The sequence below is a fragment of the Chaetodon trifascialis genome, chromosome 11 (genome assembly GCF_039877785.1).
Source record: "Chaetodon trifascialis isolate fChaTrf1 chromosome 11, fChaTrf1.hap1, whole genome shotgun sequence".
Classification (NCBI taxonomy): Eukaryota; Metazoa; Chordata; class Actinopteri; order Chaetodontiformes; family Chaetodontidae; genus Chaetodon; species Chaetodon trifascialis.
In genome coordinates this window covers 4,732,501-4,935,000 of record NC_092066.1, presented here as the reverse complement: position 1 = coordinate 4,935,000, position 202,500 = coordinate 4,732,501, and the positions used below count along the sequence as shown (strand labels likewise).

Here is a 202,500-nt window from a genome sequence, read left to right as displayed (position 1 = left end):
TCACAGGACTATCAGCAGGGAGGCAGCACCTCGGACCATCACACACATTGTACAGACACGTATACTGTGCAAACCGAAGCGCTTGAAGAGGAGCTCTGCAGCATCATGTGTGTCCACATGAGACAAAGAAAACAAGTAAAATGTTCCACATTATACAATGAGCCCTTTCAGGGTGAAATTCACCTTGGTACTGAATGTTCAGATCTAAACACACACTGCCTGCAGAGTGACCGGAGTGTGTGAAAAGACAGTTTGTGTGTTTTTCAGTGTTGGAAGAAGTATATAGATAGTGAAAGTAGTAATAAAACAGCATAAAGTACTGCATGACAATTAAAAGCATTGAGATCACACAGAGTAAAAGTACCTGAGTGAGCTACTTATTTAATTACCGATGCATTAAGGATCCAGTTTGAACACCATGAGCAGGTCTTAATATTGTGAATCTTGTGCTCTATCAGTGAACACACATACGACGAGGACAGGAGTGTTGTGACGGCGAGGGCAGTAACGCACATTGACCTTTGGTGGTGGAAAGGTGCCGTGAAAGGTAACAATACAGTATTACATAAATTAGGTGAGCATCCCTTTAATTGGATGGAAACACAGAATCCACAAAGTAAGTAAACAGTAAATTTTGTTCTCTGCAATGGAGTGCAAACTTTTCCTCTTTTTGTAAGATAAGACGGCCACAGAACTCCTACTTGCTTTGGTTTTAAATCAGTAGCCTGAAACTAATGTTTGTGAAGTGCAGTTCTAGTCCCTGTTTTAGCTGATTAACGTGTCCTCTGCGTTAGATTTCATTGGACATTGTCCTCTGTGTACTCCTCCGTTCATTTGACAGAAATTCTTTGAAAGAAAACCAAAAGAAAATCTTACTTTAAAAAGAAATCAATAAACTGTTATAAGATCTGGAAAAATAAAATGTTCAATTATAGATGTCAGGGCAGAGAAATAATCTCTGTATTCACGGTCTGTGTTGCTGTGATCGCTGCGTGTTGACAGTAAGCGCGCTCACATGTACTTTATCGCTTCATCTCATTTCACAAAACTGTTTTTTTCTCCAGCTCTCAAACAAACCTGTTCCAGTGTTTACCCAAAAGCCTTTCACATACAGTACACACTCACTCCTCGATATCAAACACTCAGAGATATGAATCACAAATAGCTCACTTCCTCTGGCGGCCCGAATGAGCGTCACGCTTCAATCAGAAACATCAGAGCGAAGGCAGGTTTTGTTCTTTCTCTCTTTTCTCTGTCTTTTTACTTTTCTAACCTTTTTAGCTCTGCCTGGAGGTGGATTTAAGACCATTTAACCTATTTGACTCTTCATATCGACCATAATGTGGCTAAAACTGTGAAAAAATCTGTGTATATATATTCTATATATGCTTGTTCCAGCGCTTTGCTGAAGCTCTGTGGTGCACATATTCACACCCAGCATGCAGTGCTTTTATGGCTGCACTGTTACATCAGATGCTAATATTCTCGCTGCCTTGTGCATCATTTACTGTACGCACGTTTCTCCAAAATTCAAGTTGACATTTTCGGCATCCTTTGGGATCTGCAGTAGGATTTGAAATAATCGTGGATCTACACAAGTATGCAAACTTTAAGAAGTCAAAACCTAAAAGAAGCTGCTGTTAGAGCCAGTGAGTGCTCTGAAACCGAGCAGATCATGACAATCTACAACAGGAAATTAAGTGTTATTGTGCGAATGGACAGCTAGGTTACATACAGTAGAGCAAACTTGCGTTAAGTCATGTAATACAGTATGAGAAAACCTTAAAACACTTAAAAAACATTTGCTTTTTTGGTGGAACAAACCCTCCTCTCAGACTCTGCTTCAACCAGATATCTCTGAATGCAAAGAATCTGTTACAACCAGGATCACCGTGCGTCCATGGCATTTGTTCAAGGCTTGCCCAAGTCTCAGTCTGACTCATCTTGGCCTGAATCCTACTAGGAAATTGTGACTGGGCTGCAGAAATGAGAAAACATCCACTTTCTCCTCTCCTCCCCGAGCAGGAACAGATATAGTATCAGTGCAGCTACAAGACGATGAAATGGGTTCGCTGGAAAACCGCATTTTGATTCAAGGTTAGCTGACACGGGTAGATGTATTGGAAGGTAAGGCATTTTTAGTTTAAAGCAGCGTAAGAGAAATGAGCAAATGGACTCTTGTACGATATATAAAACCAAACAGTTATTTACTTAATGGAGGAGCAACCACAGCACAATCACCACATGAGAACAGTGTGAGGTTACTTCAAACTGAGGGCCGCTGATCCGGAGGAAAGTCATTTATTTGATGTTTCATAGAAGATCAACTGTGCTGAGTCACCGAGGTCATTTGGCGTTAGAGCCCCATTTGCTTTTTTTCCAATCCAAATTAATTTAGTTTCAAGGTGCAGATGCTTTTAGGGACCTGATCTGCACCAGATGGACTGGGTATCGCCAAATGTCATTGATCTGTATAAAATACAGTTCGGCCACTTCCAGCTTGTGCTTAACGAGGCCCAGGAAATGACGACAGACTTTACGTCTTATTAACAACAAACTTTTAGCGGCGTGGAGGAGCTTCACGGTTTGAAAATGATGTGGAAACACGTGTAATTTCCCTGTGGAGTCACAGACAGTAAATGCAGCTTTTATCTTGGTTTATTACAGCTGCTCAGTGCTGTTTGCAAGGTCTGCATCTGGTCACAACACCAGCAAGCCTGCAGCACGAACCGTGTGTGCTGCATGTGTTAGACGAGGTGATGGTGAGTCTGCTGATTCGGGGTTGATCCACCGCAGTGACACAGTTTAGATTATGAAAGTTTAACTTCACAGATTTCATATTTTTGAAAAGAGCACTGATATCAGATCTTGTCAGGATTGGTATCGGGGAGAAAACGTTGGATCGATGCATCACGAGTTGCTTTCAGCCTTGTACTCGTATTATTATGACTAATGCTGATGATGTAGAACGCTTGGCATTTCGACACTTATTGAAAGTACACTCCTTAAGATCTCTAGTTTGAGGCAGCGCACATTTGTGCTCCTCTGTGGCATCATTACATCATACATCCACGTGAGAGACAGCCTTGATCTCCTGAACAGATTCTGCTGCTAATAAAGCCAGCCTTGTTTGGTGACCATCTCTGAGGTTATGTGCTTATTTTTTTCAGCTCAGAAAACTTCCTGAGAAAATGGCCAACGCTCATTTTGAATGCGAAAAAAAGACACGCACCGTCGTTTTGTTCCTCTGGCCTTCCTCACACTGTGTGCTCCACAGTGAAATGAGTGAAACAGGAAAGTTAAGAAAGTCTGGTCAGTGTTGCGACAGAGACGTGCCACTATTTTCATGCACTCAAGACAGTTGTTATATTTTTGGACTTTGCCTTTTTCCCATAGATCCTACCTCCTTAAAAGGATCGTGCGTGTTTAAGACACAACGGGGAAAAAGATGTTGGTATGCTTTTACAGTATACATTAAGGGTGCACTGTGCTGATTTTGTACTTTGTACAGAGACACAGAGGCGTTAATCATGACTCATCCCAGGCTGACATTAGTCTATTGTTCACACTGTCAGCAAATCCCATGAGAGCGCCCGCGATGCGTTGGTCCGTCAATACTTCTCGACCTCCCTGCCCTGCGAGGCTCAAGTCTGTTTGTTCTTACTGAAGACGCAAATCTTTACAAATGGATCACAAATACGTAGTTTTGAAAAAGGCTCAGTTATTTCCTAAAGCAGCTGGGCACTGTAGTTTTTAATGAACGTTACTCAGATTGGAGTAAATGGTGAATTTGTTGCGGACTATTTTCAGCGGCGGATCAATACACATTTGGTGATCTAGTGGGTATTTCCAGCAGCCACTCAGTGTATGTGTCTGTCTGTGTATGTGTCATAGTTCAATAGTGACGCTCACTGATGTGTTTTTTAATAGTTTTTGGGCAGCGGTGGAGGCGCACAGGAAAAGACATCAGGCTTCAGCTAAACAGGCAAACCTCAGCAGGACCAGTTCACTGTTGATTTTGAGATTTCTTAACAATTACGAACACGGCAGTCTTATCTTTTTCGGACTTTTAAGCCAACTTATTATCCTTTAGCGAGAGAGCACTAAAACCATGCGATTTGTGGATCGACGCAGGGTGGCAATAACATGAGACTCTGCCTTGACAACTTAAGAACAAACATGGAGGCCGTCAGAATGTTAAGTGCTGCCTTGTCTAACATTAAGTCCGTTTTCAAAGGTCAGGACCACAGTTGAGGCGGTGATGAATCGAGCACTTCATTCCTTGGCTTATAAACCCCCTTTTCTATCTCTATCATGTCTTTATGTATGGTGGTCTAACTCCCCCCCTCCTCTACCTCTCCTCCTCCGTTTCCTGTATTTCTCTCTCACTTCTGTCGTTTCCTCTCCTCCCCTCCCCTCTCTCTGTGGTTTTCTCTGGCCACTTAATGGAATGCATGGCATTTCCTCCCTCGCTCCCTCCCCCTCCTGTTCTTCTTCTCCTCCTCCTCCTCCTCCTCCTCCTCCTCTCCCCATCCCTCACTCCAGCCCCCACCTCCTGTAATGAAACGTAAACTTTGACATTTGTCAACTTAGTCCTCCCATCAACAATTTGCAGCGTCCGGGGGCGGAGGGTTTACTGTAGCGTGGCGTCTCCGGGCTAAAGCGCCACTCGCAGCGAGCCCTGACCCTTCGCCCTGTTCTCTCGCTCTTTCCTTCATTTGCTCTTTCCTTCATTCTTCTGTGTTTCCTTTGGCTCCTTAATCATGTTTCTCTTCTTTCTTTCACGCAGTGCTCTCTTTCTTTCCTTTACTTTTGTTCTACTTTGTCTCTTTCGTTCCCCTTCTGTGTTGCCTGATAATCTCCTTTTCCTCCTTCAGCCACTCTCTCCCTCTGTATCCCTTTAATTCAATTCTCTGCTGGCTGATAATCTGTTTTTTTCTTTCCTTTTTCTTCCACTGAGCACCCCTTCATTCTCTTTCGTTCTCTTTCATTCTCCAACTTCATTGATAAGGTCTTTTGCCCTTTTCCTCCCCTCCCCTCGCATTTCATATTCCAGTCCTCACAGCTTGAATCAATAGCAGTTTCGCAGTTAATTCCACAGCTCTACATCAATACCCAAAGGCTCCAGTCTCCTCCATCACCCCCCCACACATCCCCCCTGCCTGCCTGCTATGAATATTCAAATGCGTATTATAATAAAGTGGTTTTTCTAAATGCATTAGCACTCAGAGAGGAGGGGGCTTCAATACAAAATGAAATTTCCACCATTTTGAAGGAAGTGCAACATCATTCACACAAACAAAGAAGAAGACGCTCTCTAAGGGGCGATAGGTCAGTTTGGCTTTATTTGGATTTAAAAATGATTTTGTGCTGTTTTTTTGTTTTCAACAGGGCGATCTGCAGGAGAGGCAGAACAAAGCGAGGCCAGAGCCGAGAGCTTAATGAAGTGGTTTTCACGCATTAGCAAGCAGAGACGGGCTTCATCTGAAAAGTGAGCTTTGGAAAAACTGGCACACGCTCTCGCAAAGTGATCGACGGCGTCAAATTTAAAGAAACGGCATTAAAGGAAAGCGAGGGATGCTGCTTTTTTGTCTGAACGAATAGATTCATAAAGGCTTTTCATACTTTTTGAATGGTTATCTTCAGGTTTTTCTTCCCAAAGTGAGTTTATTTTGGATTAAAACTCAAAGTGCTGAAGGACAAACCCGGGCCAGCGTGAACCACCAGAGCCAAAGACGTGGCTTTCTCTCTACCCCCCCTCCTTTTTTCTATCCTCACACATTTTCTCTCCCTCCTTCTCTCCCTCTATTCATCCCTCGCTCTCCCCGGCAAATCCAAAAGTTGTGTCGCCATGGCAACAGCTGCCGTCTGCGAAAATTACCTAAATCCCTCCCTGTTTTTTTTTTTTTTTCCACCGTGCGTTCAATGGATGCTGTTTTGATGTGGGAACACACGATCGAGTCGGGGGGCGAAAAAGAGAAAGGAGAGGGGATGTGAGGGGAACGACGGAGCAGAAAGAGGAGAGGAGGGATTAGAGGTGGCCAGACAGGCAGCCAGTCAGTCAGCCGGAGAGGAAGAGTGAGACGGAGAGCAAACACAGACGGGGACGGACGCAGGACAACAAAAAGACAGACAACCCTGCAGATACATGAAACACAAAGCAAGTAAAACAAACAAAGAGTAAACAAAGAAAGGCAAAGCCAAGGGCACGAACAGCCAGCAGCAGACAGGTGGACAGACAGACAGGTGGACAGACTGACCCAGTGAGACGGGGCAGCATGCGAGACAGGTAGCAGGCAGAGAGGAGACAGACATGTGTCGCCATGGTAACACTGAAACCAGTGAGTAAAGGAGAGAGGGAAAAAGAGAGGTGGTGGTGGTGATGGTGGGGGGGTGGGATGGGGGGTTAAGAGGGAGAGATATAGGGAGCATGCCGTCCCCATGGTAACACACAAGGAGGGATCCTGAGTGAGGAAGCGAGACGCACGCACACACAGAAACAACACAAAAGGCACGTTAAGAAAGTGGGAAACATCGCGCGCCACATCCCAGCATCCCTCTGCCGTCCCCGCGCGCCGTCGCCACCTGATCTGCATCAGCATGTTCATGTTGTATGATGTGCTCATGAGAAGCCTGAGCCCACTTCTATGTGGCCAATTAGCTCTCAAACACGGCGTTTATGATCCCCGGACTCTGCCAGCGAGCCGCAGTTTTATCTTTGTGATGAAGAAGGCATGGAGTTGTGGAAAAACCCTGACGGATGGTGTAAATTATTACAGCTTGCAGCATTATTCTTGGTTGGATGGCGTACAAGGCAATCTGTTGTCTTATCATGTGTGTGAGACAAGGCCAGTTTCCAGGATCATGGCTGAGCCAATTCGGCAAAGACAATCACATTCAATTGAGATAAACCCTCGGTGGAAATCATGTAGCTGGGAAACTTCCCCAGAACGCTTATCAGACGCTAGTAATTACTCTTCAGCAAACACGCCAGCAGATTTGCAACTATTGTACCACTTAATCAGAGCATTGTGAAAGCAAAAAGGCTCGTGGCAGTATGTGACGAAATGAGTCAAGTTGCTTGACCTGAATGTGCTGCTGACTACAGCGACTGTCATTGCCAGGAAAAGAGTCACCAAACACAGCCTGCGGATTTACACTGAGAGCTAGTAGAGGCAGCATGGTCTGAATGAGCCCACTGTCATTGAACAGAGCCGAACACAACACGGGAAACAGCACCGAGAGCTAGCGGCTAATGGCTAACCAGTTGGCGCCCGCTGCTTTCAAAGCTCATCAAGAGCAGCTACAGCTGAGCTCAGATGGAAACACATCTTTGCGGATCATTAAAATGCTTTTGGACAGCGCTATTAAAAGTCAATTTGTTGCAGAAGAGGCTTTGCTCCTTGTTTTATTTACAAAATAACCCATCTTAGCAAAGTCCATCAGTATTCACAGAGCTTGCGTACTCTTCAGAACACAGATTGTTACCGCAGGTATCATTGAAAATTCCCCCTTTCCCTGGCGTATTTACCATTGTGTTGGGTCATTAATGCATGCTCAACTCATAATTACTATATTTCCAACAGCACTTTAAGGCAGCATAATTGCAGTGTGCGGCAGATGGCTGTTGGCTAACTGGCTTGCAGTTACGCCTAATGGCTATTTGCTATCGGTGTAAAACAGGCTAATGGTTCGCTGGCCAGCAGCTATAGCTTAAAATAGACAGCTGTCCTGTGTGGGCTCAGCCAGAATTGAAATGACTATGTGCTCCTCATTATCTGCTGCGGTGAATTCACCACACAATTATTATCCATAAAAGCAAAAGAAGAACGTGATGAACATTTCTTTCCCGTGTGATGTGCGAGCGCATGGACGCTACATTCAAAAAGGTTAATTTATGTGGAGAAACTGGACCATGTTTACGTCTAATTGAAAAGGCCATTCCTCTTGAAAAATAATTACCCTTGTGAAGTCGAGTGTAACAAATGTAAATCGTTAATGGACGTATATAGCATAAACGTGGTTCAAAGCCAGACTGCCTGGATGTTTATATGACATTCATGCTGTTTTTGTCTGCAATTTTATCTTCCAACTCAAGAGGGAAAAGAGCGGGAGACGGGGAATGTATATTCCTTTTCAAACAAGGAGACTAATTACAAGGGATTAAGTAATTGCATGGGGAATATTCAGGAAATCTTTCTCAAAACCTTTTGTTCCAAACCCCATTAATTTCACCCAGCTCCGTCTGTAGCGGGTTGACTTTATGTGAGCGGCTTCAAAGGACAAATCTACGAGATATTTTCTGTTCTGCTAAGAAAACAGCACTTCATGGAGGCAGAGGCACAGAAAGCTTCAATGTGGAAGACTGAGGCTGAAGAGTCACGCACCCACACTGCAACTTTACAGAGGAAGCATTTTATGTTGGAGAAGTTTTGATGAAAGTACACCACCTTTTTAATAATTTAGAACAAAATCATTCTGGTGCTGCTGGTGTGCTTTGCAAAAACTCTTAAAATGTGTGCATAAAAGTACAAGAACATAACACTTGTTTATGAGATGGTTTTTTAGTTTCACTTGTGTCAAGGTCTAGAAACAAAATATGATGAGGAACACAAGAAAAACTCACCTCAACTCAGCTTTTGCTACTATACATGGATAGCATTAATAGCTAATATGCTAACTGTAGACTGTGTAAAACATGGACGTGGTCTCTATGACATCACCCTCAGGTCTCTGAAGAGCCATTGTGAAGCTCAGCGCCACCAAACTCCTCGCTTATCAAAAAATGGGCAAAGAGGTGAAGTTGAGATGGGCCAAACTTAAGCCTGGTTGCAGACACTAAGTCACTCACTCAAAGCAGCCATAGTCATAATTATGCATATCATTAAACCTTAATATAATACAACCAAGTGCGTTAAGTAAAAAATTTTCCCCCCATAGAGTTGTCATGATTGGGGAAATTAGCTACAGAGACCAAAATAGTTTTTAAATATGCTTATTTTTGCTGTGAAGTTGGCCATTTTAATATGGGGGTCTATGGGGATTGACTGATTTTTGAAGCCAGCCTCAAGTGGCCATTCGAAGAACTGCAGATATTCAGAAGGTCTGAATATCTGCATTTGAATGGGAATAAAAGGAAATCCAGCATGCATATAAAACTGCACGGCTGCAGTAATGAACATCAACGCAGAGCATAATAGACGGGAAGGATATGATTGCTGATGGAAAATGTGAAAAATGGCAGCACAGAACCTCCAGACAGCTCAGCTCATTGCTAAGAACATGAAGCAAAGCTCTTATTTTACTAGCTGATTGAGTGAGTGGAGACTTAAGTGATTCGGGAACACATCAAGATGCTTTTGTATCGACGGAGGCCGGTTAAGGTGGTTCAAGTACGTATCGCTGAAGAAGAGCTGCAGACGCTTGCTAAGGAGAATGACCTTTAACCTTCCTGCTTTCACCGAAAGAAGCAGATAGCTGCATACTTCCAGAACCAGAGTCAATCCACAGCTTTCAGTCCCATCTCACAGCCATTCAGAAATGGAGTGCAGCGAACAGACCGAATGACGTACATCACAACACCTGCACCGTCTGCTTCGTCTGTTAAGGCCACACGCACGCGGCGTCAACACCCACATCATCGCGGATCGATACGTGTCATCAGAGCAAGATATACCGCACGGTGCTATTTTCCAGCGCTGATGCACACCAACGGTCCAGAAAACCACTATTTTATATCACGTTCACTCCCACTGGCCCATCCTGGCTACTGTACCTTGACTACCTCTGCAGCCTGTCTGGTATCAAGTGACAAAATCCTACGTGACGAGCGTTTTGTATTCCACTGAAGTCGACCTCCATGTCTAAGTTCACCATATAATGAATATCCACACTCAAATCGTCTGTTTATGCATTAAATTAAAGCACATTTCTTTGATTGTTATCTCTGCACATCCTCTTTGTTTACTCTACAGTACCGCACAGCTCTTTCACTTAAAAGCACTGAAACCTGAATGTGTCACTGCAGAAACCTCCTCTTTGTCCAGGTCTCGTATATTTTCTGTATTAAATATTCACCCTAAAATTGCACTCGCTCACGTTTGTATACTCCGTGTGGAGGATGGGGAATCGCTGACCCATGTCGACTCTTATTTTGGATCACCATGTAGCTTCGGTGCATTTGGGGGAAACAGATCGAGGCCTCTGCAGTCGGAGCTGTCTGAACCCTGGGACTCCCAATCAATCCTCCCCGCCTCCCCCCCTCTGTCTTTCTCATTGCTCGCTCGCCCTCTCCACACAGTGATGGAGGTCATGTGTGGTCAAGAGCTGAGAATGGACAATCAGGCAGCAGCCGTGCCCGCTATTATCACTGCGGCGCATATCTCTCTGCCTCTCTGCCGGCTCTGTACAGAGCAGCCATATTACCCTCCTCACTCTGCCATTATTGTCTTTACCTCCCATTGACTGTCCAACACTGAGCAGCACAGGAATGTGTTCATTTGTAAAGAGTAATGTAAGGGATTATGGTTGAGATTCAGAAACGGTACTCAATCCCAGTAACAACTGGAGATGCATGAGAGGGATTTTATCAGTTTGCATCTGTGCTTTCCAAACCAAAACTTTGAACCGAGCATCACCTGGTTTTGTTCGGCGCTGGAGGGCAAACAGTAGGCCGACTGTTAATTAAACCACACTGTCCTTTTTTATCTTATTACACCTGTTAAATACAGAAGATGTTCGAGCTTCAAAGTGGCACTGAGTCCTTCATTATGCTTCCTCAGTGTAAATTCTCATTTCAGAGTTTTCTTAATTGATAATATCCTTAATGTCCCTCAATAATGAAACACAATAGTCTCCTGGATTATTTAAGAATACCAATTGCTGTCAGTTTGTAATTATCTCTTGGAAACATTTTCCAGCAGTTTGGAAGGAGGGACGGCTTTAAATGCAATCATTCCCAGAAGCCTCAGCTCTCATTGCCGCGGAGAAGAAGCCAGTCAGCGGCAGAAACCAGAGCCTTTGAATGTGGGAACAAAATACTTCGAAGTCGTCGCCTAAACTTTCCCGACGCACTTCTCGTTAGCGATTCACGTTGGATGCCGGGCGGAGGAACAAACAGGACTTCGACAACCTGAAGCCTGGACGTGCTAAGCGACTCCCCCCACTTCTCCTGTCCTGAGTAAAGTCGTGTAATCACTTTTTCACTGAGTAATGACTCATTAATTAAATCTTTTAATTAACTTGGCCAACGCTGCCTGATTGCGCTTCATCTCAGCTCAGTACATTCACACCTCCTTTGCTCATCTCGCCTTTCACGTTTTCTCCCTATATGTTTTTTTTTTAAAGTTTCTCCCAAGTCCTTTTTCTCCCTCTTCCTCCGTTGCTATGGTAACTCTCTCTTTCTCTCCCTCTGTCTCTCACCCCCACTTTCCCCTCTCTCTCTCTCTCTTTCTCTCTCTCTCCAGTGGCTGGTTGGATGGTTGCTATAGAAACAGACTTATTTAAAAGAAGAGCTAAGAAATTATCTTTTTCTCTCGCGCTCCCCAACATGCTCGCTTTTGCTCCCTCGCTTCCTCTCTCTTTCACTTTCCCCATCTTGCTCGCCCTCCCCCTCTTCCTCCCTGCCTCTCTCTCACCCCCCCCGCTCTCTCTCTCTCTCTCTCTCTCTCTCTCTCTCTCTCTCTTGCTTTGCCTCAATCACAAGCGAGCAGACCTGCTCTTTTATTTTCCTTTGGCTCTCGCCGTATTTTGTGGATTTGCACACACACACACACACACACACACACACACACACACACACACACACACACACACACACACACACACACACACACACACACACACACACACAAACCTGCAATCTCTTTCTTTCTTCATCTCTCTTAGCTGAGAGCTGCACACACACACACACACACGCACACACACACACACACACACACACACACACACACACACACACACACACACACACTTTTTCCAATGGTCTCCCTCTCACACAAGCCTCACAATACCTTTGTTAAGGAATAGGAATACACAAAGCAGACACACACAATCTCTCTCTCTCTCTCTCTCTCTCTCTCTCTCTCTCTCACACACACACACACACACACACACACACACACACACACACACACACACACACACACACACACACACACACACCCCTTGATGTTCACTCAGGAGAACTTTGCATTGACTCATTTCATTAATCCCACAGAGATTTACTTCATCAGCTTTTGGAAACTGGATTTTTGTCCCCTGATAGGACCCGTAATGTGAGTTTCTTTTTCTGAAATGTCTCTCAGCACGTCCACTGCTTCACATGAACAACAAAACACTGAAGCAAACACAACAAACACATTAGGCTGCATCAGACATTAAGGATTAAATGGCTGCAGTGTAATCAATCAAATCACTTGTTTTTACGTCCTCAGCATAAAACTCAATAAGAATCTTTCACAGAGGACGTTTTGACAGTAAATCACAGGAGTAAATAGCTGCTTCAGTTTCAAGGCGCTGTGTGTGTCAGCTCACTCACACTGTCCTGACCTTCTGGGACACTTGAACAGGTTGTTTGCATTCAGTCATGTGACGTTAAATTACTAGTTTAATGACATTATGAGAGCAATGGGCAAACAGAAAATCAGAACATATGTTGGATGTGACTCTTATGTTATGAAGAGGAGCGATTTTTCAACTGAACTCAAAGTTTTGCTGCTGTTGAGGCAGAGGAGTGCTCATTCAGACGTCGTACTGCTGTAGAAACCAACTGGAAGCAGACTAAAGAATGGAGGCAAACCATTATTTTGGCTGGGTCTATCTTACAAACTATTAAATAATATAATATAAACTATTAACGCAGATTTAACAAGTGTTTGTCGTGTTGCTTGCAGCTCTTACTTTAAATCTTTTTTAAATCCATTTCTCCGGCGTTTTTTTGGTCAGTTTCTTGTGTTTTTTCACACTTTACCGTACTCAATAAAAGCTGGTCATGGTTTCTTGGTTTGATCAATTTGAGCAACCGTAAATGACGCACAGGCATTTTGAGTGTGTGTTACAGAGCTTCTTATGCAGAAAATCACTTCCTGTCCTCCATCTGCAGCTCGCGCCACAACAAAAGAGGACGTTACATCATCTGCAAACAGCCCATAGAACTGAGCCAATGCTCATTTTATTATTTCCACCTGTGCATCCTGTCAACATGTCTGCTGTGAAAAGAGCCTATACACACACACTCCTCGGTGCAACCATCCAAAAAACGTGGAGACACACTCGCAGTCTAATCTCCTCTCCAGAACAATGACAAATCTCACTCTGACATAATCTTCACACGTGACGCCATGACTTCATTTACCGCCACGGGACCGAGAGACGGGCAGCGTGACGTCACCGCCACCGCTGAGAGCTGCTCGCTTATCTCCCTGCACCCGGCCATATCAGGCTTCACCGAGGGGAGATACTGTCAACCCCACCGCCGCCACCTCACCCAGCCGCGCTCTCGCCTTCTCCCCTCCTTGCCTCATCGAGCCTCGCCAAGCCGAGCGGAGCCCGCGGTGTTATCAGTTCCTGATAGTTATCGACTTCCATTAAAACATAAGAGGGGGGAGAGGAGGAACAGGCAGACAGACAGACAGAAGGAGGATGGAAACACAAACAGAGTGGGTGGTGATGGATCCCGGCTTTCATCATCTGTAATCATGCTGTCCATCTCCATCTTCAAATCACTGCCTCTTCTTTTATCACCGTTTAAAATCCACCAAAGGAAAAGAAATAAAAGGGATAGAGGGATGTATTGAGCCTTCAAAAAAAAAAAGGGGGGGGGGGGCTTGGTCGTGGTGCCCACGCAATAAAATCATTTGGTTACACGAGTTCAGTCTCTGATAAGGGAAATAAGTTCGGAAAAGCGTCTGTGGCAAAGATCGGAAGGCGCTAAATGTTAAATTAAGTGAAAGTGGAGCCAGTGGATACTGGGTCTGTGGGGTGTGGAAAATTAGGATTATGATCATCACACATTTGGCTTTTGAAAGAGGAAGCATTAAATATCACAAACTTTTCCTTTAGCAGAAGCTTTAGTTTGGATGAGATATGGCGTTTTAATAGAGTCAGTAACTGCCTGCTTCGATGAGGACGAAAGCAACGTCTATACATCACAAACACGTGATAGCAAAGTTTAGCGCCAATCAACAATACTTTTGAGAAATGTGTTTTCTGCAAAATAATATAACAAATAAATGTTCTAAAATCTTAGATATTGTCTGAACACGAGCATTTGATGGCACCTTTTGGAACTTGGATCTCGATCTTTTGATTATGTTTTTTGTTTTTTTCTATTTTTTTTTTTCATTTTGCCTTTATTTTTTATAGTGTGCAGCAGAGAGACGGACAGGAAATGTGGGGGAGAAAGAGAGGATGACATTAAACAAAGGTCCCCGGCCAGATTTGAACTGACGATGCTGCAGTTAGGTGGTACGTGCCCCACATCACCCCCAGGCCTCGGTCATACATGTTAGCATCGAGCCCAGCGAGCAGGTCTGCTAATCAACCGTCCAAACTGAATCTGAATAATCTGTCAGTTCGGTGATCTTCTAACTATTTTACAGTGTTACGTGATGTGTGGAGTAAGTGCAAACACACACACGCTCAGTCATCCGACAGCACGCATAATCCAGAGCGAAGACAAAAAAACCTCTGATAGCGATCTTGTAATGGATCAGATTGATTTAATTCACTGCTCCGGACAATTTCTCATTCTTAATCCTCAAAATGTCTCTGAATGGATTTTACGTGGGAGGCCCATTCAATTGTTCTCCCTCACCTCCACGCATGAGGCTCTCAGACAGCCAGCGAGCGAGCGAGCAGGAGAAAACACAGGCAGACAAAGGAGGCGAGAGGGAGACGGAGAGCGGGAGAAACTTAAACTACCTCCACGCTAAGCTCATTTGATCTCAGTCCTTTCTGTTGACATTTCTTCTTTGTATGAAAAGGAAGCACTTTCATGTTTTTGGTGCTTTTACGCTTGATGTCTGCATTTCTTTGAAAGCTTCTCCTTGGAGAGGGTGGCCGGTTTGGTTTCTCACATTCGCTTCCAAAAAAGCTGAGCGGGGTTACTTCCAGCCTTTTATCACTTTTATTGAACGCTCCTGCGGAGAGACCCACTTTATTTATCCGTCCAGGGTGGAGGACTCTGCCGAGGGCGGAGCTCTGTGCATTGCAGCGTGCTGCTTGGACCGGCGGTGAAATATGCTGGAAATGCCTGGAAAACTCCAGGCCTGCTCTCCCAGGAGAGCCCCATCTATAATAGGCCTGGCTGTTTCCCTCTGCTCCCTCGCTGGAACCCTCTCCACACATAAATCTCTGCTCCCCAACCCTCCTCTCCTCCTGCTCTTCCTCCTCCTCCTCCTCCTCCTCCTGCCCTCATCCACTGCTGCATCTCTCTGCTCTTTCTTTTTCCTGAACTCCTTCCTCACTCCTCTGCCCTCTTCCTCCTTTTCATCTCTCTTATCTACTTCTCCATTTTCCTGCTCCTTCACTGTGCTCCTCAACCCTTCTCTCTTCCTCCTTTGGTCTCCCTCTTCATCCCTCCCCTCTTTCACTCCTCTGCTGTCTTCCTACCCAAAATTCTGTCATATCTCCTCTCTCCTCCACCCACAAGTGTTTCCTCCATCCATCTCCACGCCTCCTCTGACAATTAATCTCCTCTTTGCTGCCCCCCTTTACTCGTCTGCCCTCTTCCTCCTCCAAATCTCTCCCTGTTATCTCCTCTCCCTCCATCTAATTCTTCTTGTTCCAGCACCTTTGCTCCAACCCTCACCAAACAATAAATCTCTGCTCCTCAACCCTGCTCTCCTCCTCCTTTAGTCTCCATCTTCAGCATTTCCTCCACCCCCCTCTTTCACTCCTCTGCTGTCTTTCTACCCACATTTCTCTCCTCCCTTATTTGTTGTCCTCATATCTCCTCTCCCCTCCGTTCCTGCTCCTCTGATGATTAATCTCCTCCTCGCTGGCTCCCTTTACTCGTCTGCCTCCTTACTCCCACCCAAACCTCTCCCCTCCTCTCACCTCATCTGTTTCTCTCCCCCTGCTCCCTTCCTCCAACCCTCTCACACATAAGTCTCTGCTCCCCCACCCTGCTCTCCTCCTCCTCATTTCAGTCCTGCATCTCCCTGCTCCTTTCTTTTTCCTGCACTCCTTCCATTAAGTGCTCCTTCCTCCATTTCAGCTGGTGCTCAGCTCTTCTTCACTCCTCTGCCCTCTTCCTCCTCCAAATCTCTCCCTGCTATCTTCTTTTCCTCCATCTAATTCTCCATTTTCCAGCTCCTTTGCTCCAACCCTCTTCTAACAGCAAGTCTGTGCTCCCCAACCTCCTCCTCCTCCTTTAGCCTCCCTCTTCATCATCCCCTTCTTTCACTCCTCTGCTGTCTTTCCACCCACATTTCCTCTCCTCCCCTCATTCTGTTGTCTTCTTATTTCCTCTCTCCTCCATTCGTACCTCTCCCTCCATCTCCACACCTCCTCTGACAATTAATCTCCCCCTTGCTGCCCTCCTTTGCCCTCTTACTCCCACCCAAATGTCTCTCCTCCCCTCATCCTCTTTTCTTCTCCTCCTCTCACCTCATCTGTTCCTCTTCCCTTGCTCACACATAAATCTCTCCTCCCCAGCCCTGTGCTCCTCCTTCACTCTCCCTTCACTTTCTCTTACTGCTCCTTCTGTCCCCCATCCATTAATGTTTCCTCCACTCCCCCTCCAGCCTCCCCCTTTCTGCTGCCTTCCTTCACTCCTTTGCACCCCCCCACTCTCTTGTCCTTATAGTTTATTCTTCTCCTCCCTTTTAATCTACTCCCTCGCTCCAACCTTTCTCCCCTCCTCCCTCACTCATGACTCATTCCTCTGGTCTCACCTATACACTTCTGAAGCCCCCGTCTTCCAGTTTCCTCTCGTCTCCTATCAGCATTTCCTCCCTCCATCTCTGCTCCTCCTCTGAGTGCCCACAGATATCTGCTGCCCTCCTTCCCTCCTGTTGCCTCCCACTCCTCTTCACCCCCCCCCTTCATTTCCCCACAATTTCCTCCTTCACTCTTCCTCTTACCACCTTTTGTCTGCCTCCTTCGCCCCTTTATCCTCCTCCCACCTGAATTTCCCTCCTCTTCATTTCTCTCTTGCACTCCTCTGGCCTCATCTACACTTTCTCCTTCTGCCATCTTTCCATGAATCCTCCCTCCATCCTCCTCCTCCCACTAGAATTCCTCTCCTGCTCTTATTTTCTCTTCTCATCTTCATTTTTCTGCTCCACACATACACCTCTACTCCCCAGCCCTGCTCTCCTCAGCCTCCTCTCCTGTCAGCCCATTCTCCTCCTCTGCATCTCACTCCAGCCCTCATCCACATTCCTTTCCTCTTAGACCCTCCTTTGATCCTTCTTCTCCCAATCTGAATTTCTCTCCTTCCCTCATACCTTCTTCCTCTTCTTCCTCTTCTCTCCCCTCATCTACTCCATTATTTTCTTTCTATTACAGTTCTCTGCGTGTCTTCTCCTCCCCCTCCTTTCCCTCCCGGTCCACTACTCCTCTCTCATTCACGCTGACATATCATCCAGATTGATGGGTGTCAGTACTAATACCAGTCGATGCCCTCTGTTAGGATCGGGGCACTCTTCAGTCTTTCGCTCAGTCACACACACTCGCACACACACACACACATCAGCCCGTGCAGAGGAAGGAGAATTTGCCGGCGTCCTTTTAGCAGATTACTAGATTATCGGGGCATCGTGGTGAATTAAGCAACAGCTAATTGTGGCGGTTATTTTATTTATTTATTTTAATTGCTGTTCCTTGTCACCTCAGATTACACTTCTCGCACCATGAGGATATCAGATCTGTCAGGTACTGGAGGGCTTTGGGATGAGGCCCACACACACACACACACACACACACACACACACACACACACACACACTTATCTCCATCATGTTGTTTGAACCTCACTCTGCTCTTAAACAAGGCTTGTCATGCCATTTTTAATTATCTTCATTTGAGAGTACAGTGTGTTTTTGTTTTTTATGAGTGGTTTTCTTTTCTAAATTAGAGCAGCAGAGACCTTTCACATTCACTTCCATGGCACAGTCAGGACAGTATGGCACTAATGGCAAACGCTGGAGATTTGATTCATCCTGAGGGCCACTCAGCGGTGCTTAAGATGATAAAAGAAGAAGAACAACATGTCTTGTTCATCTATATTGAACAACAGCGATAGTACAAAAGCAAACTGTGGGACCTTGATTAATATTCTTCTTTCTTGGTCCTTGAATTTTTAACTCTGGATTAAGAACACAAGGCCACAAGGTAATTCCACCATCTGGTTTGCTGATAAAACCTGTTTTTAATGCAATTCAAAACAGGCCTCTGCCCTGGGGCCCAGACCTTCAGGGGCCCTGGAAGTTCACTTCTGTTTGCTGTAATTTGATTAGCTGCAAATTTGTTTTTGAAAATCGACCATTAAAAGGGACAAAATCGACAAAATTGGTCCAGATGCTGAATTTGTAGTTGATCTTGACGTCTTAGTGAGCGTTCAGACTGTTTGAGGCACTGCTGAGACGATGAGGAGTAATTTTTACTGCTATGGAAAGTGAACATACTGTCAATTATTCTCTATCCTGTGAGGAAAGCAGCAGAGATACGACAGTCACGCTACAAAATGATCTACCTGGAATGTGTGTTTGCACTTTTGATGAACAAACACAAGGCCTTGCAGGATGATGTCGCATTTTGATGCAGCAAAAGTTGAGCCGGGTTCAAGTTTTTTGAGGACGACGGTGCATTTTTTCGCAGAAAATCTCTGCATTGGCACCCCTGCTGCGTCAACAGTGTAGCCTCATTTAAATAAATTAAGGGGAAACAGAGAACATGATCTTATACAAGAGCCCTATTTAAAACTCACTGTACAAAATGTTCATTGCAGTCCTATGGCTGTATGAGTTAAATAGCCTCAGGGTGCATACACAATGCATGAGCGGTGGTGTTGGTGGTTGGATGAGGTGTCGACAGGCCCCAAGAAGAGCCTCGTTTTTGCCAAACAACCTGCTTTGTCCACCCATGCAACAGTGGATCTCCTGCAAAATCACTGAACTGAATAGCTGAATACTTGGAAATTCATTGCTCTTACCTTCCAGGACACACTAATGTGTCCCATACTAAAAAAAACAACCTTCCTGCATGAGGCTGCGCTTGTGAAATCTAGTATAGCAGTGGTTCATTACCTAAAAATAAAAAACATGGTCGCGAGCTATTGTGCTTTCCTCCGAATCTTTACATGCTGTAAATGCCAAAACAGTTCTGACTTAACCCACAAAGCCCCATCTGAGAGCATTTTATATGTTAGATGATTCAGAAAGGAATTACACAACTGTTAGAGGGCGGAACAGTGGAGAGCTTGAAACTAATGATCAAAAACAATCTCCTCATACAGTCTGTCACTGCGCTAAGTTATAGCAAGTAGAATGAATCATTTTGGGATGTGTGAAGACTCTCGGCCATGCAGGTCGCTGCGAATCAAAGGCAGCTGGACTGGCTTTGGATTCTTGAAGATGTTTGGACGAGAGTCCAAAGAAAGTCCAGTTGCTTTTCTAGATGCATGTTCAGAGACCTTTGTGTGCCCCTGGAGCCCACTTTGGTGTAAACCTGTGCTGATGTAAACCATCAAACATTGATGGTCCAGCTGGGTTGCTGTCGAAGGAGAGACCCGAGCCAACAGGGCCTCCTCTTTCTCTCCCTCTGCTTCCTGAGCGCTCCTGCTCTGCCTCTGTTTATCCTCAAACATCCCCTCTTGTCAACAGATTAGGACTGAACCCCGCTGTCTCTTCCTTTCTTCGTCTCTCCCTGCCTCCATCTCTCTGTCTTTTGGCCTGTCTCTTTACATCTGCGCCTCTGCTCTTCTTGTGACGGGAGAAGAGAGTCGGGGGAGGAGGAGGGGAGAAAAGGGAGAAAAAGAAAGTCTATGTGTGTGTGTGTGAAAGAGAGGGAGAGGAGGGAGATGGGACAGGTGCTTGCAGTGCAAGAATCGCTTTGCTTGCTTTGCTTGCTTTGCTTGCATGATCAGGCTGCAAAAATGTTCAGCTAAAGCAAAAGTGCTGTTCAAGAATCAACTCCGAGAAATAGGCTTCCTCGCCTGTGGCCAGGCCGGCGCTGGCAGCGGTGTCGGATCACAGCGGCAACACACCACATCCGACCCACACGCACATATACACATACAGGGCCGAGCTGTAATTACAGAGGCCCACAGACATGCGGTCAACCACACGGAGATGTAGCCGGCCTGTGTTTGGACGCCAGGCGCACCACTGGACTGAGCAGTAAATCAGCAGAGAGACAGCCAGAGCTGTCGGCAGGGGAAAGCAGGCAGAGACACCTGGAAGACTCCAAACAGGCTAAACACACATTAGGCTGCAGCTGCTGCATGTAGGGGACGGATTCACTCTGATCACATTTACAGGCTTACACCGGCTCAGCTGGAGACACTGATCTGCCGCTCTGCTCTGTTCTCTGCTCCTCTGCCTCGCTTCTGTTCGTCTTCTGTCCTCTCTTGTTCCGTTCTGTCCCGGCCTGCTCCGTTCTGATCTGTTTTTTCTTCTTCACTCCTGCTTTGGTCTCCTTTGTTCTGCTCTGTCCTGCTCTTTCCTGCCGTCCTCGTTCGGCTCTGCTTTGTTTCGCTCTGTTTGATTCTCCTCAGCTTGAATAATCAGACTTTACTCTCTCTGCTCTTGTCTTTCGTCCAGCTACAACAAACACTCAGTAGCTTGAGCCCTAAATAATGTGAGCTCCTTACGATATTGATTGATTGACATTATCATAATATTAGCTGATTGAATCTGTTCTCATCCACAGGAATACGCACCCATTCAATACGAGACATTTTTCAGACCTTTTTCACCATAGGTACTCAACTACTACTTTCAATTGCATAAGCAATAATTCTATTCTATTCTATTCTATTCTATTCTATTCTATTCTATTCTATTCTATTCCAGGCGGTCAGATATGCTCCAGCCTGGGAGCTCCTCTGACCGTCTGTCTGGGCAGATCACTGTCTGTGCTTCATCACACCGGCGGCCCGCAGCACCGGGGACCCAGGTGCTGAGGCAGGTACTCACACACACACACACACACACACACACACACACACACACACACACACACACACACACACACACACACACACACACACACACACACACAGAGTTGAACTGTTCACATCAGGCTACTTCAATTAATCACCTCTGCCTTTGGAGCTGTGACTGCCCTCAAACACAAACGCACACTCATCCTCTCTCTCACTGAGGCGTGTGTGTGTGTGTGTGTGTGTGTGTGTGTGTGTGGAGAAAGAGAGGGCAATCTATCAAGGTGATCGATAAATAGGGACATTAATATTAGTAATGGGGCACTCCTCCAGTCCAGTGAATATGTCTCCGTCTTTACGGTAAAATATGAATTTTTCTTGGCACCTGCACGTTTGCAGCGGGGCCGCGCGCACGTGCACGAGCACGCGAGACTCTACCTGCATGCTAAGAGGATGATGCACTGGTCTCTATTATCTCTCTCTCTCTCACACACACTCACTCTCACACACACACACACACACACACACACACACACACACACGCACACAGACTTTCTGTCTCGAGGGTCTCTTGCGCTTTACTCCACTCTTTACCTACACATGCAAAGACACTGAGATTAAATGAATGCACGTGCCTGGCGCGTGCGTGCCGTGTGCGTGTGCGCGCGCGTGTTGGAAATTGATCCAGTGTGACTCATGTTAAAGCCCGGTGACCAGCATTGGATCTTCGCCTCATCAATCATCCCCGGCTGCCAGGCTATGCGCAGTGTGTCTGTGTGTGTTCGCACGCGTGCGTGCATGTGTGTGCGTGTGCGTGTGTGTGTGTGTGTGTGTGTGTGTGTGTGTGAGAGAGAGAGAGAGAGTGCGCGTGTTTGTAGCACAACCTCTGTTGACCCACACTGCGTGTGTTTGTGTCAACCAAATCTATCTATTCATGCGTTTCAAAGGTCACGTCAAAGCAATGTCGCGTGCAGATGCTCCACATCTCTCTCATAAACGTGCAATTGAAGAAAAATGAACGCAGCGCGTGTGGACCGTTTGAGTCTGACTCTCATTTTTCTCCCAGCAGAGCAAAGACCCTGAACACCCCACGACTCTTTTCCCTTCAGCGCGCTGTAATGATGATGTCCAGAGCAGCGCAGATCTATAACAACGTAACACATTTACACACGCGCACACACACACACACACACACACACACACACACACACACACACACACACACACACACACACACACACACACACACACACACACACACAGCCAGACATGTAGATGCGCACACACACACGCACTGCCAGCACCGACAGAAAGGCACCCACACAGCGCACAGACGCCCGCACACAGCAGGGTAGAGAGGAGGGGAAATGAGGAAGAAATCGGGCGTTAAGAAGAAACTTTTCGCTGTTGTCTCAGCAGTTCAGGCTGAGTGTGTGTGCGTGTGTGTGCGTGTGTGTGTGTAAACATCTCTCACCTTGGTTCAAAGTGATCGCCAAAGTTATGATCCACAGGGCTGGCATGGTTCAGCCGAGCGCATTCAGATTCCTCCCCTCGGCTCTGCTTCCCCGAAAAGACACCATCAATTCCTCCCGACCGGGTGAATTTAACCGGAATCCTCTTTGAGTCATGAGAGTGAAAGCAGCCAAATTTAGAGGAAAAAAATCCGGATCCTCTTTTTCCTCTCTCCTCCTTCCCTTTCTTCCACTGCTGTGCCTGTTTGTCCCGTGCGTAAAATAAATCTGTTTCCACTTTTTTCTTTTTTGGTCTGCGCCTCTTTCCCTCTCTGCGCTCTAGATTCCCATTTAAACAGGACTGAATTCCTCTGTCCCTCTTCTCTCTCTCGCTCTCTCTCTCCCTCCCTCTCTGCCGCCCCCCTCTCCTCTCATACAATCAGTGGCACACACACCCTCCCTCCTCCTCCACCTCCTCCTCCACGCCTCCCCGCTCCAGCCCTCTGTTTTGGGCACCTCAGAGAGGAGGTGAAGGGCGCTCCAGCGGCCGCAACTTGAACTGCGCTTTAAACGTGAAACTTAAACCATCAAGTGCTTTAAAGTCACAACTGAATGAACCCTGAGCGCAGATTATTCGGCTTGTAAATGTTTTGGAATACTTTTTTTAAAAAAACTTCTGCAAATTGCAGTGTCGGTGTGCGGGTATGGCATTAATTACAAGTTTTCTTTACAAAATAAAAGTATATTCTCTTGCATCACAGAGTTTCAGCAGTTTTAGAGGTTTTAGATTTCCAGATTTCTGCTGTCTGTCTTTGTCTTTGCGTTTCTCAGCGGTTTAACTGGCGCGTGAAAGCTGGACGCGGTTGTTGACGCTGGTTGCTGAGCCAGGTGACAGCCTAATTAACCCCGCCCACACAGTCTGATGATCAGATCAGTTTTTGAATGTTAAACTCTTAACAGAAAATAACCAAGACTCTTGTTTTCGGCCACTATTTTCTAAAGTCATGAATATGCAACATTATAGAGAAATACTGAAATGTTAGTTGTGCTGAACTTTCAAAAATTTGGGTTTTGTTTCCTGCTGTGACTCCCTGTCAGTCAATATTCGCCTGAAAACGATCAATAAACGACTGTCCTGCACAAAATCTTTACAGAAAAAAACAAATAAAGTCTTCACCTGTGATTGACCGCGGTGACTTTTGGTTAGATTTTTGATCTGTTGTATGTTTCAACTGTTATATTCTTATTCACTTCACAACGTTGGACAACCAGAGTATCTGACAGTGACTTCATGGTGTCGATGTGATATTGATGATATTTCCATCTGTTCCTGTAACCTCAGAGTTAAATTCACTCATTGTTCAGGAGGAACTTAGAGTGTTTGTCTGGCATCCAGCAGTTTAAGTAGCTTCTTTTCAGGAAAGCTTGGGGTCAGATAAACCATTTCCCAAACATTTTAAAGAACAAAAAGCTTTACAACAGCTTATGTGTATCAATAAAGAAACAGTGTAAAGTCCAAAGTCTGTATTCTAGCAGCTACACGATTCAACAGGCTGCAAATGCAGCATTAAGTTCAGAATACACAATTGGTAAAATCAGTATTTTAATCACACCTGTGCTCTTCACCGCTCAAATGAGGTCAGCGTTGGCACTGCACACTTGTTGGCACAAACATTAATGCATTTTGCTCAGTTTTAACTGGATCACATCAGTCTGGAGACGTCTGGACAGCGAGACGGTTCAGCAGAAATAAGTCCACACGGACTCTGACTACTCACTGTAACCAGCAGCATGTGTACAGGCTGATGTTAACATACCAGGATCAACATGTGGTAACAATATCCCCCAAACCTCAGTCCATACTGATGAGGTGAAGGCAGAGAGGAGATAAGAGGAAGAAAGGGAAACCAGAGACTCGAAGAAACAAAGAAAGCTCCAGAAACCCTAAAGCAGATGGACATTTTTGTATGATAAATAAAGCTTTATTCAATCATCTGTTTTAGAGATAATAAGATCAGTTATGAAATGTAATGTCATTTCATTGAATTCACAGAGAAAGTCAGTCTGTGACTTCCCACATTTCAGCAGCCAGCCTTCTGTTTTTAAAAGGGACCTTGATTTATTGTATTGCACTGCCCCCTGCTGGTCATTTAACGGCACAGTGTAAAAAATGATGGCGAACGGCTTCTAGGAACCTGTTGACAACTTATAGTTTTACATTTAGTGGTTATTTGTGAGTTATTTAATCATATCCATTATCTATTGAAGTGACAGGGGTCAGCTGGATGAGGAGGAAGGCATTTACCCTTCGAACAATCTGATTTGTTATTGAATTTGAATTTGAAGAGTCCTGCTGAAGCTAAAACCCCAGTCCTCGTTTATATGATGCTAAACTATTAATACAAGACCAGAGGTGTTACTGTGCATTTCATGTGAGCTTTTATTTGTTTGGAAAATTGATTTTTGGAGCAGTTTGAGGCTGTGAGGTAGAGGGCAGAAAACAGACTGCCCTCTGGATGAACTCTCAGGTCTGATCTCTGGACATAAAGAAGCAGCGAGACGAGCGGTGAAATTAACCCAAATGCATGTTTATTGAAGTCAACAACTGAACTGGTACTTTAACCAAAAAAAGTAAAATAAAATAAAACAAATACTCTATGAACATAACAGCCAACGGACGCAAACCCACCACAGCATGCGGTTGGGTCTCGCCCTGATGACATCATCAGCCATAGTACAAATTAACATACATGACAGCACTATTCTCATGTGATATGGATATTTATTCAAAAGGAAGACTTGTCATCCAAAATAATCGTTCTGAAAACAAAGACGTTGTTTTAGTCATCGAAATAATAACATTTCTGTGAATGTAACACATGTGAGAGTGTCTCCGGAGTCTGTTTGGGTCAATTAATACACACCTCACACTCATACACAAACACACATACACACACATTTGTACAAATACACCATAGTCACAGACATCATGCCTGCCGTGCATATCCAGATATGTGTGTAGATGTGCATGTTCCCAAAGTGTGTGTGCAAAGTGTGTATGGGTGCGCTTGTAAGAGTATCCAGTAAAGGCAACACTATATACACGAAATTATATAAAAATGGTTGTCGAAACAATAAAATACGCAAAATTTCTAACCTTCAAGTTTTGGAAAATCTAATTAAAAAAGAAGAAAATGATTATCAACTGAAGTGAAAGTAATGGATTGAAAATTATGCACACCTTTTATAAAACATAATTTAAAAATCAATTTGTTTTACACTACAAAATGAAAAGAGATGACTGGCAGCGAGTGTGCGACTGCCTGGAGAGGAGGTGCTGAGAGTCAAGTGATGGGGCAGGACAGCTCGGTCTGACGTGAGGAGGGAAAAGAAAAGCTGCTGTTTGCTGGCATCTGGTGACAGCTAGTCAATACTGCACTGATGCAATGAAATATGAATTAGACTGACTGCACGTCCCAATTCAGCGCCTTTGGACCCTTTCATCGCTCTAATGCAGCAGCGGCTGGGAGAAGCAGGGCGAGTCCTCGGCTCTCTCAGAGTTACTCAGAGGACTGCTGTGTTGAGGAAGTTCAGACGGCTTTAACTGGGACGTGGGCCTATGTTTGCAGATCAGAGAACAGCAGGGAGGTCAGTCGGACAGACCGCCAGTCTCGTCTCAGGAGAGAAGCTTGTCGGCACTTGTCATCTCCGGCGCTATCTACATTTCCAACCGTTTCTCATGCAAGCTACATGCTAGCACATTAACTAAGACGAAGGACAGGACGATAAATTACAGGCAAATACAGGTCCATTAGTTTTTAAAAGACACTACACTTTGTTGAGTATGAGGCAGGTATTCGTTTCTCCATTCACAGAGCAGAATTAGACTGGGGTTAAATACAAATCAAAGGTTACTCTTCAAAGTGGACGATGAAGCTTGGTGAGACAGAGGCCATCCTCTGGTCTGCAGACACGAACACTGCGAAGAGCGCTGCAGAGCAAACGCGGGACAAACAGTAATATTCAGCTCGCTTTGTTTAAAGTTGTCAGGTCCAAACAGTCTCCAGCACGATTCAAACACTTTTTAAGCCCAGTTTCAGCGTTCACCCCAAATTCCAACAGAGCTCTCTGAGAAACGAAGAATAAAACTGCTTCAGGTCACGTTAGCCTTCGTCGGATAGCTAGCTTACAGACACGCTAGCCGGGCGTAGCTAGGTAGCAGTTAACGACAAAGCGGGGAGTGATACGAAAAGCACAATCCCTGAACGGTCCCAAAAAGGGTGTATCAAAACTATCACAGACATAACTGTCTGCGGGTGGACTGACAACAGCAAATGGATTCTTCTCCAAAGCACTCCCCCCCCCCCAAAAAAAAGTGCCGCAGAGAGCCATCAGCGCACGCCAGCAAAACTACTTCTACTGTACGTTCACATGGACTCCAGCAAGGAGACATCGATGGAGGGGGGAGACGAGGGGGACGGAGTGATGAGGAGAGGAGCGACCGGGTGAAGGTGGATCAGGACGCAGACGGGATGATTGATTAAAGAATGAAAAGAAATGGACGAGTGGAGCGGAGGGGGGGGGGGGCGAAGAGGACATTTAAGTTCCTAAATGACTTTCTTCAGTGTCAGTGCAGCCCAGACTCCGGCTCGGCACCCTGCCCACCGAGCCAAACCTTGGCATGTGTACAGTCTGGAGCCCAGAGGCTCTTAGTTAGATCGCAATCAATTTCCACGACTGGGCCAAGTGGAGCTTGCCAGTGCCAAGGTGAACTCCCAACCTTAATAAAACACCGTTCATTGATGGGAGCCTTTTGCTAAGCTGGCGAATGATTCCTGCCTGCAATAACACACACAGAGAAAGAAACAATAACATAAAGGGTTTTTCTTTTGCCAGGAAGTTTGTCATAATGCATGTAGGCAGTCCTGTCTGGCCCCGCTGCGGAAAGCAAGCCAGCATTTTCACCTCCCTGAAGCGGCGACCGTGCCAGCTTCTGAGAGGAAGTCATGATATCACCGCTCGATGAATTTAACGCCAGGCGGCCTCGCCAAGACAAGCAGAGAGAAAAATGGCGGGGCCTAGCGGAGGGAGGATCGCGGCGGTCCGCGTGAGGGGCAGTGACGCTCCAGGAAAAAATCCGACAAACACTTTGACACCTTTCGAAGCCGCGTTCGACCAAGGTTTTGCTACAGTTTAGTGTTTGGGAGCCGGGGGGCTGACGGAGCGGGGAGAAGATGGCGCCGAGACAAAAGCAGATCAATGAACTGCATCAGAAGTTTGAAGCTCAGAATCGAAAGATTAGATCTGTGGACTCCTGGACTGACAAACTGACAGACACTGTAAACCGTTAACACTGACAGCAACACACTGAGACACGGAGGAGAGAAAAATCTCTCATAAGTCCCAAAAACCCAAAAGCAATAAAAGAAAAGACCCAAAGTAAGGAAAACGTTCCTCATAGAAATATTTGCAGTTAAGGTTAGTTTTCATCGCAACGTCTTCGTCGTTATTTTTAGCGACTTTTTTTTTCCCCAGCTATTGATAGGTTTGACTCTGCATTTCCACGCATGTAATAAAAACAGGCAGGCTTTTTTTTAAGAGTATATAAGTTACTGTAATGCAGTAACAGACTGTATGAGACAGAGGAGAGAGGGAGATGTAAAGAGAGAGAGAGAGAGAGAGAGAGAGAGAGAGAGAGAGAGAGAGTTTGTATTTACAGCACACCAAACATTTTCTGTCAAGTAAAAAGAATGCTATATAATTCTATATATATATATATATTTATATATGTATACTGGAGCCCCTCGGCTTGGTAGCACAAGGCGGGAATGCTATTTTTGCATGAGTGTTGCATGTTGTGTGGTGCTGCATTGTGGGAAATTCACCGGCTCGTTCCAGGGTTTGGGAGGACGCAGGAGGAGGTCTGATGGCCTAAAAAGATTAAACGGTGAGAGAGGGAGATTATGTTTGTCGGTCATAATTTGCTTTGGATGGATTTCTCTGCCACTGGGATGTTTACGGAGGGATACTGGCTCGTTAGACGGAGAGAGCGAGGACACAAATGGGAAGAGACGGGGCTGGTTCGGCTTCGATGGCGAGGAGACGGGGCCGGCGCGGTGCGAGAAACCGGAATGTGTTACAATTTTGCTTTTTCGAGGCGCTGACAGTTAGAAAGAGGATGCCTGCGTAGAAACGTGTTCGTTCAGAAGTGTTTCATGTTAGTAGGAGGCTCGTGTTTGTTAATCTGAGCATCAACGAGCATTCAAGTCTGCGTGAGAAGAGATTTCCCCAAAACTGACTCCTGTGTGTGTGTGTGCGTGTGTTTGTGTGTGTGTTTGAGTGTGTGACTTCAGTTCGTCCGTGTGTCAGTGCAAAATCTCACTTCCCTGTATCAATGCAAAGAGGGTAGTACCAGTTGAAGCTCAGCTCGTCGCTTTATCCTGCCCACAGTTCACCCCCCCGTCCCCGCCCCTCATCCCTCCAACCGAGTGAAGAACTGAAGCGTTGTGAAAACAAATGGAGGTTTTTTTTTCCCCTTCGCTCCTCCCCTCTCCTCCAATCCATGTCTTTTCCTCCTTCTCCTCCTTCTCCCGCTCCTTTCCTCCACCGCTCCGTCCCCTGTCTAGATGAAGTACTCCTTCTTGTCCTCTGCTCCGGAGTGGCCTCCCTCTGCGTTGATGATGGCTGTGTCGGCGTCGGGGGCGTCGTCTGAGCCCTTGGCCTCGTGGGTCAGATACGTTCCTGTGGAAGGAGAGAGAGACACAGACGGAGAGAGAGAGAGAGAGGGGGAGGAGGAGAAATAAGACTGCTGGGGCAGTAAAAGTCAAACACTGGAACTCTAAACTGGCTTAAGGCGAGCAGGCGGAGTGGCAAGATGTTCCAATATGATGTCGAAATGATCACTCCAGGTGCTTTTGGTAGCTTCTGCTGCTTTTTCTTTGCCTTTGATGTGAGTGAATTACAATGTAGTAAACTTCTTTAGGACGCTAGGAGACACAAAGTCCTGAGAACAGCTGATAAAAAGGTGTTTGTCCGAGCACCATGCGGGACTTTTCTTTGCAGGGGTTTTATGTCAAGTTTCTTTGGCTGCTGTGGGTCTGAGCTAAAGCCGAAAGTGAATTTAAGTCATTTCAGTGAGCGATAATTTGGTCTGCAGAGCCAAAGACATCCAGACCTCTGGGTTAAAAATGTTTTTAGACTTCTTTTTAACCAAATTTAGCTCAGTTTTATCCTCGGACATCTTTTGACCTCCCAGCCAAGCCTTCCTCATCCAAGCAAAACCCTGCTCTGATCAGTCTGATCTCATTCTTTGGTTAATTTTCTTATTAAATTCAAAAGAGCAGCTTTATAACGCAATGTTATTTTCACAGTTTTACTCATCATGATCTTCAGTGGAGCTTCAATCATGTGAGAACAGGTGTTTGTGCACAGCATGGGAACATGCTATAGCTGTGGCTAACGTCACATTGGTATAACAGCAAGGAACCTGGACAAAAGACTGATTGAGCGACAGAAAGAAAAAGCGATCAGGACGTCCACGCCTGACACCAGAGACCAGCTTTGATCTGTGAGATGTTGTTGAAAGCTCTGGAAAAAGCTCGCACATCCAACCTAAGTGAAGATTATTCTGCCACTTTATAAAATATAAACCCTTTGAAGTGATTTAAGCTTTGGTAAAACCTCAGGAAGCGTGGCTTTCTGGCCATCATACTGCAAGCGGTTTCATCTGTTGCTTGTGTGCTTCAGTAGTGAGAACGATCTGTTTTCAGCTCCTACAGTCCTCATAATCCCTCACTCCTCTGCTGGACCCCAGACAGTGAGGAGCCCCACATGTGGTCACCCCCAGGTCTTCTCCGCACCGGTGCCTGAACCAACCAGAGGGACTCACGGATGCAGCGACTTCGACGTGATCCCTCACAGACCTGGCATCCGCGAACACTGGAGGCACTGCAGCCACCAGGATCTGGCACAGTGTGGTGATGGTGGAGGTGGGCAAGTGTTTATCAACTGCACCACCTGGGTGCTAAAACCTGCCTTTAGTAGCCTTTAAATGTCACCTGTCCCTCGCTGGAGTTGAGATATCTGGATTTTCTTTGTTCTTGCTTGCTTGTGCGCTAAAAAGGCCTTTTTTTTTTGACTTGAATACGACTGAAAAGAAAAAAAAGTAACGCTATTTTGTCACAGAGCACACGAGCAACAGAATAACTCACTAACATTATGGCCAGGAAGCATTAACGCCAGGAAGCATTATCACAATCACTTTAAATCCCATTTCTGACCACATTATTGAAAATACGCAGCTGAAACATCGCTGACGTCAGCAGGTATTACTCACAGGAAGGTCTGTGGACTAAAATGCATGAAAAGGCAGTGAATAAGCACTCACTTCTGGTCATTCATTAATTTCTTATTCTACTTTGAGAGTAAAAGAAGTGAGAGGAATGCTCAGAATCTATATTTGGGTATGAGTGCATTTCTGCGTGTCCCTGCATCTGTATGCATATGCATGTTTGTACCTGCGAGATTCTGTCTCGGTACCCATGTATCCATATTTATACAAGTGTATCTGTGTGTACACTCATGCATGCATGCATGAGCGTGTCCGTGCGAGTGTGGGTGAGCGTGTGAGCAGTTGACCTTTGTGTCTGATGAGGTATCTGCCGAGCACGATGAGGAGGCAGAGCAGGATGAAGACAATAACGGCCACCACCCCTCCGATCACAGCGTGGTCCACCCCCGAAGAGGTCGACATGGCTGTGGGGTCTTCAGAAGAGGGTCGTGGGATGGAGAGGAGAGGAGAGAGGAGAAAAGGAGGTCATGTCGTAAAGATAAGAAAGCGGGAGTCGTAACGAGAGAGAAGGAGGGAGAGAATGGACGGGAGAGACAGAGCGACAGAAAATGAGGCAGAGGACGAGAAAAAAGGGACAGAGAGGCAGAGATTGAGAGCAGAGAGGGAGGAGGAGGAGGTGGAGGATGAATATTGGTGGAAACGGGAGACGGATGATGAAAGGCAGCAGAAATAGAGAGAGAAAATAATGGGGAGAGTGACAGAGAGAAGGCAGAAAGAAAAGAAAAGAACAGGGGAGCGGAGAGGACTTGTCAATATGTAATACCCAGGCACAGCGGCAAACCTTCAGAAGACAAAGACGAGGATGTGAAAAAAGCCAGGCGAAAGAAAAGAGGCCACCATTAAAAAGCGCTCGTGACTAACATGCAACAGGATTCTGTGCAGTTTATCAGCCGAGGCCCGAGCGCTTGTAAGAGCCGCGTGGGGGCAGCTGATGCCGGGTGAAGTCCCTCCCCCTTCAGCGGCGGTTATTTTCCATCTTTCCACTTTAACTGAAGGATTTCATGCTCTGCTGTGGATTGAGAAACTCTGACAACTCTCAGTCTTGCAGAGTGGCCCCAAAAGCCCCAGATTCAAAAATTTCACAACTGGATTATAGATATGAATTTAAAGTTGTTGTCTGCTTTGCTTGGCTGACTACTGCACTTATACAAGTCGTACTCACTATATCGAAGGATATACTTGAGATACATTTTAAATATTTCATTGTACATGTCATATCATTTTAGCTCCTCTGTGCTCCCAAAATAGCGCACCATCCTTTAATGTACACCCTACAAAACAAACTTTTAATGCACTCAGACACAGTTAGCATGTGGCGGCTCAAGATTAGCTTATCAGCCTGATGCAAACATGTAATTCAAATACTTTCATTAAGTGTTATGTAAGCAAAATTTTAATGTATTACAGGTATTAAAAGACTTTATAAAATGTTATTTTAGCACATTCACAAAGGCGGTGATGTAACTTTGCTATAAATATGCTACAAAAGCACATCAGGTGCACAAATTCAAAATGCATTTTTAAAAGCGAATAATCAGTATAGTATAATATTTAACATTGTATTAATATTATAATAGTATAATCAGTAAAAGTATGCATATGATTGAAAATGTATTCAGTGTTTTTAACATTTTAAAGATGTACTCTAAATACATATTTAAATATAATAATGAAATAAGTTATCTTATAAATATGTTTTGCATAAATGTACTGTGATTATCTTTATACTAGTTATTCATTTACTTCTGAGGAACTCACTCATCACTAAGTAGAAATGTATATTGTCAGTGTACTTTAATACTGTAGAAATACACTTGCTGGCTTTTTTTTTTTTCACCCGACAGCAGAGATTTGATATTTTCCTCCCAGTTCGCCTCGCTTCAGCCACTTTAGCTACTTGCCCCTCAGAGAAGAAAGCAATCTGTGCGGAAATAATTTGATACATCATTTATTTCGCCTGACTTTTCAGATCAAACGCTGGGTGTCAATTTGAGAGTCGCTCAGATACAGGCACAACTCGAAAGCAGCACTTCTCATACTGAAAAGCATAAAAAGACGAAAAAACTGAGAATAAAATGGAAAGGGGGTTGGAAAGAGAGGCTGGCCTGCACCTTGCCGAGCATCTGAGGGGTAAAAACCGATATGGAGGGCGAGGATTGGACCAATCAGACAAAGAAACAGCTAGATTGCACACCCAATCAGAGAACAGGAGTGAGAGACAGGCACGGCGACATCCAAAGACAACCAGAAATGTGGACAAAACTCAAACTGCAGCCAGCTGGGGCACCGACTGACGGGTTGAACGGTCCATTTCGGAGGAAAAAGTCACATTTCAGCCACTTAGAGAAGTGAAGGGGCATGACAACAGCCAACCAGAGGCCAGGCGGAGACAGAGAACAGGGAGCAGAGGGGGGAGAGGGGTGGTGGGGAGGAGAGACTCGGAGCACCAGTCAGAATGACACACACACACACACACACACAGAAAGCTGAACACACACTCCGGCTGGCCGGCGTGGAGGTGAGAGGGGCATGCTGACGAGGCGAGACTGAGAATGAGCCCATAAATCCTGCTGTCAGCATCAAAGGAAAGCAGACAAGACCCAAGAACACCTCCATGCCTGACTCCCCCCCACCTCCCCCTCCTCCTCCCAGCACTCACACACATAGAAAAAAAACACACACACACACACAGAGGAAGTGGAACACAGTGTAAATGACTTGTACCACTTAAGAGGTCACGCTTGTGTGTGCGTGTGTGTCTTTGTGAGATAGATGAGAAGGCCTGGTGTGAGCAGTGCTGAGGTGTGTGTGTGTGTGTGTGTGTGTGTGTGTGTGTGTGTGTGTGTGTGTGTGTGTGTGTGTGTGTGTGTGTGTGTGTGCTTGTGGTATGAGCCCGTCTGCGCATGTATGGGCAACAACAAAGCATTACGTGGGCAGGAGTATGAAATATTCATCCCTCCGCTTTCAAAGTTCAAAGTGTCCTCAGACTAGGTTTTTTTTTTCCAGAGTGACAGACAGACCAAAACAGACAGAACTACAGACAATCAGAGCTACAGACGGACAGACAGACGAGAAGTTAGAACGACAGAGAGGCAGAACGACAGGTGACTGGTGGAAAAGCTGTACCTGCAATGTTGTCTGCGGCATCTTCTCAAGAGGATGAGTAGATGGATTAGATTGATGGATGAATGGATGGATGGATGGATGGTTAGATGAGTGGAGGAGTGCGTGTTGGGGGGTTTGGGGTTAGGGTTAGGGATTATTAACAGGAAGAAAGAGGGAAACAAGAAAAAAAAGCATCAAACAGCTGTGACAAGGCCACACGAATGCCATCTTTTCCTTCACTGTGTGTTGCTTCAAATCTGCACTCGCTGTCGGCTTTGTGTTTGCATGTGTGTGTGTGTGTGTGTGTGTGTGCGTGCGCGCATAAAACAAACTCCCAGTGTCTTTGACTCCTCCACAATGCAAGCACAGTTTGTGTATTGAAGAACAAAATGGCAAAGTAGTAACTTGAATGGTGTTTGTTTTCCCACTCCATTACTAAGCTTCTCGCATCTCGTTTGTTTGCAAGTGTGTGTGCAAGTGTGTAACTCAGGTGGTTTTACCTGTGAAAGTGTACACTCCATTCAGCCGGACGGAAACTGAGGGAGTAAGGGTGGGGGCGGGGGAGGAGGAGGGAGTGGAGGCGGAAGGAGCGATGCTTGCAGAGGAGGGAGAGAGGGGCAGGTCGGGGAAGAGGGCGTTGGAGAGGGTGGTGGTGGACGAATCGGAGATGGTGGGCGCAACGTCAGCCGCGGAGGGGGCGGGGGAAGGGGAGGAGTCAGAGGAGGAGGTGGAGATGAGGTCAGGGGGAGAGGAGGAATATGCGGGGTCAGAGCCGGAGCCAGAGAAGATGTCAGGAGGAGAGGAGGATGGGAAGGAGGAGGAGGAGGGAGAGAAAGCTGGATGGGTTGAAGGGCCAAAGGAGGCGATGGAGGCACCTGGGGAGTCTGGGTCCATGAGACCTTGGGAGGAGCAGGAGGAGGAGGAGGTGGAGGAGGACGATGAGGCGGCGTGGGAATGGGCAAGCAAAGCGCAAAAATGGCCGTGGATCGAACGAATGGGACCATAAAAGCGAAGGGAGAGAAGCGCCAGAACGAGCAAAAGCGGTTGGATGGCAAGCGGTTGGATGGCGGTGGTGGCGGTGGTGGTGGCAATGGTTGGCGCGGTTGGATGAGAAAAAAAAAACAAAAAAACAAAACGACAAACAAAAACAGGAGGAAAGAAACGAAAGAAAATCAGAAGAGAAAAAAGATGGAAGTACAAGCAAAAGCCACAACAAACGACAGAAATAAAAAAACGTGATGAAGAAACGTAAAAGAAGAAGACATCCCAACTGTTTCCCTACGCCCCTTCCCCATCACACATCCCTCTTCCTGACTGCGCCCCCTCCCTTCCTTTCACTTTGTCCTGTTACCTTGCACCAGGAGTGTGTACTCCCCCTGGCTGTTTCCGATGCCGTTGTCTGCGGTGCAGAGGTAGACGCCATTATCTGATTTGTTGAGCACTTCGAAGTGCAAGAAAGCACCATCGACTTTGGCCAGCGGGGGGAGCTCTCCATCCTTCTTCTCCCACATGTAGGAGGTGGGCCTGAGATGAGAGAGAGAGAGAGACACAGAGAGAGTGAGAGAGAGAGAGAGTCAAACTGTATGTAGTCTGCACATTTTGCCAAAAAAGCAGAAGAAGTAAAAGTGAAAATCAAAAAAAGGGACAAAGAGATGAGAGGAGAAGGGAGGTGTGACGAGTGCTGCAGGAGAGAGAAAAAAATGAAATGATCAAGGGCGAAGAAGAGAAGGAGAGGGGAAGAAAGAGATGGTTGGAGGGGAGGTTAGACCTGGGGGGTATGAAGACGGAAAAAGAAAAGATAAAAGCAGCAGGTGAGAACAAACAAGAGAAAAAAAGATGGATGCTACAGTAAGAACACAGAGAAAGGACCGAGGGGGGAGACGGGAGAGTCGTCTCAGCAGACTGTAAAAGTAAAAAAAAAATAAAGGAACGATGAAGAAAATGACGGGAAGAGGAGTGCCGCAGCTTGAAGACGAAACGAGATTAGAAGAGATGGAGGGAGAAGAAGACGACAGAACAAAGATCAGCATTTCAAATCAGCCTGCCTTAAAAAATCCATTCTGCATAACAGATTGTGTATGAGAGAGATAGCGAGACGTGCCTCGATAAAAGAATCAATTATGTAAATGTGCGAGTCCTTAAGCGCTGTACAGTAATTACAATGACAGGGAGTCTGAATCGGGGACAGACCTGAATGGGTCGGACTGATTAATCGCTCTTGGAAATGTGAAAAAACCCTCAGCGACACCTAAAGGTGCAATATGTAAAATCATGATGGAGGCCAGGTGGATATTTGCAGTCGGACAGTAACAGTTAAAGGCAGGAGAAATACGGCTCCTCTCCCGAGCTGCTTCAGACCAAAACCTTCAAATCGAAGTCTGTAACTTCTCTCTGTGTCGCTGCTGTTGGACAAAATCCTCCAACTGAGTGAAAAATAATGAGAACGTCGTCGGCTCCCTCGACACCTGCTGCTGAGCAAACACATGGGAGGCTTACGAGGAAGCTCCAAGTTTGAACATGTGACATCTGAGGCATATAAAACCCGACAATGCTCCAAAAAAACCCCCAAAAAAACAGGTTTGGCAACGTCGTCTGGTTACCTGCAGTAAAACGTAATCAGCTGCTGCATCACGCCGCCTCCAACGGCTATATAATATGTAATTAACTGAACAATTAACTTCACATTTACAGGCTGTAACACGTGTAGTGTTATTAAACATAATGCCCAAAAGTCAATCTCTGTTATACAGCGGGCGGCTGATTGGTCAGACCGTGCCGATAGTTCCCATCATGCATGTCTCAAATCTGTGTTTTAGTCTGAGCAATGAGTTAAGTGGAGACTTTTCAATTAGCAGGCATGCGTTAGTAAACACTGAGTAAGAGTCACGATACGCTTGGAGACATTCGTTATTGGAATCACAGAGTATGCTGCATATCCCTGCATCGCTCATCTATAATCATTATCACGGTACAGAATTAGCCATTGGCTGTTTTTGTTACATTAATAATACAATTTGCTAAGTTATGTTAATGTCTAAAATCACTGTAACCCAACACTTATGAGTACAAAACGTGTCCGTCGTATGGGCGGTTAGAGGTTGTTAAATGAGAAGTCTGGCGTTATTTCACATCGCTCTCATTTTCACTACATCCCTGACAAGACAGAGGATGCATTCGTCCAGCTCTCATCACTTTCTGACTCAGACGGTCTGAGGCTCGCAGTCCCAAGGCCGTCGCTCCTTACAGAAGATGGACGTATGTAAAGCGTCCATAACTAAAGAAGAATGGACTATTCATAACTAAAGAATGGATGAAGTGACGAATCGCCTGACTCTGCAGTTCTGCAGTGTAGTTTCATTTCCTGAAACTGCTGCACACTGGTCGCTGTAACAGGAGTAAATTGGGGACTATTTTGCGCTGCGGATGAATGCACATTCGGTGCACTAGTGAGTATTTAGGCCCATTATAACAAGGAGCAGGACTCTGAGTGCAATGATGTGGCTCACTGATGAGCTTTAGCAGTTGTTTGGTGACACGAGAGACGAATAAACTACATCAGGCTTTGGTTACACACACAAGACTTGTTAGTGAGATCAATTCATGGCTGGTTTTGCTCTTTTCCTGGGAAGTATACTGTACAACACGGCCGGGGCTTAACCTCTCGCAGATTACAGATTACTGCAATCCTGTTACACGTCACCTGCTGCTTTCTAACTGCGGCCGTGACCTTGCGAACATAAGGAAGCTTGCACTTAATAGGTCAAAGTTATGCAAGCGCTTTAGCTGTAACGGTGTTAAGAGAGCAGTCTTTGGGAGCTGAACTTGGTTGAACGACTTCAAACGCGGCAATGTGACGCAACTGCAGACCCTCCGATCGAATCCACGGGAAACACAATAGAACGCAGAGCGCGAATTCCTTTCTCTTCTATTAAAAGCTCTTGCTACCGGCTGTCAAGGAAACACAGTATAGAATTTGATGCGGCGAGTTATTCTTTTCAATCTGACACGATGCGACCACGGAGAGAAAAGTGTGTATCGTGGAACGGAGTGCGACGTCCACCGAGTGCGACTGGGGAGGGCAGCTCGAGCAGAGGAGGGGGATCAGAGTGGCCGGGTGTGTCGGAGGAAAGGTGTCGTCCTGGTGATTGGGTTTTGACTGACAGCTGCGGGGAGGGGGGGGGGTTGTATCTGATTTGATTGGACAGTAGCTCATCCACAAGCAGCGGTGCACATAACTGAGCACGCTCGCCCTCACGCACACGCACGCACACACACACACACACACACACACACACACACTGGCTTTCTCTTGTTTGCTCTCCTTCTCTGTCTTAGTCATTCGCCGCTTGTCACCAAATCTTTCTGTCTCCTCTCCGCCCACGCTTTCCTCCGCTTCCCTCTACCTCTCCCTCTCCTGTCGGTTTGTTTTCCTTCCCTCTCTCCTTCCCTTGTCATTTTTTTTTTTTTTGTTGCTGCCTCGATCTCACAGTTTCTCTCTTCTCGTCTTCTATAGCCTCGTTGTTTTTTACGCACAGCCTCTGCCTCTCGATGGACGCTTTTATCTCGAGCCTCGTCGTGTCTCCATGAGTTAAATACATTTTTGGACTGCGGGTGGTCCCGCTGGGAGCTGAACCCTGAACCCCTGCGCTGTCAGGGCCATTTCCAATGACGTGCAGCCATTTATTACCATAGAACAAGGCCATTTCTTTCATAGAACATACATCATTTAATAGATGCTTTCATGCAGTCTGATTGTATCACAGGTAAATATATTTCTAGCACAGGTGGTCCCTGGGTAAATTTAACCCCTGGCCGTGGCACACTGTTCACGCCCTGCTTTCCTCCTGTCTATAATTTATCGACTCCCTTGCTGTCTGTAAAGGCACGTACATTCGATGACAGTCACCTCCTCCTTCCCCGCCCCCTATCTGTTCCACCTGCCAATCAAACTAAACGGCTAGTCTTATTCCTCGCCTCTCCTGCGATGAGCTGACAGGGGGGATAAGGGAGGGGCCGGCGACTGGAGGAAGAGGAGGAGGAGGAGGGGTGTGGAGTTAAGAGGGAAAAGGTGTGGGGAGAGATAGAGGAGAGTTATTGAAAAGGACGGGGAGAGGTGGATGTGAAGGAGGAGGGGGAGGAGGGCAGGGAGGCGTCGTGACAAGACGGAGAGGGGCGAACGAGCCGTGAGTGACACGGCGGCAGAGAGATACCCGATGATGGAGGGATGGAGGGAGGCAGGGAGGCAGGGAGGGAGGGAGGGAGGGAGGGAGGGGAGGGGTGCGGATCGATGGGGGTTGGCTGGAGGTTCATCTATAATGCAGAAAGGCCAAGGGAAAGAGTGTATTTGTGTGGGCAGGATTTAAGACCAGGTTTGCAGTTTGTTTCCGTGTGTGTGTGCGTGCGTGCATCAGAATAATTGCGTACACGCTATCAGTGAACACGCGAGAGCTTGTACAAGCAGGTGTTTTGGCAAACGGTGCCCATGTGTGTTTATTTCCGTGCGACGAGCGACTGCTTGCACGTGAAGGTGTCAGAAATGGAGCATGCCGATGTGCGACTGCTTCCGAGTGCGTCCCCGTGCCTGCAGACTGTCAGCGCTGCTCCCTGACATGTAGCCTGTAGGGCTGTGTGGGCAAGTGCATTTTTAAGCATTCTTTTGTGCTTTGTGATTGTGTACCTGCCGTGTAATTTGACACCTTTTCAGTGACTAAATGTGGGTGGGTTTCATGTTTGTCTGCTTCTTTATGTGCTCATCCAAAGTGCTGCTCGAGCCTATTGAGACCCCCTACATGACTGTGGGAAAAATGCTTTGATTGGACCAAGGACAGCAGCGCCCAGCCTGCCTTGTTTGAGAGTCAAGGCTTCCATCAGCTCAGGCTTCGGTAAGAGAAAAACAAGCAATGTTCGAGAAAGCCTCGGCTTGATTTAATTGATCATTTATTGGGTTACACAGATGAACCAGGCGAGGAAAAAATATGTCACACCTGGGTCAAGATCAAGGAGAGAGATTACATTAGCACGGGCTGAGAAGAGAAGATAAAAAGGCTACGAGCTCTGTCAGACAGACAGTTCATAAAACCTGAAATGACCACCAGAAAAATGTCAGCATCGGCCCTTTGTTCAAACACCTTCATATATTTATGCTTTCATGATCAGCGTAACGCCGATGTTACAGCCTCTCAAAAAGTCGTCTGACTTTGACACCGAAGACGAACGGCGCAGCTGTCTTCTAACCACGACCGCCATCCTTCCCTAACCTGACCCGAGCCCAAACCAAACCCGACCAGAGGAGAGAAAACGACTCGTGGGTGATTTTAGAGGGCGCGGACAGACACGTTCTGCAGTTAAACGATGAGGATTTGTTGGTCCATCTGCAGTAAACAAACAGTAAAAACTTTACTGAGGCTCATATGAGAATTTCATTTGCGAGGTTCTGCCTGTCATCATACAGACGTGCCGCACGAACAGCTCCTGTGCCGCTGTGGCTCCGGCATACAGAATGTACCATTAAGTCCTCCATCTATGGAGACTCCTGTAAAATGTGAGCGAATTATCATAATTCACTGCTTGATGGCACAGATCAGAAAACCTTAGCTATGCTGCAAACTGCGATGTTCAGTCATTGTACTTATGTGCTGACAGTGATTTTGCATATTGGATATTGTTTGGGGCGGCACGGTGACGCAGCAGGTAGTGCGCGTGCCTCACAGCAAGAAGGTCGCCGGTTCGATCCCCGGGCGGGGCCTTTCTGTGTGAAGTTTGCATGTTCTTCCCGTGCATGCGTGGCTTCTCTCCGGGCACTCCGGCTTCCTCCCGCAGACCAAAAACATGCTCATTAGGTTGATTGGTGACTCTAAATTGTCCTTAGGTGTGAGTGTGAGTGTGAATGGTTGTTTGTTTGTATATGTTGCCCTGCGATCGCCTGGCGACCCCGCCTCTCGCCCGTTGACAGCTGGGATAGGCTCCAGCGCCCCCGCAACCCCGAAAAGGGATAGTCAGGTATAGACAATGGATGGATGGATGGATATTGTTTGGATGCACTGTTTATTTAATTGCTTAAAGTTACATTTAATCCTTTTTGTGCTGCAGTTTGAGGTCAATCAACTAACCAATGATCTCTAACCGAAATCTGTACATGTGAAGAAAAGGTGTAGGTGTGCATGTGTATGGGTGCACCTGCAGTACGCACTGTGTGTTTCTGTGTGTGTATGCTTGCACACGGGCAGACATGGAGTGAATGAAACGTGTGTGTGTGTGTGTGTGTGTGTGTGTGTGTGTGTGTGTGTGTGTGTATGACTTACTCGGGGTTGCCCTCGCCCAAACACTGAAGATGAAACTTCTCTCCCTCTCTGGGCAGATCGCTCTCGGGCAGGATGTGCACGTTTGGGGAATCTGTAAGTGGAAGGCAAACACACACACACACACACACACACACACACACACACACACACACACACACACACACACACACAGGGTGTAGTTACATAACACGGGACTCATAACCGTGCAGACATGGAAACAGCAGCGATAGTCTCATTCATCCCCGTCTCCATCGACTCCCATCTGCATCCTGTAGGCGTCCCCAGCTCTCTGCCTACCACAATGACATAACCCCTTACACAACGACATCACTCTCCCTCGGCGATGCAGTACCGTCAGCCTTCCCACAGGGTGGCAGCACCAACCCAGACTCCGAAATGCTCCAAATATAGTCTCATTTTCGATGATAACCTGCTCTTCTTATCCACAGTGACTCAACTCTGGGCGAGAGCGCCAGCAGAGAAAGGTTAAATTCCTGTGTGGTCATTATTACCAGCAGCTAATGTGAAATTATTGGGCCAGAGATCAAGCTGCAAAATGGGGGAAATGTGCCTACACTGCCTAATAAAATAGAAGAGCAAGGCAGAAATAAAAAACAAAGCAGTTTGAGGTTTCCATTTCCCTCTCGCATCCGTCTGTCCTCTCCTCCCCCTCTCCTCCCCCAGCATCCTCTCTTATCTCCTCTCCTCCCCATCCACCCATTTCCCAGTTGACTCACACAACACCCGCAGAGCCTGCTCGCTCCTCTTGTCCCCCGGGGCGAGAGAGGGATGGTCGACGGCGCAGGTGATGAGGGCGTTGTCGTCGCTGCGGCTCACCTTCAGGGTGAGCTCGCTGCTCACGTTGTACGTGGGCTCGTCTGGAACGGACAACACCACGTCTGGACGTCCTGAGGTGAAGAGGGACGAGAAGGGGAGGGGACAGTCAAGAGGAAGGCGTCCGCATCTTAACCGGGGAATAGTACAGCACAAGCCCGAGACAAGGCACAGAGGAAGGGTCTTTCACTGTAATTAGGATGTGGCGGTTTCATGTTGTACAGCTGTACAGAACTGCTGTGACCCCCATTTGTTCCCATTAAATGAAAAATGGCTTTTCTGTGCAGTTACCTTGTGCCCCTGGGTGTTTTGCTCTGCTACCACTGTGTGCCACATACACTGCAGGTCTAGCAGTGCACTTCCACACATTTCTAAAGCAATATCATACATTTTACCACTAAAAGGATCAATGTTTTTCCGCTGACTCATTCGGTGATGTATATAAAAGTTTTATCGAACCAAATGTGATCATATAAAGCCTGCAGGTTTATCTTCAAAGGTTACTACGAGCAGCAGCCGTAACACGGTCTGAGGTTTGTATTTCTCTCACTTTGACGAAATGATCAGCCGGTTCGAGGAACAACAGAAAATTAATCAACAACTATTTTTACAATTGATTAATGTGATTAATCAAGGTGCCAAACGTTCGCTGGTCCCAGCTTCTCAAATGAGAGGATTTGCTTCATTTCTCTCTTTCATGTTGCTGTACATTGAATATCTTTGGGGTTTTGAACAGTGCGTCACTCAGCTATTAACAAAAAAAGGAATCAGTGATGGAAATGTTGGTCAGTTAAATTTGTCTCGTGTTCTAAAATGCTGCCATTGTGGTGGAAACAGCTCAAATTTACTCGCTTATATATATATATATATATATATATATATATATATAAATAAACACTCCAGACGGTGTCAGTCGCACATCCAGCCACAACATCCTTGCTCATGCTAAAAGTAAAGAAAGTAAAAATCTCACTTTCCTTCAAGCCCTGTAATGCAACATCAGTGCGAGCGGCGCGCTCATGTTTGCTAACCAGGCCTGTCTGTGATGTCCCACGCTGAAGGACACCAAAGGGACGAGAGAGACTAAAGATCTAATGTTACTAAGTCCGGCTCTTTTTGGACTCGCTCGCTCGCTGTTGCTTAGGAGACAGCTTGCATTTCACATGATGTAATCCATCACTGAGGACGGAGAGGCATCTATACACAGGAGCAGAGCTTCATTTCAGCAAATAAAGAGAATCTACAGCATCTTACAGGCAAGCTGTTGCAGCCACATTTTGTTATTTTGGGTGATAAAACAGGTCTGCTTTTACGGCTTAACTTTGCTGTTTCCCCTCTCCTTCCTTTCGCTTTACATTTCTGGCAGCATCCACAGCAGTCTGTGCAGAATCAAAAGAAGAAGAAGAAGGAGAACTGGGCAGGTGCAAGCGAGTGTGAGGAGCAGCAGACAAAGTATGAAAGCATAAACACAGCGGAGACTGCCATCCGAGATCGCACTCTATTGTAAGAGGAAATCTCAAACTGGGCGGTCAGAGCGTGAAAGTGGTTGGTGAATCTTGGAAAGTGGACCGGAACCTTATCACTTTCTCCTGCGTGGACTGACGCACACACACATGCACACACGAGCGTGAGCACATGTAGGTCAGGCTCCTGAATAACATACACACAGAGGAGACACAGATAGTGGCTGGGGAGCAGATTGGAAAACACACACATACACTTTTTCCTCTGTCTCGCCTTTTTCTCTCAAACACACAGATATTACAGACCCCTCCTCCTCTTCCTCCTCCTCCTCCTCCTCCTCCTCCTCCTCCAGAGAACTCTTCAAACACCACTGAATCTAATGACATCTCTCTTTTTATTACCATAACCAGTCCTCTGACCCACAGAGAAAATTAGTTTACTTTCCAGGTGCATTTCAATAATCCCACGCCGCTCAGAGGAGTCCTTTCATCACTCCCCTCTCTCTCGGCACACAGACAGTATGTCGCCTTTATTAAAGACCATGCATTTCCAAAACCAGACCTGGGATTGAAGAAATGCTGTTTGTTTACTCGCTGTCTCTCGCGTACAGTATTTCTGAAATCACACAATTGTGTTTTAATAAGTTTTTCAGGCCCAAGGGGTCACCAAACCGACTCAGCACATTCATTAAGGAAAAAATAAGATGCAGTCAGTTTAAGTGTTTTTTCCCCAAGACGGCAGTGATGCACGTTTAGTCATAATTCACATTTCCTCCGTTCATTATTAGATAATCAGGGTAGATTTGCATGAAAGCAGAGCAACAAGCAAATCGGACCGGAGAGCGGCAACAGGTCGTGTTGAGCTGATAACGCGGGGTCAGCTCACACGAATTACAAAAAACTATATATACTTTAGCTCATTTTTGTTTTTTGTCCAGGTTTCAAGATGTTCATCTTTCACAATCCTGTCTCCGCCCAGACATGCAATGGTGTTTCTGGATTGTGGTTCACACAGCGTCTCAATCCAAATACATCCTCATTACTCTGCATAATCCCCACAACAGGCTGCGAGCACGTCTTCATCCTGGGGAATATTTCTCTGTTAGGAAGTAGTTCCAGTGAAAACGGCCCCCTGGTGGATTATCCAGAGTAATCAGGATGTTGTCTCTGGAAGCAGTCGTTGCTGTTGACATTCTTCAATTCTATGAGGACTTAGAACGAAATTATATTCACCGCGATCTTGGCGACATCTCAAAATCTGCACAAATAAAATGAAAACTGTCTGCATGGCTAGGCACCAGATGTAAGTGAGAATATGTGATTTGGGCTAACAGACCCTTTAATTGTAGTTAAAGCAGCTATAATCATTTTTATAATGTCTTATGGGACTACGTGAAAGAGATCATTCACAGTGATGAAACAACAGAGGTGTTATCACCTGACTCTAGTGTTTGTCAGTGTCTTTCAACTTGTTGTTTCGGGCCACAGCAGCTCTCGTAGCCTCATTTCCAGCTGCAGCAGGCGGCTGTTTCCAGCTCCGAACACCAGACAGGTACAGTTAGCGACGAGCTGGTGATCATAGAGGAGCAATTAGATATTGCCTGAGCCGTTAATGGAGACTAAAACAGAGCTGAAAGAGAGGGAATCCTGGACGTACATTAATCAGGTGGATGCAAACACGACTCTAAGTGAGCGATAATGCAGCTCCATGGCTGCCGAATATGTAAATGTCGCTGCTGCACCAAGTTCGACAGATCCGACTTTATAAGACGTCAGTGTTGGTTGCAGCTTGTTTCCACGGCTCCCAAGTGGCAAAAAAACAGTTAGTGCAGGTTTAATTTATGTGCAAAGTATGAGAGTTGTACCCTGAAGCTAGAGAGCAAGCTGGGTCTCCACATATATGAGGAGACTGTAGAGCAGACCGTGCAACAGAAAACACGATGCTGAGATGATGGTGGGTAGAGGTAAAAATAAAGGTGTGAACAATTATTGCTGATCAGCGTTAAATATAAAGGAAACAAAGAATAAATTATAAGCCACATATATTCACAGAAAAGCATGCAGCGGGTAAATGCTAACCTCTTTAAGAGAGCTTATCTGAAAGAAAATACTATTTGTTGATTCTGATAACCTCCTTAAAAAACGTTAATTAAACAAGAGAAGGTCACCCAATGCTACTCATGCTTATTAAAAAACAGCTTAAGGGTTTACAACAGTTCAGAAAATACCAAATCAATCAAAGTAATGTTTTTAATGACTGATAAATCATTAAAAATAAATATCAATATTCAATCAGTCTACGTGCAGCATTCTCCTTTATTATTTAATCACAAGTATATTCCAGCACCTGCTAAAAGTTTCATGGTGCACCCGCATACATTTTTATTAAAACTCCTATTCCTGGAGTAAAAAGGTGGGCAACTGGCACATCCTTGAGACTAACTTCCCCCAAGGTGGTGATGCGATGCAGATGAGGCACTGGTGCTGTTGATGTTTCAACCCTCAAGCGTACAATCGGCCATAAAATAATCATATTAGGAGAATCAAACAAGTGCATGCAGCATGTTTGGGCCTTTAACGCTGGAGAAGGGCGCTCGTGACGACAGGGTCTGGATCAGAGCTCAGACAATCAGCCAAGGAATCGATTAGCGGATGGAACCAAATCAGTCTCATAATGAGATGTAAAATGCTGTTTTTATAATCAAAGGAATGAATCTGCGAGGAGGAGGAGGAGGAGGAGTTAGCTTTTGGAGCCTGGGCTCTCTCTCTTGAGATGCACCAGGCTTTCAGCGAACTCGACTGCGAGCCCATCCGTGGCAATATTAGACACTCAGAGCGCGGTGACGTCGTATAAAGAGCAGGAGAATCTGCTCATGGAGGCACGGACGGGTCAGACAGATCATGACCTTCACTGGGCTTCAGGTCCTGTGAGAAATCAGAAGAGAACCAACTTTTCCTGAACCTAACCAAGTAGTTTTACAGCCTAAACCGAACCAAAGCGCGACTGTTTGACAACATTAACCTCTCCGGCTTTAAAGGCTTAAAGTGGCGTCGGTATTGGACGACCTGGGATGAGATTGTGTTGGACAGCAGGAGCAGCTGCCGCAGAGGGGTTTACTTTGGAGTTAGCTGAAAGCCCGGTGCGTGTCATAGAGATGCTAAAGGGAAGCTTAGGCATCTGCATGAGACGCCGAGGTGTGTGTCACCGCTTTTAATGCGGTTTAACATCTCGTGGAACAGGACGACTTCAAGCCATTAGCAGCCTTAACGTTTGGATGTTTGTGTGAAATGATCAACGTGATGTTTTTTTAATTCAGGAAATATTCAAATGCAGTAAATATAAACAAAAGATTCATTACAGTAAACCTCTTTGCAGTGTTTGCAGAGTCCACACAATTCTATTTAGCTGTGCGAAATGTGTTGTTTCGCTGCTTGTCTTGAGTGTCTCCGGGTTTTAGTAAGTAATTTAAAGCTGTCACTTTGGGCTCAGGTAAATTGTGATGAAAGTAATCTTCAGTTGCAACTCTATTCTGGATAAAATATAACATAAACAAGAGCAGATGGGCCACTGTGGGAAGATAGAGTGAATGAGTGAGTAAAACCTCCTTATTATTCAACAGCGCCGCTGACTGAACAAGGCGCTTAACCCCCAGCTACTCCAGCGAAGCTGCTCAGTCGCCAGAAGTAGAAGACTCTGGTTTTACTTGGCATCTCTGAGGTGTGAAAATGTGTAACTGTGAATAGACAGTAGCGCATGGCTTAACACCACCGTGCGTGCTCAGCAGAAGCCCTGCTCCTCTGGATAAGGGGGAGGTTTTAAAATAATCAAAACAGTCATCACTTTTAAGTTTAAATCGGATTACGGCCGGTGAAAGCGCCGCGGCCTGATCTAAGCGTTCGTATGAGGTCATCTAATTTAGAAAGAGATTTAATTAGTCCTGTTACTGGATTACCAGGTGATCACAGCTCCGGCTTCTGTCTTCCCGTCTCTGAACTCCACCTGTTTCCAGTGGTGGAGGTGAAAAGGTGCATTTACTCAAGTCAAGTAACATTTTGTTTGTTGATATATCGCAGTTTTTGCATTTTCTGCTCATTTCTTCTTTTACTTTACTGCGTGTCAGATATCAACACTGCACTTCTTACTTCATCACATTTATTTTACAGTTAAAATCACAAAGATTTTAAATACTACAGATGTCTGAAACCTGTAAAACATGACGCATTGCTATAAAAAATCCTCCCAACGTTCGAGTTCAACCACCCACTGTGCAATAACAAATTCTTCTTAGGTATTAATGCATCTGTAACAGACAATTAGTGCTGAAGTGATTAGTCAGTTAATCTACCCGCAAACATATAATTGACAACATAATTGACAAGAGCTAATTAATCGCAGTCAGCTTTAAAGTAAAGATGTGAATCATTCACTGGCTTCAGCTTCAGAAATGCGACATATCACCTCTAAATCTGAGATTAAAAAAGCTTCTCTACCTGCTGACATTTTGTGGACTAAATGATTTTGGGAATAATCAAAAAATATGCGTCAGATTCATCTGAAATGAAAACTCGTTTTGTTGCTGTGGTTGTGCTTGGCTTGAACTGACTCCTGTTGAAAGGGGTGTAGATGAAGACTATGGGAGAACTTCTCTCATCTTCTTCATGCCTCAAAGCTACTTCATGTCTGAAGCTGCGAAAGGCCGGTGTTATCTAACGTATCTATGTAATTACAGCCCAATCTGACGTGTCATTGTGAAAAATGACTACTTTTACGTTAAGCAGAAATTGGAGATTATTTCTCCTAAGTAAAACTTTGAACGCGAGAGTTTTACATCACGTTGGTGCTAATTTAGAGATCTGAATACGTCTTCCACCGCTGTCTGTCTCTCTGATGTCCCCGTCCGTCTCGTCTCTTACATTACGTTGCTCCATACGGACACACGCCCATGTACCCTTCGCCATCCGCCCCACGTCCTGCATTATGACAATTTGGGCCGGTATTCAGCCGGTGTGGCCTTAAGTGCCACCATAAATCCCCATTATCCCCAATCCAATACATCGATGTCACTAAATGATCCATAGCCCTTTCACACAGTACAACTAATACAGTCTTCAAAGCTCTTAGCCTTTCATTCTTCTCAATTACCACTCCCTTTCCCGCACTCTCTTGCTCCCCGTCTCCCCTCCTCTCCCCCCTCTCTCTATCTAAATCCTCTTTCCGGATTTCTCTCTCCATTTCGTCAGCCTCCCCTGCTTTTCTCCCCTCTCTCGTGTTGCGCTCTCCAGTCCCCTCTTCTTTAAAACTGGTCCCCCTTTGCTTCATCCTCTGCCCCCAGTCTGCGCTCCCACTCGGCTGCAAAGCCGCCTTGCTTCTTCTTCTTCTTCTGTGGTTTTCTTAATTCCCCTTCTGCTCGCTCTTTTTCCTTCGCTCTCTCTCTCTTCTGTCGCCTCTTTGCAACTTCCATCGCTCCCTCTCGCTCCCGCTCATTCACTCACTGCCTCTCTGTTCTCTGTTTTCTCTGCAGCCCCTCGCTGTCACTTTCTTGCCGTCTCTCACACACTCACACTCACACACACACACACACACACACACACACACACACACACACACACACACTCTACATCTGTGTCGCCCTCATCCCCCTCTCTCTCTATCTCCAGCTCTCCTCTTCCTCGCTTGCACTGTCAGTGATGCTGTCAAAGAAGCAGTGGTGAGCAGCAGTCTATGGGCTCATCTTTTCAACACACACACACACACACACACACACACACACACACACACACACACACACACACACACACACACACAGACAACAGCTGCATGAATGAGAAGCTGTGCTAATAGCACGCTGACCCATAGTGCTCTGCTGCTAGCCGGAGATGAGCACAGTGCGACAGTGTGTGTGTGCGTGTGTGATTATCATCTGTCCATTACCCGTGCTTGTGTGTTAAACCGACTTTGTGTGTGTGTGCATGAGAGAGAGCGTGTCATTCCAGCAATGACTGATTGGTGTTGTGTGGTGTCAGAGCGGCTGGGCGAGGCCTCGAACACACCATCATTCACACCGAGTTGATCTCCTTTAAATCTCTCTCTGTCTGGCTCCGTTTTTCTCTTCTCCCGTTTTATAAAGGGTCGGTTCACCCAAATTACTAAACAGAACCAATGTCCCCGCGCTCTGGATGCAACTATCAGCAGACAAGACCGCTGATTCAGCGAAACCCTGGACTGCATTCAACGACGGCGCTTTTTAACATTCAGTGCCAACGTTTTTAAAGCAATTCATTTATGCAACGAATGTGCATGGCAATAGGAAGGATAGCGGCATTTAAACTGTGGTCAACGGGGCATAATTTTACACACGTGTTTAGTTAGTGGGAGCAGTCGTAACGTCTCCCGTGTCCTTCCTCATGTCTCTTCCGCAGTCTTAAAAAAACATGGCGTTAAAAACGCCCTGATGGCGTCTTATCTGTCTCATATATCATCGGGCTGAGAGACTTTGTGACAGAAAGCCCGCATGAAAAAAATGATGCACGGAGTTTCAGATACGAACGTCACCAGACAGGGAAACGGCTAATGAAGGATGCTGTCAAGTTGCATTATGGGAAATGTATGGATGTAGTGTTTTCGGCTCGATCAATCAGAGCATCCTTTCATGGTTAAGGTTGGGGAAAGGTTGTGGTCACAGAGGAGGGAAAGCAAACACTAATTGTGCGTCTATGACAGGATATAAACTCTGCACACCCATCCAGCTCCTTTCCCGCCACAGCTCCACTCTCCATCTTGCCACATAAAGAGCGCAGCGCTCTTTGGGCTGGCACTGGATGTAAATCATGAAGTGCAGATATGTTCAGCATGAGCATAATTCGTGGGGATAGGGCTGTTTTTTCAGCACAGGTAATTCCTGTGCAGGTGATGGCTGTGGATTATCCGGAGTAATCAAAACATTGTGTCAGGAAAGACACATTGCTGAGGATTTTTTTTCAATTAAACGTTCCAGTGTTTCAGCACACCAGCAAACCAAATTGCATTCACCTCCGTTATATTGGATCATTGGCAGAAAGCTCGAGAGACAAATATCTCAAGAGCTGGACAAATAAAAGCAAAACAATCAGCGAGGCGGGCTGCTATTACAGGTAAGAGGAAAAATACACATTTTTGTATTTTGGGCGAGCTGACCCTTTAAACAGAAATCCAATCTCTTTAAAAAGCAGCAATCTCCAGACTCCTCTCTCCCTCTGTCTCCTGTATTTAGCTCAGCTGTAACAAAAAGAGCAGATAATCTGTCCTCAGGCAGGCAGCTCTCCCATTCCTCCTTCTCTTTGTAGCTTCAGTCCATTCTTTTGATTCATTTCAATCCATAATTATAGCAAACACTAACACTGCCAAGGCAGTCAGGACACAAGATGGGCATTTTTGCATCACAAAGCCTGAGAATAGCATTTTCACATCAATAAATCATTAACATATTATATCACCATATTATATTAGTATAATCGCTGTAGAAAAGGCAATTGCAAAGAAGATCCAGCAGTCTGAACAGTGTGCACGGAGCAGATTTGGCGGGACATCTGCCGGAGAGCTTTGCAAACAGACAGAGGGCGCTGTTCTTCAAACAGGGCTTAAAGCTTTTAGAGTTTCTGGTAACGGCAGATGGTGGAAGGAGCGAAAGGGTGACAGAAACAACACTTCCAATATGTTTGTTCTGCTCGGTAAAGCTAAACAGAAAACCTTTGACTGATGAGGCAACACGAAGCAGGGGGATTTACGGGAAACATGGTCGTAATTTGGAGAAATGCTACCACTGCCAATACCACTGGTGTGAGTCAGAGGATGCCAATCGTCTCTCCTTGATTTTCAGTTTATCTGCAAGAAGAAAGCCGGTTAATTTGTCCTCTCATGGCATCCTCGCTGCGCTCTCTCTTTCCCTTGCCTGCTCATTTCTCCCGTTTATCTGTAACAAAAGACCAGTCAGTCTGACCTCATGCAAAGCTCTCTCTATCTCTGTTTCTCTGTTCGACCTCATCCCTTCATCCTCTCCTCCGCCCTGCCTTTTATTGCTGGATTCTGTCGTTATCCCCGGCTAGATCCGACCCACGCTATCTCTCGCTCTCTGTTGTGTCACTCCCAGTTGCAGATATGTTGCAGCTCAACGGATGACACACACACACACGCACAAATAAATTCTGCATCAACGCACACACACACACACACAAAATACAAGAAAAGCAAACACATTCGCAGTTCCTGAATACATGCATAGGCTCAAATTTACAGGATCAGGACATGAAGGAATGAATGATGGGAAAGGAGGATGCAAACACACTCACAGCATGCTTCTGCACTCACACACGCGCGAGCAGCATGCTCTCGCACTTGCACATACACATATGCTGTCGCACTTGCGCACACGCATATGCAGGCACAGGTTTGGGACACACAGAGGGACAGCAGGCAACGTGGCAAGGACACAATACGCACACAGCATGATCACACACACAAGCCACGTTCTCACACGATCAAAGATGCACACAAATGCTCATATGTGAGGGATGTGTGCACGTGTAGGAACACACACACTTGGAGATCTACATACACACTGATTACAGCAGGGCCACACAAACACTACTGTAAACCCGCAGAGGAACACACACCCACGTGCACGAGCACAAACTGCATCCTCGCATTCCTATCATTGCAGCTACACACTCACACGCGCTGTCCTACACACATACACGCAACCACACACACGCATTTCCTTAGCACACACACAGGAGCAGAGTGAGTACAAGCCAGGGACACGTCCAGCACACATTTTCTGACCCCATAATACACACTCACACTCACACACACAGCGTCCCACACACTCCCTGTGTCTCTCACCATCCAGCTCCTGGTCTCCACGATACCAGCGCAGCTTGGCGGGGGGTTTGCTGCCGGTGCTGGTGCAGGTCAGGGTGACTTTGTCCCCCTCTGGCACTGCATTCTCAAAGCCCAAGATCTGAGGTTTACCGGGCACACCTAGAGAGAGAGGGAGGGGGAGGGAGAGAGGGAGAGAGAGAGTTATATAGCTAGCAAGGGGGAGGGAAAACTTTATGCTGCAAGGCTCACCTTGTAGCCAGAAATAGCAAAAAAGTTTAGCTGAGCTTCCAAGGAATACTGCAAATTTTTGCAAAGTTGTTGTGTATTGAATTGGGGAATTTATTTGGTCAGTTCGGAAAGCTCTGATGGAAGCCAGCTCGGAGAGAAATAATGACGCAGGCTTGCAATGATTTGGCCCCAAAGTGGTTCAGAGTCATTGCACAGCAGCTCAGATGTCTGTAACGCTCCCAGAAGCATAAAAGCGACTGTCTCCCCATCAGTGTCCATCAGGGCAGGTGCACAACAACATTTCTATGTTTTACTGACAAGTGACCACTTAAAGCTGCACATATGACTAATGCGCCTGAGAAGCTAGGACGGAAGTAGCTTAACATTGGTACAGCGCCACAAAACCTCTTAGGTGGGAGGTCAGGCTGAGGTTCACACTGGAAAACCACTAAAAACACAAAATGTTGACCACAATCTTTTCCTGACTGTAACCAAGCAGTTTTTCGCGCCTAGACTTAACCACACCCAAACCACAGTGGCAGCAGATCACAAACCAATCATATGAATTTGTAATGGATTTTGAAGACTGAAAAAAAGATGCCACCATGACGGCCGGGGAACCAGATCAAAAACTCTCATATCAGATGCAGCGGCTGTTTGTGGTTGAGTTTAGACGACATGTGAGGCAATAAAATACAACAGGAGGTCTCCTGTAATGTTCTTATAAAAATCTGAAAATTTCCATCCAAGTAACATGACACCAGGGATTGCTGTGGCACTAAAAATCAGCGGTGATTTAATGCGGAAACACAAAATTTTACAATCACATTGATTAACTGTTTAATGCAGATCAGTTATTTCTTGCATGTGGCAGATCTGCTTACTGTAATGAGGTCAGCATCAGACCCAATAATGACCTGGCTGATTGGATCGATGCACCGCTGGTTGTAGGACAGTCTCGGTGCTAAAGAAATGCTCAGATGCACTGCACGATAACAAAGAGCAGACTCTCACTGTGTCATTGATTCTACATTGCATGCAAGTCTCATGATGAATTTGAATAACTGAAACGCCGACCACATTTAAGTAAGACTTGAAAGCATGACAGAAGCCCACAGAATATAGAGACAAAACTATTCCCAAAGCTGAATTAGAACTTATCATTGCACTTGTACTTGTGCCGTACATATCAAATATCCCAACACATGCAGTCAAGCCACAAAAGTGAAGATGGATGTCAACTGAGATGAACGTGGACGGTCAATTAACTCAAGGAATGTGTTATCGCTTTAAAATCAGCAGCATGACATCTGCGTTATCTCTGACGGCCTTGGCATTTCCACGCCGAAGTCAGTCTGGTAAATAATATCGTGTGACTGTTCATTCCCAGTACTTCAGGTCAGTTCAAAATGTCAAGTAAATTAAATTTTGCAGGGATTATTAAATACGACTCCCAGAATTCATTAGTTAAAAGCCAAGATGGGAGCTAGAATGATTCAGTGAGACTAAAAGGTTATTTTTTTGGGGGGGACACTGGAGCCCTGTGAGAGACAAAGTGAAGGGGACAGTGGGATGAAGTGAGCCAAAGGTCAGCTTCTGTTTCGCCAAGTGAGCCACCAGGACACCTCCAGCCAAACCAAAATTTCATGATACAGCTTCCTTTCCCAGAGGTGTTCTTCCAGATTCCGGCATAGTCGGTTAAAATAAGGAACATTTTTACTTAATTGCTATTGTGAAGTGAAAACAACACATGCAGGAGAAGGAATCTACACGTGCACTCTGCCAAATATTTCAGAATCAACTTCGTCTTCACCGTCACAGTTGAAGGCCAGAGTGGAGAAAATGAAACTTTTCTCGTCGTGTCCCATCTGGAGCCATTGTGGGCGGCGCTTTTCTCCAAGTGTTGGTGGAGATTACTGCTTTTTGGAAATAATGAACATTCGGTTTTTCGTCTACTGCGTACGCACCACCTTGCTCATTGAGGGAGGCGAGAGAAAGAGTGACTGACAGGAAGCGAGCTGAAGGAGTGGGAGCAGGGAGACAAAGTCATGAAGGGATGCCAGGAGGGAAAGTGATGTATTTTCATTAAAATAGAAAAAAATCAAGTTTTTATCTCACTTATTCCATTTTTTTCGAATGTGACATATTCGGGCCATAAAATTCTAGAAAGCTCTGGAATATTACAAGTATGCAGGGAGTGAGGAATGACTAGATAGATAGATAGATAGATAGATAGATAGATAGATAGATAGATAGATAGATAGATAGATAGATAGATAGATAGATAGATAGATAGATAGATAGATAGATAGATAGATAGATCATTCCACAGGTAAACAGGTGATTGGTAACAGGTGATAGTATCATGATTGGGTATGAAAGGGGCATCCTGGAAAGGCTCAGTCGTTCAACAGCGAGGATGGAGGGAGGTTCACCGCTTTGTGAACACATGACTGGATGAAGGAGATTAATACATGAGCTCAGAAATACTTCAGAAAACTGTCGTCTGTAAACACAGTTTGTTTGCAGACGACTGAATCCTGTTTTTATTTGTTTGACAAAGCGTCCCGAGTTATTTGGAATCTAAGTTGTAGCAAACAGACGGATAGATAGATAGATAGATAGATAGATAGATAGATAGATAGATAGATAGATAGATAGATAGATAGATAGATAGATAGATAGATAGATAGATAGATACCTCTATAAGATGCTGTGAGCTAACATGGTATAGATCAAAAAAATAAAAATGTGGTAAATTTTTAATGTAGCAGTATTTGATGTAGAGCACTGTGTGCGGAAGCTCTCTGGCAGTAAAGTAACATTGAATATTAATAAGGGAATAATACTGCACATATAGAGTTGGTTGGAGAAGCCCTGTCGAGACCCTTTTCTCTACAAGGAGAATAAAAGTGAATAAAGCCATTATAAATTATTCTCTGCTCAGCTCAGGAGCGAGCGGTGAGGCATGCCACACGTTTTACGCTAACAGACGCGCAGGATTTCAAACTGACCGTACTCAGCAGTTACGGGCTCGTGTGTGTTTGTCTGTCAAAACAAGAATGACTCACACACATGACCACTGCTGTGCCAAAGCTCGATATGTTTGGCTGATTTTCCCATAGGGAACTGTGCGTTTTAGACATTTTACCATACATTTTTAATGGGTTGTCTCCCTCTCAGGGGTCATGAAATATTTATTGACCGTAGAATACAGTGTCACAGCTGTCAATTACAGCAAATGAAAAATGCTTGAATCACAATTACTGCAAAATTGGAAGAAATATAGGAGTGATTCTCATGTTAATCTGAATTTAAAGAGCCAGAGCAGACCAGTCTTCACCCTCCCTTGACACTCGCCTTCCCCTCCCCCCTTTGCACACACACAAACACATTAACATTTCGGCCATTTCGCTCATGCTGTTGTCCAGAGCAACTATATTGAATTCTTTTCTATACACTCTGCAGCACTGCCGAGGCATCTGAATAAATATCAAGAAAATGATTTATTCAAGGATGCTTCCACAGCTGTTGACTGACAAACCTTAAATTTGGGGAACAACCCCGTGGCCTTTCAGTCGCAGAGCAGCCGTTGTAAACATAAGCTACCCTGCCCTACCCAGAATTTGAAAAAATCCAGCATCTCTTGTTGTCACTTGATTCATTTTCCAAGAGAATTAGGCAGAAACCCTCTGCAGCTTGGTTTGCCTCCAACAATTTGTTGGCAAATTATGGTGTATTGGATTAGAAAAACTGAGTGGAAATGGCAAAAATTGCTAAAAACCTTCTCAATATCACAAATAAGTGACCGTAAGTCCATATTTGTCCAAATGTGGATGTAGGATTTTAGTGATCAGCTCAAAGAATGGCTCAATTTGATTACACAGCAATTTCAAAGTGGAACTGGATGCTTTGAAACGTTGGCCGTAAATCTGCCGACCACAACCTCCCAGGAATATCTGACCAGCTGTCTCTCCCATGTATACAGTAAGTCTCCATTGCGGTTGCATGGCCATAGCTGGTGCATTACAGTATTGCCAAGCACATTGCTTTGTTCTCATCTTCAAGTGAAACCATGAAATACGGCCAGAATTAGCTGACACTGACGAACAACAACAACTTGACTAATAAAAATCAATACTTGAAAGACTGTTTGCGGGGGTCCAAAGCCGATTACGCCAATGTCCAATCAATAAACAGGCCCAACCGCCACTGACAGGATGACCGCAATTTATTGCAGGCTGCAAGGAAGTGCTGCACGTAGGTAATAACATCCATCTCAAAGAGGATGAGTGGAGCTGGTTTATCTCCACACAAGAGTTATGTGAGGTCATAACCTTATACAAAGGTTAACTCTATAAGCAAGGATCCGGATCAAACTGGATGAAGGCATCATGAGGAGGGCGGTGGAGGCTTAATATTACCATGATTCAGTGCTCTTGCAGCTTTCCGCACATTAGTAACTAAAGGTCGGATATTTCCGCCTTTGCTGCGCTGATTGTTGGCATTCTTTTCTAATTGGTCTTTCACAAGTTCATGGAATTACTGCAACCCCAACACTTTGCCTGAGACCAACAGGCAGCCTGTCTTAGCATGTCACACCTTCAATAGACCCCCACAGGGTCAAAATTCATTCTGCTTTGAGAGAGGGTAAACTCAGCAGGGTCCATCAGGCTACAATGCCACAGCAGCGCGTGAAGGTGAATTTGAGTCACTTTTTCTACATTTTCTGTGTGTACTCTGAAACCAGCAAGTCGACATTGCTGTAAAATTGTTATAAACAACGTGACAACTGAGGAGAAAATAAGAAAAGATGGCAAAAGCTTCAAATCATCCATTTAAATTTGTCACAATCCTACAGGTTCGGGAGAGAAATTAAGATAGACTGCAGTCAAGCTGATGTGTACAGCCGTCAATCAGTCTCAAAGAAGACGTGGCAGGGTGTGAACACAAGGAAGGTAAGAATGTCACTCTGCGCCATTAGGCCTCCGCGAGAACAAAGGAAAATTTTTATAAAAAGCCCACGCAGGAAATAAAAATCTGAAGAAACCTCAGGACGGGCCTCACACAGAGGGATCCTCCTCCATGGACAGACAGATAGGAAGGTTAGAATTAATAGAGTAAAGGGAGTTTTACAAAAATTATAATGAAAAATTAAACAATTGATTTTCTTATCAAGAGCATGTTCTCATTTTCTCAAAATCCAGAAAACGGATTTAACACAGCTGTTAGAGCCACATTTACGTTGCACTTTCATTTCCAGGGCTTATTTTAAGGTCTGGAAAAGTTGCAAACTCTGTTTCTGGTAACATCAAGGTGAGAGATTTTCCCCCTGATATGAGAATATACACAGCATGTGCGTTAGCATGACCCACCTAGCACGGTGACGGTGGCTCGAGCGGTGCGGACCGGCATGGTGAAGATGGAGCAGGTGTACTCGCCCTCGTCAGACAGCTGCACTTCGGCGATGGTGATGGAAAGCTCGGTGGATGTTGAGCGGTGCAGCTGGATGCGGTTATCTCTCAGCGCTGAAGGAAGGAGAGGAACAGGATATCAATAATTAGAAATGTGCATATGTAATTGTTCTGCTTTATGAATTATTTAAAGAGAGTAGCTGTGTAAGGTATGCTTTCTTAATTATTCTATCTATTTACTTATTGAAAGTGTTCAGCTTGGCTTTAAACTTTTATGACTTAAGTAATTAATTGGATATTTATTTCATATTATGATGGATGTCTGGTAGCTCTCGTATTGGCTCTACTGGTTTCTCACAAGAGCATGAGTAAGGTAGAAGGGACAGAAAAAAGGTAGAGACAGGAGAAGGAAAAACGGGAGAAAAGATGAGTGGGGGAGGTTGGGGGAGGACAGGAAAGAGGAGAGCTGTCTGTGGAGGTGGGAGAAGAAATGTACCATAAGGCAGGAGAGAAGGAGAAAGGAGAAGGGATGTAAGGATGAAGAAAAAGGAAGGAGATGGCTGAGAGATGGGAGGGGAGGACAGGGAAGGAAAACCAGGTGAAGGAGGCAGGAAGGTGAGAGACAGGAGGGTGAAAAAGGTGAAACAGACGGTAAAGGGGGTGACAGGGTGGGATGGGGTGAACGTGGCAGAGGTGAAGGAGAAAGATGTGGCAAAAAAAGGTGTTGAAAGAAGGGGAAAAGGGGAGTTAGAGGAAAGGAGAAAGTAGGGAAAGAAACATTGAAAAGAAAAGGAGAGGTGGTGGAGATGTAGCGAGAAAAATAAGGGAGGCGGGAAGAGAGGAAGAAAGCATGTAAAGGAGGGCGAGCCAGAAAGGGGAGAGCAGAGTAAAAGGAAAGTAAGAAAGATGATGTGCAGAATTTAAATCATGGGAAAGAGAAAGGTAAAATGGAAAGGAGGAGGAGAGGGAGGGGGGAGAGAGGTGTTTAGAGAGAAAATGATGTAAGATGGAGCGAGAGAGGAGGAGGGGGAGGAGGAGAAGGCGGAGTGATGAAGATGAGGTGAGAGAGGAGGAAAAAATAGCTGAGATGTGAGTGCGAACAAGGCAAAGAGAGCCAAAGAGGGGAGTAAAGAGAGGAGATGTAAAACGAGTATGAGAGACAGAGAGAGAGAGAAAGTGCAAGAGAGAGAGAGAGAAGGAAAAAAACTGAAAAATAAAACAGAGGAAGCATAAATAGCAAGGAGAATAAGGGAGAGACAGTGAGGGATGGGTGGAGGAGTAGGAGGAGGGAGGAGGATGAAGAGGAAGGAGGCGGGGGGGAACATAAGAGAGACATAAATGGCTTTGTCATCAATGAGAAATCCAGCCATGAAAGAGGGAGAGAGAGCGCAAGCGACCAAGATAGATGATGATGATGAAATGCTACGAAATAACCGCTCGTTTCCGTGATAGCATTGACCTCTACGGTGTTTGTGCTGTGTGATTGCTGTCTGTCTCCCTACCTTCCATCTGCCTGTCTATCTAGATGTCTATCCGTCTATCTCTCTGTCTCAGTAAAGCCTTTTTCAGCTTTGTTCTCCGGCGCCATCATGTAGAGTTGGCTCCCCCACAAACACTGACTTAACATACAGCAAACCAGACTAAAAGAAAGCGGATACCTGCAAAAAAAAAAAAAAAAAAAAGCAACTGCGGTCACGTAAAGCAAACAGTCTGATAGATTTGTTCCCACGTTCAAGTTGTTTGGAGTTACCATGGCACTTTTTTTCAATCCCAAGTCTCAACTCTGAAACCAGAGGAGCTGAAGTTTGAGAAGACTCAGCTAAAATAACAGCTTTATTTTAGGTAATGTTGGATGTACTAGAAGTAGACGTAGCCACAGGGGAGGCTTCTGAGCGCCTGATATGACACAAATGAATGGAGAATCAGCTCAGGTCAGCAGGTGTGTAACAGAAAAAGTGGCCCCTCGCTGTAAGTTGCCCACAGAAGCACTTCTGTTCGCTGTGTCACAGCAGTTGTGAACATAGTTTAAGGTAGTAAGGACGGGTGGGGTTAATAGTGGAGTTCAAGTTGTAGTTCTGGTGTTTGCTAACAACAATACGACCCTCATTAGCACCTGGTTTGGCTTTGGAAAGAACAGAGACAGTCAGAAAAACAGCTGTTAGCCAGCCAGCTAACATGCTAGTTTACTAACTTGATTGTTTTAGCAATCAAGTTAGTAAGCTAGCTTGAAGAGATATGCTAGTTTACTAACTTGATTGTTTAACCAGTCAAGTTAGTAAACTAGCTTGAAACCACATGCTATCATAAAACTTAAATGTCTTATCAATCAATTTAGTAAGCTAACTTTAAGCCATATGCTAACTTGATTATTTTATTAATTTGCTGAAAGTTCATCTTTATGCTTCATGTGTCCAAATGATTTAGTCTTTGCTACTATCAGCAATACTACTACTACTACTACTACTACTACTTCTACTATCAATACAGCTTTCTGACTAAACCCCACGTAACATGTGTTTTTTGCTAGCTACGCATATAGCCAGCAGGCTAACAGACTCTATGTCACTGTAAATGAGGGTTGCCACTCAATCATTCAACCATCACCAAGGTTGAATGAATAATTTGTGACATTTTCAAACATGTCTGAGCCTCTGGTTTGTTTGTGGTTTCGTATCATCGGCTCTCTCTTGACTAAAACATGAAGCTTAAATGTGGAATCATTCACTATTTTCAACAGGGGACTCGTACATCAACGCAAAGCAGACTAGTAATCAAATTCTCACCTGGAAAATATGAACTCACAAGTCCAATTTAAAGACAGCAGCTCCTCAGAAATTACATTTTTCTGCTTATCATTAACTGACCGGCCAAGTATGCTATCTCAGGTATGGCTACTTTAAATGTGCTCAATGGGAAAACCACCAAGGTAAAGATCAGCGCTTCATTGATCTCTTCCGTTTGATGTTCAAGTCAGCTGTGTTGCACCTGTAACCACACCTAAGAGTGATGTCACAGTGCAATGACCACACCCCCAGTGCACTGCTACATCACTGCAGCAAACCAGTGAGCCTCCACTGCGTTCAGGAATGCATTCATTTTATCCCGAAAATGTCAAGAAAACAGTATGGCGTGGGCGGGTGCAAATATGTGTGGGTAATTTAATTATGTGTTATGTTTTTTCATATCTTATTGTTTATTTGCTTCTGTCAGTATTGAGCCACATCTGTGTCGTCTCTTTGTCTTTCTCTCTGTCTCCATCTCCCAATCTGTCTCTTCACCTATCTCTATTGCACTCCCACACACACGCACGCACGCACACACGCACACACACGTACACACTTCTGTTTCTCTTGATATTTTTCAGTTATTTCATCCAACACTACTTTATCTTCATGCCTTATCACTAAGCAAGGTCACTACATTTGTCTTCATGAGCTACCCTCTGTGTGTGGGTGTGTGGGTGTGTGTGTGTGTGTGTGTGTGTGTGTGTGGGCGTGTGTGAGGCATACGGTCACTCACACACTCACACACACTTATCCATGCCCTCTGGACCCTGCGCTCAACTATCAGTCTCCTTAATTCTCTTCCCCTCATCTCCCCTCATCTCTCCTCTATCTCCCCTCCTTTCTCCCCCACTCGTGTTCCTTTTCGTCTTTCTCTCTTACATCTCACCCATTTCTAATCTTTTCTGACTCCAGGCTTTTCTCTCTTTTTTTCGTACTCTCTTTTTTCATTATAAACAATGTATATTGCTTGCGAGTACAGGTATGATGGATTTTCAAAAACGATTTGATATCTAGTTACGGGGGCTTATCGACCGCGAGGCCCCTGAAAATTGTACACGTGCTTTGCGCTGTTTAGCCACGATGTGGGTAACATAAATAGTCTGCCAATAGGTCACACTCTGCTGTTTGGCTTTTGTTTCTTTGGTGAGGGGATGTAATGAATTTCTTAGTATTGAGATAAAGCGGATTAATGGACGAGGGATGTGTGTGCGTGTGGTAAAGGAATATAGCTGCAAAGTCGAAGTCTAAGTTTATTTTCTCATAGAACATGTCAGGTGACTGACATTTGGAGCCCTTCCAACACTTGGATGGACATGAAACTCTAAATATCTAAGCCTTAGAGATCCTAACTTTCGACATTTTTAGAACTTTCAGAACCAACGGAAGTTTGTCTTCTACTCTCCTCTTCTTATTCCTACTGTTTAAAAGCAGAAAAGCAGTCATCTGGTCCATTTAAACGGGTTAATATTGGACCTTGTTTCCTCTCCTTATCTAGTAAAGGTACTAAATGTGCTAAAACACAACAATTAGAATAAATAATAAAAATTAAAGTGCATTTCTGTGTACCCAAAAAACTTGAAGAGAGATCAATCAATCGATATCAACGATTCCCAAGGAGCATTTTGGTCAGAATCATCCGGTCACCAAGTTTCTGTTGCGAGCTAAATTCAAAGATGATGCATTTGTGGAAACCTGATCAAGCATACAGCAGTGTTCATCAGTTCACTTTCAGATTCTGGGTCAGTTTTGAAGGAATTCGGCAACTATATGATGGCGTCTCGTTCCTATTTGTACCATCGGGCCATTTTGAATTTGCTTTCATTGCCGTTTTGTGCCTCTGACAGCGATCTTCTCCATGCCGACATCAGCTGAGGCTCATGGGTGTCGCAGCGTTTAGAGCCATCTGCTAACTAGACAGAGAGAGGTGAAATAATTAAAGTGGTTTCAGAAACAGTAAAGCTGTCTCTTCCTCAGCTGCCAGGCGTCTAATACCATTTAGAGTTGTTAAGCAGAGAAGTTTATGTTTTAAAAGCTTATTGGAAACACAGGTGCAACTCATGTATGAGTAATTAATGGTAATAGATACTTTGTAGCTGTGCTTTACTCGTTTTATCTTAATTTGGGTTCTGAACTTTCTGAATGGTGTTTATTAGCAGGGGGAAAACATGACATTCGTTCTCGTGCCTCACAGTTGAAACACAATAAACACACAAATGAAAAGTAGATTTTGTACATAAAGCCAAAGTCTTTACAAAGCGTCTCATGAAATGGATCAATAAATATACATTTTTCCTTGACTGTCAGCATTGTATATATTCAAATTTTAATTTTATGTTTTAGAGATGCATGCAAAAGTAGAACCAGCTCATAAAAGTTGCAGAGAGGAGCCACACTTGAGCCTCGACTGAGACACTCCACTCACAGCCATAAAGGCTGGAATGGCAGTGGATCATCTCCAGCAGCCCTATGGCGCCGTTAAATTATCAAGGAGACCCCTGTGTTACTGTGTTGAGGGATACGGGGGATAAAACGAAACTCAATTAAAATGAGAATTTACAGTGAAAATGAATACTTCTGCAAACAGCATCTTCTTCCACTCTGCAGCTCTACGTGTGTGCAGACTGCGAGAGTGTGAGGGGTTTCTAAGTGGTGTCGGGAGGGCTTTGAGCTGAGACCATGGAGCGTTTATGTGTGTTGATTACACACCGAGTACAGGATCTGCTTATCGGTGTACAAACCTTTTTGTACATCGGTGTTTCAAAGTGCGTCTGCGTGTCTGTGCTGCTTCTGTGTGTATTTGACCAGACAGCGGTTCTTGTCTGCAGCTCAAACTCGAGACTCGATACTCCCCAAAGGTCCAACTGTTGATCCGGTCACAGCAGCTATTTTTGCCTACTCGTCTTCCTCCTCCACCTCCTCCTCCTCTTCCTCCTCCCTCATTCTTTCTGATGCTCTTTCAACTTCAAATATTCAGGATGAGGGGGGTTTCTCTCACTACACACACTGAGTGCACATACATATATTCCTTTTTCATCTGCCTCTTGCCTCCTTGTGGCTTTCCAACCAAAAGTTTCCACTCTGTCGAAAACTCTCTCAAATTCAAATGTGCTTTATTGGCACGATAGAGGAGAAACCTGTGTTGCTGAAGCAAAGTGCATCAGTTACAGACCAGTATTTTCATATTTCCATCTCCATCTCCCTCCCAGCTTCTGCATCTCTTCATCTGTCTCTTTGGCTCAACTTGAATCTGCATCTCACCTCTCCCTCCTACTTCCCTCTCCGTCCACTTTTCATCCCTCCCAACTGTCTTTCTCCTTTCTTGCCTTGTTCTTCTCTCTTTCTTCTTCCGTCTCCCTCACCCCTCCTCCTCTAATCACTCATCACTCACTCTCTCATTTTTGTTTTACATTTTCGGCATTTAGCTGACACTCACAGCCAAAGAGACTCCCTCTCTTCTTCCTTCTCTCCCTCTCTCTCTCCCACACATGTCGCCTCCATCCTCCCATCTGTTTCTGAATATTCTCTCCAGCTCCCTAATTATCCGTCCTTTCCGACAGCTGATCTGGGTTCAGTGACCGCGGGCTTCCCTTGATCATACCGTTCCCACTGATCTGAGGGTGTCAATTGATCCAGGATCAGTGCACCAACTATGAAACACTTGATAAACACACACCTCTGTCTGTTTTATCCACCTTCCCCTGCTTCCCTCCACCTCTCTCCCCCTCTCAATCCACTTGTATCTCTTTCCCTACTTTCAGACAGAATTAAAAAATAGTCATATAGAGGCGACAGCCTAAATGTATGCAAAATCCATGGAAGGAGGCAAACAGAGCGAGATGAACCAAACTTTGCCCAAGGTGGTGCAAATTGAAGGGAGGAGGCATTAGTTCCAGTTGAAACTTGAGAGAGAAATGTTCCCAACGGTGTATCAGCTTCAAGCAACATGCCAATGAAATCCTGCCATGTAGTATTTACAGCAGCGAAAAATGTCCATCGGGGATTTCTGGCAAATAACACTGACCGATGACACATCCTAAGAGCTAGATTACCCAGAGAAGACACTGCTCATGCTGGCTGCTCAGCCCGGTGCAAAGGGATTAGAAAGAAAGCACAACAGAGTAAATGTATAATGCAGAAGCATAGCTTATTTTCTCATCTTTCCTCACCTTTATAGTAAAAAGGAGTCAAGGAAGCAATTATCATAATGACTGTCACTATCAGCCTGCTGCTTTCAGCTGCGTTTGGTTGTCTGCGTGCCATCACATTAACTTGGCTTCTCAATTTTTAAGTCAAAGGATCAGAATAATGCAAAGCCGGAAATATTTGCACACCTGTCCCTGATGTCTCTCGAGGTCCTGCAGTGCTTTGATTTGATTGCCTCTGTTTGCCAGTGTGGTGGTGCATGCAGTTCTTTTCATTCTCTGTGTCTTTATAAAGACTAAACATACTCAAGTGGTCCACCCTTGCTTGTACAAGAGGCTGGTTTAAAGGAAATGCTAGACATTTGCTTTGTTGTCGAGAGTTAGGTGAGAGGATCGATACCACTCTCAGATTTGTCCATTAGATTTCAAGCGGGAGCAAGGGAACGGTTGTCTTAGCTTACAATGAAGACTGGAAACAGGAGGAAACACCTACCATGGCTCTGTCCATATGGAACAAAAAGCAGTTTCGGAACACAAACAAGATTTGAATCAACATGCAAGAATTGTCATTTTTGCGTGTTGAACATCTGTACACGGGCATTTATTATGTTTACATTACTTACTATGAAAAACCTGTGAGCTGACATCTCTGCAAACACAGCCAAACGTCAAGCAAGTGCAACAACACAAGACATGCTTTAGCAAGCCAGGTAATATTTCTTTGTAGTCTAACTGCAAGAAGGCCAGCTCGGTGTTTGTCGTGCAGCCTTTTATTTCATGAAGTTCCTGCCAACAGCTAAAAGCCAATCTGTTTCCTGCCTTTTGTTTGATCACTCTCTCTTTTTCTATTCTTCGCTTCCTCCATCTCTGTCCTCTTCGCATCATCTACGATGTCCGTAGAGGCTGCTCAGCACGGTTCTGTGGCCCGCTCGCCCATTCCGGTGCCGCTCCTCACCAGTGTTCCCAGCTGGGTCATCCCTACCCGAAAGTACTCCAAAACTCTGCTCTGAGCTCGGACTCCAGTCTGAGCAGAGTCAGCTAGCTGCATGGCTAACTGAGCTAAAACTAATGGCAGCTGCAGTTAGCAGCACTTAGCGGTCACTTTAGGAACGAGCAAAGCTCACTGTCTAGCACCCTGCTTGAAATGGTTGAGTCTCGTTTTCAGGTCGTCTGATAGAGATGCTTTGGCTTTCCCTGGCCTCAAATATTTCTCTCCAGAATCGCTTACTGCGCCTTTAAAAGGGTGGGACTTTGGTTTCAGCCAGAAACAGTAACCCACAAATTCGACTGGAATGGCTGCATCATGTTCCGGCTGCGACGCGGCCGCTGCTGCTGATCTCAGCCATTCCAGACAATTTTTGTGAATCCACCAGAAGCACCGCAGCGTGCTTCAGAAGCTTTCCAGAAGTGGCTCTCCGCTCTGCTCGGCAGACAATTTTTCAAAATAAAACACCCTGTGCTGACTGACAATGAACACAAAACAAGCCAAAAAAAACCCATTTAACTACAAGCCTACTTACCCATGATAGAAGCACAAACATCAAGGAAAAAAAACAACCAAATCTGAGGAAGTCAACAAAACTGGGCAGGCAAAACGCTCTCAGTAGGGTATGAAGCCCTGAGGAGGACGGAAAAAACACGCGTCGCAGCCAGAACACCACACAGCCTGGTGAAATCTCCAGGTCAGGGTTAAACCTGCAGCAGAACTAAAAGAAAAACGCACACCTGTTCTCGAAATGTGCCGGCTGGCAGGTAAACACCTGATGAAAGAGAAGCGAGCTACACAATCACTGATCTGCTGCAGTCGTCTACAAATCACCATGTCCACCTAAAGAGGCCAGAATGTGCCCAAATGTTGATTCATTGAATTAAAAATGAAAAGATTGCATCAGACTTCTGACTGTCTCCTTCCTCCAAGAATAAAAATGCTGTAAGGTTACTAATAAAGCACCAATGTTTGCATGCCTGTACTGTTTTATGTCTGGTTTATTGATTTTTAGGTATCTTTCTACAGGTGAGAGACAAAAGGCTGATTTCTGAATCACACAGGGGATGTTTTTCATACATGTACTTCATTAACCCCAAAAATAAATTGGATTTTTAACCTCTTTGTATTTGCGTCCCTTTCTTCTCCCCGCACTTGTCTTCCATTACACATGATTATTTTAAGGACACATGCAGAAATATAGAGTTCAGCTGATACAAAGAAGCCTTCTTTCAAGAGCTCGATTTCAAACGTCTCTCCTGCAGTCTCTCGGTCCTGTGATGGTTGTTGTTAATACATTCTCCAGAGAGCCTTGCCAGGCACCAAGAAAACTTTGACTGATGCGATGTGGATCAATAGTTTTTCAGAAAATGTCAAAAAACATTTCACGCTCTGCATTTGGAGTACCGTCTCGCAGTGTCTTCAGCAGTCATTGTCAGTTTGTCTCGTTCTATGAGAGGCTGGCTGGGGGCCTTATCATCTATTTCAATATTTTTTGTGCCCTGCTTAACACTGTGCTTAGTGTGGTTTTAATGAAATGATTTACAAGTTACAGTCATCTTCAACACATTTAAAGTCTGCCTACTCAATATCCTCCCACTAGGTGAGAGCTTCCCCGTCCACCATGGTTTGTAAATCACCAGAGATCCATTTCCTTGTTAAATCGTACAGAGGCAGATAGCCTGGCTGATGTCGGCTGATAGGCTTTTATTGAAAGGACGGAAACCACACATGACAAATAAATAAAATTATAGGCAGGCTAGAAGGAAATACACAGGTTTGTTTTCCTGGTGAGGAAATGTGTTTGCAAAGCCTCAAATTCTGAGTACTTGCACTGCATGTCTGCTTTTATGGTCTGCACACTTTGTAAAATCTGCATGAGGGTGCATTTCACTGAGGAAGACACGCGTGCCCGGCCTCTTGAAATCTATTGAATGAACACAACTTAAAATCTACTGTATGTAACAAGGTCCTTGTGCATAAGGGATGGGAAAAAAGCAAAGTGTTACGCGGTGGAGACACAGCTGGAGACGTGACGGTGGATTCAGGGAGTCCAGGTGTTACAGTGGGCAGATGCATTTGCCTTCCATCCTTGATAACCTTGGTTTAGTTCTTCAATCAAACATTTTTCTGAGGCTGTTTCCCCCAAAGATTTTAATTTTTAATTCAGGAGCAACCAACCAAAACAGATATCCTCATTCATCCTTATTTCTCCAGTGGAAAGTTAATCGTTAGCTTACAAGTGAATATACGGCGTCCAATTTGTGCAGCTGTCTCATAATCCTTCACGAAGGGGGGGAAGTCGGTTTTATCTTATTTTGTCTACGTCATAAAAGATGCATTTCAGAGTTTGTGCTCATTTTATGAAATTGTCTTGTGATGGTGGGAGCGTTTGTCTTCGCACGTGGAGGGAAAGTAGAGCCCACCGCTGTCTGACTGTGGAAGTTTCCAGGATGTGAGTAAATTATGTTAGCGCTAACATTTTTCATTACATAGGAATGAAAAACACAGAGGAAACACATGCATCCAAGGCATCCAGAGGGATGCAGGCTCACATTTTACGTTTGGGTTTAATACACCGGGACCATTAGTCGATAGCTAATTGGCTCATAGATTATAGAACGCAATAAAATACAACTTTGTCTTCCAAAAAAGGAAAAGTGTCTTTAACTAAAGAAAAAAACAAAAATCCGCAGATATGGCAACAGGATGCATCTGAGTTTGAAAAATATGAATCATTTATTCAAACATAAAATAGCAGTAAGTCGTGGTTTTACAGTGTCTTTTCCTCCCGTCTTCCTCACAGTGTACAGAAGACACTCGGCTTTGTCTGAGCTTCCCAATTATTTTGCCGGGTGTGCGAACTCTTCTCGCGAGCTTGCCCCTGAGCCTGCAGTTCAAGTGACCAAACCCATGATGTCAAGTGGGACGCTGGCAGTTTTGTAAACTATTTTTAAGACTTACTGACTCACTCTGACACTGTGGAGTCTCCTGCGAGGACACTCAGACACTTAAGATGCACTGAATTAATACTAGTTAGAGGCAAGCTGTTGTGGTTTGGAGTCGCGGCTAAAAGCCTGATATGTAAATGTAATGTCCTCATTTGTTTCCCTTTCTTCGTCTTCATGTCAGTGTTTTGGTCTTTATCTACCTCATGTCCGTCTCTTTGTCTCAATGTCTCTCTATTTCTCTCACCCTCTCCCGGTAGGCTTGCATTAACGTAGGAACCCATCTGTTTTCATGCTTTCCTAGCTGTCTAATCTCCTCTATTAGCAGCGCTGGGTCTTTTTTCCTCCCCTCATCCATCCACCCATCCACTCCCACACATTCCCTCCAGGGTATCTCCAGTTCCTTAAAAGGGTCTTAAAATAAATTATCGAGAATTAAGGCCTTAAAATGTATTAAAACATCCCGTATTGGCTACAGTTATCAGATCATTTGTTTCCACCATGGAGTGACAGGTTCCTTTGCACTAAATGTTCACGCTCAGATTAATGCAGGACAGGATTAGCTGTACATTTTTTTTTTGCCATTGTATCTGCTTTAATAAACACAACTGGGCTTTGTGTCCCTTAACAATTAATTTCCTGTTTTGCGTTATCTTTATCTGGGCAGTTCTAGTTGCAGAACCCTCATTAGCTCTGCTCCACTGGAACCAGGCTGGTTTGTCCCTTTGTTTTTTTAACTTTAGTGTTGATATCCACTTCCACGTAGCTTTTAAAAAGTCTCTTAAATGTGCCCACACTCTGTTCCCTCCTCTGCGTCTCCTCGTATGGCCTCTCATCTGTACGAAGCAGGGTCAAATTAAACTGGTATCAATGGCTCTCCTCGCCGGAATGATGATAAAAGTCATCTTGAGCCTTCGATGTCCCGCAGAGGCCCGGATCCAACGATGTGACCCTGTGATTATGCAACATCAACATCAACAATTCATATATCACAGCTTTGGCTTTGATTTCTGCTCGTTTTTCACATTATTTGTGAATAAGAGTGTTTTTATAAATTAAGTCCAAGGTCTCTGCCCCTGCATGCGCCGCATCATTTCTCACTTCCCTCCACAAAGTAATATCCACCACTCCGTCTTCATTCTCTCCATCCATTTTCTCCACCGCATCCCTCCGTTTCTCCTCCTCCTCTCCTCCACCGGCTTCTCCTCTCTCCCTCCTGTCTTTCTGGCTTCTGGTTTTCCCAGGTCTGATCTTGCTGTAGAGGTTTCTACTCTGCAGCGAGGCAGCCATCACTGCGAGAAGTTGTCACTCATCATTTTCTTCTTCTTCTTCTATCTTTCATCACGCTGCTTGTCCATCCCTCGCTCCCCCTGCTCTCTCCACCCATCCTCTTTTGTCAACTCTCCACCCTCAGAAGCCCGGTGCATGCTGTGCAGTGCTGGAATGTGGTGCTGAGGAGTCCTGATTTTCTCTCCTCTCCAGTCTCTTCTCTTCAATCAACTCTCTTACTTCTCTCCCTTCCAACTCCTGCGCTGGTATTTCGGTCTTTTTCTCCTTCCTCTCGTCCGTCCATCTTTGGCTGTATCAGCTCTGAAGCACATTGTCTGCACTTTGCTGTTCGGGCCAACTGCACAGTTGACTTGCTGCTCCATCTCGCTCCATCTTTTTCAAAGTGGAGCATTGAGGGATTTTCAGGCACTTTCTTTTCCCTCCACCCTGCTTCGCTTTTTAGGTCCCACCAGTCTTTTATTTTGCTTTCTGAATGTGTCTGTGTGTCCTTTCCCTTCTTGGCTGGACAATTACAGAAAACTACCAGGCAAGAATTACTTGGACGGTCATGTGTGGGAGATGGCGAAGCTCCACGTCGACCCGAAGGAGCCGAGCATTTTTATGACAAGTTAACAAATCATATTAAAGCAGCTTTGGGATCTGTTCTCTTATAATCTCCAATATATGACAGAGGAAACGAATCCTCTACCAAAAGTCGGCTTCTTCTAACATGAAGATATATTAGCGATAGATTAAGTGACCATGTGTGATGTGAAAGGAGCTGAATTCGCAGAGAATCATGATAACTTTGCAGTCACTTTGATAACAAAGCAAGCAAAGGTTAACAACTAGCTGGTGATAATCTTGAGACTACACTCAGGTTTTCTTTGTTGCATCATCTCCTTCCTTCATTTTCTCCATCTGCTGAAAAAATGTCTCCAGTTTCCAGCTTTTCTCCTCCTTCCTCTCTTTCTGTCCCTTGTCATCAGGCTCTGTCTCTCCTCCTACACGTACCTCTATCTTTCTATATGCTCTCTCGTCAAAGATCTTCCCGTCTCCCCCTCTTGTCTCTCCCTCCATCTGCTGCACTTTGAAGAGAAGACATGGTTGAAGGGTTGAATTCTGAGCTCCCATCATGCTCCTCTCCCGTCTCCGTCTTTCAACTCTCTGCCTCCCAGAGTACAGCATCTGCTGCGCATGCTGGACCACTGCAGTGGAGAGTTTCTGCTCCATCTCACTACCCCCTCCTCCTCATATTCTCTCCCATTCCTCCTCCTCCTCCTCCTCCTCCTCCTCCAATACTCTTCTCAATTCCCCCCAAAGTAGAGGTAGGCCTTTAAGTGTTCTATCATTGCAGCGAAGGGCCTCACTTTCTATCTCTCTCCTCTCCACTGTGGTTGAAGCTCCATCTGGAGTAAAGACTTGCTGATCTCTCCATTTGTCCTTCCCCACCTCCCTCCCTCCCTCCCTCCCTCTCTCTCGCCACTCTCTGTTGTCTGTTGCAAAAATGTTGGCTCTCCGTGATGAAAACTTCTCCGCCCGTGCTCTCGCCATTCTTAACTCCATCTCTCTATCACTTCACTTCTGCTGTTAAGTGTCGTATTAGTGCACGAGGGAGTCTTCCTATCTCTCTCAGCACGCTTGTGTCTAGTTCTCCAGCTCTCCCATCCCTCCCTCCATCTGTACCAGACTCTCCTCTTTTCACTCCCGAGCACAGTCAAGTCTGTTGTGTGATGTCGGACCATTGAGAAGAGACACACTACAAAAAGTTGGAGCTAGCATTTTAGCTTGTCAGGCTTTCAAGTTTCTTTAAAATCATCCGACTATCATTCTAGGGCTTTTATTTCATGTCAAATCAATAAGAATATGTCTTTTTATTTCAATTATAGCCCAGTCATGTCCATGTTTTTATACTCAGACACGCTGCTGTGCATGCTCCTTTTCACTCTTGACAATGTTTTGAACCATGGGCTTTAGCCAACACAGTCAAAAGTGATCATTAGCACCAAAGCTCCATGTTTATAATGTCAGTGTCATTTTTTTCCCACCACTCGCCGTCCCTCTCACCTATTTTTGCTTTTCAAAATACAAGGTCTGCTGTGTGATGTGGGAAGGAGTAGGAGGAGGAGTGGGAAGTCTCCCTTTTCAAAATATTATTAAGCCGGCCTGGCTTACCAGACAGTCAGGCCGTCAAGTTGCATAAAACAGATTATTAAAGAGCTGAGGCAGTTTTCCTTTAAAAAGTCGCTGTTTGAATTGGACACATTGACGCACTTTAGCCCATCAGAGCCTGAGGTTTATTTTTGTTCTCTGTTTTCATTTGCTGCATTTATTGAACACTTTTGGCACCATACAATATTATAATAACATGTTGTTTGCCATCTCAGTGCTCTGATGTCTTTGTTCAGGGCTTTTTCTCTTGAACAAAGCTTTTGACCCAGTGTGTACAAAGTAATTATTAGTGCCTTGTTCAGCAAAGATGTAGTGGCAGACATCTTATTTCTTACTGCAACTGTGTCTCAGTCATTTGAACACAGTCCTATGGAACCAATCTGCATTATAATGAGTTTTGTTTTGTTTTTTTAAACCAAATTACACCCTATTTACACTTAGTTACCTCATACTTGTGCACATCAGAGAGCTGTCTGATCTCAAAAGTGTAAATGCATCCGAGGAGCTTTCGAGACACACTGAATTACATTTCCTCAAGAAACATTCTAACCAGATGTTGAAAAGGTTTAAATCCATCTCTCCAAGATGCATATTTAATCTTTTCTCCTGCATCAGTTAGCGGTCTGTGGAGGTAGCCTCTACGTGGTCTCCTCCCTTGCGATAACAGCAGCTAAAGCGACGCTGAGACGAGCCGCCGTAGCTGACAATGACAGACAGAAATGTGGCTCCTGTGATTTCGACACGTGACGATACCGAAGGCGCACCGAGCCGGCGTGGCAATTATCTGATCCCCGATTGGTTCTACCGCTCAATGATCTGCGTGGGTGAGAGAGCGCTGGTCTGAGCGAGCATGAGGGAGGGGTGTGAAGGAAAGCCCAAGAAGAATACGTAACATTTGTCTCTCTTATAGTAAATAAATGCTTTTCATTCACATGTCTGGGGGCGCATGATTTGATTTGCATGTAGTCTGGGAAAACCAAAATGGACTGTAATCAGATTTGAGATGTGGCCAAAAGGAATGTATTTAGAAGTCTAAACAGAAGTGGATTTAATTGCATGTGGATTTTATACAGATATATAACATTTGAAATGACATGTAAACTGTGTCACGACGAACGGATTTTGAGAGGATCTGCAGACTTTTTATTGCAGATGACTCATGAGCAGTGCGTTAAACTCAGGGAAAGATCGCGGTCTTGGTTAACTATTAGAAAAAGTCATCACGGACTTGGAGCACGCGAAGCCCCGACTTTTTAAATATTTGACCAAAACTACAAAGAGCAGCGACCCATGAGGAAACTCCAACGATCGACCAACCAGTGGTGTAACTTCATCACCCAGTAAGTCAGGGACAGACTTTGGCGTTTATGAGGCTGACCCCACTTTACTGAGGTCTCTCATCACATCCAGCTTCCCGACCCTACATCTCATAGAAATGTCAGACTTTCTGGACTGGAACAAACATCCAGCGAACATAATCCAGACAGCACTTTCATTCCCTCCGTTTGGTATATAGGTTAGCTGTACTTGAACATATTGACATACTCTCCGTGTCTCTCTCCATCCCTCCCTCTCACCTCTTTTCTCTCCGAAGTACAGGGTCTGCTGTGCCGTGTTGGACCACTGCAGGGAGGAGTTGTCGCTCTCGGCCACCCGGCAGGTCAATGTCACCGTGCCCCCGACGGACACCGTCTCATCTGAGGTCACTGGCTGCAAGGGGTCGTCATCTAGGTAACAGGAGAGAGAGAGGTGGAGAAAAATCATGAGACAGAGCGACAGAGAGGCGACAGAGACGAGTCAGAAAGACACTGCTCTCATATGAAAATACAAGCAAAAAATAGTAGCACACACCGACACACAAATCAGATAAACTCACAAAATGCATTACTCGCCTCGCTCTCTCCCCCTCTCTCCATCTCCCCCCGCCCATCTCTTTCTCTGCTTGTCAGATTATCTATATATCTCTATCTGTCTTTCTGAAAGCAAAGACGCAATGCACACATGCGCACGGACATGCTGTCAGAGGGACAAAAAAAGCAGACAAATGGCTATCTGCTTGTATGTCTGCGAGGCCAGTGTAAGAGCGATGAGTCAGTAGCAGGCCTGGCATCCAGAGACTGCACGACCTGAGGGACCAGCCAAGATGAAGAGACCTCGGCAGACAGTGGCTCTCGACAGGTCAAAGCAACAACAAGAGCACTGTCTTATACCTCTAATGGCTTTGTAACCCTCTTTTGTCAATATCTGTGTCAGTTTTTAACACCGTGCATATGTATCGGCTGGTACGGAACAAGCTCAAACGGGACAGGCATTATGGAAATGAGCAGGTCAGAGGGAAAGAGAAAGAGAATACAAATGACCCAGCATAATGAAGGGATTCCAAAGGCTGGAGCTCGAGCTGGAACACCACAAAAACCACTGAACGGTGAACTGTCTGGGTGTGTAACAGTATTCAAATTGGCTCAAATTATGGTATTTAACAGTACCCCCTTGATAACGGGTGATGGTGCAGGCTAATTCCGCTCTTTGCATTCAGCGAGGGTTGCAGACGACTACGTGAATCAGAACAAGAGACGAGCACTAAAACACGCAGGCCCTCGTTAGGGTAAGTAATACCCAACATGCCCACTATGGCGCTTTTTGCCACGCTAAGTTATCGCGGCTCTGAGTGCACCCAGGCGCGCTCTGCGCTCCCCTCCCTCCCCGCTCGCTTCGAAACGTGCCAGACCTCGCTCAACCTAATCTCAAGCAAAACAAAAACATGGCATAATTGACGACAAGACCAAGCCAACGGAGGGAACATCTCACAAGAAGATATGCCTCAAAGCGCTCTCCTCACTCCTGAAAATATGGCGTGTATAAATAGTTTAATTGGAACCAAATTGTCAAGCGGGAGACAGGTTTATATTCGGTGCGTAGCGTTATCGCATCCTTGCACTGGCGGTGGAATTGATTTTTTTTTTCTCTCCAGGAAGAACATCTGCTTAAGTGTGCTTCGGCGGAACTCCCATCAAGACATGAAGGGGGGGTGGGGGTGGGGGGGCACACGCAAAGAGAGGATGCAAAAGAGGAGGCGAGTAAACTAACTGCATGTAGGATCAAAAAGACATTTGCAGTACATGAGCTGAGAGCAGCAGGGAGCAACAGTTGGGTTTTTTTTTTGAAAGCTGGATGTCCAGTTCAGCATCTCAGAAAATAAAAATTATGAGAAGAGAAAACAAGAAAAACTCAGGTTTGACTCTGGGCTAAGAGGATCCAGAGCCATTACAGCTCTTAAAGGTAAAGCCGCTATCTGCCTGCATTCACACGGCAATCGGAGACTTCCAGAGTCCTTCGTGTGAGAGCTAAGTCGCTCCTTTGCTCTCTGTGGTGTTTCACTGCAGCCCTGACCTTGTGGTTAGTTTATCTAAGCACCATGATGGCTGAGGGCTAAATGTGTGGTCAAGTGCACCACGGATTAGTGTCTCCTTTAATAGCATCTTGGGCTAATTCTTGCGGCTGATCGCAAGAGCTCCTCTACTTGGCATGAACACTTTGGGTAAATTGGCTGTCCCAGTGCATCACTCATCAAGCCAACCACAATGAGCTCCGACAAGTTAGCCAAACTTGTGTCTTATCTTCGGCCGCCGCAGAGAGCTGGCGTTTCTGAAGGAGAACAACCTGTGTTCGAGGCTCAGAGTGACACCGGCGCTGGTAAAGCACTTTCAGTGGTCAATTAGCGGCTCTCCAGCGACGAGCAGAAAATGTCTGCTTTTTAAGTGAAAACATTTTTACAGTTTCTAATATTTAGCCTTTCCCATGGACATGCCTCGCTCAGCTCATTTAACCTGTTCAACTATAATTTCCCCTTCTTTTTAAATATCTTTAAAGCTTTCACTTGTCCACGTCCAGCGTCATGTATGTCATGATCTGCTCGTCCCATCAAGCTATTAATTTGGTTTAAGGTTGACACAGTAAAATATTAAAATCCATGATGTTTCTTGTGGTTTCAGCTTCATATAAAATGGAGATATTTTTGGTAAATAAGGCATCATATTATGCACATTTCTTCAGACTTTGGGTCCTTGGAAACTACGGACTCTCAGTTGAAAACAAAGACACATTAAAAAAGTCTTGTGGGCTCGAAATCTTGTAATAAATTATGACCCCTCAACAGGTCTAGAGGAGCTGAAGAAGCCAAACTCCATTTGTCATTTCTACACATTTGTTTGTCTATTTATTATTTGGCCATTTCAGGGTCTTTTATTTTCATTTCAAATTATTGATCTGGGGCACCGGTGGCCTAAATGTTTAGAGAAGGTGCCTGGAAGATCGCAGCTTCGATCAAACTGGCGGCACAAACCCGACAGTAAAATGCAGCGCTCGTGGTTTGTTCATTAGCACTGCTGCAATGCCTTCGAGCAAGGCATTTAACCCCCAGCTACTGCAGCAGAGCTCAGTGGATCACAGCACTGTGCGTGCGGCGGGTTGCAAAAGGTCTCAGTTAATGCAAGCTAATAAATAAAGGTTAACCTCGCTCTTATTGAGCATGAGGCCTAAACGCTTTAATGATAATTAAACTGCACTCAAAATCTAAAGCTCCACTAATGCATACAAATCACTTGCTGTTGTACAGTATACAAGCACGGCGGCAACCTTGTTACAATATCGGTTGAATACTAATCACAGATATGTTTGTTTTAATTTAGTTGGAGCACCGTGTGGGCAGAAGTTAACTGCATGGTGTGTGTTTTAGCAGTATTTCAAATGGATGCTCCTTATATGTGGTGCGGTGGGTGGGGTTAGCTGCAGCGGTCATTAAGAGGGGCGCCACAGAGATTAGGCTATTTGAAATCCTGACTGCCTTAACGACACACCCGAACCGTCCGCCGGTCCAAACTGGTTTCCACAAACACTGCAGAGTCGCTCACCACTAGCACATGACCCCTCTAAGCCTCAGATACAGATACAGCTGTTCTTCTTAGCTTTGAAGCTACTTAAGAGCAAAGTTAAAGGGGGGAAATGAAGTTCAGCCAGAGTTTAAACGGTTAAGTCGGGCTAAACACCCGAGCAGCAAAAATGAAAAGAGAGACCTATCTATCCTTAGCAGACGTTAAGTTAAACACTGTGGCTCGCTCGTCTTTCTTCTTTCCTCACATCCACTCCCCCCACCTCAAGCTGTAAGCCCGAGGAAGACACGGGTATTTAAAGCAACACAATTTACACTTTCCCTCACTGGCAACAAGGTGAGAGCGCGCAGAGGTAGAAGGCTGGCTGGGATAGCAAGCCGAGGGAGGGGGAGAGGAGAGAGAGGGAGAGAGATGGATGGATGAGGGTATGTAGAGGAGGGGGGGGTGTGATAAAACAGGCGGGAAGGAGTGTGTGTGTTAAAATAAGAGGGTGGGGAGAGAAGAAGCTCGTGAGGCGACAGAAGGAGTGTGAGAAACTCGAGGGCCCTCCAATGATGACAAAGAAAAAAGAGGGGGGGAAACTTCAGGGAATAGTTTCAACATTTTTGTTGAAAATAGGCTATTTGCTTTCTTTCTGAGACTTAGATGAGAAGATCAATATCCATCTCATGTCTAAGCGTTACATACAGAGCTGCAGTCAGGGCATGCTTAACCTAGCACAAAGATTGGATGCAGGTGGCGAACAGCTAGTCGGCCCAAAGTGAGAAAATACTGCAAGCGAGCGCTATTAGGAGTTCCTTCACTGCAAAGAAGCAAACCACACACTGAGTGTTTGTTCTGTGCATAAACAGAACTGTAAGATTGACAATTAGCGGTTTTAGGTGGAATAATGAAACCAGAGGTCCGCTCGGTTCCTCATATCTGAGGCTCCAAATTATATTCAGTCAAGTCGGGTTGTTGTTTGTTGTCTCTGGTGTGTTGACGTGAAATACTGGTGGAAAACCTCACAGTGACTGTTTGAGCCCCCCACATTTTAATCGTGTCTAATTATCTGTTCTGGAGGATCAGGTTTCCCTTTCTCTTTTGATTAAATTAATGTATGCACGTCAGGTTTCCACCCTGTGTTTGGGAAGTTTTGGACCCGTGACGACGCTAATTTGAGCTACTTCTTGGCAAACGACTCAAGGCGGGCTATAGGAGCCAGACACCGGCCCACTCGCCTCAATGACGATCGCTCATCAAGTGTGGAAGACAAAGTTTTCTTGCTAACTGCACGAGCTGTGACGATTAGCTGACAGACAGGAAGTGATCCACAAACTATCGTGAAAATCGTTTACATCAGTGTTCAAGCAAAAGTGACTGACAGTTGATGAGTTTGGTTCTCTCTTTGGGCTTTCTTCACTGTTTTCTAATATTTAATAAACCAAACCAAAAAAAATCAACGGCTGATTAATCAATAATGAAAATAATCTCTGTGTCATGCACTTAAAAACAGCTTTTATAGGCTTTGCAGGGGTTTTGCAGATATACAGCCTTAATGAGGTGTCCTCTCTGTTTTACAGACGTCTCCTGTGTTAATGGAGCTCCTGCGGGGAAAGTCCGAGTCGGCAGGGGATTTTCTGATGCAGTACCGCGGTTTCCCACTGGGGCAAATTGGCAGCACAGCTGACTCGCAGCGCCATGCCCAGATCCTCCTATTCACCCTCGAACAACTCTGAGTCTTGTCACTCCAGTGAGGTTGCCAGGTTTGGTACCATTGAGCCTGCGTGGAAACCAAAGTCAGGCGCTCGCTAACCATATCTGGCAACCTGTATCTGGAGAAGCTGCACTGGGTGGAAAAATGAAGTCCTCCTAAATTAAAGCTGTTTTTATATTTCCCTTCATGGCGACGCATCGTGTGAGAATCAGTCACATTAAGAAGTATTGAGAGGTTTCACTCCCTAAAAAGAACAGCAGAAAAGTCAAATCACCTTGGCCATCTCCATGTTCACCCCCTCTCTTCCTTCCTCCTCCATCTGTCTCCCTCCATCTTTTCCCCCCTCCTCCTCTCCATCTGCCCCGATGTCCTCCTCAGCTTCCTCTCGTCCTCCCTCACCTCTCCGCCCTTCTGTCGAGCCTCCGCCCTCTCCTCCCCGATTCCCGATCATCTTGTCTACTTCTCGCCAGTCCTTAATTCCTTCTTTCCCTCCTTTTTTTTGTTCTCCCAGGGAAGCTTTGCAGTGTTGCTGCTAATTAGCGCGGGTTAACGAACTTTGTTTACTGCAGGTGTGCGTGTATGCGTGCATATGGGTCTGGGCTAGGTGTGTGTGTGTGGGATGAGGTTATTATCCACATGTTTCCCGTGTGGGGGGTGTGTAAGCTGTGAGCATTTGCATGTATTTTCTTGTAAGGGTGTAGGTGTAGCTGCTTTGCAGGTAATTATCTGAATGTGTGTTAAGTATGTGCACGGTTCCTCTTGCGTGAGCGAGTCTCAAGAAGCTTATTGTGGATCTGTTTGCATGCAAGTGTGTTTGTGCTCAAGTGCAGTCGTATTTGTTTTGCCGGGAGGAATTTATCAGTGCAAAAGTGTGTGGGATGAAGTATCTGTGTGATTTATGAGATGGGCTTTATCTGCATGTGTGTTGGCATGTGCGTCTGCTGCAACACTACAGTGTGCCGCGGTGTGTGACAGACAGCGTCATGTGTCTCTGCGCTGCTGATGCTGTACACATTTGATGGGAAATTCAGCCAACAGTGTGCGGTTTGATATGGCATGGTGTGATACAGGCCATTACACACACACAGAGGCATCCACTGGCACACACTGCAAGCACACTGACACGCCCCCCCGAGTCGTACACACATACACACACACTCACTGAAACACACACATACAGACAGGAAGACATACATGTTAGTCAAGCACAAACACCTCCCACGCTCAGAGAAAGACACAAATACATAAAATGTGCTTTAAAATGCATTAAATACAGTTGGACACATAAAGCAAATATGCAAACATATGCACACAAAAGGCACAAAGGAAACACACACACGCACACACACAAACACACACACGCACACACACACACACACACAGGAGGTACACAGAACAACCTCCCCCACACCATCCATCTATCTGCGCCCAGCTGTCCCCGACTAAGACCCATCCCCCTGGGTAAGTGTGTGTGTGTATCTAAGAGTGTGTGTGTGTGTGTGTGTGTGTGTGTGTGTGTGTGTGTGTGTGTGTGTGTGTGTGTGTGTGTGCCCTTCTGCCCACCTCTAACCTCTTTCTCTTTTTTTATCTCTCGCTCCATACCTCACCCCCCGCACGCCTGTTGTGAGTCAAAAGATGCAAATGCAAACCAGACATTTGAAAATTTGCCCAGTGAACGAAAGAAAGTAAAACATCTGCAACGTGAAACGCCCCCCCCCCTTTTTCACTTTGAGAGAAACACTTCTCCGGCCCGTGAAGCGCGGAACAGAGCGGGTGTAGCGAAAGGCTTTGTTTTCCGGCTGATTTTCGCGGCTTCGCAGCCTTTCATAGAGAAACGCTTGTTGCGATTCTCATTCTCTTGTCTCTCTTCTTCTGTCGCCGTCATCTGGGGGGCGGCAAACAAATTGCTTATAATCTTTGAGGGGTGTGGGTGGGTGGGGAAGTGGAGGGGTGGATGGGAATGGGCTGTGTATTTGGGATTTAAGCCTCCCGCCTGCTGTCTTTGCACAAACAAACTCCTTAGCCCTTAGTTTTTCCTCCAGCCCGCCTTTTTTCTCAGGGCGGAGGGTTTGCGGGGGATTCTGGGAGACCAAAACAGCCCCCACCCATGAAGTACCCCTCCAACCACCACCAGAAGCCCTGCAACCCCACCCCTCCTCTGCTGCCTGTCAAACATAGTTAGCTAAGAGCTCAGGCGATCCCCCTCCACCTCTTCATCTTCATCCTCCACCAGCTGCCCCCCCACGCGCGCACACACATCACTACCATCACAGCCCAGCAGTGTATCTGCAGCAGCAGTGAGGCGCCAAACTGGCCGCCCCACCCTGCCACTGGAGCAGCGCTATGAGAAAGAAAAGAGAGCGCGGGTTGAGAGACTGGGAGGAGGAGGAGGAGGAGGAGGGAGAGGCAGAGGGGTTCAGCTTGCAGTAAAGGGCAGCAGCATCACTGCTGACAAAAGAAAAAGAATAATGATTTGCCAGGAAGAGAAAGACAGAGAGAGTTGGGGCACTGAGAGAGAGCAAGAGAGAGAGCAAAGCACAGGGGAAAAACAGAGGGAAAGAGAAAGAAAGAGGGAAAAGAGTGAGAGGTGAGCGAAGGACGTGGCAGAAATAAGCATATATAGATAGATGAGACCAATGAGGAGAGATGACAGGGTGACTTAGAAAGGGGGCGAAAAGACTGAAAGAGCATAAAAACACAATGAGAGCGAGATGGAGGGAAGTAGAGCAGAGTGGAAAGACAAAGTCAAAAGAGGAGACAAAGGGATGGAGGAGAAAAAAGAACGAAGGGATGCTGACAGAAGCGGTGGAGAGAGGGACTGACAGTGAACGGATGAGTCAAAGGATAGGTTCAGGTTTTTTTTAGTCCATCTTAATCCAATAAGCATGCTGAAAGAGTTTTTGGCTCCTGTAATCACTCATTCCTCCTCTCCGTACAGGTCTGAAGTGATCTCCCTCTAAGGCGATTGCAGTGGAAGTGATGGGGAACAAAATCTTCCGTCCTCAGCAGTCTGAGTTAGTCAGATCAAGTGGGCAACGTCCTAATTTTCACTCTTTTTAGTGCAAAACTCCCTCTCTGTGGGTCTGTTAGGTGTTCCTTTGCTGGGGGAAGGATCTGGTAGTCGCATGCACAAGCCTGGATAACTAAAACCAGGCAAGGTGGGCAACTGCTCGAGACCACTGCCAGACCACCAAGCGCCTCAGATTCACAAATACCACAAATTTGCACGACTTATATGAATTATCAACTAAGGCAGGTTCTGCACAGCCTTGTGTCCTACAAATTACTTCCATATTGGATGATTCTGCACATTATGGTTATATCGAGTGCCAAGTTTCAGTGCCAATGCAATAAAGAGTGAGGCCTGTTCGTAGTGAAGTATGGATGTGGAGGTTGGGGGGGTGGGGGGTGGATGGGTGTGTAGCACCTGCAACTTTTAATGCAGGAGAGCGGCTGATGCTCCCTTTTTATTATCCACAATCCTTCCCGAAACCTTAATCAAGCATTAACCTTACTCTCACCACACCTGAACCGGTTTTGAACCATATCCACAATCCTAATCTTCGCCGTGCTGTAGGTGCCGTGCACAGGAAGTGAGCATCTGCATGGGTTTTTGCAGAATCATCCATTAGGCGATGGAGTTGTTCTGCGTTATTATCTGATTTTGTGCCTCTGTCCTGTAGGGGTGTGTGTGTCCGCACAAATGGAGCCGCTGAAACTTAATATTAGCTTTAGAAAGCGTTTTTTGCACAGGATAAGGTCTGGATGGGCTTCACGGCTAGCGTGAACATGAGGAATGATTACATCATCAAAAACTCTTTCAAAATAAATGAATAAAAATATCCAAACATATACTTCAATGTTGGATATGCCTTATATAGTCGCTCATTATGCCGAAATCCATTAGTCAGCTCCTGTTACATCATCATTAGCTCTATAATCATCCCTCTGTAGTGTTGTGATACCTTCCTTGTATTGTAATGCACTGTAAACCACTTTGGCAATCGTTCATTATCTGACAGCTGTGCCAGCTAAGCTTCTTTAAAAATGAATCGATTGGACACAGACAGACAGAGACGGGGAGATATTTTTGATTTTAAAGAAACAAGCCCTTTGACTGCACCACTGTGCACACGCTGCTCCAAAGAACCTCACAGACCAGATATCATCGTTTGATAAGAAAAAGGAAAAAGGAAGTTTTATCCGTCCATCAGCACACACACACACGCACACACACACACACACACACACACACACACACACACACACACACACACACACACACACACAGGAAGATAAAGAGAGTGAAATCTTTAATGCCTTGGCAAATGCACTGACTGCCCCTGCCAATAGGCCACTTAAAGAAATGAGTAGTCAATTACCAGAAGTCTGCCCTTTCTACTAAGATCACTGGACCCACTATGGTGAGCGTCACAGTCTGCGCTCGCTCTGTCTTCAGCTCACACTGTCTCGCTCTCTGTGCAGACAACACCCATCTTTCAAAATAGCAATAACAGCAAGGCTGGAAAAAGTTTCCGGTCTGTTCTGGGAAACGCACAAGTGTAATCACACACATACACACACACACACACACACACACACACACACTCTTACATAAGCATGAGAGTGACGTGCACTCTGGGTGATAATTTAATATCATCATACCATGACGATGCCTGTGTTCCACCAAACTCTCTTATCTAGATTAATGAATCCAAACAAGAGGCGACTAAAAAAATAACTAAATTAATGTTTTACATGTTTGACGTAAAGCTTAACAGCAGCTTGTTGCTCTGAACTCCACATCATTTTGTACGTTAGTCTGTGTGTTTTACCCTGTCATACACACACACACACACACACTACATGCCAAAGATATGTGGACACCAGCCCTGTGTGTGCTATCTTAATGCTGCAGTGCGGTTCAAACACAAAAAGCAAGGTCAAGTTCTCCACTTCACGTTGTGTCCAACATCAGCGCTCGACCTCACTAATGCTCTTGTGGCTGAATGGGAGCAAATCCCTGCAGCCAGGTTGAAAAGCCTTCCCAGAAGACTGCAGGATGTTATTGCAGCAGATTAATGCCCGTGGTTTCAGAGTGGCAGGTTCAATTACGTAAGGGCGCGATGCTTCGTGTCCACACACTTTTGGCCATCTATTGTTAGTATCCTGCTGACTACCAGCAGTTCAAATTTGTCCTCTGTGGAGGACATTTGTCCTGAATATCTCCCACCCACTGCATGCTACTGAATTAACTCCTTTTGCCATCTACAGAGGACATTTAGGGCTTATTCAGTGATACCAAATGTGAAGGGGTGGGGCTTTGGTGGCACGGTGGAATAGCTAGAAGGTCCCGGGTTCGATTCCCACCTAGGGCGCTGGGGGCGTGTCCTCCACCATGCCTTCGGTGCCTGCTGCTCAAGGAAAGAGGGCCTTTAAAAGGGCCTTTCTGAGTGGAGTTTGCATGTTCTCCCCATGCTCACCTGGGGTATCCTCCATAACCCCCCCTCCCCCCCCCCCCCACTAAAAACATGCAAGAAGATCACCACCTGACCAATGGTGACGATAAAGGAACTGGTTCCCGGGCGCGGCTCCCAGGAAGGACTGACCAAGGATGGGTCAAAAAGCGGAGTTATGGGAAGAGGAAAAGTAAGTGCATAATACTTTTTATTGAGCAAAATTTGGCTTGAAATGTTGTTGGCATATTTTAGATAAGTCTCTTAACAACACATTAAAACATTGTCTGAATTATTTTGACTGTATTTTAGCATAGTATTTAAGTGTTAAAAAAGTGTCCTAAGCGTCCTTTTTCAGTATTCTCATTACCTTACAAAGATTGGGGATTTAAAAAAAAAAAATTGCGATTGGACAAATATTTTTTTTCCTGGTAGTCAGGAGGATATTCAGATACTGTGGTATAAGGAAGGTACAATGAACAAGACGACACACACTCTGAACCTCTGTCACTCTGTAGCATGTCCAACTACACATGAAAGATGTACGCACTCACACACAGAGGCAAGCAAAGTCACCAAACAGTCAAACTGCACACACACACACACACACACACACACACACACACACACACACACACACACACACACACACACACACACACACACACACACACCCTATCCACTCGTAAAACCTTCCGATAACAGCAGAGACTTATACAGCAGGCAAAAGAAGGATAGGGCTCTCGATGCCCGGGTAAGGGCCAAGATTAGAAAAAGGAGTATAGTCCTAAAGCTTCAGCAAACAGGGAGGCTGAGGAGGATGGAGGGAGGGAGAAGGGGGGGGGGGGGGGGGGGGCGGGGAGGGGGGAGGGAGAGGGGGAGGAAGGGAGGGAGAGGGGGAGGGAGAGAGAGAGAGAGAGAGAGAGAGAGAGAGAGAGAGAGAGAGAGAGGAAGGGTGAAGCAGGGAGCCGGGGTGATGAGGGAAGAGATGCTTCAAATTAAATCATTTGGAACAAAAGAGGATTGTTGCCAAGCAACCCAGCCAGAACGGGGTTACCAGGGCAACCGAGGTGACCCGAAGCCTGACCTAAGAAATGAAGTCGCCCTCGTCGTCCACCGGCGCACGCGAGCACGCAAACGCACACTCCCGCCCCTCTCTCCACTGCTTTCAAGGGCCGTCCGACAAACGCAAACAGACAGCAGGTTTCTTGTGGAAAACGCAGAACACAATGGAAATGTCACCCCGTGGCACAAACAGAAAGAGGCCTTTCAATCAGGATGGGTTTTTAAAATTGAGAGGGGACGAGGTGAGGCAGCTAATGGCTGACGTTAGCCAAAATCAACAGCTAGTGAAGCACGACAGATAAACTGTCCGATGTCCAAGATGAGCTTGTAGAATAAATAAACAGAGCTGCATTTTTCACAGGGTTTTGGCAGCGCTGTGAGCACACAAACAGCGTTTTGAAATGATGGATAGATCCCAGATTCCCCTTTAGTGAGGCAAAGGATGCGCAATCCGCATTTAAAAGACTATTAGCGAGGTATTACAGTGGAGGGCATTTACGTTGAAACACCGTGGCACCGTCCTCACCACGAATACAACACAAAGACCGACTGATGCTGGATGTCTGAAGCTCAGTCAAATGAGAGCGATGAAAACAACAACACAAGCTTTTTTTCTTTCAACTTAAAGGTCCAGCGTGCAGGATTTAGTGGCATCTAGAGGTGAGTTCTTGATGGCAGCGTGTTTACACAGTGCATAATGTCAGACACATTTGTTTATGACTGAAGAGCCTCTGAGCTGAATCTGTTGAATCTCTGTTGTTAGCTTAGCTGTGACTCAGAGTGTGTTACTTCCTCTTTAAAAGCCTATTAAAAGACAGTAAAAGCCACAGGAACAATCGGGATCTGGTAATTCTGTCATGAATAATACAACGTAGGCTTCTGAGCTATTAACTGTATGTGCGGCGCTTGTATCGGCCTCGTTTTGTCCTGAAGTGAAGTGAAAGCTGTGACTGGCATCAGGCTGACTGCGCGCCGCTGACAACAGTCTGAATCAGCGCTGAGCGTTTTGACGCGTTCACCTCACGCAACCACTTAGCTTAGGCAAAAAAAAAGGGAACAAAGTGATTCATGATTTCCGCCTGTATCACACCGCCCAGCTCCATTATGAATTTGGAACTGGGAGAAGGGGGCTGCATCCAACAACCTTGGTATCTTTCCAAAACTGACAACCCGATAACCACAGTGCGCCTCACGCAGAGGCCGGCCAGGTGTGCGGAGGTGAGAGAGCCTTCACTCAACGACGTCCAACACTTTGTGTGTGCAACACCATGAACGCCTTTGAAGAGAGACTGAGTAGAAGCGCGCGCTGTGATCCCCATTTTTCCAATTCATCACCTCAAGACTAAAGAAAAGAAGAGAAAGACATCCTGTATTAGTCACACTACATGCACACACGCCATGCTTGGTGAAATTATTCCTCCACTTCTGACCCATCCTGCTCAGACCTTCCTCCACGGCAGACCAGGAGCGGTGGGCTGCCAGCTGACCGGCGCCCGGGGACCAGTTCCATTATCATCACCATTGGTCAGGTGGTGATCTTCATGCATGTTTTTTAGAGGGGGGGGTTCATTTTTTTATGGAGGACCCCCCAGGTGAACACGGGAAGAACATGCAAACTCCTCGAGATAAGGGGCAGCAGGCACCGAAGGCATGGTGGAGGACACGCCCTCAGCGCCCACAGCACCCCAGGTGGAAATCAAACCCGGGACCTTCTAGCTGTGAGGTGACAGTGTTGCCACTGTACCACCGTGCCACAAAGACACAAGTTTAATGGCGCAGAGCTGTTAAGAGACAGGTAATAATAACCCACCTTTGAGTGTGACGATCGGGTAAAGGTTTACGCTTTTGCCGTCAGATGCGGTCGGACAACAAGTTGCACGACTTCCTCTGTTTCAGCCGAAAGCCTTTGAGCACGCTCAGTTTACAAGGACACCTTTTAGGGTTTCACTCATCCCTCTTCAAGACTGCTGTCAGCGCAGATTTGATCAGAAATCCATTTAAATGACTGTAGAAATCAGCCTGCCTTGCAGCGTTTCATGACTGCGTGTTTTTGTTTTCCCTGCACAATTAGGAAATTATCAGAAACCCGTCGTGACAGTCGTACAACAAGCTGTGATACTTGCGGGTGCTACTGAAGTCAGTTTCTTTAGTATCATGTCAGCTCTCCTGTCTGGCTCCCTCCACTTGAAAAATCACAAATAAAGGCGTCCTCTCGTCTCATCGTGTAATTGTTGCCGCGTTACATGAGACTGGATGTTCTACTGGATGTTTTTTTGTTTTGTTTCAGGCAGACCTCGTTCCTTCCCTCTCATCTCTCTGTCTCTGACTGCTCAGCAACATGACATGAAAGGACGAAGAGTGTTTTTGGAAGTGTGTGTGCGTGTGTGTGTGTGTGTGTGTGTGTGAGACAGCAGGGAGTGTGTATGGAAGCGTGTCTGTTTGTGCGTCTCCCTGGAAATAGCACAGAGAGAAAAAGCCGGGTTGAGAGATGCAGAAATGTTAATGTGGACCAAAGTTTGGAGTGTAGTGTGTATCTGTGTCACTGTGTGTGTGTGTGTGTGTGTGTGTGTGTGTGTGTGTGTGTGTGTGTGTGTGTGTGTGTGTGTGTGTGTGTGTGTGTGAGTAGGATTTGTCTCTGTCCCTTTACTGGAAGTGTGTGTTTGTCAGTGTATTGGAATGCTGTCTTCCATTCCTCCTTGTATCCAGGCATGTCTCTCCTCTCCAGGGACCACTTTGAGAATATATGTGTGTCGATCAGTGTTTGTCTTCATAAGTGTGTGTATGTGTGTGTGTATGTGTGTGTGTATGTGTGTATGTGTGTGTGGGCATGTAAACCCCCCCCCATGTCTTTAGGAATGTTTGTGTGCCTCACAACGACGAACGCCCACTAACGAATGCAACCTTTCAGATGGCCCCGCGGTTTGTCACTCCCAATCAAGACAAAGGAGATCAATGGAGGAAAAAACGCGAGGGAAAGGAAGATGAAGAAGATGAGGAAGAGGAAGAGGGGGAGGGGGCTCACCGCTTTCTAACAATGGCAGCACAGACACAGACAGTGAAACAATAGAGGCTGGACAGTGGCGTTTTCGTGTGCACGCACGCTGAGCGGCGTGGCGGCTCCAGACATCGTTAGGGCGCCCCTCGTGGGCTAATTGACTAATTAGGGTCACTCCACATGGTCTTAACTGTCATGGCCACCGACATTGGAGAACTGGTGTGACCATCTGGCGTCCCACTTGACGTGAGAAACGAAATATAAGGGAGAGGCGTCGTCGTATATGAAGCAGACACTGCGGAGATTCTACCGGCGGCGCTGCACTTTTTTTCAACATCACAAACATGCAAATTATTATTATTATTATTCTGATAAATTAATTTCTGTCTGAATTAAATTACAATGAAGTGAAACCATTTATCATTTTTGCAGGAGACCCCTGGAACCTAATGATTTAAAAAATGCGAGCACAGTAGCGTACAGTGCACTCATACACACACCTACACACACTATAAATACATATCAAGGCCGGGATAATGCACGGTAGCGATGTTACAGTGAGTGTAGCACATGGGTGGTAAAGAATGAACTCAGGTCAGTGTCAATCATGAGACAAGGCACCACTTGTGTAACATATCATCTGTTGAGCTTTCAGAGAGAGCCCTGTTTAATTCCTTAAGTGACTTGATGTGACTGACATCCATGTGATACCACTTACTGTAATTTATTCTAACAATGTATTCCAATTTAATTAATCACTGCTGAGTATTTATATGTGCATTTTATTCTTTTCCTCTGAAACACCACTTAGAGCATTACAGAATGCTAAAAAGTCATTTCCCGACAGTAAAACTGAGCAGATCCCTACGATGAGCTGACACATCACTCTGCTTCAACGGTAGGCCAAAGTCTGAGATGTATGAGGATGGAAAAATGGTTCTCAAAACACAAAACAGAATAATTAAAGGAATCGATGCACAAGAATAAAATTTTGACTCAGGCAGCCCGGACTGTTTTTCTGCAGCGGCGGACGCGGAGGTGCCATCACTTACGCAGCAGCATAACTATCTGATATGTGATATAAAAAGGCAAATACCAGCCAAATAAATCATCCGCTCCCTAATGTGTGCTATAAATTTACATCATAAAGGTATACGTCAAGCTAAAAAGCCGGGTAAACACCAAACACCCTTCACTATATCTTCGTGCACGCAAGCACAGATGCATGACAGATGCACAGTAGACTGTGCAGATGTGTGTGCACTGTACCATCAATGTCATTTGACAAACTCGTGTCACCCGATCTAAAACTGTCACAGACGATGAAAAACAGCCCAATTTTTCAGATCTATCACCGCGGAGTTCCAAGTACTGTATATGTGATGGGTTTGTGAAAGTTTCCCTGAAACTGAAACTGCTCGAGGAAAGGGGCCTTTCTGTGTGGAGTTTGCATGTTCTCCCCGTGCTCGCCTGGGGTATCCTCCATTAAAAATCCCCACTAAAAACATGCAAGAAGATCACCACCTGACCAATGGCCACGGAGGAAGGACGGACCAAGGATGGGTTAAATGCGGAGAAAAATAATTTCACTAAGCATGGCGTGTGTGCAGTCTCCCCCCTCTAGCATGTGTGTGCGGTGATTAATAAAGTATATCTTCTTCTTCTTCTTCTTCTTCTTCTTCTTCTTCTTCTAGAAGAGCACCGTTCTTCTATTTAGTTTCCTCATTTGGTGTTTTGATGATGGCACAATCAAGGTCTTTAATTTGGTTGAGATCCGGTGACTGCAGAGACCGCAGCATATGATCCACATCATTTTCATACTCATTAAATCTGTCTGTAGGAAGCGTCTGCATTTGTTATGTTCCTGCACTCACTGATTTGGGTTTCTCCTCTAATTTTTCCTCCCATTAGTATACAGTGCTATATGTGCTGACTGCCACTTGCTCGCCTATATGAAATGCCTGACAGAGGTTACCGCACTGAACTGTAGCAACAAGCTACTGCAAATTACAGTCTCACATAGCCAGACCTATCTCCACACGTCGTCTTAATGCCGTGTGAGCGCTGGAGAACGGTCTGGCTGACACCATTAAAATTATGGTGCAGGGGAAAAAACACTGGCTTGTTCGTGTTTCTTTACATTGACCACAATCGTCTTTGGCGGCACTAAGCCCAGGCGATGGTGCCTTTGCAAAATACTGCCCGGAGCAGTTTTGGTGCACATGGCAGAGCCGTTTCACAAACATGCATACACCCACACAGCGCTTCTGTGTCGACGTGACCAACGCAATTTCATTCTGGGAGGATGCCCAGCCGTCAGTCTCAACATTACAGCGGCTCATATGAGTTCACTTCCTGTATCCTGTTATTGCAAATATGCTCAGTCACCATGACCTGAACATTGACAGGACACCTTCCTCACTGTCTAAACTTTCACTTCCAAGAATAGTTCGTGCATGACGCGTCAGCAAATGCTACCACAACGATTGGCTTCGTTTGGAATATGAGACTTTGTTCGTAACTGGCGGCCACTTCACCGTTCACCACAAGCTAGCTAGCTAGCTCAGCGGTTGTTGCTGTTACTGTACAGCTGGCTTTGAGAACAACACTTGGAGAAGTTTCCAGAGCATTTACAAAATCCATCCATCCATCCATTTTCTATACCCAACCATTCCCTTTTGGGGTTGCAGGGAGCCTGGAGCCTATCCCAGCTGTCAACGGGTGAGAGGCGGGGTACACCCTGAATCTGTCGCCAGTCGGTTGCAGGGCAACATACAAAGACAGACAACCATTCACGCTCACACTCACACCTAAGGACAATTTAGAGTCACCAATTAACCTAATGAGCATGTTTTTGGTTTGTGGGCGGAAGCCGGAGAGAACCCAGGCATGCACGGGAAGAACATGCAAACTTCACACAGAAAGGCCCCGCCCGACCCGGGGATCGAACTGGCGACCTTCTGTTACAAAATCGTGTTGGAAAATTAATCTGTTTTATAATGTGGCAAGATTCTGGTTCAGGTTTGGTGGAGTTTAAGGAAAGATCATGGTCTGGGTTTCAATAAGCGCTCAGCTAAGGTCAGAAAAACAGTCGTTGATTCATGGCTCGTCATCATGGTTACAATAATGGACACTTGGATAAGGTTGGGGAATGACTGTGGTCATGGTTAAAAGGCTCCACAAACGGCAGTTGTCTTAAAGTCTGACATTTTGTTGACCCACTAATCCATCCCGAACATCTTCCCGCTGCGGATTTTGCGGCTCTACATTAACGTCACCTGACTTCCTCCTTCGCTCCTGTCGTAATTATTATCCCCACAATTTTCCACTCAAAACTATTCACATGAAGTCTGTGGATTATCCGGAGTCACGGGGATACATTCCTGCAGATACTTTAAAAATATAACTTCTCAATGCTGCGGGCGGCGAGAATGAAATAGCATTTCCAACTGAAGTGAAGGCAGAAGTCACGGAGACTGAATCACAGCGAATGAAACTAAAACTATATGCATGGCTAGCTGCCACAGAGGTGAGTCAGAAAATGTTCTTTGGTAATTTGTGTGAACTGACCCTTTTCACACACTTCTGACAATACACATAAGTGTGTTCAGTGTACAGGCTCGCACAGACACTAAGTAGTTCTCTGAGCGGAGCTACAGTACAGCAGCACATTACTATGATATACTTATGCTCTCCATTCATACACTCAGTCATGACGCTGAATCTTATTTAATGTCACGAGCCACATTTGCCTGGAGTGGAGCCCTACGAGCCCGGCTCCGGGAGGAAAGGACTGAAGTCATCTTTCTTTTCCTGCCGTCTCCCTCTGTTTCTGCTCTCTCTCCCTCTGTATCTCTCTATCTCCTCCTCGGCTGTGATCGCACCCACCCCCTCCCCTCTTCCTCACTCCGCCTCTCTGTGTCTATGCCTCTCTACCTCCCTCTCTCCCCCTCTGCAGTCGGTGAATTCCCTCGGGTTCGACAGCGGGAGACTATTACACTCACAGACGGATTCGCTCTCCTCCAATTTCTCTCTGTCCTCTTCCTCCCAGCTCTCCCCCTCTTTCATCATCCCCTTCTTCCTCACCTTCTCTCCTCCTCTTCCTCCTCCTGTGCTCTCAAGCCTCTATCCCCTCTTATTCATTACCTCCGTCAGCATGAATGTGTGTATTTGTGCGTTTCTGTGCACGCATGCACAGGTCTTCCAACACCCCCTCCTCCTCCTCCTCGTCCTCCTCCCGTCTCCTTCCCTCCTTCCCTTTCTCTTTCTCCTTCCCCTTTTCTTCAGTCAATATAATTGGCATCGCAGGAGAGCTCCCTGCAGAGTATGCTAAAACAGCAAGCACAAAAACAGAGGGAGAGAGGGAGGCAGGAAGGGGGAGAGATGTGGATAAAGGCAAAAAAGACGAAGAGAAAACGAGAGGGGAGGACAGAAAAGCAGAGAGCTTGGAAGAAGGAGGAAGAAGATGAGAGGGAAACAGAGAGAGGGGCCTAAAAGTGATGAGAGGGGAGGAGATATAAATATAGAGAATAGAGGTAATACAGCTATATAAAAAGAGAAGAGGGCAGAGAGAAAGAAAAAAATAAGGTGACTGAGCAAAATAAGAAAGAGAGGTCGAGTTGAAAGGAGAGAGGCAAATGAGGAGAAAGTGGGAATGGGAGGAGGGGAAGAAAGCAAGGCAGAAAAGATAATACGAGAGGGATGAGGAAGAAAAGAAGAAACAAAGATAGAGGGGGGAAATTAGAAATAAAGCCGGGAAGCAAAGCAGGGCCGAGAGCTTCAAAAAGACAAAGAAACAGTAAAAAGAGGAAACAGAGAGGCCAAAAATAAAAGAAACTGGGATGGCTAGGAGAAACGCATAAGAGAAAAGACAAACAGCAAGAGAGAGAGAGAAATTTAGAGAGGAGAGGAGAAAGGAGGACACAAGCAGATGAAGGGAAGATAAGACAAAGGCAGAGGCGGAGGAAAATGAAGAAGAAAAATAGGAGAGAAAACTCTTGAACATAGCAATCAGCAACCAGGGAAACCAGAGTGCATCCATTCAGAAACCAGCCAGCCACTCAAGGCAAATTCAGCCATATATCTCCTCCTGACTACACACACAAGTGCCAAACCACATTAGACTGCAAGACAACCATCCTGAAATAACCCAGACCTCAGTCGCAGCAGCACTGTCTCTGTCTCTGCCTCCACAGGCTTTCTGCAGGTTTCAGAGGGAATAAATTAAGATTTTTTTTTAACTTATAGGCAATATTTTACTGTAAAAGTGCACGTCTTATCCACCTAAATCACAGATTCTTCACAGGATTCAGCGAAGAGGAGCATCCCACCGTTGAGACCTTCTACATTTATCCTAATTAAGCAACTCGGTGTCAGGAGCAGGAAATGTTCTTGGCAAACTGCACATTAATCAAAACTCAAGTGCAAGAAACAAACAGCAGCAAGACGCCACTGAGTGTCCTCTCCAGAGACAGCGGGCTGACCGGCCACCCGCCTGCCCACCGTCCACTGATTGGGCAGAGGCGCAGGTCAGAAGAGTGCAAAGATTACCGACATTACAGTACTTACATTACCGAAGATTATGACATCACATGACTTCTGGCTAATGAGAGTCTCGCTAATGAGCTAATGAATCTCATGCTGCCACTCCGGGTTGCTGAAATGAAATGTGGCCTTGTGGAGTCTAAATGTGACACGTGTAGGGCTGCGACGAACCTTTGTTGTCATTATTTTAATCCATCAATTACTTTTTGATTAGTCGATAACTCATGTAGGAGCTAAAATGAAGACAAATGGCCATCACAACAACACGGTCGGGCTTTGAAATCGCTTATGCAGTCAGAGCAAACAGAACTAAAACACCCTCTCTCTCTCTCTCTCTCTCTCTCTCTCTCTCTCTCTATCTATTTCATTTTCATCTGTCATGCCCTTATGCCTTACTTCATGCTCCTGCAACCTTGTGGCACATGTGTGAGGTGGAACTGAGCTTTGTGGCACTTACTCTCGAAGGCCTCTGCTTCGTCTGCTGCAGCCTGGATTATTCCTCGTTTGTACATTGCTTTGGACGAAAGCGTCTGTGTGTAAAGTAATTTTCCAGATGCAAAGCTCAAAAAAGCAAGCAAAGGTGATTTCACTTGAGAGATGACAAAAACATCGACTGATTGTCAAATAATTAGCTATAATTGATATTTTCGCAACAGCATTGCATCAAATGACAATGTGAAAACTGTGACGATTAACCTACAGAGGCTTATCAGCTGAATCTGCAGCCTGACAGGGCTTTATAATGAGTATCAGCTGATTGTTTAGCTGTCAAGCCCCCAACTTTGCTGTTTCGGTTCACTCTCACAGCGTCGCAGCAGGCAGCGGTTTTCACTGTAAAGCTCTAAAAAACCCACTGTACCCTACCTGCACACTTAGCAGCTAGCTGGTGAACAAAGTGAAGTATTCTGCAGCTAAAGAGCCACATATTTCCCTGAGGAGTTGGTAGAGACCCAAAGCAGAGCGAAAAGGAGGAGAGTGGAGGGGGTAACAAGAAAGGGAGACAGGAAGGAGAAGAGGGAGAAACATATGGGTCGCACACTGAGGAGTAAATCAAAGAAAGACGGAGAAAAATGATATTAGGATAAATAAAAACCGGAGAGGAAATACATAACGTGTGCTCGTGCAGGTATCTCCAGCAGGCCTGTTGCACCTGGACCACTGAGGCCATGCTTTCACCGCGGGGAAAAATGCTTGGTGTGCACAATATTCCTCCACTGGACGGATTTTATTCCCTGAGGTTATTTACAACCTGTGTATGTGGCACTAATATGATATATCACATATATAATGTAATACTGTATATGTGGCGGTAGTATGATATATCACATATATGTTATGCCCAATTAAACTGTGTGTCAACCACATGATACTGTGGAAAAGACAAAGTACAGAGTTGAAGAAAATATATGGAAAGATGAATGACCCAAGTGTTGAGGTAGATAAAATAAATGTATGAAAGAGCCAATATTTGTATTTGTAATCAGTTTGAGTCTAAACGAATCGCAAGACACAGGTCACGTCACTGATATGTGTGTCGCTGGTAAAGACAATACAGCGTCTGTTTTCATACAAACTCTGTCGTTAGTGTCAGATTTCCAGTAAAATTGGACCTTACAGGACACCGTAGAATGCAGCACAGAGGCCGGGAGAGGCTGACAACCTCCCCGGTAATAGTGTCATTTGTTTATGGTAACTAGCTTATTGTCAAAATGTGGCGAGGGTTCACAGATCTTGCAATACCACAAATAGGAGACTATAAAACTGACCAAAAGCAAGTTATTTGCGCTTCAGCATGGCGAATAAATATCCTGGAATTTGGAATGGGGAGTGTAAAAAAAAAAAAAAAAGAACATGAATTTATTTGTTAGGGAACATGAAGTCCAATTTTGTTTACTAAAGCAGAAATAATGAATAAAACATTAACCAGCCTACTGTAGTGCTAACCCTCCGAAATAAGAGGGGACATGCCGGACAAAGCGACGCGTCGCAGAGCGGCAGAAACATAAGACCTCTGATACAGACATTCCACGCATTTTCACACTTTTCAAGGCCTTAAATTTAGATTTATTTTAAGGCTTTTGCAATTTTAAAGACTTACGGATGCTCTCGCTCTCGCTCTGTATTTCTTATTTTCCCTCTGACTCTGCTTCCCTCCTTCTCTTTATGCGTCTCTTTCCCTCCCTACCTCTATCTAATCTTGCTTTCTGAAGCAACGGAGGGCAAAAAAAAAGAGAGAAAACGAAGAGGACAGACTCTATTCTTTTCAAATCCAAAGCCGGGAGAGCAGACTCAAATCCAACCCAATCGCATTTATAGCCGGGTTCCGCTCCAAATGGTAATTTGTCGACTGTCTATTGGCTCGGGCGCAGGGGCTCCTGTGATTGACGCTGCGACTACAACACAGCTGGGGGAAGACGAGGAGGAGGAGGAGACGCTGACATCGTGTTGCTGTGATTATTTCGTCTGAAATTCTTTGTTTTCTGATCGCTATATTTCCAGTCATCTCTGGTCCTTCACATCCACTGGCATTTACAGATTAAGGTCCTGCTTTTTTCAGCCATGCTAGCGGCGTGGCTTTAGGGTCTGCTGGTCCACCATGCTGGTCCAGAAGGAAATCTGAGCAATTGGTCATGAATCATGCAGACATTCAAGGCCCCAGAGGATCAATCCTAATGATTTTGGTCATCCCGTGACTTTTCCTCTAGCACCTCCATGAAATTGACATTTTGGGTTTTGAATGTCTTAACTACTGGATGAATCACCATGAAATTCTTTTTCGCCATCATTAGGTCAAAATTTCAATTTGTCCAATACTGATTTTTTAGCTTACCTGCAAGACTAATTCCCACCAGCCTGCTTAACATTAACAGCATGTTATCTTTGTCTTTTATTAGCACTAGCATTCAAATCTCTGCCTCAGTACAGTCAGACACTGTCACACAGAAGCTAATAGATAACTTCTCCTGTAAATGAAGTTCAGCCATGTGCACGATTTTAAAGTTAAAAAAATAATAATCGCTGTCTGTCTCTGGCAGTTCTCATTCACACAGGCCATGGTATTGTATTGTAAATAAAGGTGTCTTGAACAGACTTCTTTTTGGCTTTATGGATGAGTCAAACTCTCAACTGAAGGTTTTTATAGATGACAGCAGGCTTGGACATATGACTTTCAGATAGAAATTAAGTGCATCATAAATTGAGAGATTGTTCTGCATCCAGTGCTACGTTCGGTGGATTTAAGATCAATAAAATATTACTGATGGCAATATTGAACGGTCGCTGTCTGTCACAGTCTTGAATCACCCAGATCATGATACCGTAAACCAAAGGAAGCTGAACTTGCTGCTGGAAACTGCGCTGACGGCAGGTGAAACACACAAGTCGGGTTAGCGTGGATATTCTGGACAGGAGGGACTGTCCTGTCGGGAAGCGCATGGCTGCTGCTCAAACACATCTGTCCAATGGTTCCTGCTAACAGGCAAGAAGACCCTTTCCCAAAAGACTGGCATCCTCCACTGGCCTTTGCAACTCAAATCTTGCATAAAATCTGCTGCATTGCCATATTTCTCTGTGGATGGATCTCTGCACCAACGCTGTCATGCTTAGGGATTCCCCCTCGGGCCACCAGCACTCAGAACCGTGTGCTGTCACGGCTGCGCTTTGGGAGGAATCATCCGACGACTGGCATGTGTTGCATCACTGTTCCACTTCTTGTTTTTAATGGATTTACTTTTCTGACAGTGAAGATGTTCGTGACTTTACTTTGAAACTGCTGTATAAATAGTTATTTTATCATACTGTCTATCACATCTGGCTCTCTGAATTATTAATATTTATCTTAGTAGTATCCAAGTGGAGCTTTAAAGGTCCTTTTTCAGTGTTTTTAAGGAAGAAAGAATAATATGCACGATGATGTTTGCCACATAAATCTGTGTTTTTTGTTTTTTGTTTTAAACCTCCCTACAGTGAGGTGCTTTGCAAATACAGTATACGAGCCCGGCGGTATAGTCTTGTTTATTGTAGTGGGTATACTGTGATGCACCATCGTCCTGGAGCACCACCGCGCTCACTAACGCATACAGACATGCCGAAAGACTGGGTACGTGTTATCAGGACAAAACCTCCAGAAACAATTTACTGTAAGCAACGCAAGACTTTAACAGCCAAGGACGTTTACAGCCGGGGAGATTTAAACGCTTTGGACTCTCAGCGGATTTTCCACTGCTTCCACAGTCCTTTACAAGCTCATACTGTTATTTTATGTTCACGCTGGTATGTATCAGGACACGCTGCGTATCTCTTTTGTAATCTGCTCTATAGGATTATGAGCTGATGTTGTTTTGGATTATGATTGAGTTCTTCTCTAAAATATTGCTGATGTGCACAAACAGCACGATCGTGTCCTTCTTATGCTCTGATAAATGTCATTCTTTGATCTCATATCAGCCATGTCTTGAGACTGAGATATCGTAATAAGTTTAATATTCCTACAGTAATGCTGACAAGTACATCACTGCAGGAACTGTTGACATATAATCAGAATATAATGTAAACATATTGCATAAGGTATGCAAAGATTACTGCAAACTGTTTTCTAAGGCATCCACCGTGTACGTGCTCAGAGAAAATCACGTTTTGCAGGACTGACTGCGACTGCAGGTTAATGGTCTAAAACGATTACATGGCTTACAAGGACGCATATCACCCATGAACATGTCTGTGGTTGGATGCCTGCTCCCAACAAACATGGTATGTAGCCAAGGCCTACGCTGTCCGTGGTCACAGTGGCAGCGGGGTGGGGTTTTGGGTGGGGGCGAGTACAGATGAGGAGGCGAGAGCCTCTCTGCATGTTTGGATGCATGTTTTTCGGTTTGCTGTCACATCTCTTGACCCAGTATTTGCAAGAATAAATCCCTGAAATGAAAGCTGTGTCACAAAGCTATACTGTTGTGTTCCCTTGCACATTTTTCAGTAGTTCAGAAATCCTGGAGCCTTCTTAGTGGGTATACAGCATATAGCGCGCAAACCACTGCACGAGCTGCTGCAGCTTTGTTAATCTATTTGTGAGGGTTTGCATGCATAAGCATGTGTTTCTCTATGCAGATAGAAGCCAGCTTGCAAGACTATTAAATGGAGTACTTATGAGTGGTTAAGCAGTATCATTAAATTATGAATGAATTACGAATTAAAAACAATAAAATGCTCATACTTGTATAAATATTTGATCGTGTCTAACAGGTATTTCTTGATTGAAATTGAAGATGTCAAGCTTGACTTTAAGTGTGGCTTTCAGTTTTCATTTCAAACTGTGTAACATCAGCAGACTGCGGGGAGCTAAGTGATTGAACTCTGACAGCAAATTTGATAGCAGTAGTTTACTGAGGATGAGCCAAATTGGAAGAGTGACAATTAAGTAAAAGACCAGTATCTCCTCCTGCTGCCTTCTTCACTGTGGTAGTATTTCCCCTGTCACCACTGGTAGTCGTGTCTACGTATGCTGTGACAGACGTCTATTGTTTCTGGAATATGCGCCAGTCAATTTATGACATGCTGGCTGGAGCTAATCGGAAAACGCCAGTAAAAATGATTGGATTTCTGAGGATGGAATTACTGCACGTCTTAACACACCGGCCATTTAGCTGATGCTCTTAGACGGATCCAAGCACAATGACTGAGACTGAGTCCACAGTCTCGGCCAAGGATGCTTTTACAGACAGACGGATACAGTGGGGCTCAAACGTGCGTCATTTCAGCTACTGCGCTGCCTCACCCAGAGCTGTGAGTCTGGACTTGGCTCAGACTTTACTATTGTGAGACATGGCTAAATGACCCTTGACTCCCCACATGCTTAATTTGAGTCGAGCATGTGTGAACTTGTGCATGTTCGCAAAAACATTCTCAGGTCTCGAGTTTTGACTTAGTGAAATGCCACAGCAGTAAAGAATTAATGAGGGCTGCAACTAACAATTATTTTCTCGATTAATTGGTCTATAAAATCTTTCCCTTAGCCAGAGGTGATGTCTACAAATTGCCTGTTTTTTTTCCAACCAGCAGTCTAAGACCTAAAGATAATTGGTTTACGATCACGTAAGACAATGAAAAGAAACAAATCCTCAAAAGTGAGAAGCTGAAAGTAGAGAAAAACCACTTTGACGATGACTAAACTGTGAAGAGAAATTCATTTTCTGTGCTTCGATTTATCGATAAACTGACTAATTGTTTGAGCTCTGCGAGGAGTAAGTCAGTGTCAGGTAGGCTGTGCACAGTCACACAGCTTGAATATCTACTAGGAAGAAGCCGGCCTTCAGACCGTCCTCATTTCCAGCTTGCTTATTAGGACTTGCCACTTGACTTTGACTTGTCCTCAAGGATGTGAAACTTGACTTCAGACTGACAATCTTTGACCCAACACTTGACCCGTCTGATGCCAATTAAATCAAATCCTTTGCATCTTTAGCAAATGTCCTTGATTGAAAAGTTTATTGCATAACTAAATAAATATTCCCACACACGCTAGTTTATATCAAATTAAAAGGTGAAGTCCAGTCATGGATATACAATTCGATTTAAGCAGCAGTCTATATTTACTAAATGACACATATAATTTACAGTTAGATCATAAAAAATGCAGGATACTAAATTTGATCACTTACTTACAAAGAAATGCATGCTTTTATTTTGGAAGAATGATCCCCCCCATCTTTTAAGATTTTCCTTGATCAGCTGTCTTCTTTTTTACCCTTAGAAAAACTGGCGAAATGTAATCGTGGCTTTCTCTTGAATGGATTTCGGTGCCCCTCTCTTGGGTATGGAGAAAGTTTGTACACCAAATGCTGAATGCTGTCTTAGTACTATCATTTATGCTACTGTATGCATCACTATGCCTACGCTTATACTATTGCCCCTATTATTATTATTATTATTATTATTAGTAGTAGTAGTAGTAGTAGTAGTAGTAGCAGTAGTAGTAGCAGTAGTAGTAGCAGTAGTAGTACTTCTATTTTCTTCTTTTTTTTTTCATTTATATTTTATGTTTTTGGTTCGATACTTATGTGTGTGTGTTTTGTTGGTTTATCCCTTTAGGGGTGGGGGGGTGGGAAAATCACAAACTGTAAGACCGAGTATCAGTAAGTTTGTACTGTATCTGGACGATTTTCTTTTGAAATAAAAAGATATTTAGAAAAAAAAGAAAAAGAAAAAAGGTGAAGTCCATTCATACAGTGGCAGCTGATACAAAACGTTTAAAAGAAGCGACTCTGGGGACAAAATTTTACCATTTTACAGCTTGATTTTCAGTGTTTTCACATATGTTGGTGAACTTCAAGGCCTGGCTTAAACTCTGCGAAGGCTGCGTGTGGATGCACACAACTCTTTGGTTGAATTTCTAAAATAAGATCTCTTCAACACTCTGCACTTTGGGGTGGCAGGTCTCACCAGGTTGCCTTGGTTTTCATGTTTAGGCCATGGAGGTGTAACACACACCCGTACGCAGAAATGTCATCGTGCAGCCAGCTCGCCACTGGCAGCTGACCCCATGACGTCAATGACCCTTCCTTTGCTCCTCGTCCTTTCAAACAGAACCCCTGGAAATTGTTCCGGCAGGCCGACGAAACCAGGCCAGCTCTGACTCTTTCTGCCCCTGAGGGGAAGAACCAGAAAATGTCACAGGAAGCCTTCAAACAACAACAAAAAGACGCTCTCCCAGGCACGCCGTGGCGCACTGTCACAAAGTCAAGCGCGACACCTCCCATGTACAAGCCTACATGCCTCCCCTCCCTCCCTCCCGCCTGTGAAGATATCAACCTGAAAATAGCTCTGTGAAGCTGAACACTGAGCCGCAATAAATAAATCACAATAATATTTAAATATTCATTGTACAGTAAGAGAACAAGGAAAAAAAACAGAAGGAGAGAGGAGAGAGGATAAACTCCTTCTTCTTTGCTTCACGAATCAAATCAGTTTGCCTTGAGGAAGTTCGACTGCATTATCAAATTCTCCCTTCAAGGGACTCATCAAACATACAGTAGCCTGTGTAAGAGGCTGATAGTCGTCACGCCTCGGGCTGCCCGTATGAATGAACAGCAGATAAGGGCGTGTAGCTCATTAAGTCAATTATATCGTTCACTTGTGCCGTCTGCCGATGCCTTTCGCGAATGGGATCGAATTTGCCAGTAGATATGAAGTCATCTTCATTGACACGCCGGCCAAGGGAGAGCGATTGTATTGTAAATACACAGAAAGGGGGTTTTTCACTGAGAAAGGAGGCCACGTGGACCAGTCGAGCCTCACAGCAGGGGCTCTGTCAATAAATCTGTCCTTTAAAAACACCAGTCCACTCATTGAAAAGAAGCAGAAAAAAGCCAGAACTATCAAAATAGCACTCGACATGCGGCGGCACTCTCAGCATGGAAAACGGGAGGTCTGGCACGCGCTCCTCGAACCGGCCCCGCTGTTTGCTTTTGATAGCAAAAGTCATAATGACATTCAAGTACTCACCAAGCTGAGAAATGAAGCGGCGACAGAAGGAGAGAAATGGAGATTGAGGCAGGAAAAAAAAAAGAGGAGAGCGTGCACGTGCTGGTGAGAGAGCGTGAGTTCGTGTGTGAGCTACTGTACGAGAATGTGCGCGAGGTCGGCTGAGACATAAGCTGGTCGGTTGCCAGGTGGTGCAGCTAGCCGCGGTGGAGTGGAGACAGCAGTGTTCCACCGAAACCCAAGTCTGTTAATAATGTGTGTGATTAATTCACACTGTGTCATCTTCACAGGTCCCCCCCCCCCCTCCCCTTCTCCAATCCTTAAACAGAGAGGGATTGAAGAGCCGTTTAATTACTCAGCACTTTGCTCGCTAGGAAATGGAGCATCCCGGGTTGGACACCACCTCACACAAAAAAATGTCCATCAGCAGCTCAGAAACAATGTTTAACATTAAATGCCTGTATGTACAGAGGTGGGTGGGGAATATATATGTATGTATATTTTCAATGGCTTGTCTGCTAAGCACACACACTTATGCATCCACATAGAGACAGTAGCTAGGTGGGCGCACAGATTTTCGCCGGGTGGTGAACAGCTTGGCTCTCAGAGGTGTATGTGCTTAAGTGAAGCTCTGTCTGTGTCCATGTTTGTGTGCGCTCGGACACGTCTTCATGCATGAATGTGTACATAAGTGTTCTTCTAACCGTTTCTGTGAGTGTGTTAGCATCTGTGTGAACGTTTGTGCGTTTCTGAGAATCACCGCGAATGTGTGTGTGTGTGTGCATTCATCTGTGCACGTGCACATACAGTCAGGGATTTGCGTGTTCATTGAACAAGGAGCATGTTTAAGTCTGCGTGCGAGGAAAGCCGGCTGGAAGACAGAGAGATAGACCGACAGCGTGCGTGCATGTGTGTGTGTGTGTGTGTGTGTGTGTGTGTGTGTGTGTGTGTGTGTGTGTGTGTGTGTGTGTGTGTGTGTGTGCGTGTGTGCGTGCGTGTGCAAGCGTACCAGGGAGTCTTAATAGCCTAGCAGGCTGTGAGAAAGTGAAGAAGAGTGAATCAAAACAAGGTGCGTGTGTGTATTTTTTGGAGCACTCATGCAAAGGTGTGTGTGTCAGTGTGTGTAGTAGATGCTCATGCGGGGATAAGCAGCTTAGGGAAGGAGCATATTCTTTTCTAAGTAAATCTCATTAATTTTAATTAGCTGTATATTTAGCCCATACACCTGGATTGGGTGTAATTCCGTTTGTATATATAGCGACTGGTGAGCAGAGCAGGTGAAATGACTCCGGTTGCGATTATATTGCCGTAGCCGCGTCACATTTGCATAATGTCCTGTTTTTGATTGTGTCGCGCGCCTAAGGAGGATATCACAGGCAAATATGCATTCCCTTCATTTTCCCATTGCATGCTCTATGTAGCGCGCCATGGCTCGTCCTTTTCAACGTTCACCTTTTTTCTCTTGTGTGTTTTTTCTTCCTCCCTCGCTCCCTTCGCTGTGTCTTTTCATTTTCTCTCCGGTCTGTGCATCCCATCATTAGAGTGCACAGTTTTTTTTTTCTTTCTACCCCTCCTCCTCCATGTCCCTGCCCTCGTGCTCCCTTACTGTATGGATTTCTCTTGTTCACGTGCATGCCTCTGTCTTTCTCCCTCTGTCTCCCTCGCCCTCCCTCCTTTCCTGGGTAATCAGCTTATCCTATGTGTGTCCAAGCCTCTATGTCTGCGTTCCTCCTCTCTTTGTTTCGGATTCATTCAGCAGGGAGATTAGAGATGCCTATTTGGTGCCTTTGTTTTCAACCGGCGCAGCGGCGCTGAGTTACACCGCACGCCGATGGCCTCGTCGTAAAAAGCCACATCCACTCATCATGTGCTCATCATACCCTGATCGGTGTCAAGGGCCAGATGCAAAATTAAAGCCAAGGCAGCACCTGTCCACTGGGTAGTGTGAGAGTTTGACGCTTCCACTTGCATCACAGTGATTGACTGCTCGATTTAAAGGCTGACCTTATTTAATGTTTAAAAGCAAGTAATACATTCCCGGCACCCGCTGTCACAGGAAATCAAGAGCGTCACTCTTTCAGAACTCAAGGATAGCAGGATGAAACCAGCAAGCTCATTTTTGTGCTCATCAATAGGCCGCTGTTTTGGAATCTTTAAACACTGATGATGCCTGAACAGGTGGGAGCAGCAGAGTTCGAGAAATGGAAATGATACCTGCTATATGTCACAAACGCCGTACTCACCGCGTGCAACAGAAAGCATTCAAACAATAAACATATTCATCGTGTTAGATGAGTCCCAATCTAGGCTGCGGCTTTGATGGAGAAACACAATCAGCCCAACGCATGAGAGCACTGGAAGGAAGGGTAGAGTGCAAGACAGATAGCAGACTATTTACTCCACTTTCTGTTTAAACATTTAGCTGCCTCACCTCATTTACACCTTGTATTAAAATGCGATGTCTGTGCGGATGGCTCGGATCAGGAAAAGCATGATAATGCAGTGCGTGAAAGCACATTATGATGTGGAAGTCATCAGGTCCTGCAGACCGCCTACAGAGGTGATCAGACCTCAGCCAGGAGTAAATACAGTCCGCACAGTGTGCATCCACATCTTGCCAACAGTGCGGAGAAGTTTAAGCTCACTCCAGAGTTTGCCATCCGCTCAGCACGTCCAAAGACACGCACAGCATCACGCTCCATTCCCACCAGGTCTCACAACTTTTCTCCTCCCATAGCGTTTACTGCGGCAAAAAACCCACACGTCATCATTTCTGTTGCCTTCCAGGAAAGACTCGTAAAAGACGACCTTTTCCACTTCAGTGAAAAGTAAATCCAGCCTCTGTAGCATCAAGTCTAATGATCCAACACCCGTCATGCCTGTTCGTGTTGACAATGCAAGCTCCCAAACTCTGTCCCCGCTTTGCATAGGGCGCATGAAAAATGTGATCCACTTACAATGCAGCCATAAATGATGATGAAAGCACGTACACTAAAGGCCAGGTGCTGTATAAATGCAAGGGACACTTAAATAATACAAACTGCATTTTAATAGCAGATGTACAGCTTATGGGAGCAATGAGCATTCAAGCAGTGTGGTATAGTGTGATTGTGAGGCATAAGGAGTGCAGCAGTGCAGCAGAACCATAAATGAACTCCGCTGAGCAGTAGCTGTGTTACAATACACTTTAATAATGATGCCATCCAACATTTTCGATGCTAAAACCGTATCTCAGCACACCATAAACAAACAACCCAAACAATAAAGAAGAATGCTATGTATAGGAAACAATATTCAAAGCTGCTTCAGTACAATAATGCACGTTTAGAATAGAGCAATTCGCACTCGGCGTAATCGCTCGCTAAACTATCAAAAACTTCTCCGCGTGAGCCAAGACAGGACCCGGCCTCGAGGACTCTTGTCAGCCTGGCTGCTGATTCACGTTGACACCGGATCAGCTGGTAAAGCACAAGCGCCAGACTGTAGTCCATTCAGGGCTTAACTGCTATGTTTATCACAAATCATCTCCATCAAACAGCCACTTATAGCTATGCTATCGAGGGGGAAGTGAAATGAGCAGAAGTATTTCGAGCCAGAACGCAATAATGTATAAATACCATGAGAGTTTCTAACACTAAGTTTCAATCTAGAGAACACATTCCCCACAACCGCCATGTAGAGGGCCGGCTCTATATGTGATAGTGCTATGCTGGAGGCTCGATAAGACTCAGTGAATGGACAATGATGTCCTCAGCAGAAACCAGACGAGGGAGAATTCCCAGGACAGCACACAGGTGAATTAAAATGGCTTTATGGTTGTGGTATCAGCGATAAGATCCCCCCCCCAGACACGCTCCCTTCCACCAGCTGAAATGATGGCATCATCAAATAGAGGCAATAAACAAGAGCAACCTCTGCTCTTTCATTGGAGGAGCTCCTGCGCTCAGGGGGAACCCTCAGCACTCAGACTCAATCAATACAAATGCTGCGCTTTACAGCCACGCACTCGCGTCTTCCGGCACCCCGTCATCGTTGGGAGTCTCACACGGTGCAGCGACGGGCTTCAACAAACAGATACACCTTTCCGGGAAGCCCTTGTTCTGACCAACCATGCATCAATGACAGGATGGGTGATTTCCACCCCCGCGGCAATCAATTAAAACCCCCCATCAGAGAATCCCGGCAGGTAGCGGGAGAGAAGGGGGGGTAGGCGGTGGCGAGGCAGTGCGAGTGAGGGACCTGATCAAAGGAAAAGCCAGTTGAGTGTGGAACGCAATAATAAGGGCTCTTGTTGTTGGAAACGAGGTGAATTAATTTATTCCAAGGCTGACGTTGTTATTGTTGTTAGATTTGTTTAATCTGCGGCGTCTTTGTGAAGTGACGGTTTAAAGCTGACAGCTCCGCGACTGCTGGACCCCTAATTTTCTCGACCCTGAGCCACGGCGGAGTGATGTGTCTTTTAAGAGCACCTGAGAGGACGCTGAGTGCGTTACTGCTTTGCAAAATCTCAAGAGCACTTCTCTTTTTCAATATCTAAATGGCATTTTCTGTTATTATGATGCTAGCAAGCGAGATTGATCTCTTCTGATATAATCTCGCATTGCCTGAGTGGGCCTAGGTGGATGAGATCTACCTCTGATTGATGAGGTCTAATGGAGTCTTGTTGTGGTGCTCCTGATGCCTTTAAGATCCGGTGATACTGGCTCGCCACCACATATTAATCCTGCTTAATTTAGCCACAAATTACTTATCAACACTTGTGTCTTGTTGAGCTGTGAGTGTCTCTGCGTGTCGCTGACGCATGTGTAATGTTTCAGCATGTCTGAGGAGCTATATGAAGATAACATGAAGACACAGCCAATGTGGATAATGTGTGATGCAAATCATCCCCAGGGTTCTGGTGCTCATGGTTGGAGCTTTGTTGGGAGTTTAATCAATCAGCCACAGTGCCTTAATTAATCGGCATGATGAACAGGAGAAATAATTGGTTTTCTGCCAGATGTGAATCTGTTGCAAACTAATGCCAGCCAATCAGGATTCAATCTGTAATCACAAAACTGATCTGGACGACAAAACACTTAAAGGATCAGAGAAAAATAAAGACACGAGACAATGGGAGTAATATGGCTTTGGATTTAAAATTGCGATAGGAGGCAGTTGCTTGGAGCTCTTCTGTATATTGTGCTGGGTCTATTTTAGATGCCTCATTGGATCTATGTAATGTCAGAATCATCATCAGTCTCGTTGATTGACATCTAGGATATGAGTAGGAATATGTCGTCTCATTTCTTAAAAAAAAACAACATATTGCTAATTAATTGGCATGATCAGTAAGAGAAGAATTAATTGGGCTCCTCCCCAGATGTTTCTGAATGAATCTGCAGCAAACTAATGAGGGGTGTCTGGTTTTCTATTCAAGCAGCAGATGTCATTAACTGCAGTCCGCATTGACAACACTGATCTGGCCCAATCCAATCAGACCAGGTAACCAGTGGCTGAAACAAATGGAAAAGCACTGGAGCCAGCAAATAGCCAGGGTCGAGATTGGAAACCACTGGTTTAGCCCAGTGCCAGCGGAGCCAAATGGAAAAATAGCTTAGGCCTCTTATTAATGTCACAGTGGCTAGGCGGTAATTCCCCCAGGCTCTGTGTACCTCGGCTTGTTAATGAGTCAGTGCTTATCAGTCAGCCTTGTTAACAGGCAGAGGCCTCACATCCAAACCGCCTACTGCTATTGTGTGCTAGCCGTACTGTGTATTAGCCAAATGTTCCCCCATCTTGGCACACAGGAAGTCAACAGTAAACAACAGCAGCACACACAGGAAGTAGGCATCGGGCCAGCGAGAAAGAGCTGGTCCAGGGGGGAAGGAGCCCATTTTGTGGCAGGATAAAGTGAACCGCTGGCAGAGAGACACACATGCGGAGCCCTCCCGCCTGTAAATCTTACCACACTAACGATTGGTCCACACTGTTCCTGTCCTTTAATCCTTATTCATTACTGGCCTCAGCTGGAAGCATTAGGGCTTCATTCACTTGTTCCAACCGGCAGAACTCGTCGAGGTAAATAAACTATTAGGCATGTTTCTTGTCACGAACGCAAACATTCTCCTGGGGTCCGGGAGCGGGCTGCCGTGGAGTTGGAGGCCAGGTGGTTGATGGGAGGCCGCGGCGCTCTGCTCTACGCGCTGTCTGCAGAGCGCTCCAGCGGATGGACCCTCCACAGTCCACAGCAGCCCCGAGGTAACTGGGTCAGCAGTACAGAACCAGGGCACAGCCGGCCAATTGCATGCCTAATCTGTGCCCTTCTGAGAGGCACTTTCCATCCGCAACGCTTGGCTGCACATCCAGCTGTGGAAATGGATATGTCAAATGGTGCGCAATTAGTGTCTCCCCAATTCGTTCACTTGCTCTAAGGAAGCCTGGTCACAGATAAATCCAGAAAAAAAACATCCTAAGTGCTGTCCTTTCCCCGACTTTGACGTACATCAAATGAAGACGGGGCAGCGTCGGGAGTCCGGGGTTGGTCTGGAGTTTAAATGGTGGTGACATGCAGCTTGTCGGTTGCTGTATGATTATCAACCACATAACTCACAAGGGAAGTTTTTTCCCCTCTCTTCCCATGATTGAATGATGAAAGGGGCCAAACAGCATGCATGTTTTTAAATCATCGTGGACTCTGAGCAGTGATGGACAGTCCCGCTCTCTGATGGCTCATACGCTCTTGCATTGATTTGCTGAGCTAATCGTATCCTCTCTGATATACAACTTTGAATTATTTATGCTAAGTAGGCCCTTCTGTTCCAGGGCCTCTTAGCATGGAGATCTCCATTATGACAGCATTATCTGACTGCCCACCCCACCCTACTCCATCTTCTACTTAACAGCTCTGCTGCTGTGTCACAACAACACCAATCAGACAGATCGGAGCAGATGTGAGCGATGGACAAGTGCTCTGCAGCTTATACACATTTCCCTCTCAAGCTGAAACTAAACTGCTTTCCATATTGCTCAAATGTCTGGAAACTATAGACCAGTGAATACAGGATTCAGATACATATATATATATATGTCTATATATGGATATATGGTTTCCTGTCTGCTGAATTTTTGGCACCGTGCCTCAGTGTTGTATGCAAAGTCCCATAAGAGCTGAGCTCCTTGCTTGCCAGTGAGAAAGTCTATAAATTGTCAGTATTTCTTGCATCAATGCCACCAAGACAAATTCCTTTTCTACATTGATGAAAAAAATTATGCATTCTACTCTGATAAGTGCCTGACAAAAGTGATACTAATTCAATTCACTGCAGAAATGTTACTGACTTTGTTTCAGTGTAGTTGATATTAGAGGATTTGATTATGCTTTGATAGCAAAAATGAATGACAAAAAGACCTTGACTGCAACTTAATGGTTTACAAGATGCACAGTGAAACTGTAAAGCCAGCACTCCCTATCCCCTCTCCTCTCAATTGCACTCCTTGACGTGTTTTCTCATCTCCTAAACACTGTCAGACGTCCCAGGCTTAATTACCCTCCTTGACTGACATGATAATGTAAAACAGCACTTAGGTGAAACCAAAGCAGGAATTGGTCATGCATGGTCAGGCCTCACGCTAGGCACACCTTAATCAAATGTGACGTGCGTCTGAACGCGAGCCAAAATCGTTTTCGGACCCAAATAACGAACCGCTGCCTGCGTTTCAATGACGAGCTACATGCTCGGGGTCGGCGCTCTGAAGAGAGATTGATATTTCATCATCAGCACCTCAATCTGGAGATTGTTTGTGCATTTCTCATCTTCGCCAGCTCTCGGGGCCTTGACAGGCCTACATTTGCATTTGTTTAGCAGTGACCTCATCACGGCTTCTTGGCACAGCCGGATTGTTTCGCACTTTTTACTGCACTGACCACTCTGAGCTCGCGCTGACATCGCTCTCCACTTTCCCACATTTCATACACAAACGTGCAGGAACACAAGTATGCATAATTCAACAGCAGGCACAAACAGCTGATGTGGATAAATGAAGTTGAAGTACAGTAAAAAGTGGTGCGTGTACCAGCATATTCATGTGCATACATGTGGACGCCGCGCGTGTGTCCGTGCATGCGGATGCGCCATGATGTATTCAAATCTGTCAATGTGTGTGGGTGTGCACAAGTGAGCGCGAGGGGCCTCTGAGAACATATACTGCAAATGCAAATCAGGGAATGTCTATTGGAAGCCTTCATGCCTGCTGTATCGTCTTACAGTTCTTTGCCAAACACTCTGTGCAATTAAATCCTGACTGTAATGAGAAAACGCCAACAGGATTCTACCTGTGTCAATCAATTTTCTATGGATTGAGGGACAATCATGATGCACCAGCTTGCCCTCTAAAGGTTGTATTACCGACAGCCACTCACTTGAGGGTTATGTAATTGGAAAAGCACATTGGACAGTATATTCCTGTTCACTCGGTGCTCACAGCAGGGATGATATCATTACAGAGTGCCTCTCTCATCAAATCCTCGCTTACCATCCGCTTTCAGCCGCACCCAGCTCATCACAGGTTGAGCTTCAGCCATAACAAGAGTCATGTGCCTGTACTGAGCGTGTGTGATGAGCGTGCAGACAAGAGATGGTGTTCTTGTACAAAAAAGCAGATGATTACTGGTTACCTCCAGGCTGCATGGACCTCTGACACAGATATGGTCTCCACGCAGATGTGAGACAGACAGGGAGATGCTGAGCAGGTGAACATGAAAGGGAGAGCGTGTGCCCGCTTTCATGGGAGTGCGAGCAAGTGAATGAGAATGTCATGGAGACAGAAAGGGAGAAAGAAGAGGAAGCCACGGGGCAAGTGAGCTATTCCAGCAAGGACCTGCAGTGTGCATGCGTGTGGAGTCCTGCGTCCACGTGCCAGTCACACACATTCCTCAAAAACAGCGGCAGAAATTCCTCTGGGGTCCGGGGAGGTGGGAGTGTCCCATGTGCTTAATAACGGCTCTCTGATTCCCTTGTCATAATACAGGAAACAACAAAAAAGCCTCAAGTCAACAAATAAGGGGCACCATCGAGGACAGAAAGAGGGGGTCGGGGAGGTCAGGGGCCCAGGGAGAGGCGGCGAGATAGAGAGAATAGGAAGCGGACAGATAAAGAGGGGGAGAGGTGCTTACCGTAGACAATGTTGCTGTGAACCACAGCAGCGAACAGGACTGTCAATAAGCTGACACTCCATAATGCAGAGGGGGCTGATGGGAAGGCCATGGTCGGGCGCACAGATCCGCCTGTCTCACTGAATCCTCAGGAGGGCAGAGGAGCTCTGGAGTGTCACCTGCAGGGAGAGCAGTGGAGAGATAAAGAAAACAAGCAGGGCAAGCCAACTGGCCACTAATTGCGTCTCCTGCCACTGGTTGGCTGCTGCTGAATAAACGCTTGGCCCACCCGTTACTCACGCGTTGCTCCATGGGTATTCATCGATCTGCTTGTGTCACACCATACCGCGAGGCGATTGAGACAGGCGGGGTGGGGGCGGCGATAGAGCCAAACAGCAGAAAAGAGGGTGATGTGTGCGGTGTATTGGTGGTAATTAGGGGAGAAGGGGAGAAGAGGAGGGGGTTCATATTACTGAGAATTTATTCACCCGCTCTAACAAGCTGTGCGCGTGTGGAGTGAAGGAAAGCGAGTGTTTTGGACAGCTCCAACTAACTCACGCTAATTAGAAATAACGCGAAGGAACGTTTCCCCCAGTTGGTTGTGAAAAAACGGTGAAAACTGAAGGAAAAACACAGCGGCGGCAGCGCACAGATGCACCTGTCGCCCGCTGAGAATACTCGGCGCGCTTTGCTCAAGACTGGAGACGTACAGACGTACATAATAGCCGCTCAGGCACTCGTCCTCTCTCATTCTCTTCCTTTGTCAGACACACACACACACACACACACACACACACACACACACACACACACACACACACACACACACACACACACACACACACACACACACACACACACACACACACACACTGCTTCTCATGCACATTCCTTAAAATAGCAATAGCCTGCGCCGAGGTGAGCCCGCGGTCCCCCTGCGTAACGCTCCCTCCCGCGGCTGGATGCTGCCTGCGGGACGGGCGGACGTTGAGGGCGGGGATGGAGGAGTGGGGTGGGGTGGGGGGGCATGGGATGGGATGGGATGGGATGCGAGGGACTGGGAGGGGTGGGAGGGCTGTGTTTATTGTCGCTCCAGCCCTTCCTGTTGAGTGATGGCGAGAAACGAAAACAAAACTAGAACAAGTGCATCCATGGGAAATAAGCCGAACACTCTGGGCGGGATTTAGCGCAAGTTGTGGCGCTCGGCTCTTAGGTGGAGCGCAATAATAGTAACGATGATATTAATAACAACAATAATAACAGCTCGTGGTGGCCTGCATCGCTGCGACGGACCGCGGGAGCACCAGAGCAATGTTTCTCCGGTCGGAGCCTGCTCTCTCGCACCTTCTCCCGCACTTGCACAAAGATCTGGTGCTGATGGGATGAGATTCGGAGACTCTTGCGAAGGCTGGGGAGAGGTGGCTGCTGCACACAGCGCCTAGTTGTGGTGCTTTTTTTGTTGCACGGCGATGGAGCCAACGGAGCTGTGAGAAGAGAGGAAGGGGAGTCGGGCACAGCGCAGGCAGCCCGACAGCGCGTACATTCAGAGTAAATTATAAAACACGCAGGGATTATACAGCTCTCTCCCAGGGCAGGCATAACGGATTACACACAGACACACACGCACACACACACAAACACAGCCACCTATCCAGAGTGCACACACAGACACATTCCTGGAGACGGAAAAGCGTCAGCACTGACAGGTGTCTCCTGTCCGCCCTACAGGCTACATCCTAACCCTGGACAGTAACACAAACTGCGAGGCAATGCACGGTGACAAGCGCGCGCACACAGACACACACAGACACACACAGACACACACACACCGTTATATTCCGCCTCCGGAGTCGGGTTTTGTTGGCGCTGGTCTCCAATAAGGTCCCCAGTAAGGTCCCTCCTTTGATGCGCAGCAGTCGCTTGTCCGGAGCCTCCTCTCAATCTGCTTTTATCGACTTTTTCAAAAAATCTCCTTGTTCCTTCTCCTGACTCTTTGTTTTTCTTGCCTTTTCCTCCGCTCGCTCGCTCTCTCTCTCTCTCTCTCTCTCACTCTGTGTGTTTGTATCTATCTCGCTCTCTCTCCACGGCTGCCGCTCACTGCAGCAAAAACAGTCTGTATGAAAGACGAGAGGGAGGGGAGGGGACAAGGGAGGGAGGGAGGAAGGGAGGGAGGGGATTTTAATACGATTTGGCCCGCACCATCGGGATAACAGGGCCAGAGCAGGGGCCTACTGGCTGAGAGCAACGTGAAGGAGAGATGGAGCAGATAGAAAAGTGTGATCTCACCATACCGAAAAATCGCCATAATGTTCCTATAATACTCCACCGGGTCCACAGTGACCTTATCGGGCGTTGTGGCATTTTATCATCTCCTGTGGTAGCTGTAGGGTTTCCCCTGGCAGCTTTGCTCACTTAATCTAAAGGTTTGATGCCGAGTAGGTCTACTATCCTGCTTAAAACTCCACCATACTGTAGGTTCAGGCCTGCGCATCTCCTGAGACGGAGCAGCAGAGGTCATCTGCAGCTGAATGTCACGGTGCTCGGGAGCCAAAGATGTCTCTTATCATTGATATTATGGAACTATTACCACTATCATGAAGATAAGCCCACTGCTTTTCCTCGTAGGCTTGATAACTTGCAGTACTGTGGTGATACAGCCTACTGAGTCCTTGGCCTTTTTTTGCATGGATCTGCTACGTATTCCTGTAACAGTGCTGCTGGCCTGCGCCTTTAACGGTGGCTTTATCTCCAAATTTGTGTAATGCTCTCATAACGTTTAAACACCATGATGTTTATACCCTTGGGAATGTCATTTTTGCATATGCTTTTAAACTTTATAGTCTATGTAGTTCTGACGTTGCACGCACCAAGCCCGTTTGGGAACCAGGATCCACGGGCGGCAGGGTGGGGGTGGGGTGGGGTTGGTGGGGTTGTTCAACTTGCCAGAGAGGATTAAGGATTAGTTTTACTGGCGGATTAGGTCTGTGTGTGGGGAGGCATGATGGGGTTAAACGCGGATGGCGGCAGCCGCACGGCAGCCCAATCAGTGGTGGCGGCGACGAACTGACACCGGGGAGGTGGGTTTGAAGGAAATACAAAATAATAAAAGCCATGGGGGAGCCGGGGAGGGGCTAGAGAGTGTCGGGGAGTTTGGGAGATCTTCAAGCAAGCAGCTGCTTTCCACACTGAAAACATAAATAGGCTAGTGCTGCTCTGGGCTTCCATGATTTGGGTAATGTAGGTTTTTTTTAAAGCAGAAACTTAAGTCCACCTTCAGGGGTCCTTGAAAGGATTCCAGAAAGGTCCCCACTCTGATTTCACTAAATTAAAAATACACAATGACTATTGCAATCTTTACTCTCCACTTGCACCGCCGCATTGCTGTGAGAGTCCATAAGTCAATACAAAACCTGCATGCAGAAATCTTGAGACACCATTTGTGGCACCGAGTCATTTATGTTCAAAGTAAAGTCTTTATCTCTCCCTGTCTGGAAACCAAATGGGAGAGTAGAAATGCAACATCTGGCACCATTAAAAACTTGTTATGAGGACGGAGGAGGCTTTAAATGTTTTGTTGTTGGCCCTGCATTAGAAAAGCTCTTGCACGGCCTTAAATGAGTGGACAGCCCCGGGTGCTGGAGCCGCGCGCGTCCGCTGATTTTCCCGCGGCGCGGCGCTGCGCTGCGCCGTATATAGGACCTGAGCCCGAGCGTGCAGCCTGGACGGTAAAAGGCTGGTAACGAAGCGGTTTCAGGCTTTTTGTCCGTTTCAAACCTGCACATTAAAGCGATGACCTCTGCGCGCTGAAAAGGCTCCATGCGAAATTTCTGCAACAGTTCAGTCCACATGCACTGTGTGCTGAGCCTGCGCAAAACAAACTCATCTCTGGACATCGGCCTAACCATCCATCTGTCCATCCGTCCGTCATGTCTGCGCACAGGACGGCCTTGGCAGACGCATCCCTGTTGCAAAACAGCATCGCTGCTTTTTCCCCATCACAATTTCCTCTCATCCAAAAAGCCACAACACTTTCATTCACATCTCTGCCGGGACTCGAACCCGGAGCCTCTGGATTAGAAGTCCAGCGCGCTATTCCATTGCGCCACAGAGACTGTGACACATTTTTTTCGATCAAAAGCGGGTTTATACTCCCCCCTCCCAGCCCTGTGCAGCATCCTCACCATCCCTCAGCATCAGGACCGCAGCCCTGTGGATAGCAATTTGCCGCCCGGTAGGGGGTGCTGCCGCCGCGTAATCATAAGTCTCTTTATGCCTCATAGAGAGGGGAGAGCCCCTGTTCTCTATCCCCCATCGCTTTCACACAGGTTATCTAGTCAAATCATCATAATGGTGATAATATCGCAAAACCAAAAACTGGAACATCTTACATTGTAAATGCATCAGTAGCTATGAGGCAACGTGCTCACTCCTGGCAGGGGAAAGCTCCAGTGAGCAGCCCATGTTTTTATTACCACAGTATGTTTTTACTCTGAAAATGGGAAATATTTCTGCAAGGTTTGGTGTGAGCAGACTATAAGCAAATCAAGTCTTAAACCCTGCAGAGTTTGGGCAATTTTCCTGTCAATCAACGAAAATTGCAGTCCGATGGATCAGATGGAAATGTGCCTGTAACATGGACTGAGAGTAGGGAATCATTTACATGTCACACTCACTGCCATCGGCCAAACAGTCACACAGAGAGAGCAATTTTCCAAGTGTTTTTTTCCCTGTACCAATTATTTTGAGCTGGCAACTGTTAAATATAGAGATGTTTGTCTAGTACTATGAGGCTGATGTGGCTCCGAGGAGAATATAACGACATCAAAAGGCATTAACTTTTGAGTTTTATATGCACTGACAGTTATTGTAGAGATGGTTTGCTGTGTCCTTTATAAGCAATATGTTTGATTACATGTGTGGCTCACAAATACATTTTATTACCAGCTATGAAAGGAAACGCAAGCTGACAACCATTTTCCCTTCGAGCCACCGGTAACAAATTGATAAAGCAATTTCGTTGGAGGTAACTAAACTAAGTGGTCACAGTGTTTCTCTCAGTGTAAGTTCAGTTGATCTAAACAGACACATTCTCAAACCAGCCTCCTCCCCAAAACGTTTAGTGCTGTTTTTCCCTCTCCCCATGCACTTGTTACTGTACTCTACATAAATGGAGTTGGATCTGACATTTCATCACAGTTTGCTTTTATTCACACTGCAGGACAAAAGCTGTTCAGGTGCAGTGTGGAGCTCCTGTGCGGCTCAGTGGGAGGTAAGGCCTGAGGCAGGCTGCCGGTGAGGAGCCTGTTCACATACACAGCTTCCACCACTGGGCTGCCGCTCCACATTTCAGCCCTTCTCTTTCCTGATGTTGAAAAATGCATCCGAGCAGCTGCGGCCTGAAGAAGGTGAAATATGAATGACAGCCGACAGTCGACAGCCACGATGCAGACACAAACACACTGCTGTGCACAGAGTCAACTGGGGGGCAGGCTGGTCGGGCCGGCAGCGACGGAGCACTTAGGCAAAGAAAAGTGATTAATAAATTTGACGTCACAGCGCGATTAGACATATTATATAAGGACAGAACATGTAGGACATCTAATTTTGGCGGCTGGTTGTTGTCACACTGAGAACAAGTGTGAAATAAACTAGGTCACATTTGCACGCACTTTGCACTCTGCTGCATTTGATGACCCCAAAGCTTTCAAGAGTGTAATTAATTCCAAGGGACAAAACATCACAACATCTCTTTTGTGCATACAGCATAATATAATCCTTTATTTAATACTTTGATCAAATGGGGCCTGCAATAGACCAGAACTGAACATATACACAAAACTCCCACAGTGAATCCAGTCCACACTCCCTTCAGCTCCCTCCTCTGCTTTCGTTTCTGTTCATCTCTTCTCGTCCTGTGCTCAGAGAAAAGTCAGGGCTATGGAGGTGATGATGGACAGGCCAATAACTGTGTAGCCGGTGCGGTAGACCTCTGGGATTTTGAAGCCCTTGCCACTATCCCACCACTGATTTAAATAGTAATAAGAAAATAAGAGAAAGCAGAGAGAAGAAGAAAATTTAGCATGAGAACAACAGAGCACCATCAGCTAAAGCTTAGTGAATGTAATGCATATTGTATGAAAGCAAAATGAGCAAACAAGACAAAAATGACTGAATTGCAAAGAGACCCGACTCCTTTAAAAGCTTAAGCTGAGGAGTTCAAACACTACACCAAACAGGGTGATGGCAACAAACATCCAAAGAATCTCAAATTCACCTTAATAAAAGACAAACATTTGCTAGGTCTATAAATCAAATTATTGAATTCTTACCAAGTGGCGGATGCCGTTATAGGTGTGGTAAGATACGGGGAAGGCGATACCAAACTTGGCCAACCCAATGAGAAAAGGGCCGACGGACAGCGTGTGGATCAAGTCCAGGTAGTACGGATAATTTCCCGGTAATACCAGCGCTGCCATGGCAAAGGCCGAGATAGCTAGACACAGACAGAAGTAATAAGACCAAAGGCTGGAGAGGCGTGTATGTGAATGGGCAGCGGAGGAAAATGTGCGCATGCATGCTTTTTGGGGTTAAAGTGAGAAAAGAACACATCCAGAAATTGACATGCTGCTTTGCCGGATTAGTCTCCATGAGTCACCAAACCACCGCTGACCAGCAAGTTCCAAACATCTGAGTATCTCACTCATGTGAAAACTTTTTTTTCCCTGCTGACTACATTAAATTAAGGCCAAACAATGGCTCTGTATCAAACAGGCTCCTCACTGGCAGACTGTCTCAGTGCACTGCACTCAGTGGTTCTGTCTGAGTTCGTCTTTCTGTGCTGTCTGGGCGGTTATTAAAAGGCCTGACGGTAGAAGAGACTTCACATTATTTCCTTGTGGAAACACATAGCAAGCGTGAATCGATGTGAACACAAAAGGCAGAGTTGCAGGAATGCAAACAAAAATAAAACGTCCGTTTCACATGAGAATAGACAACCTTTGAAGTCAAACATGGAATTAACTCTGAGTTTTAATTCCATGCAAAATCGTATTGAAAGCAGTGGCAGGATATCTAAACATTACAATAAATCAATACGGCTGTGGGTGACAGTCTTAGTTTACCAGCCCTTCACAAGGGAGCTGGAAAGCTGATTTCAGACACTGTGATTAGGCGTGTGGCATGTTTTGATAGAGAGATGTGACATAATGACTGAATGCTGTTAAACTGGCAGTTAAGGGTGCTGACCTTTATTGAACCCATTAACATATAAACAGAATTCGACCCAGCTTTTACAGAATGGTACATCAAGGTCAACAGTACTGATACACAACATCACATTAACACAAACTCAGCCTTTACGCCATGCAAATGACTTTAAGCTGTTAGCAGTCCAGTGTTAGACTTGATTTTCACATGCAAAGGGTTGAATCGTATTGAACAATGTCTGTTCTGTAATGCCGGTAAATGCTCTTAGCAGAAATCAATAGCGGTGGACTAAAACACCCTGAGGAGATTTTCAGGGTCAATCAGAAGCTGACAGCAGCGGGAGAATAAGTGTTTTATGTAATAATAGCTTATAATAAAATAAGCGTAGGGTAAAACAGATGTGTTACCTCCACTGAGCCCCACTCCAGTTCCTCTGTGTGTGATGGACATCATCATGGGGACGGACCATCTGAAACACAGACAACGGTTTTTTACCATAATGGCAGATCAGTCAAGGTGGCTGAGATACAAGACAAAGCTCAAAGCTGCAAGCCATGGGAGGTATTTCTACATTTCTAAATGCACGTAAATGACAGCTGACACTCTCAGCTACACACTCCAGCATCTTAAGACAATGCTCCAACACAAACTAACATTAAACAAGTGAAAGAGAAGGATTTAAATCACTAGATCAACAATATTAGAAACAACAACACCGTCCTAAACTCGAGATTATTTTCTGGACAAGACACAGGCTACCGTGTACCGCATGTGACATACAGTACATACTTGTAAATGGTGAGATGAGGAGACATCGGTCTGTTTAGTCTGGCATTTTTAGACCAAAACTTGTTCATCTCCTCCTTCGCTGTGGTTCCCATTGGGGCTGCACTGTAGTGGAGAGAAAAACATATTTAGGATACAGAAACACTCAGCAGAGCAGTTTACGATACGTAGATATCTACATCATTACTGTGACTTATAGCAGTACATTTATGTGACGCACTCTTTCTCTCTCATACAAGCACACACACAACTCACTGTCTGTAGAGGACACTGTAGTGTGGTCTGGAGATGCAGACACCCTGACGGGCAAATGTCCTGAGGACACGAAAGAAGTGTTAGAATTAGATTACGTGTACGCAGTCATACAAAAAGGAAAAGAAAAACAAATGCATGATACACGAGTTTATTTATGGAAAATTTTTAACAGTAGGACTTAAGATAGTTCAGTACTTACATCTGTCAGTACAGCAAGTTGTATACTTTGAACAATGATACAAATAATGCTGACTAAAACAACATTAGAAAGCCTTATTCCTGACAGCATGATTATTAAAAACACCTAAACAACGTTTTACTCAACTGTTGCCCGAAACAGATGTGCAGGACACATCACTACTGGAAGAGGGTCTTCCATTAATTGGTTACAAAATCAGGCCGTTCCTATTAAAACAGAGACCACAACATCGCGAAGTCCAGTTTTTTAGCGATAAAGGCAAACCTAAAGAAACCGGATGGAGAAAATTAACAGATCCGGAGCAGCTGTCCTGTTTATTTCAGTCTCTATGGTGCAAAAGGAGGAATAAACTATCTTCAAGGACCCTTATTTAACACCGGTTTGATTAGCCCGAGCAACAGCGCTTACCTTCAACAGCCATCTAAGGTCAAAGAAGTGGTCAAAGTACGACAAACACTTGACTTTCATCTGGGCTAATACTCTCTTGACAGAGGCTGGAGAGTGTGGCTAAACTGTCAGTTAGCTAACCTAGCTTCAAGTTACACCACACAAAATATTACAAAAAGGAAGCCCAGCTTAACAACGATGAATTACGTTTGTGTCATCCGAAACGAGGGGTAATGGCAACAAATAAAACCTTCTCAGTCGGTTATTAATACTCAGAATCAAAGTTCACTCTCTGCTAGCTTTCACATACCTGAAAAACAGCTAGCGTTAGCCCGCTAGCTAACGTCAGCTAGCGGTACGTCGCACCATGTTTACGCTACATAAAGGACGTAAAGTCCGAAGCTGTATCGTTATTGTGCTGTTAATTCATCCGTTCGACATGATAACACCGAAAGAGTTTTCTCCGAGCACCAAAATTATGTAGCTCAGATGTACTGACCTTAGAAGCAGCGCCATGTTTGCCAAGCAGTGAACGGAAGTGACGTTAGCGGATGTTGTTGTTTCTCCTGGTTGTCTAAATCCGTGAAGGGTTGGGTGGGGAAGGTCAGGCGCGGTCGAAGCGAGAAAACGTCAGTCCAAAATTGAAGGACTTTCACGTCATATAACACATCCCAAAATGCATTTACATACTGATGAACCAGGAAATTTCCACTGCGTCTCCCCTCTCCATGCAACAGTATGGATGGTAATAATTACATAAATTTAGCAAAGAAATAAATATCCTAAATAATACAAATATGTTTCAATAAAATAAATATATCCAGGTAAAATGTAAACCTACCACTAGTAGCACTGTTTTCATTTTTACATTGGCTGAGCTTAGAGCTGAAACAGTTGATTGATTAGTTGATCTGAAAAAAATATCGGCAACTATTTCGATAATCAATGAATCATTGAAGTCATACAATACGGACATTCTCTGGTCCCAGCTTCTCAGTTGTGAGGATATTCTGCTTTTCTTTGCCATTTGTGACAGATCAAACGACTCCTGATTAAAAATAATTGAAAAAGGCACATAGATAACGAAAATAATTGGTCTTTGAAGCCCTAGTCAAGTTTATTTATATAGTGTATTTACACGCAGCAGCCCCTGAAATAGATAAAGGAATTGCAAAAGGAAATGATGAAATATGGTGTGCGACAAAATAGTTTCAATAGACAGGGATATGAGAAAATGAGGAAGACATCCAAGATGGTACTGTGACAGCCCAAACTTAAACTATTGTCACTGAACCACCAATCTTCAAGATGAGAAGTCAAGAAGACAAAAGAAGTGTGACAAGAAAATCTTAACATGAGGGGAAAGAAATACCTCAACCCAAGTCAAAGATGGAGACACAATTTTAGCATCCAGAACACCGCACGCAACAAAAAAATGGTCAATGTGACACTGAGATGGATAAACATGCAGCAGCTCCCACGTCCACCATCAGGAAAAATAAATGCATACAACAGGTATTTTAAAGTATTGAAAAGCGCCACACATGCACAGAATCATACATCTACATACACGCTCATGCAGACAGCAAACATGTAGGAAGGTTAATGATGCCCACAAGCTGCCCTAGACTGGGTTCCCAATGGCCTTTTCCCATATTAATGTTGCATAAAATGTTCGAATAGAGCATGCTCCGCTCAGAGCAGACCAGGTTTTGATTGGTAGTACGAGACTTCAAACCCCATCTAATTTTTACAATAGTTTTGACATTGCCTTTCTCTTTATATTTAAAGATTTCTGAACAAATAGCTTCCACAGAGAGCTGGTTCCAGAACTGAGGGACCTGGGAGGAAATATTTCGCTGCATGTCAATTTTTTTTCTCCCAACTTTTTTGACAGTAAGGTAACGAGTGTCCAGTGGATTGAAGACATGAGGACATACATAATGGATGATGAGATCAGGAGCCTATGAGCATAGGCAGAGCCTGGCTGACACAGGATGTGTGAGGCTGACACCACCATCGAGTTTAAAAATCTGATGGAATGAACTCCTGATGATATTTGCTTTTTAATATAAATGTAGAAAAGTTTTGATGACGGTGGTGAAGAAATGTGACCAACGTGTGTGAAGCAGGACATTTTACATCTGAAGGTTACATTTGTTAGTACACTCTGGTTAACAAACTACGTAATGGCATCATGGTTTATACAATACCTCAGTCATATATTTTTGGCAATTTTGTACTGCAAATATTTGTTGCTGTTCTTATGGGCTGGCTGCTGCTACCCATGTAGCTGTTTATAAGCTAATATTGGTGAATATATCTGCCCTTGCTGATTCATCTGTGGCATGTGTGGGACTGTCTGATACACTTATATGCAAAGCCAGATCTGGCTTGAATTTGGACAAAGTAAGGTTGAAAATACCTTAAAACATTACATTTAGTGAGGGTTAATACTAGTAAATAATATGTGGTTTGGAAAATATTATACTTATTGGTACATGAGGTGGCCTACATATTAAAATTGACAAGTTTAAGGTCTAAACATCAATTAATGCAAGGGGATTATTGTGCAATAACAGCAATAAGGGTCGACACTGATCAATTAAGAGAATAACATGATGGCTGAGAATGTGTTGAAATACATTTTATTTGGTACATTTCACATTTGCTATTCCTCTACAGCCAAACAGGCCACGATGCATCACTGTGGGGACGGTTTATGTGAGGCACATAGGTGGACATTACTACTGTTCTGCAGGAAAAGCTTTCTGAGAAAACAAAAAGGGAGAACTCAAAGCACAATCAAAAGCCTATTTTCAGCAGTATTTTTATGATAATCAGATTTGTGAACTGATCCATGCAATATTACAACTGACAGACACACACACACATGGTTCCACCCTCACAGGCGCACACAAACACACACATACACCCACACACACACCCACAATTCAGACTGACATTTACTGAATGTTAATAATATGTCTCCTGCTCCACCCAACCTGGAAGAGAGGAAGAGAGAGGCAGAGAGAGAAAGGGGGAAAGTGTCAGACACCAAAATGACAGGCGAGCAGTTTTCATAATATCCTTTTGTACCACTCTATTTGTATTCATCTCGTTGCCTTTGTCTCTGTACATTTCCAAATGAATCCCCTTATAACTCTCAGACTCTGATCAGCAGCCCGTGACACACAGATTAACAGAAATGATTAACTGTCACGATAAATTGTATTTGTCTCCCCGTGTCTTGCCCCTCTCAGCTGAAACGTCGTGGCAGTGAGCAGATTTTGAACTATTGTGAGGCGTCCGTATCGTGTGTGTGATCTTTGGGGCATATCTCAAGAGTCTTCATCAGCTTGCTTTAATTTCCCTTCTCATCGTTCGCCAATTTTTCTGTCGGTGTTGGACAGGTGTAATCTGCTTCCTGGTGCAAGTTTAACATATGTTCACTGAGTTGGCAGAGCCTACACAGACTGCTGCCTAGATGTTCGACATTTCACGCCGACGGAGATTTTTACCTTCAGGCCAAAAGAAGAATCCATGTCTGTTTTCAAAGTAATCTATGATCATATTTCTTCACTGCTTTCATAAACAAAATTACAAGTGTCTTATGTTTCCATCCTTGTCTGTTTAGTAACAAGATATATCAAAAAGCTTTGGTTGAAATCTAGTGCAGACGCAGCCCTTGGCCCGACAATCAGATCAGATTAGATTCCAGTGGTGATGTGGATGTCTGATTGTCACCATTTTACGCTCCATTTATCAAATGGAATTCCTCAGAAAACTGCCAAACAGCAGTGCATTTACATGCTACTTTGTCAGAAATCAAACGTGGAAGACAAACAGTAATCAGTCAAGTGTTGCAGAGGCTGCGGCATTGAAAGCTGGAGGATTGTTCAGCAGCTTGCTGGGTGCCTGATAGTATTCAGCTGCAGTGCTTTTGGTTCAGCCTGAAGTCTTTTATCTGAAGGCTACGCTTAATGATAAGTTTTGCATGAAAATGATTACTGCTTTATAAAACACACACAAATGACAATGATCACATTGAAATCCGCCTGAAAAACTATGCAAATTGCAACATTTGCATCGTGTATTTTATCCCAAAAAATAAAATGACATTTTTCAAAATGACAGCTGGCACCTGTCCTGTGTTCAAACCCACGTTCTCAAAATGACACAAAACCAGAGCTTACTTTCTTTGTCACCAATAATAATCTATAATTGCTCCCGACATTGTTTTCGAAAAGTGGTGCTGTCCTTTCCCGAAGATCTCAGTTCAGAGTTGTTTTTCTATAATTCTTTGCACTTGTTTGGACTGACATTGAACTTGAGCTCCTGCATGTCACCATCTGTCAAACGCTTGCTGGGATCCTTCAGGTCAGATCAGCAGAGCAGAGCTGTGGCGACTTTGTCAATCAGCGTGCCCTTAAACGAGTGGACAATCTACTTTTTTCGGATGTGTTGGGCGGATGAGGACGGGGGAGGAGGAGAGGTCTTGATGGGAAATGGCACATGTGGCTCCAGAGATAGGAGTGTCAATCACTACACCATCACTTGCCAATTTTTTTCTTTCAGCTTATTAACAAGACAAAGAAGGCTGAAACCCTTTAATCTTGGTTTCTCTTAATAACTGCTTACCTCCGGGGTTCCTCCTCAGAATGAATTTACGGACCTCATCATAAATGAAGATGAGAAGACTGTATGGGAAGGCGCAGAACCACCACAGGGTCCTGAGAGGAAGAGAAAAAGAGTATCACAGGGCGGGGGATGGATCGAGTAGCAGTGAGTCACAGGCAAAGTGCAAATTGTTAAATTCATTGCAGCCATTTTTGAATATTAAGGATAACAACTTGGTGTTTAAGAAGATCACAGACTTCATTTAAAGCCCAGAGTGACAGGCTAATGGCAGCCTATTAGGTCTTTAAGAGGTTATTTTTCGGTTCGGTGGAGATATGCATATGCAGAACGTACTTCAGGGGGTACATGCGCAAGGCGATGTCCATTCCAGGGCAGTAGGAGAGGAAGGCAGCCAGAGCAGTCTCAACAAAGAGGCCGAAAATCAGGATTCTGTTCCTGTTGAGCGGAGAATAAGAGGACATCAGAGAAAGAGAAAGGTTCGGACAGTTCAGGCTTCACGCCCTTCTCTCCATCTTTTACTCCAGCCCTCTGCCTCTCCCTCCCTCACTCACTTCATGCCCTGCTGAAAGAGGGAGTTCCTCCTGGTCTTGCAGATGATGAGATCGGCCCACTGGACAACCACAATGCTGACGAAGAAGCTGGTGTGGCAGGTGAATTCAACGATCTTCCTCTGCTCGTAGGTCTGTCAGATTGAAACGCACATTACATTTATCCCTGCGTGATTGTGGGAATATTCAAAGGGTGCGCTGGTTTGTCTTTGTCCCCGCTCCTTACCCACTGCTGCCCAAAGCCGTCCTCCAGGTCGTTGACGTTGCGGTCGTCCCACCTGATGCGGATGCCCAGCAGGTCCTTTGGGAGGAAGCCGTTCTCAGCCAAAATCACAAAGTAGGTGAAAAAACCACCAAGAGCCTGCATCATCCCTGGAAACAAAAAACGTGCGATGGATCAATGCCAAAGTATCATCTGAACATTACATTACATCTGATGGCAGCACTTCATTTTATGGGATTGTCATTTCCCAAGAAGTTTCCTGGAAAGAACGACGTAATTTGGCACCAATTCTAGAGAAAACAGATACAAATTTCAGTGATTTTAGGCATTTAGGGATCTTAAATTTCCATAAATATAAAGCAGGTGTAGCTACTTATATGATTGTATTGCAGCACAGTGCAGCAAGAGGGGCGGTGATTTTACAGAACAAATCTGAAAATAACAGGATTTATAGATAATGGCGGTCATTAGACAAAAGCTTTTTTGACAAACAGCCAATGCGTTAATAATACCAATGGTCCAATAATTCTGTATCACCTATTTACAGGAATTATAGAAAATTATGAGAAATAAATTGATTTGCACTCATTCAGCCTCAGTCCACCTGGTGTTTTTCCTCTTAATACCATTTCAACCGCACCAGTGATTATATCTTCCTCCCTCTGCCCTCCACAATGTTGCTGTTTTGTAAGTAAATGCCTCCAGACAGCTGAGGACTGAAATAATAGCCGATAGTGAGTTTTAATTCCACGTTGGAAAATTTGTTTTGTCAGAGTGGGCGTAACATTTTCAACATGATGGACATCTTATTTCAGAGCTGAAGTCTTCACATATAACAAACCTGCACGGGCGCTGATCGAGGATTAAGATGACGCTTATTAATCACATCCTTCAGTATGCTGTTAAATTGAAACCTCGCACCAGGTCGGGGTTTCTGTTGGTAGATGTCAGCATCATTTTGTCAGTGATAAGAACTGCATCTGTTTTTGGACGCTGTTACCTTTAATTCTCCTCACCGCTGTTTGCTCATAAGTGGGACCTTTCACTCGACTGTCCCGTTCATTGTTTGTCACTCTACATCAGATCATCAGTTAAACGTTCAGGACTTCAAGCTGTAAAGTCAGAAGAGTTGCTTGTAAATGTGATTTGATGTGACCTGCAAAAGTTTTGCCCCAGTGGTGCTCATCTTGGAAGAATTACGGGAGTCGATCTGAGTTGCCGGCTGTTTTGAGCATGTTCAGCTTTAAATTGTCATCCAATGAAGCCCTGTCATATTTTGACCTATTTAACAGCCTATGAAATTGGGCCAGCCTTTGATTTCCACTATTCCCAAACCATATAAAACCAGAGATAAAAAGCATGCATTCGAGTGAGGTTCCAACCAGCGAAACATGACCAAGATTCAGTAGAAAATAGTTGCACTCTAAACTCTCCATTTGCTGTAAATGTCACGACAATTAGACGAAAATTGTGGGACTCTCTCCTGAATTTCCTGATATATTTTCCATAACTGTGTGTACCTAAACATTTACAAAGGCAGTAATGAATGCCAGAAATTCTGATGAATGTCAATATTTAATGTTTTCATCCCTGCGATGTTTATTCTAACCATAACTTGGCCTGTCTCAGTGAGTCAGATTTAAGAGCTTCAATACAAAGAGCCATAAGAGGACCTATCTGTCCGTAGGCCATGCTGATGAGGCGTTCGTTGACCAGTTTGTCTGATTTGGGGTTCCTTGGTTGGCGCTTCATGATGTCGCTCTCAGCCGTCTCATAAGCCAATGAGATAGCAGGAACCTGGAGGGAACAGAAGGATGGCACAGAATTAGCTGACTTCATGCACCCTGCACGATAAATGTGCAGGAATTTGTCTTTGTGGCAACAGTACAAAGGTATGGTGACAGTGCCAGACACGGGAACCCGAGACAGATCACTATTAATGCGATTCAGCGTTCAATCACCATGTGGAAGGAGAAAAGACAGAAAAAAGGCGAGGAGAGGGGAAAAAAGGAGCAGTGACAGTGACAGAGAGAGGGGCGGGGAGAGGAGACAAGAGGAGAGAGATGGATAGCGAAGACTCTCATAAAACAGGAAGGTAGAAAGGTCCCTGTAATAAAGATCTTATATTGGCTGGTTTTACCAGGTAAGCAACAGAGCAATATGTGTGACTTAGGGCAGGATATCTCTGCGACTTAGGTGGGATTTGAGGTGTGGACTTGGCACTGTGTGAGACCGAACGCGAGCTCTGCGGTCTACAAATCCAGTTTGTTTTGGTGTTACACTCCCCTGACCCACAGCAGTCGAGAAAGACAGGAGAGGTAAAGGGATGTGACTGTGCCTGGCATTGATTTTTTTTTTTTTTTTCACATGTCTTAAGTGTGTGTGAGTGTGTGTGCGCATCTCTGTGCAATTGTGTGCGACATCCAAGTTTCTGCATAGAAGCAGTCTTAAGTGTGCCACATCCCACTTTGATAAACATCTTTTGCAGCCATCCTTTTCCACATGGCAGTGCTTGCTAAAAATAATCATTGCACACTCCAAGTGCTGCTTGTCACTGCTAAATCTCAGCAGAGCCCTGGAGCCTGTTGCCTGGAGTTGAACTAAGCTGTTAACAAGCTGTTAACAACCTCACCAGCAGACATGGGAAATTTGCAGTTTTACTTGTGTACTGTACAATAAACACTTCTTAGGTACTTTATTGAATATTTAAATATTTTCATTTTAGGGTCCTTCTCTTCAAAGCAGACATCCAGCTGTTCACTCCACCAGCGGTTATTAGATACATGCAGACATGTTACTTTGAAGGGAAGGGTTTTATATGCAAAGCAGGTACACAAATTAGGTGCTTTTAAACTTCAATCATCGCATCTTTAAAGAGAAATCCAGCCAATAACAGACAGTTAAGTAAATATTTGTCAACATGAACAAATTTGTCCCGCTGATAGAAAACCAAAGAAGTTCATCTTTGATATCACTCGAGCAAAATAAGTGAAACTGCTTTATTAAAAACGTTAGCAAGCTGCTCCTCTTTATCTTTAACCTGTGGAGATTAAAATGCTTCTTGGCAGTCGAATATGTAGTACATGTACCTAAATCCTTGTAAAATGTTTGTTTTTGGCTCACTGGGATGTATAAGAACCAGTTTCAGCTGCATGCATCTGTCTGGTGGCTGAAAGCAGGAAAAATGAAAGTTAAAGTAATGAACACAAGCGAACAAGTCCTTTTGAACATATTCATCTTGGGCTTCCTTTCTTTTGTAATGATGGATTACGCCCCTCAGGCAAGCAGCGTGCCAGCAACTCTTTTTGTTACTGCTGGAAATACAATGGAGAGACTGGCATCTGGAAATGGCAGAGCTGTGAAATGTAAATCTGTATGTGAGCGTCACCCGGTCTTTGTTCTGCTTGAACAAATGGTCGTCGGCAGCGAGCCAAAAGTGAATTTCTCCCACCGACAGAAAGAACAAATTAAACCAGACGTTTTGTTCTTTTTACCTTCAGGCACTCATATTTGACACCAGTACTAACACTAGTTTTCTTAATGCCACCTTTATTTTGCCTGTAGCAATGCAATATTCTAACAATTAGCATCCCTTCGTCAAGAAGAATCACTAAAACTTGCCAACAATTAGCTTGAGAGAGTGCTTTGGAATATAACCCAATAAATAAGACACATTTAAAACCGTATGTTTTGCTGTAATGACCTCCTGTGAAACTCCTGTAAATTGAGTGTGTAGAGAGACTGAAAGTTGCCTATAAGCTATAATTCTTCACACAGTGGAAACCAGCATCCAGAAGGAGAGGAAAAAGGTGATGTGTGTTCAGCAGTTAGTGCATCATAATGCACAGAGCAGGCTTGGCAGCGGTCTACGCATCGAGTGAGTGGTCATTTTTCAGAAACGTCATTAAAACTATCGATTGAGATAATGAAGGAAAGCTATTGTTAGCCTGTCCACGGAGGGACTGAACAAAAGCAGCTCGCCGCTCACCATGTCAGTGCCCAGGTCGATGCAGAGGATGGTGACCGTGCCCAGCGGAAGAGGAACACTGGCGATGATGAAGAGGAGGAAGGGCGAGATCTCTGGGATGTTACTGGTCAGCGTGTATGCGATGGACTTCTTCAGGTTGTCAAAGATGAGACGGCCTGCGGCGATCAGGGACACATGACAGAAAAAGTTGTAGAGATGCAAAATTCACGTATATACAGTAGATATATTATTCATAGTGGAGTTTGGGTGGGACATTGGTGACATATTACCCTGAAATCGCTTTAATATGGTCTTTTTCTGATGTTATTCTTCATCATGCGTGAGTGAATTTTCCAGACTGTCCACTAATGTCTAACTAATGTCTTTCCTCAGACCATATTAGCGAGCCCTGCTTAAGATTAAATACCAATCTCTGGTGTCAAGCCTCAAGTCAAATCTCAAGTGTCCGTCAGATGAACTCAAGTTGAAGTCAAGTTCTTGAGGGCAAAGCCGCGTCGAGTCACGAGTCTCAATAAGCAAACTGCAGGTGAAGATTCAAGGCCTTCAGCTCTCTGAATGCTGAAAGTTAAAGTGATGCAGCATCTGAGCATTTTCCTTTAAGCGTGTGTAGATGTAAAGCATTGTTTACATAGCTGATGCCAAGTCCTTTAAACACATGGACATGAAAATAAAATGTGAGTCAAACCTGTAAATATGTAATCACGTCTCAACTTCAGTCAAGTTCTTCCATTGTGTCACCCGTCTCCCCCTCCTCTCCACCACACTCACCCTCTTCCACTCCGGTGACGATGGAGGCGAAGTTGTCGTCCAGCAGGATCATGTCAGCCGCCTGCTTGGACACGTCAGAGCCGGCGATCCCCATGGCAACGCCGATGTCGGCCTTCTTCAGGGCGGGAGAATCGTTCACGCCGTCGCCCGTCACAGCCACGATCGCCCCCTGCACCCACAAGGACCGGCGAACAAAAAGTGTCAAGAAGAAAAAGATAAGTGGTGTGATTTAAGCTTTTTTCTCTCTACTTGCCTGTCTTCCCCCCTCCCCTTCTGTCTTAATAATGTCTTTTCAAAGCAGCTCTGGGGAGATTAAATGAAAAATGGAATTGAGTTGCAATCATTCAGGCACACAGAGCGAGAGTGAGTGAGTCAGGGTGAACTGTAGCATGACCTCAATATTATGGGGATGCGTGCGAGTGAAGACACACATCTGTTTTCCACATTTCCCACATAAACGCTGAGCGCAACTTTAAGGCATACTTTCTATACAAGGCTTATTATCTGAGTTTAATATACAGTTAATCATACACTTTACACATACACACTTGCATTCAACCACATATACTCACAGATGGACCTCCATACCATCCACACACACACACAAACATACACACACGCACAAAAGCCTGTATTCATTCATTCAACCACCTGCACTTACAAATGGCTCAAACACACTGGCACACACACAAACAGTTGCACACACAGTAAACAGCATTCAGCCTTAAATGGCAAGGACACGCACACACACGCGCACGCACACATACACGCTCCTGTATTCAGCCATACCTCCACACTTAGACATAAACAGGCACATTCAAGCATTCATCCAGGCTTTATCAAAAAGGCACACATTCAACCACACACACATACACGCACACACACACCTCTATTCATGTGCTCTCAAAAAGGCCCAAACTCTCTCTCTCTCTCACACACACACACACACACACACACACACACACACACACACGCACGCACGCACACACTCCTGTCCATTGACCTGTCTCTGGCAGCCCTCCACTATGATGAGCTTCTGCTGAGGCGAGGTGCGAGCGAACACAATCTCAGTGTGGTTCCTCAGCAGGTCGTCCAGGTACTCGGAGCTCATGTCCTTTAGGTCCGAGCCGTGCACCACGCAAGCCTTAGCATCCCTGGGAAACACACACACACACACACACACACAAACACACACGTACACAAACACAGTAAGGAGTCAGTGATACCGGGGGCAATTATGCAAAGGGGAGCATTGACATTTTGTTGCCTCCTCCTAAAGTTTGTCTCTCTGTCTCGTTCTCTCACACAAACGGGCGCACTCCACAGACAGGAAACGTACACGTTTTCATGCTTTCTGTCTTAAAGAAGGAGTCTGACATTTTGGGAAAAACGCCTATTTACAGAGCTGGAAGAGACGATCAATACCACTCTCATATCTGTCTGCCAACAGCTGATGAGCTCAGCTTAGCATAAAGATTAGAAACTGGGGAAACGGCTACCTGACTCTGGCTAAAGGTAACAAAACCCACCTGCAGGAACCTCCAAAGCTTACAAAAGCATACAGAAACCACAGCGTAAAAATGGTAATTCGTGGTTTTACAGGGTGTTATGTGCCATGTTATCTCTTGGCAGAGCCCAGTCCTGGACACGTCCTCTATCTGCTCAATACTGTCATTCTGATTTTCCATATTGTGACTTCACTAATGTTGTTTCTATCCACTCTGGCATCTACTAGGTGGATTTTGTTGCCTCTTACTTACAGACTTGCTGTTTTCAGTCTTGCTTCATATTGAAAAGGCAAGTATGAGTGTGTTTTTGATCTTCTTATGTAACTGACACACGACCACACGACCTTGCACGCACACACATCTTTCAGACAGATCGCTGCCCACACGCTAAAACACAGACACAGCCACACGAAAAGTTACTCCTAGATGCTCGAGCACGCAGCCCAAACCTCCTCTGACACGCACGCACGCACGCACGCACGCACGCACGCACGCACGCACGCACGCACGCACGCACGCACGCACGCACGCACGCACGCACGCACGCACACACACCTTAACCCAAGTCTTCACCCTGAAATTTAATGATTCACATTATGAAGTCCAGCATTTTGGTCCCCACAAAGTTGTTGGACCCCCCCAACCTGAGCAGGCTTTCAGTGTTAGGACCCCACAAATATAGAAAAACACGCATGCACACACACACACACCTGGGGTTAACTTGGCTCAGAGGGATATTCAGTCTCTCAGCGATGTCCTCAACCGTCTCGTTGCCCTCAGAGATGATGCCCACACCTTTAGCGATGGCCTTGGCTGTGATTGGGTGGTCCCCTGTTACCATGATCACCTGACCGCAGACAGAAGGCTCATAAACCACATGAAAGCTCTCTGTATCTCACCTGTACGTCATGTGTCACAGCACGCTTGAGCTACAGTGCATCATGGGCCTGTAAGCTCTATACGTCATTCGAACGTGTTGTGTGGTTACACTGGAACAGAACGGCGCCATTCGGGGTTAAGAGTTCAAATCTGGCAGAACACTCCAGCAAAAAACCTTGATTGGTGTGTTCCCATTGGACGAATATTGGGATTGTGCCAAAACTCATCAAAATTAAGGTTTGTGACCCAAAACAAGAGCAGCATATGTTTGGTCACCACACTTCCCAAAATACTTCATCCTCATTTATGAACCCCCAGTGCACCTGCAACAGGTTAACAGAGTCACACGGCTGCTTTCAGGCGGTGTATTTTAATCTTCCTTCCACAGGTGCACCAGTAACTTCGGCGTCAGCGCTTGGTCCGAGTGTAACTTACAAACTTTTTTGGCACATAATGTCAATTTTTTTTTAAATCATCAAAATAAAAGAACCTGACAGAAGCAGACCTGATTAAACAGCTCTGTTCTTGTTTTATCACATCAGTGACAATAGAACATAATGTACAATAGAGACCGAATCTGTCCAAGTCTGGGACACCTATCAATTCCAACTTTTTCTATTTCTGTGGTCAAAAGTAATAAATCTCAGCTAAAAGTCAAAGACAGATCTTTGGTTTTCGGGGACATGAGTCTCATATAAAGACAATGTGTTGATTGTTTATGGCTCTACAACTGCGTCCATATAAAGTACAAGGACTTAACTTATTTTCAGTGTACAACATAGAAATTATCGTCTGCAGCAGGACACAGGCTGAAGGAAGGTGCAATCGAGACAGAGCAGCACATATTGCACTCACGCCTTTGGACTGACGCCTTGAACCGAGGATGCACTTTGCACGGAAACGTTAGCACTGCATCCGTTAATTAAAGCCACAGAGCCATGGGCTCTAGTTTCCTCCTGGGCTCTGCTGCGAGGAAACACGCCGGATTCGTATGGGTGTGCATGTGCACAGCTGTGTTCACAAGACCTGATGTCTGACGCTGTTCAGCAGGTACATGAAGCACGCTGACGCCTCGTCACAGCTAGTAAAACTGCATCACCTGCACAGAATAACGTTCCAACCACACATCGACCACTTTAAATCCTGCTTTAATTTGGAGTTCAGGTGTTTAATTTTCTGTATAAATAATGATGGAGGAGAGAACGTATCAGTGTGTCCTCTGTGGGTCTTAGCTTCACATTATTTACTGACTCAAAAACGCTCTGAAGAATTGATTTGGCTCAGTGAAGCCTAGCTTGTGCATGCAATAGAAACTGCACGGCATCAATATTTTTCTTTCTGTGCCCATTTCTTCTGTCGTTAAATAAACCGATAATATGACTTAAGTGGAGGAGTGTAATTATACAAATATCACATGTAGGTGCAGAGAGTGCTGCCTGTCTACATTCCTAACGACAGATTTATTTAAATTTAGCGTCGGCCCCGGTGAGATCTGTGTCAGGTCAAGACATGGCATAATTCAGAGTTAACACCATGAAGTCAAAACCCAGCTGATATGTTCCAACTAACGAGAAAACTTTGTGCTTTTAATGTTTTATCAGACGTTTCATCGCTTTTGCAGCTTGTTTTTTTTTTATTTTTTAGAATTAACACCTCAAATAGCAAATAACATCCTCCCTCCCTTTGCCTCTATTCGTTCTTTAAGCCAATTACAGTATGTCTTTAAAAACTTCATTATCAAAGAAAGCATGATAACTACTGTACCTGAAATTAAATGTACAAAATCCCTTTTCACAAATTTGTAATACCTCCCCTGAAATGAGAACTCCTCATTCTACTCATTATCCATTTTTATCACTTGGAAGTTGTTTAACCTTCCTGCGGCCGAGCTTATTACTTTTCTGGCAAAACATCTGCTCTGTGTGTATTTGCACTTGATTAACATTTAATGAAATTTTGTAATAACTGTACTGAATCTGAATTTTACAAAAAAGGAGCCTTTTCTAAAATTGATGTGGGAATATGCTGAGTTCATCCTTTATCGCCGTCTTTGCTTTTTCATTTTCACATCAAAAATTAGATTTTTGCTGTTCTCAAGATTTTGGAATTTATGAAAACAGTCATAACAGGGAGATATGTACAAACAGCCTCTGGAGGAACATCCAAACTGTGCACCCTGGCTGGCCTTCTTTGCATTTGCACTGACTATGTTATGAGGAGCTTCCTCTAAACAACTTCATTTACCCATCAATTATCATCTATCAGGCCCATTTGAAGTGATCGGCTGTCACTGGGACTCATTTTTGAAGACATTTGGCATGCAAATCCCTTCACCAAAAAGCCCAATAAATGAACCCCCAGAAAAGGCTTTTCAGGAACCACAATGAAGGTTGAATCGGTGGAACCAATTACCTTGATACCAGCAGAGCGGCATTTACCCACTGCGTCAGGCACAGCGGCACGCGGCGGATCAATCATGGAGATGAGGCCCAGGAAGCAGAGCTGCTCGATGGGGAAGTTCATGTCATCGCAGTCGAAGGTGAATCCTCGAGGAAACTGGGATGAAGACAGATTCAAGTGGCAAAAGCCTGCAGGAGAAGAGGGATCAGGGAAGTGATTGTTCATAACTGACTGAAATGACATCTCAAAATGTACTGCAGCTACTGAAGGAAAAACTTGTTGTTTTGTTGCTTTGACAGTTTATCTGGGGCTTCAGAAAGTCTGCAATTTTTCATGACCCTAAGGATGTTTTAAGTCCAAAACATCCAGTAAATTAAGGATGATCGGTGTGTTTTACTGTAGCCATTAACAAAGAAATGTTAATATGAAAGAGGTGTGCGGGCTCTCCACAGAAAATATATTGCCTTCTGGCTGCAATGATCCTTTAACTTACAGTGTGCATAGAAATCACTTTTCATTTCAGATGCAGATTTGGAGGTTGCCTGTCTGAAAGCCAATTTGAAACAGGCGCTTCTATCAATTAATAATCCACAGATCTTGAAATATGTACTTCTTGATTCCCTACGGAGCAAAGCAAAACAAAATTCCTCTGCTAAAAAAAAAAAAAACAGGCGCAGTGTAAAAGAGGAGAAACCTTTTGTGTGTCACGAAACACCCGACCCATCATCAGCTTCACCCAAGGCATAACTGTGATTTAATAATTTACATGATTTCAGGAGTTACACTCCAAAAATGGCACTATTCCACATTTTGCAGAAGTGACACCTACTCTAACAAAATGATGATAGCACATAATTATTACCTATGGCGCTTTTTAAAAGATGCCAGGTAACTTTTTTTCCTTGGTTGTCAAAAAGATGACATTTACAGAGTCTGGATGTTAAACACTTTAGAGATATTGAAAGTTGAACTTCAGGGTAATGATTTTTCAAAAACGTGTCTACGGCGTTTTACAAGGGAAAATGTTACTTCATGTACAAATTATATTACAGTTTAGCGCAGAGTTTGATCCGAATTAAATTACCGGTCCATTACCAGCTCATAATCCAGACAACATTACGGGCCGGATTCACACCAGAGACGCCGTATCTCGAACATTTTATGGAACGACGGCAATTTCAGCTTTGATTCCACATCAGGCGACTGCAATTCATTATGAGGCTGCAGCGCCGAAACCCTTTTCTTTGTCTATGCTGCTGCAATAAAAGCATTCTACTTTTTAATGTGTGGCTAAAGCCCCCTGTTGAGTGCTCCGTCCACCTGCTTGTCCCGAACAGGCTGATAGTCGCTGGTGCCATGAAACATACCCAGCACTCTCTCCCCGAGCCCCCCCAGCTCCATGTAGGCATTCTGGAAAGCGTCTCTCCAGCTCTCGTCAAGCGGATGCTCCTGGCCATGGATCATAATGGTGCTGCACCTGCAAAGCATTTATTATTAATACTTTTACAGCTGTTAACTGCTAATCATTCTGCACACTGACAATATGGCCACAGTGATATGTTGGTTACAAAAAGTTTGAAAAACAGCCATCCAAGCCATTAATTCACAATTACAACAACAGACATTCAAAATATAAGACTGGTGTTATTCTATATTTTTGTCATTTTCATCAAATCCACTGAAAGGTCCAAAGTTTGGGCGATTCTTCCAGTGCTTTATGACTTCCCTGTCCTGTCCTGTCCGTGGCTCTCAGCCCTTTGGTTCCTTCTGAAACGGCTCAAAAACATACAGATATATACGCTTTCCAAAACAGCTGGTCAAGTAAAGCACAAAGTTGTTGGGGACTATTTTCACCAGTGGACTGATACAGATTTGATGCTCTAGTGAGTAATTATGGCAGCAGGACATCGTCTGTGGGATGAGCTCAGAATAAACGACAGCATGTGTTCATGGTGATGAAGGAACACGTCAATACTGCAACCACACAGCTCAGTGTTTTTTATTCAAATTTCCATATGGTTTTAATTTTTCACTCACCAATGGAGGCACATGGCACAAAGGAATAATCTGTACCAGGTCTTGGGTACACATACAAAGCCTGCTACTATGATCAATGCAAAGTTGCTCTCAGTCTTTTCAGCTAATGAAAAACATAGAAAAACTTTCAGGTGAGACTTTTCTGTTTCACTGCATCCTTTGGAAGAGAAGGAACAGGTAAATGAAAAACAAGAAAAATAAATGTTGTGCTACTTGGAAGACATATAATCGATCCATTATTGATTGACCAACCTGTCCAAGATTCTCTCTGGCGCTCCCTTCATGACCAGAATATGACCAGAGGGATTGTCCTCGGCTTCGTGGACAGAGAGCTTGACGGAAGGGGAGGAGGACAGGGAGACTGGTGAGGACACAACACGAGAAGACCTAAAACGCTCAAGACAGACCTCCTCCTGTAATGCTCAACAATGAATTTCACGTCCGCGCCGGTTTTTTTGGGCCGTTGGTGTCATATTTTTCCAAAAGGTTTGAAATGAAAGTCTTATCGTAGCTGACTTGACTGAGTGCACATTGTAAGTCATATGTATTCCCAATGTTGAAGCACACGTTCATTCACACTCTCAAATGTATTCCAGCGGTGTTACATTTTACATTACCCCTTCCCCCACGCAAACACACACACACACACACACACACACACACACACACACACACACACACACACACACACACACACACACACACACACACACACACACACACACACTACCCCAGGTAATTTGTATCTGAGTCACAGCATATCTAATCTCAGAAAACCAGAGCAAAATTGCTTTTTTCTCCCCCTCAACACAGACGTTCCTATTTTAAGTCAGGGAACAGGTGCACAAAATACGTGCAGGAAGTCCTTTGTTTGCTTCAGCATTGCTGTTGTGTTATTCATATGCTGGTTCAAATCTCCAGACAGGATGGGAAAGACTGGATGTGGAAAACAGAAACATTCCCCCTGCCTTAATTGCTACGGCGCCCTTGAGCAAGGTGTTAAAGCTCGATGTGATGACTTTTTCATTGTTCAATATTAACTTTTAATTTCAGCGGTGCTGCTGTTGACTCCTACAGGATGTAACAAAGCATGTAGCTTAACGTGAGACCTTGTAGTTGCGCCTGTTGAGACCAATAGTGTAAAGCGAAATAGCACAAAATTGGAGTACCGCCCATGAAATTACGCTTTTTTTGTTGTTGTTCTTTATGTAGCAGGCAGCAGTTGCAAATTCTGAGATTGTCTACGATGCAAGTTATCGCATAGAGCTTCTTATGCTTTGCCAATTTTGTTTAAGGTCTTTCACAGTATTTACATCCAGGGCATCAAACGCCTCACCGAGCCTCGCGCCAAAGTCAATTCAAACAAAAGACGATTTCCGTCCGTCGAAAAGCAGCGACAGAGCATCTTCTGAGCGGCCAAAACGAACCGGTTTGTAATCCACATTTATCCCTCCATCAGAAACAACACACACTGCAGCACTGCACAGTGTCCCTGTGGCTAACAGTGTTGTGTTTGTGGCCTTTTTGTTGGGCAGCTTCCAAGTCGAAATGTGTGCAACAGTGTGAATGTAAAGCAGGGTGTCGCTGTAAAAGAGCACGCGTGTTCAGGCTGCCGTCCCCTGCAGGAAAAAGGTTACAAATGAATATGCATGATTCACTCAAAGCATGTGAAAAAAATGTTGTCCAAGTCTTGGAAACGCTTCTTTTGAAACATCATGATGTTGTCAGGTTAAGGAGCGCTAACAGAATTGTCAAAAAAAAAAGGTAGAAATACATGAAATACAAAATTAAGTTTAATAAGAAAACTACATACTTCAAACATTTCACGTAAAAACTTGTGAAAATTGCATATGTAGTTGCCAAAGATTGAATAAAATGCACAGCGATCATGAATTAACGTATGAATGCTCTATAACTGGGTGTCAGGGCATCATTATAGACTTGCATCAGCTGCACTTTCAGCTCAAAGCAATGATGCAACATTAATCCCGTACCTGGTACTTATTGGTGGAGTTGAAGGGGATCTCTGCCACTTTGGGGTTTCTGGCTCTCATGTCACGAACACTCCCACAGCACAGCTCGATGCATTTCAACAGAGCTGACTCTGATGCGTCCCCCGCTGCTTCCCTCTGGGGAAACACACACACACACACACACACAGCCACACATGAGCACAGTCGCTAACACGTGGGGACGGAGGAATGAGCGCTGTCTGTCTCGCTGCCTGTGTTTATCACACTGTGGTGAAGGAGAGCTTTAGCTGATTAAAGCAGTACCTGAGAGGACTCTCTTTCCTTCCATTATGCTTCTCATTAATGATGCAGGTAGCCGAGCATCAACTGTATCATCACATTGTTTTTAAAGTTATGTAACAGTTTAATGTAAAAGTAATGAAAGTGCAAAACCTTGCTTTCTTTTTCAGTTTAGGGGATGAAGAATAATTCGATTAACAGCTCGTTTTTCTTCCGTGAAAATGGAGCTGATTAGCCGGTATGCCGTTTGCAAGCTTTCTTAAGGGCATTTTTAAAGATTTAGATGTAAAGCGGTCTAAATATGAAGAGTTTGCTTCATGTTGGAAATATATATTGTTGGAGGAACGCATTAGACGTTGCCTATTGGCAGCAATCAATAGCAAAGTGGTTGCCAAGATTGTACCTAAGGAGTATATTCATGGCTGAATTATTAAAAGGCTAGCCATTAAAATAATTTAAGAAAACCTCCATGAATGTGAGCGTGCAGCACTGAGATATCGCCTGTTTGGATGCACACTGAGGGATATTTGTCTCCAGGTGGAGTGAAAGAGTCGCTCCTGTGGTGCTTGAATCCTTTAGGGCAACATTTGCTTCTGATAACCTGTAAAATCTCCCCTCGGTAAAAATTCATACAATGAAATTCATCCCGCTTTTGGAGTCAATTTATTAAAATCCATGCTGAACTGACTGACCTGACGCCCAATACACCAACGGGAGCCAGGCCAATGCAAGAGATCTCTCTTTGTTCCTGTTTATTCATTCATGAACAGACGCAAAACAAGGACATGCGTTCCGCAAGATTTGTCCTTGTTTGTGCCTTTTCATGAATGAATAAACAGACCGAGGAAACTCCATTTCTGCTTTTGTGGGTGCAGATGGGGACTTGTTCCTGTAATGGCAGAACGTGGGCCTTGACTGCTGCGTTTGAGTGCTTAATGCGGAGAGGACGCGTGGACACCTGGAGGAGCAGGGAGGCCACAGCAGCAGGCTCTGCTCCCACCAGTCAGAGGGAGTAATCCCTTTCGCTCAGAGCCTCACGGAGCATTTCTTCAGGTCAATGTGGCGCAGGCTGGACGACAGCGGCCGGGACAACACTGGAATATTATCGACTTAGCCACCCAGCAGCGTGCGTGTTTGTGTATCTGTGTGGGGGAGTTATTTCCAGGGATGCATTGGATTATCCTCAGTGAGTGTGTGTTTATGCGTGAGAGGGAGGTTAAGCCCGCGCGTGTGTGCACCTGTGTCAAGTGGTATTGACAAATTATTTTCGTGGGTTATTTATGTTTTTCCCTGTGGGTGCCGTGTGGGTGAGTATGGGCTGGCCGTGGAGGAGAATACAAAGTACATTTAGCCAAGTACTGTGCTTAGGTACACTGTTGAAGTACTTGAACTTCATATCCACGTGATGCTGCTTCTTACTGTACAAAATTTGGCCCGCTACATTCATCTGAGAGCTCTAAACGTCCAAAAAACATACGATTATTTGTAAAATATGACACGTTGGTATAAACTTACACATACTCATTGTTATATACTCAACAGCAGCAGTAGAATGAATGTAACTGTGTATTTTTACTCAAGAGCTGTTGTGTATTTTCCTTAAACGTCCATTTTATACCTGTGTTCCACTAAATTCAGAGGGAAATATTGTACTTTTAACTTCACTATGCTAGTTTACCACTACCCATCGGATGAAGACGTTGACTATGAACCATATCATCAGTTTTCTTTGTTATAGATCAAACAGCCCGACAGTATGTGAAATAATTAGAATTCCACTTCAACCAGCTTCAATATCCAAATGCTGCGTAGACGATGTATGATAATCTCTCCCTGATATGGGCCATTCTGCTGCATAATGAGTCCTTTTAGTTTCAATACTAAAAGTACATTTTGCTGCTGATGCTTCTGTACTTTTAATAAAGTTTAATTTTGAATAAAAGCCTTGTATTTGTAAGTCTTTTTACAATGTGTTTTGACTATTTTTACGGGCCTGAATATTTCTTTCATTTCTGCTCAATGGTAATTAGAGTCATTACAATTAGCTCCATTTCCACCAGTTACAACATTAAAATGTGGCTTCAATTAGAAATTGTAATACAAGTGTCTGAAAAGTGCTAATCTGCTAAATTCTACTATAAAAGTTCAGTACAGTTTGCTGCTAATGCTGGTGTTCATTTGTATTTTGCTTTACTTTAACCTGATGTTACTTAATATTATCAACAAAACCCTAAAGACCTTCGTCCAGCTCTCCTTATTTTTGAGTGACAGCTCACCTGACACTGTCCTGATGTTGTTAACTTCACCTTACCGGCAAACCATGTTGGCAAAATCGTGTCTCATGAATCATGTGCCTGCCCATAATGCCCTTTGATTAAACCAGGCCTGTCATTGCTTTAGAGAGCAGAGATAATTCATGAGGTGGAGGCATCAATGCAAAGCTTTGCTGTAGGGTCTGTGTGCGGTGGAGGTTTATACCATCACAATGGGAAGGTTCTCCTGTCCGGCTTTGAAATCAGCTCTGTTGCACAGGCCGGCCACGCGAGACAGAGCAGTCCAAGTAGCAGAGCTCTTGTCAAAACCCAAACCTGGGAGAATAGCAGAAGGAGCAGTGTTAGACTATTTTAAAAGTAGGGCTCATGCAGTATTTATGCTGCTGACTTAACTCTCGGTTCACGGAGTAGAAGTGGATATTGTTGCTAAATAACAGAGGTCACTTAAGTTGAGCAATCACCTTTTCCATGACAAAAGTGATTTTTCAACTCCCCAAAGTCTTAAAAACGGCATTCATTTTTAACAAGAACATCTCAAAATATGAAAGCTGTTTGGAAATTTCACCCATCAAAATTTCATCTCTCCCACCCAATCGAACTGAAAATGACCCTCACTCTGCTGCCGGCACCTGCATCTATTTTTCATTTCAGCCTCGACTCTCCGGAGTGGTCACTGTCACCGTTATTGTGAAAACAGAATATGATAGCATCTTGCTACAGACTGTGCGCGGTGGCAAACTGTGGCCGGAGTCGTTGAACTTGACAAATCGAAGTGCAAATGGTTCAAAAACCTGCACTAGCTGCACAAACAGTGTGTACTGAAAAACGAATTCTGTTTCTCTGCAGCACTGTTTCAGATGCACAGCCTTTGTCTGCACTGCCGGCTCTTCATTGTATGATTGCACAATCGTCTGACTCAATACTCATTGGTATGCAAACAACACCTGTTTTCTTGCAAACCTTTTGGTTATTGCTAAAAGCTTCTTTGAAATTTGGCTCCATTTGTTGCTGTTTGGTAGGAGACAGGAATCCGATTGGTTCCGCAGCAGCAGCAGCCGTGCCGAGGAACTCAGGGAAAAGGCATGTTTGTAGCTGAGGGTTGTGCCGCCCACCGCATACCGCTGCTCAATTAATCCAAGAGGTAGCGCGAACAGCAATGTTGGTTGGCGGCGTGAACATTGGACAGATGAATTTCAGCAGGTGGTCACGCTCCCTCTCTGCATTCCCGCACACTCTCTATCTCTCCATTATATCTCTCAGTGTCTCCATCTTTCCTCCAAGCTCTCTCCTTTCCTCCTCCCTTTCTTTTTTCCCTCTCTCAGTCTTACCAGTCTGGTCCTCAGTGGTGTCAGCCTCATGGATCTGGTTGTCAAACCACATGTGGGCCACGGTCATACGGTTCTGGGTCAGCGTGCCCGTCTTGTCGGAGCAGATGGTGGAGGTGGAGCCGAGAGTCTCTACGGCCTCCAGGTTCTTCACCAGACAGTTCTTCTTGGCCATTCGCTTGGCAGTGAGAGTCAGACACACCTGGGAGGACGGCGGGAGGTGGGGGGGGGGGGGGTTTGGGGGGTGGTGAAGGGAAGAGAATGTGGGAGGAGGAAGAGGAGAGGCGAGGATGGATGATTGTTATAGCCGACGAGGAGCGAGAGCATGTGAACGCACCGGTGCGTTCAAGTGTTTGTGCATGTGAAACCAAGCGTGGACCAGGTGCCTTACAGCCTGTGTGTGTGTGTGTGTGTGTGTGTGCGTGCGTGTATTTGGTCGGCTGGTTAACAGCAGGTGCACAGGAACATAAAAATACGATGAATAGACACATTCCATATGTTCCAAGAGGCGCATCAACACACATTAATTCAAGCTGACCACATTACTCAAATAGCATCAAACGGAGCACAAAGACACACAAACGCTTCCACACACGACTCATGGTGTGTTTAAAACAAAAGCAACTAAAGAAACCATTCACTGGAAGTTAATTTATTTTCTGGGAACAGTGAAATGTCGACTGATGGCATTTCAAATGCCAGCTGGCATCCACCTCGGCTCGCACTTTGTTTATTGTTGCAGAAAAAGTTAGATGCACTTCAACATTTGAGCTGCTTCAAACAGTCAGTAATAAATCACCTGCTTCGCTGTGTTTTGTAGCATCATTAGAGCTACAGCTAACATTCGCTGAGGGTAAATTAGCATTAGGAAAAGCGCAGGTGTAACTAATAACATTGATGATGGCGCCGTTCCATTTAGGTGTGCCAGTAAGCCATGACAGTGAGCCAGCAGGCACAGTATCAGGGCGCTTGAACTGGCACGCTTAAAGCTGCACTAATCAATATTTTCATGTTAACAATGGATCAAATTACTGCATGTAATGAGAAACAGCTGCTCAAGAAGACAAAGCCATAGCGAATTAACACCCAACTCGGCATTTCCCCTGTAGTTCTGCAGAGCTTTAAGCCTGTTTTAGCTCATTATTTTGGTTTTTAGGCCTACAAACTCTAATTTCATCAACCAGCATCCAGCAGCCTCAGGCAGCTCTTTACAGCTCATTAAACTACTGTAAACTACCTTCACTGAGGAAAAAAACAGCAGGGAAAGCTAACGGCTAACTGGTGAGGACACAACTAGCCTTTTGAGTGATGTCCCTCCAAAAACGAGGAGCACACCCCGACACACTACTCACAGTGACAGTAGCCAGCAGTCCCTCAGGCACGTTCGCCACGATGATGCCAATGAGGAAGATGACGGCCTCCAGCCAGGTGTAGCCCAGGATGAGTGACAGGATGAAGAAGGTCACGCCCAGGAAGACGGCCACGCCCGTGATGATGTGGATGAAATGTTCGATCTCGATGTTGATGGGCGTGCGGCGGACCTCGAGCTCGGACGCCAGCGTGGCGATGCGGCCCATCACTGTTCGGTCACCGGTGCCTATCACGATGCCGTGGGCCGTACCTGAGAGGGAGGGGTCGTTTTATCAGCCATCAGTTTGTCACAGTGGGTCAAGAAGAAGTTCTTTCTCACGGCTTTATTGAAACATTTCTCAGAGCAATATGTACCAAGACGAATGACTGCTAACAGCGTGTGAAACACTGTGGGAGGTGAGGGCTGTGTTTTGTAAACGGGAAGGAGGGCTGATAGGGAGGTGATGGCTGGATGAAGAGTAATGATGGATGGAGGTGAATTACAGGTCCCGGCGAGTGATTGATGGTTGGATGGACTGAACAAATGCTGCAGTGAGTAAGTGAGAAAATGATCCGAATCATGTAAAATTCAACAAATGTACTCAACAGCCCTCGATATGAGCAGTCTCTACAGGGACTATTTTCTCAGAAGAAAGTAGTTCCAAGTAAAACAATCCAGAGTTAACAGGACAGTGTTTCTGGAAAGACATTTCATTTACCTCTGGTGCATTAAGGTGGAAGCAGGAATCTCAGGGACAGATGTTTCAAAGCCTACATGCATAAAACACATCTGTGTAGCCAGACACTACTACGGTTAAGATAAGTTAATAGATTTTTGGGGAATTTGTGCGAATTGATCCTTTAAAACAAACTACAGAGAGGAAGCAGAACTGAGTGTGAGCCTATAAGACTGAACACAGCTCTTTAAATATAGATTTCATTACTGAAAAAAAGCTTTTATACACTGCACTCACGGCAGGATGCAATTAAATCCTGAATCTCAGCTTTTCAATAAACACAGTGGAAAAAAACCTTAAAATGCTGCGAAAAAAATGGAAATTTAAACTGCAACAACTCTGTGACAACTGATCAAACTCCATCTACTGATGAGGGTCTTGAAACTAGTCAGATGTGCACTACAGGGAGCTTTTCTGTTTTCTAACCTGTTTGAAGGAGAAATCATTGATTGACAAATTGTGTCATTTACAGGCCTGATCCTCCACTTCAGACTTAAAACTGATGTCTTATTTTCCTAAAATGAATGTATTGTACTTTGGGAAATAACTGTTCACTTTATATGCAACCAGCGTTAGAATTTAGATGTAGATATTGATGAAGTGGCAGATTCTAACATGAAAACCTCATTGGGATGCTTACTGCACCACTGTTTGACGACTGATAGCAACCGAAATACTGACTTAAACCCCCATCGGTTGACACTCATTAATATTCTTTAAGCGTTCAAAATTCAGCAGCAGCCATATCTCCAGCCTACGGTGCAGTGTGTACTGTAGGATGAACTGACGAATCGTGAAGTGAAACACACTCATGGTTGGGCGGTAATGCAAAAACTGTGTTGATCTCCAGATGGCCAAAAATAAAAGAGACATTTAGAAGCGATAAGGGACAATCTTGGCCAGATGTGACCCACTGACCTTCGACACAGTTGGTGGAAAAGAAACAGATGTTGCGGGTCTCCAGAGGATTGTCGTGCGTGAACTCTGGGGAGCGAGTCTGAGGCTCAGATTCTCCCGTCAGAGAGGAGTTGTCCACCTTCGCGGGGAGAGGGAAAAAGGAGGAGAGAAGAGTGTTACCCGGCGAGACTGTGACAGACACGAGGCGGCGCGATGAGGCGACGCTGACGGGGTGGAAATGAAAGAAGCAGCACTAATCAGAAACAAGTGCAATGATGTAACAACTGTCATGTCAAAACCGCCTGCGGGATTTTTCACATGTTCGTCTACAGGCGACGGAATTTACAGCCCTGATCGCCACAGTCTCATTACACCGCTGCTGGAAACAGTGGGATCAACTCAGAAATGAACGCTGGTCAAGCTCAACGGGTGACATGTTGACATGAGAAATGATCTGTAAGTCTACAGAAAGACAGAACAAATGGAGTGAAAGAGGGAAATCTCAGACATCAAATCTAAGGCGTTATGGGATATGCTAAACAACCTGCATGATGTGTTCATATCTGAGTAAAATATCGCCTGTTGGCAGCAAAGAACATAGCTTCACTGAGATATTAATTCTTCAGAGAAAGAGCCACGGCTCAGGAAAGGTACTCAATAGGAGCTGACCTTTTGAGAGTCAAAGAAAATGTTTCTGACTTGAGCTGAGATGCTGAAAAACAAACACGACTGTTTAAAGATGGAATGACTGGAAGTGAGAACGAAGATGTGTGACTGATAACCTGATGACGACTCTTTGTTCTCTGAAATGTGGCGTCACGGCTGTGTCTCGATTGATTGCTGGATGGATTGGTGTGAAAGTTTGTGCAGACATTCGTGATCCCAAGAGGATGAAGCCTGCTGAGTTTGGGGAGTCCTGAACATTTCCTCTAGCGCCATCCAGAGGATTACATTTTCGGTTTGGAGTGAAATATATGAACAACTGGGGAGTGGACTGCCATGAAATTTGGTAATGATATAAACGGCTTGCAGAAAGTTAATCCTAATAACTCTGATTCTCTGAGTTTTCATCAAGGACAACCAGTCGATCAATGTTTTAACTAATCCAGTGAAATATCCCCAAATCTCCAGGATGGATTCGCTCAACATTTTGTACATTCGTGGTTCCCGCAGGATGTTTTTTCTCATAACTCTGATGATTTCAAACCAGTGATTACTTAAATCTAATGACATAATATCATACTTAAATGTAACTTTTTGAAGAATGTACTAACTTCACTTTTTGTCCTCTTCAAGTATACTTAAACTTATACTCAAAAAGTACTGCTGGAGTAATACTTGAGTATACTTGAAGTGTGAATAGTGGCTAAATTGGCAGAACTTCATGAGCATGCAAAACGCACTTGCGGTACAACTGTTTTATATCACCAATGTGTTGGAAACATACTTAAATGTACTTCAAATGAAGTGAAATTACAATACACATTAATTAAGTATGCTAATAGTGTGCTACAAAGGACTTTTATACTTTTCATAAGTATGCTTTATCACTGTTAAAAGTACTCTTTAAAATTCACTTACAATAAAGTACATCTTGTATGTGTACTTTGAAATACCACTTTTAGTATTGCAGAATTTGAAGTAGACCTTCAGGACATCTATTTAGAAGTACACTTTTTAAAAGTACATGTCCAATATACTTTACCTGAAGTGTACTTGTCATTACTTCTCTATCCGTAAATTATATTTCTAACGCTACAGTACACATCATCTCCATCTGTACTTTGTTTTACTGCTTTTAGCAACTTTTAGCATGCTAACACGCTACCTTTAAGACAGTGAAAGTGATGAACAATAACTGATAAAAAAGAAAACAATGAAAGAAAGCAGGAAAAGAAGAAGTGAGAGAGTCGAGCTACTGTAATCCCACAGAGACTCCCGGGCTCGGCCCACAGCACCCCTCCCCTACCTTGCATCCGCTGGAGGAGATCACTCGAAGGTCAGCTGGGATGCGGTCTCCCCCTTTGATCTCCACCAGATCTCCCTGCACCACAAGCTCAGCATTGATATGCATCTTCTCCCCCTCCCGAATCACCAACGCTTGCTGGCATGGGCAAAAAGGAAGAGGGAGATGAGAAGGCAGGGGAGCATGAGGAAGAGAGAGAGTTCGGGAACAGAGAGAGGATTTAGTCGGAGGAAGAGAGAGAAGTGCGATAAAAAAAAAAAGTGCCAGAGGGCGTAGAGGTATGTGAAAGGGAGAGATAGAAGGAGGGAAAGGAGGAAGAGAGAAAAGACAGGTAGGGAAAAAGGAGACAAGGAAGGAGTGAAAACAGCCTAAATAGATTAAAGAATTAGGCAATCGAAGTGCTAGAGGTGGATAACGCAAGGGGAGTTTTTATGCAAACACACACAATCCGAAGTTGGCTCAAACATTTATTCTTCCTTTGTGCAAGCTTATTAGGTTTCCACTCAAGTGAGTGTGTAAGCCCTACTTGAGGGACGGCTTATTGATTCCGAAAGCTCGAAGACTACACAAACACCAACACGCATCAGCTTACCTGTGGCACCATTTTCTTGAAGGAGTCCATGATCCGGGAACTCTTGGCCTCTTGGAAGTAGGAGAAACAGCCAGTGATGATGACCACGGCCGACAGCACCACACCCAGATACAGCTGAAACGGGGGCAAACCCAAGCCACAGGGGGGAGTCGGTGTCATTATCGACTTAGTTTGGTTCATGTAAGGCATGTTTGAGCGTAGGAGAGGGGGATTTACAAACCTCAGAACGGTTTTAGAACAGCAAACCCTTAAATGCAGAGTGCAAGAGGAGCGTTAAGAGCGAGAAAACCTGGGGAAGCTCTCAGTCTTAGAGGAAGATTTAGAAGGAAAAGTCGTCCTGGAGTTAAACTCGTGTACTATTCCTGTCATCTTGGACGGTTCATTCAGTGTTGGTCCAAGTGAACATCTGTCTCCCAAACCCAGAAAACCAAGAACTAACACTCTGATCTGTGAGGCCACCAAGAGACGCTCTCAGAACTGGAGCTTGGCTTTGCAGACTTCATGTCGAGTTCAAGCAGGGAGCATTTATTCTGGTGGATTTTATTTTATTTTCACTGAATATTTTCAGTTTTACCAGTGAAAAAGCTGTTATGGGTTGATGCAAACAAGACAGCCAGGCACTTTGGATGAAAGCGTCTGCCAGCTGGTGTACTGCATGTCCTGGACTCCTGGAAACAAAATTCCTAAACCCTGAAAAGTTCCTTTTTGGATGGTGCTGCTTTCATTTGACAGCAACAACAGAATGTTTTGCTTTTTATGCTCGAATGCCTTTTTTCTTACCGTGGCAGTGCGAAATCTTCTGAACCAGGAAATACATTTGTATCCTCAGAAAATCACTTGTCAGTGTTTACAACATTTTCCTCCCATTCGGTGTTCGGTGTGCAGCTCCTGGTTTTGTCTACATGCGTGTTTTGCAGATTTAAGCTCAGCTCTCTGCACACTGCAGGAGCGACGTCTGTCCAGGCAGGTGACCCATTTGAACCTCCTAAAGTTTAAAGGATTACAACAATAAATGCTTCATTTTCAGATTGCGAGCATGAATTAATGATAAAAAATGAAGTTCAGCAGCGCTTTCAGAGGCCTCTCAAACCAAAGAAGACAATGCAATCTTTCAGCTCAAATACACAGAAATAATGAAAATTAAGTTTTAATCTGATAACAGCAACGTGTTAAGTTCTGTTAGGGTGGATTTTCATCTTAAATGACTGCTTGTACATTATGCAAAGGCTCAAAGTGCCAAAGCTGCAGGCAGCCGACGCTTTGAAGTGGCTCACCAGAGCATCCAGCTGTACATACTGAGCGCTGAATGTAGAGATTAAATCGTGGGGAGATTAAAGTTATCACGTGTGCACGTGTGTGTCTATCTACTGTACGTTACTGTATATTATGCAAAGGCTTAATGCTGTCTGGGGTTCGAAGAGTGCTGAATGATGATTGCATAATGACTCGGAGCCATAAAGTGCAGTATGGATGGCTGCTTGGCGCCATTTTATCAGCGGTCGGTCTGACTATCTGCACTAATGCCAGGAACGATGCCAGAGTGTCAGCGGTTGTTTTTACGTCACACTCTCTGAAGGGGGGGGGGGGGTGGACTCTGTGTTTATTTGTACTTCTACACTAATGAGGACCAAATCCTGGTGTGTCTTAATGGGTTTTAAATGCTTTTATGTTTTTTCTTCCCATTTCAACGCCCTTAAAGTTCCCTCCTTCATCTCTTCCCTCATCTTTCTTTACTCTGCCTCCTTCACTGACTGTTGGCTCTGTGAGCGTTCATGTGACCCAATTGCGCTGCCATTTTGGCCAGGACTCTCGGAAAGGAGATTTGGATCTCAAGAGGCCACCCTGGTTCAGTAAAGGTCACGTTAAAAAGAACAAAGGTAAGGAAAATCCACCAGAATGAAGAATCAAGGACTTAAAGCTAAGATTAGATTTAGGATTTGGTTTAAATTAGGACATGCATATTTATATAAAGTGTGTCTGTGTGTGTATTTGCACGTGGAGGGCTTTGGAATATTTGATATTATGCTTTGATGTTCAGTGGAATTATTGCACTGTCCTACTGACAGCTGGTACGTTCACTTTGAGTTATCATTTGACAAATTTCTGCAGTCCAAATTAATGACAGCTCAGAAATTATAATTAAACACAAATGACTCATTTAAGGTTTTGATTTACTTAGAAGATTCGTCTTTCTCAGGAAACTCTTACACAGGCCAGTATTATTGAGAGGCAAGCTGGGCTTAAACTCTCCAAAATGTACCAAATGTAATTCATAAATCTGTACACATGCACACACGATCTGGATATGGACAAGGACGCAGACATTTCAGGGAGAAAAGTGTCCAACAATGCAAAATAATTGGAATACCATTACACAAAGCAAGAAAGATCCTTAAGCGTGGGATTTCTAAAGATGCTCCTTCATTGGAAGATTAGTTTGGAGAAACTGACCTACAAACTAAATGAGAGTATCAAGCCAACCAGTGACAGACGTGTTGAACTTCCTCCTGCCTGATTAACAACCCTGAAACTGACTGGGGCTCAAAACACTCTACATTCAACTTAAATGTTGATTCAATCATTTTATATGTAAGTTCTGCACATATTTACCAAACTGTAGAAATATTGTGCTACTGGACCCAATTACAAGGATAAATGGGAAGCAAAATCCCCCAAATGAACCCACTTCTGATGTGCATTTTAGGGTGAAGATGAACATTTGGGTTTTGGTTAGCTGTAGTGCTAAGCCTGTAAACCTCCATCATGAGTATATCTGCATATGCGGGCGGAAATGTGTGTGTCTGGTGTGCATATAACTCTCTGGATGCCTCGTGTCCTCTGTGCCTGCATTGGCTGCATCCCTCCCCGTGTGTGATTACTATGTAAGGCGTGTGCTCGTACACGTGCGTGCATGTTTTACAAGGCGTTTCTCACATTGTCATTGGGTGCCTCGTCCTCTGTGGCCACCTGGATGCTGTAAGCCAGGAAGCAGAGGATAGCGCCAATCCACAGCAGGATGGAGAAGCCGCCAAACAGCTGACGACAGAACTTGACCCACTCCGGGGTGGTGGGGGGAGGGGTCAGGGCGTTTGGACCGTCCCTGGCCAGAATCTCCACAGCTCTGGCGTTGGTCAGGCCCTGAGGGGGAGCAATTTTTAGGAATGAATGTCTTTCTGCATGCACTGGGAATCTTATTACAACACAACGGCCCCATTTTCACCGCGGCTTAAAAAGCAATTTTACTGCTACAGTTGCAGAACATCAAGTATTCCCGCCTGGCCTATTTAACACCACAAGTATAATAAACTGGGTGACTCTTCTCATCTGAGTTTATTGAACATTTTTTCCTGATTTGGTGCCTAATAGTGTCAAGGTCTAATTTACAGAAAATCCATGTAAATGCCTGAAAAGCTATGATTTAAGTGTATTGTAACAACACACAAATGGTGTCTCTTTCAGGCTTCAGCAGGTTTTTGACATTTTTCCAGCTTCTGATATTTTTGGAGCATCCCAGCTTTTTTTTTTTTTTTTCCAAAATACTAATCTTAAAAAGATAAAATCAGTTTCACTACACCTGCAATGTCAAATTTAATGTAAGCAGCAAATGTGGTTACAGCGTAAAGACTTCTGTGATGTGTTTGTATCGGCCCGTTTATGGGATTGTAGGAGTTGCTGCATCAAAGTATGCGTGTGTGTGTGTGTGTGTGTGTGTGTGTGTGTGTGTGTGTGTGTGTGTGTGTGTGTGTGTGTGTGTGTGTGTGTGTGTGTGTGTGTGTTGAGGGATTAAAGATGAATAAAGCTCAAGGTGAGCTGGGGACGCTGTGGCAGATCTAACTTGACCAAAAAAAGGCCTGGTTTCAGTTTGGATGTTGCTTTTCCAGTTCAGGCAAGCAGAGATTACATCTCAACAGGAGATATTACAGCAACTCTTTGTTGTGTGTTTGCGTGTAAATGAGCGCTTGTGTTTGTGTGCCGTTACCCGCGTCAGGTCCACTCCATAGCGCTTTCCCAGATCATCCAGAGTTATTTTGTGGTCATCCTGCAAGGATGAAACGTTTTTTTATTTGTGCTTCAGTGGAACAGAAACAGTCAACAGAATCAGTGACTTTAATCGGCCGATAAACTTAATGTGAAGGGAATCTGTCTTTGATATAACTCATGAATGCGAAGCTATTATTCCACATTCAAGCAGTATGGCTGCAGCTGGAAAGGGAGGTTTAATAACTGACGGGGTAATGGTCAAATAGATCTTGCGGGTGTAGCACTGACGCATTACACACCTCCATCTCTGTGAAAAAAGACGTTATTCTCTGCTCCTGACATGAGTTCAGCCGCTTTATAATATATGACTCATCCTTCATGACGGATCAAACAGGTCAGTGAGTGACCTGCATGCCCAAGCAGTGCTGATCTAGAGGCGAGCAAACTGTTCTGCAGTATAAAAATGTGACCTTGTGCTTCATGTTGTGCTTTCTGGGTCCGGTTTGTTCTTTGGAGGCATGTTTGTGTTATTATTCCCGCGCAGCTGGCCAAATGCCACCTCGAGATATTTGGTACTGGAGCAGCAAAAACTTGAGCCACCAGCTGTCAGGACGGTGTCAGTGCCACAGAAGGAAGGGCTCCTTTCTTCTCTCGGCGATAAGACAGGGAGAAATCCACCGATTTCTTGGCCAGCTGTGGCCTCAGAGGACCACAGTGAAATGTAGCTGTGAGTGATTTGGCCACAATCACCGACATGCCCCAGTGTTCACAAACAGTTTGCCAGTTAGGCTTTATTTATATATCCCTACACCCAATATTGATCAGCCATCCTCTGGTGGTTGTTTATAGGATTTGTGTGGCAAAAAGCGCAGGAAATCGCAAAGTGAGGAAGCACATGAGGCCGAATGATGAAAGTAAAATACAGCACTTAATCACAAAACTACTTCTAAGTGTTCATAGCGTCCAAGGAATTTTCAGTCACAGGCCAACTTGGTAATTGACAAGAGCTGCTTTATCAGAGATACTGCATGCAGCAAAACTTAGCCCAGTTTTCATGGGCATCGCTTGGCTGCGTTTTGACAGCACCTCAAAGAGCTACAGCTCTGCACAAGACAAAAACTCTGCACTACACTGTTGGTGGCCCACAAATTATTCAGTGTGTTTCTGAGTACAAAGAAGAGCAGCCAGAGGGTGGTAGAGCAGATAGCAGAGGACAGCCTGGCTTAGAAGTCATCTGCCACTGACTACACTAAGCAGGTTGGATTGTCATTTTGTTTACGGGCCACTGTTTTCATTTACAGCCTTGTTAAATAACCTAGTGTCTTTGGCATAACGCTGGGGATCGTTTGGGAGCAGCGGCGATGGAATCAATCACCGTGCAGAGTGAGTGTGGGTTGGAGCAGTGACAGCTTGTTTTTCTTACCAAGGCCACCTCCTTCTTCAGCTCATCCAAGTCCCTGTCCTTCTTCCTCTTCCCTCCGTTCTCAGCGCCACACTGGAGGGAGAGAGAGAGCGATTACCATACATCAGGCCCGTAGGCCGTCGTCCCAAACCGCCACGGGAACTAAGTGGGAAAAGTCACATTCTTGTCGGCACATTGTGCGCAGCCATTTACATTCACAGCCACGTATTACAACATCAGTGAGAGCACAATGGACTTTGTGTACGCTGGTTCATTTCAATCTCCCGGCACTATTGGCAAACCATTCGCTGAATACGGAGGAGAAAATATTTTTCTCATAGCGCGAGTTCCTCATTTGTGCGAGCAAGAGCGCTTGTGTGTGTGTGTGTGTGTGTGTGTGTGTGTGTGTGTGTGTGTGTGTGTGTGTGTGTGTGTGTGTGTGTGTGTGTCACGAACAGTTGGAAGAATGGTGCATCATGGAAATCATCTGCTGCTGTCAGTCTGCTCTTAGCAGCACGTGTGCATGTCAGTGAAGGAGGGATACACGGAGAGAATGAGAGGAGAGTGTGAGCAAGTGACACAGTGAAAAAGTAATCAAAAAGAGCCAAAGAGGGAGCACAGAGCCGGTGGAGTGCCTGAAATGTGTCTGGCATAGCAATTTCCCCCCACTGTGTGTGAGGAAGATTACCAGCCTGTCCTCCCATAAAGCTAAATGGAATAGGCCTGATGGAGAGAATAAAAACAAAATTACGTAATTACCCAAGTAAACAGCAAGCCGGGAAAAAAACTTACTGAGGAGAAAAGCCATCATCGAGATGTTACTGTCTTTAAAAAAAAAAAAAAAAAAGAGCATTCTGAGATATCAAGCCCTGCAGACACGTTTGGAAACCTCAGTGTTTTTCCATGATGCATGTCCACGCCATATGCTGTTACTGTACATAAGAGAGCAGGAACAGGGAACACCACGCTCACGTTCATCCAATCAGCGCTGACAGGAAGAACTTCAGCGTAATAAAAAAACAAACAAACACAGAGATAAGAGCGCATTCTGTAAGATCTTACCCCTTTGCCCATGGTGGACGTCCAGACGTCGGCAGGTTATAATGTGAAGGACAGCACTCAGGGGCCCCGCCACAGCTGAGACCTCCCGCCCCCACTTGTGGAAGACACTGGTGGCTTTTTTTGGGCATGGCACCCCCACACCAAACATCCCATTCCCTCTCTTCTTGCAGCCTCCTGTTGGGGTAACCTGAGCCTCGCAAACCGCCCCTCCACCAGTACTCTGCTCCTATCCCAGTGCTCCTCTCCAACCAGGCACCCACCACCAAACACAGAGGGGGGCTTCGGTTTCTGTACCTGCACCTGCTCAATATGTCCCCCGCACCTCGACACACATGTGGGAGAACAACAACCCATCAGTCACTGCTGTCAGCACAACCACTGAAACCTTGCATTCCACACAGCATGCAGTAGCAAACATGATAATGAGGGACGACTTCGGGCCCTCAAGATTTGTCATGAAAAGGCAGCAGTGCATTCTGGATTCTGAGCACAGGCCGAGTCCTCGGGTCCGTCCTCGAATAAATCCTGTGCTGAACTGCAGAATCATTCGAGAACTGAGCCTCAAAGATGAATTGAGAGCATTATTTTTACTCCTCTGCTTGAATTCAAAGTGACTTGTGGCCAATACCAACGCTGGAATTCGCTTAAAGTCCAACATATTTACAACATAAGGCGGGTGGTCACCGCCGCGCCCACGCAGCAGATGCAGCGAATGATCCTGTGTCAGTGAAGCACCAAATGTCTTCTCCAGATTTGCCAAATACTTAAAGAGTTGATTTTGTTTGCGCTCTTCCAACGCTGCAATGCCTCCAACCCTGCATGAACTGTACACTTTGATGTATGTACGAGCCCCTGTAGTGAGCTCCTTTTCAAGGTGTCTTCAAATTTCTCTCACTAAAGGGTTTCTCAAGGATATGCTTGTTTGTTTAGTTGTCCTTGTCACTGGAGTTTAGCATACATCTCTGCCGAAAACGATGAACTCTGTATGCATAAAGCTTCTTACTGAAGTTTCTTATTTCACAGAGTAGAATATTAAAATATTAGCTGTGAGATAAGCAAGACAGAGTAATCAAACGGGTGATTTTAAACCTTGATGTGTCAAGAGGAGAGGGAATGAGAGTGCTAATGCCATGCTAAGCAAGTAAGCTTGCCTCTGACTTAAAGGGAGATTATGTAATTTTTGAAAGGAGAAATAACACAATCCTCCACTGAGAAAATAGCTCAAATTAATAAGCGATAAAACACACCCTTACAGGCCATAACGCTCAGGGGTCTTACTCCTACAGTGTCTAATACTTTCGGTCATGTTATACATATTTTAACACTCCACAGATTAACATTTCCAAGGTGTGAATACCACTTACTGGTGAGGATTTTGGAAGATTTAGTGTCTGCAATCTGTAATGACCACCTGTGGCTGCTGTTCACACCAGTTGTTTCACCTTTACGCCCTGAATATTTGTAAAACAAATTCCTTACTATCAGTCCGTTGGTAGAGACAGCTGATTATCCATCCTGAGGACACGCAGACGAATGGCCAGGAAGCAACACACACCTGTCGACTGCACCTGGAAGCAACACACACCTGTCGACTGCACCTGGACTGTCTCACTTTCCTACGAACAAAAACCTCACCAGCAGAATCATTTGAGCACACACTTCAGCATTTTGGGAAATATGCTTATTTGGTTTGTTGCCAAGGCGTCACACTTCACAGGAGGATATTAGCTTAGCCTAGCTTAGCATAAAGACTGGAAGTGGAGGGAAGCAGCTAGCCTGCTTCTGTTCAAAGCTAAAAAAAAAAATTGCTTTCCAGCACTTATAAACTCATTGATTGAAACATTTTCAATATTTGTGCAAATTTAGAAATGTGAAAAACAAAAAAAGACAATTCGTTGTTTTAGGGGGAGTTATGTGCTGTTGCTTGACCTCATGATGACATGGCTCGAAGAAGCTGTTCCTCAAGACAGTTCAACAGACTCCCTCTAAAACCATAAAACACTAGGATTAAATTTCTGTTTGTAAAGGAAATAATCAAGATACACGTTAATGAGTGAGCTTTAGCGGTGTGGCCAGGTGTGGCTAGCTGTTTCCCCCTGCTTCCAGTCGTTATGCTAAGCTAAGCTAATAGTCTCCTGGCACTAGCTCCATACTCTCAGCAAGAAAGCAAACGTGCACCTTCCAAAATGAGCTATTCCTTTAAAAAGTGCTCTAATCACATACATTGGACACCTTAAAGCCCGGATGTGTAGGATTTTCTGTTGGTGACTCCAAATGGCAGCATCCACAGTGTGGCAGGCAGCGGCGCCATCGCCCCCTCGGCCAGCCATTCAGGTGCTGTAGCCGAGCAGGTCAGTGGGCCTCGGACTGTGTGTGTGCATAACTGTCTGAATATGAAGCAAGGGAATTTCTGAAAAGGTTATGTATGCTCACTGAACCCAGCCCGCAAGTTAAGTCAGAGAAAATTAAGCCTTTCTGAAAATTACACCTCATTTTGTCACCCTGTAGAATATGAAAAGGTTGTAAATGGTCACTGAGCGTTTATTTTCAGTTCATCATCATTACTTTTTGATAGTTGGCTAACAAAGGGCAGAAAGAGGTGAAACCATTTTAGTCCTCACCTGCTGCCATGAAGCTGAAGTTAAAAATTTTAATTCCAAAAGCAAACTCCCTTTGTGTGGTGGTCATTGTCCAGCGTTTAAAACCTGCAGATTACATCCTCTTAAATGTCCTTATTGTATATGCAAATGTCTTCAGATAGCTATTGAGGCTCGTGCTATCCCATCATGAGTTTTGCTTTCATGGCGGCCATCAGAATATTCAAACATTTCACATGCTGGATATCTCATTTTGGAGGGGCTTTCTCCCTTTGAAAAGTTCATGAAAGTATATCTTGGCAGAGGCATTCGTGACAGATTTACACAATGCTCGGAGTCTGAAGCGAAAGAAAGAAGACCGCAGACGTTCTCAGCTGGGTTTACTTTGTCCTCTGTTGACGACAGCTGCGCTTGGGGCTTTTATTTTTATTTTACGTTCTCTTTACAACATATTATACAGAGTCATGAAAAGTTGTTAGCGCTCTGGAATTATCACAAGCATTAAAATAAATGTAAAAAAATGTAAGAAGCTCCAGTCATTTCAAATAAAGGAAGGTTATTGTGCAACTATGACTAATACAGTTCATAATACATACAAAAGACTTTTTTAAAGGCATTTTAATGCTGTCTGTCTTATGTCAGGTGTCTGTGTGGCTTTGCAGAAAAAAACAAAAACATTCTAACTAATCCATTTGACTGGATAGTTAAACAGCGACTAGTGAAACAGATCTCCAGTTTTAAAGATGTGGATTTTTAGCACCTCCATTCCCGTTATGAATTTTAAAGGAACATTCAAGTCTACTATCCACCCTGCATATCAAGCACGCAAATCGCAATCCATCTTTGGCTCAGGGTTGGGAAGGAGCACCTTTAAAAGAAAGCTCTGGGGAAGAGCAGGCTCTATCTGTAGTGATACATATGGATTTTTGGCTTGGCTTAACACACCAGATAAGTCCCTTCCTCCCAAAGCTTTCTCCCACAGCAAGCACCTTCCTCCCCTTTTTTTCTCCCCAGCCACATCTCGCTGAATCTGAGGCTAACCGAACCCTTATCCACGCCTCATCTCCTCTCTGACACCGCACGACAACCTCGATTTCCCTCCGTCTCGGAAAAAAAAACGTGCACCAAAGAGACAGCCACACAGTACCTTCAATAACACAAAAGGTCAGAAATATAATGACACATTGCGTCGAATGCAATTACATTTCTCCCCTGCCTCGAAAAACATGTTCTTACATGCGTACACATGTAAAAAATGTCTCAGAATACATTATTTGCTTTACTTAGGGTGACATACTGGTGGGTTTTTTTTTTTTGCTTTATATCAAATCTCATTTTAACAAGACACACATATACATAAAACACGCGTCGTATTTGCTACCGCAAGGGAGCTAGCTAGATTATAAGTTTCCGTTTGGCATCTTCAGTGAGGACTAAAGGCGGATTTCTGCCCATGTGTTTGCTTCCTTTGCCAGTGGGGGGCAGAGGTCAGCCTTTTGGCATTTGAACCAGCAGAAAAAAAGACAGTAAGGGGTCGGAGGAAGGGCTGGCAGGGGCCGTGCCTTTAGGGGAGGTGGCGTTTTGAAGGGCAAGAGAGAGGGCGTTTGTCGACCAATGGGCAAGACCGAGGGAGGAGAGAGAGATGTCCATCACCGAGTTTGGAAAAGAGAAGAAGAAGAAGGACAAGGAGGAGGATGAAGGACGGAAGAAAGAGGAGCAGAGCATTGAGCTGTAGGCCTGGCAGTCAGATAAGGAGAGGCTTAAAGAGTGGAGTGGATTGTGTACAGGCCTTTTCTGTGGGGGAATAATGCAGTGCAGACTCACTAGACGACAGGAGGAGGGAGAGATAAAGGAAGACGTAAGGACAGAGAGAAAGAAACAGGGGTCTGGAGGAGATGAATCCCAAGATGGGAGCAGAGATGAAGAGTGAATAACAGAGGAGTGAAGACAGCAGAGGAGGAGGCAGGGAGGGAGAGGAAGATGTAGAGAGAGATATCTCATTACCCGCACGTGCTAAAATAATTAGCCCGGGGGTTGGCGAGGACAGAGGCGCAGGCGGATTAGCTGCACCTAAAATAACTCTGAGAGCACAGAAGCTGCACCTCTTCCTGGTAAACCCTCTCGTCAGACTCCTGAGAGCGTCCGCCGGCCCTCGGGGGCCGTGACGTCATTCCAGGTTGTCAGTCGCCGGCCGACGACTCAACGGCGGACAGGCTCACGCACTCAGGCGTAAACAGCACAGCGGGCGCCCTCCACCCGCCCCGCTCGCCTCTTTCTCGTCCTCGCCCCCGCTCCCCTGTCGGCTGAAAAATGTGCAGCTGTTACAGTAAGCCCGTATGCTCTTATAGGGCCAGAAATAGCCCCCTTTAGCCAGGGCAGGGACACGGCGACAACCTCCATTAGCTCAAATGTGAGAGGATTGAATCACCCCGAGCTCCAGGGCTTGAACCTCTATCTACGCCGGCTGAGAGCAGGAATCATATTTCTCTCCCACTATCACTCTCCTCTCCTTCTCGCTTTTTCTCCATCTGAAGTCCGGAGTGCGCTCACAGCTCCGCTCAGTGTGTGTGATTGAGTCGTAAACATTAAGGGGGGAGATTCAGGGGACTCTAAACACAGAGGGATGTCTTTCGGGTTCCTCTTAAGGATGTTATGTGCGTAGTTAGGCCTTAAACAGTTTAACAGTTTGCCCAATGAGTGCATACAGCGTCTCCGATGAGACGTTGTAAAAATTATTCGACACGGTTGCCACTGATATAGTAGGACTATTCTTACAGCCAGTGCTGTCTTGAAAGAGTAGAGATAATGGGAAATAATGGGGGTTGCATCAGGCTGGGCAGAAAAGGAGGGAGCAGACTAGAGGAGTGGAGGCAGTCATGGAGAAGTCAGACCTTTATCTATAGGAAAAAGAAAAGGAAGAAAAGAGGGAAGGGAAGTGAGAGAAGAAGAGAAACAGGATAGAGCAGTTAGCATAAATCACTTCGGTAGCATGAATTAACAAGAAAGTCAGGAAATTCACAGTGAAAGAGGAAGAAGCGGGATAGGAGAGGGAAGAGAATGGAGATCAGTTTGAGGGGAGAACGCTGGAGTTTGACACGGCGCCTCTGGGAAAAAAAAAAAAAAAAAAAAAAGCAAATTGGCTTGTCCCCGCAGCTTGGGATTCGTGATGCGTATCGGACGCACTTGGAGAAAGCTTTTTCGGCGGATAGGATCACAATGAAAGGAACCAGAAAGGCAAAACCCGGAGAGCAGCTTTTTAGATTTTGTTATCAAACCCAGGCGTCTTAGGGTCTCGCTTCAAATGGCATATCTTATGACCTGACAAAAGTACTCGGGGTGGCGGTGGTGTAAGAGATTATCACGACATCTTAGATCTCGGCCCGTATAGCTGCGTCTGCCGTCATCAGCCTGTGACAAGAGCAGATATGATTTGACTCATTTATTCAGGGACTCAGGTTGACGCTGCAGTGGCTGTAAAGTAGGTCTGCTCTCCTGCTGTCCCCTCCGTAGGCTTCACACACTCTCGTCCTCCACGGCTCCCTCCCCCCTTGGCCTCCCCCACCTCCCTACTGCTTGAAGGTGAGCTGGTCGGCGAGGCGGGAGAGGAAGCCGAGCGGTTTGGACCCCCTTGTCCCGCCCTCGCCACCGGGCCCCTCCTCCCCGTTCGTGCGGGTGAGCTCCAGCTCGATGGTCATCAGCACCCGGCCCGAGCCGTCCTCCCCTCCTCCCCCCACCTTCTCTGTCTTTCTGACTACGGTTCGCTGCCGCTGCTGCTTGGGCTGGGCCTTCGCCGCCACCGCCTGGCGTACGGGCTGGAGCAGTCGGCCGACGAGCCCGCCCCAGCCCATCCCCAAATCCTATTTCTTATCCTTGCGTGACTCCTGCTTCTTCTTTTCCGAGGCAGCCGCCTTCACCTTGGAGGGGTCGGCGGGAGGCGCGGGGCCCTGTGGGGGAGGAGGGAGAGGGGGTCGGGGGGAGAACAGGGGAGGAGAGTCACTTCAGGAGGAAAGGAGCGTGAGGGAGAGAGAGACAGAGAGAGAGAGAGAGAGAGAGAGAGAGAGAGAGAGAGACAGGGCGTGGGGTGAGACGGGTGCGTTAGAGATGAGAGGATGAGACATGGGGTTAGCAGGACGGGTGGAGCTGTGTGAAGAGGAGAGAAAAAAAACATTTAGGAGGAGGAGGAGGAGGTGAGAGTCAGACTTAAAGAGAGACAGATAAGGGTGAGGAGGTAGAGAGACAGTCCTTTTAGGGGAGGGGGTAGCAAGTGAGGGGGGGCGGTGTCCAGAGCTGTAAGGGGGTGACAAAACAGGTAACCATGCGTTAGGATGGGACACAGTGACAGGCAGGCTCCATACACCTGTGACAACTGAGTGACAAATGATCATGAACACACACACACACACACATCAACACGCACACGCACACGCACACGCACACGCACACACACACACACACACACACACACACACACACACACACACACACACACACACACACACTTCTTTAAATTTGATGGTGTTTGAGGCAAAATAACGCTCATGTCCTCCTTCAGTGTCACAGCCAGAAGTCCTCAGTAAGTATTAACTGAACAATGTGTCGATGAAAATGTTAAAACTAATAATAAATTAGGCTAAACACTCTATGATACTACATTTCAGCGTGTACAGCACAATGAAATGAAGTCATCAAAAGGCTGAAACCATGGTTACACATGACCAAGATAACTCAGCGTGACCTCCATAACCTCCTCTGAATCACTCACATCGTTCCTCACATCTAAAACTTGTAACTTTATTCTTAAGATCAGATTTAGTGTCATGCTAACGGTCATGTTACTGTTATTCAATTTCTGTTTCTTTCCTTCTTGTGTTTCTGTGCATAAATTGTCTAAAAGCGCATTCTGTGAAAATGCAGTGTCTTATCAGGACGCTACTGAAAAGGAAATATTGCATCTCTCGGGGCCCGACCCTGCTGACAATATAATTTCTTCTGAACTTTTACTTTTCAGCCGAACCAAACTTTGAGTTCAACCCAGACACCTGTAGTAGATGCTGACTGTCCTGCAGATCAACACGTGTGTGCATAATTTAGATGAAGAGGGTGTGATGCTCCATTTACAGAGGAGCTACATGGAAATATTCATCCACAGATCGTACGATCGGGCTATTAAATAATAATTAATATTTTCAAGGGAGTAAACGCTTAGCTGAAGATCTTCTACAGCATTCTGCTGTAGTCGTCGTCAGGAATAGACCTGCTCCGCTGGCTGTGTGATATTTTTAAACAAAGGCCGACATAAGCTTCAAACACCCATCTAACTAGTTTATATAATTCAGCCATTCGCTCCCACTCATTCTGTGTATTGTCTGTGCACTGTCCAAAAACATCTCTAAGGAGGAATCTATAAAAGGAAGAGGAGGGAGGAGGAAAAAGGAAGTAAAGTGAGGCTTCACTTGAGTACAACAAATCCATCAGGAAGGACTGGACAGAGTGGAGATAAGGTCAAGGTAACACTTAACTTTACAATAGCTGCATTCCAGTGCATTAACCTGCGCGTTAACCTATCGGAAAGCATCACAAGTGCAAGATAATGGTCTGATGGGGCTTAATGAAACTTCAGCCATACAGTATGTAATGGTTTTCACAACACTGCGTACTTTCAGTGCTCTTCCGCAGGCTGAGCTGCAGGCCAGTGCGCGGTTGTAAAGTGTTACAGAGGAGCGAATAACAAGCCTGCTGGAGTTTTCATATACTTCCTCTGATACATCAAGTTAGTCAGCGGCGGGAAGCACACCAGAGGCCGCTTCTACCCGCCGAAGCCTCCACTAATAATGCCCCACTGATTGCATTAGAAAATTTATCATCTTTAATTATGCTCTGTGCAAAAGCAGCACGCACTCTGATAAGACAGCAATCAGAGCGGGCGCTGCGACCACCATCCGGCTCGGCGGGGCAGCTGCACAGCCCATCCGGTGTCATTACCTTCGATCACACTTACATTCTCTCATACATCATCGCATTGTTTACCATTATGCATCCCACGGCACGCTCGGTTTTTTGGTGCACTGTGTTGCAGAGCGCCCACGCTAATGACAGGGCTGCCTCGTAAACACACTCAAGCCTGCTTCGGCAGGATGCAGAGCCACCTTTGTTACAGGGGCTGCACACACTTCAAAGGGAGTGTGGGTACAGTGGCGAAACAGGAGGGACCGGCGAGGAGGCAGACAGGTAGGTAAGTGGCTGCGTCCCCTGCTGCATACTAAAAAGAGACGGTGACAGGTGAGGAGGGAGATTGAGAGGTAGATGAGGAGCGAGAGGTAGTGATTTTCTGTCCAGAACCGAAGCCGATCGGAACCCAGAAGACCTGAGGAGGGAGAAACTGGAACTGGAGAGAGCGAGGGAGGGAGGGGGGGAGGGGGGGAGGACGAGGCAGGATCGACAGAGCGAGAGAGGGAGTAGAAAGGGAAGAGGAGAGGGGGAATTACAGACAGATCTCATGGTCAGCGAGGAAGTCAGAGGAGAGGAGGAGGAGGTTGCAACTGAGGAGAGGGAGACAGGGGACCGGATAAAAGGAATGTGAATTAGAGAGTGAGGGAGGGAGTGAGGTGAAGTGGGGGATGGAGAGAAGAAGAATGGGCGTGCGTGCGTGCGTGTGTGAGTGCGTGCGCGTTCAGATCGATACCGAGTGCACTCAATTATCATTCCAGTACAGTATGTGTATGTGTGTTCATTCCTGTGAGCTTTCTTATGTGTGTGGCTGCGGGGTAAACTCCTCTCCCACAACTCCACCTAATGGGGAGTAGCACACACCACAGGGTTCCTTTGTCTCTCTGTCTCCCTCCCTCCCTCCCTCCCTCGCTCCCTCACCCGCAGCCTTTTGGAGATTTGCAGTGCAAGCCCAGCAAACGGGGAGTAACGAAGATGGTGAGGCTGATACAAAATTGTGTTGTGTCAGCACAGCCTCCTAATAAGGGCTATTTGATCAAACAGCCACTTATGAGCCCACTATAAAATCCCATGAGTCCTCTGTGTGTGGCGGAGCTTCAAGAGGGAAATAAATAAATAAATACAAATAAAAGCTAAGGGAGTGTGAGCTCAGATGGAATGGCTGCTTTCTGGCTGTATATTTCTCTTCCAAGCCGAGACTTGCAGGAGAGTAACTGTAAATGACAACATTGTCAAATATTTCAGTGTCCTTTTGGCGGCGAGTTATTTATTCATATATGCACTGTCACCCGCCGCAGGCACTTGAGAGCAACTGACTGCAGCTGAGGAGTAACCTGACAATCATACGACAGTAGAAAGGGAAGAAGAAGACAGAGGGAGGAAGAGGAGCTCCAGGGAGGCGAGAGCGAGCGCAACTGTTTGAGGTAGGAGGAAGGGTTGGCCCTCGCCGGTGCCGCCCTCTAGGTTTGAGCCACAGGGGCAACGCAGCACACTCCTACCCGCCGGCGGCAGCCTGAAGCCACCGCCGCCGCCGCCACCTCTTCTTTACATTAGATTCCACCTGTGGCTAAATGGCTCTCTGTCACAATAACACCTTTGATCTTCCGCCTCTGATATCTCTGCACGTCTCTCATTTGAAAGCAGAGTTCTGATTCAGGAAAACGCCTTGAACTCAAGTCCCATGACTCCCCCCCCCCCCCCCCCCCCCCATTATCAGCATGCAAGGCGTATAGTCGATTACAATACACCCCCGCAACCATCCAGCCCCCACATTACCACGGAGTAATCAAACAGAACTTGCCCTGGTGGCTTGTATTCACAAAAGAATACAAGCCACCAAAATGTCTGATTAATCCACCACTTGAGGCTATCACGCTCCCATGAGGGATAGAGGGAAAAAAATACCCCAAATCCTTGGCGTGCAGCAGTGTAAAACCACTGATAACAGCCCAGACCATAATAGGCCCAGTGATTTTCATTTGACTCCCAGTGAGCGAAATCAGCAGCTCCTGTCCATCTCCCCACTGCGAGCAAATCAGACTCTCCATTCAATACAGCAACAGCATTAGGGCCGTGACACGGCCTCGGCCATTTCACAGTGGCTGGTTTGATTTTTGCCCCGTGGCTGTTTACTTGCGCCGTGCCGCTCGGCCCCCCCGGCGGGAGCTGAAGGAGGGGCGAGGACCACAAGAAAGAGCGAGGAGGAACGGTACGAGCTTTAAAGCACCTCAAAGGCTGAGATGGCACTGGAATTTTAACAGCTTGAACACTGTTATTAGTGCTTCTCGGGCAGACTTTGAATGGCATGTTATTTTGTTGTTGATATGTTGCTTGGAGGAGGAGCCGGCTAAGTGCGCGGACATATCGGAGCTGCTTGGACCGCCACCGGGGAATGCGATTATGAAACCGTGCCGTTATGCGCTGTCATGTTGGATGTGTGCTATTGTGTGGATGCAGAGCAAAAGAAGAGGTTCCTTTTGACAACACGTTTCCTGAGCCCAGCAAATATTCAAGCGCTGACTGCTGTTCTAATCTCTCCGAAAGGACGTCACTTCACCATTTAGCGGCTGAATATGACAGCAGACCAAGCTGCTGTCAACCGGATGTGTGCGCGCGATGGAGTGTGTGAGGAGAAGAGGAGGAAGAAGAGGAGGAGGAGGAGGAAGAAGTAAGGGGTGTGGAGGAAGGAGAGGAGGGAACTTGCCTGTCTCTGCTGTGATCCCTCTTTCTTTTTCTTGCCATGTTTGCTGGAGGGGACAAAAGAAAGACAATGTCAGGATGTCGAATCTATCTCTCCCTCCAGTGGTCACAGGGCAGCATTGCCTGGCAGCCATCATAAAGAGAACATCAACTTAATCTACTGGCCCTGTCTCAAACACAGCCCCCAAGCGCGAGACGCACTAAGATCTCATGTGGTTGAATAGGTATAAGCAAGATGACGGATCCGTCACCGTCACGATCCGGTGGATTATCCGCTCACACACCTCTGCTTCACCACTTTTTATCATCTTGCTTTGGACCTACGCAGCACTGATTGCAGATCAAATCTGACTGAGAGATCATTATGGGTCTCTTTCCGGCCCACTAGATTCAAATCTAAACCTCGCACTCCTAACCACATCAAATCGTGGCACGGCAGCTACGCCAGCTTGGCCACACAGGTGTCGGTGCCAGGGATGGGCTCCGGCCTCTGCTCCAGTCCCTGGCACAGACCCGGCTGGCAGAGCGCCGCCGGCCACAGGCCGGTCACTGACCTGACACTGAGGCTGAAGACGCGGCGCGCCACCAGGAACCTCATCAGGTAGTAGATGACCACAATGAGCACCAGCAGGCCCAGCACCACCCCGATGATGGCTCCGGTGATCACACCAGCCTGGATGGGCACTGTGGGTGGAGGAGAGAGGAGCGTTAGAAGGTGGAGCAGAGACGATGCAGAGAATTTTAGGATGAAAAGGAGGAAGAGAGGAAAGCAAGAGGCAGAGAGAGGTTTGGAGTGCGAAGAAGAAAAAGGAAGGTGTGAAGAAAGAGAAACTCAGATGGAGGTGAGATGGAGAAGAAAATATGTTGCCAAAGGAGGGAGGAAATGAAGGGGAGAAGAAAGCCGGGAAATGAAGCTGGAAGGAAAGGGAATGAGAGATGAAGAGAAACGAAGAGCAAAGGTAAAATAAAGGTTGAATGAAAGATGAAGAGAACAAGAGGAGTAGAGTCAGAGAGGGAGGCGTAGAGGAGGAGAGATAAGGTAGAATAAAGGTGAGAGCGGGGATAGAGCAATGGAAGGAGAAGGGGCGAGTCGGTGCAAGACGATGGAAAAGAGGGAAAGAACAGAAACGGGAAGAGGAGGCGAAGAGGAGGGGGAGGAAGGAGGCAGCGATAGCAATCTCAAACAGAGGGAGAGATAAAATTGTAATTGATTTCATTTAACGGGAGGCGCGAGGAATTCTAAACGAGGCAGTGCGACGACCGGTCTGAACAGCGCTCGCTGTCGTCTGATGCACAGCGCAAATTGAGATTAATTTCAGAGTTTGGAATGATTATAACAACAATTGAGAACAGTTGGCTTCTGACGAAAAAAATAACCAAAATATGCCATATGGGCTCAGCGGAAAGCTAATGAGCAGACACAGATGTAAGACAACGCCGGCATTAGACTTTACATAGTGGGGAATTTGATTTTGCTGAGAAACCCCCCCACAGGACCCCTTGTACTCCCTCCCATCTCACCCTTCTCAAAGACCAGCAGGCGGACGCTGGAGGGCCGGCCCACTATGTCAGGGGGGTTCTTGGCGTCACAGGTGAAGGTGCCGTTGTCGCTGAAGTCCAGGTTCTTGAGCAGGATGGAGCCATCGCGGCGGCCCGGGTTCCCCACAAACTCCAACCGGTCCCTGAATGGGCCCTTGTTGTCGACGTAGGCGACACCACCAGTGTAGTGGAAGATCTGTGGAGGACAGAGAGGACGTTGTACTGCTGATGTGGTGTCATCGTACTGAATTTAGTCAAGCATCTGACTGTTTTCTGTGGTTGTTATACGGACATGTGGCATTTGCATTGCCTTTGTGGAGGCTCACTGGCTGTTGCTCCCTGCAGTGAAAACCATATTTTACAGTCACGTACAGGATCATGACTATGAAATAGGAGTCTAGTCTGCACCAACAAGTCGGGCTGGGTATCACTGTACTGAAGCCTGTCAAATCTGAAAAGCTGAAATCAAATCGGGTCTTATTTATAATCTTGGTTACTTGTTCTCTGATCAGAGTTCCTGATTTATTCCTGATTTCTTATCTTAGAAATCTGACAAGGCAAACTAGATGCAGCTGCAATGAAACAGCAGCATTCAGTTGTATTTCTGTCCACCTGATGAACCTCCATTCATTGTTTTAGGGAACATTTCTGACGTTTAAGCTGTGAAATGCTCCAGTATGCTCACATGCCAGCTGCTAATTTACCTTTCTGCTTTTCTGCTTTTGTCTTTGTTGTTTTTCCACTGAAGCAGCTGCCTTTTGCAGCTGAAATGACACTGTGAGAGTGTGGAGTTTGAACTAAAAAAGTAGATTTTTGGGGCCAGAAAACCAAAACAATGAGCTGAAAGGCACTAAAGACACATGCTAATGACACATTACACTCATCTGAGCCATTGTTAATATAAAACATTGATTAGAGAAGCTTTCAGTGAAAGTTTTGTTCATCTTAAATTCTATCATTTCTTTCAGTTATTGAATGGCATCCTTTATTCTGAACTGTGGCATTTTTTTGTTATATTTCTAAAAGAAAGGTATTGAAAAAAGTGCTGTTTTAGTATTTTGCTGCAACTTTGAACAATATTGAGCCAGACTAAACGTCCTCTAAAATGAGATGACAGCCAAACGTAAAGCTGATTGATTTTGGGGGGAAGCCTAAATGGGCAGAGGAGTAACGCTGGGGTAAGCAGGGTGAGGTGTGGATGAGCCATCCAGGCATTATACACAGACCTTTATATGATTTGAACACGACAGAAGCCAAATACAACATCTTGAAAGGACAAATGCACCATGAAAACAGACAGACGTATGAAACTGTAAATCCGTCCAGGCGGGTAAAGAAATGAACGACCGGAGATAAGTGGAAAAAAGAGCGGTGAAATCCAGTTTCAAAGTGAGGGCACTGCAGGAGACAGATGAAAGCAAAGGAGGTGAGGGGAGGAGATAATGAGAGAGGAGGGCAGGCACAAAGAAGGCAGGGCTGGGGAGGAGGAGATTAAGGGAGGTGGACAGAGGGAGGCGCAGTCAGGACGGGGAGATAGAGAGATTAGAGAGATGGCAGGACGATAAGGGCGGGGAGAGTGAGATTAAAGAGCAGGTGAGGCAGCAAGAGGAGTGGGAAGATTAGCTCCTCTGCGCTTGTTGTTTCCTCCTATAAGTTAATACATGAACGCTGCACCTGAGCGCCGGATGACATTTTAGATATTCACACATTCATCAGATTAAACCAGGATTCCTTCTGATGATTGCAAACATCCTGTTGGGCTCCAAATTCATGAATCTGTCCATCCTGTAGCCAAAACGGTCGCGTTTGAGATCCTGATATTAAAAAATCCAAAAGCGACACCAAATTGATTGTTTTTTTTAAGAGTTTAAAGGACTTTTCGACCCACAAATCACACCATGTGACATCAGTACGCCACCCCCTCCCCTGACTAAGTTTTTGTTCCTCTCGTGCCTGGTAGGGGTGGAGACGGCGAAAACAAAAAGTCTTTTGGCAGGAGATGCGGCCATTGTTGTCGATGGCTGCGAAAGACGTTTTTTATTTCCTTCATAAACATTTACTTGTAGCTTCTTGTATGTGAGAAAAGAGGAGGGGATACTCCTTTTGTGTACCTCCCCTTATGCCAAATATGTGGCGCTTTAGCTGCTAAATGCTAAAGATCATCGTCACTAACTGTGTCTGACGCTTGCTGCTGGGCTGCTAGTCCACAGTGGGTTTATCAGAGCTTTTCCACTCAAACAGCTGCCTGCTGCAGATGAGAGTGACTCAAAGCAGCAACCTTGCAGGTTGTAAAACCGAAACAATGATCTTAAAGATGAGTTTGTTCCACGACAATCTCATCAGTGCAGCGTTAATATGGATGTGACTCACGCTGAATCCTTGCCGAGATTCACTGATTGCTCTGTGACAGACACAACAGCACATTTCCTTCACAGGATGATGACACGATCAGTTGACAGCGCACGCGTCTGGTGTCACACTTACCACTTCATGCAGCAGTGAGTGTGTGTGTGTGTGTGTGTGTGTGTGTGTGTGTGTGTGTGTGTGTGTGTGTGTGTGTGTGTGTGTGAATCTGTGCCTTACGGAGATGCTGTCCCGGGAGCCATCGGGCCTGTATGTCCAGGAGAAGGTGACGTCCTCTGAGGTCCAGCGCCAGGAGAAGAAGGAACAGGACAGCCGGATGTCAGAGCCCACCAGGGCATGGCGCTCCCAGCCGGTGTAAATCACTATGGCCTGAGACTGCTCAGGCACTGGGAGACACGGAGCAAGAAACAGTTAATTCCCAGCAGTCCACACCACCACGAGACTGCAGGGCTTCAGTGTCACTTTGGGTTACAATTGCCTTTCGTACAATAACCTGCAAAAGGTTTGGGAACAGATAAAACCATGCATGCACAGCTGTCTGCAAACAGAGAAAAATACTGCAAAATCCTGGTGGACGTGGTCTTGTTTTGTTATATATTTGGTGTAAATACTGGCATTTCTTCTAAAGTCGCTACAACCCTGAACCCTTTTCAACCCCTACTGTAATCACGAGACATAAAAAGCATCCCCTTTATCTTTGACATCAGTAAAATAAATCCCAAATACGAAGATATGTTCCCAAACGCAGAAGATAAACTGCACACTAAGCAGTGTCAGAGCCATCACTGACTCAGACGTGCACTCAGTAAATATTTGGATTATTACTGGAATATTGGTGCTGGTCTCTAAAGTCAAAGGGGAACATCATTCTCTCCATTAATATGGATTATGTTGGCTTAATCATGGGCACTGTTTATGCTTGAATAATATTTAATGATCGATGTTAATTTGGTTTTGGCTGCAAAATCAATATTTTACTTCCCTGGAAAATGCACTCAGCATCTCAAACAGCCACCAAAGCCCGTGGGAGCCGTACACCCCTGCCACTCTATCATCAGCCGGAACATCATTCCCGTATCGTTCAGTTTCACTTAAACTGTGCGAGTGGGCCACCACGAGCCCCTCTCACAGCCACGCTCACACTAATGACCCCAAGTGTTCTGGAGCTTTCTGCCTCTTTTAACACCCGGTGAGTAAAGTTCACGTTTGACTGCGAGCGTCCTTGAGCGAGCGCCGTCCGTGCAGCCAGCCCCCGCAAAACTTGTCAATGAAATCAGGGCTGACATTTTTAATTAAAATTGTGCCAAAAAAAAAAAAAAAAATGCAAACATCTGACAGGATGGGAGCAGAGAAAGCAGTCGGCTTGAGAGGGAAAAACTCCTGCCAACACTCAGTCTACATGTCATAACATTAGCGCTCTAACTTGGCAACCTACCTGCTTTTTAAGAGGAGCACAGATCCTCTTTGAAAGCATTTATATCATGACGCACCTGATGAACAATATCCTCCACAGGTCTCCTGATGGCTTTAAATTAAATCAATCAGTAAATATTTGGATATTAATTAAAACGTTTCAGTGTTAAGCCAGTGTAGAGGGAGATTCATTTCAGTGAAAGATGGATTCAATTCGCTTCTGAGCCTATTGACCCTTTTTTTGTTATCACCACGTCCATCGTTTTCAGCTGAGGGCTGAAGAAGAAAACCGAAAAAGCCCTGTTCATCACATGCTCACTTAACCTTTAACCTCACATCAGTGCAAAGCTAATTTCAACATCTTCGCTTTCAACGGATGAAACTCAGCGTGGGCTTCTTCGAGACCTCGTCAAAATAAAACTTCAGAAAAGCTGAAAGGAGATTCAGTCTCTTTTTACCTATTCCCAGGAGGACGACCGACGCCAGCGCCAAAAACGTCAGCATGGTTTCTGGCTTGTGTGGAGCTCCCAAAAGACCGATGCCGCAGACCTGACAGGAGTCGGTCGAGGAAGAGTCCCACTGTGGAGGGAGTGTGAGTGGAAGGAGGAGAAAGAAAGAAAGAGTGGAGGGGTGCAGGATGCCAGGACAGAGGGCAACAGGACAACAACAGAAAACCCACTGTCCCTGGGTTTATACCCAACCACACCCCTCGCCCAGGCTCGGCCCGGCCCATTCCTCCCCTCTGCGCACCCCCACCACCACCCCTCCTGTCATCTCTCACTGTTTTGTCCCTTATAGAAACAAATCACAAGCATTATGGTTGGAAGTGAGAAGGCGAAAGGCACCTGTGCTGTACAGTAGCCGGTGAATCCACGGGGCAACAAACGGGCAACTTGGGGCGAATTTGCAGACTGTGCAGCATTACGCCATGATGAGTGTAATGCGTTAGATTAGACCCTGTGATTGAGCTGAGAGGGGACGCTAATCAACACTTGGCATCTAGGCACAAACAAGGGTGCGCGACGGGGAATCGTGACCACCTGCATCCCTCTGCATGTGATCACTGCTCATATGTAAATATTACACTGGGAACGGTGGGAAGCTGCCTCGGCCTGTTTCTGCCTGCTTACAGCGGAGGAGGAGGGGGATGAAGGGGATCCTGCGGCGAGGTCATTCCAGAGCTCTCTCCTCCATCCCCGTCCCCTCACCCCTCTTTCTCCTCTGCCTGGACGTTCACCCGGTCCGAAGCCAGCGGCCCAAACAAAGCCGCGACTCTTTGCTCTCCGTCCTCCCTCTCTCCAGATTCCTGTCGTTTGCTGACGTCTAGCACTTGGAGACAATGGAGAGAGGGGGGGACAGGGGCTGACTGGTGTTTGCCCATCTGTCAATGGCGCTTTCTTCCTCCCCGGCCTCGTTTTCTCCTCCTGCCCAGACAAAGCTGTGCATTCAAAGTGCAGCGCCCACTCCTCACTTTTCCAGTAAAACAGATAGCGAGTGTGGGGAGAGACCGGCTATATATAGATGGGTTGATATCAGGACGGGATGAGATGAACAGAGAAGACGGCGGCAGATGCAGGGAGAGAGGAGAGCCGGCGGTGCGAACGAGCAGACCCGCTGGGGTGGAATTTCTGCAAAAGCCTCATTTCTCAAGGCCCCATTCCATCATTTAGTCACTTGTCATAAATATGCATTCATTTAGCCGCTGGCATAGTAATAGTGAGTACATGCACAAATTAATGGTCTGCGGTGTTCTTCCAGCTTCAGCAAACACACAAGCCGGAATCACTTATTCTCAACATGAAGTGTAAATCATATCAGTCATGATTTGACTCCTCCCCCCCACCCCCCCACCCCCCTTGGGAAGGTGTATATGATGAGAGCGTAAGAAGAGGAAGCACTCGACGAGGATGTCCACTTCATCCACTTCACGTTGGTATTTCATTGAGCCTGCTTATCCAGCTTTCCTACGCTGAAATCTCCTTTGCGATGGGGCTCTTGGCTGAGGCGGCGGGGAAGTGTTCCGCGACAGATCGACTTTTGCTTACATTTGAGACCGCGGCATAAATTCTTGCCACTTGTGATAAATCGCAACCGCTCATTCATCTTAACACCTCAAATACCCCAGTTGACGGATCAGCCGAGCAAAATGGACCATCTGCCAACTTGTTGGCGCCATCAACTGTCAAAGCTTTGGCTTGAACGTCTAAATCGCGACATCCTTAACAATTATGGCAGATCCTGCCTTCAGGCCCCGGAGAAACAGGGGGATTCTTTATGAGCCTGGCAGGTGCAGAACGTGGCAGGCGCCCAAACTCGTCAGCGCCCAGTGACGGTGGCGGCGGCAGTGGCTGAGCCTGGCAGGGAGAAACTGTATCACATATAGAGCGAAGGCCTCCCATTCCTTCAGCTGGCAGTGGTATAGCACACTAATGCAGGAGGGAGGGGGGCTTATCTGCAGCTAAATTATACAGAGACGAGAGGAGAGAGGTACCAGCGAGGAGCACGCTGAGGAAACTCGATCTGTAGAGCCATTTAGAGATTTTTGCTGAATTATACACGAGTCCTCAGCTGCACTTTAGTGATATTGAGGTGGACAAGGCTTCATATCAATTGGTGTTATTAGGGATGACTGAATACGCAAAGTACCTCAGGCTTCAGTCACTGTGTGAATGAAACCATCTCGACTGTCTGCCTGTGGAACTCATCAAGCTCATTTTCACCGGTTGAGACAGTGGCCTCAGTAGCATTTGGTGAGGGCACGTCATTAGACACCCGTAAAAATTTACAGAGCATATTTTCTTGTGATATTGTCATTTTCTTTGACGCAGAATTATTTCCAATGGGATGGGGGAAAAAAAAAAAAACCACACCAAGCGCACATTCAAAAGACCAGGGATAATCAGAGTCTGGGAAAGCATCCCGAGCTGGAGATGTTAGAGGCTCTTGTCAGCTCCGTCCATGTCTAATTTTTCTGCAATGTTGAGTATGTTTGTCACAGCTCTGAGTGCAGCCATGATCACAAGGCAGGCTGGCAGATGTGCGGAAGGGGAATGTCTTTTCATAACGTGGAGGGCTTCTGTGAATGGAGAGCGTCTTTGAGATGGGAGCGCTGGAGGGCTTCTTGCCGGTCAAGACGGGGGGGGGGGGGGGGGGGACGAGGAGACAGAAGAGAGACACACCACCACAGTAGTCAGTTCACAGGAAGGTCATAAGACTAATGACTGTCAACAATGAACCAATGGAGTGCGCTGCAGTCGTACCCCCTTAAGCACAAGCCTCTCAGTGTGCCAAAGTGAAGCACTGACAAGTGGGGAACAACAACAACCGGCGCCATCATAAACCAATCATAAAGTGGTCTCGCAAACGACTAGATCGGCTCACAGTTTTGCTGCAGGGGTCGGATAATCAAGCGAAGCATTTCCATAACCAAATAAGGCAAATGAGCCATAGCGAGCAATTGGCCAGAAAACTGTCAAAAGTTAAGGCTAGAGGGCAGGATTAAATATAAATACAGCAGCGTTATGCTATCTAGGTTTTCTAATACGACGCAGGTTAAAAGCACGCTGTCTAAAAAAGATCTCGAGTAGGAAGAAAAATATGAGTAGAAAGCATCCGTATGCTTTTACTTCGTGGGGGGGGGGGGCATGGAAAGATTGTGGAGTGGATTCAGTCATTTGAAACAAATCTGAATTACAACTTGAATTAAAAACTTCATCCTCACATGGAGTCTGAGGTAACACCTGAGCATCATGTGCTAAAGGTGTGAGCCTGGTGGCTGAAACCTAGCGACTAGCTGTACGCTCAAGGCAGCCACGCTCATAATTATGCATAACTTCAAGCTTGAATATGATTTAAACGGGTGAGTTACATAAAAATTCACCCCCTACAGTTGACATGGCAGTGGCAAAAACTGTTTTTTGTACCAGCCCGGGCATTCTTATGTGGGGGTCTATGGGAATTGACTCACTTTGCCCATGTGCAGGAGCCAATTCCTTTGTTTGTTTGTATGTATTCTTCCCTAATGTAATGGTCATTTTGTACAGTGCATGTTTCTTAATGGCTTTTTCGTACATATATGTGAAACACCTGCAGGTCAGATTGTCTGACAGGTGTGGACAGCTGGATGAGCATCACCTGTAGACCTTTTGCAGCTTGCATGATGTTTAAAACTCGCTCGCTTGCTTATTTTGCAGCTTTTGTTTACTGTAATAGTTTAGTAAGGCTGCCACTCAGTTCATATTTCCATTTTCTTTATGCAACCATTGTAAAAGAAGGGAGCGAACAAACTAAGATCGCTTATTCTGAATTTCACACACAAGCCTCCATTAAAGTCAGTCCGTCCAAGTGTGACATACACAAATGGATTTGAGCAAAAGGACACCACGGTCACTACACAACGTTTGCATTTTCCTCAAAGCGCTGCTGTTTCTCACTTCAGCACAGCTAGCATGGCTGCAGACTCTAGTTTAACCTGAACCAAAGTCAGGCCACAAAACGGTTTCATTTGGACGTTTTCTGGAAGGCCCTGACAAGTGATGGCCTGCCGACAGGTGGGCACTCTGGAGGGCGTTTGAGGACGCTGTATTTTCTCATTAAACTTGAAGGACTTGCTGGCACGGCCTCACACAACTTGTACTGGTTAAACCGAGCTGATGAAGTGCTCTGATGAGTCACACAGCGAACACAATCCTGCACTGTCTCTTATGCTGAGGACCTAATACCCTGCTAGAGTGGAGACTGGAGGACGAGGGAAATCATATAAAGGGCCCAAAAAAGAGGGGGCCTGACATCATCAAATCCGAAAGGTTACTGGCCAACGCTCGGCGCTGCTGCTCAAGAAAAACACTATTGATATTCCGTGGGTTTGGCCGGGGACAATGGCAGGGCCTGTCCCTCCCTCTCTCCCTCATAGCCTGGCATGGCAGAGATGTCACAGAGAGCACCGAACAAATGGATGGAGGGATAGAAGGGATGGAGAGATGGGGAGGAGGAGGTGGAGGAGAACAAACGCATTGTTCTCGGGGTGGAGAAAAGGCTATTGTGAACAAGACAGATAGCTTATGTGGGAGAATGGGTTGGGGGAAGAGAGAGGGGCACAAAAGGACAGAGAGAGGTGAAACCTGCCATTTTTTTCATAGATGCCCCCTTTTTTCTTCGCAGTTGAAGGTAATCCATAACCCTGCTTTGGGGGACGCTTCCTAAAACTTTAAAGAGGAACACAGCAGGGACAGTTTCAACAGCGAGGACTCCTCTTCGGCTCGCCTTTCACCTGTCACAACAGCAGAGATCAGTTCTGGGACATTTCCGTAAAAATCACTCCCCGCCCCGAAGCCCCGAGCCACTTCTTAACATGTAGCAGAGCACAGTTCAGCCGAGGCGGCGAGCAGGTAGGTCTGCACCTGTAACTTCCCCCGGGGGAGTCGCTGTGAATGGGTGACTTGATGTGAACTAACAGCACAGCTGTTTGAACATGGGCTAGGACCTCGGCGGAGATGGAGGCCGCTGTGCTGCAGTGCCCCGCAGGCGTGTGATGTGCGCCAGCTGCCCCCTCGGTAAACATCAGTGACACACACACACACACACACACACACACACACACACACACACACACACACACACACACACACACACACACACACACACACACACACACACACACACACACGCTTTCATACAGAGGCGATAAAAACAACCCCATTCAGACATGCACAGAAGAGGACACAAGCACAGAAGCGTCTCAGCGTGCAGACATTTACACTTAACACAGAGACTTTCTCGCTTCTCGTCCACTTTCACAATTGTACCTACACAAATTAGGCAAGAGACAACGCTTACCGCAGTCAGCCTTCTGAGTAATTCACAACAAAAGCCAGCCTCGTACAGCACACACAATATGGAATTGAATTCATTACATATTTGCATTTTCAATATTTCATGCTCTGCTGCCTGTTTGATTTCCATTAGGCCCTCTTCCATCCCTCACACTTGCTGTGTTCAAGCCCACTTCTAAAGCAACAGTACAGCTGACAACTGCTATTTGAAATTCAGATTTCAGTAACACCAGAAAAGTCCCTTGTTTCTATTCAACAAAGAGGCGAGATGTGATGATGATATTCAAGATGAGTGTCAGATGTAACCAAAGTCGTGTGCAGGCGAAGAGACGTATTTAAAGAGCAAAAAAAAAATCTTCACAGGAGGAGATGGACGTGAATGAAAAGTGATGAAAAAATGAGAGGAGCAGATAAACAGCAGAGGCAGACAAAAAGGGCATTTTCAGGCCAATTTCCATGATTATTCTAGCACAATGGTGTCCTTCTCAAACTCCCCTTCAGCAGACACAGGACACAGCCCACACACACAAATAACAGGCAAACCACCAGCCGGGCAGTATGCATACTTGCATATCAAGACCGCATAACAAACAGCCATCTCAAAAGCTCTCCAGTTCATGAAATACAAACCACTCTGCATGTGTAGCAACAACAGCAAACCGCATGTAGTGCGAGTCACCGCAGCACCACCAAAATTTTACAGACAGATGAGGACTGTACATTTGCACTCCTGATGCACGCCTCCCTGCAGCCTCAAGAATGCCGGCCAACCAACGCCTGTAATTCATTTCCTGCATCTCATTGTGTTCGGGCCAACTTCCTGCTGCTGCAACACGTTTAGTCGGGACACTGCGTACAACAAATATTACAGAATGATCATTTTCTAATGACATGCATTCAGTGGAAAACAGCACAAATATTTGCATATTCTGAATTGGATGCAGCAAGACGTTTCGTACAAGTTGGGACAGGAGCAAAAAAGGTAAACCGGTTTATTGGTGACAGGTGATAGTATCATGATTGGGTGTAAAAGGGGCACTACGACTACATGGACCCAGAAACACTTTGTCAAACTGTTGTCTGTAAACACAGTTCATTTGCAAATGGTCGCATTGTTTTTATTTCCTTTCGACAGAGTTTCAGCTCTTTCAGAACCGAGGTTGTACAACATCCCTAGAAATCAAGCTATGTTAGCCACTGTGAGGCTGCACTTACGCTTTGAGCTAAATGCTAACACCAGCATGCTAGAACGGACAGTGCTAGCTGGTATACTGCGTCGCCGCCTTATAACACTTGCTAATCCGCAGTTAACACAAAGTGCTGCTGAGGCTGTCATTGGTTTTGCAGGTATATCTTCTTCAACTCTGCCCTGATGATGGCGCTAGATGAAAAAGTGCAAGGATCAGCAAGGTTTATGCAACTGAGCCTGAAGGGAAACGACCATGTCCCAGGTTCCACCACAATCCATTCAACAGCTGTCAACAGGTTCGCCTCAGAATCACAAACAGCAGCCTCACGGCCGGAGGAAAAGTCAGGAGGTCACCAGAGTCATTCTGATTCGTCCTCTGGCCAACACGAAGGTCTGCTCCAAATTTCACAGCAGTCCATCCAAAAGCTGCTGAGACACTTCAGTCTGGACCAGAACAGAGGACCGACCGACCGACACCACCGTCCCTGGAGCCGGAGCAGAGTGCATTTGCTCTTTGTGTCTTTAATGCAGCTGTTGACCTTGCTTGACGCGCAGCAGCAGCAGCAGTCGGCGCCTGTGCGCCAATGTCACCGAAACATTTCCTGCACATTCCCCCTACTTTGCATTTAATGTGATTCGGAGTTGCTTACGGCTCAGACGAGAGCACAAACACATCGCAAACGCTAAGTGGTTCAATCTCCGTCGCAAGCACACTCACATCCTCTCACACGGTGTCACCGCGCAGGAAACTCTCAAAATCCTCTTTGCTTCCTCGCGTAATAACCACCCGTCCTTGGCTCTCAAGCTGACCCCCTTCCACACATCTCCAACAGTCTCTGATTGATTCAGGCTGGACAGTTAGTGGATTTCCATCATCTAACGCAAGCTGTGAGTGCTTCTCTTTTGTCCCGCTGTTTGAGCAACTGTCAGCTCCCACGTCTTTTTTTGCTTCTAATAACGTTTCAGGCAGCCGGCAGTCTCCTTGGCTTGTCCTCTTATTACGGCACATGCTGAATGCACTTTGGGGCGCCTTGTCGAGCGCTGGAGCACAAATCAGGCCAGCTGAAAGTATTGGTATGCCTCCCATACATTTCATGTTTTGCCGGGTGGTTTTGCACAGTGAATTTTTGATAGGGATCTATTACCAGCAGGTCTATGCTGTAACTGCTGAGTCGATTTGGGGGTTTGGAATTTTTGTGCTCCGTATTCAGCGAGATGTTTATGCAATTTTGCCTCTGCGAGGCACTTCAGAGTCCGAAAAGGAGCAGGGTCGATAAATCGATAACACAAATGACAGGATGCTTAAAACTGGCGAGAGCCTTTATTTTCATTCAACATTACAAACAGAAAGAAGCTATTTACAATTATTTTTTTTTAAATTGGCATTATTCGTCATTCTCTGCTCCTCCCTCTGCAGACGATCAGTAGTAGTCCTCCGGGTCGGCTCGCTCCCCCTGATTCTGAATCTGCTGCTGCTTCTTGTACAAATCGGCGATCTGCAGAGAGGAGATGGACAGAGACGGAGAGGAAGAGAAATATTGAGAGAGGAAGAGGGAGGTGAGAGGGCTCGCATGAGAGAGCATGCATGAAAGAGAGAAGGCGGGAGGGAGGGAAGGGAGAAGATCATGAAGTCGGGTCAGAAACATGAAGAGGAAAAGCTAAAAATAACAGTTTGATTATTCATATCCCGGGCTTTGAAGTCGGCGGCTCCCAGCTGCTGACTGGGAGACAGAGGTTGTGTTCACTTGAGCTCATCAGGGTTTGGAAGGCGGGACAATGAATAATGTGCAAACAGCACGCCCACCCACAATCAACAGCATCAGTACCGGTCCAGCAGGGCGGCACAGCGAGGAGGAAAACAACGGAACGACGCGTTTTTCCTCCTTCATGGGATCAACTTTGATGCTCAGCCCGGAACTGACTGGGTGCAGCCGGTTCAGGTTCCAGGTTTTCTCCACCCCCCCGACTTAAATGATGTCGGGTTTTATTTAATTTGCCTGCAGGATCACAGACAGCGAGGCCTCGTGTTGTGTGTGTGTCCTCGCAGATAATAACTGGCAGAAGTATCATCTAAATGCAGCCGATGTTCCAAACTGACTTCCAGCTGAGCACAATTCTACACTCCACAGTTACAAAACGGCTGCTAATTCAAGTCAGTGAAAACTCACATTAGAGACGTGATTCTGGCCTCAGAAAAGTCGGTGTAGACTCTCAGCGATGCTGAGCTTGGATCTGGTTGTCAGTCAGAGCTTGTACAGCCAGACAAGCGTCTTAAAAGTTTTAGTCCAGAATCAAAGTGCAGGCTGGGAGCGTGTGGTGGACGGCGAGCACGTTCACGAGCAAAGGGTAAACTTTTTATCTGGACGGTGGTTCACTGAGTCAGTCCAGCCGTCAGCGTGATCATCCATCCATCCATTGTCTATACCCGACTATCCCTTTTCAGAGTTGCGGGGGGGCTGGAGCCTATCCCAGCTGTCATTGGGCGTGAGGCGGGGTACACCCTGAACCGATCGCAGGGCAACATACACAGACAGACCACCGGACAATTTAGAAGGACAATTGTCTAAAGGACAATTTAGAGTCACAGATTAACCTAATGAGCAGGTTTTTGGTCTGTGGGAGGAAGCCGGAGCGCCCGGAGAGAACCCACACATGCACGGGAAGAACACGCAAGCTTCACACAGAAAGGCCCCGCCCGACCCAGGGATCGAACCGGTGACCTTCTTGCTGTGGGGCATGCACACTACCTGCTGCCCCACCGTGCCGCCCCAGCGTGATTCAGTACAGAACATTAACAATAGTCAACTGAGTCCAGAATTTACAGATTTCTGCTAGTTTGTGTTTCCAGACTGAATTATTTCTCAGTATTAAAGATTAAAAACGTCAGATTCCAGCTGAATCTTAATCGTATCAAGCGAAAGTGGCAAACACTCGCCTCAACTGGAAGAATCTGCTGCTTTTTGTTCCATGTGATCCATCGTACACTGAGTATTAAAGCACACTGGATATTTCACCTTCAACTACAATCAGTTAGACAAGAACACAACTGGCAGATTAACTGATTCTGAACATAATTGTTGTGTCAGATCGAAGGAAGGTGAATTTGTATTTTAGAGCCAAAACGTTTAATGAACCTTTAACCAGTCGATCAATCTAAAATTCATGGGTAAGTATTGATAATGTCTGATAATGTTTTATTTGTTACAGATCTTTTTTTGCCGTTGGTCGGACGAACCAAGTAGTCTGAAGATGTCACATTGGGCTTTAAAAAAAGAAGAAGATATTTTTGACCATTTTTTGATGTTTTATGGACCAATTTCACAATTTAACGTGTAGACTGATCGATAAGAACTGTGGTTGTTTCAGTTGTATTCTCATTATTTGAGAGGTCAGCTAAGTGTGCATGAGGTGCTCCACATCACGTACAATAACAGTAAAGTGTGCATCGACTCGTAACGCTGGTTAGGTTTAATCATAAGAAATGAGAGAGGTCAGAGAGAAGGAAGCAAACATCTTCTCAGAATAAATAAAATCATCTTAAAGATTTCATTCACGTCTTTGTGAAAACATCTGGGCACTGCGACCGTGTGGACACAGAGCAAAAATCAGTCATAAAAGATTATTTTAAAGACAATCACAGGCTGTTGTTGGATGGTCGAGTGTGTGTGTGTGTGTGTGTGTGTGTGTGTGTGTGTGTGTGTGTGTGTGTGTTTTCAGGTGAAGGTAAAGCTGACCAGCATCTCTCTACTGTACAACACACTGCACTGCACTGCACACACACACACACACACACACACACTGACGGCAGTCTAACAGGACGTCGTCCTTGCAGCGCTCTTCACCCTTGATTTTTCACAGCTCCTGTGAAGTGACCGTGATGATGATGATGATGATGATGATGATGATGAGGATGCAGCTTCTCGATATGACATTTTAAGTAACATGGCAGAACAAACACATGGCTGAATCCTCACTGCCTTACAGTCATTATGACCTTGTGTGACCTCCCGGGCCTCCACAGGCAGTAACTGATGCTTAAAACGCGTATCTGACATTATTCTGCGCCTCACTGCTCCGCTGATTTCACAGCCTGAGCGCAGGTGATGTGACGTACCTGAGCTCCGGTCGTGGCGTCCTCGGGCTTCTTGTCGTCTCTGATCCGAAGGAAGCGGGGGAACCTCAGAGAAATGCCCTTTTCTGGATCCACCTGAGGACGGACAGAATCAGTCAGCGCGCCGCCGTTGATGCGTGAGCGTTTGGCCTTTGCTGCTTGTTCTGCCCTGAACTCCTTCATGTGTTGAATAAATGTTTTAAGCTAATAAAACTCCCATTAGATCAAGGTTTTTTAAAAAAAATCAAAGACTGAATGATTAAAAAAGCAGATTTTTTAAACCCTTTTGCAGGACAAAAGCGGCGCTTTGTCCTCTCAGATTCTCTCATTGCTTTCAAACACGGACGCGTTGCACATTTTCTTTTCATTTTCATTTCATTTCTGGGGCTGTTTGAGAACCGAACGCTGGATGTGAATAATTGCGTTGGAGCTTTTTTTGGCGGATTTCAGGCATGCAGACAAATTCAGTTACAAAACGCATCTCATTAAAATCCTGAACTTGTCAAACGTGACGGCTCTCGACAGAACAATAAGCGCACCGGTCGGCGAAAGCTTCAGGTGAAACTGGCAGCGACCGCGGGCTCCCAGCGGCCTCGTGAACAACACCAAACTGATGAATGTTAATGAGGAGCAACAACAAACGTTCACAAGTAACTTTTCCAGCAGTGAAACCATCACTGACCTCTCAGCCTTCACAGGGTCAGCACATAAAACATGAACAAACAGCATGAGCAGCTCTTCATCGGTCTCTGCCCATAAGAAGAAGAAGAGGACAAACCAGACTTCAGCAGCCCGACATCACTGATAAACTGAGATTAATTTTTTGGTACAGTTACGAAACACCCTGAGAAATCGGAGATGACTGGCAGCGAACGTCTCACACCAGTGGCACTGCTGAATATTTACCAAACACCCTCTCAAGTAATTCCTGTTCTGCCCCCAAACCTTTGTTTCCAGCGAGCGTTAAAAGAAAAAGCTGCAGCTACACGATGTTTAAAGCTGCAATGTAATCTGACAAATGACTTTACGGCTTGTGTAGATCATGAAAAGTGTAGATAATGCTAATCCTCTTAGCGAGGGTCTCATTTGTTTACAACAACTCATCCAGCACTCAAGTTTTTAAGTGTTTAAAAGTAAAGTTGTACAATTTCAGGTTTATTGACAATGAAAAGAAACACGTCTTCAAACCTTTAAACTCAGACTTTTAGCAGCAGATGCAGCAAAAACATGCAAAACTCTCTCGTCTCGCCTCCTATAAATGTTTGCAGACGGACACAACCCGTTCATCTGGGTGCCATTTTATTTCAACTGTGGTTAAAATGTGAGTTTTATTCTGTTAAATGTTACGGCAAACACTTTATGCGCACTGTGGGACTGAGGCCAGCGCGCACAAAGCACGGGTAATAAACAAGTATCTGTTCCATTAAATCCAGCATCTTTTACAGCGTTTTTAATAACTCAATTAAGAGGCGCTAATTGTGACTTTTCACTGCAGGCAGCAGACCAGAACAGGCTGAATTTATCAGTGGAAACATGAGGGGGGGGATTAACATGCTGAACTGACCATTCCCATGGCAGCCTTGTAGACGGGCGACAGCGACAGGTCGGCGCACTTCACCTCCCAAACCTGCACGGCGTCCAGCCACACGTCGGGCTCTGCTGATTGGTCGACGCGGTAGTAGGCGCGGGGCTTGGGCAGAATGTGCTCCTGGAGAAGACAACAGATCATGAGCATTTTCAGTCTGAAATACATCAAATATTTGTGCTGCAAAAAGGCTCCAAGATATTCAATTTAAGACGATAGGAAAGAGAAAAGTGGCGCTGGGATCCGAGCACGCAGTATCGTCTGTGGACAGACAAGAACCATGTAAAAAATAGGTCAGTGCATTCAGAGCGAGCCTGATAAAGAGACAGTGACGGAGTGGCTTTGCTTGGCCTGCTGAGTCCTGCCGCCGCCTCACAACCACCTCCCAAGAGACTGCACAGAGCTCCAACCCTCATATTCAAATGATCCCTGCCTACATGAAGGGCGGCGTGAGGGTGAGTGATGATGCACCTGTCTGAAAGATTTCATCAGAAACACCTTCATATGAACGCTTTTGTTAGCCCATATCAGCCTTTTAAGATTACAATAAAAAAATCCACCTGTTCCTGTTCGGTAGGCAAACTGAGAGGACTGTCAACTTCAAAAATATTTAATAGTGTCTTTTTAACTCTGACACGAGTCGTCATTCTGTCGGCGTCGCACATCCTCATAATGACACCCCTCTCGTTTTGCCGTAAAAGAAGCGCTTCGGCGAGTGCGGCTGTGAAACGGCGTGATGTTAACCAGGCTGCTGCAGTGTCCACAGAACTGGGTCATAGTTAAGTAATGCTGGGAAAAAGGAGGCTCCAGCGGCACTGCTGCTGGTTTTCTTGCACACATTATTTATACTGTAGGCATTCAAGTGACACTCTGCTACAGAGTGAATTACAATGAGCGAGCCGGTGGGCGTGGAGAGTCTTATAAAACACCTCTGCTGATAAACATGAGTTAGCGGTGCACCTTCGCACTTTATTTGACAGGTCAGGCGTCAGCGAGACGCCGCTGACCCACATTAAATCTCCGCTCTTGTGGAAACAACATAAAACGTGGATGAGCCTTTTGGCTTAGGTGCAGCTGTTTGTGTCACGGCGGGCTCTGCGTCCGTCTTGAGGGCATAATGTGAAGGAGACTTCTTTAAAGAGTAATGAATAATCAGGACTTATTGCTGGGAGAAGCACAGTTTTTTGCAGAGTGTGCAACAAAAAAGGCGAGCTGTGAAGTTTGATGTTAGAAAACCTCCAGTTTTCCCACTAAACAAGAAGACAAAAGGCAAACCTGCAGCAGCGGCAGCCTCTCAGTGGTCACTGCAGAACGTCTCCTGGCTGTTAGAAGCTAAACTCCAGTTTCATACGACCGTGCACATATTCTCCCATGAGAGCTTTTGTTCAGCAGCTCAAAGGGTTTAATCTCTCTCGTTCCTGATGAAGTTTAAACATGAAACATCTGCGCAGGAAGTGCTGAGTTTATATTAAATGGCACTTGAAAAGGACATGATCAGTGAATGAAAAGTGTCTTCAGAGCGGCGAGCGTGAAATGACGGTTGCTGAACTGATGGACGAGGTAAATGTACGCAGTCCTTACTTCATCAAGGCCGCCACTTGAGAATTTATAGTGTTTTCAGTAATTTGGGCCGTCAGATATTGGAAAACAATAAAAAGACGTGCGACGGGGCAACAAACGAGGACAGAAAGGCATCAAACAAAGCCCAAGGTTAGCCAAATTTAAGTGAACGAGAAAATGAAGGAAGTAATGACCCAAACTGTCCGCGGTGAACACCTCCAGCTAACAGACTGACTTCCTGTTTAGCTTTGATCGACTGCGCTTGCTGTAGTTGTGTATTATTGATATTTTGGGCTCACTCTATCTTTGTTTTTCCTCTGAATAAAGAAAGTCTTCCTCGTGGTTCTTGCTGTGTGGCTTTCAGATTTTACCTGGCAAGCGCCACGTGACAATAACCATCAGAAAATGACAAAAAAAAACGCAGAAATACGAGCCAAGTTCTCATAAACTGGAGCTTTCTTGATTGATTGTTCAGTCAGTATCGCAGAGCCACACGGTGATGCCTTCAAGTTGCTCGGTTAATCTGATCGACGTTAAAGAAAATCCAAGAACATTCCCAAAAAAGTGTTTTATTTACGTTTACGAAGCACCCCAGCTTTTCTGTAATCAGGGTTGCAGTCACGCTAAATGAAAAACTATAAAATATTGACGTGTGAGAGGCAGCTGCCAGTGAAAATTTGGCAATTTTACTGAACAGCCGCTGATTCATTTCCGTCTATCAGCGAAATGATTAATCGTCTAATTGTTTCAGCTCTTGTACAGTTGCAGCCTCGCTCGCTGTGAGCTCTGCACATTGAGAATTAAGAAGGTTCAAGCAACAGAACAGAAAAAAAAGGGGCGGGGGGGGGGGGGGTCTGCGTGTCCCTCGCTGCAGCACAGCACCTCGCCACCCAGAAGAGTGTGAACACAGCCAATTGTCTCCACGTCTGGAGCTCCTCCGGCCTGCAGCAACACGGCCGCACCAGCAGCTCGCCTTAATTCGCCATCCATCACTTTCAGATGGAGGGTTTCATTACAAAGCACTACACTACAAGCTGTATTGGTCTGGGGGAGGGAAAAAAAAAAGGTTACACCGCCTTCTCAATCACTGTTTCACTGCGATTCTGCAGCGTGCAGCAGTTTGCACCACGGAGTCCAAACCCTTAACCTTTAAAATATTACTTTAAGGTTATCTGACTCCAGAGCGCTGCAGAGTGCTCCAGGTTTGCTCATGTGATCACGCAATTAGTCACTTTCCTGAACACGCCGCTGTTTTTCTTTTTAAGAGCCTCTCCTCTGCTCTTATTTCGGCGAAAGCGGCTCTAAATTTAGCCAATAAAGTCGACAGAGTGCTCAAATGAATTGTGACTCTCACAACAGCTATCATATTCAGAGAGCAGTTGTCAATTTCTTCAAATGCTGCTGCTCTGCTGCTCTGGAACGAACCTCTTCAAACGGAAATTGAAAAAAAGCAATTCATTACCCGACGTCGCGGCGCGCCTGCACCGTTGCTCCAAATGCAGATTTTGTATTGGTGGAAAAGTAGTTTGTGATCTCTGTCCAAGAAGGGGAAACGCACATGTTTTGATTTTAGCAGACGCTATGTGGACCAGCCTGTGGGGGTGGGGGTGGGGGTGGGGGTGGAGGGGGTCCTTTAATCCCTGAGCTTAATTTCTCTCATTCGGGCAACTTAAAAAGGTACCTGGAGGTGTCAATTACAAAATAGTTGCAGCATTTGAGTCGCATTTTTCAGTATATTTACAAACCGGCCGTCTCATTTTGGTCTGAACATCTCAATTTAAGAAAGACTGAGTGAAGAATGAAAGGAGGGAACGATTATCTGTGGAATGAAAGTCCTCAGTGACTCTTACGTGTGGCTGCAGAGCGCTTTAAAAAACTGAAGGCATCAGTGTGAGAAACAGGTGTTGAAGTTGTGGTTTTTACTGAGCGAGTGAGTGCGACAGCCACGGCGTGCCACTTTACCTTTAAGAACTTGTAATGCTGCTCCAGATCTTCATCCTTGAAGCCTGTCCCGATCTGCAAGAGACGAAAGGAGATAAGAAAGACACACGCGCTCGGATGTGCACGCACGCATATTCCCTCACGGTGAGACAGCAGACATTTGGCAGCGAGTGGCAGAACACAGAACAGCGAGCGAACCTCCCTCACCTACGCCACGAGCACCTTGTCTGCCTGCTTCGCCTCGAGCGTCGTGTCACCTCTCAAAAGGCTCGAGCCCGCCGAGACGCGAGAATCATCTCGCGGGCTGAGGTGCACAGAGGGGGGAAGAAAAAAGGCCGCTGTGTCATGCAAATACAGCATTTCCAGCTCACAGGTGTGCTCTAAAAGGTGTATCCTGCAGGTGTCCACCAGCAGCTTTGTGCTTCCAGAGCCTGCAGTCAACACAAGATGGTTTCAGGGGGTTTCATTCAACTGCAGCGCCTTTATGGATTCAGCTTTATCTGTCGGGCCGGGCCAAGTCCTGCACCCAGCCCACTGTGGAGCATCCTGAAGAAGAGGCAAATATGAAAAGGCCAAATAGGAAACAACCTGGTTTGTTTTACTGAATGACACAGTCAGACCCCTGAGCCATGCAGACGTTATGACTGCAACCTCGCTGTCTTTTCCATTTCATTAGCATTCCTCTTATGGAGGAGCCTGTGAGAGCTAGAGGCCTGGACTGGATCCCAACGAGCCGAGACCGGACCCAGGACCTGTGCAGGTTTGGATCCACCTTTAATGCAGTTGGTCAGTTTATTACCACTAGTCCTGGGTCTGTTTGTGAGCCCCTATCATGATAGAAGTGCTCTGTGTGTGCAGAAAGAACATGTTATGCTATGTTAGCGTTAGCAGCCGTGGTCTCAAACGAGCGTTATCGTAGTTCAAAACAGCAAACGGTCACAGATATCTTATCACGCTGGATGCAACAAAACTACAAAGCTGATTGTAGAGTTGTGTTTGTCGTCCGTGATGACAGCAATAACAGAAAACCTGGATGTCTTGTACCAACTTTGATGGCAAGGAGGACGGATTCTGCGTCACGGGGGAGAAAGACACTGACTCGGTAAGACACAGCTTATAAACAGGTCCGGTTCAGGACCAGGAAGTCCATTTCCGGTTTCGGGGACCACATTTCTGGACCTGTTAAGACCTCTAATGTGAAGTGTGTCTGAGTGGACTGCTCCTGGATCTGCTGAGGACCTGTGTCTCACTCAAGGACATTTCAGCAGGACGTATAGTTGGGATTACATTTGGGAAATGGAAATAGGGTTAAATTCTGCTTTCAGCTACAAAGGAGCTTCTCAGACTGAAGGTTCCTGAAGTTTATGTCAAGGACAGTTTTTTCTTTTTTTGTCTCTGTTTAATGGTTCACATTGAAGAGAGGGAGAGAAAAAAGACAGATGACAAGCAGCACAGGAACTGCTGACGCTGCAGTCACATGATACACATCCGAAGCCACCAGACAGCAGAGACGTGCCGCAGACAGCTTTTATTATAAAGACTAACGTTATCTGGAGAGATTTCTTCTTCTTTAATGACTCAAATCAACAGTTCCTAATATTTTCATGTTGTGGAAGCGACGTCTGTGATGTAGAACTGCGTCTGAATGATGCACGTCATCAACACATTCATTCAAAAACACATAATCTCTCGGCTCTGTCAAGTCTTTGGCTTTGGTGACAGTGTCAGCGGCACTCACTCAGCGCTGAGTGTCAGCCAGCGCTGGAAGACGTCCCCAGATTTCTTTTAAGAAAAAGCTGCGATACCACCATAAAATAATGCTCCATTAAAAGAGAAAAGGCAGCGCAGAGCCAAAAGTATCAGTCAAGGTACTAATTATGTAAAATGGATCCAATCAGAGTGTAAAAAGGTCCATTACTGGACTGCTACGACTGAATCATTAACATATAAGAAGCATTTTAAGGCTGCCCAGGTCGAGCTGATTATATCCCATAATAATGCATCTTTTATCAGCTGATCATGTGTACAAATAAAACTGGTTTCTGAGGTAACAATACTGCAGATGAATGTAGAAATATAGTAGAAATATTAAGCAGGACATTACATTTACGGTGCCGTGTGTTTGTAAAGGATACCAGTAATACCCACACTGTGGTTTCACACAGAGGGTCACCAAAACGTGCCGGTCCACCACTTCATTGTGAAGTTACCCAGATTTTGGCTCTCGTCTCTGTGTACTTTCTGACTATCGCTTCAGCTGCTGAGCGTGGGGGAGGCACTGCACCAACACGACTGTAAGAACAAGGTGGAACAGCCAAGTTTTCCACACACGGCGGAGATCAGACGGGAATGCCGGAGCGGAAATTTGGAGACTCCAAACAAACTCTGAGCCACACAAGCACTATTTTAAGAAAACTCTCAAAAACACAATAAGCGCTGTCAAAGCACGCCACACCAACAGATGGTGATAGACCCCGAACCCTCAAACCATGATGGCCAATCAAAAGGCATCACTGTTAGGCGACCTGCAACTGGAGGTGTGAGCAGGCCTTTGCAAAGGGTAACTGTACATTAATGTGGGAACACACAAACAGTGCTGTTAGCACGGTTAGCACCAGCACCACTTTGGCCAAGTCTGCCATTGCACAAGGAGACGTCGGCACGCACAATCTGTCGTTAAACAGAGGACATGACGGCACCCAATCTGTCGTTACAACACAACAGAGTCTGTGTGTGGACTAAAGGCCCAAACGCACGGGACAAGCCATGTTTTAAAAGGTACCTCAGTGCGTCTGGACTGGGCTTTAACGTCGCAGAGATCTGAACTCAGAGTGTGAAGGACAGAGTAAATAAAAGGCCGTATGATTGGCTGCACCGGGTCACAGCGACTGACAGCTGTGACCGAAACCATCCATTCTGCAGCTCAGTCAGCCTTCATTTTAACAGGCCAGCTTAAAAAAAACACAACAATGTAAAAACTAAAAACTGAAGCACTCCCAAACACTGGAGCTGGCAGCGATCTGAGCAAAGGAAGATTAATATGAAAATCAATAGAAGACAACAGGCAGGAGCTCTTCATCTGACATTTTACACAACAAGTGGCGTCTTCTCTCCTGCAGTTCAAACGCGGCAGTCGTCCTCACCTCGCTTATCCGGGGTAGTCATCTCGAGTGTGAAAACATTCTCCAATGAGATTTTATTTATAGACCAGATCGTGAGAACAGGGGAAAAAAAACCACGAGCGCCATCTGAAAAAGTTAATGCCGGAATAAAACGGGCGCTTTAACGGTGGAGCCGCTCAGTAGCCAACAGCAGAACGCTGTGGTTGTACCAACGAGCTCCCAGGTGTGAATGCGTGTAAGCGTATGAAAGTGAAGCACGCTGGAAAAAGTGTGTGAGTGTGTGTGTGTGCGCGCTCGCTAAATCCCTTTTCCATGGATAAAGACATAAAAGTTACAGAGGGGAAAAAAATGGAGATGGAAGGTTTTCACAGGATGAAGAAGAGACAGAATTTATGCTCTGTGGTGAAGTCATACTGCAGCTTGTTCACGCTTGCGTTATCTCAGAGACACACAAACACACACACACACAGACATAAATGCACACAAGTGGTCACGCATGCTCCAATACATGCTTACCACTTATCCTAAGATGCACCCGGTCACGCCTCCACACACACTTGTAGACAAGTAAAGATTTCCCTCCAACTCGGCTTTGAGGAGAAAAGTGACAGTTCAAAAGCACACACACACGCACGCACGCACGCACGCACGCACGCACGCACGCACGCACGCACGCTGAGCAACCACACACACCCAAAACACACTCAGTAGAAATGTGAAAACACCCCACAGCACGCACACACTCTAAACAGATGTGAACTGAAATAGCTTCAACATTCAGAACGACGAAAGGAGCCGATAAACAAAGCGCTTTGTTAAAACATGGCGGCTTCCCGCTGAAAACTGTTCACGCTCGTGAACAAAACACGTTTTTATCAGTCTCGCCTTAAATGTTGAGTACACACACTGCCAGAGGGCAAATGACAGACTAACATTGTGAACTTCAGGACTCGACTGCCGCCTGAAAACGCTGACGCACCGACATGTCGAGGGCAGAAAAATCAGATCTGTAGGGGTTTCGTTTGGGAGTCAGACCCCCGGAGCTGTGCGAGAACAGGAGCTGATCGCTTCAACGAACTCTCAGAGGTCAAACCACATCAGCAGGTGGACACGGGCTGGTTGATCGGATGAGTTGTTGGGAAAAATTAAAAAGCGACATCAAACAAGGAGGAGAAGCGCTGAGGACATGAGAGTAACAAACATTCTCTCACTGAATCGTTAAGATGTTTTCACCCAACGCATGTTTAGACACTCGTTCTGATCACAGATCGTCCTGAAATAAAAAAGAAAAAGGATTCAAGAAAAATGCCCTGCGATCGGCTGGCGACCAGTCCGGGGGGTACCCCGCCTCCCGCCCCGGCTCCAGCCCCTCCCCCCCCGCGACCCCGAAAGGGATAAGCGGCATAGAAATTGGATAGATGGATGGATTTAAGAAAAATGAAAACGGAAAATTTTGAAAAAATTAAAACTTTCATAGGTGGCCTTGGCCTGTTCACCTCCAGTCAAACCCTGCTGTTCAACACATTCATATGCGCCCTCTTCTCCTGCTGACATTCGGTTGTTCATTAACGGCACGTTGGTGAACGTGAAGCTTTACAAATCACTAACAACAACTAACAACACCTTCTTCCACAGCTACGGCGACAGAAAGAAGCCTGAAGACATCGAAACTCAGCAACACTTGGAGAACAAATAACACCCTATGCTGATGAAGTGTTATTCTTCAGTCAGGGTTTGGTGTGTGTGTGTGTGTGTGTGTGTGTGTGTGTGTGTGTGTGTGTGTGTGTGTGTGTATCATTTAGGAGACGATTAGGTGAATTCTGCAAACAAACTGAACGAAGGAACGATTAAAGTTGCAAACCTCGATTTTGCTTCACAATCAAGGACATTTCTTCTGCTACAGTCATTAAAAAATAGGAAATATTTCATCAGTGAAACCAACAATAAGCTCAAACCGTGTGTTGGACGTATGTTTATGTAATACGCACTGCACACACACACACCTTGCAGACGGACTGGAACTCCTCGTTATCCTCGTCGTAGCAGGCCAGCAGGAAGCCTCCATAGGTGCCCGTCCTCTTGCCTTTTCCCAGGTAGGCGCCAATCACACACAGGTCCACCGTGTCGCCCACCCCCTCCAGGTAGTCCTTCTTGAGCTGAGCGGAGGACAACAGCACGAGGGAGACACGGCTGAGCGACTCGTTAAGGATGTAACAACACATTACGGCACGATTAACAAAATGGAATCAGTTGTGTGAAAAGGTAACGACCTTCTTTACGTGAACGAAACGCCAGAGGGAACAGTTAAATGTCATTTATTAGCGACGCCAACTGTCAGATGATCAAAGTCTGCAAGAGAAGCTGCTTTGTTTTTTCATTTGACAGATTTGATTATTTGTGTTTTGAACTAAACATCCAAAAAAAGTGAACTGCCTCACACACACAGAGAAGAAAATAAAGGCGAGAACAGCTTTTCCAGCTGTGTAACACACACACACATTGGGGTCAGTGTGTGCCCGCGTTTATGAACAGCGCATGCGAGATGTGTGTGTGTGTGTGTGTGTGTGTGTGTGTGAGTTACTGTTGTGTCACACACACCTTGAGCCAGTTATGAGAGCGCTTGGCAATTTCATAGGTGGCATCCTTCTCCAGAGTCTTCACCATGAGGCCCTCACAGGAGTCTACACACACACACACACACACACACACACACACACACACACACACACACACACACACACACACACACACACACACACACACACACACACACACACACACACACACACACACACACACACACACACACACACACACACACACACACACACACACAGAGAGAGAGAGAGTCATGTATGCATAATTTATGGGGACATCACACAGACTTCCATTCATTTCCTGAGACTCACACGAACCAAAAGACTACCTGCCTCAGCCTAACCTTCACCCCAGTCTTCCTCCTAAAATGTACTGATGCTCATTATGAGGACCTGCATTTTGTCCCCACACTCATATCAATTCATAAATTTAAGGGCATCATAAAGAATGTGGTGACGCAGACGTGCTTGTTTTTCTTGAGAGGTCCACTATGTTTTAATAGTTGTTCTTGTTGTTTTATTGAGGAATATTCTGTTTTTTGTTTGTTTGTTTGTTTGTTTGTGTGTTTGTTTAATATGCTACCTTAGCCAGGTCTCTCCTGTAAAAGAGATTTTGAATCTCACTGGGACTTCCTGGTTAAATAAATGTAATAATAATAATAATAATAATAATAATAATAATAATAATAATAAAGGCGAGCCGGCACATTATGACAATGTCAACAGACTTATGTCCCCACAATGTAAGGAATACATGGCACACACACACACACAGACACACACAGACACACGCACAGACACACACACACACACACATTAATACACCAAAACACGATTCTGGTCGTGCAGAAAGGAAATGAACAGATTATCTTATCAGATACATGGAAGGTCTCGGTCTCCTTCTGAGACACACACACACACACACACACACACACACACACACACACACACACACACACACACACACACATCTCAGGACACAAAGAGAGAGAGTAGACAAGGACACAAGCCTGTAGCTCTCTCACACACACACACAGACACAGACACCCACACACCCACGACGATACTCAATTACACAACTCACAGGATCTGTGTGTGCGCGCACACTCAGAGGCAAACACACATCAATATAACCAACACAAAGACAGCAGGCAGGGAAACAAGTACACAACTACTACACACACACTTCACACAATTTACACATGAAGGCAGCAGGAAAGGGCACAAATGAAATGAAACACACACGCAACACACCCACACACAGAAGACGCACAGGGACACAAGCGCACAGTTAGGGTGAAACAAGTAAGAAGGTCTGTCTCCGTGTCTCACACGCAGAGACACGAACGCGCACACACCTCGGACAGACTGCTCCAGGAACTCGGCGATGGTGTCGGTGTTGTCAGAGTCGATGGATCGGGCGAACACAAACTCTCCCTCCACCTCTGAGAAGCTTTCTTTCAGCAGAGCCCGACGCCAACACAACGGCTGTCGCACCAGGGACTACACAAACACACACACACGAAAACACACAATCATCACAAATCGCACAATTGTGTATCATTACAACCATTTCCTCTCCATAGCTTGGAGCCCTGCAGTGACAAGGATGAAATACCATCTCAACTGGCTACCCACACACACACAAACACACAGACTCAGAGTATACTCACAGTCACGAAGGCTTTGGACACACATACACACACCCACACACACGCGCTGTACAGTCTCAAATCAGCAGAACACACACAGTACTGGCTGCACAGTCACTATAAGCACGTTACCTATTGTAGTTTCGGGGCATTTTAATTTGTGAATGAAACGGCTACAAATGTGCTTAAATGTCACTAAACGAGTCGAACGCATGGCAGAAACGGGAAAAACAACGACCCATTAGCACTGAGCGTCGACAGATACAGCTTTTTCCCATTAATAATGACGTCTTCAGGGCCTGCTCCTCTTCCTCTTTCTTAATTTGTAACGCGAGGACAGTCTCAGCCTTCAACAGGGTCATATTTAATATGTGCTGAACTGGACCATGTTTACTCCTCTGGACTTTAAACCCACCAGATGCCCAAAATAGCACCAAGGACATGACCTTGGTGTCCCCAGTGGTAGCTATAGTCCTGCTAGCAGCCCCGAATGGTTGGCTGGGTGAAGGCACGGAGGGTTCTTAAAGGGGTGGGGGGGTGAAGAGCGCGACCCAGGCCAACAATAGAGTTAGCCGTGACAGGACTGCAGCGCACAGGGAACTGTGCTGTCGAAACGCAACAGAGACACAATCAATTAAAAGTAAAGAAATGACTGAATTGAGTAAGTTTGTGCAGACAGAGACAAATGAATTCATAACATTTACATAAATGCTGGTGGGAAGCAGCAAAGAAATGGCACAAGTTATGAGTCAGTGGTGCTCTTTTAATTCTGAAATTTTGTTTCCATCCACTTGTGAAAACTTGACTAATGCACACATACGCTGATTTACATTTTCTTTGGCTGACTTTTAGGAAATTAGCTTTAAAATTGTGTTTTATTTGGATGCAATCGCACACACTCTCAAACCCACACTCTCTCACAATTACCGCCCACAACACACACCGAGTCTGACAGCCTCCGCAAGGTACCGGCTCGCTCTCTCACACACACCGACACAGAGAAAGTCTCAGACGCGCGCACACACACACACACTCCGACACACCGCTGGAATTACAATGAGAATTACAATCATTATCTAGTTACGGCGTCCAGTAGCATCATCATTGGCATTCAGGGACGCTGTTGGCATCGCAGCGGTGAGGCGAGCTCGCAAAAATTAAACACACGCACGCACGCACACGCACACCAGTGATGAGAGAGATCTCAGGGGAAAATTGTCCTCATCAACATCAGGCCTTACCTCGCCGTTGAGATAGAGGAGGTCAAAGGCGTACACACACACTTGGACTTTGATCTCCGAGGCATCCACGTCCTGCATCACAGGGAAGCAACACACACACACACACACAGACACACACGCGCAGACAGACACTGACTTTAGTATTTTTCCCTTGACAAAAATATGCAAATAGAAGCATCTTATTCACAAATCGCTACATCCAACCTTGGGACTTGTTACAAAGAGCTCTTTGATTTCTCTCCCATTCATCTTGAAAGTTAACCACTTTACCTCGCTGTCTCCCCTCTACCTTTTAACAGCATCACACCTCCTCGTTGTCTCCCTCCTCTTCCTGCTCCTCGACTCACTTCGCTCACCTCTCCTGCTTCTCTAACTCCCACTCTCACCTCTCTTGTACCTCATTCTGTTTACTCCACTCTCGTTTAATCCTGTCAGTCTCTTGAGTCTCGACTCTGCCTTATTGCAGCATTTCCACAGCGGCCCTGATGGAAAATTCCAGGACTTTTCCTTAACGGTGCCAAACAATATTGAAAACTGTACCGGCTGCTCGTTTATCCATTACTATATCCCTCCTTCCTAGTTCCCAGATAGTTTCAAACCAGTGATTTTACTGAGGTGAACAGAGACTCTGGTTGGAAGAAAATTCAACAGGTCGCTTTCAAAAATGTCTTCAACTGCCATCAACTGTAAGAAGCCGGCGTAGCATCCTGGTTTGAAGAGAGAAGCCAATGTTGAAGCGCCTTAAACCTGCACTCTTCCAAATGGCCAGCAGGGGGCGGCTCTAATGGCAGCAAAAAGAAGATTGTAAGTAATGTAATCATAAAAGGTGCTGTCCATATTTATAAAAGTGGGTACAAGTGAATTGAACTGAGAAACTAGAGCTGCCCCCTGCTGGCCAACATTGGCTTCTCTCTTCAGACCAGGACGCTACGCCCGCTTCTTACAGTTGATGGCGAAGACATTTTTGAAGGCAACCTGTGGAGTTTTCTTCCAACCAGAGTCTCTGTTCACCGTCAGTGTTTCCAAAACACACTGTTTATCCACAAAGCTTAAGAAATGTCTTTGCCATCAACTGTCAGAAGCTGTATTGTAGAGCCGCCCCCTGCATTCTTCCTACTGGCCAGCAGGGGGCAGCTCTAATGGCAGCAATAAGAAGTTCGTAAGTAATGTAATCATAAAAAATGCTGTTCATACTTCTAACAGTGGGTACAAGTGAATTGAACTCAGAAACTAGAGGCGCCAAAGTGTAAAAAAAGACCAACTCTTGCATAATGCTGCTTTAACATTCTTTAAGAAAACACTTCACCAAAATCTAAAACAGGAATAGAGCAAGAAACGCCTCGGATATATCTTGTAAACTGAAAGATTTCTCTCCTGATTTCGCCCTCTTCTCCTTCAATCCCCCGTTACTTTCCCCTCCACCCGTTAATGATGTTTAATTAGTCCATATCGGGTTTCATCTCCTCATCTGAACCATTTCATTTCAGCAGGAGCGCTCGTGGTAGTTCAACGGTGGAGATGTTGATACAAAACGCCAGAAGCACAGTACAATCAGTTTGTGCATCAAACCGTCATTGCAAATAATCATGAAACAGTGGCAGTAACAGCATCGAGCAAAAAATCATCAAGATAATCATTTTCAGCCATTTTCATCATCATGTTCTCATTTCTCTTCTCCTAATTTACAAAGAGGTCACCGAGCATGCAAAGACCCGGCGAAGGGAGCTGTGACTCTAACGTGATTGGTGTCGTGGAAAGAGGCCATTACTCTGATCAAAACTGAAAAAACACCTCCCTGACATTTGCAATCTCACACTCCCCTTCGTCTCCTCGATCCATTTGACTCCTCCATCTCGTGCTTATCAATCTCCCCCTCTCTCTGTCCGCTCTTCCTCCGTCCGACTGCCGGATCATTTCACTCTATTATCTACCTCTCCTCTACCTGCTGGTCTTTATCTCTGTCTTGTTTTCCATTTTCAACCTTTTCGGTTCTTTCTCTCCTTCCCTCATCACCTCCTACTCTCTCCCCTTTCAACACCCCAAGCGCTTCATTCATCCTTCTCCCACTTTAATAGAGTTCCCTCCATCCATACCTTTCTCTTGCGGGTGGTGAGGACCTGGAAGGGCTGGATCTGCTTCTTCTCACGATCCCAGGCCACCGCCTCCGAGTCCAGGACGCAGGACACCACAGAGTCCTTCTTCACCTTTTGAAGACAGAGACACACCAAAAGGGAGTTATGAACGAATAAAGAGGTAAGACATTCAGTCGAGGTGAGGGTTGGGTTTTTGGGCACATCTGGGCATCTCGTCCAAGCATACGGAGAAACTCCTCTGTTGAAAACACTTTATCAGCCTTTTTTCTGCTTGCTATTGTTCTTAGCTCTCATAATAGGACGAAATGCAAATAAAACAGTAAAATAAGACTTCGGGCTGCTCAGCAGAGTCCTCTGTGAGCGCTCGTCACACCAATGACGATCCAGAAGGCAGTAACCCCAGAGATAGGTTACTGCATGAAGAGCGCTCCCTCCACTCTAGAAACCCCCTCCTCTTTATGTAAACAAGCAGGACCTTCGTGTTGATCTCAAACTAACACAGTAATATGAGGAGACATTAGCAGCGTTTTTTCGGGCTGGAATATAACTTTTGACCACAAAACAGCGAAGGTAAGACATACTTTATGATTTAGCAAAGTTTTTTTTCTGCAACTCTTTGGCTGATGGCTCGCAGAGTTTTCGTCACACAGTGAGGAGGCAGACATCTTCGTGATCATCAGACTCTCTGCTTTCATATGATAGCGGGCTTTTGTGGTTTGCTTGAAGTGGTGAAGTCAGCAGATTCAGTACCGTTGACGTGCGCTATTTTCGTGTTTTCGTTACATGCGCATATAATTTCTTGGGGTATGAATTATGCTTAGTTTGGGTGGCAATGCTTGGGAGAGGCTTTCAGCTGAGTTTCTCCCCGTCATTCTGGTTTGCTACAAGTTAGGATTGGTGCTTCTTAGCGTGAGCGTTGACCGTCTGAACTGCGCGCATGTTATGCTGCCCTGCAAAGTGATTTTTAATCAGTATTATTAATTATTATTAATACCGTATACCCCGGGAAAATGTGGGGAAGGTTTGACGGTATCAAAATTGGGATACCACCCAACTCTAATGTAAGCACCATCTGCTTTCGCAATCAGAGGATTGTGTGGAAGCTTCACTGAAGTAAATCTGAGAAACTTGGAGATTTAAACTCAGTGCGAGACATAACTGGGAGCTTTTAAAAGCCATGGATACACTCAATTAAACTGAAGGCACGTTCAGGCTGTTTCAGGACCTACGGCTGCCCTCAATTTGTTGCCAAATGCTTTGGAAGTCAACACATTAACATTTCTTTCCCACACTACATTTATCGCGGCTGTTGAGCGGACATGTCCGCTGCCACCGTCTCTTCTGCTCAACCAGTTACCTGCTAAGCGTCAAACTCGCCCCCTCTTTTGGCCGCACGCCCACGTTGTGCCAAATGTTTCACCACCAGAGACGTTCTGTAGTTTGCTTTTCGGTTTGTTTGGTCATTTCCCCACGCAGGAAACACACTGACTGGGTTTAGGCAGGGGATAAACCATCCATGGGCAGATTATTTTGACGATCGCCGCTGATTTTCAAGATCAGACAGAGTGGCTGCTAATTATCTGAGCCACCAAATCCTGCCGTGTGAAGCTTAGGGATGTTAATCTCCTGCATCCTGGTTAATTCGGGGCCACGAGGACGCTTTAATTGTACCACTTGAACCAGATTGAGAGCAGATCAGCGAGTGAAATCTGAAAGGTGATCAGTGAGAGCCAATCAGTTAAGAGCAAGACACATTAGAGGTAACAGGTTGTTTGTAAACAGGCAGATTTATCAAAAGTAACCAGCTTTGCTCATAAGGTCATTAAGCAAAGTAAAACATTAATTACCAATTAATGTATTCCTATTAATATTAGTGTGTTAATGCATTAATATCAATTCATAATCAGAAGAATTAAGGCACTCTGGCAGACTCAGGCAAATTAGTTTTCCCTCATTAATATGCAAAATAATGCAGCAAGGTGCTGTAAAATCTAATCAGACCATCTCCTCAGTGCAGCGCTGCTGTGACGTTTCGCTCGCATTGTTCATTTATTGTGTCTCCGAGAGTGTGTCCACACACAGCCATCAACGTAATGTCAGGACTAAGGATGGAAAGTTTAATTTAAGCAATTTCGCTCATCAATTGTCTGCCGCGTTAATGATCTGCAATCGATTTCCACTGTGAAAGCTTCGTTCTAACAGCTGCAGCGGCCTGTTTTTACAGCGCCGTCGTGGCAAATTAAATGTCACAAATCAAGAGTCGTATATTAAGTAATCGCAAGGAAATTGTTCAAAGCTCGAATTAAATACATTAAATGGCACCATCATTTAAAAAGGGTGCGTCTTTCTCACGGCAAATGAAGCACAAACACCCAAACTTTTCACTCAATTCAACAGTTTTTTTTTCTTCACCCACACCTCACAGTTTAGGAAGAGCTAAAAGTGAGAAAGAAGGGTGAGAAACTGCAGAGGAGGGGAAAAAAAAAAGAGAGAGAAGAGAAACTGGTTAATGAGCATAGAGAGAAAGAGGAAGATGGGAGAAAAGAAAAGGTTTCAAAAAGAGAGGGAGAAAAAGAGTGTGGAAGACAGACGGAGAGAGGGGAGACGGGGAGGAAGAGGAAGCAAAAAGGAAGCAGGCAGGAGCATCGACAGGCAATGAAGACAGAAGAGGGAGAATATGTAAGGAGTGCAGAGGGAGAGAGATGAGAGGTGAGAGGAGAGGAGGAGAGGAGGACCAAAAAGGTAAAATCACAGACGGGCTGTTTCAAAGTGGTGAGAAAAGATAAGAGGAAGAGAGGGAGACAAGAGTGAACAAGACAAGAGTGAGCAGAGAGGAGGAAGAGAGGTGAAAGGAGAGCAGCGAGTAGTGAGGGACCCAACAGGTTTCATCAAGAAGCAATGAAGAAGAAAGGAACGCCAGACGATTAGACGGAGAGAGCGATAAGGTGAGAGCGACAGACAAAAAGTCATGTGGCTTTAAAAGTCCTGAAAAGAGAGAGGGAGCAGAAAACTGCGAAAAGAAAAAACATGAGAGGGCAGATGTGAAGTGATGAGATACAGGGTGAGAGAGGAGGAACGCTGAGCAAAGATGAAAGGCGAGTTTACTTTTTTCGGATGCTGCCATGACCTAATGCTGTTCGTCAGTAGCGGGGGGGGGGGGTTACTCGCACTGCACAGCCGTGAGGAACCGCAACCGTTCAAGTCATGCTGACACGGAGCAGCTGGTTTACCGCAGGACGGCGAGGAAAGATAAAAGAAGTGATGAGCGTTAGCTAAGAAGTAGAAGAACAAGGCCGTGTGAGTGTATTATCATTATGTGTTAATGAGGCTGCCGAAGTGTTCATAATGGCATCATTAACACCTTAACTGTTAGATTAGACATGTATGAGCACTGAAAAGAAACCTGCTAACGGTTCATAGTATCGTATTTTATCATTAGTCATCATAATTCTATCAGATTTACTCGTCCTAATAATCAAACATTGCATTTCCTGTTACTGCGACACAATGAAAGTCTCCTTTTGGTTCGGTTTCTCTTCAGTATTTCTATTTTATGCCTTTATTAGAAAGATGACAGCAGGGAGATGACAGGAAATGAGAATAGAGGGAGATTGGAAAACAACGCTGAGTAAGAGCCCCCGACCAGCCTCCAGACGGGAGCGCTGCTGTTCGTGGTCAGCGCCTGAACCT

At 45.5% G+C, this 202,500-nt stretch overlaps 6 protein-coding genes and 1 non-coding gene across 12 annotated transcripts in view; all 7 read right to left on the bottom strand.

Annotated features, from left to right (window-relative positions):
- kirrel1b (kirre like nephrin family adhesion molecule 1b) overlaps positions 1 to 22,933 on the bottom strand; it is a 67,017-nt gene extending 44,084 nt beyond the window's left edge. Inside the window, exon 1 of one of the 2 annotated variants that reach the window (XM_070973761.1) lies at positions 22,584 to 22,933. In XM_070973761.1, the coding sequence (XP_070829862.1) occupies positions 22,584 to 22,629 (46 nt within the window). In that variant the 5' untranslated portion in view covers positions 22,630 to 22,933. The remainder of the gene's footprint in view (positions 1 to 22,583) is intronic. The other variant, XM_070973762.1, reaches the window with a different exon arrangement.
- Positions 22,934 to 29,044: 6,111 nt separating this feature from the next.
- cadm3 (cell adhesion molecule 3) lies at positions 29,045 to 113,782 on the bottom strand. Of its 2 annotated transcripts, XM_070973768.1 has the most exons (12): positions 113,497 to 113,782; positions 111,689 to 111,846; positions 73,992 to 74,141; positions 58,074 to 58,226; positions 52,492 to 52,629; positions 42,054 to 42,230; positions 41,317 to 41,407; positions 35,367 to 35,539; positions 34,516 to 34,914; positions 34,037 to 34,057; positions 31,198 to 31,323; positions 29,045 to 29,301 (listed from the first exon to the last, which is right to left on the bottom strand). In XM_070973768.1, the coding sequence occupies exons 2-12, from the start codon at positions 111,777 to 111,779 to the stop codon at positions 29,183 to 29,185; spliced, it is 1,638 nt and encodes a 545-aa protein (XP_070829869.1). In that variant the 5' UTR covers positions 111,780 to 111,846; positions 113,497 to 113,782; the 3' UTR covers positions 29,045 to 29,182. The 2 variants fall into 2 exon arrangements, with proteins under 2 accessions (XP_070829869.1, XP_070829870.1); XM_070973769.1 differs by lacking the exons at positions 34,037 to 34,057; positions 34,516 to 34,914.
- Positions 113,783 to 115,705: 1,923 nt separating this feature from the next.
- Positions 115,706 to 115,779, bottom strand: trnar-ucu (transfer RNA arginine (anticodon UCU)). Its single transcript has one exon. It is a non-coding gene; the product is annotated as a tRNA-Arg (tRNA).
- A 1,637-nt stretch (positions 115,780 to 117,416) lies between these two features.
- sdhc (succinate dehydrogenase complex, subunit C, integral membrane protein) lies at positions 117,417 to 121,058 on the bottom strand. The gene is made up of 6 exons (XM_070974239.1): positions 121,000 to 121,058; positions 119,915 to 119,974; positions 119,663 to 119,764; positions 119,281 to 119,342; positions 117,997 to 118,160; positions 117,417 to 117,690 (listed from the first exon to the last, which is right to left on the bottom strand). Exons 1-6 carry the CDS (start codon positions 121,014 to 121,016, stop codon positions 117,586 to 117,588), a joined length of 510 nt encoding a protein of 169 aa, XP_070830340.1. The 5' UTR covers positions 121,017 to 121,058; the 3' UTR covers positions 117,417 to 117,585.
- A 2,073-nt stretch (positions 121,059 to 123,131) lies between these two features.
- On the bottom strand, positions 123,132 to 155,401 carry atp1a2a (ATPase Na+/K+ transporting subunit alpha 2a). 2 transcript variants are annotated; one of them, XM_070973760.1, is made up of 25 exons: positions 155,330 to 155,401; positions 154,289 to 154,360; positions 152,864 to 152,923; positions 151,819 to 152,022; positions 148,885 to 148,998; positions 148,296 to 148,430; positions 146,348 to 146,465; positions 144,695 to 144,963; positions 143,346 to 143,544; positions 142,223 to 142,332; positions 139,487 to 139,621; positions 137,745 to 137,824; positions 136,823 to 136,932; positions 135,468 to 135,643; positions 132,887 to 133,023; positions 131,672 to 131,822; positions 130,669 to 130,837; positions 129,901 to 130,055; positions 127,586 to 127,709; positions 125,916 to 126,061; positions 125,693 to 125,823; positions 125,475 to 125,576; positions 125,142 to 125,233; positions 123,465 to 123,505; positions 123,211 to 123,271 (listed from the first exon to the last, which is right to left on the bottom strand). In XM_070973760.1, exons 1-24 carry the CDS (start codon positions 155,339 to 155,341, stop codon positions 123,477 to 123,479), a joined length of 3,030 nt encoding a protein of 1,009 aa, XP_070829861.1. In that variant the 5' UTR covers positions 155,342 to 155,401; the 3' UTR covers positions 123,211 to 123,271; positions 123,465 to 123,476. The 2 variants fall into 2 exon arrangements, with proteins under 2 accessions (XP_070829860.1, XP_070829861.1); XM_070973759.1 differs by having other exon boundaries at positions 123,132 to 123,505.
- Positions 155,402 to 158,301: 2,900 nt separating this feature from the next.
- Positions 158,302 to 172,559, bottom strand: mpz (myelin protein zero). Of its 3 annotated transcripts, XM_070973777.1 has the most exons (7): positions 172,347 to 172,550; positions 170,695 to 170,861; positions 168,094 to 168,307; positions 167,127 to 167,256; positions 166,577 to 166,619; positions 161,841 to 161,870; positions 158,302 to 160,823 (listed from the first exon to the last, which is right to left on the bottom strand). In XM_070973777.1, the coding sequence occupies exons 1-7, from the start codon at positions 172,390 to 172,392 to the stop codon at positions 160,812 to 160,814; spliced, it is 642 nt and encodes a 213-aa protein (XP_070829878.1). In that variant the 5' UTR covers positions 172,393 to 172,550; the 3' UTR covers positions 158,302 to 160,811. The 3 variants fall into 3 exon arrangements, with proteins under 3 accessions (XP_070829878.1, XP_070829881.1, XP_070829879.1); XM_070973780.1 differs by having other exon boundaries at positions 158,302 to 161,870; positions 172,347 to 172,559; XM_070973778.1 differs by lacking the exon at positions 161,841 to 161,870.
- A 7,655-nt stretch (positions 172,560 to 180,214) lies between these two features.
- Positions 180,215 to 202,500, bottom strand: part of lig1 (ligase I, DNA, ATP-dependent) — a 43,491-nt gene continuing 21,205 nt past the window's right edge. Inside the window, exons 19-27 of the mRNA XM_070974916.1 lie at positions 198,811 to 198,921; positions 196,718 to 196,789; positions 195,183 to 195,327; positions 193,826 to 193,908; positions 193,231 to 193,383; positions 188,127 to 188,180; positions 184,584 to 184,727; positions 183,023 to 183,115; positions 180,215 to 180,404 (exon numbers count right to left, since the gene is read on the bottom strand). Coding sequence (XP_070831017.1) covers positions 180,330 to 180,404; positions 183,023 to 183,115; positions 184,584 to 184,727; positions 188,127 to 188,180; positions 193,231 to 193,383; positions 193,826 to 193,908; positions 195,183 to 195,327; positions 196,718 to 196,789; positions 198,811 to 198,921 — 930 coding nt within the window. The 3' untranslated portion in view covers positions 180,215 to 180,329. The remainder of the gene's footprint in view (positions 180,405 to 183,022; positions 183,116 to 184,583; positions 184,728 to 188,126; positions 188,181 to 193,230; positions 193,384 to 193,825; positions 193,909 to 195,182; positions 195,328 to 196,717; positions 196,790 to 198,810; positions 198,922 to 202,500) is intronic.

Excerpts from the sequence above, each read along its gene's own strand:
- cadm3 (XM_070973768.1), bottom strand. The coding sequence starts at position 111,779 with ATGGCCTTCCCATCAGCCCCCTCTGCATTATGGAGTGTCAGCTTATTG. Across the intron at positions 74,142-111,688 it reads TCACAGCAACATTGTCTACG|ATGACGACCCCTTGCAGCCA; the intron begins GTAAGCACCTCT and ends CCTGTTACCTAG. Across the intron at positions 52,630-58,073 it reads AGCCACCGTCACCGTGCTAG|GTGTGCCCGGTAAACCTCAG; the intron begins GTGGGTCATGCT and ends CTCTCTCTCTAG.
- sdhc (XM_070974239.1), bottom strand. Across the intron at positions 119,765-119,914 it reads TACAGTGTCCTCTACAGACA|TGCAGCCCCAATGGGAACCA; the intron begins GTGAGTTGTGTG and ends TCTCCACTACAG. Across the intron at positions 117,691-117,996 it reads ATAACGGCATCCGCCACTTG|TGGTGGGATAGTGGCAAGGG; the intron begins GTAAGAATTCAA and ends TATTTAAATCAG.
- atp1a2a (XM_070973759.1), bottom strand. Across the intron at positions 130,056-130,668 it reads CGTCACCGGAGTGGAAGAGG|GCCGTCTCATCTTTGACAAC; the intron begins GTGAGTGTGGTG and ends TGATCGCCGCAG. Across the intron at positions 125,824-125,915 it reads ACGGCTTTGGGCAGCAGTGG|ACCTACGAGCAGAGGAAGAT; the intron begins GTAAGGAGCGGG and ends TCAATCTGACAG.
- mpz (XM_070973780.1), bottom strand. The coding sequence starts at position 172,392 with ATGCTGACGTTTTTGGCGCTGGCGTCGGTCGTCCTCCTGGGAATAG. Across the intron at positions 168,308-170,694 it reads GCTCCCGGGACAGCATCTCC|ATCTTCCACTACACTGGTGG; the intron begins GTAAGGCACAGA and ends TGTCCTCCACAG. Across the intron at positions 167,257-168,093 it reads CCTGCTGGTCTTTGAGAAGG|TGCCCATCCAGGCTGGTGTG; the intron begins GTGAGATGGGAG and ends CTCCACCCACAG.